This window comes from Ptychodera flava, chromosome 13 (assembly GCF_041260155.1).
Source record: "Ptychodera flava strain L36383 chromosome 13, AS_Pfla_20210202, whole genome shotgun sequence".
NCBI lineage: Eukaryota > Metazoa > Hemichordata > Enteropneusta > Ptychoderidae > Ptychodera > Ptychodera flava.
In genome coordinates, this window is record NC_091940.1 from 4,827,038 (window position 1) to 5,111,125 (window position 284,088).

General features: G+C 37.1%; 12 protein-coding genes and 1 long non-coding RNA gene across 24 annotated transcripts; 10 read left to right on the plus strand and 3 right to left on the minus strand.

Moving 5' to 3' along the window:
• Nucleotides 1-32,040: 32,040 nt before the first annotated feature.
• Nucleotides 32,041-62,900, minus strand: LOC139147174 (zinc finger homeobox protein 3-like). 6 transcript variants are annotated; one of them, XM_070718091.1, is made up of 3 exons: nt 62,792-62,900; nt 62,101-62,227; nt 32,041-45,026 (listed from the first exon to the last, which is right to left on the minus strand). In XM_070718091.1, the coding sequence occupies exon 3, from the start codon at nt 44,954-44,956 to the stop codon at nt 35,522-35,524; it is 9,435 nt and encodes a 3,144-aa protein (XP_070574192.1). In that variant the 5' UTR covers nt 44,957-45,026; nt 62,101-62,227; nt 62,792-62,900; the 3' UTR covers nt 32,041-35,521. The 6 variants fall into 6 exon arrangements, with proteins under 6 accessions (XP_070574192.1, XP_070574195.1, XP_070574193.1 ...); XM_070718094.1 differs by lacking the exons at nt 62,101-62,227; nt 62,792-62,900 and adding an exon at nt 54,785-54,995; XM_070718092.1 differs by lacking the exons at nt 62,101-62,227; nt 62,792-62,900 and adding an exon at nt 54,474-54,994.
• LOC139147176 (uncharacterized) lies at nt 46,560-51,024 on the plus strand. Of its 2 annotated transcripts, none has more exons than XR_011555663.1 (3): nt 46,560-46,719; nt 47,096-47,328; nt 50,490-51,024. It is a non-coding gene; the product is annotated as an uncharacterized lncRNA (long non-coding RNA). The 2 variants fall into 2 exon arrangements; XR_011555662.1 differs by lacking the exon at nt 46,560-46,719 and adding an exon at nt 46,731-46,990.
• A 60-nt stretch (nt 62,901-62,960) lies between the features above and the next one.
• On the plus strand, nt 62,961-74,037 carry LOC139147175 (thiamine-triphosphatase-like). 2 transcript variants are annotated; one of them, XM_070718099.1, is made up of 3 exons: nt 62,961-63,681; nt 66,116-66,207; nt 72,813-74,037. In XM_070718099.1, the coding sequence occupies exons 1-2, from the start codon at nt 63,111-63,113 to the stop codon at nt 66,202-66,204; spliced, it is 660 nt and encodes a 219-aa protein (XP_070574200.1). In that variant the 5' UTR covers nt 62,961-63,110; the 3' UTR covers nt 66,205-66,207; nt 72,813-74,037. The 2 variants fall into 2 exon arrangements, with proteins under 2 accessions (XP_070574200.1, XP_070574199.1); XM_070718098.1 differs by lacking the exon at nt 66,116-66,207.
• Nucleotides 74,038-104,648: 30,611 nt separating this feature from the next.
• Nucleotides 104,649-191,510, minus strand: LOC139147183 (golgin subfamily A member 6-like protein 7). The gene is made up of 6 exons (XM_070718119.1): nt 191,161-191,510; nt 159,962-160,096; nt 137,972-138,034; nt 112,531-112,620; nt 110,652-111,434; nt 104,649-109,614 (listed from the first exon to the last, which is right to left on the minus strand). Exons 1-5 carry the CDS (start codon nt 191,311-191,313, stop codon nt 110,661-110,663), a joined length of 1,215 nt encoding a protein of 404 aa, XP_070574220.1. The 5' UTR covers nt 191,314-191,510; the 3' UTR covers nt 104,649-109,614; nt 110,652-110,660.
• Nucleotides 191,511-191,736: 226 nt separating this feature from the next.
• On the plus strand, nt 191,737-197,622 carry LOC139147184 (26S proteasome non-ATPase regulatory subunit 7-like). Its single transcript, XM_070718120.1, has 6 exons — nt 191,737-192,054; nt 193,803-193,895; nt 194,465-194,562; nt 195,073-195,153; nt 195,374-195,465; nt 196,138-197,622. The coding sequence occupies exons 1-6, from the start codon at nt 191,880-191,882 to the stop codon at nt 196,589-196,591; spliced, it is 993 nt and encodes a 330-aa protein (XP_070574221.1). The 5' UTR covers nt 191,737-191,879; the 3' UTR covers nt 196,592-197,622.
• Nucleotides 197,623-199,561: 1,939 nt separating this feature from the next.
• LOC139147177 (protein-L-histidine N-pros-methyltransferase-like) lies at nt 199,562-211,819 on the plus strand. 3 transcript variants are annotated; one of them, XM_070718101.1, is made up of 5 exons: nt 199,562-199,797; nt 205,621-205,811; nt 208,328-208,537; nt 209,849-210,033; nt 210,422-211,819. In XM_070718101.1, the coding sequence occupies exons 1-5, from the start codon at nt 199,708-199,710 to the stop codon at nt 210,670-210,672; spliced, it is 927 nt and encodes a 308-aa protein (XP_070574202.1). In that variant the 5' UTR covers nt 199,562-199,707; the 3' UTR covers nt 210,673-211,819. The 3 variants fall into 3 exon arrangements, with proteins under 3 accessions (XP_070574202.1, XP_070574201.1, XP_070574203.1); XM_070718100.1 differs by lacking the exon at nt 199,562-199,797 and adding an exon at nt 200,685-200,918; XM_070718102.1 differs by lacking the exon at nt 199,562-199,797 and adding an exon at nt 201,044-201,165.
• Nucleotides 211,820-217,215: 5,396 nt separating this feature from the next.
• LOC139146955 (uncharacterized) lies at nt 217,216-218,463 on the plus strand. The gene has a single exon (XM_070717812.1). It carries the CDS (start codon nt 217,216-217,218, stop codon nt 218,461-218,463), a length of 1,248 nt encoding a protein of 415 aa, XP_070573913.1.
• Nucleotides 218,464-219,109: 646 nt separating this feature from the next.
• Nucleotides 219,110-219,673, plus strand: LOC139146956 (uncharacterized). Its single transcript, XM_070717813.1, has one exon. The coding sequence runs from the start codon at nt 219,110-219,112 to the stop codon at nt 219,671-219,673; it is 564 nt and encodes a 187-aa protein (XP_070573914.1).
• A 4-nt stretch (nt 219,674-219,677) lies between these two features.
• On the plus strand, nt 219,678-220,163 carry LOC139146957 (uncharacterized). Its single transcript, XM_070717814.1, has one exon. It carries the CDS (start codon nt 219,678-219,680, stop codon nt 220,161-220,163), a length of 486 nt encoding a protein of 161 aa, XP_070573915.1.
• A 3,501-nt stretch (nt 220,164-223,664) lies between these two features.
• On the plus strand, nt 223,665-239,929 carry LOC139147178 (uncharacterized). 2 transcript variants are annotated; one of them, XM_070718104.1, is made up of 7 exons: nt 223,665-224,094; nt 224,902-225,066; nt 226,614-226,783; nt 236,531-236,732; nt 237,233-237,358; nt 237,581-237,762; nt 238,388-239,929. In XM_070718104.1, the coding sequence occupies exons 4-7, from the start codon at nt 236,552-236,554 to the stop codon at nt 238,598-238,600; spliced, it is 702 nt and encodes a 233-aa protein (XP_070574205.1). In that variant the 5' UTR covers nt 223,665-224,094; nt 224,902-225,066; nt 226,614-226,783; nt 236,531-236,551; the 3' UTR covers nt 238,601-239,929. The 2 variants fall into 2 exon arrangements, with proteins under 2 accessions (XP_070574205.1, XP_070574204.1); XM_070718103.1 differs by lacking the exons at nt 223,665-224,094; nt 224,902-225,066; nt 226,614-226,783 and adding an exon at nt 229,351-229,372.
• A 5,290-nt stretch (nt 239,930-245,219) lies between these two features.
• LOC139147180 (uncharacterized) lies at nt 245,220-247,620 on the plus strand. The gene is made up of 2 exons (XM_070718105.1): nt 245,220-245,599; nt 246,301-247,620. Exons 1-2 carry the CDS (start codon nt 245,247-245,249, stop codon nt 246,779-246,781), a joined length of 834 nt encoding a protein of 277 aa, XP_070574206.1. The 5' UTR covers nt 245,220-245,246; the 3' UTR covers nt 246,782-247,620.
• Nucleotides 247,621-257,964: 10,344 nt separating this feature from the next.
• On the minus strand, nt 257,965-264,681 carry LOC139147185 (large ribosomal subunit protein eL14-like). The gene is made up of 5 exons (XM_070718121.1): nt 264,649-264,681; nt 264,014-264,115; nt 259,679-259,873; nt 259,032-259,085; nt 257,965-258,116 (listed from the first exon to the last, which is right to left on the minus strand). The coding sequence occupies exons 1-5, from the start codon at nt 264,652-264,654 to the stop codon at nt 258,057-258,059; spliced, it is 417 nt and encodes a 138-aa protein (XP_070574222.1). The 5' UTR covers nt 264,655-264,681; the 3' UTR covers nt 257,965-258,056.
• A 54-nt stretch (nt 264,682-264,735) lies between these two features.
• On the plus strand, nt 264,736-281,537 carry LOC139147187 (probable D-lactate dehydrogenase, mitochondrial). 2 transcript variants are annotated; one of them, XM_070718123.1, is made up of 12 exons: nt 264,736-264,945; nt 266,526-266,644; nt 266,903-267,044; nt 267,454-267,595; nt 268,684-268,843; nt 269,196-269,301; nt 273,472-273,565; nt 276,850-276,978; nt 277,493-277,620; nt 278,919-279,009; nt 279,408-279,519; nt 280,248-281,537. In XM_070718123.1, the coding sequence occupies exons 1-12, from the start codon at nt 264,838-264,840 to the stop codon at nt 280,414-280,416; spliced, it is 1,500 nt and encodes a 499-aa protein (XP_070574224.1). In that variant the 5' UTR covers nt 264,736-264,837; the 3' UTR covers nt 280,417-281,537. The 2 variants fall into 2 exon arrangements, with proteins under 2 accessions (XP_070574224.1, XP_070574223.1); XM_070718122.1 differs by having other exon boundaries at nt 264,756-264,945; nt 266,858-267,044.
• Nucleotides 281,538-284,088: the final 2,551 nt, after the last annotated feature.

The following is a 284,088-nucleotide window of genomic DNA, read 5'->3' on the forward strand; positions in this document are numbered from 1 at the left end:
GTATCGCACTGACTTTAAGCATGTTAGGGACCGTTCAGTTTTTACGGCCGGGGGGGGGGGGGCGGCAAAATCCAAGGGGGGGTCATCGTAATTTTGAATGCGCAAAGGGGGGGGTCGTCGCTTTTTCACTGGTAGGTAAGGGGGGGTCACCACATTTTCAAAAACATAATACCAACAATAAAGTTCACTTTATGTCATGGCCATGATCGACCCTCTTTACCAACGGGCCGCCTTCGGCGGCCCACTACAATAAATATACATTATGTATTACCCATGACCCTCTTAACGGGCAGACGCCTTTGGCGGCCCACTCCAATTAGGTTTACTTCATGCGATGGCCATGATCAACCCTCTTTACCGGCGGGCCCCCTGCGGCGGCCCACTACAATAAATTGACTTTATGTAATACCCAATGGCAATCTTAATGGCCGCACGCCTTCAGCAGCCCTGTCCGGTAAAGTTTACTTTATGCAATAGCCATGATCAACCCTCTTTACCGGCGGGCCACCTTTGGTGGCCCACTAGAATAAAGTTGATTTTACGTAATGGCCCATGACCCTCTTAACCGGAGGGCTGCCTTTGGGAACCACTCCAATAAAGTTTACTTTATACAATGTCCATGGACATAAGTTGTCTATGGAAATGAAGTTAAAAATTGCCTTACAGTCGTCCTAATTAACAGACGTTTCAATGGATGTGGCTGAGAAGTTTGTGCACTGGCATCTCTGCTACACGAATAAAGTGTGCCGCGTACCGGAGTTCAAATCCAAACCATGCGGGTAAATTTGACATATGGCTTTTGGTTATTTTTCAGCGGGGGGGGGGGGGGGGTCATCAAATGTTTTCATCTGACAAAGGGGGGTCATCTTTTTTTCACGAAAAATGCAGGGGGGGTCTATATTTTTTTTTGAACACCGGCGACAAGATTTTGCCGGCCCCCCCAGGCCGTAAAAACTGAACGCTCCCTTAAGTGTGCAAATGACAAAGGAATAGTAGGGCATCTGTGCGGACGGTCCGCGATAAACTGACAAGTGACATATAGTTTGTCTTCAAACTTTCAAGTTTGATACGAGAACATAATATGCTCACTAAATTTCACCGTGTTGTAACAGCACACAACAAGGCAAGGAGCAGCCCGAGTTTGGGGAAGTCGATCATTACCTCAACTGAGCGTGCATTACATCAGCCCTATTGTTTTCATTATTTCCGCTTGTTCGAGCACAAAAAGTGAAAGAAATTGAACTAGTCACGCATGCTGCACTTCACATGTATTAAAAACAAATTTATGAGAAAGAAAAATTTCAAATGTTACTAGGCTAACATGCCACGATCGCGAACGAGATTAACTTCATTGCAGTCAGAGGGCGCTACAACTGCAAATCTGAATTTTTTATACATGTGTGGAGCACTGGTGGAGCGCTGGTAGTGTTTGGAGAAAAGGCTGCTTTTAAAGTTACAAAATATTGGTGTCACTGGTAATTTTTACAACATCATTAAGACTATGTATGAAAATGTCACATATAAAGTAAAATTGCCTTCGAATCTTTCACAATGCTTTACAACTTCGTGTGAGGGATGTAATCTATATTTTTGTAAATGATTATCCTGATATTTTTGGAGACGTTTCTGATTACTCCATTGACATTGATGGTGTCAAACTAAACTGTATTCTGTATGCTGATGATCTAATGCTGATTTCAAAAACTGCAGGTCTTCAAAATTGCCTAAATAAGCTTGATTCATACTGTCAACAGTGGGGTCTCAGCGTAAATATCTCCAAAACAAGTACAATGATTTTCAACAAAAGTAACTGCTTGATCAAGAATAAAGCTTTCAAATTGCACGATCAAAACATAAAACAAGTCAAAGAATTCACTTATTTAGGTACAGTTTTTACTCCAAATGGCAAGTTTAAAAATAACCTATTAAATTTAAGAAAGAAAGCAGTGAAGGGTTTATTCAGTATTAGAAAATCCATTTTAGAAGAAAAAAATGGTTACTCCTGCTCTCTGCATAAAATTATTTGACACACTGATTGTCCCTATTCTCACATATGGATCAGAGATTTGGGCAAGTGAAATTTCAAGTGATAATAATTTTCTTGAAAAATTGTGTACTTCATATTACAGATTCGTTGTTTTGGGAGTTAGCAAACGCACTCCTCTTGCTGCAATGAAAGCAAAGCTGGGAAGGTTTACGTATCCTTCTCACCATATCAGACAGTATTGAAATATTGGTTCAGACTTACATGCCTTTCAGAAAACCACATTCTTAAGAAAGCTTTTAATGAAAATATCAAATGTGAATCCAGTTGGATTAATCTCATTACTAGAATTACAGGTAGTTGTTATCAGAGAAATGTCTTCAAGTCCTTTTTTGTAAAATCAAAGTTTAAGCTTTTCAAGTGTGTACAAAAGAAATTGGAGAAAGATTACATTGACTCCTGGATGAGTCAACTTTACAATGATGAAAGAAAGACTGGTAATGGCAATAAATGGTTCTACTACGTACTTACAGAGTGTTTAAATCAAACTTATCATGGAAAATTATTAGCATAATATTTCTGACTTGGGCCTGAGGCGTTGTCTTACAAAGTATTGTGTTAGTGACTACAATTTAGAAATTGAGGTAGGTAGGAAAAAAACTCCTAAAATTCCCTTAAATGAGAGAATTTGTCGTAGATGTAATATGAATGAAGTAGATGATGAATGGCATCTAATTTTTGCTTGTACTAATTTTACCAAGGAAAGAAAACATTTCTACAATAGTTGTGAAATTACAGATGACGAACTCACTGATGTTTATAAGAGAAAAGCTGTTATCACCAACATCATGAGTTACGATACATTACCATTAACAGTTTTCCTGAAAAATACAATTGTTTCATCCAGTAACTCTGCCAAAGTTGGTAATTAGGTATTTTGCAAAGTTGTTTACTCCTGTATGTTCATTGTTGCATTTTTGGCATTTACTGGTACAATTCAGTTATGTAATCATGTAATTTTCCCACTTTGTACTAAGAGTATACCTTACAACACTCTCTGATAGTGTATGTTGAGTACTAACAAATGTTAAATGTTACAGGCGGAGAAGGCATTTATTGTCTGCGCAAGATATGTAGTCCCTAAATAGTTATAAAATGTAAACATGATTAATAACATCGCATTGTGTTCGATCATGGTTGAGCTTCCTTTCGTTTCAACACTCACTAAACGGGTTTAACAGGGCCCAGGATTTGTCCTTTCCGCTCAGAGTAAAGTCATTTAGTAAAGTCATATAGTATTCGGTTTGAGGAATGACGAGGTAAATTTGAGTAAATAAATATAGGTTCTAATAAATAAATAAATAAATATAGGTTTTGTTACAGACTAAATATTTTAATTATTTGAACCAATCAAGAAATACTAGTCGATTAGCGATTGGAGGCTTAACTAATTTAATCTAATTAGGATGCTACAATTTCTTTTAAAAAAAGGGATAATCACCCACTATCGTCAGTGGGAGATAGCTGGGCATTCTGATGTGTAAACTTTACACTTCAGCAATAAACCACCATCGATTGACATCCAACCACTTTGTGAGTCTCTACTCTGTCAAAGATCTCAAAGTACCTCTCAGCAGTGAGTTCGCTCCCCAGACCGGCGAGATACGACTACCGTATAACACTTGGTGGAGATATCCGACGGGTAACAAGCAAGCTCACATCGTGAAGTATATGACAACTCATTATGGAAGACACTATCTGACGATGGCCGACCAAAAACCGGCAGCCGACCACGATGACGACGACCAAATATCCGATAACGACAAAATGGTGCTCGGAAATCGACTACGAGATATAAGAATCCGGTAAGAACTGATTCTGTGAAACATGACAGACACTGAAAACTCTACAAATAACTTAAGGGAGGAGACGACGTTCGAAAAATGCCAACTTCGAGGAACGACTTAGAACAACTAAGAACACCGATGATGTGGCCACGAAATGGGATAACTAATCAGCATGAACCGGACGGCGAAGACCGATCGGACCGTCACGCGCACATCACCGGCCTCTTCAGTGAAGACATCCGTGAGTAACGTATCGACGTCCGAAGCATCAATCAAGGACTCTATGCATGATATAACTGACTAACTTTCGATAAACTCTAGGCAAACGATTCCCACGAAGACTCATCACGTATAGTGTATTTCACGGTTATGGTTCAATTATTGAAATGCCTTCGATCTTTTCTTTGATGGAACAGTTAGTGTGTAATAACTTATAAGGTAAGAGATATCATTTCCGGCGTTTAGCCGATTGTAATACATGTATGATTGGAATTCATGACAGATTATCTTTGCTTTACGTTATCAAAGAGCGCTTTCTATCGTATAGCAAATTGACAAACGTTTTTGACTTTTGAAGCATGAGAAATTTCGATATTAAGTCATTGGTTGAAGGATTCAATTGTATTTACGTTATGAGGCCGGTTTAGCAGCATGAATGTTTGTGTGTAGTGTAATCCTACCTGCTGAATTAACTTGGATTTCTTTGGTTGTAATTCGCCAATTACTTTTATCATTCATATGTTTAATGTTTTATTGAATTCAGATGCGAAACGTATTTCTGTAATTGATGCATTGCCTGTGTAAACGGTACTTGAAAAAAAGAATAATGTCTTGGTATTTTTGAGTTTATTTAGAAGCCGAGTTTAAGAGATTTAAAGGGAATTTTATACAGTCACGACGAGTAAAAGTGACTCTTTGTGTACGAAGTTATGGAGAAACTTCATGTAAGAGAATATTTTATATGTGTTATTTTTTATTTTGAGGATGCACTTGTTGAAGCATCGACGTGTAGCAGCTGAGACATTATTGATTTGAGTCTTGTTTATACAGAAAACGATGTGTATTGTGAGTGGTAATTATTTGATGGTTTAATGAATACTTACCTGGAGAAATTATTTTGTATTGAATTTGCTATTTTGCGTTCAGTAAATAGCTTTCCAAAAGAGGGAAGAGAGAAATTGAGAACTTTTCGCCCCAGCAAAAAGGGAGGAGCACGAGGTTAAAAGGACGGGAATAGTTTAAGCTGTCATTCTCTGAAACTATGAATTGAGAAATCGGCGATAAAACCCAATCCGCCTCCAATAACGATTTTATTTTGTGACTGTAGTTGATAACGTTTTGATAAGCCGGTATCGAAATGGTAAAATGACATGTATTTGGTAAAGTGAAAGGGTTGTTCCATAAAGAAAATACATGGGAATATGCTGAGAACCTGAAGATACTTTTGTCGGAACTTCTTAAGAGACATCCTGTAAAAATAGCAGACAAACCCGTAATAGCCAGGTATGTTAGACAAGTTAACTTTACCTTGGGTGGCCTCGGAACTGTGGTCAGGTGAATGAGTGAAAATAAGTTGACTTCGCGTTAATCGTTGTGTGTTTGTTTGTGAAAATGGAGCGCTCCAGTTTGACCGAGTGTATGGATGTAATGACCCAATTCCTTGACCCTGCGAGTTACATAACACTTCTTGTTGTTTGGATTCAGATCTAAAATTAGCAATACCTCGACTGTTTACAATCAGGGTGTTGACTTCAAGGTGTGTACCGTTGACTCAGGTCAGACATAGGCTCGCCTATTGTTAGTTAAATTAAGTTCAACCTTGGAAATATTATATCAGTTTCAGTAGTTGGTTTTTTTCCCTTTCGAAATGGATGAAAGTCTTGAACCGAATGCCTCGATTGAATTACTTCCTCGACCCCTCCATTAAGAAAGAATAGGGAAATAACTTCAGTCTCTTAAGTTACTTTATTCAGTCTTATTCTATATGTATGTATACCATCTATATTTTAGCCTTGACATGTATTTTATCGGTTTTATTTTTTTTTGAGTTATGTTGTATGTTATCCAAACATTTAATCGATTATGTATTTTTGTATTGCATTTATTCACTTTATCTAATAATATTTACTTGTATGTTAAATTGTTTTTGTATACTCGAATGCGGGACGCATTCCCTGAAATGAGGGGAGTGTTACAGACTAAATTTTCTCTGGCTTATTGATATTGTTTTTGTAATTTCGGAATCTGTACAAAGGTCAATGAACGAGACGGCTGAACTTTCCAAGTCTGTGTAAGGGTTAATGATCATTACGAATTTTCCTTCATCTTGGTTAAAACTCCGTTGTCAGGGACATTCAATGTATTTGCGTCATTGATACCTAAGTATCAAGGATACAGGTAGAAACTTGTACTAGTGACATCTATTGTCAAGGCAGTAGAGTGAATTCGTATCATCAATACCAGACAGGACCCTGGGACGATTACATAAGGGAAATGTTGTATAACGATGATGTCACTTATGCAGATTATGTAAAATTTTATATGATCAATGTCCTATCAGAGAAAGTTTAGTAATGTATTTCTTGAAGGGAAGAATATTTTAATTATTTGAACCAATCAAGAAATACTAGTCGATTAGCGATTGGAGGCTTAACTAATTTAATCTAATTAGGATGCTACAATTTCTTTTAAAAAAGGGATAATCACCCACTATCGTCAGTGGGAGATAGCTGGGCATTCTGATGTGTAAACTTTACACTTCAGCAATAAACCACCATCGATTGACATCCAACCACTTTGTGAGTCTCTACTCTGTCAAAGATCTCAAAGTACCTCTCAGCAGTGAGTGCGCTCCCCAGACCGGCGAGATACGACTACCGTATAAACAGTTTGAAGAACATAAACGTAAGTAATATAAAAAGGAAAAAAGAGTCAAGAAGATTGCAACATTTGGCTTGTCATAGTGGTTCATCGTATACTTTCATTGTCCTGAGGGATGGATGCACTCAAGGGCATTAAGAATTCACTGTTTATGAAATTGGTACTTCGTGCTTCACATCTCATACATTGAATGACAATAAACATTGTCCAACAGCTCTGACTCCTAGTTTGGAATGACATTTAGACATATTAATTGTATGGAACTAGTTGAGAAGAATTAAAAACTGAAAACGGGTTTTCCATTAGTAATTTTATATTCGATTTGACCTACACATAGCCACAAAATCCTTACGTATGGTGCTGTGTACAATAATCAGAAACACTGAAATATAGGAGCCCGAGGAGGCAAAAAGTCCATGCTTTGACGAAACCGCTATCCATGTTGTTTGGTCAAACAACATACTTTCCTTAATTCCACTTCTATAGCTTATAAAGTCATCTCCATTTCTCTGTAACATTCATTCTTACCAGAGAATCCGTGGTAGTAAGAAACTTCTGGTGTATAAACAATTACGATTGTTAATAGCTGCTTTGTCTTATGATATCAATACAATGATTTACTATATATCATCCGTGTGGTATATATATAGTTAATGTAATTAACCTTCGACTGCAGACTAAGGTTAGATTAGAATTAGGTTTAGCAGAGCTAACGCGAAAGGTGTGCAATATACGACAGGTAAACACCTCTCTGCAGCTGAATAAGGTTGGTAGAAAGATCAGTCATGTCAACCTTAGAGGGCATACATCATGCTTCAAAAACGAAGTGTAAAATTCGTTGAAAACAACGCTGTAGAGACATCCCATCGCTTTCGTTGGATGAAGATTTATAGATGGATTCTTTTTGGATGTAACTTATGATATCCTCGCTCTTGAAGACTCAGATAATTTTGAACAGTTTCAAATATGACATTCTGATAAACGATTGCGCGTTCTAAGTGATTTGTTTTGTCACCATCTGATTTTTATAGCTATAGGCAGTCACATTACAATTGTTGAACCAAAAAGCCTTCTTGTCAATGAGGTATTATCCTACAGTAAGAGTGGTAGTATTTATGTACTTATTCATATACACAATAACATTGATGTCTAATGGTTTACCATAAATCAAAATCTAGTACGATTTTGCACATGCGAATGCTACACTTTATTTTAAAGGTTGAATAAGCAATATTGAGAACGAGAAATGTACATACGTATCATTAATCGATCCTAAGGGAATAATCTAAAGCGAATTTCATCGAAAGTTACTTTGTACAACTAAGTCTTTACGTAATTTTCGAAAACACAATCAAATATCAGGTACTGGACAAATGACAGGATTTGTTTCCGTTGAATAGAAGACGTCACCAGGTCACACGTGAAGTGGAAACCGTTGTAGGTTTGACGTTTTATATGAAAATGGTTTGTTTCTTTTGCAGAGAAAAGGCCAAGTTGTAAACTTCAATAGACACGTGTTCGGAATGACAACTTGGGGAAGACTCCATGAGACAAAATAGGCTATAGAAATACGACATATAGCAATCCCTGAATCCCTAAAATCGTTTGATCTCTTCCCCGGAGATCACACAATACTAATGCAGAGGCGTGCAATAAGTCTTCAGAATTTGTCCAGTGTGGGCAGCAACTGTCTCTTGAGATCAACTAAAGTAAAGTAAATTCCTTATTATCATATTTAAAAGCCAACTATCAACTCTTGTAGGTATGCACATAATTCAACGATTTAAAGACACGTTTTCCTCTTGGATCACAGATTACAATTCAGGAAGAAATAATGTACATAATTTAATATTCGTAAATAATCTAGAACCTGAAAAAGGTATGCTGCAAAATTTTGGGAATAAATGTTCTACAGATAAGCTACAGTGTTATCAAAACTTATGACTCTGGTTATTGAACAATAAACTAGAAATTGCTCTTAAAAGTGAAATTGTACGTAAGATTTATTGTTTCTACATGGAGCCATGTAATTTGTTTTGTTTTCGTGCCTGTGTTTGTGCCTTTCCTCTGTGTTGTTTTGTTGAAGTGTCTCAGTGTCTGGTGGCGATTTCTGTACGTAGCATCACCTGCTTTTTGAGTGCAAGGTTTTAACCGAGTAGCAATATTAATGCGAATATCTATCACTACGATGACGATAAAACACCTGGTGACGTTGAAGATGCATGGATTCTCTCTACTTGGCGTGAACACGTTTCTTTAAAGTCTCAGTGGACGAGGATGACATCAGTCTCGCATCATGGGAAGCGAAAGAGCGTTAAAGCCATTTACCGAATCTACCAGGTAACCTCCCGAAGGAGTTCAATAATCAGTTGTGAGCGAACGACGACCGTGACGGCCACTCATCGAGAGTTCGCTCAAGTAACAAAAAAAATAGAAGTTATAGTTTCCAAACGGCGGTGTCATAATCCGGTTACATTTCGATCTTTGTAGTCTCCGCTTTACGGTAGTTAGTTCAGCCCCTCCCCTCCCCTCCGCCCGCCATCCTCGCGGTAAATCCCATCACTACGTCAAATTTCAATCCTTTAGGATACAAACGGTTGAAGTCCGCAACATGTTAATGTGCTGAACATTCAATTTTCACCAGGGAGAAGCACAAGCCTAGCCTTCCAGCCCGTGTTCCGAGTATAACATTTTTTCAAGTTGACGGCAAATAAATACAATAAAACAATAAAAGAATATTTTATACAGTCCAGAGGGTACATGTCATTACAATGGCAAAACATGCCCGAAGAAAAATCTTTTTTTATCGAGAAAGCACAATTTGGTCATGTTTCAAAAATCTGGGACGCCGTCTGTATGGGCCCTTTAACTAGACCGGTGCTCATGTGAAAAAATCTCTGAAGTTTTAACCTCTCAATTGAAATTACGCCCCCACTCGTCAAAAATAAAATATAAAAGTGGCATGGCCGTAAACGAAGGAAACACAGGTATTTACCAGTATGAAGAAGCTATACGTTACACGGGATAGTAACCAGTCAGTACATTTTATTACAATATGATGATGCATATTTCATTTTTCCTGGGCAACGGCTTGAAACACCTTGTAACATTTTCGTGCAAAATATTTCTGTCCATCATAAAATAACTACAAAAGGTTCCCCTGAGCTCATGTACATTTAATAAGGAAGCCGACGAATTATTCTCAGCAAGCCTCTTCGTTGTACACATATTAAACAGCTGCTTTAGACCAAAATTGCCATGAACGAGATTTCCATGATCTTCATTTTTACCACGTACTCTAGATATTTTGATGACTTTTGACATTTCAGGTATACAGTAAGTAAATAATTCTTTGTTAATTCACATATAGGCTATGTCGTAATTATTTTCGGTATCGCTTTCTTTGTATTCACACGACATGTGATGTGTTTGTATATATTTTTAGCTTTATATCATATCTTTGGGGTTTTTTGTTCTGTTCTGTTTTTTAAATTAGATGCACTCTTTTTTTTGAGAGAAAAAACCTCTACTTTTGGTAACATGTTGGTTCATGTGTAAACAAATAAGTTGTAAGATGCAGTAATTTTGTATACCAAAGCATTCACCCTGAAGAGTTGGATAGTACCAACAGGAACTTAGATAATAAGGACATTCAGTGAAAATCATCGTTTAATTTACCATCTCGTTCTTGCAATGTTCAGATCACATTTTATAAATAATTTGAAGAAAAGATTCGTTCCAAAATCAAGAACGTTTATCATGTAGGCGTAGGGATTATCAAAATGACTATTTTGTTTGAATAATGAGGTGGATAAGTGTAGGCTTGATTTCCTTATCCTCTCATATGATAATGTCTCGACCTTCTAACCCATTGTATTGTGTTGGCGTGCAGTAAATCCTTGCAAAGGTGATGTGAACGGTTACTCAACTGCAACAAACTTTGGTGGTTAGACCTTGTCTTCGTGTTATTTTTACACTGGTGTGCTGATGAACTAACTACTCAAGTACTATTTAAACACAGTATATAAAGGTATAGGATATAGCCATGGCTGTACGTCTGGTACAGTCACTGATTTAACTGCGTAAGTAAAGGTATACACTGCATTACAATCACCGAAGCGTTTCTTTATACTCATTCTAAGTCTCCTCACACTACCGTGCGTTTATGGCGATTCTGACCATTACGGTGCATTAAAAGTGTGTTTGTTAAGCCATGGTTGGTTAGCTTTACACACCTATGGCAAATGAACGTTAGAAAAGTAGTAGCCTGACTCAAGAATGGATTTCGATCAAGAACGGAACGCAGGTGAGAGAAATGTCAACTGTTTGTTTGAGCTGTGTATATTTTCCTTCCCGGTCACAGTCCAGACTATGTCATAGTCTGCGATCTTCATCAAGAGGAGTAATTAAAAAATCTAGGACATACTAAGCATTCAAACGTTGAACTGCGGACAGGTATCTATTTTCGCACTTTAGGCACTCTTTTCAAGTTGGCAAACTCACGTTTGGTGTAAGAAATAAAAAGCAAAACGACATCCTTCATTTTATTATTTGGAAAATTCGAAACACTGGGTCTTCATACAGAAAACATGTACATAGATTTATGAATTTTGACAAAACAGGTATCTTAAAGGTAGAACGCGCCTCAGGGACACATATTCGGGCTCTCAAACTTTCACAATTCTTTTCTGATCTACCACTTGTGGGGGTTCATTTTAAAACTCTAGGTGTAAGAAAAGTTTTCACCGTCTTAGTTTTTCGAAAATCAAAAATTTTATTTTTCCCCATAGAGTTAGCACAGGGTTGGCAACTATTTTGAATTTCAAATATCGCAAAATCTAGGGTAGTTTGTTTCTCTAGTACCAAAATTTGCACAGTGACCCCTGATTTTAATTCGCGATATTGAAAGAGAATAGTTGAAATATTCTTACAGGAAAGTTTGAGCAAAAGTTTAAGTCTTTCACTTTCGAGGTGCATATTACCTAAGGCGAATGGAATATTCATTTCACAAATAAAACATTCCCAAGGTAATTGTGATTTAAAAAGCTATGCTCACCACTGTAAAACGGATTTTATAATCAATATCATGCGGCGTTAGTATGCGAGATTGAAGTTCACATCCTATTACATGTAACATGGACAAAAAAAAACAGAAAGAACATTTTAACACAGGATAGAAGGTGGCTTTTATTTCCGATTTTATACACTGTTACGTCAACTTCCTTCCGGGAAACTAGACATATTGATGTGAACCACTTACCGTTAAGATGCCATCACAGGTTGTTTATTAAGTAGCATGCATACAATACCGACTGCACTGCAGATACGATGACCTTACAAATAGACCCCACTCGTACTCTGAGGGGGTTCCTCATGTGACACATACGTGTTTTCTCATGTTGTTTTTACTGTGTTTTGACTGTTTATTGCCGGCATCTGTTAATACAGTTAATAATGCAAATTACACTCTTTTTCAAGCGAATAGATTCAGCTCTTTCGTAACACTCACGGAAACTGTCTTATACTGAGCACAGTCGCTCTAGAGGGACTGTGTACTGAGAGAGAGAGAGAGAGAGAGAGAGAGAGAGAGAGAGAGAGAGAGAGAGAGAGAGAGAGAGAGAGAGAGAGAGAGGGGGAGAGAGAGTGACTCAATTTCCAAATTTTTCTCAATGTCTATGTCAAAGTTCATACAACAAGCGGTCACTGACATCGGAACATCGAATGCTATATAATTAATTAAAACACCAGGATCTTAATTATAAGTTGATTTGCATACAGACTAGACATACCGAATTGACGCAACATCAACTGAGACACCAAATGTACGTCTATACATAAATTATACGATAGAAGTTTGAATTCTATTAACGCACAATAAGGGTAGATGATTCTAAAAATATCTGTTGCTTTCGAAGGTGATTAATTATGAATAAACATTTGTTACATTTTACCAGGGTATTTCGAGATGTAACTCCAAATGACGATACCATCACGAATTGTGATAAGTTGGTTGTACCTCGTATGATCAGTTCTAGAGCAATATTGATGTTTTGAACTCTTTATCTTTAATTCATAACCATTGTATTGAAGCCACGGTACGCCCTCTATTGTTCTAAACCCCGTGCTTCGACACACGACGACTCCAACCAAGACAGATATACCATCGTCAGAGGTTAACACCAAGACATGGGAAAAGCTGTGTATTGGGCTATGAATCGTGTTATATGTTATCGTTATCTAGCTTTGATCTCTACTTGATTTGAAATATAGTTTGTAATTATTGCTTCAGCTTTTCCTGTCCATATCCACAGATGTACACTTTTATAATCTATATAGTGTAAATATCAGGGGCCACAACTTGACTAGTTCAGAAGAACTAGGCTATATTGTGGTCCCCGTTAGGAATACTTGTTAAATTATAGAACATGGATTTTGCTAGTGTACCTATTCTATCATTTTCTTTTTTTCCGTGTGATTTTTGAGTGAGTGTCACTTTGTATTTCTAGCGAAATAAACCGTCGTTGATGACGATGATGATGATGATGATGATGATGATGATGATGATGATGTAGTTTGCCTACCAAGAAATAAATACTTAATGTCTTCGATCAAATAAAAGATCCACCAACATAGAGTAGTACAAAAGTTCGATATACTTGAAAAAAAATCAATGAAAATAGAATCACAGTTTCTTCCTCTTCTCTGTCCGGAATAGTTGACCATTGCTTTCACCGGTATTGCATTCGTCCATTCCAGCTAAACGGCTAAATAGCCTCCACTCCGGCCAAACAGCTAACCATTGATGAGCCTCCTTATAACACCTGATCAATTCCCGTCTGTGCGTGCATTTTGCAAGCTATTCTCAGTATGGTGTGTCGGCCATAATGTCGAGTGTAAAAGTGATTCTTTGGTCACTGAATTTTCCTTACTGTTGTCTTCTTCGGGGTTTCTGTTCTATTTTTGGCTGTCCAACATTCAATTTTTCAGATTCTGCATACCAAGGATGGACTTGTCTCTTATCATTTGACTGGTCTGAAACTCAGTCTCTGTATATGTACCTCCATTAGATGTAACTTCTTGTATATTTTAAAGTTTAATGTTTTATTTGTAAAATGCAGTTTCCTGTTCTTCCAAACTCATGACGAAATTCCTTGTATTCCTCTTGGTGAACAATAGGCAGTGTTAATGTCGACAAGAACATTAGAGTCGAAACTAGAATTAATTTGAAATAACACTGCATTACCGAAAGGGTTTGACTGTGTTTGCAAGACTGAACCGAACCAAATACATAGACTTGTTTTCCATGACAAAAATAATAAGCCCCTTATCAAAAATCGCAACAACTGTCAGAATGTCCGTTAAGCAACTTTTCTTTCAAAAGTTTGACTTTTTTATTATTTGTGACTGTGAAAATGAGTATATTTACTTTCTTTTCTTCCAAGAGTATGTTAAAATACAAAATATTCGCCTCTGCAAGGTAATGCATTGTGTATTATTGCAGTGTCATTATTGCAGTGTCATTATTGCAGTGTCATTATTGCAGTGTCATTATTGCAGTGTCATTATTGCAGTGTCATTATTGCAGTGTCATTATTGCAGTGTCATTATTGCTGTGTCATTATTGCAGTGTCATTATTGCAGTGTCATTATTGTAGTGTCATTATTGCAGTGTCATTATTGCAGTGTCATTATTGCAGTGTCATTATTGCAGTGTCATTATTGCAGTGTCATTATTGCAGTGTCATTATTGCAGTGTCATTATTGCAGTGTCATTATTGCAGTGTCATTATTGCAGTGTCATTATTGCAGTGTCATTATTGCAGTGTCATTATTGCAGTGTCATTATTGCAGTGTCATTATTGCAGTGTCATTATTGCAGTGTCATTATTGTAGTGTCATTATTGCAGTGTCATTATTGCAGTGTCATTATTGCAGTGTCATTATTGTAGTGTCATTATTGCAGTGTCATTATTGCAGTGTCATTATTGCAGTGTCATTATTGCAGTGTCATTATTGTAGTGTCATTATTGCAGTGTCATTATTGCAGTGTCATTATTGCTGTGTCATTATTGCAGTGTCATTATTGTAGTGTCATTATTACAGTGTCATTATTGTAGTGTCATTATTGTAGTGTCATTATTGTAGTGTCATTATTGCAGTGTCATTATTGCAGTGTCATTATTGTAGTGTCATTATTGTAGTGTCATTATTGCAGTGTCATTATTGCAGTGTCATTATTGCTGTGTCATTATTGTAGTGTCATTATTACAGTGTCATTATTGTAGTGTCATTATTGTAGTGTCATTATTGTAGTGTCATTATTGCAGTGTCATTATTGTAGTGTCATTATTGCAGTGTCATTATTGCAGTGTCATTATTGCAGTGTCATTATTGCAGTGTCATTATTGCAGTGTGATTATTGTAGTGTCATTATTGTAGTGTCATTATTGCAGTGTCATTATTGCAGTGTCATTATTGTAGTGTCATTATTGCAGTGTCATTATTGCAGTGTCATTATTGCAGTGTCATTATTGCAGTGTCATTATTGCAGTGTCATTATTGCAGTGTCATTATTGCAGTCATTATTGCAGTGTCATTATTGCAGTGTCATTATTGCAGTGTCATTATTGCAGTGTCATTATTGCAGTGTCATTATTGCAGTGTCATTATTGCTGACTATAATGCAGTTGTCAATAATTCCATCAGTAAAACAAAACAAAACAAACAACAAAAACAATACCATTGAACATCACATACAATACAGACTGTGTTAACATATTGAACCCTAGGCATTACGATATAAAACAACGAGAAAATGTGTTTGCTAACAAAACAGTTAGCTGCTAATGTGTAAACATTTTGCGACCTTAGATCACAAGTTAAATCATAATTCATACTTGTGGGAAATTGACCTATTCTTTTACTACTTTCACTCTAAGACTTACATCCTTTACATTGTTGACATTTAATCCCTACTTTGATGTTCAAATTGTTTCAAAGTCAGTCTTGCATGAAGTTGCATCACGTCCAGAAATCACTGTAAAAATTCTAGTAATTCGGATTCGGACCTCAGTATGTCGAACATAGTTATCATGTTGTTTTCTGATTCAGATTCTTACCAAACTGATATTCTAACAATACTACAATGCTCCCATTGTCCAGATTCAGTGATGGACCAATACGTAGAATATGGATCGTATTTTGAAAGGTGTGCATTACTTGCTTTGATATTAACATGCATGGTTTGACCAAAAAGAAAAGTTCTTTACACGAAAGGAGTCGTTGTCTTATTTTTAGGCAGATAGTGGTACTTTAAACCAAAAGAGGATCATGAATTCTCATTTCCTCCAGTTACCCTGAGTCATACCATTTAGAGCGTCATGTTCCAATAAGATTTGAACCGAACGCTTGTTTTCTACTCATTGTAGATTAGTTCTCCCTCAGATCTGGATGCAAACCCGTGTTCAAGGCATTTTTCACATCAGTATCACTCTGAAAAGTCAACCAGATAATTTTTTGTGTCTTGTGATACGCGCCACAGTGCAAGTATGTCTACCGCCACCTATGAGCTTTCTAAACGATTTCTTTTGGTAGAGATTAAATCATCATGTTCTGTCTGCAGCTACAATAATCGTGAAGTTCACGATTGCATTGATTTGTTTCTCACTAACTTTCCTTTCTGCACTCTCCATACATTTTGATCTATTGAAGTGTATGAAATGATCACCGAAAATTACAATTGGAAACATGAAAAATTACAGACATACAAAAGGTGCGCTCTTCAAATAAACGCAGTCATTTTTAGAGACTGGATAAATAGACCGCGTAATATTTCTCAATGTCTATCCTTGTCTTATTTTTTCTTCTTCTTTTTTTTGAAGGACTTTTTGTTTTGCGTTTTCGGTACCATGTCTGAAATAATGGGAATTTACGTCAGTAAAATTCATAAAAGCAAAAAGGGCCTATGGGGATGAGCCTGACAACGGCGGTCCACCACTTTGTCACGAACAGCCGCAAGTTGTCCTGGTACGTGCGGTTCATATAGTGCTATAATGGTTAGCGCTGCATCTCTCAATGGACTTAAAACAGAGGGACGTGAAACAACATTTTGATCAAAGAGGGTAGTGAAAGAAAACATACGTGGCTAGAACAAGAAATCGTCGCATCTACCGATTTGAAGGAGCCAGCGGGAAACAGGGAACAGATTGGTGATGGTGAGTTCGATTGAATATCAGGCAGAAGTTCAACAATATGGTGAGGGATCGGTCATAGAAGAACGTCTTCGGCAAGGACGCGCGGTTTTCGTTTTCTATTGTATCTAAGTCTATTCTTAAGATAGTTGTGGAAACGTGACTCATTAAACATAGCGTTTGACCATGGAGTCGTCTTTGATATGTATTGATGACGTCATCAATTATCACTTTTACCGTGGGCATGAACAGAGCACGATTTGTCAGGCGAGTGAAAGTTAAACGCGTACACTTTCTTTGGAATTGATTGTAGACGCAGTAAAGCATGAACTGGTGTTTTAATGGCAAGAACATGTCATAATCTTGAATGTTTCCGCTAAATTTTCATGTAACAATGTAAGAACAAGATGATCAGTCCACTGAATGTAAAAAAAACTTCTTTGAGTAAAAGATAGATGTGTACAAAAGATAAACTGTCTCATTTCATATTTTCAGTGCTACCTTGTCTTTGGCTTCTAGTAGTCACTGCAAACTCTCTGGTGTCGTGCACATAATAAATCTTGAGTCGTCGGAAGTATAAAAACACTTCGATCCAAAACAAATGAATACCCCATCCGAGGAAGGAAAGATCAAGACCAACTTATTGTTCTCGTCCGTCTCATTTCACTGACAAAGACAGAAGATAAACGAAGGAAATAGAGGCTTTAGATACTGGTAGATGTCTGTGTATTTGGTTAGGTCAAATCACCGTTAAAACATCATTATTGCTGGACAAATGACAAGGTTACATTGCGAGACGATTAAATGACTCCCTTGCCATAAAATAACAAATCAAGATGACACCTAATGACACAATATAGCTCATATGTAGATAGCGAATATAATTATGTGCGTGACAATAACTGGGCATTATAGATGATATTGTAGCGAGGCATGTCTATACTGCATACTGCTAAAATTGATTCCTATGTCGCACACCGCGGTCACTAACACCTCTAAGGAGTTTAAGCGGCGTATTTGAGAGGAATGTACACATACGTTGGCAGACATCTCAAAAGGGAGATACAGGTGGACCCGAAACAATATTCATAGTGGAAACGTCAATCCCGAATGTATGACGGAACAAGAATAAAATATAAGCATTCTTCATTGGTACAGAAAAATAGGCTATTTTTCTTAGTCATTCACATAGCACTCCAAGAAAATACAATGGCTTCTTTTGTCTCGGGTGGTGCCCATTCAGTTCTACGTTTGTCAAGACAAGCTGCGATATCTTTCCTCGCTGTTGGAAATCTATAATAATGACAGCGATGAAAATACATATCGTGTGCTTAACCTTACCACCGGAAGACAGTACTAGGGTCGACATGTCCGTAGTGCAATATTTCCACTGCAGAATGGCGACACTTCCGCACGTATTCACCCGCATATGTGTCATACAAAATCTTTCAATATTTAAAAAGTGCTGCTTGCATTGGCGAGATCATTTCGCTTCAGATTTTACAAAGGTGCCTTATTTGGACAAACTTTACGAAAACCCGACAACGCAGAAATTTACTCATAACTTACAGCTGTGATATAGGATGTTTTAGGGGGGAGCACTTTATAATTAATTGAGGTGGAGAGAGGTACTAGGAAGTGATGTGAAGGAATCAGGGGATATCCGAAAGAACGAATTCTCCTTCCAAATCACTCTCAGAGGTGCATCAACACGGAATATCAAAAATTGCATGAGCAAGGCTAAGTCTTGTGTTCGTATAGATCCATCATTATCTGTGGTGCTTGATGACAAGATCGTGACAAACGACTTAGGGTGATCCGTTATCATCATCGCCCATTTGATTGAGAAAATTAGCTCATGCATCTTGCTACACGCTAGTACTCATGGTAATGGTTGCATGATTCTAGTCGGCTTGAACTAACCGTTGCAATAGGAAATAGTGATGTGCCTGGGTCGACATCCGGTGTTGATGCCAAGGGAAACGCAGAGGAAACTTCCATTGATTTGTACGATAAAAGTGCTGGTTTTAGTTGTCCTTGCTCACCATCGTAACTCGGTCAATAATATGCAAACAAACAAACAAAACATATATTTTATGACTCATACATACATACATACATACATACATGCATACATACATGCATACATACATACATACATACATACATACATACACATATGCATACTATAGTTTTGAATAAAAATCGGTACAGTTCTGCATTATTCAGACGTAAAATATACATTGTTTTAAATATTCTGGCGGTAATTTTTGCACTGGCAATCGCTGGCCTTGTATACATTGTGTGTGCCTCCACATAATATTTTACTACCATAATTTTAAATTAAGTTTTTGCATCCTACGTTTAATTAAAACAGCATACGCCGTATACTGATGTTGCGCATGTTGTGATTCGATGCTCTCAGTTCACAGTGAGTTTTACATAAATAAGTCGTAAGGGATGGCCCATTGTATCTTGGGAGGGGATGGCAAAATCTTGACGTGCTAATTTCTTATGTTCAGAGAGTGGGCAGTCTTTTCCCACAGAATTCTACGTTTTCTTTTTAGTTTACGATCATGTTACCATTTCTCTGTAGAAATAGCGCGGTCGCAATTCTTTCCAACGATGATTGCTCTGCATATCTGTTTTTTGCCACTCGTCCTCCTCGATCTAATTATCACCACTCCTGATTCAATGAAATGACCAGGACAGGGATCTCAGAAATATTACAGGGCCAGTAGCTGTAACTTTTGGTGATTTTTTTCGCTAGTTTTGCTTTCATTGTCAAGTGCAATTTCTTGTTCTAATCCAAAAAGCATATTCAGATACGAGGTATTACTCTTGTCAACTCAGCCTGTATATGTATAAACTGCATTGTTATTGTTGACAAACGAATTCTGGTCCGGACTTGAATTCCAATGTTAACAATAACAGTGCATATTACATGTAAACATACGCTGTGTTGACAAGCTAAATAATAGTCATATCAACACGCGTTGGGGATAAGAACAAGAAAAGGTCGTTGACATTGAAAAACAATATGGTGAAAAACTCATCAAAAGTTACAGTACTGTTATAGCCATCTAACTGAAGTATAATATATCGTCTTTTGATTTTTCCTTTCCATTTGAAAGAAGGGAATACTTTGAATAGAACTGTTATCTGAAACGGCAAAATTAGAGTACATTTTTAGATTACCAGGAAACGTTGTTTTCCATTCTTTACATAAAGTGTTTTTTTTTCTTCAAAGAGAGAAAAATAAAAATAAATAGATGGATGGCACTTTAAGCTTACTGTGATTGTTATTGTCAGTCCGTGAAGTAACCCCTGTGAGTTGATCACGCTTTGGAATTTTCTTCACGCTCAATTTCAATCTGGATTTCCTTTATAAATATAAGTAATCTGTCATACTATTTGTTCACAATATGTATAAGCCTGAAGTGATGGAGATATGAAATAAACTAGAATTCGAAGCGTGGCTGTCGCCAAAATAAGCTCAAGGCAATGACAAGAAATAATGAGTACAGACAATGCATATTTATATCTCTTCTTGCAAGCTATCAATTCGTATAAGATTTGTTGGCAACTTACTTGTTTCCCTAACTTCTAAAAACAAAGACAAAGACTTAGAAAGGGTCAAATAAAAAACATTCGATATCTGGGGATAATAATCAAGACTATTACCTAGACATGTGACTACCTTGGAGAGGAGAGAGGGACAGACAAACCAAAAAATAGACCCAGACAACAAAGACAGGGAAGGGAATATACGTTGACAAATTTGAGAAACAGAGAAAAATAAAAGGTGGGTAGAATGATTGAGATCCACACAGAAATAGAAACAAAACAAATGTGTGTGCGACAGGTGTATCTCGTGATTAGACACGTAACGTTACAGGAAGGAAAATGCAGATAAAACTAATTTAAAAATAGAAAGAGACAGGCTGGGGTATTGAGCTGTAATTATAGACGATTTTCTGTGTGCATAGGAATATTGCTCGCTCCTGTAGAAATACTGACACAATGAATGTAAGTTTATCAGACTGTAAATTCTCATATTGCGGCGTCGGATTGTAAACTTTCGCAGAAGTATTGCATTTCTCGATTAAAACACGAATTGTTTGCACTCAATAAGTAAATTTGCTGGCACAACATGTTACCACAATGATATGTTCATCTCGTCATTAATTCGTCCAACGTTATCCCTTCTCCATGCTGTTTGTTACAAATGGAGTAAAGCTTTCCTGGAAAGCAAACACATCATTAATTGAATTTCGCTGAATGAGATCAAACAGTTACAGAAGTGTGTTTCTCGTAAGGTATTTAAAATTGAAGTTGTAAATTACACATACCTGCAATTCACTGCTAGCGAAAGGACTGATTTTGCCCAATGTAGGAGAGATTTCCAGGAAAGCTGTACTCTCCAGTGTACACAGATACAGACACAGATACACACACGTGTGTGTCTGTGTGTCTGTCTGTTGTATGTATGTATGTATGTATGTATGTATGTATGTATGTATGTATGTCTGTCTGTCTGTCTGTCTGTCTGTCTGTCTGTATGTATGTATGTATGTATGTATGTATGTATGTATGTTTGTATGTATGTAGTATGTGTGTGTGTTATGAATAAACGTAAAACGACGTTATCACGTTGTATGTTGTTGTCTCATGGCACCATACACAGAATCATTTTCCATCTCTAAGGTTAAGTCATGTCACATTGATTATTGTGCTTTAATATTATTATCTGTTTTTATTGCATATAGTTGACGTTCATGGTTAACGAGACGATTATTAAGGCAAGTACAGTACGCTTATGTTTTGGGTTTATGTGAGTTGAAATGTTAAAAATAACTAATTGGAGGCCACGCTGATATTTTATATACAAGTAAAAGGCGAAGTATATAAGAAGTAACTAACCGACGCAAGGCGTTTGCCTCAATTTTCGACAGAATGTCGCTATATGGGACAAGGCAGAATGAAGGCGGTGCCCATTTTGGAGAAAGGGTCACTATTTTGCATATAGTTTGTTATCTATATATTCCATTCATTACAACCAGGGACGGTCATCATATTGTTTTGACGAGATGGTCAATGGTAACAATATCATAAAACAAAATATTGTTCCAAATACAATGAAGTGAAATTGGTTGTAGTCGGAGCCTTCATGCCAACCGATACTGCAACTCTCAAGTTTAACAAAATGATGGGTAATAGTTAGCAGCTGGTCCATTCAACAAAAAGAAGGGAAACAGACGTATAAGGTAATTAGTTACCATCAATTTTTACATTCCTCCTGCACCCTTGTGATTTAATTCAGTAAATTCTCGATCGGATTCGAACTTACCGATGAACAGCACCTAGACACTTAGCAAAGACATCACAGTCAAAACCGCTCGGCTAAATCCTCATCCTTAAATCTCGTGAATTTTATCTCAATATATCTTAGTCACACTTTCTCTGTGTTACTTGATTTGAACAGATCTTAATGAGATCATCCACAGTGATAAATATACCAAGAAACCAAAAATAAACATTATTTGTACCAGCGGATGGCAACAACATTGAAAGTTCAGTGACAGTAATAGTCAATCCTTCAATTAAGAAGCCCACGAAGAAGGACAAAGTGCAAATCATTCCATCAAAGACTTCTATATGAAAACAATCAAGTTGCTGCAGCAGGACAGAGAAATTACACACAGATTGAAACTCCAACTAAATTGTAAACAAAACCAACATAGGTACGACTGTACAGGAGAAATGCGGTATGGAGATGTGGTTGTGTATAATCTGTACTACTCACTCGATATTGAAAACGTACCACCATCTACTAGACAAGACAATTCATCAGTGACTATTAGGTTGATGAACTTTAAAATAGTATTCACATATATTCTAGCGATATCATTCTGACATGCACCGGTGGACATATCCTATTAAAATGTGAACTAATAAGGCTATGGGCTGGAGATGGTAAGTTGTTTCCACGCAAAGTTTAGGAGCAGCTTACCAGCTGGATATGGATCGGTATTTGTTTTGCAGCAGGGCCCAGGGCAGAGTGAATAAAAAACCTCATCCTACCGGGCCGGTTTCAAAATCCATATATGATATACCGAAAATGTTAGACGACCGTTCCCCAGTATTGGAACCAGCTATTGTTGTAAAGTCGGAAAGTTTGAAAAATCACTACCTTACAATAAAAACGTCTTCTGAGATCAAATCAGAGGCGATTACTTTTGATTAAAATATTTGTGAATTTTCAGCAGAGTAGGAACAGCCACGGCGATAAATCCAAATACTCAGAGAGGTCATATTTTTTAAAGATATATTCTAAGTGTTTGATTCCATTTATTCATAAATTTCTTCATAATTTCTTATTCTATCAAAAAATTAATCGCAAATCGTTAAATGGGGTTAACATATTTATTACACACCAAAAGACGGTCGATGATGGAGTATTCCTCTGTGAATACACTGAAGAAATCGGAATCGCGCAACATTCTTTTGATGCCGAAAAACGTACAGGCAAGGTTCAAGTCTCCGCCAAGCCTCTAACATAGTGAGCGCTGAATCCTGGGCCCGCGGAAAGTAAACACGATGACGTGGTGTGATTCTTATAGGTGTTGGCGACAATTTTATCGAAATTGAAATACATGTATCGTGAAGTCAAATACGAAAACTGACATAATGTCAGAGGGATCAGTTGGTAGGTTTTGAGGCAAAATAATATTGAACGCAGGGTGGCTGATACCTGCCTGGGGAAATAAACAACCTGCGCATGCGTGCTGCTGAGCGGACAAAAAGGCTTCACTGGCAATCGTTGATGCAGGATTCTCTGTGTCGTTTTTCTAGAATTTTCACCTGACCTATTGGATTTATGGAACTAACATACGTAATGAAATAAGAAAATCGTGAAGGTGTTATTTTACTCTTTCTGTGACAGCTTTGATGAACAGATCGGGGAAGCCACTAAAATTTAAAATCTGATGATTGTAAAACAAGGGCGATTGAAAATATGTCCAAGTTTTCTCTGTGAACACATTAGAATGTACTTCATTATCAGTAAAACTAACCGAGAATGTTCCACGAAATAAAGTTCTGTACTTTTTAATCAGATTCTTCTTTTGTTACATGAAAACAAAATACACAAAAGATAAACAAGGAAAAATACAGAGAGCATGTGCAAGCGTAAACAAATCGATTGATAAAAGCAAAATTTGAAAACATGAGAAGATAAAGACGTTTTGTAATTTACAATTTATCATCGACGATCTGTTTATGGCAATTGTTTATGCTACCTCCGTTGTTGAAGATAATTGGACTCTATCAACGTCGACAACGCTGGTTGAAAAGGACGAAGTCACAATAGTAGTACGGTATCTGTGTATGTATGCAATCCAGTCAACAGCTCCGGAGAATTTGATCAAAGCGAGAAACACGATGTGAAAACTAGTTGATGGAGGGATGGATGGTTGAATGGATGGAGAGCAGTTGGAGGCATGGATTGTTTTGTATGTACGTCTGTATGTATGTTATGAAAGATTAAAGCGGGATACAATGGGCGCATAGCAGAAACTGTTGAACTTGATGTTGACTTGCAAAGGAGCTCATGGTCGCATTTCCGCAATAAATCATGCAACACGTGGCTTTACAATAGGGATCGTTGCCAACTACTTGGAGTAAAACTGAATCAATAATGCGAACGACCATTAGTTTAAATTTTGGTAAAAATACAGGGCAGTGTAAGCCGAATGCCGTATACTAGACGATGGCTGTACAAACTCAACTTATAGGCGGACTTCACATCAATGGCGGAATATTTAAAAACCTTTCACGACACGCGTTTCAGACATACTATCTTTATCTGTTCCTCCATCATGTCTCTGTCACACAATCGAGTTAAGGGCAACTGAAGCAGCAATAGCTTTAATGTTTAACAATATTTTCATCATGTTGTTCTGGAACACAAGTCTACATTTCATTAATCTCATTAAAGTACGTTGAAATACAGTGTATCCGCTTTGTCAACACAAAGCATTGTCTATATGATGCGATGTTATTGTTGACAAACAAATTCCAGTGCAGACAAACAATTAGATGTAAATACACGATATTATATGATACGATACATGTATACGCAAGCTGTTGAAGAAAGTTGAACTCTAGCCATTTTGATATGAATCAGGAAAAAAAAACCAATGTATAAAAAAATCCATTGAAATTAACAGCAAATTCAGTTTCAACCGACCAGCAACGATTGCTTCAACGTTAAATATTTTCATCTGCTTTCCCGTATAACTGACTATCTGTGTGCTTGAATACAACGCACAGGGCAATAAATTTTCTGCCAAAAATCGATACAAGATAAAACAAACATTAAAGATGACATATTGGTAGGGGATCTACCTTGTTTCGAAACATCATCATTTTTATGTTGCATAATGACAACTTATGACTGCTTATTTTTAAGACAGTATAAAACAATATGATATTTCACGATAAAATGTTTCCAAAAAACTTTTTTGCTAACTCATATGCCCATATAACTTAACAACCAGTTGCCATGGCTACTGAATAATTTATCTCCACACTTAACAATATTTGTTGTACTGGTAGGCACTCGTATTGGCAAAAAAATACGAATGTAACAATGGTTACTGCCTGTAACGTAATTTCCAAATAGTGCGCAAACATTTCCAAACTCTCTGTATTGATAGGTCGGGCTGACTTTTGCTTCGTGTTTATATCATTGTTACACGTTTGACGCTTGAATTTCACATTGGCAGTTCAATAACCTAAATATTTCACAGAGTGCGGCAAAATTTGACTGTAAAGAAGTAAAATTAAAAACAAAATGCATTTTATCATTGAGACTGACAAACAGACAGACAGGATTAGAGGACGATTCCGGATATAATAGGTATCGCTTTGTTTAATGCTTAGCCAGCCAACATGCGAAACTATGGTTGGTTGGAGTGTGTGATACAAATCTGCAGATTATGTACTGCTCCCACACACTGAACAGCTGTACTGGATAAATATATCGGCCTTTTAAAAATACAATCCCGGCATGTGTGTATATCACTTTTTTATTTTTTATGTAAAACAATGCTGGTAAACCTGCACAAGGTGAGCCAGGAAATGTCTGCTGTGTGTAAGTTAGTGTAGGTCAGTATTATGTATGTGCAGTATGTGGAAAGTAACTCCACCATGGCTACTGTGGTATGTGTGAAGGCCTACGGACGTGTGTGTGTGTTTACCGTGTTGTATGGTCATGTGTAGGTGATGTAACAGATGTACAAATGCGTGCTTTGGTCTTTATTAATTCCACAAAAAAATCTGCCGTAGAAAATACAACAGAGAACAATGGATGAAATGAAGTGTCGAAGGAAAGCATCCGAAATGACAAGTAGAGGCAAACGAAGTCAAACAGGAAAAGACATGATTCCTGAAAACGGCGATATGAATTCTTGGATGGATAGAGGACGACTATCATGGCGAGAAAGAGCAGCAAAAGAAGACGACTTTGAGGGTTATAATATCACTATTAATTTTTATTAACATGTGCCATGCGACTGGATCGCTTCCCGACCGTCGGCCTAGAAGTGGGTTGCAATTTGGTAGAATCCGTTGAAGACGTAGGTAAAATTTTGTTGACGATGCTTTTGTGCGTATAGTTAACAAATATGTCGCAAATACTTAAATATCGGATAAGACAAGAGTTGGCAATTACAATGAAAGAAATGGCATCCCAATCCAAAGTCTTCAATGTTGTGACCCCCTAAAACGACTGCTTAGCTCACAATCGGGTGGTAATTGTAACAAGGCCAGAGGAGACGCAACAGACACGATTGTGAGAAACCCTAGATTATAAATGTATGCAAGCTGACGTGAACAAATTGACTTGACTCTAGCAAATTGAAGAAGAAACATACAATCACTTAGTTCGAAGACGTTTAAGCCGAAAATAGGATTAGCACACGTATATATGTATATATACATACATATATATATATATATATATATATATATGTATATATATATATATATATTATATATATTATATATATATATATATATATATATATATATATATATATATATATATATTTAAACGAGGCATGATGTTCAGATATGTAATGATACATTAACGTGACATTTCTTCATCCGACCCTCGATATCGACATTGCCTCTCAGGATAAGACACCATCACACAACCTTTGCAAGGCATTGTGTAACCAGTCATTTTAAAGTAGTTTTGTCCTACATGAGTAATCACACTGAGGCAGTTTAGTCACTCTGATTTAGCTTGTACGTTTGACGAGGCTGATAATTTCAACTTTTCATGTAAAGTGACTTGATATTTCCAATTGTCGGTATCACCATCACCGGTGTAGTATCGCCATCTTTCAATCCTAGAAATCGCACAACGGCTTAGTTTGTTCAGTGTTGAGCTTACACTTGCTCTCTGTAAAAGCCGTGCTGTACATGCCTTATTCGACCTATGAAACTGTTGAAGGAGATATTCCGGGATGGTTTTATTTATTTTCAAAGAACCATTGGATGTATACTCACCGAGGAGGTTTTATTGACAGGTACGGATGGACCAGCATGCCGAAGAAAGAACTTCATGTTCATTGATTTATCTGTTCAAATCAAAGCTTGACGAGTTTTGAAATATTCTCGGTGGCCAGGGACGAAACACAGCAAATTACAATAAACTCGAAGTCAAGTGCAAGAGTTACATTATTGGTTTTATAGGTCACCTGTCACTGTGAATGTTGAACAAAGTGAAGAAAACAAGATAAAATGTTGTCTACCTGAACTCGTCGCGGTTCGCATTAAAGAGTGGCTGCATCCATAGCACCCATCTCCCCTAATATTGAAATGATCTCACCAGTACTTGTGATGCATCACGTCCTGAGCATGGCTTGCCATACAATGATGTGGTCAACCGATATTGCCTCAAGGCGTTTGCTGTCTTGCTGTTGAAGTTTTCATCGCACTTCAGTAATGTTTTAACAGGAATAACAACGCGTGAAAGTATCGGTAAAGTGTGTACAATATACGTACTCTCTGTACACACACACACACACACACACACACACACACACACACACACACACACACACACACACACACACCGCGACCCTCGCATACATAAATATGCACATTGAGAGAGAGAGAGAGAGAGAGAGAGAGAGAGAGAGAGAGAGAGAGAGAGAGAGAGAGAGTTTACGATATCCAATTTTTGGAATGAAGGACTTCACGTACAGAAAATGGAATGAAGTCATGGAGTAAAAGCTATCTCATTACGAAAAGTCATACTGATTGCCTAGCGTCGATTGCGGACTTGTCAGAGTGCCAGACGCCACATTTACATTACCGAATGAGGAAAGAAAATAAATAGAAATGGGAGAAATTTGAATGTTTGATCTCATCTGTCACATTCTAATGGCATAGTCCGGTGCTAAAAGGAATCAAATAACCGATTAACGGAATGTCTTCCGTTAAACATGGTGGATGTATTCCTAGTCAAAGATTGTTTTTGAAGGGAAACCATGCCAATCAGTGACACAAAGTCCAGCAACCATTGCATTGCAACCATATAAGTGTGAGCCGAGTGCGATGGTTTTTTTTACTGCCACTATAATCTTGTATGGACTATATTTGGCCCGTCCTGACATTTTATTTAGAACAGATGGTATATTTTTACTAGAATTAGTTCTCACAGGACATGTCTAACGGAGCGTACGGGCAATACAAACTGAAAATAAAATGAATTACTGCTTGTTTTGTTCTATTTTTTTTGTTTGTTTCACATTTGTAGAAGTTGTAGAGAAGGATCTTGAGAAGTCCGTTCTCTGAACATTGCGCGACGTTATAAGATATTTATTGTCAATGTCAAATAACATATAATAATGACCGCTATGAACGCAGTTAAAATCAGCGTTTCTCCGGAAAAGAATGTTTTAAAACCATTATTCGTTGATAAGTTCTATATATCGAGTACCGAGTTTGAATTTTTAGTCAATGGGGAAGATTGGAAAACTTTTGAATACCTTGGCATGTTTCTTGAAACTATAAATGAACCAAGAAGATTGTGAAAAATTACATTGGTACAGACTTTCAGGTAGACTTCACAGACGTCACAATAAATCTTACTTAATTCTTGTGTGAAAATAATGCAATTTTTATTTACTCTGTATTGGCACATGAATATTTAATGTTTTCCTGTGACAAAGCTTCGCTTTTGAACTTTAGGGTTACAAGAATGAATATCTGAATATTGCATTAGTGAATTAATCTCAGTTACTCCAATGTTGGCAGTATGCTCCACTGTATCTTAGGTGAATGAGGGCATACAATGTGGTATTGATGATATCTCCTGCTTACCTATCTCAGAGTTGAGGGATTTGTAAGGAAGACACACACACACATACACACACGCACATACACACACACACAAACACACACACAAGAAAGCACAATAGGTCACACATAGCAAACAATTCTCATGACGACATCATAAAAATTAACTATTACAGAAGGGTACAACTCAGAAACACACACAGACCTAAAAATATACACCTGATAAAACTGGTTGTAATGAACAACAACATAAAGAGAAGGGTGTATTTGAGTTTAAAATTGGCAATCACAGAATGAGATTTCAAACAACATGCAATTCATTCCGAAAACAGATTTCACTGCAAGTAAATTTTAATCACAACCGTAAACATGAGTTGAATGATACGAAGTATAAACTGCCCCAATTCTTCTCCGAAGACTTTTGCTAGTATCAAGTGTACAGGTATGCTTTGTTTCTACCAGTGAAATTATTATCAGTTTTAGGACAGGCCAATGTCCTGAAGTAGTCTAGGATTTAAGAATTAGCTCAATTGAATAGAGATTTAGTTCATTGACATGGTGTCTACATGCAAACAGACCTCCCTTAATATGATTTGTTATCAGATGTTCCAAAATATAAAATCACTAGTCTAATACAATTGTAACAACTTCTTTGATAAAAACCGTCTGTAACTTCTGAAGTGATATAACCCAAAGCATTGATCAACATCAATGCAGAAATAATAAATATTTAGTTTTTCCTGATCAATATTTTCTGTGACATAATACTCGAACTAGGAGATAGTAGCTTTCCGGATCTCTAAATTCCCCGCCCCAAAGGAACTCTGTTAATGTAATATAAATAGAATATTATAAACAATGATTCTATTGATATATATCACCATAGATGAATAGGTATACTCTAGTGTTTGTGAGGGGGTGGATGGAAGGGACTAGACCATTGAGGTACCTCAAAACCAAATTCACCAAACAGTTGTGACCTATACTTTTATAGCTCATTTAAGTTTTAATACATATCGGTAAAAGCTAGTGTAGTTTTGGACAAAATTTCATGTCTGACCCGAGATGTCTTGACCAACGTCCTCCACCAAGGTGATGCTACAAGTGCAAGATACTCATAGTGTTGTGATCTTATATGATATACATGGCTGTAACATACAAAAATACCAACGTCACATATTCATCACTTCCTGTCATACTATTCACAATAACAAAATACAAAACCATCTTCTCTACATGTTATCATCATCTGATAGGAAGATACAGTTTGCCAAAGTCATGTCAGTAATGTTCAGTGTCAAATACATCAACAACTTCTGTCTTGCACATGGCATTCTGTCTATATTGTTTTCGCAAAGCCCCCCCCCCAAAAAAAACGAAATAAAACAAAGATAGTTTTAAAAGGAGCCTCCAACCAATTTCAGGAAATAAAATTTATTTATTGCATTTGTTCTGTTGCCATCATTCAGTCATCTAAATAAAGTCCACAAAAAAGAAAAAAATCCAATCTCCATGTTGATTGTTAATTTAAGAAAATGTGAGGGTTGGTTAATAGATAATGAATAAAGTTAATGGTCAGTACATTTGGGCTAGATCATAGATGGGTTGGAATTCTTGAATTTATTTTTTGTTTGATTCATATCCCGATAAAATAATGCACCACCAAAAAAGTGGGTTATATTTGTAATTGACTGGTACTCATCAGATTATTTTCAAATGTCCAGGGTCTTATTGAGATGTTCAGCTCTACTAGCTGATCACCTTGATATGAATGTATAAAAGCAGCATTGAAGTGATAATAAAGAGTACTGACTGTGTGTGTTTGCATACAGTAGATCTAGATGACCAGTTACATCAGACATGCACTGAAACAACATCCATTTCTAGTATAAAATTAAAATATTCACCAAAAACTGGTATTTTTGTGTTGTATTTTAGTGACTATGTGATGAGATGAACATTCTCAATACTAAAGTACCAAATGACATGTGGATACCAGTATTTGCATATTGCTTTGCCCTGCAGACAATGCAAATGCAATGTTGAGATGTGTGTCTCTATGCCAAAGCCAAAATGCACAGTGCTTTCAGGAAAAGACAGAACAACTTTGGAAAGTCAAAGCCATAGAGATGTAAAACGCAAGCAGTCATCAAGTAAACACAAAATTTGGCTGTTTTAGATTGTCTGAAGGAGATTTCTTGCAAAAACAAGACATTTGCATTCACACAAGTTGTCTTTGACCTTAACATTCATTCTGCAAAACATGAGAAATTTTGCTTGGTTTGCTTTGTTGAAAAATTCCTTAGGTATTACTAGTAGTTGTGAACAGGTAAATGCTATCAATGCAAAAGTAGACATTTTCTAATGTACTACATGTACAATATGGCTTTCCTGCCAGACTGGCTGTTTCAGTTTTCATTTTTTCCTCATATACTGCAATAGATTTCTTCTCAGCTTTTCACTGATAACTTTTCCGTTTTAAATCATTCAACTTCAGGAACTAAGAAATTTTAAAATCTTACATCATGTGACCAACTGCAAATATTAAAGTCAAAATAAAATTCTTCAACAGAGAAATAGACAGTCACGTGGCTTTCAACAAGTAAAATTGGCATGTAGACAGACACACAGACAGGCACAAAGAGACCGAAATGCAAGTATAAAAAAAGCACACATGACATTGACATATTGACATTATAGCCTTGACCTTTACACACTTACTTCTATGATTTTGTGGTCAAATAAAAAGACTTGACACATCAACTCTGGTATTACATCATTGTTTTATTACACATGAACCTTAAATATAAACTTCTTAGCCATAAAACTATAGCAGCCAATCAAAATCTAACTTGACAACAAGGATGAGATTAAATTCCAGCAACATATATAGCACTTTTTTCTCTAATAAGCTTGAGCTCTACTACACAAAGCCATAAAAATAAAGAGTTTATCTTTTTTCTCTCATTGAATGAATTATACGATGCGTTTCGGAATGACCTGAAAAGCAGCATTTTTTTTTCTTTGATTGGATTGAATACTTAGTATCAATCATATCTCATTTGATGCTATTTTCTCCAACACTATCAAGGTACCTTTGTAATTTTCCTCATTTTTTTCTCTAAAAATACAATTACAGGTGGTTCTAAAGAACTTCAGAGAAATAAAAAGTTGTCCCTAGCTCTTAAAAAATCAGTGATTCTACTTTGAAAGGCTGATCAGTCTGCTAAACACTGGCAGCATTAGGAGAAATTAGATTTCAGTGTCTTTTCAAGTCTGAAGATGATACATAGATTTTTAATTCTTAAAAACATTAAGGTAATAATTGATTACTTGTATACTTCTAAAATATAGCCCATTAATGTCTTTGTACATTAATTTCAAGCGTTATCATTATTATATTTTCTATTCTCTCACAAAAAATATGGCACTTTTTAAAAAGGGGGATAGAGTAGTTATAGATACTCAATATTTGTTACTTCAAAATCTAAATACTCAAAACAATAGTTGTTAAAAACCTGAAAATACATGATTTGTATTTTCTAATAATTTTGAATTTTTTTAGTTTCAATTTACTTTAACAGAAGACTAATCTGCCTACAGTTGACTACTGATATGATATTGACTGTATTGAAGAGCATGTCCGTATGTTCCTCCTTTTGTTAAAGACAGAAAAAAAAGATGAGAGGAGGTGGCTTTTAGGAAAACTGCCACTGGGGATAGTAATTAATTAGGATGGTCTGCTCCTCTCTTGGCTTTGATTGGTAATGTTTCTCCCCTACTAATTTCTAAATCAGTACAGTTTCAAAGGCCATCTTTTCTTCTCAGTATCCCGTTACTATGGTAACGGCAGCGTCCCTTGCAGGCAGGTAGAAAAATAATCTGTATGGTGGTTGGTTTCCTTGTTGCAAATCTGTGAATTTTCATTCACATTGGAGAGGACTTAACAAAAGTCCTTTCCCAAGCTGCATTACAGATCATTCCTAAAAACAGTTTTTTTCAAAGACAAATTCCTCATTCACATCGCACCTTTGCTATCTGTTTTTTTTCTATATTAAAAATACATGACTTTGATACACTTCTTTTTTTAAAGATTTTTCTTCCCATGATTAAATCAAGTAAAATAAAATGAAACCATTTCCTCAGAAAAGATTGATTAAAATTGCGCAACTGTTAATACCAAGGTAAGATATATGTGCTTGGTAGAAATAAAGCGTACATAAGATTTACTCATAGTCAGGCAGATACTACAGATACAGTCTTACAGAGACATAATTGAAAATCTTTCAGGTACACACTTAATTACAAACATCACAGAAAATGACAATTTCATTTTAAAATTCATAGTTTATGGTCAGACCTTATGATTCCACTCAATTTTCACAATTTTTTTCAAACACAATTTTTCCCCCAACAACAAAGTGATACACTGTAATGACTACAATTTTTTAAAAATCGTTCGTACATAATTGTTTCATTTCATTGGTTTTTCTACTTTGTATTTTGTTGGGGGATTCCACATGAGACGACATTATACAAAGTTTTTAAAATCATATTTCTCACAAGGCCATAATTTTGTGCCAGTGTGGAATTGTATATATATATTTTTGCTCTATGAGCAGATAGACAATGGTCTTACAGCCTCCTAACCTCACTCTGCTCAGGCAGAATATATATACATAGAATATTATCGCAACTAAATTTTACAATGTCTTCATCTTGTTGTTTGGTAGATTTTATTCTGACAAAATATACCAATCAGAACACAATTATCAGAAAATTACTTTAAATATCTTATCTGCCAAGCTTAAACATTTTGGAACCCCCTTCTAATATATGCTTTCAGCAATCTCATTTCTATATAAACTTCAGAACAGATTTTTCATAGTGATCAGTAAAACTGAACTCAGATTGTATGGATTACTCACTAGCACAGAAATAACATGACACAGTCAATGTGACAAAAAAACTAGATTTAAGAGAGAAGTTTGAAATTATCTCAGTGTTTAGACACACTACAATAGGCACGATTATAATATATGCTAACATTCTCTGAAAAACATCGACTTTCAACACTTTCTAGCCTTTGCACATTTTGTTGTAAAATTATATATTTCAGCATTTCCCAGTCTTGTCCTCTCATACTGACCAAACTGTTTTGTCATTTCTGTTTTTACATTACACTAAATTTCACGATCAAAACACATCATGTACAATCACACAGACAAATGTAGAGTTAAATTTCTACTTTTAGAGGCATTCTGAATGCCCAATGCTCATGAAAATATAGAAATTTCTGTGGCAAAAATTTCTTAATTTGCCGTTTTTTTCTCTCTCAATGAAACGATCTATTTTGGACCCTGCTTTGCCTTAGATGCAGGATGCTACTTAAAAACAGTTAAATGCACCATTCTGATAATATATATATTGGAATGCATGCAGTTCCATGTTCCTTTGTAATACAGCAATATTTTTTATAGTTTGCAAATGGTTTTGTTTTAATCTGCCTAGTGTAAAGCATGTAACTATGCAGAATACCATTAGTGGACAGAGATAACAAAAATACAGCCAAAAAATGTACACTCAGCCTTCTTGTGAATTAAATTCAGAGGGTTTTTACCCAAGACAATGGGTATCAAGTCTGTAAAGTGTGAAGACAAAAATACAGAAATACCAAGACAACCTCAAAAATGATTTCAAATTCAAATGAAACAAGGTAAAAGTGACAAGACACAAGTTGTGAACAAATATAGGAAACTGTCCTGTGTAAGTTACAAATACAAAAACTGACATATTATAGACACCACATGTCTAAAGTCGCTACAAAGTGTGTTAAAATTTGTCATTAAAGTTCACTTCTTACACCAAAGGTGTCAAGACAAATACTTTTAAAAAACTGGCTTCACGTGATTAGATCAGTGATCAGCATGGTAATTGGACAGAGTATCGTTTTTTTTGCACAATTTATACTATTTTTACTACAACTATGTTTACCATTTTAAATTAGTCTTTACTACAAATATACTTCTTTAGCTATGCACTATTATTTCATAAAAATAAACTTCTTCACATTTCTCAAAAGAATGCCTATAATGATATGGTAGAGACTGCTAGTTCCTTTATCATTTGGTTTCCTACTGAACTGTATGGAGAAAAGCTGGAATTTTTCACTCTGACTTGTCTTCCATGGATGAATTCCTTTCCACTGGTAATTCCACTTGTCAATGCATGGGTGGGTACCTGAGTCATGACGATGATGACATCTGGGCACTGGTCGATGGTTTGCTTGCTGCTGCCTCCCCATCTGTTGCAATGGAATGATCTGAAGTGCTAGCTTCGGTAGGTTGTGCCACAGAGCTGTTGCCAGATAGCGGGGTACTTCTTGGTTTTTTCAATTCAGTTCTGCTATGTCTAGTTTCCTGAGTAGTAGTGCTTGAAGATGAGGTACTTGTAGATTTGGGTTTGGGGTCTGATGTTGACCTGTAGGAGGTTTTCTTACTGCTGCTGTCAGTGACCGATGGATTGAAACCAGCTATGGCTGCCATGGCTGCTGGATGTGGACTCATGTGCTGTGCCTGCAGTAGGTGTGCCTGTAGTCCCATTTGTAAGGATGGATCATATGGGAAGAATGTTGCCGCTTGCTCCGGTGAATATAGTGGATACACAAACGGTGTCTGGGTGTAGTATGGTGCCATACCTCCAAAGAAGTAAGACATGTACGCTGCCTCCGCACTGCTCATATCTTGAAGGAAGCTTGATTGTGATGATGCAGCAGCAGCTGCAGCAGCCATTGCAGCACTGCTTTCACTGGTTCTGCTACTACTTGTACTGCTTTCACCAGCCTCCTTATTTTCTTTCTTAATACTTGGAGTTTCATCTTTCTTCCTGGTCTCTGTCTCAGCAGGCGGTGTATGCCCTAAAAATGCTGACATTGCCTGAGCTTGCATGGACTGAAGTTGGGAAGTTGTAAGGCCTCCCATGTGACCATGGCCGAGTAGTGCAGCTTGGTGGTTTGGTAGGAAACTTGCTGCCATGGCTCTTTGAGCTTCAATTGGATCAGCATGTTGGAGAAGTTGGCTGACTGAAGATGTTGATTCGGATGCATCTTTCTCAAGCTGGCCACTGACATATTTCCTCACATTATGAATGTGTGTCTCGGTGAACACATGATCACGTATTGACATCTTGGCCGAGTACTGGACACCACAGAGCTTACAGGAATCACGGCCACCATCAAAATTATTGCCAATCAACCCAAACTGCTTATTGAATGTTATCTTGCACTTCTTTTCTTTAGCTCTCGCATTCTGGAACCATACCTGTACCACTCTTTTGGGCAGGCCAATCTCACTGCCTAGCAGCTCACATTCATGCATGGTTGGAGTACGGTAATCAGCGAAGCAACACTTCAGTACTTTCAACTGCACTTGACTCATCTGGGTACGGAAGCGTTTACCACACTCTCTGGCCTGTCTGCGTTGTTCTGCATCATCCATTGACTGCCCTGCCCTGTCTGAAAAACTTAAACCAGTGTCATCACCACCTGTTGTGTAAGATGTTGTTTCAGAATGACAAATGCTCTCCGTGTCATGATCTCCTTCATTAGAATCTCCGTCCTTTGTGCTTTCCCCCTCTATGTCCACATTTCTCTCATCTACGTTGCTAAACCCTGTATCAGCCGCCGATGATGCCATGGATTCTAGATCATCTCTGGCTCCATCACCATTACTGCCAGTGTCTTTATGACCATCTTCAATGTCAAGACTGCTATCATCTTGTGAATCTGATATAACAATACAATCTTCAGCCCTTGATCGATTCAATGGTGTCTTCTCACTTCCCTTCATAGGAGGACTGGACAAATTTAAAGCTTTCTCACTGTCCTCCAGTATTGACCCTGTTTTCATGAAATCTTCGTAAAGTCTCGGAGACCCAGATGCACTTGTTCCTTCACCAAAGTCTCCAAAACTGACAGTATCACTCTGTTTAAGTAATGTATCCAGTGAGTTTCCATTAATCAGCTGATCCCAGTGACGAGCTTTGATGTGAGCTTCCAAAGCTGTCTTTGCTTTGAATATAGCACGGCAGAAAGGACATCTCTTGTGCATGTGATTGGGTGCTGACAGTCTGAACTGGCCTTTTCTTTCTCTTGCTCTAGTATTCTGAAACCATACTTGAACAACCCGTTTCTTCAGCCCAACTTGTCGAGCTATCATGTCTAGCATCCGCCTGGTAGGATTACTATCTTCTTGGTATTTTTGATACAGGATTTCAAGTTGCTGTGGTGAAATGGTGGTGCGGAGGCGCTTATCACGAGGTTGGTCTTGATCAGTGTTGGACTGTGTCTCAGAAGCAATGTCATCAGTTTCAGTCAGCTTTCGCTTGTTAGAAGAGTGATCACTTTTAGGCTGTTGAAATGCTCCAAAATACTGTTCTGCAGTCAGGCCATTCACAGTGGTATCAAATGGCATGTACATCATGTTGAATGGATTGTGCTGTGGCATGTAGGTACGGATACTCTGCATAAAATGAACCTGCTGATGTTCATTCCACTGCTCAAACTGTGGAAAGACCAGATCACACTTGTCGCACTGGTAGTGAACTTGGGGTGTCGACATTAACTCTGGCTTGCTTGCTTCAGATTTCTTTTCTTCAGTTTTAATGCTGATTGATGTTTCAGGTTGCATACTGGTTGGTGTATTTGGTGATGTTGGTGTGGAGGAGCCAGCGTAGCTGTTGTTGGAACTATCATCTTCTTTGTAGCAGTGCTGTTTCTGATGCTTGATGAGTTCAAAGAATCTCTGAAATACCAGCAGGCACTTGTTACACTGGTAGTTCAACCCTGGAGTGCGACGATACCGTGTTCCACCACTGTCAGCTTCTGTTTCTACTGGCGGTTGGTTCTCAAACATCTTTCTTGCTTTCTGCCTGGCATTTTGGAACCAAACAACGATGACTCTGGGACTGAGTCCCAAAAGCTTGGAGAGGTGTTCAAGATCATCATCTTTTGGGTATGCGTTGTTTTCAAAGAACTCTTGTAGCACCTTGATCTGATAGTCTGTAAAGCGAGTACGGCCAGCTCTCTTTGATGTTGTCCCAGAGGAATAGCTTGATGTTGCCGACATTGGTGGAGTGACTGGACCATGCGACGGGATGAGGTTAGACGGTGTGCTGCTGCTGATTGGTATTGATGCTGCTGGACTTGACACAAAGGCGGTCTCAGAAATAGCTGACGCCATGGTGGCTGTATTTGTCGTGAATGTGGAGACAGGGGTGGTCTCAGTAGATGACAATTTAATTGCACTAATTTCTGGACTTGTGCTAGTTGTTGCTTCTACAGAGGTAGTAGTAGTTGATGCTCCAGAATGTATAACTTCACTACAGACTGGGGACGCTGTATTTTCTGATATGACTGTTTCTGTTTCAGCTTTCTTCTCAGTTGTAGTTACTGTTGGACTTGTTTGTATCTCTGAAGACACTGGAAGCATGGTAGAGGGTGGGTTGTTGAAGTTATACGGTGAATCTTTGTTGCGCTGTCGTTCTTTGAAGAGGGTGTTTCTGAACCAGTGTTTAATAACTTTGTGTGGAAGACCAGACTTCTCAGACATCTCACATATTTGGTCTTCACTTGGTGAGTTGTTGATGTCAAAATGTGCACGTAGGATCTTCAATTGATCATCAGTGATGCGCGTTCTTGCTCGTTTTGGAGACTTTTGCATGTAGGGTGTTGGATCAATGTAGGAAATGGTCTGCATCGGTTGCAGCTGTATGGGCAAAGCACTTGGTATGAGCATCTGAGGTGATGGTGATGGGATGGCTGGTGGTGGCATTACACTTGCTGTACAGGTGGGTACTGTAGGGGCAACAGACTGCAAGATTTCCAACTGAGAGCTCAGCTGAGCTGCTGCACTGGCTGATTGTTGTTCTGAACTTGAAACTGATTGCTGTGAGCGGATTGCTGTTGACTGTGCACTTGTTGAAACAGAGTCAGTAGGTGGTGCTGGAGTGCTGGATGTACTTGTACTGGTTGAAGTAGCGCCATTCTTTTCTGCATGTAGTTTGTCGTATTCTTCTCTGTACATATCAGAAAACTTCTCAATCATCTCAGTTGGGAAGAATGATTTGTGGTCTTGTTCAGCATGAGCTTTGAAAACCCAGACACTGGAGAATTCTCTGTTGCATTTATCACACTTGAATTTATCTTTTTGATCAACATTAGGAGGTAGACCCTGGGCATTTTCATTGAACTGCTGTACCAGATCATATCCATAATTCTCCAAGAATGCTCTCATTATGGGATAAGTTGGGCGTGGCGTGTATGTCATGTATGTTTTCTGCTGGGAAGCAAACTGAGCGGCTGTTGCTGCATCACTCAAACCACACTGAGTCTGCTGGTGTTGTGTCAGAGCATCTTGTGTCATGAAGAAAGAATTACATTGGCTACAACAGTGCATACCGCTGGGCATACTTGAAGACAACAGCTGTTGTTGAAAGAGGGCCAGGGTGGTGGGATCCATCAATTGCTGGGTTAGTGCTGCACTGGCTATGGCATTAGCGGCAGCTGCGCTAGCTGCTTCATTGCTGAGTTGTTGGGCCTGTACGTGAGCTAGTTGTTGGCTGGCATCTGCTGCTGCCGCAGCAAGTAACTGATGTTGAAGAGTTGTTGCAGACTGTTGTTGACTTTGACTGGATACTGGGTCGCTGCTCTGTCCAATGTGTTGCAGACCGCCAAAGGCCCCTGCAGATTCCAACTTGGCTGCTCTGGTCTGATGTAGAACTGACCTCATATGGATGTCTAAAGTAGATCCCTGGCTGTATGCCACTTTGCAGATGTTACACTTGAAAGGCTTCTTGTCATTACTGGGACTTGTCTCAGGTGGACTTGCTTCTGTTTCTGTCAAGCTTCTCTTCAATTTGTGCAGGTGAGAAACAGAATTATAATGAACCAGTAGGATATTCTTCTGAGTGAAGGATTCTTTACAAGTCTCACACTTGTACGGTCTGTTTGGGTCAAGGTATTTATCCATGGTGTATGCAGCTCTGCATCCCCGTCTGTGTTGCAGTGTCTTGTGATGATTGCTGAGTTCACTTTGCTTCATAAATCCAACTTTGCAGCGGTGACATTTATACTTTCGAGCTGGATCATGGTAGGTTTCTTCAGATGGCTGCATTCCATCATGGGTTGAATCTCCTTCATCTAAAGCACCATCAGCATCACCGTCTTGCTCGCTGGACAAATCCATAGCCTGGCCGCCATCCTCTTGCAGTTCGGAAAACAAGTCGGAAGACATGCTATCTTGTGATTTCTCATCCAATCCATCTGGGGTCAACGCTTGCATGCTGGTTTCTGCCCCAGTTGGCTGGGCAAAGACTGTACTTGTAGAAACAGATACTGGTATTCCCATGCTATTTGCAATACCTATTGCAGCTTCTGATGTTGCAGCTGTAGGTAGGCCCATGAAACCACTTCCAGTGTTGGCCATGAGGTACTGCGCCATCTCAGGGTTACCTGCATCCATGTGATTGGTCTCAGTGTGTTTTCGGAGGGCTGAGATTGATCTGAAACTTCTGTCACAAATTGAGCACTTTGTTGCAGCACGGATCATATGATACTGTGAATGGACTTGCAGTTTTTCCAGTGTCTTGAACGCTAGACTGCACTGACTGCACCTGTACTTGTACACATGACGTTCAGAAACAGGTAGCTGCGGTCTCTTTGCATGGATTTCTTTAAAGTGCATTTGCAGGGCGGCAGATGTCTTGAAGTACTGATTACAACCTTTTTTCCAGCAGAGGAAACCAGGTCCACCAGGTGTCTCTTGTTCTTTCAACGGGCATACTTCATTTTGGTGCTTGTACAAACCATCCAGATTTTGAAATACTTGGTGGCATTTCTGGCATCTGTATTGATCACCAGATTCTACATCGCTGCCTTGATTTGTATCGGGAGAATCTTCTACTTTGTTGCTGAACATATTTGTACCAGGACTTTGAGCAGTAGGATTGGTGGGACTGTCCAGGCCTGGAAGGTGAGATGAACTGGGTGATAATAAACTGGTGGGTGATGCGCTAGGTGGGTTTGAGGATGAGCCAATCCAATCACTTCGTTCTACAGTCATCATCAATCGCTGTAGACAGTCACGGGACACGCTGTGGACTTGAACCAAGTGAATCTCTAGGTTGATTTTGTTGGTACACATATCTTGGCATAGTGGGCATCGCAGTACAGCTTGTGGCTTCACACTGTGTTGAGATAGAACATGGGCTCTGATGCGGTCTTGGTCAATACTACTGTACTTGCAGTAAGGGCATGTGTAAATTTGTGTCGTTGTTGTGCGCATACCAGAACTACTGCTGCTGCTGCTTGTGCCTTCAGATGAGACAGCTGACCTCTTCAAGCTTTTCTCTGTTTTCATACCATCTGCAGCACTTTCTGGCAAGGATCTTTCTCTTTTCGATGACAAATCTAGGACGCCTTCATTCGAGCACAGGCCATGATTGGATTCATCATCTGCATTTCCCTCGGCTTTCTTTTTCAGATAATCTTCTTCAATCTTTAAATGTTTCATTGAGCGAACATGCTGGATGAGGCTAAGCTTGGCTTTGGAGGAATAGTTGCACATTGTACAGTGATAGTACTTGGTTTCTGAATTGATTGTGATATTGATGTCTTGCAGATGTCTGAAAAGCTTCAAACTGGTTTCATGGCGGTAGTTGGCCACATGGGCTCGTAGTTTCTCCACACTGTAAGTGTAGTAATCACATGCATTGCACTTCACTTGAGTAGGGTTACTGACATTCATATACTTCAGCCGCCACTCATTCTGTGATCCGCCTTCCTTGATGTGATTGACAAGTTGAAGCTTCTGGATGTGTTTGTCTGTCTTGCAGTGGAGTTGAAAATTGGCCTTCAGCTGGGTACTGTAGTTGCACAGATTGCAACGTATGACATCAGCAATCTGAATCTTCCAAGAACTATCAGTAGGAATGCTTCTATCTTTATGAATGTGCTCGTACAGCAAATCTAAATCATCGGTAACAAACTTGTTGCAGACTGAGCATTGAAACATGCGCAGCGGTTCATTCTTTGTTGGATCTTCATTGATTGGTGGCTGATCATCTCCCATGGATTCCATTTCCATCATTTCTGGTGTTACTTGGCCTGCCATAGCTGCTGCATACATGGCCTGGTCATACGGATATTCTCCCATCAAAGCATGTGGATCTAGGTGAGACTCTGTGGCAATTGTGATTGGTACCATATTCTGAGTCATCAGGCGATACATACTGTCATCAGGCTGGTAAGCACCAAGATTCATCTGCAAATCATGCTGCATCTGGGTCATGTTGTGTTGAACTGCCAGCATGTTGTGCATGTGCTTTTCACTGGTCATGTGGATTCGTAGATTTCTTGCCACATTAGTTTCATACTCACACACATCGCATCTCCAGGTTGGTTTTGGCTTGGGCTTGGATGCGGTAGGTTCGCTGGACTTGGTTTGCGAAAACATGTGATCACTGCTTCTACCACTTGCAGCTGATACAGCGGCCACAGCAGCACTGCCACTCTGTAGTTCTTGCAAGTTGTTCAGATGTTTGTCAGACTGCATATGAATGCTCAAGTTGCCCTTGGTGGTGGTGGAATAATTACATATTTCACATCTAAATGGCTTGTACCCACATGTGTATGTCTCACCTCTGGCCAATCGTGGATGGGACTGATTGGTCTGACAGTAGACGCACTTGGTCTCATTTTCAGGGTGTTTCTCCTTCATATGTGCTTCAAGTGTCTGTTGGTATTTGTAATGCCAGTTACATTTGGGACACTTTAGAGTCTTGCAGGAGTTGCGGGAATGCATCATCGTCATGTGACCACCAAGAGACCGTGATGAACCAAGGACCATATCGCATTTTGGACATTCAACGCTGCTTGAAATTCTATGGCCATCATTGGAGTAATTAGAATACATGCCTGGTGATCCCCTCTCACAATCATGTTTTTCGTGTTCATGATTGCATGGACTAGGTTCTGCCGTCTTCGATTCACTTTCTACTTCGGCAGTACTGTCATGAATAGCATAAGTACTGTTGTCGTTTGGTGCTTTATTTCTGGATGGTTCTTCATGACTAGCAGATTCATTTTTGTTGGCTTGGGTGGGTGAGTTGGTGTTTGACACCTCATGTGCCTCCTCAGTAGTAGTACAGCCATTTTGCTGTTTGTCAGTGTTATACACCGAGGACTTTAAAAAATCAAGTGGACTTTCAGCCTTATTTTCTTTGAATGAACTTTGAGTTCCTTCAGAGTTATCTACAGCAGTGCTATCCAAACTGGCAGCATCTTCATCAGACTCTGCAGCTGGATTATCTTTACTATCTTCAGGTGATATGTGTTTTGAAAACGCCTGCTGCTCACCACTTGCAGCAGTATCTTCATTGTCCTCGCAGGCATCCGAGGAGGAGTTGTGACCCTGTTTCTTGGTATTTGTTTCAACTGGAGTTCTCTGTTCCCCAAGTTGAGCGGTACTTGTTGTAACAAGTGAATTATTAGTACTGACAGCAACAGAAACTGGGTAGATGTAACTAACGCTTGGCTGAGAGGTGCTTAACATTTGCTGGTAAAATGCTTGCCCATTTGCACTGTAACTACTGCCACTTGTAGCTTGAGTTTTAGGTGGTTGAGGTTCGAGGAAGGACAGTAGAGGCTCTTTCTCTTTTCCAAGTCCTTGAATGATGGCAGATTGATTCTTTCTAGACATTATCTTTCTCTCTGTGTCATTCAAGACCAGTTTATGTTCGTTGACTGCATGTCCAATAAACGATTTGGCAAAGCCAAAGGATAGTTTACAAAGGAAACACATAAGTATTGGTTTTGAGTTCTCAAAGACAAGGTTATTTTCATCATTACAATCCATGCCTTTTTCACCATCCTCATCAGTTTTATTCTTCTGGGTGCGCACATCGTAAACCCGGTAGCTCTGCATGACAGGCGCTGACACACTACCAGGTAGGGACATACCGTACTGCGGTATGTCCATATTCAGGAGGGCTGTAGTACAAGGTATATGAAGAGAATTGACAATGGGTGGCTGTACCGTTAGCTGATTGGTGTTGGAGTTATACTGTAAGCCCAATGCTTCCTTCACAGTGGGTATGTTGGGTAACAGCTCCTCTTCTGAATCACCAGCATTGTCAATCAGATATGCCGATCCATCAGGTTGGTACACTATTTTCCCTTCAAAGTTTTCTATATCACTGAGTCCATTTTCATCATCGTTGTTATCATACAGGAAATCATCATGTTGTTTGATGGTACCACTTAGTGATCCCGAACAGCTATGCTCCATGTATTTCTGTAAATTGGTAAACTTTTCCATACATTCACCACAAGTTACTCCATCAGTATCAAGAAGAGGGTTGTCTGGTATTCTAGGAGTACCATTACAGTTTTTTCTTGATTTTGAATGTGATGTTGCGTTGTTCTCTGCCACGTTTTCATGTGATAGAGCAGAAACTGGTGACTTGGATATCATGGATGCCTTGATGCCAGGCTCACTAGGCTGTTCTTGCTGTGTGATACTGCTCTCCTCAAACTCGTCAACAAGTTCTGATAAGCTTGGAGGATCTGGCATCCCTTCTGACTGGTCAATATCAAGGCTTAAGACCCCAGAGCTGGTTTCCATGGTAAATAGTAAAGAATCAGTGTCGATTATTCACCTATACATGTCTATAGGATAGGGATAGTCCTTGTTCCTGTAATTGAAAAGAACAAAAACAAAATTTTAATGATGCGTCAAAATATTTTGTACTTTTTTGTGAATTTTGTCAAGATTATGAAAACTTCACTATTACCGCAAGTCCTACCTCCAATACAAAACAATGGAGATTTAGGAAAATTTGGTGGTGAACAGGTTAAAAGGTTAAATCATGAACTTGAATGGTTTGATGACAATGTGTAAATGACAACAGACACACCTGACGTTCAAAATAACCTACACTGTATATCATTTTTTACCACAAAAAATAATAAATTTTGTAGCAAGTTGCCCAAATACAGACTATATTGTCAAAATATATGGAAAACTTCAGGAATAACAAGACAAAATAGTACTGCACATCGATAATACTGTCTATAGAATCTAAATATGTACTTTAAAATGCAATCAATAATAACATGCACATGAATATATAAATATCAAGATGCTAAACATCTGATAAAACAGAAAGCATGAGAGTAAAATTTGTAACAAATGGTGTAAAGAGCAACTATCATCAACACATTTTCAGTGTTTGATGTCATCAGGTGAAAACACAACAAGAATGCTTCTCACACAATTCTGTACACAATACAATGTTCTAACAACAGGATAACAGACAAAACTGCATTCTTACTGCAAAATTTGACTTTAAACTCAAGTAAACTATCTATACACCAACTATATTAATTATGGCATTTGCAATATGACTGCTTTTAAGGTTTATACAAAGTAGTATTTACTTGCATGTGTGTCAATTAAAATTCACACATAGCATGGAATAGATACGATGGTAGTCAGTTTGAATTCTGAAAAGTTCTCCAAAGAGTAGTAAATTTGCTAAATTTGCACTGAGAACTCAGTAAAACACTGAGGCCAAGGAACAGCCAAGGAACTTTGTACACAGTACCAATATGTGAGTTTATATCTATTCAGTCTTGAGATCAGTTTTTCATTGAGCAAGGCTGATAAGATATAATCCAAAAACTATGGATGGAAGAGTACAACGTGTGAACAAAACTCCTAAATAATATTTTCACCATAGTTATTTAGATTAATGCTAAAACCTTCACATAGGAACATGTATTTTACTATTGCTATCATGATCAAGATACATACTTTGACTATTAATAACTTTTGCCTGTTTTGCACAGTAGAATTTAGGTGAAATTGCAAATGAACATTGAGCTGGTTTTGAGAATGTTAAGACTTAAGCAATGGATATTACTGAAACCTGCACGGAACTTACTTTCTGTGACGAACAAATGGTGAACAACATCATACAAGTAAGCAACTCAGGAACTAAATGGAAAGGGCAAAATCATGTGTGACACATTTTGGGCAAAGAGATGGAAGTAACTACATATTAATTTTACTTCATACAACCAGCAACAATGGCAACTTCCACCTATCTTATCATGATTTTATGTACACAACAAAAAGAAATTCTGAACTTCAAAGGAATTTGGATACTTGAACAAATAGCATGGCAACGCTGCTGTGTATCACTTAGAATTGAATAAGGTTGTCTGTTATTGTAGCTCTGCTGCTGTTAATCACAAAAACTAAAAATATATAAAAAGTAAGTCTTCATTTTCCCTTTCAGTAGTTTTTAGTTGAAGAGACAAGGGAACTTATAAGCACAGAGTGGAATAATGCTGATAAAGTATTCACAGGCAAGCCAGCTGTCTGTAAGTACAAGCAGCACTTAGTGCCTTCAACAACAGCACGCACATGATATATTACATTTGTAACTGAGCATGTCCAGTCTAATACTAATGGAAGACAATCTGTTGAAGCCTGCACATATATGCATAGAGATGCACGGACTATGCAGCGCAGAGTTGTACATCAGGCTGCTTCTTATAAAGCTATGTCAATTAGCCTTCTGTCAGGCCTCAAGTGGACCTTATTTGTGACATGGACAACTGTTAGGGTTGGGGAGGAGACAATCACATCAGGGTAGGTACCAGAAAAAGAGACTCCATAGACATTCTACATTACCGCCCCCTTACTACTGAAATAGAATTCAGGTCATAGACTTGTTTGTTTTTTATATCACCACAGATATTCAGTGAGACAGAAGAAAAATATACAGGATATAACCACTCCTGCTGTAAGTTATCTGAAAACTTGACAGGTGGGGGAAAGAGACCATAGTGCTGGTTGACCGACCCAGATCTACAGTGTTGTTTAGTTCACAACGACAGACCATTTCATCTGGGAGTCAGAATAAGGCTTTGTATATTGTTATCAACCTGTAGACAGTGCAGTTATCTTCATTAAAACCTGATTTCTTGGTAAGAAAATGAGGTAATACATTACAATTGCTATGTTATCTGCCAATCTAAGATGTATTAATATCTATTATTTTTCACTCAAAATTGTGAATAAGTTACGGGCAAACTCTGTTTGTCATATGTAGATCAGACACTTCACAATACATGTTGAGTTCTAATGAAAGGCTTAGATGAGTATGGACTTTTTCTTTCTACTTGGAAACACAGTCTGATCTAATCTAAACAGAAAGAAGTGGAAAAATTAAATGTAAACTAGAAGGTGTACTTTTCACACAGTTCCCAGAGGAATAAATTAGAGCAGATCACCAGTATCAGAAAATCTGCCCACACGTAGATTATTTGAGAGAACTGAAAGGTTGCCTTAGCGTGTTTAAGACATTTGCATCGCTGTGACCTGGCAGCATTCCCAAGTGGAAGCAACACACCAAAAATATGGCGCAGTTGACAAGAAACATATGCCTGTGAAAAAAACTACCCTCTTCAAACATGTACGTGCGTGCAATTAAACTCAGGTGGGAAAATATCAAAAGAAAAGACGCTGAACATAATGAGACCTTCACAACGGCTAACCTTGAACACACAATAAAACACACACACACAAAACAGAGGGAAAGGTATTAATTTGTGGGCACACACTAAAACACTGATCGCTTTTGAAAAAACGTACATACTATTCTAGCAGTGTTGTATCTCTATGGTAATTGCAACTCAATACGTCCTGCAGTGTAACTGTAGACTGCTAAGAACACAGGCACATCTTCATATCCTCCACCTTTTATTGAGTCACTCCTCGCCTTCTCTCTCTATATGTGACCCTTCTTACTATTCTATCTTTTTAATCCCTCTGGGAAAATGCACCACACTCCACATTATGGCCTTCATTGTTTTGTTCCCTATCTTTTCAATTGGAACATTATATTTCGGCATCATTTGCGTTTTCATTTTTCTCCTTTCTTTGCATCCTTTATCTTTTGGGGACAAAGAGCTATAATGGGGCTAAGTGTTAAGTTCGGCTATGACTTCAGACAATCACTAATTGGCCTCAGCCTGCAATAATTACCCGACAAGGCTGATTCAAATGGCATAATGGCTTGCGATTCATTTCCGTACTGTTTCATTATCCATAATGACTCTTCTATAAGCAAGAAACATCAAGCTCTGCTGCAATTTTCCTGAAGAGGAGGAAATCGGGTGAAGCACCAGGCATCCACATGAAAATTAACAAACATGCATAAAAAATTTAAATGAATCAAGAACAAAGCAGTAAACTACAAATATTGTAATGACTGTTGCTAGCACGGTTGATGACACTTTGTAAAATGTCACAACGATTACTCTGTCAGTGGGAACGAAAGAAAAATGAGAACTCATTTTCACTGTGTGGTAGAGAGATAACAAAATTGTGCAAAGGTTGTTTGGCATCATTACTGAAATCAAGACTTACCAGACTAGATGACAAATAAGATCTGAGGGACACAAAAGCCTAATCACAGACATCACCAGAATCCTCACTCCACAGCATTCAAGCAAATAGATGATCCCCTAACTACTGCCATCACCCTTTGTAGATACATAATAATCATCACCTGATATTTTAATTTTTTTCCCAAACCAACATTGGCCAGAAGCAATTCTTCACAGCTGATATGAAGGAAATTTAAGTTAATGATGACTGCAGTAACCATACAAGATAGCAGGAAAGCAAAAAAAAATTGAAAGCAGTCTACATGTTCCCGGCAATTTTCTATACAAGGAACAGCAAACAGCATTGAAAGGGTGCTTTGTCAAAAGACACTATGATAGTGTACTTTCACATTGAAATTGTTTTTTCACATGTGAAATAGTAGGGGAAGAGATGAAAGCTCACCGCTAGTCACAGGTACACATGTTCATGTAAAGCAAACAAATTGTGATCTTGCCGCCAAAGATGAATATGAAGAAACCTGAGGATGGAGACGCACAAATTTCAATTAACCCTTGTAAAGATGGCTCCCTTCTCAGTAATATCTGCAGTATCAAATTGTGTGCTTCACCTAAGCTACTTCCTAAATACATGAAATTGATTGGGATGAATATCAGCAAATGTTTTGATACAAATCCATAGTGACATACACAAAGTTCACATGATATTCAACTGGTTTTTAAAGCCTTGTAAGACTTCATTTACAGAAGCACCACCATGATATGCCTATCCTGTGCATTTCTCACTGAATTGTAGCCTCATTTCAAAGTGTCTGGGACATGTCCGATGTAATTAATGTTATTCTGGCTTCAGCTTACTTGCACTGATGACAGTCTAGCATGTATACAGCAAAAATAAAAGATTCCCCAAGTTTTTAAGGTACATTATTTACGACCATTTAAACTTAGAAAAAAGTTTGACCCTGTGAGTGGGTAAGCTAGTGAAAACAGATGGGGAAAAGGGTGGGGGGGAGAGAGAGAGAGAGAGAGAGAGAGAGAGAGAGAGAGAGAGAGAGAGAGAGAGAGAGAGAGAGAGAGAGAGATTGAAAAAGAACGCTAACACTACTTGATGGGTGCACTAACAGAAAACGGAGAATAACATGTTCACTGAAAGTAGTTGGCAAGAAAATACCTTGTACATATATACTACAAAAACATCATAAATTCACATCATTTTGCAACCACGGTATCAAAAAAGTCATCATTGCTACTTCAATTTAAGCAAGTCATGAAGTGGATGATATAGAGTCACTAGCGTTGATTGTAAAGTTACGGTAGGCATTCACATGAGTGAAGAGACCATGCGCAAACAGATATTACTGACAAAATGCCTATTCATGTTTTACATAAATCCAACATCAAAGAAATGTGTGGCAAGAGATTGTGTGCACACACACAGTCCCAATAACTACATGAAAGCTGTATATTCTCCATAACAGATATTTTAGACTGACATACAATTCTATTATTTATCGATTAAAATCAATGCATGTTTTATTGAGAACAACAGAACAAATATGCATGATGCCGAGTAGCACGTACCAGCATGTTTTCACCAGTTTTTTCTCTTTTAAGCCTAAGAAAAAAAGATAACCTGAGATGGTGGTGAGACAATAACATTAGCAACATTATCCGAGAAGTAACACTTACTGAAATTAGGGGAGATGTACTTCAGGAAACTGTCTCTTCTCCAATTACAGTTTTACGGCCTATGAAGCTGCCGACAACACCAGTAAAAGACAAAGACAAGATAAAGAAGATCTCCCCCATTGACTAGCCAATTCCAGTCAAGCTGTTCTGTCAATCCTGGCTGACTTGCTCAACGCCCAAGCAGTGCTCAAGAGAAGATACTGTGATTTCAGCTGACAACTGTCATTAGGTATCCTCCATGCAGGGAACTGAGAAGACTCATGGCATTGAGCAGTGAAGAGAAATCCACTTACAAATCCAAGTGGAGGCTATCACGACATCAAAGGCAAAAGAACTACTAATAATAGTACTCATTTCATCTCATCTTATTTGTGGAAGGTGGTGTTATTAATGAAGGAGTGACGTGCAGGCAACTTTTTAATTTCCCATTTTACCTGAGCAGGTCAACGAAGCCCCAGAGCACTGTTTATGCAGAGACGAAACAAGTTAAATCAAACACAGTCATCTTCTGCAAATACTGAATCATTACTAGGCAACAAATTATTCATGATGAAAATAAAAAGTTCAGAAAAGACATGAAGGAAAGACCCTTCAGAATCAACATTTTCCAGCATAATATTAATTTTGATGTGGGCATGTCTGGTAGCCTAACCTTGTTCACTGAAGCATAAAATGGTCGGGTCAGAGGTCTACTCAGACTGACTTTCACTCTACTCCCACAGATACTTTCTAGGTTGACCTCGCCAGACTATCAGTTAAATAAGATACTCCTGGGTGCTAACAGCCAAATGGACAAACGCAAGCCCATAGTACTGAAACCATATGTTTTGAACTGTACCAGGTTATTCACACATGGAGGTATATGGTGAACAAAGGCTGACAAACACCTTCTCTTCAAATTTTTTGCCCGGTTTTCTTGTTTTGAGAGTCTGAGTGACTTTGTAGAACAAGGCAAGAAATCTTGCTTAACATAACCATTAGAAAGCAATTGTCTCTCTAAACTTACTTGAAGCATTCTGATTCAAAATACAAACTTGTAATATGAGGAAAAATTCACACAGTCATGCAAGCAACACAGCAGAGTCACATCAATTAATTGCAAGGCTATATATAGAAAATATCTGGTCATCTAAAACAGATGTATTAAATTTGCACTATTTAACTGGCGTGAAGTTTGACATCCTTGATCTGTGGTATGTTTTTAGTGTTGATCAAAACATCAAATACAGCAGCGGTATACATGAAAAAACCAAAAGAATTATCAACACAAAGACAAATCATTTTGTCAGAATTTCACTTAAGGGCTGTGACTTTACAAATATAATGAAAAAGCAAGTAAAAAAACAAGGCTGACACAAAAACCATGGAACACAGACAAACTGTGACCTGACCTATTGGGTTTTATCATAATCCAGTCCATTCTGTATTCATTCTTCTTTGTAAGCATGGCTCAACCTGTTGCATATTGTGTACGTATGTTGTGTGCATGTGATGGCATTGCCCTCCATTTAGTTCCCCTTTCCATATACTCAAATTCAGAGTAGCTGAGCTGTTCAGTCTCGATCACACTGCACCATGAAAGTTATAAGTAAAACAGCAACTTTTGATAGCTGTTAAAACACAGGTAATCAAACAACTGCTCTGTTGCTCTTTAGAAACTACCTTGACAATCTACAGAAAAAACACAGGGCAAAGACCCACACTGCTAAATTTTTCTATCATTTCTGTTAGACCATTCACAGCTCAATGCATAAGAATAATAAATATTTATGATACTGTAGCATATGGGAATATTATTTTCACAACTCGTGGCCTTAATCTTTCATGAAATATTTGAATTTCTTACATTTGATATAACTTTGTACAGACTGTCCTGAATGTCTCAATTTCAAGAAGTGGCGAAACTTAACAAACAAGAAATGAGTTCCCTGATGTGGTGTGGTATGTAAGTCAAATTCTAAATAACAAAGCTCACCTCTCAGAATTGCAAAGGAATAGTTTAGTGGGACTGAAGTTAGGGTGGTGAGATAAAAAGACAGGAGGATGGAAATGGCACACAAGCAAGTGTTGAATTTGTCACACTGACAGGAGCCCTGTGACTCTGTTTAGATAGGGAATTAGCTGCAGGTTCCACCCTAGCCCTCCCTGGTCATTAGGTTTGATAACGTCTCTGATAAACTGAATCAACCAAGCCTGTCACTAGGGAACGGGATGCTTATCAATTGAAATAACCCTTGCTTTGCACTATAATTGAAACATAAATGTGATATTTCACAGGCAATTGAGGGCCAGATATCAGACTTCTGATCCAACCAGCTTAGATTTGTCCGCCAATTGTAACAGATGGGACAGCAGAGATTTTGCAATAACTATCTGATCCTTCTCGGCAATTTCTCGTATCAAAAACAATTTGTCCACATCACAGTTGATATAAATTTTGCCATCATATTATATATTCTCTCCAGTGTTGAATGTTTGATATAAGAGCAAAACTAATCGCAGTCACCGCACGTACTGACTTCTAATGAAATGCACCGTTATCATATTTGGCATTAATTTTTCCCAATTTACTTTACGCTTTTATCAATTTCCTTCGGATTTTCAATTAAAAAACAAAATAGGCTCTGACTACTGTCTCCCAGAAGAACAAATTACATTTCTAATCTTGATGGAACTCACATGAAAAATCTGGATTAATAAAAAATCAATCAGGTCTCGGCTAGCCTCTAAGCTTTAATTGCTTGCTTGACTAATGAAGTGCACGCTCATCTGCTTCTGCCTTAACACAATCAATACCTTCAATTCTTAAGCATATTATAGTTCTCAGGTAATTACGTCAGTCCATGGCTAGGACATCAATAGTTAAAACACCGCCATCTTGAATAAATTAGTTTTAAAAGCAAATAAATTACAGAGAACGTGTGAAAAATAAGATGGGGCTCCGTAATTGGAGCAGCCACAATCTGATTCTGGTTCACTAGAAAAAGTGAGCTGGAATACAAGCTACACTGCCAGTACAGTTCTTGCCTTTACTTGTTACTATGGTAACCAGAGTGTAACATTTCATTAGTTGTAAAGAAGATGAAGCACAGCAGGAAGAGTTTCAGTTGTTCACATGATAGAGTGTGACCATGATGTTATAAAACACCCAACCAAAGGCAGGGTCGGGCTCATTAGCATATTTGAGTGGTTTGTCAATAAGCAGCACTGACTCATGGTTTTACAATGATAGCTATCGCTAATGATGACCAGAACCTTTCACACAAAACACTGGCCTTACTTCAAAACCGGCAACGCAAAACAAAACCCCACCAAACTCTCCTAAGCAGATGGGCCCGATTGTAAAAAACATGACCAAGGTCGTAATTATGAAGGGCGGATGAGCGGCAAATGATGTCATTGGGGTATAACCTTCACACGTTATGTTATGCATGTGATACAGCCTTGTCTATATCATTACACTTTGGTAGCTATCTAAACACAAAATACTAAATCAATCAACTTATGTACACTGATCTACAGCTATGTCCTATTCCTCTTCAAAGTTTTGAACAAATATGACCGAAAACACTGCATTTTGAACTATGGAACAACATCTTTACGATCTATACTTAAACACATACCGATGCTATTTCCCTTTTGCGGGGGAAGTCGTGAAACCCATCAGAGCTGAAATGGCAGTGTTTACTTAACATCAACTACTTCAAACATTCGGGCATGCAATCCGAGTGGTTGACACCTCCTATCGGTGGCTAGCGTAGATCTGAAAAAAAGGCTCAGGCTGGTTCAATTCCCTTGACTACAACAAGGCTAATCAACTGGTTAGACCTAACCACTTTAAGTTGGTATGCATGAAGTGTTGCCCGACGAGAAAACAATGGCTTTTATCTGCGTATACAGTGGCTGAGTGTCAAGGCAAGTCAACCGCAAGCTTGTTGGGCAACTCCGACAGGTTAGGTTTGACTACACTAGCAACAGCGGAACATGCAAGAAGTGTACATAAGGAAATAGACAAGCAGGAACAAATACTGTACCGGTATTAAACGAAGGTCAGGCAGACGGATGGTGAACTTGTTAGCAGACAGGCTCAGGTCGCGCTGGCCACAGATCTTTACACAAATAGTGTACAACACAAAGGAATTCATATAATGCAACTGTCTGTGACAATTAACTCCATAGATTGGTTCTCTTCCAACCATGTTTCACATTTGAATAAACACGCAGCAAATGCACGGAGTTGAGCAATTATCGCCATGTGCACACATCCCTGTTTAAATTACCAATGAAATTGTATTCATTATTTACATTTGCTAATGCATAAGCTAGGATAATAGTCACTCATTACAGGGCCTTGTTGATTTTCCTTCTGCAAATCCATTAGTTGAGCTCCACAAATATTAATTACATCTAGCCATTGACTATGGAACATCTTGCCAAAAGGCCAGTCTTCATAAGAAAAAAGCTAAATCCATGGGTATAATTCCAGTGTGAGGACAAACAGAGCAGCCGTGTTCCTTCACAGCTAGACTGCTGATACTAACACTTATCTGGGTCACTTGTTTATAAATTAAAACACAAAAGACATAGTGGTTTACAGTTAGCCACGCATTCAAATTATCCATATTTGCATATGCAAATAACTTTTCTTTTGTTACTGTCTGTCTATGACCATATTGTTGCAGCAGCAAATCCCACGACCCGCTCTCAGCAAGGGCACTTTATGTATGAAGATTCACAATTAGCCCAATCACTAAAGCCTTTGCAAACTGCGGCCCATCCCCAATTACAGAATTGTATGAATATCATTGGACTTAAGCTCATTTATTCACAGCCACACAAACATCTTTTCAGGCGCTTTGAGGCCACTTAAATGAACTTAATGGCAGACAATTTGCATATGTAAATGCAATTAGCCCCAGCTGCTGTAAATCTTGACAAAGGAAGGGCTGTTTTGCCTAATATGCCATCAAGGATGTTATCACTGTTCATAACAGACTGAACAGTAGGCGGAGCAAGTGTCTGGTTCCTTCCCTTGGGACTTGACCCAAGTCACAACCCAGGGGGAGGGTATGCCAGCAAATCCTGACCTGAAGGATACTTGCCCAATATAGTTTGACCACTGGGTAATTCAGACCATTTTTTGTCAGAGTTTAAAAATCACTGTTTTTTTTCTGCTGGTTAAAACAGACAAACTGCCAGCTTTTAGCATGGCAGACAACATTTCTTTTGGTAATTAAATCAGTGATTGATCGTGCCAGAATTTGCATTTCAATAAGATAATTTAGCTTTGACAACAAAAGGGCCCTCTAGCAGTCAGCATCTACATATATGCAAATGCAATTAAACTGCAGATTATGTTTGAGTTTTAATGCTTTCCTACATGATGATTTACATATTGGGGAAAAAGAGTAATTATACACTTTGGCATGGCTGAAGTGGAAATGTCCTCTGATTTCCACTTCTTTTTTGGATCACAGATTTTTTACTTACTCAAACAACAGGAGACTTGGTGCAAACATTAGTGAGAGTTACTGGGCACTGCCAGACAAGCCTTTATCTCACTCCCTGCAGACTAATCACACGGTCCACAATGGCATCATTAAGAGGCTTCTATTTAGACATCTTAAAACCACACTATTCCATTTAGCACAGCTAATGTATGTAAAAAACACAATTGGTCGTACAAACAGTTGGTGATGTAAGACACTTTGCCAGAGCAACATGACGACATTTCAAAATACCACACCAAGAAAGACAAATCTGGTCATTATATTTTTCTCTTGTCTGGAATGGATAAAATAAGTCTACCACAAAGGTGATATGAGGACATGAACTAGAAAGGACATCAAGTGTATGGTCACCACTCTGGCTATTTTCAAATACTAGTGGTCAGACTGGAACTGTGGGAGTTCAATCATGTCCAGGACGTTAAGTACAAACAAACATAACTGCTTGAGAAAATAATATCCTGGCTGAAAAGGAGCCAAATAGAACAGGATTAGAAAAACAAAAGAGGGTGTGTGAACAACAAAAAAGGAGTTTGCACAGAGAAAGAATGGCGGGAATGTATTGACTCTGTATTCACCATGAAAGAATAATGAAAGGCAATGGTAGTGTCAAAACTTGCACTCGTGACTGTAATGGCACTGTATCAGAATGTTTCACCACTACAGCTGAATTGAAACTACATTTGCTGATAGCTCTATTTTCACCCCTGAATGAGAAAAGATGCCAACAAGGGAACTCAGAGAACTTTGAAAAGGTGTCACTTCAATCGCAGACAAAAACTACATTTTGCCTCAGTAGACTCTTGAATATTTCATGCTGCTTGCTGTTAGTAAAGTCACTTTACAAATTTGGACTAATGAAAGCAGGAAAGCTTATGCTTAACTTATGCATTTATAGAACTGTGGATGATACGCTGTGTAATTTCAGTGATTCCCAATGGAGCTTGCCTCTAAGAATTGCCGTATGGTTATATATTAACTTGCCGATGTATTTGGCCAAGATTATCATCTGCTTGACACAGCCGTTTCTATTCCAAGGTGAATTCTCTGCTGGGTTGTATTTTGGAAATGACTTGCTCATCAAATTCTGACCTGAACAAATAAACTGTCATCTTCTTTTTACCAAGTAACACATCACAAACAAACAACATATGCTAGAGGTGCTCTCACATGGGCAGAATTCCACAGTATGTGTAGAGAAAATACCACATCTCAGTTGCGCTTCTTTTTCATTTCTTCTCAACCTGTCAATTGCAAACAACTACATAAAAGCACATTAATTTGATGGTGAAACAACTTGCAGGGCACACGTTGTGACTGACAACTATATTTTGTACAACAATTATGATGTGATCAATAATTTATGATTTATTTCTTTTCTTGAACCTATATCACTAAACTAAGAGACTATGAAGGCAGCAAGGTCAAAGTTTTACATATCCTGTCTTTTATACATAATCCAAACTTTTCTAAGCCAGTGAACTGCTGTCTATTCAGCCTATCATGTGATAGGCAAAGTTGCACAATTTGTGGCTCACACAACCAGCGTTGTTTATACATGCACACACAATCTGTTGCCCTAGGTAGCTGCTATAAAGACTAAGGGGCACTACTAATTCTTTTCATAAAACAAAGCTCCCAACCACGGGTTTTACTGACAATTGTTGCTTGGTTCAAGGATCGGCCCAGCCCTCCTTTGTTTCTTTTTTTTAGTGGTAGAACATTTTGTGCCACTTGTTATTGATTAAAAGAGCACTATGTTTAGTTTGCACAATGGGTTGGAGATACCACTGAGTTTACTACCAGTGATAGGTAAAAAACGCCACATCCCTGTGACCTTGTCTTTAATTGCAAAAAACTGTCGCCACACAAATTAACAACCAGGGACTTTGTCGTCACAGACGGTTATGAAAGACTTTCAACCTGTCTGATCAATATGCTAATGTCGCAACAAAGACTCCCTGGCTGACAATGGGTTTTAATTCTGTTAATTAGAAATTGTAATTAAGGGTTTAATCAAGCATACTTTATCGACTGAGTCTGCTTTCCAGACTAAACATGGCCACCATTTGAATATCTCTAGCTGTCTGACCCTATTGTTACGCTTAAGACTGTAAGAAACAAGAAGACAGTACAAGTGTGTACCTGTAATCAGAGGCTTAGAAATCAATGTCTGGTGCTAGTTACTGAGTAATGAATTGCCCTCTAAATCTAGACAAGTCCAAAAGGAAGTAAATAGTGCAGTATCTTAAACCTCTATGACATAACAACGACAAAGTTTTAGTCTGCCTTCAATCATCAGATAAATAAGCACTCTTCAACTTAAGTTTACCTACAAAATGGCTGATGAAAATCATCATATCTAGCAACGATGCAATTGTGTGACTTTATAGCTAAGGATATTACACAACGTTAAACACTAGTTGGCAGAGTGTGAAACAGAAATGATATGAAATTAGATATATAACAGAAACTTTAGGTGTCTGGTTGAAAAACTCCAAACAATCCATACATAAAACCAGGTATTACATTACAGGTCATGGGTAAGAGACAAGTTCACTGGTTTCAGAAGAGATGATCAACACATTTTACAATGTCTATCAACTGTCAGGTATGCATCCTATGCCATCTGACATTTTCTGGACAAGTCAGCAGTGGTTTTAATTACACGCTGACAGACACAGGTTCACACCTGTGCATTGCATCATCTTGAGATGTTTACTCATTAATCCTTTCTGATAAAGCTAAATTCTTTGGAGTGTTTGAGAAATTAAAAGCAAACACCAGGCGAAAATCAAATAGAATAAAAAGTGGTATGACTTGGTACATATTTGCTTTCATATAAACACTTGAGTTTGCTTGGCCTGTGTCCTCCCCTTGTCCCACTTTTATTGATTTATAAGTTGCCTTTTTCCATCCCTTCCATTTAAACGTTTTTACAGTCTGCTTTTGGATTTACTAAACTGAATGGCTTCAGGGAGTTACTTAAAGAAGTTGTATGTGACTGCCTAAAGCAGACTCTACCTGCCTGAATGGAGCGGAATGCAGTTAACAAGAATTCTTTTAGAGTTGAACTATTGTTTAATGTCTTTAAGTTTTGTATACATATTCTCCCTGACACTGGCCAGTGGACCCAACACATATGGTTCTTCAATTACCAGTTCTGGCTGGCAACTGACCTCAAGTATTCTTTCTTTAATTAACCGCTGTGCATGAGACATAATCATAATAAAAATCACACCACTGTCTCCAGTTGAAATGGCATAGTCCATGTCATCTCAGATTTCTATTTTGTCGACTCCTTTTCTCTTTCTCTTTCTGAAATTTCTAGGTGAATGGCCAAGCTATGGCGCTAAGTCTTCAGACCACTGGAATGAAGATTTTTTAACAGGCTCTAAATCACAGCAATCTTACTCCTGCTTGAATATTCACAACTGATCTTGAATCCTGCTAATGCATTTACAGAGTATCTCTGTTACTTGTAACCCCAATATATCTGTACAGCCTGTTACAAAATAATTGCACTCAAGCAACAAAATTTACGTTTTTCTTTAACTGAATTGCAGAGCAAAAAACTTGTCCATTACATAAGATCCAAGCCGGAAATCAATGCACTTATGTGTGCCAGGCAAATAGACGTTGAATTCAGCCATGCATGAGAACTGATCGGAGTATACACAAGAGTGCAGCCTTCATACAGCACTGCTGGTAGCTTTAGTGGGATATCATATGATAAGGTCACCCTAGCTCATGGTTCATCAAACAAGTCAGTCAAGTATAAATGACAGCTTCTCATGAAAAAATGTCCATCAGTATTACCCTGATGTAACAAAGCAATCAGCAAATATTGCACTCATAGCAATAAAATATGATATATTGCTGGGGTCAAAAATTGAGATGAAACTTGCCTGCCACTGAGTTTCAATTTAAAATTGTGATAGTATCACTGCATGGAATGTGTTTTATATTTCGCTGGGTGGCATCGACAGCGACACCTTGGATGATGGAGAGCAGGAGGGAATGGATAAATTTCTTCAGAAGGAATAGGAATTACATATCTACCAATACAGGTTTAAGGTATTCATTACAAAAATATGTAACACATGTTTTCTTTACAAATCATACCATAATTGATAACAATTGTAAGATCAAGTTTTTTCAGTGGTATTTTTTAATCACTGTCAAATTCCTTTGACATCACCATCCTTAACACTTAATGACCTGAGTCCCAATTTGCACAGAAAAATGCACTTAACCATGTCCACACAGTTTGCATTTCATAGTCCCTGCAATAAAAGTTGCACAGAAGTGTGAGGCAGTTCATTTGTTTAAGCGTGTTAACCTAATACACTTGTATATAAGTTTACCTATGTAAAGTATTGATGTAAATACTGAATATACTAAACAGGAAGTAAACAAGTGTTTCTTCTTACTGGCTGTCAGTTTTTGGAGCCCCTGCCAAAACTGGCAAGATCAAACTCACCCAGGGATTAACAAGTGATGAGATATAGATGTAACTGTCTGGTCTTGTTTATTCACTGCTGAACCTACACATGAAGTCATAAGTCACCCAATCACATCAAAGTGGCAAAGATTTTGACTGTCTGCTGTTCAAGGCACAAGGCAATGTCTGATGCGCAGATAATGCCCGCTATATGGCCAATCCGACCCTATCAGAAGCCACTCACATTTTATGATGCACAATCACTACAAGCCACTACCGAGCTACAAGTTAGTCTGATCAAGTCAGCTCACTCATGTGTTACATTGATCTCAGTAAACGCAGCTAGGAACGATACCCGCCACAAAACAATATATCGATGTAGTTATCACTATTCACTTGGGCTACCTTGCAAGACTACGGAGCTAACAGTTGGTCTCACTGCAACTTCAAGTATTTCTTGGCTCAGATGCCTGTGGTAGGGTTGGCAGGGCACGCATGTTCATGGAAATAATATGCCCATCAATATTTCAGTATCGTCAGTCCCGGAGGTATTATGTAAAAACTGAGGCATAAAGGTGTAGCCAGCAAGCGTAATGAAACAGATATAAAATGCAGCTGAATATAATGAGGGAGGTCAATCAAAATGGAGAGACCAAAAATTAATTATTGAGCGCTGTATCTAACACCTCTTCTCACTGCTACCTCAGAAGCTATATCATTTCACAAAAACACAAGGTCATTCCCCATGCTGTGATTTATAGTGTTCCCAAGGTAGTAGATCGGAGAAAACTACATAGTATAAAATCGTGAGTAAAAATTCCGCCTGAATAATTTTTTGAAATTAACACGCGTTTTATTTCTACAATATGCAAAGAGAATGCATTAAACTGATTAAAAATTTAAGGCGTAAAAAAATTTCCACAATGATTGATGCACCCGGGTTAAATTCACTTGTCCTCGAAAACACACAAAACGTGTCCACAAAAAAAGGACGATTTGAAATCGGTCAATCCTTTAGCGTATGATATACGGAAGTAACTATTTCGAGAAGCGATGTCAGTTTCTTCGAGAAATCTTGTCAACCTATCGACAATTTCGAAACAATGACGCCGATGCAAATTCGCCGATTAACGGGAGTCGAGACATTCTTGCGGTTGAGTGGGGCGCTAACATCTCGGCGACACCACACCGAAAAGGATAACCAAGCCCTCTTTGCACTTCACAAACTGACTCAATCAAATCAGACAAAAATAAATCTCGAACTAAAACTCAAATTTAAAACACACTTCCAACACGAACATAACACAGTCACAATCGCGACACGAAATATCACAACGTACACCAGACATAAAAATTTCACGAACACAAAAGCTCGCAGGAACAGCGCAGGCCAGACTGGCAGCAGCGGTTCGGAAACGCCACTGACACGGGTTTTCAGGTGAAACATTTATGTCAAGAGGACGAGACAGCTCGGGTCACATTTTACACATGTTCCTCGGAGAAATACAATCTAAGAAAAACATAGAAACTAAGTCGAAAGAACAAGTCGTCGAATTTAGGTGTTCGCTACGCCGAAATCGGCGCGGAGACAATGAAAACCGACGACTAATTATGATTATAGAGACGCTCGTAATTAACGGCGGGCCACAACACGTCGCAATTAAAAACTACCCATCAAGATTCGACACGAACTACACTAAGAAAACTCACTGTTTTGGAGCTCCACACTCCGTGATTCGGAGAACTTTCCGCCGCTTGACGAACCGGAGGTCACATGGAATATAAGAACTGGGAAATCGCCGACTCCAACAACAAATGCTAGGTGAAAAATAAAGAGCTAAAAATAACCAAATGAAAATTCGATATTATTATTTTGCTAATTATTCCAAAATGGCTGGAAGGCATCAATGGGCATGCGTAATAAGCGAAAGACAATTTACATCTCATTAACATAAATTCCCACCCTTAGATATGTCGTTGGCGCTGCGAAATTCTACAATAGAATACTCAAAAACTCACTTAAAATACTTTCTCAAACACTCTTTTTGAGTACGCACAACTTTTTATGGAAGATTCGCTAACTTTACGCCAGAAAAACCGCGTCAAATCAAATTGGCCACGTGACTACTTTTGGACCTTATTTGCATATAGCCTGTCTCGCGCCTGATTTTCCCACCCATTTCCGTCTTGTTAAAGTATAGCATAACTAATTCAAGACCCCTCAAACACTTTGAACACTTGTTTTTCATTGGCCTGCCGCCACTATTTTGATGGCCGACAGTGATTTGTACCTATGATTTTGTAAAATCCGCGGGAATCTGTCTCTCAGACGATTTACAAGTCACGTGACTCAGATGACCTGAAAAGTCGGCATACCAGTACGTGAGGAAACCACGCTTACCTATCACTAACCAGCGCCTGACTGCGTCGGTATGAACTTATCGGTATCTCACTCACCGAACCAAATCAAACAAAGGAACTCGCTGAACGTGAAACTTGGAAATCTTTCCCCGTCGCACTAATTAGCGAAATGCAAATCAACACGCTGACAGGTCAAGGGCAGAGGAAGTGACGTAATTATGGCGGGTTACACGGAATCGCTTGTCTATGCTTGGCCTCAATTAAGACATGTAAATAACGAAGTATTAGTCTCTTCTCACCCTAATATTTTCGTTGTATGCATTGACAATTGTATTTAAGCAAATTTGCACAACTCAATAATGTCCGAGACAACTGAAAATTTGTCTAAGTCGGCAAGTGTGATCGAAGTTGAGAGAAAATTCACTATTACGGAGGACAGCGAGCGGAAGCTACAAGAAGTTGGGGCCTCCTGTTTGCAGCAGAAGTCGTTTGAGGACTCGTACTACGATACCGACACCTATGAACTTACTCTGAAAGATCACTGGTTGCGACAGAGAGAAGGTCAGTGGGAGTTAAAATCGCCCCCAGAACAGCGCGATACCGAGAGCAAGACCGCACAGTACGCAGAAAGCATTGCTACTGACGAGATCTTGCAGAAGCTAACTGCCATTTTGAAAACAAACTCAACAGCCAGTGATCACTATGGCGAAAATCCTGATCAGCTCGCAGATTTCGTGAAGAAGCACAACTTGAAAGCGTTTGCTGTCTTTAAAACAAATCGAAGATCGTACAGGTTGGATGGGGGTTTCCAAGTAGATCTGGACGAGACTGACTTCGGTTACCGTGTAGGGGAGATCGAATTGGTTGTTGGACACGATGGCGATGTAGCCGCTGCCTTGCAGAAAATTGACAGACTAGCAGAGAAATTGGGTGAGTGTGAAGTAACATATATTATTGAATGATAAAAAATATAACAGCACACCTTCAGTCACGTTTTGTTATTTTTTTTCTAACGAACGTTTTTACAGAGGTTGCAATGTACAGTCACACAATAACATTTTTATGTTGTGAGGCTTTTGTGTATTTCAACTTTGCCATCGAGTCTTCATGAATGAGATCTTTTGTGTGTTCAACTTATCATGTTTAGACGATACTGTGTTTCTCCAAAGTTCCCCAAACTGAAGCATATTACAGCTCCTAGAAGTATTTTCCAGCGATTGACGACTGTACTCTCGTCGCTCCTTTGACAGGGTGTCAGTTTGTTATGTAATCCTTATGGACATGACGGATTCCTGCAGCGTTATTTGCATATAGCAGATGGCAGTTCGCTAATTGATATGCAGGAACAATTGTTTGCAAAGACAATACACATGATAAGAATCTAACTGTTCGTTCTCATTTACATTTAGCTGAGTCCAGATATTGCATAGTGTGAATAGCGATAATTCAATTTATTCAAACCAAGATGGAGGGTGCACAATGCGAACAAAGCCTGTGTGGTCAGTTGACCTGCAGTGATCTCGTGACACTTGTTTGGCCACGATCCAAACCGCAGACAAGCCTACATTGAAAAGATGACTCACAGCATTAAATGTTTGTAGAACATCTTACATAACCGCTAGTCACAACTGAATAACATAAATTGAAAGCTGTTGTCCTCATCTGACACTTCTCAAAGCAACACTCCAGTTATTACTCATACTGGCCATCATTAAGGGCATTCGGGTAAAGCAAAGGATAAACACAGTTTTCCTTGCCTATCAGTGCACTTGAGAATTTCCACCAGTCTAAACAACTGGAAGTCTAGAGTTATTTCTCTGAAGTTGATTGTTTATATCAAACTTATGCATGGAGGATGCAGTGCACATATGGTATGCAAATCAACTGGGATGGATGACCTCGAAACGGGGGTCAATATGATGCTCTTAGTACATTCCAGCATTTGTGAAATGTAACAAGTACCCACACTTGAGTATCAATTTCAGTGGCTTGAAATTAACACAAACACGGCCTCATGCTGAAAAGCGATCCTGCTGTTAGGCCAGAAATGACATACCATTCCCAGTGAGAAGGACAAAAATCCCAAAGTGTGCATATGTATATGTTTATGGAAGCCATACAAAGTTGATTAGCATATACATTTTCATCTATGAATTGTCATGCCAGTCACGTGAATATTACAATATATGATAAAAGATTCAATAGGAGCTGTTTAACAAATATTTGATACCATCAGAAAGGGACCACTCCTTCAGCAATGTGCTGCATATATAGACACGCTATTAACATTCCAACCAGCTATTCAAGTGCTCTGCAATTAATTTTTTTTTAATTGGCAGAGTGAAGAAGGCTATGAGATATTGTACTGTGCATGTTAATTTTGTATTTTACCTTTGAAAATAGCTTGTTGAAAATTTACTTTTCATTTGGACAATATTTGTAAAGGAACCACAACATGGCATAAATATTCCTGGTAGATAAGAAAGAGAATGCATACTGACTACAGAAGCTGCTTTGATATAATTTGTTTACAAAAGTGTAATTTAATGTATGAGTAAAATCCCATATTTTCCTGATCAATGTTCTTCATAAATTTGATTTTTCTAATTTATTTTTTAGCATGTATACTATATATTCATGCCACATCGAGACTGATATCCAATTGAGTATTATCTCTCAATATGTAATATTGATTACGTGTCAAATTTCAGATTTGCCTCTGTGACCCCAAAAGATTCTTCCTTCAAAACTCCTTTTTTTTCCCAATCTCAGTTGAATTGTAATTTTTTTTTCCATATGCCTCTAAAACCGCCAAATCATTTTATTTTCTTCCCTTGAGTTGCCAATCATACAATGCTAGTGTTTTTGTTGGCCACAGACAACTTATCATTTTACTGTGCTATGTCTCTAGACTATTATTGCAGTATTTTTCCCTCCTAACCTTCAGTAGAACTGTCAATAACAGACTAGCACCCTGTGCACCCATGTTGTTTCTCTTAACATTTGTCCCCATGACTGATGTCTTCTTGGTCTTTTCACCGTTGCATGAACCTCTCTTTATTCTTCTATCACAACACTAACACTTTCCTACTGTATTCTCACTTTTTTGGAAGGATATGCAATACATAACAAACAAACTCCATGAGAAATCTTGCTTTTAGCAACTGCATGCCTCTCTCCAATACCATGGCATTGATATGCAAATTTACATCTCTGTTAATTTTGCTGTGGTGATGTCACAGCTGTTTAAAAACATAAATTTTCAACTAAGTTTTCCTTCCTCCATATTGAATGTCGTAATGTTTAACTTTACAGTTGTAAACAGGTGCAGTTTTATACTATATTTTACGTGTTTGTATTTTAGACTTTTACAATATAGAGGCAGCAGTTCCAGGGAACTTTTCTGCAGAACATTTTCCATTATTAGGGAAAGAAGAGGCACTTTTCCAATAAAATGTAAGTAGATTAGAAATTTGGCCGAAAAATAAAGAAAAGTGCAGATTTATCCATTGTACAGGATTTTTCCCCTTTCAATTGTTTTGACTTATCAATCATCCCTGTAATTGTGTTTTGGAATAACCTTATCATCTCCGATAGGCAAGATGATCCAAATACAGAAATCAAAAGGTTCGTTTGACTTGTTATCTTTTGGTGCCAACTTTAATCATGATTTTGTTTCTCCTATACTTACACTACTTACACAAAGTTTCATCTTCTTTCTTCAGAATTACTGTCTTTTAAACATCATGTGTTCAGTTATTGTTCTTTCCCTACTGTCCACTTGGTAACTCACTGAGAATGTGTATTATATTGACAATTTTATTTTACATTATAATGAACACTTTGTGTAGAAGTTTTGGTGCTTTGCTTGGTTGCTTTGTATGGCATAACAAATGTATATGTTTTATGTGTGATAGGTACAAAACCATCTCATGTTGTCAGAACTATCATATAGAGAAAGGGTACAAGATAACCATGCCACTCTCCCATGATGCCGTTGCATGGAGATGTTTTGTTTTGTTAGTGATAGTGGTAGGAGACTTTGTTGACTGTGACATCTGGTCATAGGATTTCCATAATAGTTTCACCCCCCCCCCCCCCCCCAATCGGAAACCTCTCTGTTACCTCCGAGCCTTGATGGTCATACCCCGTGAATTCCAATATTTCAAATCAAAACCATCTCACAAGAATTGCTTCCTGATATTTTCTCTGCCTATGAATCATAAGACAACCATACAAGATGTGAAAAAAATGCAAATCACGGCTTGATGCAGATGATGCATAGTGTCAGCCATAACCTTGTTTGAAAAGGCCTTTTCAGGGGGCTGTTTATCTTTTACTATTTGATCCAATCAAACTGTCAAGGCTGGTGTCATTTCCTTATCAAACAAAGGCGTTCATTAGTATGCAAAGATAAGGACAAAAACTGAGTTCCTTTTCATTCTTGAGTGTTCTAGTCATCCGTGTTGTTAAATTTAAAAAGGCATGTGGTTCATTCAATTAATTCATCTCTGTGAGAAAGACACTTTCAAAAGCAGAAAACTTGTGACTCATCAAGTCTAAAGATATATGTCCTGTGAGCAAAACTTGCCCTGATCGTTTCGTTTTGATTGAACCACTAATATGAAAAATATCATCTCACCTGAATAACCATTTTTAAACTTCTGTTGGAGTTTAGGGTCTCTTGTTGAGATATGATGGTACCATTCAGTATTTTATAGGGCATGTACTATCGGACAAAACATTAGCAAAGGACAGTGACATCATAAAAATAACTTGTAAGAACAGATTACCCTTTTGGCTTTCACAACTTGGATAAATGCTCTTTCTAGGTCATACAGCAAGAATCTCTACCCCTTGCAGCCATGAAAGTGAAATATGGCAAAATTCCAGGGCTATGATAGAGGAAAGAAAAAATCTTGACAGTTTTTTAGATCAGTGTGTGCCTAAAAATGGGACAACACTCAGAAAATTTCCCCCTAGAAGGCAGATATGCAATTAATTAGAAAAAACCAAGAGTGCTTTCTCACAAAATGATTGTTTGTCCTTAGATCTCCTAATTATCTGTGGATTTGTATTGACTTTTCAGTGGCAATACCATGGAGTGGAGGTTGATGAATTGTAGCTCTGTCCATGACCCTTTTCTCAATTTCCTTTTGGTTTTTCAAAGGAGAAAGCGGTCATTGAAGTCTTTCTAAAAAGTTCAAGACAACTGTTAGCCAAACACCAGGTCATGTCAATCAGTTTCTGTGATTCCCCCCCACTCAATTGTCCCAAAGAGACGTCAGCAAATCTGTAGTTTTACTGCAAGGCGAAGCTTCCTCTAATTAAATATGGCCGCAATTTTTATGTCATCCACAGAAGTAATTGCATTGCGACTATATAGTGCAGCCATAATTTAGAAGCTAAATCACATAAGGTCAACGGCGAGTTAGATATTGTGATTCTGATAGAATTTCTCGATCAACATTTCCACGTGAAAAAGCGAATCATTTATGCGCAAATCACAGCTTTTCTGACTCCAAACTGAATATTTAAAAAGAATGTGATAGAATGTATTATGTACATACATGATGGAGGTCATCAGTATCACATGTGACCTGTTTCTTCTTTAATATTGATCATTAGCTCTCCAACAGAAATTGTCTGCTAGCAGTCGACATGATTTAAATTTTCAATATTTTCTCACTGATTTATTCCAAGGGTCTTGAATATCTTTGCCTAGGGCTCAGTATCCCTGTGGTAGAAAATGCTTCTCTATCCAGATTGTACATTTTTAGTATGTTGATTAGTGTGAGATTGATTCTACAGTTAGAATAAAAAATGTTCTTTTGATTTGAAGGTGTCCAAAAATCACCATGTCAAAAATTTAAAGATTAAAGATACAAGGTGATATAGTACATGAACTTTAGAATGTCTGTGAGATGGCTTGTGGTTTGGATTTAGGGTTTCTGGCTAACCTCATTGGTCGTAAAATATTTCCTGTACGTGTTCAGAAAGGTAAAATGTGTCATATCACATCATGGATGAATTTTATATCTAAATAAGACTCGGAAAAATGTGGTCGAAAATCTCTCGTTCCAGGACAAAAAGAAGGGAATACGGAAGCAGCAGCAAAAATACGTATAAAATTGATTTAGTGACACTTCCATGTACTGCATTGTTCTATTATACCTTGATGTAAAAGACGCCATGAGTTCAAATCTAAAGTAAATGAAGATTTCATTTTTTTTGGGAAAATTGTCTTTCTCTGAAAATACCAATAAATGATAGCCTGTTTAATTCAAAGGTTATGAATGAAAATCAAGGAGAATTAAAATGCTCAATAGTTCGTCACTCTGCTGTCCAAAAAATGACAAGCTTTGGTTTAATGCTAAAGAATGACTACCATGGGATTGCAGTAGCGGAGTGTCAGTCGCATGTATTATTTGCCTGCAATGGAAGTTCAAAAGGCAACCATAAATTAACAAGCAAAGCGCGTCTTCTTCCTGCCTTTCAAAATCACTGTCTACTGAGCAGTGTATTGGCGGTAGCAAAATAGTGCCAGTGAAAGTTTTCCTCATTGAGACCTCTCAGAACCCTGTGAAACATTCACAAAGATTACAAGGGAAAAAAAGCTTATTTTGCAATGATCAATTTCTACCGGTGATGTCATTGTCGCGTAGTTTATTAATCAGTATAATTGCAAAAATCCAATTCTCTTTCTAATAGGCACATCGTCTGAATAACTAGATTTGTTTACACAGATGATGTATATTTTCATATAGCTTCATCATTTTGACCTCGGTGAAATATTTTCACCATGTGTCTCTTTCATTCTGCGACCAAAGAATGTATGATAGCATCTACACTGACCTAATTGTGACATGAAAATTTCCTCTTGTACTCCTTTTTGTCAGAAAGATGGAAAAAATGTTACAAAGGTTGAGGTGTAATTGTTGACGTTGTAAATGTGTAAGTGATCGTATTGTGTGTGTGATGTATAAAAGGTTTAAGAAGTAGGACAAATGATAATGCTTATAGGTTTTTGTTAACAAGAGTTCATAATCACAAAACTCACATTCATAAGAATTCCGTTGTTAATGCAAAAACATTGCTATAGTGAGATTGATGGAAAACAAAAAATAAACGTCAGTAAGTGTTTCTGAAGTTGAAATACTTGACCTCAAAAATTTGCATAGTGATAACAGTTGTTCCAAGTCTGTGCATTAGAGTCCTTAAGTCTGTTTGTTTTACATTGGCGGCTATAACAAAAGTCAGGCGGTGGTCTCCGCACTTCTTTTGGACCTCTTGAAATTTGGATAAAAGACATATCTTCGGAAATGCCTTTCTGCTGATTCATTCTTATACACAATCAGATCACTCAATAAACCGCTGTCTGTGCAAAAAAATAGAGGTTCTTTAATTGACAGATAGCATGAACACAGACAGACAGACATACATGTGGTGTCATGACTTTCTACTGTACCGAGGGGTAGCACAGTAACATCACATTTTTCTGGGAAAAGTATGCAGACATGTCCAAACCTTAGCATCTTTTTTTATCTCATTCTCCTTTTACGTGAGGTTTGTCAAGACATGTTATGGGTTTGTTTAAAACCAATGGATAACTTATAAATTTGAATTTGGTTCAGATGAATTTGATATAAATATCCCCGTATTGTCATATTGCCATGTAAATTTTTTTGTTTTTATTTCATGCCCATCTTTTGTCTCTATGCAGTCTATGTTACAAATGGCCATATGGATTCAAAATATAGTTTGGCAATGGTGACAGTTATATTAATATCATCTTGTCCATATTGGCAGTGCTATTCATGATATGAACAATGTGGCCTTGTCTGGGAGGTTGTGAACTTATGCTGTTTCTTTGCCATTTTACTAATTATTTTATATTTTATCAAAATATGGCTCTGCTGGCAGTAGCTGTACCTGAGTCTTTTCTGCTCTGTTGCCAAGTATGGCAAGCTTGCTGTGTTGTATGTGAAGGCAGTGGTGGTTGGGATGCTGTGTGGTTATGGATTTTGTTACAGTGTTGGCATTGAGACCAACCATCTGGCACCTTGACCGTAGCATTGGTAACTTTTGTGACAGGTGTATAGCAGAAATACAGAGCAGTCAAACTTCTTTCTCTGTTGCTGAATTTTACAAAGCTTGAATACATCAATATTACTTCTTCAGTGTGATCAACACTTTTGGTGCCCCCTCTGGTCAGTATAGTAAAGATGAAATCACAAATTTTTTTAGTATGATGTTTTTGTTTCTCAATAATGTTGTGTGTAAACATTCTGTAGATGTATTTACTTACTAATATTGTATTGTCTAAGTTGCCAACTTCAGTGTAAATAAGGCTACCACTAGAAAAAAATTGCCAGCTGAAGCCACAGTTAGTAGTATTGAAAGGCGTGAGCTTTTTCGTTTTTATTCCTGCTAATTACCTTTGGAGTGTTGAACATATCTAGAATGGAATATTCTGTACTTGACAGGTGAACATATTCCTGATATCGATTGTGATCTGATTTCAGTGAATCATGGTAATGTGAGGCAATTTTCTCAGAGGTATTTCTTATTTCAGACCAAGAAGGTTGTGATGCTAAGAGACATGAAGTTCTTTCAAACTGAAAAATCAGCTTCTTGAAACTTGTGTTTCACATTTCTCACCGCAATGGCACCATTAGCCATGACATGTGCAGTGAACTGTGAAGGTATCAAGATGTAGATGTGACAAAGTAAATAAAGCAAACATAATAGAGAAAGAAGTAAACTTGAGAAAAATATAGATTTAATGTCAAGAAAGTCACAACTCAGAAGAGCGTATCCATGAAATTTCATAAAATGGACATACAATATGGCCATGAAATTCGGTGTCTTTTCTGTTTTAAATTTAAATGACAAGTTGACTGTAAAATTTAAAGGTACAAACTCACCATAGCCACCACTGATAACCATGCTTGGTCTGTCTCCATTGCGGTGCAGTTATTCCTTAAGCACCTGTGTTCAGTACTTTGCTGGTCGTTGCTATATCAACTGCTGTCATGCCAGCTGTTGCCACCGGTGTTTGCCATGCTAGTGTAAGTTGCCCAGTTTATTGTGCTACACAGTACACTAGCTATTTACCATGCTGGCTTGTCCAATCTACTGTACAACACTGGCTGTTTGCAATGCTAGCTTGACCAATCTACTGTGCAACACTGGCTATTAACCATGCAGATTTGTCCTGTCTACTGTGCAACACTGACAGTTTGCCATGCTAGCTTGTCCAGTCTACTGTGCAACACTGGCTGTTTGCCATGCTAGCTTGTCCAGTCTACTGTGCAGCACTGGCTGTTTGCCATGCTAGCTTGTCTAGTCTACTGTCCAACACTGGCTGTTTGCCATGCAAGCTTGTCCAGTCTACTGTCCAACACTGGCTGTTTGCCATGCAAGCTTGTCCAGTCTACTGTGCAAGACTGGCTATTAACCATGGTGGCTTGTCCAGTCTACTCTGCAACACAGGCTGTTTTCCATGCAGACTTGTCACTGGCTGTTAGCCATTTAGGCTTGTCTAGTCTACTGTCCAACACTGGCTATTAACTCTGCAGACTTGTCTAATCTACTCTGCAACACTGGCTGTTTGCCATATTGGCTACAGTCTACATTTTATGTTAAACATGTGGCTGGCAATAACTACTTATATTGACATGTTGGCTCTACTGCCAAATTTTACTATGCCAGCGTTGTTTCATGGAATTTCCATGTTGACTTGTCCAAAATATGTATCTATAACAACTACACCATGTCTGATGCCATAATAATGATTACCTCACTTATTTTTGTTACGTAGTCCCTTCTTTTGTGGCTCTGTCGCTTTTTAATGTCTGTCTGGAATTTTCACATAGATATTATGAATTGCCTTCAGTTCAGTGTATTGATCAACTTTTGTTGTAGAAATGAAATACAAATGATGAATAATTTAAAACTATCAAATTAGGTTTTGTCATTATTATAGGTGAAGTGATGTAGACTATGGCAAATGAAAATTGCATTGAAACATAACATCTTTTTGTTCATGTCACTTGTAGGTTTTTCAAGCACAACTCGCATAGCAGGCAAGATGGATGCCTACCTGCAAAAGTACAGCTCATCTCACTATGCAAAACTACTAGCAGCTGAAGTATTACATGCAAAGTGAATTCCCGATTGGGCATCATGAAGAAAGGTTTCTACACAGCTCAAAGCCAACCACCTTACCACCTCCACTCAGTGTGTTAAAATGTCTCATCGCACAGTAAATGGTATCCTTATTAGTCCATATTGCTGGGAACAAAATAATTTGTGGAGGGCTTTTGGCATTACAAAGAGAGAAGCAGAGAGATAGGCAGAGATCTTTGAATAAACATTGTTAATAACTGCTGCCTGCTTGTGTGAATGTGATAATCAACTTGCCAAACATACCAGCATTTACTGTAGTGAAAACAAAAAGTGTGCAATAAAATCAATTTTGCAGTATTGACTACCATTAGCAGCTTGTATCTCAGCAATTTTCTATGTCCACAAAGACACCTTCTTATGTTGACAATTTTATCACAAATTTCATTTACATAATTTCTAACACTCACAGAGTTGTCATATTTCTCAGAATGTTTTCTATGCAAAAAAAGTTTTTTTAAATTTTTATTTTACAGCTATGATGTTTCATGTACTTAGGTTACCTGATGGCCAGACATGTTTTCAAGTCATTTATAGTCTGCAGGTTTTTTATTTTGTATTTCCAGGGTTAGAGTGGATTGAGGAATCCGTTCCTATTTGCAAATGAGCTTCTTGAGGCTTCTTAGCTGGTGTACTTTTGATGAAATGTGTGATTTGCTGTTTTCATTTCTAAAAGCTATCAAACTATCGAGGGACCCCGATTGCATTACTTTAAACAAAAAACTCCTTCATCAGGCAGACCCCATGAGATGGGTTTTAAGATGGCAACAGATTAGTGCATGATAAAATGCGTCTTTGCTGCTACAATATGTCTCTTATCTTGTCAGAAACGATAAAACTATGCTCCTCTGCCGTATGGAAATGAATATGATACAGGCCGAGTGGAGCACAGAGGTGGGTTTTGCAAATTGTCACCAAACAGTGTAAAACATCGGCAAAAGGGTCAGACAACTGTATTATCTAGGAACTCTTTTCAGAAAAGTCATACGGAATAAACCCTAAATATGACTAACTCTTCATTAAAAACAGAATAGGCAGGGAGGCTGTGTATTTCGGAATTTACAAAGCAAGAAGGATTAAAGTTTAATATGAAAACCATCTATGGGTTTGTGTCATGGTTATCTGTAGCATGGCGATATGACAGTAATCTTGGTACGCCTAAATGTAGCACTTTTTTTTTGGTAAACGTCAAGTTGTCATACATGTATTAACTATTTTTCCCTCAGATTACTAAAATTTGTTTTGGATATTAAAAATGTCAATCTTTCCTAGGTACACTGGAATTCTGCTAGACAAATTTTGCTTAAGAATACTATTACATCTGGTCATAACAGTATGAATAATATGTGAATTTGTATGCCAGAATTATCATGTATGGCTGTGTTTGAAATCATAATTCCTGGGTTTTTTTGGACAATGCCATCTGAGAATGGATAGCATAGGTACAATAATTTTAATACTTTGTATTATCAGAAGTCTAGTGACTGTTCCCACACAGCAGTTCAGTTGTAGAGTGGTTGTTTCATAAGAACAAAGAACTCTACACCGTATTGTTAGCAACATCATACAATTTTTTTGTCCTCGGTACAAATGTGTGAAAGCGTTATGTAGGGTAGTGTGAATATGAAGAACAAAGCCGCATATGTATGTAACTAATTAGTGATTCATAATACATTCTGTCGGGGTTGGGGATAAAAAAAACTGAAAATTTTTCACTCTCTGTGAAAATTTTGTTCAATTTTAAAGTGTGATGGAGTGGAATGCTTTGACTAGCAGATGTTCCCACTCATAATTGTATAATGCGTCACGGATTTATTTGTGTTTGAAATTTTTCAATTGGATTTGCAACAGCAGTTGGATTAAGACACAAGACAAAGGCCACGTAAAACAGTAAGGATAAGCATGTGAAAGGGCGAATGTACAAGAGTGGATGTTGGTAGAAGACAATCAGAAAACGGATTTGCCAATCAAAACATGGCGAAAAATGGGGATGGTGAAGTAATTTGTGAACAACTGAACAGTTTAAATGCACTTTGGGCATTGTCTTCCTTGCCAGTTAATTTGTTGTTTTTGCATCGGGCTATTGTGGACAATTCTAAAAGAATAGTCAGTTGTCAGGGTGGAAGAGATTGTCTGAAGAGGTGTTAGTTTGGCTAGTGTGTGACAGTCCATCAGTAGAATAGTTGTATCCGTCATAATTGGCTGCATATTGGGTAAAAACTGACTCTCAACAAGCCTTCATGCCAGCTAATCTGTCAGTAAACACTTGAAATGCCCTTAACAGATTGCAGTCTCAATCTGTCTTCAATCTTTCCCCTGACTTTTGGTCAACCAATGTTTTTGCCATTAGCACAAACCCAACAACTCGGTATTCTCTTCTCATTTTTTTTCAACCTTTTTCTTATTTATTTTTATGAATTGACATATTTTTTCTGAATGTTTGAAGTATCAAGAATGTAACTGCATTCCTTGAAATCATTTCACAATTTCTGACTTTTGTTTACGATATAATTTTACAGGAAAAAAGGTCAATAAAACTGATAAATTTGGTAAAATATCTGTGACGGTCCTTCAACAGCTTGGATAAATTCTGTAAAAATTCAAATGGAAGATTTCAAAATTGAAAGTGGGCCGTTTAAAAGACAGGAATAGTTTAAATATGTTGTGATAGTTGTACATTATATAAATAATGGGCATAACGTAATTTCTTATATTTTCAAATCAGGACATGAATAGGGTACACTAATTTTAAAACTATGTTAGTTTCAGTAATTTAAGTAGGCTTTTCTTCTCATTTGTTTAATTTGTGTAATGGCAAAAGTAATTCATATATTCTAACCTGAATGTCCTGGAATTTTGTCATGACACTGAGAAATATTTTTATTAATAATGATGACATGACTGTTGGATGCCTTTTTCCACTAGTGGTGTTGAAATTGTTCACTTTTTGCGTAACCCAAAAGTAGTATTTCGTAATGTTTCTCAGACAACTTTCAAACTTTACTATCTTCATTCACACTTGCATTAAATGCAATTAGTGTGCTATGGTTTGGCCAAAGAGAAGTAGCTTTGTTTCATATTTCCCCATGCTTCAATCTTGACAAGCCGCGTCAACTGTTTTCTTCTGTGTTCACTTTTGAAAAAATGAAATATGAGAAATGACAGTGCTAACAAATAGCAGAAAATGTTAGGTGTAATATATGTAGGATCACATGCACACAGTGTACTGTCATGAACAGTTAAAATATCAATGTCACCTTGCCGAGAGTCAGAATTACCACCGCTTGTAAACATTCCTATGTTGTCATTTTCATGTAGTTGGATCTTGTGACTAAAAAAATTGATAATAAAAAAGCATTCACTGCGTTATTTTCACGAGATACCTAGGATGAGAAACAAGCCTTTGGTATTTATTTTCTTTGACCTTAGACATAACTTGCCATCTACTAGTTTAGATCATTATATTTTGATTTACTTTCAGTATTCTTCGTCTTATGACATGCTACTGACAATATCAGAGATGTGAAGAATAATAGTTTTATATTTGTAAACAGAATAGCAAAGTCTTTGAAATTATTCAGTGTTAGAGGGAGATACAGCATCTGACCTCTGGGTCACTTCTAGCTAATTCAGTGTTGGTGTCATACAGGCAGTTTTCAGGTGGTTTAAATTGTGTCATCAGTTATGACTTATTGACCTGGAGATCAGCAACCAACTTTGAAAACCTGTGACTGTATATGTGAACACAAGCAACTAGCTGAACGGTAATAACTAGTGTAGAGTAGTAGAGTTTTGAATGTTACAGTTCTAGATCCCAAATGAGCAACCGGCATAGAGAAGTTGTAAACGGTTGAATTTCTGAATCTTCAAACCAGTAATAGTGAAATGTTGTAATTCTGGCGGGTAGGGTGCAATTGTTTTAAACTGTTCAATTCTAAATTGAAACACAATTAAGAGTTCAAATTTTATGATGATACGGTCATGGCTTCAAAATGTAGTCACCAGTTCAACGGTTCATGCTACAGTACATCATATAGTCAACTCTGTCTCTGGCCCAATGTTTTACAAATTTTAAATACTTCCATATTTATTAAAAAACATGAAGAGACAGCCCCCATGTACATATAGAATCAGTAGGAGTTGGAGTTTCATTTTCCATAATTAATAAATTTACATTTATAAATGTATTTTATCTGTTTATTTTTGTAATTTTCCCTACCAGTAATATTAACTTGTAGAACATTTTCCTATTTTTCTGTTGAATTGAGAGAATGCTGGCAGGAGATACCAAATTTAGATTTTGAATTTTTATCTGCCTTTATTGCCTCCTGCTGTTCTCAGCTTTAAGATGAATTTTTTTTTTGAATAGTTGAAGTTTGCAATATTAGCAGATGATTATATGAAACAAGGTTTGATATCATTATCATGTATCAAAGTTTTATTTTCCAATTTTTTGGTCAGATTTCTTGGTTGATAAATTTCTAACCTGAAAACTGAATACTACTAAGTCTGTGTGACGTTGCTCATTAGACTTCATCAGATTTTGAAACAAATGCTCAATTTTTGAAAGTATTAATTGTTATGACCGAAGGGAACTAAACAGTCAATTTGAAACAAAAACTTCTTGTGAGAATATCTAGCAGTATCTTCGCAGAAACGTATGACATGGCAATACAATGTCTACAGTAGACTGCTTCAAAAAGTGAGTGGGAAAAGTTGTTCTGGTGTATGTTGCTTTAATATCAAATTTTGCTGTTCTCTTAAATAAAGCACATTAAATTTAAAATCTAGACCACCAATCATTCCAGCCTTTTGTCAGTTATCTCAGAAACGTTATCAAGTTTTTGATAACTATCATTTGTCATATGTGACAAAAATTCACTAATTTAGAACTCGTGTGATCTCAAATTTAGAAAACTTGCACATGATGAGTGTGCAAGACAACTTTCACTCCTGTACAGCCATAGTACAAACTTTTCAATGCAAAAAATTCCATAATGGCAAGTTATACAGTGCATGGCCTATAGGTTTGATCATAGCTATCTTATGTGTTGGTTTATTTACTTGAACGTTGGCAATAAATCAAAAGTCTGCCTGTTTCACCTTGTGTTCACTCCTCTATCTAACCTAACTTATCATGCAGCGTTCTCATGCCCTGTCACAGATAACCATCTGACAGTGCCAAAAGTTATGGATGCTTTATATTTCATATATTTCAGAAATTTTCTCTGCTGTATCCGTAGGTTTGCTACGTGACCTACTCGCAAACATCATCCCTAGCACTAGCCTCAATCAGTCTACTCATCTGATTTTGCCAGTAAAACTTGTTTTCCACTGTCCGTTCAAATCCGAACAATTTGCTGACTGCCTTTTGTAATTTTGTTTTTAAAATAATGACACACGGAATGCAATTAGTCCAGTGCAGTTTCTTTCCCCTCCAAGTTAGTGTGCAAAAGTAAATTACATTTGCAATCCGAATGAAGAATTCACTCCGTAGAGAAACAAATTTGCTCAAATAATTTTAATTTTATGAAATTAACTCTAGGTTGCAATTAGGAAAGGGCATAATTGCATCTTTCTAATGAAATATTCAGCCTATCCTTCCATGTTAATTCCCTTTCTGTGTAAATTTGATTGCCAATGGTCCAAGAGAAAGGCTTGTGAAAGAGCCACACATGGCCTGTGAAGTGCTCTAATTTCTTTCCCTCTTCTCTCTCCCATGAAACAGACAAGGTCACTCAAATCACACACTAACTCATTGTTTACTGTGTTCCTCGGCTAATTTACATTTGCATAGCGACTTTGTCTAAGTGTGCAGACCCATCAATGACATTTGCATAGCATATCCTTGGAGTTAATTTTCTGTTTTTCAGTCGGCACTTGCTTCCTTTGTTTTCTTTGTTTACACCCTGGAAAGCTTAATAAATTCAACACAAAACTGATCTGCAGTGTAGTTTATGAGGTGCCACCTAGACCACAAATTAAAATGCATCCAATTTTTGTCCGTCTCCCCAAAGTGCATGCTGTCCCACTATCATTCAGGTAAACAATTTAGACTCTCCTGGGAACCTTTTGAAAAATGATTTTTTTTTGTATGTTTGAAATCGACAAAGAAGGGAAAGTGTGACACGAAAGTAGAAGTGTTTGATGTTAGTGTGTTTATTCCTAGACTGACTTTAACTTATTTGTGAAAGCATGTGTAGTGAAGTTAGCAACCCCATTTTAGCAATGTTTTGGTGTATATCAGTTGAAATTTACATGCATAACAATTAGAGTGTATTTTTCTGAACACCACATATATGATGAACAGACAGATGACCTTTTTTACCCAAATGCATATAATTATACTGCTTATCCTAAACTATGATGTTCATTAGAACCCCTGCTTATTACGTTTCAGGAAAGCAAAACTGATTTGTGAAATACAAGAGTTTGGAAGAACCCCATCTGATAGGCCTACCTGATAGGTACACCACACTAAAAATAAGAATATCAATGTTATCATGTTGGGGAACCCACTGTATTGAACAAAACTTACATTGTGTATTTAACTTGTCTGGTATTTGCAAACCAGAGGTTCACTGTTTTCTATATGGCTGTTTCATGCCATTAACACTGAGAGGTGGAGTCAATTTCTTAATAACTGTTTTTTCCCTAATGGTTATTCTCAATAATAACAGCTCGTGAAAAACATAAATTTTTAACACAACATATTTTCATGAACCTTTTTCAATATTTTAGCACGGTATTCTTTGAAAGGAACAATGAATAATTGAGGTCATCCAGATAGAAAAGTCCCCACCGATTACTCCATGACCAGCTTAGCTAATGTCTTTCTAATGCCAAGAATTTACAGGCAGTTAAACACTTCTTGAAACCTGTGGGCTTCCAGCATTTTGCTGTATTTGAGAGTGTGTATTCCTATATATTTTTCTTCTTTTGTTGTGCCCAAGGCATGGAGTCGTCCTCTGTACCATATGGTTTCTTCATCAACCCGCACTCTCTCCAAATGAAAATGTTTTTGCCGCCATCATTGACTGTGGTGTCTGTCTGATGGATGAGAGGACTCTGTTGTCTGATTGGAAGTGGGTCATTTTCTAGAAAGGCCATGGCAAAAGTCAGCATTATTTATCCACATTTTTTTACATACCATCTCCCATCTCAGCAGAAAGTATTTCAGCACATACCACACCACCTATAATTTGACTGGAGAATCTAAAAAATTAACAAACTGACATTTTTAAGACCTGGAACAGCAAACAAACCCCCTTTGCCCATCAGACCTTAATTTTTCCTGTTTGGTCGGCACAAAAGATATTTGCCCGTAATGAAGGTCTCCTCTCAGTAACTTTCATGAAGTCTCATCAGAAATATTTGATAGAGACGTTTATGCTCTGGGTAATCTATCTTTCTCATTAGGTGAATTATTCTCCTTTGTGATGACGTTGATTGGAATTGTTTTTGTCTGGAGCTGAACAATGCTTAGGAGATGAGCATGTGAATTTATAAGCTTGCTCATTTCTACTTGATAACATGCGCTGCAGTTTCACCATGGTGATATATATAATATCTGTAAATGCATAGCAATCAGCAGTCGGTAATCACCATCGTCGGTGATGAGCAAAAATTTTAATGATTGAAATAGTTTTCATTCTAGAGTTTAATGAAGCCCTAAATGATGAAATTTTTGGTGTGACTCAGGGTGGGCAGGTTGTCAGATAAATTGTATCAAGGCCCCATGAATCATTACTAATTAAAATTTGGATTGGATTATTAGTTATTAAGGGTTCTCCGATTGGTTTTAAGACAAGATGAATTTTGTGATAATTGACTGGGTCTCATTGACTGATGACACATTATTATGCCATTTGAATACAAGGACGAATGAGTCTTTAATACCGGCCAAGGATTGCCCTTGAACTTCTCCATTCATCTCTCTTGAGATTTGTTTTCTTGGTTCAAGACAACTAGACACAATTATCTTGAAAAAAGGAAACTTTTTGTGAAAACAGAAATAAGCACAAAAAGCTGGTCAGAGTATTGATGTGAAAAACTGGGCCAACTTTTAGCCTTGTGGTATTCAGCTGGAACTTTTGAGTGTTAGCAGTGAACAGCAAAAGTTGTGGCTTCACTTTGAAAAGTTCCAGTGACCTTCAAAGCATTGAAGAGTAGAAGATTAAAGTGTACTTGAAATGCCCAAGTCAAAGAAATGGTGCTGGTTAAAACTTTACCGGTTCATTCCCAGAGTGGAAAGTTATCTGAAGGTGGCAAATGTTTCAATTGAAATCGTTTAATACGAGAGTCAAAATGCAGTTTATTTCTCCAGTGTTTGTCCTGTGCAATTCATCGGCAAATTCCCTAATTGTCAACAACCATAACACAGTTACAATCTCAGAGAGAATGAATTCATCTGAGCAGTCCGTCACTAGCGTCTGATATTTTTCAATCTTTGCTTGATGGCATAACACTAAGAGTTAATGAATTGTGGTAGTCGCTGCCTGACTCATGCAAGGCTACTCTGCTGGTACTGCCAACAATTAATCTTTCTTTAGGTGGGAGCGCAATGTTCATTTCCTCTGCAGGATGATTTCACAAGTATATGTGTGTACATTTCATATGGAAATAATCAACCATATTTCCAATCAGTTCTCTGTTTCTGTAATCACAGCAGTGCATTTATTTTTTTTCTATAGCTGGCCTCGTCTAATCCCGTTTCATCCAAACAAGCTATGTCAGGGAGCTATTTGCATTGCAAATAGGCCCTGTCACTCAGTCCAGGTTTTGACTCCATTTCACGCTTGTCAGATTGTAGAGTGTGTTGCATGTGCAGGTGTGATGGACAGGAATGGAGTGCAAATTGATTTCGGGGAGTTGCTTGATGTGATTTCACTCTGTGTTGGTAACATGTATTCCCATATCAACCCAGATATTCACATGGTCTATTTTTTGATGCATAATTGCATAGCATTAGCTGTCTTTATGCTACCTTAAAACGCTCACTTTTGTCCTTTGACTTTAAATATTTGATCAGTTTCTCTCAAGTTTTAACTTTTTCACTGTGTCCCAGAAAAAGAAATAGTGCTGTGAATTACACAAGCTCAACGCATATTCAGACCACCGTCTTTTATTTCTTTGCAATTACAATAATTCTTGAACTTCACTGTTTGTATTGCTTTTCCAATGTCACTATCAGTCATCAAGAAAGTTTAAATTCTGTTTATTTAAAGTTTTATTTAATAATGCAACATTGTCACTGAGACTGACTTTTAAGAATATGAATGTCATTTTCATTGTTTTGAAGAAATCTGCCGACTTGAAATTCAACTACAACTGTGGATGAGAAATGCATAAAATAATTGATTTGTCACAATGTATGACTACTAGCTTAAATTCTGCAGTTTAATCAATATACTCAGTATTTTGACTTTTGCCCATCATTATACAAAATGTAAAACAAAAATGTAATGACTGACAAAATCTAAACAGTATTTGTTTGAATCTGTCGGAAAAAGAACATTTTCCTGAATGTATCTATTCAGAATTATGCATTGTGTCGCCATTTTAACCTTTTGAAGAAGAAATCCCTCAAACAGGCAAATTTTCTTGTGGCCCGTCTCTCATAGATAAATAGACTGAAATGCAATTAGATGCTTTCAAACTAAACAAATATGAACATTCTGTAATTTCTAGCCAATATTTCCATGCACTATATTGGCTGCATATGAGAAAAAAGGAACTGCTCTATTGTTCTTTGCATAATATTGATTAGTTGCTGGCAACGTGCATTGATTGCGTGTCATTAAGCGCCGTGACAAATAAAGTTGATATATGGCATTTTGAGAGGTGTTAGAATTAATAGCCAGATGAAATTGGATATTCACCAACTTGTGTCGGTTTCATGCTAGGATGTAGGGAGCTACCTCCTTCACACCTTAAATTATGTAATCAAAAGAATTTTTTCCTGTTTTGTTTTTCTTAAATTTGATATTTTGTGATGTTCTGATGTGACAGTGTTGTATTCTCAAGATAAAAGTCTGGCTTCTGTTTTTGTCTGATGCACTGAACGTAGAGTGAATGTCAAATGAAATCAATATCCTCTATTTGATTATACAGTTTGGTGAGTTTTTTCCAATTTTTCTCCACACAAAAATTGTTTTGTTGTTCAACTCATGAATTACCCCCTTGGCCCCTGATTAGCTTGGAAGGTTATGAAGACTAAATACAGTCTTTAATTGGGAAATTAATTCTGCTACTTTCAAGTTTTTGTAATTAGCTCTCAGATTCAGAGACTCATTAGCGTAATGATGATGATTATTAGATTTTAGTTTTGTCTGGCAAAAATTGTGGATGCAGATCAATGAAATGCATGTTGGTGTCCAATTTCCGCTTGGAAGATACGTTGCCAGTTTGGTATCATAAATGATAATTTTAGAAGTTGAAATCGTAGTTGGTAATTAGGCACACATAGGGGAAATAATATGGTTACCATGGTGACAGATGTGCAGATATTGTTTTACAGAGTTTTTTCTCCGTGCTGGATTTGACCTGAGAGTGAATCAGGTTGTTGCCTGCAATTCTATTGATGTGTTCATTTCAGCACATTAATAGCAAACATGCAAATTACTTAGTGGCCAATTAGAGTGCCATTGTTGTAGCCAGCGTGAGACCTGCTGCGTTTTCAACTAGACGAACAAAGGAGAAGCCAGGAACAAGACCCAAATCAGTGCTTGATCAACGTGTGTTAATGTATAAGAGTGCGAGTCTGGAGTGTATTTGCTGAAGTTGATGAGGATGAACCATCAAAAAAAAAACCGGAAACTGAGGGAAGGGATTACGTTGCTAGATTTTGGAGTTGTAATAAAGGCCCACATGCTGCCATCTTAATTATTGGCCAGTCAAACTATATAATGTCATATAGGCAGTTTTCATTTTTTTCATGCCCAGCAGACTCCTCTTTTAATAGTCCACACAGAAACCAAATTACTTGCTGTAGTAATTGGGGCTCTAAATTTAATTAAATCTTTGGTGACCCAGCTTAGCTAAGGTTCAACACATAGCCAATCTTTCTTCTCTCTCTCCCTCTCTTTTCCTCTTGCCTTTGCCGTTTTCATTAGTCTGTTAGTCACATTGCAATCTCCTGTTATTAACATAGTATATTTGTTAGGTGTAAGAGATGGTTTGGTTGATAATATGACATGTCAGCCCCAAGCTCTCCGCCAGTAACATTTTTTTCTAGAAGAGCAGATTTACTTTTGCAGAGTTGTCAGTTTCTTTGTTTCATGTCATATTTTAAACTGTCAGCGACACCCTGCTTTATGAATGTGCAATGTTAAACCCAGGCACTAGGGACAGTGAAAAAATATCTGCCAGGCAAAATTAGTCTAAACACATGAAAGGTGAAACTTGCATTAATTTCTTTCACATTTAAATGAGAATCAACAACAGTTTATATCTAGTCGAGTCTTTTGAATAAGTAACACGAAAGCTCTTGTTTATAAATATTTGGCGATAGACTTGTGTCGTCATTTTTCAAAGCTATTCAGCCGTCACCTGAGGCTGCTGACTTCAGACAGCATATTTTTTAATATTCTCTGGTGTTAAATTTTTTGTGTTGCTAATATCAGTCTTGTGAAATTTTAATCACTTCATACTCCCCCCAAAATCTGACTCTCAATTCAAAACGCCACAGTGTTATATCAGTCCTTTGAAAATCCTGCCAGGAATCCTGAAGAAAAGCGGGAAAGTGAAAAAAGAAAAACTGGCGGGGAAGCTAGAATCACTTGACACTGGCCGACCACTTTCTCCATTCACCAAGACTAGTTTTCTGTTAGCGTGATCAGTCACTATAGAATATGTTAGAGCTATCTTCAGGGACAGACCATGGAGTGAAATGAATATTGAAGGTGTCACGGCGTCAAAATTCCACTGGCAAGATTTTCACCCCATTTGGAGACCTATATGAACCTTGCATTACCACAGGGCATCAATTTGCGTGCATTAATTTACTGCAGGAGCAAGATCTATACACATTTGTGCAAATTCCCTCACATCACCAATCATCGCAAATTCAACTCGCATACGATTTTCTAAATTGACCCCCGCCCTAACCTGGGCTTATTTAATTCACATATGTTTTCAGAGGAAAATGAAAAATTAATAAGCAGCCAGCCATCGAATGGAAGAGAGCAGTGACGAATTATGATATCATATTTTTCTTGCCCCGGTCCATCACTCATGGCACTTTCAAAGTGCAGATGCAGATGCAACATCAAATAGTGAAGACATAACGGAGGTGAATTCAAGGTATATGCCCTGTAATTAACAAACATCTGCTTTTACTCAAATGCCATCTAAAAACTTTGATGTTCCTCCATTAAAGTGTCCGCTCATCCTTGTATGCAGACCAGCTGCATTCTGGGTAAAATGGCAAAGCAGATGAAAACAGATGATTTGTACAACATAATTGTGGGGCAGGGTTAGTTTGTTTATCAGTCATTTTGTTTGAAAATTCAAGGCATATAAACTGTCCAAACCTGTGGAAAATATGAAAAAAATTCTTACTTAAACACTTAATTTTTTTATGTAATCTGAAAAATTTCCTACCACAAGCCAAATGTGAGACATCAAACAGAACATCAAAATAGTTTATAAAAATCAGTGCAGCAGCCAAGAGATTGCTGCTGAAGAATAAAAGGTAGTGATCATTATCATTGTCAGAACTGAAAGTGGGAAGCAAAGCAGAGAAAAAATGAAAAAAAAAAACAGAAAGAAAAATGTGCGAAGCAGACCATGTACTCGGAGCAAAAATATCAAGGCAATGCAATCATGTAAAACAGGAGGAAAATCATTTTCTGTAAGAAAACTGTGTCCCAGCAGGGAGGAGAGAAAATAAAATTCTAGTGTAATAAGATAGAAAATGAATCTGTTTCATATGCAAAGCCATGATAATTGCTGATGCAGTAAATTGCATGTTTAAAAAGAGTGCGAGAGATTGAGAGAGGAAAGAAATAGGGAGTATAATTTCTGCATGATCAGAGAGGCAAAGGAGGTTCCCCCTGAGTTAATAATTAGACATGTAATTTTTCCCCCATTGATTCAGTAGATCATTGATGAACACACATTGATTAGACTAGTTGGAGGGTGAAAAATTGTCCCTGGTTCCATTCTGAGGGATGTTTCACATGACAAGATCTCATCAATACTTATATCCGTCCACAGCCAAAATTAATAATAATTTCTAATTTCCACCGATTGGCGACAAACTTTTGATCATCCGTGCCCTGTTCACATTTCACATGCTGATTTTTGGTTTGTTGCTAGGCGTCCTTTAGCTCCAGAGTTTCATCAGTAATTTGCAATTTTGCTCAAGTATAAAAAAAGAGAAAACACGAAAGAAATCATAGGCTGGGGGGCAAAAGTGATTTTGTAAAGAGAAATGAGAGTTGGTCGCTAGCTATGGAATTGTTGATGAGTTTTTTGCCTAACAACAGGGATATTCTTTGGGTTCAAAAGCTTTTCTATTCAGTCTCACAAACCTGCAAGCTATTCTGTGTCTTTACCGTAGATTCTAGTCTCTTTCTTTTTTCCTAAGTAACCATTCCTCAGAAATTTTACAGATTGGTTTGAAGTTGTGAGTGGAACAGCAAGGAAGTTGTCACGGGGCTGCAGCCTTTGACTACACCGCGCTGGGTAGCGGTGAGAGTAATAGACATGGTCTAATTAAGGTATTGCCAATAAATATGGCTGGTAATTAGAAGGCATAATGTTTTCTGCTTGCAGGTATGCTAGAGATCAGAGTCACTCGGTGAAAAAATGACAAAGATGATAAAATAGGACTATGAAAATGACACAGCCACACCTATTATTTGCTCATTCTGACTAAAAACTCCATTTTATACAGTTTTTCACGTGTGGACAATCCTCAACAATTTGTAAACTGTCTGTCAGTTCTTCTGCTATAGATACTGTAAAATATACCAGAATAACATGAAGTTGGCTCTGGCAAAACATTCTTAGCCAGAGAGACAAAATGGAAAACAACTTTGACATGTGTCCACTGTGATAGTTATAATATCCTCATACATGAAATGTGAAAGTGAAATATCTGATCTTCAATTTTATGCCATATCTGCATGTTAATCCAAAAATCCAAATGAGATATACATCATGTTCATCGCCGGGGAGAGTTGTTCAAATCTCCACCTTCCCATTTGTTTTAATTTAATGAAAAAAAAACCACTTGTCATTTGTAAAGTCTTGCTGCCCATCAACTTGAAACATTTAGACCATTTGCTGTAAAAAAAGTTAGTTATTACTGAATGTGATCTGTTCTTTGCGTAATTACAGCACTGTCATCAATCTATCTGAGCACCTTTAGTAACAAACGATCTCACCTACTAAAAATTTGATTTTCCAGTATGAGATATTGCATTTTTGGCAATATTTCATTGGCTGTTGCTATGGAAATTACATACTTGTACATTTTTTACACTTTAAATTTAGATCCTAGGTCAGAAATCTCATCAAAAAAGAATTTTTGGCTATTATCAGTTGAGTCAGTTTCTCAAATTTTTGATGTTGTCTTAGTGGCTGGTAAGTGATGTTATAATTTCAGTGAACAGGTCCATACATCTCCAATAGAATGCACACAAGATGGATATCAAATTTAACTTTTTGAATAAAAGTTTTCCACAAGCTTTTAACAGCAGTTGAACACATTTTCTGATTTTGGTTCTTATAAGAATCCTGTACAGCCGCGTGACTAATTCATCGATAAGGGTATTGCAGAAATAAAGTGATGTTGTAACGGGCGTGCTAAGAGTCTTGATATGAGAGACCAGGTCACATGATCAACCTGACCAATACTGCTAATGATGTATTTATGAGTTGACTGAATAGTGAGGCGTGGTGTGACCCTAACATGATCCACTGACCCCTAACTGTTAGATGCTACAATCACATGACTCAAGGTAGCTCTACTACCCTGAACAAAGTCTCGGAAAAAGTATTCACTCTTTGTCATTATTCATTTTTACACTTGAAATTTCTCTCCATGCAGAAAAGCCAGTCTTCATTCCCTCATTGCTGACTCAATCAATATTGATATTAACAAAATAGACTTGAATGACAAGGTTTCAGAGCAACTCATTGCCACACAAAAGAGGAATGTACAATGCCCCCGTCATTTTGTTTTGTCAGCATGTCTGTTTAAAGGTCTTTCTAAAAGAAGTTTATTCTAGTAGAAGGGAAGATCTTGTAGACACTGCAAAAATCAATTTGAATGGAAAATGATTTCAGTCAACAGGCTGGCGTATTGACAGTGGACCAGTCCCCAATAATGCTTGTTTCTATTCTCTGTGTTGCCTTTATTCATTGTCAAAACTGTAATATACCACGTTTCTTCAGATTATCTCTTGTTTGCTTCAATTAATCAAATGTTCAATGTAGTCTTCTCAATGCCCAACCTTTTAGCTACGTCTGTGGCAGAAGCCACTAGTCTCATTTGCCATCGTAAAAACTGAAACATCATCAAGGTGAGGAAAGAGACAGAGGCAAAGTAGGTGACTTGGTATGATAAATTGTTTTATTTTAAAATTTACTCCCAGTAATTTCATCATGTCTTATAGCAAAGCATTAAACACATTCCAAAGGGAAGCTAACATGATAGATCTGTAAATTAGGTGTGAAATTGGACTCAAAGTATCATTTTTTATGACACAGTGTCTTCCTCTTCATCGGATGTAATTTGATATCATGACTGCATTTTCAAAGTCAAAGTTATGCAAAGAGATGGTATGCAAAACAGAAGAATATCACATAATTCGGAAAATCTCCAATTTCTATTCCAGAATGTATGGGACGGTGGGAAAATATATAATCCCTCCAAGGGAGGCTTTCACCCCCTTTTTACGGTAATAGAACCTTCAAGATCCTATGTAATTGTTGAGATGAACTGGGATTGACTAATTAGAGTAATGATGGGAGTCAAATTGTGGTGATAAACAAGATATCCAAACCTGATCAACTGCGTTGTGAAAGGTACAAATAATTCATTTTCACCAATGACATTTGGTGGAATTACCAGCAATCATTATTGACTTGGTTTTAAAGAGCAGAAAACCAGGTTTGAAAATAATTGGATGCAGTTAAAAAGAGAAAGGAAAAAAGGAAGTTGACGTCTGGAAAGGAAAATTAGCTAAAATAGAAATGAGATCAGTTGCATGGTTGTCAGTGATTTCTGAGTTCTTTTTACAAGTGTGAAAGGCCTTCTGTGTGGGAGAGTTAACTTACTTATTACCATCCAAGGCTTACTATTAGCCTTTGTTTGGGGGTCCAACAGTGAGCCTATGTCAGCGGGAAGCCATCAGATCCCATCCAGTAACCAACCCAAATCATTATGGAAAAACACAGGTAGGGAGCCAGTACTACTTGCTGAGATTTTGAAAGGACTTAGCGTGCACCACAGTGCCACTAATTCATATTTTCCCCGTCGTCTTTGATTAGATTTTTTTTTTGGTGGCAATTCCATCTCCACGATAACCGAATCAATTTACAGTTGGCAGAAATGACAGCGAGCAAATTTGCTTTAATGAGAGCGCTATAATTACGAGTACGAAATACCATCCTTAATCTTGGAGGTAATCTCCCAAAATGTATTTTCCAGTGGCAGAAAAATTGGTGAGTGTTCCTAATTACTTGGGCCGGATTATTGCCACTTTCATTTGGGTTCTGGTATTAGTAATCATGCAACAGAAGACGCATGTCAGAAATGGGAGCTGCCCCTGTCAGTTTCTGTATTCTTACCACTCGTCACCTTACCGTTTAAGTTGTATAAGCAGCTTTTGGTTGAATCTGAAAGTGGATAGCTTTTAATGAGGACTCTCTGTTTGAACTGATCGGCTCCTACCCTCCTAAATGGTTTCACCTTTATTTTTCTGAGGCACGACAGTTTTTAAGAGTTCTGGTCTATTCTGTGTATCAGATACCAACAGATTTATTCCCCGTAACTATATTAAGAAATTATGTCATGCCTAATACTAAAGAATGTTTTCGTCCGTTGTTGTGGTACAGATTTGTTTTCGTTGTTTGACAGAGAGATTTACTTCTCCTGGAGTTAGTGAAATTCAAACAAATTTTGTACATCAATGCTTTGAGTTTGTTTTAGGCTAATAGATCTGATGTCCCACACCGCTGTTAAGAGATGTCTTTGCTAGATAGCATCTAATGGTATGATCAACTACCCTGCAACAAACTTTACTTAGGAACATTCATTTCATTCTTCAAAGTATATCCAGGAAGGACTTACCATAGATAGAAGCAAAAGCGATATTTTTATTAAACAGATCTAATGTTTTTCAACAAAATCAGTCAAATGCATCAAAATTATCTCCCTTGGGTAAATGTAACTGCTGTCCTGATTGGGTACAACTTTATCAGTCTGTTCATCACTCCAAGGATTCAGCCAATGAAAAAAGTGAATGAATACTCAGTAACATATTCTCGAAAGCAGATAGGATTGATTACATGACAGTAGTACAGAGGGGGTGTATCTATGTACACTAGCTGTGATGCCAAACTGTGTATCTACACTTTTACACCAGACTGTGTATCTGCCTGGCACCGTGACACCAGAATGTGTTGTGTACACCGTGACACCAGACTGTGTTGTGTACACCGTGACACCAGACTGTGTTGTGTACACCGTGACACCAGACTGTTGTGTACACCGTGACACCAGACTGTTGTGTACACCGTGACACCCGAATGTGTTGTGTACACCGTGACACCAGACTGTTGTGTACACCGTGACACCAGACTGTTGTGTACACCGTGACACCCGAATGTGTTGTGTACACCGTGACACCAGACTGTTGTGTACACCGTGACACCAGAATGTGTTGTGTACAACGTGACTGACTGATTCCCAACTTTTGGAAAAATCAACTGGATGCATACAATGTTTTGTTGACTGAAATGTCTATTACCATACCTGCATGGCATACATGAAGCGAGTTGTTTAGCTTAATTTGCAGTAACAATCTTTATCATACAGATACCTGATGCACAAAGTTAAAACACAGGGTATTGCTGTGTGTAAATCATGTGTTTGAAAAATTTTAATATGATAAAGCATCTCAATGAAATTTCTTTTCATTGATGTGACTTGCTTTTCTTTGACAAAAACTGCATATTGCTGTGAGATATGTTTTCCAATGACCTTTAGGTTTGTATTTCAAATAACCTTAAATCACTGGTTGGTCTGCTAATCAAGGAGTTGAGCCACAATTCTAAGTATGATATAATTAAAAAATTCATGAAAAGTATTTGCTAAAATACTCATACTTGTTATGAGACTCACTGTCATTGATAATTGAGATTGTTTTCCCACATCAAAGTCTGTTTATGAACGGTCTGCATGACAAATACTACCGTTAAATGCATTTTTAGTCCCCACGGACACCGTCCGGGGGGACTTATAGGTTTGGTCATGTCCGTGCGTGTGTGCGTCCGTGCGTGCGTGCGTGCGTGCGTGCGTCCGTCCGTCCGTTCACGCAGATATCTCAGAGATGCCTGGAGCGATTTCATTCAAACTTGGTACAAGGATTACTTCATATGTCATACAGATGCACGTCGATTGGTTTTGTGATACGATCCAATATGGCTGCCAGGCGGCCATTTTATTACGATTTTTTCATGCACAGAGCCATAACTTAGGCATGCTTCAACAGATTTTATTCAAAGCTGGTACAAGGACATTGACCAATGTCATAGATATGCACGTCAATTTTTTTTGTGATACGATCCAATATGGCCGCCATGCGGCTATTTTGTTACGATTTTTTCATGTACAGAGCCATTACTCAGGCATGCTTCAACAGATTTTATTCAAAGTTGGTACAAGGACATTGACCAATGTCATAGATATGCACGTCAATTTTTTTTGTGATACGATCCAATATGGCTGCCGTGCGGCCATTTTGTTACGATTTTTTCATGTACAGAGCCATTACTCAGGCATGCTTCAACAGATTTTATTCAAAGTTGGTACAAGGACATTGACCAATGTCATAGCTATACACGTCAATTTTTTTTGTGATGCAATCCAATATGGCCGCCGTGCGGCCATTTTGTTACGATTTTTTCATGTACAGAGCCATTACTCAGGCATGTTTCAACAGATTTTATTCAAAGTTGGTACAAGGACATTGACAAATGTCATAGCTATACACATCAATTGTTTTGTGATACAATCCAATATGGCCGCCGTGCGGCCATTTTGTTACGATTTTTTCATGTACAGAGCCATAACTCAGGCATAACTCAACTGATTTTATTCAAACTTGGTAAAAGGACATTGACCTGTGTCATGCACATGCACATCGATTTGTTTTGTGATACGATCCAATATGGCCGCCGTGCGGCCATTTTATTACATTTTTTCATGTCCAGAACCATAACTCAGACATGTATCAAGCGAATTTATTTAAAGTTGGTACAAGGAGATGACCAATGTCATACATATGTACATTAATTTGTTTTGTGATACGATCCAATATGGCTGCTGTGCGGCCATTTTGTTATGATTTTTTCATGTACAAGCCATAACTCAGGCATATCTCAACCAATTTTAATCAAATTTGCTACAAGGACATTGACCTATGTCATACATATGCACATTTATTTGTTTTGTGATACGATCCAATACGGCCACCGTGTGGCCATTTATTACTATTTTTTTCATGTCCTGAACTACAACTCAGACATGTATCAAGCGAATTTATTCAAAAGTATTTTCATCACAGACCTAATGAAGAGGACTTTATCCTCTCTGAGGACCTGTAATCAAAGTACCCATTAAGAAGTGGGGACTGTGTCATCAACGATGACTTGTATTTTTACATTTTATGTTTCTAAGTTTCAGTCGCCCTTTGTTCCACATTGATGGATTGTTTTTGTTTCAACCCTGAAATGTGTTTGTTTAAAACATGTGTTAACTTGTTCTTGGAGCTTCAATGAGAGGGACTCCAAAAATAAAAGTGGTTTTACCATTTTATGAAAATGGCTGGATATGAAAATTGAGAAAAAATAGGATTTTGAACTGCCAGTTGATGAACTTTTACCAGTAAAAAGTAAATTGGTAAAACAGAGTTCTGTATGTTGCTGTTTAGCAATTTGGAAACAAAAAGCACATCTTTTGAATATACCCCTACTCGATACAGACAGCTGTTGACCTAAAATAAAAGCTGTTTTGATGCTAAATTCTACCATTGTTTCTAAAATGAAGAGAGAAGTTTGAGCTGTTACATGTCCAGACGGTACTATCCGACACAAAGGAACGTGTATTTTTATGGAAAGATGACAATTGTACTGGTTGCTTGTATATTTTCATATTAGCCAGGTACCTTATCTGTCATCTTTGCAAATAAAAAAACATTTTTCTATCACCATTACAAGTGTCCAGAGAATTATTCAAAAAGGTTTTGGACCAATTCAAGGATTACTTCAAGTGAAAGTGGCCAAACCATTGTCTACATGAAAATTTTTCTGGACAGCTTACATACAATTATTGTGTTTAAAAAAAGATATTCCATGCAATAAAACAAAAAACAAAAAAATGACATAAAAAGTCTCCTTGTCACCTAAAAGGATTTCACCTACAATGTCAATTACCTTTATTGTGATATGGAATTTTTTAGATGGTACGTGGTTTAACTTTAACCAAGGCTTGATATTTTTTATTTAATTGAAAGCACTTTTTGTAAATAGCACCTTTATTCATACAAGTTGGTCTCATGATTGTTTTCTGTAACACTTGAACAAAAAGTATAGAATTTACACGGAACTTTTTAGTATAAGTACTTCAGACTGCAGCTGACCATACAAGGCCATGATGACTTTTCAAAATATCAACATGTTACGTGGAAACCAAAAATACCAAATACCATTACAGAACTAGCGTACTCTTAGATATATGTACTTTTTGATGGAACCAGACATTTTTAATATGATGATGATCTCTATGTGAGATCCACAGCATATGTGAAAAGACAACAAGTTGTAAAATTTGTCAACAAAATGTAAAAAGTGTAACCAGATGTTGAAGAATACAAAATTCATAAATAAATCACTTTATCATGGCATTTCTAATTTTCTGAGTGTTGCATAGATTCTCTTTGTAATGTCAAGGTTTAGAATTTTCAGGTTTGAATGACATGCATATGCTACAACTATTAAACTAAGATGATAAAAAATCAAACTGCAACTTCTACACTTAGAGGCTTATTTTTTTATCGTATTTAACACTGCCACATGTTTACCTCTTTCAACTGGGAATGTTGTAAAATAACAACAAAGAAATTTTCACATCATATGAAAGGAATGAAACAAATTGTTGCACCTCGACAAGGTCATGAAAAGCGCAAAAAAGCAGAATTCTTTGAAATTTTATCACATAATCTATAAAGGAGGGATTTTATAGGGGATTCTTGTTGCTTTTCAAACGCAATATCATGTGACCAAATGTGTCCATTTTTATGAGGTGACACATGTGCATTCCTAGTGTCTCTATGTTAACTAAGCATCATAGCACTTGTATATGGTAATTGTGTTACTGCTGATAACATGCATCCGGGAATATCCAAAACACTCTTTACTCTTCATTTGGGAGAGAATCGTTGTTCCTGACTAGACAAAGGTATTTTCAATTTAAAAATTGAAGTCCTTACCTAGTTTCTTTGTTCCTTGTTTTGTCAAAATAAACAAGATGTACCAATCAAAGTGATATTAACATTTGCATTTGGAAATTTTTTATCGCTAAATGTTTTACTATATACTGAAAAATAGAAACAAATTCAGATGTACTAAACATCAGCACATATCATTTCTTAGGGCAGCTTGTTGAATGCTGTCACAATCATTTATGCCTAATATTCAGTTAATCTTCATAACCTAGATTTTATCGATGGAAATATGATTTCTATCTCCTCTAATATGAACGGAATTGTTGGTTTTGTTTTAGCCTTGAAATAGGGCTTTCTCATTAGATGTTCTTGTCAAATATTTTGTAATTCCTAAATTGTTATACACCCAAGTTATTTGTTATCTTGTGATAATCACCAAATGTTCAAAGTTCAAGCCAGTTTACAGGTCACAGACGAATATTTCACTTTTTTGAAAGATGCATTTGTCACAAGTAGTTTTTCAAATTTCAGATTTTGATAGCGTTATAAACCCTACTTCAAAACTGTGAATACCTCTTTATAGCATAAATGTAGAGGGTCCTAATCTGTATTGAAATGATGAAGAGATATGTTCACTTGTTGATATGACACATATGTGGACACAAGACCATTCTATTTGTCTGGAGAAAAAAGTGCAGTGTGCAAACATTTACATAAATTTGCATACTTGCATAACCTAAAAGTGCATGTAAACTGGAAGCCATATATGTGAACACTGCTTTTACAGTTTAACCAAAAAAGTACACAAATGCAAAGGATATCAGTGTAGCTGATACTCAGAGAATCTGAAACTACGTGTAATTGTAATCTAAGTTTCAGTGTTTTTCTACTTAATATTTGTATCGTGATACGGGCAGAATGACTATCAACCTGAACTAATATGACACAGACTGTCCTATTAGACTCACCAAAATGTCACCTTTTTAGATTTATTAAAAGTTTCAGAATGCTGTGCCACGTTTCTCACACAATATTTACTTAATAGCATTCAATCAATGTCATCATAGATGAGTAGATTAGCGAACCAATCAACGCAAATATCCAATTATATTCACTGAAACAATACAACTTGGTTTATTTGATTCACACTGTAGTCTCGGATAAAAAAATCACAGAGTTATAGTTGAGAAATTACATTATCAAAATTAGTAATATAATTTCTGAATGTTCAATGAAGGTAAGCTAATATCAGAGTGTGTAAAGAAGAAGTTTGTTTACCGGGGATTGTCATCTTCGAAGAGCAAATATTTAGATCTGCCATGCCATGGCTGACATTCTGATAAGCTAAAATCAATAAGTGATAAATTTTCACTGTTTGTCATGTAAAAAACATTGTGGTAATTTCAAGTGGATTTATGTAGAATTTTAGCATGATTATTTTGTATTATTATCCTGTATATTTAACAAAAGGGCTTGTTCCTGTATGTCCCGGCGATTTTGTCAACATCATGCTTTCCAATGTGAAAAACTCAAACAGAATTTGAAATTTTGCTGCAATAGGACTTGAAAAGCTGGAAAAAATATAATCCAACAACTTGCATAAAGTGCAGAGCTCTGAATCAAATTTGCTGCTGATTTAGCAACATGAATCGTCAACATGAAGAAAAAATCGATTGGCAGTATTCTGCGGTCTAGACAATGATGTCACAGATGTCACAATCAAATATTTCAACATTATATTCTTTCGGGGACAAATGGTTGCAATCACCTTTATCCAGCACCAATAGTGGCTTTACAAGTATGCCGGTGGATGCTGATGGAAGCTTTGTGTAAGTGAATCAGTCCCATGATTTACTGGCAGAGCGTCCAACCAGTTTGGAGTCTCATACATTCTCACCAGTGCCATGTGAATTTCAAATATTTGAGATAATTTCAAACTAGAAAGAAAAATAAAAGTAAAACACTAATTTAATCTTAAACACCGACAGAAAGATGGTGTTGCTAGCTAAAAATTTTGATCACAATGACAAACATGTATAACTGATGTATCACTGCTGATGAAGGGGCTATTAACATATTCATGTCATCTCAGAATATGGTCTGCAAAGCAATAAAACATCTACAGTAAATATGATAGATGTTCTCATCGAGATGTAAATGACATTATGATGTCATGATGATGTCATCTACATAAATAATGTGAATGCTTTGTCATAATATGGTCTTTAATATTTAATATGCAAATTTAGGAAGTTATATGAGTTTAACTGCTTCACTTTTAGCAAATATTTTAAGATACAAATAATAATTATTTTAAACTTATTTAAATTCAAATAACGCCATTTATTTTCAGTCAGAATGTTGATGCCGTTTGTCTGAGAAATTTTCTGATCATTACTTGAGTAACACTATAATGGTGTCCCACTTACCTCATGATCTGAAGCATCATGGGTAAAAAAGGAACACTTTTTTACACCAATGCCTTAGAACAGAGTTATTTAAAGCAGTAACATGAGTTGTAACTTATTACAGGGGGTGTAGAGGAGGGAGGGAGGTTCCAAGCCTGAATTCAAAACAGTGACAATACAACTTTCAAGCCTAATTTCAAGATCAATGAAGTTGATATCAATAAATTTGTTGATGTCAATAAATTTGTTGATGTCAATAAATTTGTTGATGTTAATAAAATTATTTGGTAAAAAAGACAGTCCAAAGGTGTCACTAAGTTTAAACCTTTGTAATTTGATTTCACTGTTTTTGATTACCATATTTCTACATTTAGGAAACTGTGTAACAATGAAAAGGTTTTCAAAGACTAGGAACTGAGATCAGAAATATTCTGACATTAATCTAGATAAAATTCAAAACACAATAATTTTCTGCAATTACTTCTTCATTTATTATACACTTTATGATTTTTAATAATTATTATTTTTGTTACTTTTTTAGTGGTATGCTAGTTCTAAAGACAAATCTATGAATTTTCAGCCCAGGATGTACTCCTGCATCGCATGGTTCAAAATTAAGGTGACATTAGATGGAAAGAAATTGAATTAGATGCGCAACCAAATTAACTCTAATAAGTTTAGAATGTGCAAATTTCACATTTCAAGAAACTGGCAAATAGAATCATGTTTTAGTCAAGTGTATTAAGCAACCATCATTGAAGAAGTGTAGGGTCGTGATCTTTCCCTGTACTCCCTTGATGTGCTTCATGGCAGAAAAGTTTACGTCAGTATTGCGATTATCAACCCTTTTATGGCGCTTGGTTTGAGAAAAACCACCATGATCCCCTATGATTTGGTGACAGTATGCATATATGTCAAAACCATGTCATCTGTAGAACCACTTCAGATATAGCTGTTGAAATTCAGTATGCTAATTTGGTGAGTTCTCTTTATGGTAACACGTGTACTTCTAAATGCGTGGTAGAAAACTGAGCAAAGAAAAATAAATATCGCTGATGTTTTTCACCTCTCCTTGTGAAATGTTCTGAGTGCAAAAATAGCAAAGGAAAGTAAACAAAAGTATCAGCATGTCAAAGATGTCCTGATCTGATGCAATTTACTAACACATGCTGGGTAAGCGGTTGGATGAACACACAATTTACATCTGTTTTTGACTGACTCCGATGTTCTCTTTGCTCAATTACTTCATCCTGATGCACAGAAGCATCTGCACACATTTGTACATTTCACTCATTTGCATAGATCATATTTCAGCAGAAAAAAAATCTCACACCAAAATGTTCAAATTAATCTTTTTTGCAGGGGAGAGTAAAAGTTTAACCTTTGTGCAAGAGATGAACTACATTAAAATGTACATTTTGAATAAAAAATTGATTTTTCAAAATTCTTATCAGGATGACGCCATTATTCTATCACATCTCATGTCACCACTGTGTAATGACACTATTGTTTCCATTATTTGACAGTCAAATTATGCCGCAGCATAGCCTCATATTAGATTGATTTGACATATTGTATGTTGTACAATATTCTTTCCAATATTTTGATGATATGTCATTGTTCCATGGAGTTCACCATCACATGACAAATGAAAGAATCAATGCGCGTGTAAAATTCAAGATAATAAGTAGAAACAAAGTGTCAGTCTTGATGGAGGAAAGCTAGTTGAGACAAAGCAGACATTGATTTTGAATCAGAAATTGACTGACAACGTGACATCCAACTAATATTGGCCTATATCAGGTCAAATTGATTAGCATGAAGGTACAGCAAATAATCTATTCAGCTATCACTGATTTGCAAGTGTTTGTTTGCATATAAATCATTGCCATGTTTGTTGGTTTGTTATTTTGTTATGCCATTTGTCCTTCTCAACCAATTACAGCTTGATGACCTTATAAGGTAAACTTTTTTCCCCCTAAAACCAATTAACACTGTCTGATTACAGAAAGATCATGTGGCTTTACTAGGACCACACACAGAGCTGTATGATAGGCACAGTGGTGCCAATTGTGTCTAAGTATTGTCAATTCTGATTGGCTGTTGTCATGGAAATCAGTTGCCAGATGGTGTGGTATTGGCCACTCTAATTGGGCAGGGGTTAGAGGATCTGTACTTCAATATATTGCTGATATAACACAATGGGTAATGCTAGGCTCTGATATATCACTGTAGGATGTTTATACTGTGGTTCATTTCAGATTGCAGAAATAAAATCAAAAAGATGTCAAATCAAGTTATCAATGTGGAAAGAAATGATGTTGGTCATCCGTATGCCAAGGAATCACCTTTTACACATTAGCTAAGGAGTGTTTTAGACACATTTGTCTTTCTGAAACACATTCTCATATTTTCAACATTTGACAACTATTGTAACAACTTGAGGGTATATTTACCATATTTTCCAGCGCTCACTTTCCAAAGTATGTATCATATTTCACTGAAATGGATACTAATTACTAGCTGTTGGGTTGTCTAGTATTTGCTGTTGTTGCTGATATTATTTTGTGCCAGGAGAATGCCCAAAGCTGTGGTTATTCTAAGGTCAAAGGCAGGTCAAAGGTCAAAGGTAGAATATCATCTATCGTAATATTCATCTACAACAATCTCAGTCCTAACAGACTTAAATTGAGAGACATGTACATGTTGACAAAAACCAACACCACAAACTAAACTGAATTGCTGTGTTTTTATGATCTTGTCTACTGACTTCAGGACAACTAAACCTCTCCCACCCCTCTGGTTTTCACCAAAAGTGAAAATGTAAGCTGTTATATGAAACTTTGAAATCAGTGATATCCAGAAATGAAGATTTTATCACCATTGTTTACACAATACTCATGATTTTCGTGCAGTCTTTTAATCATGTTTATGATGTAAAATCTCTTTTTACGATCCATAAATGAAAAAAAGACAAATGAAATTGCAGAAACGCTTTTCAATGTAAATTATTTATGATGCAAAGTTTGACCGGAAGTCTCCAGGCACTTGATACAGGAAGTGGTAAACAATGGTTTTTGAAAAACAAATTGCTTGGAATTAATCTGCCACAGTCCTTCTACAGACAGTCAGTCACAAATAACCATAACAGGGATGTTCAGTGTTTGCATTCTTCATCTCAATAATATAGAAAATTCTTTCTCAGACTCTTAGAGGAATTCAAAGTTCAGGAGTGCCAATTTCTTGCTGTAAATCTGGTACTACCGGCAGAGATGGCAAAACATAACAAGATAAGAAGTACTGAAGCTGAAAAATCAATTTAGAGTTTGTTTCCTTAGCTTATGAAATAATTGATGAAATATTTTAAATCCATTTTTGGTTTTATACTGGTGGCTGTTCCAGCATTGTTTGTTTGTTTTGCACGTTTTAAATTCACCTCAGTACTAGTAGATCTGTGAAACTTGAAAGATGAGACGAGAGAAGACAAGAAAGATTTATCCCAAAGTAATATCAATCATTAATTTGATAAATTGTTAAAAGTAATCCCAAAACCACAAAACATTGTAAGATATTCCCTTTTATGTATTTTTGAAGTTCTTTGTGTGCTGAAAATTTTGAAATTTACACTTTGAAGGGGATCGTTGTTGATGATAGGTTTTCTGAACAGAAAAGTGTTGAGAATTGAAAATAATCAGCTTAATTTCTTTATGCTGTACCTGATAATCGCCAACCTTACCATTCAAGACACAAGTTCACATAATAGCTCACATTACGAACAATTTCAAAACCAACAGCGATGAAACATCAGAGGATGACATTCAAATCACATAGAAATTGACGTCACACATATTAACACGTTGCTACTACACATCACCTGCTACATTTTGAAAAAAAAAAAATTGCCCAAGATGACACCCACACAATTGCATTATCACTGAAACTGACATCAGAAATAGACAAACACCCTTGTTCATTACATCGTTGCTTGCCCCAAGAGCAGACTTATTTCCCTTTCATTAAATTTCACATTTTGCGCAGTCTTGCAACCATGGTTCTCAATGAAGGCACTCAGTCATGTATTTTTGTAATTACCCTTCCTCTCATCCACACATAAATCAGGCAATTTCTCTTTAAATATTTAAAGGATGGTACAACTCAATTGTCTCAAGGATAAATGAGGATGTAGGGTTCATAAATTTATAATTAATTTTTTTTCGGAGTGAAATTTCATAAGCTGGTAATTTGATATGTGTCGACAGGAAAATCAGCTTAGTTAATGGCCCCCCACTGCTAACACAGAATTCACCTTATTTATTAGGCTGTAGGCACTTTCATTTAGCATGCACTCAGTTGGGACAAACCTTCCTGAAATCTTATTTTTTCCCTTTCCTTTTTGTCAAAACAATGTCCCTTGATTCATATAGAGTATCAGCATGTAAACTGATCAAGTTTTCATCAATCTTTGATAACATCTGTGTCACTTCCTTCCATTTCCACACAGACTGCTGCTTTCATTTCACCATCTTTGGCAAAGACAAAAGAAATCTCGTTTTCAATTCTCATTTTTGTCTCACTCTTGTACCCTCTGTGATATTCACTAAACATTCTCAGGTATCCAACAGCAAATATCTGAATGTGTCTACAAGAAAATGCTTGTTGATTCTCTAATTTATTTATTTTTATCTAAAATTAAAGCTACTGAATGGAGGAAAATACTCAAATCTTCCTGGATTTTACTTTGAAGGTGATGATTCATTTTCTCTGTAATGAACTGATGTTCACAGATTACAATACTCTGACCTTATCCGTTTATGACCCGAAGACAGAGTTTTACTTTGCAACTGAAAAACTTTTCATCAATAAGACTAATCTTTATTTCATGCAAACAGATATTCTTTGTGTAATGGCAAACTGTGATATGTTTTTGCAAAATGGCAGTGATTTCAAATGCCTTAACATCAGCTATCAATTAACTTGTATGCCTTTGCAGAGATTAACCACTATGGAATATGGCATGCAATCATTAACACTCCAACAACACTCGTGGAGTATGAGAAGTTGCCCTGGAGCAAAGTGACAGTAAGACCATCAGTAGGCAGCAATGTACAACTTGCTGCCGATAAGAGAGCATCCCTGAAGCAATGGGGCAGCTACTGCTGGTCAATTTAATGCTGCATTTCCAACACATGGCAGAGTATCTCTCTAGGGTTGCTGTAAACAGTCAGAGAGGTGCTTGCCACTTTGATACTATAGGAGTGTGGCCCCCTGGAGATTGTAGTTGAGTGTACTACAACCCACTGGTATGCCTACTAAACTGCTACACACCACATTTAGCTTGAAGGAATAGCTCCCCTCTAGGCAGAAACTGCTACCTAATTGAGTAGTTCAACTACAATAACAGAGAATATTACAGCCATGTAACACATAAAACAATAAATACACCAATACAACAAATCAAAGGGGTGGGTCTGCCACCGACTTCACGAATACATATAATTTGAAAAGCTAAAGCCAGTCAAAGACATACACAAACACCTACTATATTTCACCAGGTGACACGTTAAGGTACAACATCAAATTTTTTCTGCAGGACAATTTAAATTGAGGCAATCCCTCAAAAAGAAATATTGTTTTTCAGATTCGAGGCTCCAATGGTCTTTTTTCATTCATGGCAAAACTTATTGAAATGATAAATCAAAAAATTACAAATGGATGGGCATTATGATACACTGTAACGATATGGATAAATTGTAATAATTATCTCAGTAAAGAAATGAGACAATACTTAATGAATTTATTTTCCTCACTTTCCCACTGGTATCTTGATTGAAATTTACCTCATTAATGAAAATATTTCTAGATTTCTATTTCTTTCTTGCACCCAAGTTACCTGTTAAACTGGAAAAAAAAAATGCTATCTGTGTTCAACTTTGATCAAAAACTTCTGTTTACAGGACAATAAAATGACTATAGCTGTTTCCTTGCTTCAAATATCAAAGGTTATACCCAGGCATAGCACATAACCATCAAAGTGAAACATCTTGTTGCTTTTGAGATTCATAAATCTTGAGAAACATTGAAATCGAAACACCTGAATCACTTGTTACTATCATTTACTCAGGTTTTAGAGTTCCCCTAACGATAGCTTGTGTTAAGTAAGTCAGGATAGCAGACTGATCTCAGTTCATTTTATTCAAAATGCACTTCCTAAATTATGTTTGACCGGATTATGTTTTGTTGTTGAAACAGAAATTAAGTTCCTTATAATATTCAACACTAGAGAAATAATAGTGTACAATTATGTATACACGCTATTGCAAGAATTGTTGGAGACACAGCGATTGTATATGTCTAGTCGGCACACAGTCAACCTGTCAGAAAAGCTCTATACTGCTGTAGTGCGGTTGTGACTTCAAATGTGTCTTAACTTGGCAGTGGATTGGTTTGTTACAGCCTGGCAGTGGTCTGCACAGCACTGGTTTAAAGTATGGTTTAATCTGTCACTGGTTTGAAAGGTGTTCTTGTTTTAGAGTGGTCAGAGAGGACTCTGGGAATGTGGCTGGACCGGCAATGGTTTTGAAGGCATACCCCTGGCAATGGCTGGACCTGGCAATGGCTTTAAACGTATTCCCCTCCGGGCAGTGTGGTCGGAAAGGAATCTAAAGCCTGGCAGTGGTTGGGAATGTGGCTGACCTTGGCAATGGTTTTGAAGGTATACCCCAGGTGGCAATGGCTTGAAAGGTATCTTATGCTTGTTAGGTGTCCTTACCAGCCATGGTAGTTTGTGCAGTGTCTTGGCCTGGCAGTGTTCAATAGGATATCTCGGCCTGGTCTATAGGGTATCTTGGCCTGGTGGCGGTCTATAGGATATCTCAGCCTGGTAGTGGTCTATTAGACTGTATCGTAGATTTGTGGGCATGCTGAGCTGAGGTTTACATTACAATATGGAAGAACTTGGTTTTTCTGATGGTGACTGTTAGTGCTGCAATGACCTTTAATGAAAGAGGTTAATCGTTTTTATGTAAAAGAAAATAATCATAGAAAGAGGTCTTATCTGTGGAATCAAAATAACAGATATACACGAACAAAGATGAGGTAGTAATGTTGACATCTGTTTGGCTTTGTCAATGAAAAAAATGAACTGAGGTTTTTAAGATGAAGATTTGAAAATGATAGTGCTATTTTGAGAAAGTAAAAATCCTAGTATTTTTTGTGGACATTTTATTCCTTGAACAACTCTAAAAGTCACTTTTTAACAACACAGCAAAGAAAAGTGGTCTTACTTTTCTTTTCCTTTGTCAAGAAAAAGCTCCTGTGAAATATATGAAATGCGATTTAACAGGGTAAGCAAATACAGACCGCTATGATTCTGCTTTGATAGCCTTTACCTGTAGGCAATGCTGGCCTTCATTTCCAATATCCAACCTCTCACCATGGTAATTAGTGTAAAAAGGTCATTAAAAGTAAGGCTTATCATACTTCTGACAGCATTTTCTCTCCATTCTCCACAATGAGGAGATTGTCCTTCTTCATATTGTTGACACCCTGTAACACGACATCCCTGGTTCTTGTGAAACTCTGTGAAAGTTTTTTTTCTTTTGCTTTAATTTTTAAATTGCAATCTCTGCCGCCGCAAAGCCTGACTTATTCATAAAGGATGGAAAAAAGATGCCTGCCCTTCTGACTTCCGGGCTTCCACATGTCAATGGCAGAAAAAAATTACCTTTCCAATTAGACATTGCGCAGTGATACTCCGTTGTCATGGAAATGACATTTATTGTAAAATGGGTGATTTTGATTGCACCACTTTGGTACAGCTAATACATAAGGTTGAAATCGGTCTCACCTTCTCCCAGGGCTATACACCCTCTGTAATGGTATTACAATGCCTTCAGCTGTCCATAACTGAAGGATTATAAAACGGTTAATACATCCTCCTCTGTAAGTTTTGGATCAATAAGTTTCTACATTTCAAGGTTCAATGATGTGTTTCATTTTTATCATTGCCAAGTGATACAAATTACACTTGGGTCACATCTATATATTCACCGGGTTGGCTATTTTTTTCCTCTTATTTGATGGGAATAAGAAATGGTGACGTAAAATAAACTAATGATAGGCAGCCATATTGCATGCCATGGCAAAACATTCACAATATGCTTTGGATGTATTTAGTCTAGGAATTAAAAAATGGCCATTAAAGTATAATGGTGAAATGAGACAAAGGGTGTGAAAGAGACCACCACGGTGGCATAGTGGCGAGTGCTCATCCATATTGTGTTGATTGAAAAAACAGAAGGGAAACAGATTCAACAGAAATGAACATAAAATGAAGCGTACATTTGCAATCACTAGATCAATATACACCTCACTGCTCCAGTATCATTTACATATTGTCACAGTAATTAATATTTCCTGACGCAGCTTTAAAATAATTTTTATGTGTCCAGTTTTTCATCTTCCATATGTTTCTCCATGGCTTATGCCAAAACCTGATGCTTTCTCTGATGAATATGATATATACGTGAAAGGACAAGTGGACATTTCACTTGAGGGAAATGATTCAAAGAGGGAACAAAACTGAAATAGTTGTATAAAAATAAACGCATTATAGAATATATTTTTGACCTGTTTTCATTCTTTTTATATCATGCAAATGACCGCGTTACGACTTTTGAGTTGTGCCCTAACAATAGTAATCATAACCACAGATAGGGAAATATTATGAGCAGTTATAATGCAGCCACCGAAAAAGTGGTCATATTGTCTGCTCTGGTCTTGACCATTGATGATCAGCAATCAGTTATCCCTATACTGGGATGTCAAGTATTGAGAAAACAGATTGGAGCGATTGAACATTTGACAATGTCATACACTGGTGTGTGAGTGAGTAGCAGAGTGTCATGCTCATAGGGTCTGCTAATGTGAATCTAACAAGTTCTGGTACCATTGACAGTGTCAAGGTCGGGTACTGTGCCTGTGGCAGAGGTCTGCTGCTATGAGTATGGCAAGGTCTGGTACTGACTGTGTTGAAAAGTCTGACAGAGTCTATATTGGAAAATCTATCACAATGTGTGGAAGGTGCAGTTACTGTGAGTGAGGAAAGGTAGAGTATGTAGAAAAATCTATAACAGTGTGCAGAAAGGTGTAGTACTGTGAGGAAAGGTATAGCACGTTGTGTTTTAGGTCTTGTACTGAGATGTAAGGTCTGGTCTTGAGATGTGGCCTGGTCTGGTTGTGTGCATGTCAAGGTGTGGGCTCACTGAGGCTAGCTAGGGTAAACAGGGTCTGGTACTGCATGTGGCTAAGTTTGAGTAGGTCATAAGGTCAAGTCTGTCAATTGTGCAGAGTGTTGGTTGAGAAACTAAGGGTACATCAGGGTCAGCAGTAAATCACCTAGCAAGGAAAACATATGCAACTTTGGTGACTGGAACTTGTACAGGGTAATGTTTGCAATTAAATCCTGTCACACAGTCAACTCGATGATTGGTGATCAGACCAGTCAGTTGTAATGTCAAGATTTCAAAACAAATTATGTATGGCAGTAGAGTTACTACTTTGACCCTTGGCAGTGTTTCCAATCTAACCTTATGACATCTAAGGGTCATGTCTGAGTCTAGTGGAATTACCACCCATCGGGTAATGGCAAAATCTGTCAAATGTTTGCGCTGAAATAAAGTTCCTGCACTTGACTGATTTATGAAATACTAATTGTGACTATATTTCATAGAAATTTGTTAAAACCAAAGGAAAATATACAGAACTGAAAAGAGGTAATACATGTATGATGCTCGTATCAGGTAAAAATATCTAAAAAAATATACAAAACTATTGCCACTATATGAACGTAACATTTTTTCCACATAACCAGTTATTTTCATCAAAAGTTGGAATATGCTAAATCCTGATGTACAGTGATTTGAAATTCCCTCTCAAGCGCTATTTCAACACTTTATATCTGGACGGATTGTTTACAAATAATTATTGACATTTTAAATAAAATAGTTCATACATTTCTTCATTTCTGTAGACAGAAACACATTCCACCAGTCAATGTCTTAGACACTTTAGAATTTATCCAACGTTTACATTGTCAATGTTTGTCATATTTGTATCTGAACAATCTATGGCAATCTGGTATTCCATTAATATTACATTTCTTAAAAACTTGTAAAAAGCACATTGACAATTCTACTTAACAAATACTTATACTGCATACAAAATGACAAATATTAAAATTTTACTTTTCAAGCCAATTTTCGTTTTACAAATGTATAAATGGGTAAAATATCAATCAACAATAATACTTGATTGGAATTAATTTATCACATTAATTTTATTGCTTTAAGTTATATAAATGTTAACTACTGAGTTTGCATGTAAATATCACATTTTCAATTTTATGGGATGAAAATGGTTCTCATTTGTTTGGACAGAAAAGCCCAGTAAATGGTCTTGGCCTAATTTGGATGGACAGGAAAATACTCGGTAAATAGTCGGTTAAGTACTGATAACAGACTGCATGCTACATGAAATCTATAGCAATTCAATAAATCTTACATATTGTGAAATTGATGTAATTATCAGACCAAGAGGCCATGCCGTGTTGATTTTATACAGAATATCAACTTTGGGAAAATCTTTGTATCATCTTTCTAGTTTTGATTCCTACATGGTCAACAGCGGTATTTTAAGTTTCAAATTTCTGATCATAATCATAAAAATAAACACAGAAAGTTCTCCAAACTTCTCCCATCGGAGACTTGATACTTCCTGACATTAGAAATGTTAGAGTTTTATGAGAATTAAACATCTGCTCTCCGAATCCACTGTGGCTCCCTTCCTATCATATGCTTAGATGTAGCAAACAACTTTAGAAACTGCTTATAATTTAGTTTTAGAATTGACTTATCCAATCAGCGACAAGCTGGTGGTTGATTCACAATTTTCTGAGTTCACATATTGCATGGTAATGCCACACGGGCCAATTTTGAACACGTTGCTGAACACCAAAAGAAATAATTTAGGTATTCCTGTACAAATTGGGTGTCTTTTACAATATATTTTTTACATCTGAGTGAGTCTCTTCATTTGCATAGAGTTTTCAACAAGGAATTCTTTTCTCATGGTTGAGTTAGCACACTTCACTGCTCTTTCTGAAATTGACTCTTAATTACTGATACAATGATGCCTAGACGAATTGACAAAAAACCTCATGCCGTGGTTAGAAAAAAAATTTGGTTTGCTAATTGACTAGTTTTCCAACATTCACCGTTTATTTTTTGCTTTCAGATTTCATGAATATACGTTTCATTTACTGAACTGAACTATTTTTTCAGTGCAGAATGCAATCATGTGTTGATTTCTTCAATTTCACGTCAGATAATGATATAGTGACGTTAGATTCTTTGCCTGCAGGAGGCGAACAAAATAAAACAATCTCTTGAAAAGAATGTGAAAACTAAAAACTCCACTACGATAATGTTGCAAATGATATTGAAGGAATAATTCTAATAATGTGATAATTATGAATATTTAATTTAGATGGGTTGTTGGAAGTTTTTCCATTATCTAATGTGGATCTTCTCATCCAATGGCGTGATTTCAAACATTAGCATAATTTATGTAAATAGGGTCAGAGGTCAACAACAAGGCCCTGACATATTGCTCACTGCAGGCACGGCCTGTAAGATATGTAGAATTATATGATGGATGTGAAGTGTGTTATGTCAATGGCAAGCACGAGATAACTTCAAGATATCCTTGTTCCTTGTTGATATGGAATGAATTTTTCTTAGAAAAAAAATATTAAAAGATTTTGTGAAGATTTTCTCCAGGCTTTTTATTGAAAACCCAAGTCTAGTATTTCATGAGGTGGCATGTATGTTTAGACAATCATAATTCAGGTTAAAAGTGTATATCATGCTCAAAGCAAGGGTATGGCTTAATAAATGTTACTGTTGAATTGCAATGTGGCAACAACTACAATTATTTTCATTTGAAGAATTCTCCACTCACAAAATCAAGGTGAAGAATGGACTTAAACTGGGATAAAATCATTTACATCATATTAAAAAAAAATTATTTAGAAGATTTATCTTTCAGCGACAGAAATTAGAAATATTGAAATCCATAACCCGTCCAGGATTATATGTCACAGGCATGATTAGACCAATCCAGTGACTAAATCCTATGCTCAATTACACATGGTGGCCCTTGTAAACTTGTTCCCTAACTTGGGAAACTTTCACTCAGAAAGTTATACTGAGCAAACTTTGTTTATCAAGTGGCTCGTCACATAGGCTTATATATTTTATCGTGACATTGCTAATAAGTTACTTTCAACTTTATGTGAAGATTTTTACCTCATGACAAAATTGTACTTCTTTCTTCCTTTCCTTTTCTTTCTGGTCTTGCTTTCAGCCAAATATCATTAGATAAGGAGAGAATTTGGAGGGTATTTGGAGGGGGAAGAAAAGATGATTTCTTAATGATCTTGGATGATTACTGAAAATCACTGATTGCAGTCCTTGCATTCATCACGAACAGTCCTGTCTTTAACGCAATTATCCTCATTTGCGTTTTAGCTGCAGAAGAAAAAAAATTTGTGATGATGATGATGATGATGATGATGACGACGATGAGTCAGTAGCAATTAAGTAGCAAGGCCACTGCTCTTCAAAGTCTCCTTGTATCGGATAGGAGGAATCATTTAGCCGCTTAGAGTAACTGTAGAAATCACTTCAACAAAGGTTCTAGAGTCATGAAAGACTAATTAGAAGCAAGAATTACACTAGCCCCTGAGCTGCTTTGTTCACCTCAACAGCCACAACATACAGATAATATGTATTTTAAAGGGTGCATCATAATGGGTGGCTAGTGTGCCAGCCGTCTAATGCCTCTAGATTAAGTAAGGCAGGCTTTCACACACCTTCGGGGGACTCTCATCTCAGAAAAATTACTTGTGGCTTTCACTGCTATGATCATCGGCATATTGAGGAAACATCAAAAGCAGCTCTCTCTATTTTCATCGCAATAATTCACATGAATGCATGCACACTGCATTTTGTCTTTTTCTTCTCGTTGCAACAGCTCCAGGCTTTCTTCTCATAAAGGCTCTCTCATTAGAAGACATGATTTTTGCTCCACTTTCACACATCCAAATCATTTTCATCTTTTTCCCCCTTTTTCCTCTGAATTTGATTAAAGAGGTACAGTTCTATCTTGCAATGCAAAGACAAGTTATTCAGAAAATCTCTCTTTTCAGAGACAAAGGTATTACCAGATAGACAAGAATAATTTGTTGATACAAAATATGATTTGCATTCACAAAAGAGCTGTTTACAAACCTTAATTCTCTTCAAAAGATGAAATCCAGCATTTAAATGTTTGTTAATGGAAGGACATATATAATCACTCGCCCTTATTCAACAATGTTGAAATAATTTCTCTTTAACTGTACATGTCAGAAAAAATTGTCTGGCTTCGTTCAATATCATCGATGATTTGGGAACCAAGTCTTTTCCGGTTACATGGGAGAAATTGTAGGCTAATTAGGTCCTGAGCAATTTGCAATTTTCTTTTTGTACTTAAAAGCCACGTTAACTACATTAATGCCACTCACATGCAGATGTTATTTCTTAGTAAATGTGCTGAAATTACTGTATGATATGGTTGCATATGTTTTGTTGAATGGCCTGCCTTTTTCCTTGCAGTCAGCCAAGCTGTTTTTGCTGCGTAATTTGTCCCTGGTTTCCGGTGATTCTGAAGTTAACTTTGGCAGACTCTGGTGCTGTTTCATCTTCCCTCCTCTAAGTGACTCATTTTCCTCCCGCAATGCTATTATTTCCCTTTTCATCATAACATATTCTTTGAATCCTTGCTTTTCCATGATTGGCTGATGCAGCTGGAGATGTTGCTGTTGCTGGTGTTGTTCTTCAACCTGCAGACGTGTTCGCTGCAGTTCATCGTTCAAGGTGTCAACAAGTATGAGCAGCCTTTCTCTCTCTTCGTGTTCAACTCTCAGCTGGGCTTCTTTTTCCAACAGGCGTGACTGAAGCTCTCCTAACTGTTGTTTCTGCTGTGTGCCTCTTTTCTGAGCCTGTTCACTCTCCTTGTTCATCAGTGATACTTTCTTCTTCAATTTCTCTTTGTCAGTGTTTGTATCCTCACCAGCCGATACTGCCTCTGACAGTTCCCTCTCCAGTTTGCTAATTTTAAACTTCAACTCTTTGTTTTTCTGATTTGCTTCTTTCAGTTCCATTGTTAGGATTTCACATTTGCTCTCATAGCTCTGTGACTTCTCTGCATCTGCCTTGAAGCCAACATTTTCACTTTTTAGCTTTTCATTTTGTTGGCGCAGCTCTTCAACTTCTTGCAGTGTTTGGTCAAGTTTACTATTAATGGTCTGTAATATGGAAACATTTTGAAACACATGAAAAATACGATTGAACATCTCACAATCATAATTTTTACTTTCACTTCCTCAAATGTCTTTACATTCCTCACGTTTACACACAAAAAAAATTCAAACACCCAGGCTAGGATGACCAATGGGTCACTAAGTCACATGACGGTCACATGGTAAATGGGGGGAGATGTGATTTCAGTTTAGGGGACAGAGCTATCTGGAGAGGACAGAATACACTTCATAAGCTTTAATATTTAATACAGCTATTCAGCATAGGATGTCATATATACTTTAAACTCCTTTGTTTATATATACACAAAAAACTACAAATGATGTGTTTATAATTTGGTAAAATTATGTAGAAACAAAAACACACATCTGTTTAAAATGATGATATTTTTCTTGTCATGCTAATTTACCAAACGTCAGTTTTGATAATAGAGTTGTGTAAGCCAAAGTAACACAATACACATAGAAGGTGTGAAACGTCACAACTGACACAAATACATGTATTATGGTTTACTTTATCTGATGTCAAAAAATAAGCATCTGTACTGACAAGAGAACTACAAAGGGGTGAGGTGGATTTAGCTTTGTATCTGTAGAACTCTGAATAATGTATGAGTGGAACCAACATCTTCAAAATGTATTGAGCAAATTTCACATTGATATCCACTACTTTTCAGAGTTGATAGTTTGATTCAAACGGAGTAATTCACATAGTTTGCTAATACATGTAATACATCTGACCTCACATCATACAATTCAACTTCTATCAGTTATCAGAACAAAGTCAGTAGTTTTGCGAAGGGCAGTGAGTTGGTATACGTTACCATGGTTTCCAAGTAATTTTACCTTGCTTCTCTGGTGCAGTTATATCAGAGGACAGCAGAAATGTTACCATGGTCCCCAAATCATTTATCGATCTCCCCCAACCTTGGCTAATTTCAAACCACAAATAAACACCACTTTTTCGCAATCCAGTACTGCACTGGTTCCCATTCTGTACATTTGATTTGCAGCAACCAATGCATGTAGGATCAGACTTTGATTGCATTCTGCCGTAGATTACATAATGATTGACGTTACTTACATCAACATTCATGTTGTGTTTTCGCAGCTTTTCAACCTGATCAACTAGCACAGCATTGTGCTTCTCCAATACAGTAATCTGTCTTTTCATCTACACAGAAAAAAATAATCACAAACGAAAAAAGAAAAAGACAGAAAATATATTAATGCTGAATACATCAGCGATGGATATGACATTAAATTGGTATTGCAGTTACATAGGTAAAACCCTTTAATTTGGGATGTAGTATAAGGGCATGTTGCGGCCGTGATTACGAGAGACAACGATGTGTAGACGTAATTGCAGTGGCATCTGCTGGCGGCATTATCGTCAATTTTTATGACACTGTAGATTGATGGATACCAACAAAGGCTTGACACTAGTCCACCTTCTTGCCACTCATTTGCTTAATTGTTATCTTACCCAATTTTCTAATGCCAACCGCTCCATATGGATTTTTTCTTTTTACTTTTCTGACAAGCCACACAAAAGGCGGCAGCATATGTCGGGCTGATTTAGGTTTTTTTGTGCTTTAGATCTGATGGTTGTGTCCTGTATTAATATTCCATCACTGACTACAAATCAGAGATGGAATAAAAAAGTAGAGAAATTATCCAATTTGATCGGCTGTCTGCCGTGCATGCAGCGTTCCCATTAAAGCTGTCTCTAATACCCTTTTTCATATGTAAATATTCTCTTTTGCATATCCTCTCTTCTGTTTGTTAGAACGCTCATTAGAGCCGCCAAAAATTAGATTCTACACAAGATATAAGACAGAGAACACAATGCATTAATTTGCCACCCCAATAGCAGCCAAATGACCGCCTTTTATCAACTGCACTATCTATGTACCAAAATGAATACACATGAAAATTAGCCTTATAAACTTAGAACACATGCCAAATACCCTGCAAGGGCACAGAATATATACGCTGACAAGTCTTATCGATATTTATGAATCTCTTTGCTGGTTACATTCTTTTTTGTTTCAATGGAAGAGTACTTGCATGAACCCGCTTTGATCACTGGAGTAATTTGTGAAGTAAAATATGATTATACTTCATACAGTTAGCGTCTCTTGTTCTGCTGTGGCTCTATTATGTTTTAAAGTAACTTTTTCACACCGCTGTAGCTTAAACAAAACATGTGTATCAGTTGTGTTAAGGTCTTGAAAATAGAAAGATATGACAAGATTTGTTTCACTTTCATTTTTAAATTGCAAACGTAATACAAAGAAATTGTTATCTTTATGTTTTTATTTTGTATTTTCTATTGTTAGTTATATTATATGCTGTTGTTTTATAGTTAACTAGGTGCCGATAAGCCTTACCAGGCCCCCATTTTATGCTCAGATAATGCTTTCAGGTATTATAAAACAGTGCATTAATGTAGTGAACTCACTAAAACTTAAATGTGTGTTTTTGTCTCCAAACTATGTTACAATTGATAGAACATCTTTACTTGCAAACAATAGGAGAATTAGCTTGAGGAAAGCATTTACCATGAAGAGCTAGGGTTTACACAGTTTTATCAAGTTCCCCCAACTATAACTGTAGGAAGAACTACAAGTTTCAGAAGTCCAGAATGTTTTCATAATACAAATGCTATTAGCATGCGTGATATTTCAGTCTGACTAGAGTTTCAATCACTGAAGTTTCATGACCTTTTAAAATAAAACCTGGATGACGTACATGCAGCCTGTGCAATACACTGCTCTGTTTTTAAAGTTCAACACTTTCCCTAAAATGAATTCAATCATGAACACTACTTTCATTGTAAATAAATTCTGCTGTAGATGCTTTGGAAACATACACACACACACACACACACACACATACACACAAAACACACACAACATATATATATATATATATATATATATATATATATATATATATATATATATATATATATATATATGTGTGTGTGTGTGTGTGTGTGTGTGTGTGTGTGTGGATGTGTGTGTGTATCAGGTTTAAAAGATTGTATAGATTTCTATGATATTAACTTGTCAAGTTGTTGTAATTCCTGTGAAAATGAACCAGAAATGTTAACTGGATGTGATAATTAGCAGTGGTATTTGGAAATCTTACTGAAGCATAAGAATAGGAAGAGAAAGATTCCTTAGAGCATACCATGAGTGCATTTCACATTAAATCAGTTTTATGGTCGCAATTCTCTGGCAAATTTGCATTTGGTAATTATTCTGTTGAAGAGCTCTTTTTATAGCTTATGAATTCATTTATTTGTTCATCTGTCAAGGAAGATTTATTCCCAGTAACTGGTTGGTTTGTCATAAAGAACTTGCGCTGAGATTTAGGAAACAACCAGTTTTAATGGCTCTGCAGCAGCCATAAAACTTTGAAATAAGTACTTTTGCATAAACATGGCAGAAAATAACTGGCTTCCAATATGAGCCTGGTAGTACGTGTCAAGTGAGAAATAACCCTAATGAATGCAAAATAGAAATGAGAATATATTTCTGTTTTATGAAAGAAACTTTTATTTCTTAAAAAATAGTGATAAATAATATAATGATCATGGTTTAACACTTGGTTAAAATGTGAAATGCTCAATGTTGTAGAAAATACTTCCAACGATAGAATCAGATATTTTCAATGTAATAAAAGTAACTAGATGCTTCTTTTTCAGTTTGTAAGATTTTACTCATTTGCCATTAATTGATCTCTCGTAACAAAAACTTTTCTTAAAACTAAATCAATTCCGAACAAAGTTTTTGGTCAAATGTTTCTTGTTTTTTCCCTTGTTGTAAAATGTACTATGAGAAAAATAACCTCCAAAAAATAGTAAAGAATTTCATCGGATTTCAATTTCATTGTACGACTTACCATGGTTTCAGTTAATTGATTAGCTTATATGGACAATTGATGTTTGGATTAAAAAATATGAGAAAATCTGAAATTGCTTATAAAATTCAACAGTTTGGATTGGTCACAAGTTTTGTAGAGCTACTGTGGTTTCAAAAGTTACAACATTGAATCAAGAATTGTAGCGATATATAATCCAAATTTACGTTAACATCCAAGTTTTGGCTGGTTTAATGACTTTAATTCTCTTGAAGCCAAATAATTCAAAAATTTACAAAAAATGGCAATTTGAATGGAAATCTAGTGGAAATCTCAGGGGAAAATAAATGTTGTTTTTATGATACCTTTAACAGCATTTTTACTGCTCTTATTTTCTGCCAATCAACCCAACATCGTGCAGGATTATATGTCATGAAACAATGCCAAAGAGATGACCAAAAAAGCTGTCAAAACCAGAGCAAGGCAACCTATAACTATAATTTATTTTTAACTCATGTTACATAATTTCCTATGTGAAGAATATACACTTCACACCTCAATGCTGGTGTTCACAGTGTTAACATTTCTCATTCGACAAATAGCATTGCGTGACCATGTCAACTCTGAAGCAGTTTGTCCTTTATAACCAATGAACTTAATTTTCTTCATTTACTATTGAACATTAACATTTGGTGATTTTGTCTACGTTTTTTCCATCTTTGCAATTTCATCCACATTTTACACTACAAAGATCCAATTTGAACACAAAAAACAGCTCTCTACCAAAACTTGGTATTAAACGGCTGACAGGAATTTTTAATATTTCTGTTATTTACAAAGATCTTGTGGAATTTAAATACAGAGAAACTGACATATATGGATTGAATATTCATCCAAACAAACAAACAAGTAAACAACAAATATTTCCCTCCAGGAGTGAAGAAAGGATGCATATGAATTAAAAATAAAATATTTTCAATCCATTTTTGATAGCTGAATGCTAACTCTATGCTGACACTACTGTCAAGGTTATGGAAAGTACATTCACTGTACCTACATGCTGACAATGACAATCCACTTGTACAATACAAATAAAATGTCAACAAAAACCAGGTGAAAATGTCAGATGCACATTCTTACTGCACTTTTCAAAGATTACCAAACACCTAGACTGTCATGATAGGCATGATCTTTATGTTGAACTTTATTGCAAAGATTCCCAGGTTCAAAGTAATTTCTGGTCTAATCAGATATTGAGATAATTTAAATGTAAGTTCTTGCATCCAAATCATCAGCCCGTCTTGATGTATAGTATATTTGTATCAGAAATATATATACTAATATATGAGAGAGAGAGAGAGAGAGAGAGAGAGAGAGAGAGAGAGAGAGAGAGAGAGAGAGAGAGAAAGAGAGAGAGAAGAGGGGGAGGGAGGAGGGGTCAGGGTGATGTACAAAAACTTTAGAGTTATGGGTAGTCCGAATTAAAATAATGCTACCTTATATTAATGATCATGTTGCCAAACCCTCTTTGTACAGTACTGTATTATCTTCATCAACAATCACCTGACGTATTTTTCTCTCATTCCATAATGTATTAAAACCTTGTGGCAGAAAGTTTGTTCTTTTTGACGTAAGTGGATGTTTCTGTACACTTTGTGGAGCTGATGCCTGCATATCATAGCATTCTGTATCTCTTGAGATGAGATTCGGAACACAAAGCTGATGATTTATTTCCATAATGGTGTTTAGGAGGTTTGGAGGCTGATAAAACACAGCAAGAGCCTTTATCAAATTGTTAATCTGCCCTGATTTTGATCTGAACACAGCCAAGGCGAATAATTATTAAATATTTGCACATTGGAGAAAGATGTCGTGGCTAATGGTATGTCTATAGTTGAAGGGAAGGTTGTATGATTAAAGAGACAATATAGTGTATCATATCACGGAACAACGTTGGCATATCACTGAAATATACATGTACTCAGGTACAAATGCACTAACCGCTAATGGAAATGGTAAAGTTTACATCTTAGAAGTTACACCGTTCCATTCTTACATGGATCATGGTCCTGAGCTCAATGCTAGTGTGGTACATATAGGCCTCACATAAATGATATGATGATGTATACATTTGTGTAAAGATAATGTGTACTTTATGATTATATTTCTGCATGTACATGAATATCTCAACAAATATGCTATGAATAAATGACAAGGCTATGATGATGTTTCCATAAACATTTCAACAGAGACATTTTTCATACATCGTAAGAACAGAACATGAAACTATCTAATTCAAATGATATCCTATGATCTATTTGTACATTATAATTTACAGTCTTGTAAAAGACATGACACAAACAAGTAAAACAATGTATGTGTGTCAAATATTATATCAGACATCACATCTCATTACATCAAGACTTGGTTGCAATAAGCTCTTTTATGACACTGTATCTAGCAAAAGATCATTTCAAATCGCGTCACAGGAGTAAAGAATACATAGAGGACATCTTCACTCTGGTATAAATACATATCTAAACCCTGGCTGTCATGATGCTTATCTGCGAGGAACGTTGACGTATGGTGTTGGAGAGATTGTCATACTCCAGGAATCCAAGATGCATTTTAATACTACATTGCATCAGGTACACTGTATTCAAAGCGTGGCAAATAAATGGTTTGGAAACATGTATACTGATGACTTCATCAAACTCTGGAAGTGGGTTCATCAACCAATACCACAGCAGACCATCTCATCTGCCATAACAACCAACATGTTATACTTCAGAATCACAGCCTCAAGACCATACTGAGATAAAGAAACATCATATTATAGAAAATGCCCAACATTTGTCTCAGAACAAAGTATGAAAGAAGTCAGTACATGCATAATATTGAAATTTGAAGAAAAAGGAAAAAAAACCCTTGCACAATAGGGGAACAAAGTATGCTCTTGTTGATGAAAGCTGACATTGTGATGTTACAGAACAGTACTGCACAGGTACCTGTGCATCACATCATTGACAGTCTTTTGTCCTCAAGATGAACAAATCAATCACAGAACCATATTGTATATGCCATCTTCAGACATGATAGTTTACCAAACCCAAATAAGGGAAATCTACACCACTATGGAGCCCACCTGGCATGCTTCAAGGATGCTTACACAATGCAAGACCCAACACCTGACATATACTGAAAGGGTAACACATATAATATTTAGAGAATATACTGTAATAGTGATTATCCTATATCTTGTGGCATTGATCAGACCACAAGCCCTGTCAATGAATAAACTTCACAAATTGTATCTATTACTTAAATGTATCACAGTTGTGACAAGATGGAACACTACAGTCATTGAACACCAAAGACAAACCCATATCAAAGTAACACGCAACTTTCTGATGGAAGATAACACTATGAAGATTCACTGAAAAGATCCTATCGCTTCACAGCAATAACTATTTTCAATTCTGTCAACACAGAATATATGGTCATGGCTGGGATCTTGGATCACATTAGTATTGTACACAAGGAAATTTTGCTGCTCTAATGAATAATTTGCGATAGATGGTTTTCATGATCAGCAAAGAATTTATACAGTTCATCCATTTATCAGTGCACCTTTGTATATACTGGAATCATTGTTTTTTGAAAGAAAGATCACACTATGGTAGAGTCTGACCCTTCTAACAGAAAACAGTATTAATTGCTATCAATGCTACTTTTTGCAGCCATCAAAGGTGACCAAACTCTGGCAGTGTCCAATTATATCCCATTGCTCACTAATATCCCCTTGACACAATCAAGGTTGCAACAATTGCTGCCATATAGGTTTGTAAGAGGGATTAAGACTATCTAATCCTCAGGAAGTGAGGATTCAGATTACAGTGTGAATATTCACACAATATGCATGATATCTGTGTACCATGGTAACTATAAGATGCATATCTTTTGATGCCATCAAGGTCCAGTAATTCTAAATGCTGAAAGTTATGAAACAGAAAACTGAAATCTTGATGGCTTGGGCATGCTTGCAAATCAAAAGTTTTTGGATGTTTGTTCTGATAAAGATTATGAGGGAGACAACAACTTTGAAGATGGAAATGATGTTGACACACAAAGATGGTGACAGTAATGAGGTTCAGAGAGATGGCGACGATAATGATCATCATCATAATTGTGATGGTGATGATAGTAATTACAAAATGATCTCTGGAGACAACGTAATCTTATCTACATTCTTGAAGGAAGTAATTCCACACTTGCAGTCCACTTGTACCTGCACTGCTTAAAATACCATTAACTCAGAATTAACATTTATTAGTAAAGAAACATTATAGGTGAAATAGACTTGAATAATTACAAACCTGATCAGTCAGTGTCACCGAATACTTCATTTTACTTGTGAAACCACTTGACACACACATGCCTAAGTTATTACTTTCACAGTAAAGATTCTCAAATTTTCCACAAAATACCGGGTCAATTTGTTGATTGCAAGTCTTGGTACTAACCATCATTGGATAAAATATTTGCTGTAACAATTACAATTTTCTCCACAACAAAACATGTTTCAATCTTTGTTTCATGTTCAATCAATTACAGTTGGTTTACACACAGAACAGTGATCCATCAATTATTTCTTGCTTCACTTGGTTGCCAATCTGCTTACAACTACCCAAATGAAACAAGTGAGATTTGGTTGCAGTTTGTTTCCCATGATGCAACAGTACCTGTGTTTGCTGGGACAGGTGAATATTACAGGCCTGGATGTGAATATGGGAAACGTGCATATCAATGACAACAGAAATAACCAGTAGGGGTATTTGTCTGTTTTTGTCTCCAATATTTTAATCCGAAAGAAAAACATCAACCAGGTCACAAATAACTGCATATACAGCATACTTACTGTGACACTGTCCCCCAAAACTTTACAGGTACTGCTATTTAATTAATGATATTTCCAAGACTTCCAAATAGTCTCAATGATATAGTGTTTAATAGAAAAGCTGTGGTTAAATACATGCATAAAAGAAAACAAATGGCAATAGAATGTTGCATATCATTATGAGTCTGTAAATTCACTGTTTTGACAGTACATGTATGTACCAGTAATCAGGTCACTGAAATGAAAACTTTCAGCAATAACTAAGACTATTGATAAAATTTTGTGAGACAATGGTAATATCATCCTGACACTTTGACTTGGAATTTATTGATCATATCAGCAAAGACTGTCACACTGTCTTTACATACAAGCACAAGTAGAGCATCTAATTTTACAGCATCTCATTGCTTACTGGCCACAATGGATTTAACAGAGCCTCATACATACACAAACGCATTATATTACATTATATATTACATTTTATATATATATATATATATATATATATATATATATATATATATATATATATATATATATATATATATATATACATATATATATATATATATATATATATATAACTCCTAGAAATGACCTTGAAATATGAATTACATTCACTGTCTGAAAAGCCGAGTTTCAAAATTTCCACTTGACCTTTGACCTTGTGCTGACCTTTCACCCTTTCATTTGCCCGGGCACAAGAGTGTTGGAAGAGCATCAGAAGATGAAGACTATCAAAGTCTTTCCATCTTTGCAAATTGTCTTCATTTTGGGTTCATCTTTCCAATCAGAAAACTTATCACATTAAATGAAATCCAACGATGTACTAATTTTGGACATCTGCGTTTAATTGTGATAAATGCAGCTCCCCGGTCTGACTACTGATGAAATTACAAAGTATGTCTTACAAGACATACAGTACAGGAGTGTTCAGTTCTGGGGTGGGAGAACATAAAAATGAGCTATGGCCTTCCATTCCTGGTCAAACTCTACATGATCTATCATAAGAGCTTTAGATTTCATTATGCCATAACTACATGCAGTATGACCAGAATGATGTACAAGATAGCCAAATATAAATCCCAAAACTCCCCAAACTTTATTCTTTTCTTTGTCTTTTTGAATGTCTGTTCTTGGAACTGACCAAAGCAACAAGACTTGGAGATGAAATATCCTGAACTACAGGTGCTTTGAAGACACAAACTGTCAAATCAATCAGGATATATGTAGAAATACTACAATACTGTCATCTGTCACTTTAAATGTACCACCAAGTGAAGAAAATCATTCTTCTGGTACTCATGTAGCTATTTAAATATTCTGGTCCTAGATTTCCTGGAAAATTTTCACCTCATTCTCCTTGGATATCTCTGTTAAAATGCTCACATTGACTTGTAGGATGCTCTTAAATCACGCATGTATATTAAAGCAATCTTGTTGTGCCACCACAACACGGCCAATATGTAAAATTGTAAGATACACATTTATGAGAAATGCTGGCTATGTGTCTTTAAGAATGATGTTGGTTTAACTCTTATCATGCCAAGTTCATCTGTCACCATCAGGCCAAATTGATTACAACCAGTAAGACATAACATGTGTTGTATTCTAACAAAAACATGAATGTTTGAATGCCCCTGGATACCTATTAAATACTGTAAATATGATTTTAGTGGCCAAACCTGCTACAACATAACATGCCAAGTACTGTTGGGTGAAAATACATTTAAATTTGGCTCAACAATGCTTTTTACTGACTTGGCACATGGGGGAAGTGATACTGACTGGCAGGATTAGGGTGAATGTTTCCATAAACCTGCACAATAAAGTACCAACGCTTCCTGATGGTTATACTGTGATTATCTTAGGTGTCGATCTTTCTAGTACTGAATGAAAGCAGTCATCTGACCAAAAGTATAATGTTTAATGATACTATAGTGTTATATGGATCATACCCACTGTAGCATGGACTGTACCATATGTAGTATGGACTGTACCCTGAGTAGTACGGACCATACCCACTGTAGTATGGACTGTACCCTGTGTAGTATGGACCATACCCAGTGTAGTATGGACTGTATGCTGTGTAGTATGGACTGTGTCTAATGTAGTATGGACCATATCCAGTGTAGTATGGACTGTATCCTGTGTAGTGTGGACCATACCCAGTGTAGTATGGACTGTACCCAGTGTAGTATTGACTGTACCCTGTGAAGTATGGACTGTACCCAGTGTAGTATGGACAGTATGGACCGTATCCTGTTTTCTCCAGTCTTGCCTTACTCAAAAAATGTTGTTTCAGTTCCGAAAGCAAAAGATGACAGACTCTGCATTGAATGTCATCATCCCAGACCACATACTGGCATTAGAAGTGTTCTTATGATTAGAACACCAATAGCTCTCACATAGAAAAGACAAATACAAATGATTAAAGTAATTGAAGAGGAAAAGTGCTGAAATTTAGAGAACTGTGATAAAAGAAAATTGGATACTTCATTCATGAAACTAATTGAAATATCTTGAATGAAATGTAATGTAACCAAAATCATTGTATAGCAGTGTTTGGATATAATCATATTCAATGTAAAATTCCTGTATGAAGTGGACAACCACTGCGTTGGGTAATCACGCTTTTTTTACTGATTGGAGTTTGGTCTAGATTTCCTCTGATAAAATCTTACATAGGTAACCAATTGGCGTGGCAAAAGCACTTGCTGATATGATTACGATTCATAATTCTTTAAGTGGAAAGATAACTAATTCCTCATAGATAAAATTGATATCTCTTCTTGCAGATTCCCTATATGGGCAAATCTTGATGTATTTTGCTGTGATTTTTAGGGGAAAAAAAACCAGTACGATAAATAAATACTTAAGAGAACATTTTTGTCAGAGAGGCATTTCAAGTTAACACATAAATTCAAGATTCAACCACCTGTTGAGTTCAAAAACACCGAAAACTTTCTGAGTTGTGTCGTTGTCCAGTGTAAACTCACTTATTGCTTTACGTTACAGTCTATGCGTAGCTGATAAACATATCAATGCTACAAGAAAATCCCATCTATATGCAATTTATCAGGATTTATTTTTGTTGTTAAAGGTTTTTCTCTGCTTTTCTTTACAACTACAATCCTTTGGATTGCACTGATGTGTGCTGATGACAATCAAAAACATTAAAATGCACGGGTTTCTCACTGATGCTTCGTCATGTTTTCCAATTTTGATTTCTTGTTGAATCTATTGACTGCTATTGGCTGTATGTAAAGGAGAAGAGAAAGAAAGACTGCTTGGGAGTGTGGAATGGATCACTTCTGTGTACAGATATGGATCAACTGTCTGGGTTACCAAACAAACAATGAGCACCCTACATTAGTTCAATTAGATTGGTGACACCATTTAACAATGCAGTGTATATACGTAACTCTGTCTGTGTAGGCTTACATCATGGCGTGGTGTTGATGACCTTCAAACTTGGATAAAGTTTCTGTTGTACATGACATCAGGATTTAAACAAAACATGTTTTTCCCCCACTATTTGATAAAGTTTCCTCCCGGCTAACTAGCATATATATGGCAATGTATAGTTATAGAAATGTTCCCCTTATGGCAAATCACAACAGTTGAGCAGATCTGCATTTGTCTTGATTCCTCTATGTTTTTGCTGCGTGCCGATTCCGATAGCAATAGATTGCACCTCAAATATTTATGTTGCTTGCCAATCGCAATTACATATATTGCAGCAGTACAGCATATAGTATTCATGAAATGAATAAAAGTGTGTCTACTATTATTGGACTGCGCTAAATACCTGGCCATCAAGTATTAATGCAAATACAACACCCTAATCATGCAAATGTGTTTCTTGGCCCTGGGCAACTTTCTAGATTTTTTTTGGCCTTATCACAGATCACAAATACATTGTTCATGCCGGCAACAAACATAGTTAGCTTGGCATGCTTTGAAATGGTTCTGATTACCCTGTGCATGAATTGAAATTACAACATTGTAGATTTACACAAAATCGTTGACTTTTAACCAGAAATGAAACGAAGCTGAGAGATAGAACTTACATGTCTTCAAATGGGCTCTGAGATCATTTCCTTGTACTTTATAAACCTTGCATTCTTGATGCAATGACAGTTTAATGGAAACTGCTCAATGGTTTATTTTAATGGAACTGGACAAAAATTCACATAATTTGACCCATATTTTAACAGGTCAGTAGCTGTAACTTTTGATGATTTTTTCACTATTTTTGTTTTTAATGTCAACTACAGTTTCTTGCACTGCTGTCCAAAGCATCTTGACACATCCACTACCCGTATTTAGCTAGTCAACGCAGCATCTGTATGTGCAAAATGCACTGTTACTGTTTACATACGTATTCTGGTCCAGAACAGAATTCACTTGTCAGCAATAACAGCACAGATTACACATGTACAAGTTGACAAGCTGAATACTGTGTATCTCAACTTACTTGTGGGAGTAGAACAAGAAACTCATTGACATTAAAAAATATCGTTGAAAGATACAGCTACCAGTCCTCTAATTCTGAGTGTAGATATCCAGCTCAACATGAAAGAGCCTAACCAAGGCAAATTTACAGTAATGGATATGAACTGCATCAGTCTTGATTTTATAAATTTCTTAAAATCACAAGAAATTTGAGTTTATATATCCAGCTTTTGAAATCAGTTTTTAAATGTTACAAGTACTTTTATGTTACACATGTACAGAGGAGTAGCAATTGGCATGATGTCTTGGTGTTTTGAGATGTCTTGTATTATCTGAACTTAGGGATGGAATCTAGCAATGACAACTAAAAATGGAATGACTGTTTTTATTTTTAAAATAAATGAACTTTGTGAAAAAAAAGAATCATGCTTACATGATTCCACTACTCCTGAAAAAGGATACTGATAGTGTTCAGGGACATGATAATCTTGATAGTGTGAAACTTACCTCATAAGAGTTACATATCAGAGTATTTCTTACGATACTTTGTGAACTATTGTCTTTGAAAGAAACATTACAGATATATTATTACTATTCCTGAGATTATACTACATTGCAAAAATCTTTTATGTTTGAAACATAATACCTTCATGGAAAACAAAGCATTCTCAACCAAAGAATCCGATTTTGTTGTTTTTGTTCACTAAAATTCATTCTGTTGTTTATCACACAGCAGACTGACAGGAAGAAAAGAGAAATAGGACAGGTATAGGATTAAAATTATCAATAATCTCGAGCTATTTCCTGAAGGGAATTAATACATGAGTATGATTGGGCATCAATGAACATGCCAGAAGCTACAACATACATTCTAATCTTAACCAAAGTCAGTACACTCATTATGAGAAGCATTTCATTTCCTCTGAAAAGACAGGTAATTTTCATCAGAGAGAGAAAAAAAAAGATGAAAAAGTGATGTGCTGAAAGGTCATAGAAATCCTATGGGAACTTAAGAAAGCATACTGGCAATTTACTCAAATGAGGATTTGGTTTGTCTTTTCCATTATGTGAAATGGATTTCTATCATGTTTATGAAATAAACAATCTGTTCTGTTTCGTAAAAACCCACAAGTATTGGCTACTAATAAGAGCAGGACCTATCACTAGTATCAGACACCTTATACCGGTAGTTGTGTGTACATAAACCCATACACAAACATTTTTGGTAGCTTGCTCTCAATAACCTAGCACTACCCAATCTACTGGCAGTCTTCATTGCCTTGGCACCTATACAGGTACAATACTGTTTGCTGGATGACAAAACTCCTCACAGATCCAATTCTGAAAATGTAACAACCTGAAAATTTCCTCACTGTTACTTTTCACTATTTCTGATCTGAAAGAGAGATCACTGCGCATACCTTTTCTTTATTTGCAATGCTATTTCAATTGTACTTATTATCATTGGCTGATTTTGATTGAGTTCAATGTAACAACAGAGAGCTCTAACTAATGGAATAGACGCTGGCAAGTAATTTTTCTAAAAAAGTATATTTGTGATGAAGGAAAAGAGAACTCATTTGCCTTTCAGTTTTCAGGCTATTTGTACTTTGTTTTGTTGCAAAATATTTTGTAAATCTTAATTTTAATGCTAACAGTCTATGTGTGGATCCTGCAAAATCGATGAAAAACCGAAGGCACTTTTTAATAGAGAATGGCCTAGTGAATTGCAAGCTCCGAACATTGAACCCTAATCACTGGCACTCATGTAATCTGAGCCAGGGAGTATGGCCTAGTTCCACGCCCAGTATAAGTATATGGCGTGCCACTGTGTGGTGATCTGCACCCTGCTTCCTGTGTTTTACCACTGAATATTATCAATCAAAACGTCCCACAATGGAAAAGTTTGTGAAACGCCAGATTCTCAGAGTCAACGCTAGGAAACAATCCCTCTTTTGGCTGAATTTTGCCATTTCTATTCACAGTTTTTGTGGTCATGTATTGCCTGTTGGCATATCATGTAAAAATGTCTAATAAATGAAATGCAATTTCTACAAGAATGCCACTGACTGATACAGAAGATGAGAGAGAGGCAGAGTCGATGAAAGTACACATATATATTACTTGTGTAATGTTGTGTTTGTGTGAAATATGAATGTTCAGTAGCAACAAACGTGTCTCAACAGAAGTAAAAGGGAAAATCTTGGACAAAAACATGGAACGCAACGTGTAATCAATATAATCCATTGCAACAAAACTAATGACACTTGAAACAAAACATCTGAGTGGCAGAACTGATTAGAACTCAACGGAAAGCAATTCTGCAAATAGAGCTTTTACTGAAATGCTGGATCAAGCGGGATTCAAATTTAAAACTTGACACTGTAATTAGATTTGCTGGCAAATCAAATATTAGTTTGTCTGCTAACTTTTATTGTTCATGTCACAGTGCCTATATGGGATCTTGTGTGAGTAGCTAATGAACGGATACATACCAAGTAAATGGCACCACTGTAGATGCATACTAAACACTGTAGATCTCTCATAAGGTTGTTGAGAGAGGTTCAGTGCCTGCCTACGCAACTGACTCAGTGTATTTCACAGTCCTGGCTAATACTTTGGCCTTATAACAGACAACATTTTGTTGTTCTGTTTGACTTCTTGGAACCGAAGGAAATGTGAGTGGTCAACAATATGGAAGAAACCATTTGGGCATAGGGAAACAACTATCCCACACAAGTTCAGTTAGCAAAAAGATGAAACAATATACACACTGCTTTCACACTTTCCCCTCTGAGTATACTGTGTCTCATGCCTTTGTCCTAGAATTTTCTTCCTTGATCCAGCAATGGATTTGAAATTTACAGTCACTGAAGATTGACTTCATTGTGTCAGTACTTTGTTCAGTTGGCCAATCCATGGTGACAAGAATTGTGAATTTTAGCTATTCTGAATTCCAAAGGAATATGTGATTGGATTTTCAAAATTTGTTGTGAATGTTGATTGGCTGATTTGAATTTTGATGGGGCAATCAGATTCTGCTATTGGACGTCTAGTGTGTTGTGATGAAACACCATGTTACCATTAGTTTATAGGCTTTTCTTGCTTCCCTGCTTCTCCTCCTCAGAGCCAAGCACACTGAATTGCAATTTCCACACCTAAGTGACCAGTCATTTTGATTTGAATCTTCTGATGTGAAAAGTTGGTTGCACTGATTCCAAATCAACAGCATGAGGAGCGCGGCAGAATCAACATATCATGTAGGACCTGAAAATTCAGTATTGTATGACTGCACTGGAGTGGACTATCAAAGGTCTACAAGTCAGGGCACCTTGGATGAGTGAATTCTGAAAATTAGTTCTGGATATACAGCCATCAAGAATGATAGAACTTGAAAAGGAAAAGAAGTTCACTGAGCAGAAACGAAATTAAGATATTGTATTATTCATTTCTTGAACTGGAAACATGAAACAGGAAAAAAAAAACAGGCCGGAATAATTGCAGGAGAAACTTACACAGAATGACGACTGAATTTCTGTGTATTTCCACAATCAAATTTCTGTTCACCCAGGAATAAAATTGCGTCAATTTCTGCAGCGGTCACGGTTCGTTGGGAAATGTACACAATAAAGCTGCAATCTTTTATAAATTTCCTATCAGACTTCTTCAACTTTACAAATGACATCACACCGATTCCTGTCGGAGACGTGAGTTTCATGAAATTTACATAAGGTCCTGACATTATTTCTCTGTTTCCTGTCAGGGGGACAGAAAGAAATTCACAGCATATTGTATATTTGACGTGTCAATTTCACACTTCTTCAAATGCACTAGTGCACTTGATCAAAACCCTCTCGCTTGTATAGGTTTACTGATACAACCATGCAATTTCATTTCAACAATCAATTTCTTTTTTTAAAGAATAAAAGCATAATTGGCATCATCAGCGAGACACTGTCCTACTCGATCATAGCTTGACTTGTTTTCTATCGGATGTCACTGGGGTCAAAGGTCAAGGAGTTGTGTGTATAGACAGGGATGTCACTTAGGTCAAGGAGATCTATGCATGGAGCTGAAAAATTCCCTACTGCATGACAACAGCTGGTATAATATGGCATTTACGATAACCATAGGTGAAATTTTTACTGTATAGAAAGACCCTGAAAGCTTTTGGCAGTAATTTGTTTCAAGCCTTCATGAGGATCAGTGTGTCTGGTTTTCCTGGTGTATTTAAGGCTACATTATGTGCCTAGGAAGAGGTGGACTCTTTTAACGGGTAAAATCTTTTGATGGTGTACAGCATTTGTGGATTCATTGTGAAACCTGCAGGAAATAATTAACTTTTATTGATGTTCTGTGAGGTTCTGACTTGTTTTAGTGGGAGTAAAAAAATTACTGTTTCCCTCGAAAGGTAACTCAGTGATAACACAAATTTTGCTTGTAATAAATTGGTGACTATGAGATGATTTGCTGCTTCAGTCATGTACACTCTGATTTTTATTTTTTATTCTCAGATTTTTGTTCATGATTACGAAGTAATTGTTACGTTTCCTTCAGATGACTTTTTCAAAAGTTTAAAACTTATTTTTGACATATTTATCACTCACTTTTAAAGGACCAGGAATCAGCATTAACATTATGGAGACCGTATGTTGATTTCAATTTTGACAATGCATAACACTTGAAAAACCTGGTATATCAATCAATTATTCATTCTTTCATTGTGGTTGAACACATTGGAAGATTTTGTACTCAGCTTCTAGTTGGAATAACTTTTCTCAGGCTTTCGCAAACTTTACATTACCTATGATTATTAATTGATAACATGGGGAAGTTACCAATTGCCTAAAGAATTACCGAAAGGACAATGGAATATCTCATATCTAGAGGGCATAACACAAAATTTCCTTTTTGTTGTGATAAATGTGTTGCTATACTACAACTAATTTGATTTATTAACTTGCAAAAAATTACTGTATCAAATTTGTTAAACTTTCTTCTGAGTTAGAGAAAGAGGGGGAGGAACGCAAAATCATACAGTATGTCACATCTATTTGAAAAAAAATTGAGAAATAGTTCTTCTACTGGAGTAAAAGCCAAAAGTGAAGGGGAAAAGATTACATATGAAAACAGGAACTAAGATTTGACACAAACTGAAATTGTGCCTCAGATGTTAGATGTGTCCTATTCTCCACTGGGACTGCAGATCAAGATAAACTGTGTACTGTGAGCAAAGATACAGATATCTGTAGAAATAGCACAAGAGAAACATGGTTTTAATGTTTGTAATTTCTATCTGAGAATGCCCATTGGTTCAATAAAAGTAGCCCGAGTCAAAGCTGACACATTGGCATTGAAGTCAAGGTAAAGGTGTTTGATTTGCGGCCACAAATGCTTCTCTAGTGAATTACCAATTGGCTTCAATTTGCTTTAAGTGGTTCAAGACTGTTGTTTCAATTACAAGTCCAAATTTATTGTTGTTGGCACAGGTAAATGACACTGTAGGGGCAGCTGTGCTGTCACTTGCATTTGTAAGAAGGCAGTCTACCTGTTCGGTGCAAGAAATGACTTTCCAATTCTCTGGACATGGCTCAACTGTATAAATCTTTGGGAATTGCAACATTACGATCAACAATTGATTCCACTATCTGTTACCAGTTGGATGTGGTTTAAAACTGCTTGGCTTTAAATTGGAAATCAACCAACCGTTTAATGTAACTGGTATAAAATAATCTCTCTAATCCATATATCCATTCGTCCACTCAATCCCATCCATTTGGTCATACATTTATCAGCCAATCGACCTACCCTGCCGTATTTCTCCCCGTTCACCTTACACTTCAATAAAACTAATTTCTTCACATAATAATTACATAAATAAATCATGCCTTTTCTTTCTGCCCATGATTATATATTTTTAATGAAAACTCTTCAGTGCTCATCAAGGGAATATGCATTTGCCAATGGCATAATATCTGAAGTGAAAATTAATCTTAATCTGAATCCTGGGCTGACTTCAATTCTTGTCATCCCAATGATCTTATCAGTTAGATTGTCTACCTATATTTACCAAGATCAGACTTCTTGAATACTGCAAGTCTTCCTTCATTTCTTTATCTGTCTTTTGAGCCCTATTACTATGGTTACCACTGCGTGAACCGATAACCACCTTTTTGAAATGTCCCTTTCAACCAATACAGGTAGGAGACTTTATTCCCAGGATGCATTGCTGTGCACTCCTACTTGTCTATAGACGAAGAGACCACAGAACACCACTGAAGTGATGAGAGAAAAATGCTGTTTCTTTCCACTTAAAGAATTTAATCTCTAGTCATCTGTGAGAAGGGAATTAATGCAAATATGCTACTGAACTCACTCAAGCTTAGGACTAATAAAGTCTTGTGAATAATTTAACGGAAGTGCTGCGTGCCAATACAACCATACATTAACTGTTTTACCGTCAATCCTAGTTTCATCTGAACTCATTCTTAATGTCAAATAGAGACCTTGTCTGTGACAGAGTGATTCTCCTATCACGGCACAAAAATCTATATTTCTACACAGCCAAAAGCAACATCTCTCTATTTGTGCATGTCTGCTTACTATTATCTGTGACATGCATGTTAAGCAACCATTATAACATCCACATACAGTTGGCGTACAAGTGTTTGCTATTTCAAGAGAATATTTTAACTTAAAAAAAATGAGTATGTGGCGTCTTGTGCATCACCAAAACCAAAATGCATGTAGTACACTTTGATGACAGTATGTACAACAACGAACCCAAATAAACAATTAAGTTTCTTGAATTATATCAAACATTTCCCATCATTCGCTTCTAAAAGAGGGAAAATCTTTGCACAATTTTAATGTCAAACAAAATAACAAACCACACAAAATGCTATGGTATCATGTTTTTATATAAAATAAAAATAAAATCACAGGGAATGCCAGTGTTTTTAATGAGAGCCAGGACAACCCAACAGAATTTTCTCAATTGCTGACTATAACTCTAAAAACACACATTTCATAAGCCTGACTACCAACTTCCGATGCAAACTTCAAAAATATTAGATGCTTTGTATCTTGTACTTTTAGTAAAATACCTGTGATTATTGATTTAATAAACGTATTCAAGATAGAATTTCATGCAACCCAACTGATATGAATTTATCGTTTTCTAAAACCCTTCCCTACATGGTGTTTTTCACAAAACCAATGGCCACTTCAGTTTCAATATTTAACATAAAATGTAACATTAAAAATAATGCTCCATAATTTCGAAACATGGACCTACTAACAATTATTTTTCAAGAAATCCCATATTTAAATCAATCACTATATTCAGAATATAACAACATTACTTGGACCAAACCTTGCATGGGGGCAGTCATAGCAGCACCCAGCAGTCACGTGCAACACAAAACCCTACCCTATCACTTGGCCAGCACGATATGATTCCTGTGTTTGCTTTAATCAGGATGCTTGGGGATCTCTGAGTTGGTATACTGATAAACAAATGATTAGAAGAAAGATTTGGGCTCAGCTCCATCCACTGTACAGTGCCACCTATGTCATGACATTTGTCTGATATGCATGCTGGCTGGCTAATAGATCACTGATATTAGCGTAAAAAGACTGCACTGCTGTGAAAACGTTCACGGCTCTCAATGCGCAGTTGGCAAGGTTCAGGCCAGTTTATTCATACCTTGACTTAACTTAAGGTCTGGGCTAAATTCAAAGTAGAGAGAGTTGGAAGGTAGTTGACCCACCCAGGGGCATTGTGGTCTATGTGCAATAGGAGTGTCATAGCCATATGGTATGTTTCTGTGGCGTAATGCTGAAGGTATGCTTGGATTGTTTTATAGATTGGTTGGCTGATTAATTGCTCTGCAGATTTTCGTTGACTAAGACTGTTATGTACACCACAATGAAGGAAAAAACAAATATATTCATGAGAGTTTAGACCTTAAAACTCTGGAGATACTGCAAACAGAAATGGTTCATTAAGCAGAAACATTTATAGATATCAGTGCCACACCTAGAGGGCAAAGGTATTTGGTAAACAAAATACACATGGGGGATTCTGATGCAAATGATATTTGTTGACTTCACTGGTTTAGTTGCTAACTGATTTGCAATGCAAGATAAATGACAGTTCATCAAGATCATGTGTTGGCATGACCAGTGAATGGGAAAACACATGAAATAATGAGATGGCAAGTTGGTTGTTTATTTGTTGGTAATGTGAATTGATTGTCATCATCCTATACATCAAGTTTATTGCCTCATTTGGCAAATATTAAATATTATGAAGGTAGGTGTTTATATACCCATTTGTACTGAGATTAACTGTTATAGGAAACCAAAAGTGAACACGCTTTCTAATCTGCAGGTAGGGAGGTAGGCACTCAGCAAGCTAGGTTGGTAGGAACGTTGGTAAGGAGGTACGGTAGGTGCTCAGTAGGGTAGGTAGGTAGGAACATTTCTTGTAGGAAGGTAGGGGGTCAGAAAATAGTGTCAAAAAGTTGATAAGAAAGTTGCAGATGTGTGTTGGGGAGTTTGGGGGAGGTGGGTTGCCAGAAAAATTGCTATGGTGACCAAGCTGGTCAACAATGTCAGTTGTTAGTGATCCAGGTAGCTAGGTTGGTTTGACTGTAGATTACGTAACAAAAATGGGGGCAGCAGTCAGCTTGGAGGAACTGCCTACCAACCCACTATTCCTCAAGAGGTAATGTTGCCATGGATAAAGCTATTCCCGACAAAGAGGAACATTAGATGGAAGGTGTCAGATCAAGTGTGTGTATATTAGTTTGGAATGACTATATTTACTCCTTTTTTTCAATTTTTATGGAAGAGCAGTTTAATTACAGGCAAAATAAGATGACCTTCATATGGAACGCAAATCTGAAGGCTGGTTAATTATATTGTCTCTGAAAAATGTAAGCACAAATTTTTATTGTATACCAACACAGAAAATAAGAAAGACAGATACTTCATACAGATTAATAATCACTCATGTGTACCTGTTTCTTGAATAGAAACACGCACACACAAACTAACATGCACATACTTCATCACAATGATTGGATGTGGCACTTTTTCCGTTATCTCATAAAAGTGCATCTTTTAATGTTCAGTATAGGCAATTTGCCTCTGCTCTTAATTTTCTGGAATTTATAGCTTAATTCATTCAAATATTCGGCTAAGAGTTCATGTAATCATTATATACAGGTACATCCTATGACAACACTGTAATGCAAAGAAGTTTAACAGCAATATAAAATTAGACTCTGGTCTTTAGACAAGTTCTTGATGTAAATGAGACAAATTTTACATTGTTTTATTGTAAAGAGAACACAGATACTGAATGTCCATAGAATTTCTGTGATTTGTATTTTTTTTTACTTTCTAGACCACGATTACATTTGGACACTTATGAATTACCAGATGAATAACACATGTTGATGGGATTGGAACGGACAGTAAATATTCCTTCAAACAGAGAAATCACCAGACTCTTTGATTGGCTTTATAAGTAGTGAAGTAAAGAGTTTTTGTGTGATGCTGTCGTTGCTAACAATGCCTGTCTAAGAGAATGCTGTGCTGTCAGACCTACTTTATATCCTGTCTATGTTAATCATCCTTAAAATAACACAGACAGTTTGTTCACTGAAAACAATGGATGCATCTACTGGTCTTACATAAGATGTGTGGCTGATTAGATTCTTTAAACAAACAAAACAAAAGGTGTCTGTACATCAATAGTGAGTACTAGAATATGAGACAGCCAGGAATAAGACTGCTGCAAGTTGTTTGAAACATTTTGGAGCTCACTAAATGAAGAAGAGCAAATGGCGTGATTTCAATTCATGCCTATCTGTGAAATAATAAAATCTGATCTTTAAATCTGTACAAAAAATTAAAACACATGAACAATAATCTCCCCAGACTGAACAAAGTTTAAGAAAAAAGAAGCAGATAGTTGAGGTATGTCCACCTGGAAGTTGGAGATCACAGCGATCTTCTCCTTAGAGCTTAGATTTACGTGATGTAAAATCTTCATTGGGTGTCCACATAAAGTGTTTCAACTAAATTAGCATTCTAAGCTGGAGTACCAAACTTCTCATAACAATACGGTTGCAATATCCATTAAAAATTCCTATTTTCGTTGAATGGCCCATCTGACATTAAAACGAACTTATATGACAGATGAGGCCGGAGTGAAATTGCAAGTCATAAAAATCTCCAAGTCATAAATAATATTTTCACAGTTAATTAGTAATTTTGTTATTTGCTGTGTTTGTCACTTGGCAAAGCTACCACTATTAAGTTGTTGAAAATTAAGACATACTGCCTATATTGGAAGCATTATTAATGCGTGGGAATTGAAACGCTGTGATTTCTTGCTTGGCAGATTGAAAAATTTCACTTTCCAAAGTATTAAAACTAAATTTGTCCCTCAAAATGAATTTTAAGATCGGCGCGTGATTGTGATTTGAAGATTTGAAAGGCATTTGTCAAGTTAGCAAAGAATCGTTTTTCTGGGGTTATCAGCAAAATATCAAAAACAGCTCCTCAAGGGATATGGTGATCCTTTAAAACAAGAAAGTGTGCATAAACAACTGGAAAAAGTAACAAAGATTAAATTCTTCAAATGTTACACAAAACATTACATAGAATGACCTTCAATCACTTAGTAAACTCCTCTTCCTTTATTTGTAGTAAAGAAAAAGAAATTAAAAAAAAAATATGTTTGTCCACTTGGTACACTAATGTAAGGTCACACTATTAATGAACGAACATTAATTTTTTTTTAAATTCATTATTTTTTGAAGAGTGGGACTGGCTGCTGGTGCCTATTCATTTCTTCATTTCCACAGTTGGATGCACTACAATAGGGGAAATTACATCGGGGGTTTGTTGAGTCAGACTCCAACAATTTAATGACAGACTACAAAATGCACAGTCCGTCTAAAGCAATTTGTTTGTCATGCATAGCTTAACATAAGCCTTATTAAAGCACAAGCCAGCTTAATGAGTCCTCTCTATAATTGCTACCTGCTTTTTCCCAATGACTGAGATGGAGTATATCAGCTTTAATGCCAAGGTTTGCTTCTGTTTTCAACATCTACTGCATATATTAATATATATATATAATATATATATATATATATATATATATATATATATATATATATATATATATATATATATATATATATATATATATATATAATATATATATATATATATATATATATATATATATATATATATAAGGAGGTATGGTACATAAAGCTAGTAGAATATAGACTGTAAAATTGAGCTATGGTAAATGACAGTGTCATAAAAAATACAAAATGAATTCACTCATCCAAGGTATAAATTTGGAAATATATCTCTTTGTTAATTTCAACGGGAAATTGACAAGCTGCGGCAGTATGTATGGCTCCTTTGTTCATGCTTGCATATTGATGATGTTCGCATTGTTAATGAAGATGGTACGATATATGAAGAGATAGGGCACGGGTTCACAGCATTTAATGAGTGTGTGATGAAAGCAGCTGAAATTAGTATTTCAATATTGATGAGGGAGATGTGTTCAGAAATTTGAAGGGAAGCGGCGGGTAATCGAAACAGATTGCCAGAAAATGCATCATTACTGGGAATTGGATGCTGAAATTTGCATCTCTTGCATCAGTTAATGTACTGAGCGAGTTCGCCTACAAAAAGTAGCTTCATTAAAGTAATTGATTTCCATGTCTCATCTTTTATATTTCTATAAATATGATTTCAAATTAGTCTGCCTTGTACCATATCGATTTATATCAGAGAAAAAAAAAATCTCTCATCTTTAGCACTCGTTATTACCGTGGATAACTGCTGAGACAAAAGGATGTTAATAATGGTAGATGCATGGCTATTAATCTTCTTGCTGTCAAACTTAATGATTATGATATGGACATGTGTTGATTTCATGGCAAAGCTGGGTTGTTTTCATGTCAGCTGATCCAACCCTTCCTGATCAATGCCACAGTCATGCCCAAATCTGTTAAATGTCAAACTGTATCAATCAATTCTAACATATATGTCTCATATTAAATAGGAATTTCTCTTTATCTCTAAAAACTAGATTTGGATGTGTGTACATATACAATTTATACATAACACAGAATCTGGTTTATTTAGCCTCTGGAAATTAGAACCTTAACTTGTAAGGGCAAAACCTTAGAGTGCAGGAATGTTTTGATAAAACATTGACATGAATAAAACTTACATATGGTGACTGATTTATTGGTACACAGGAAGCTGAACTTTGTCTGGTTGTGAAGATCTAACTTGCCATGGTATGGCTGATAGAAATGCAAATGCTATCCGGAATGACAATTGTTTGTGTGTATGAAATTGATCATCTGTAGTGTATTGGCTAATTTTGGAATATTTCCATGTCCTCGCACCGGTGTTACGTTTTATTTTCAACATGACACTGATGGATGCATGTATTTATGGCGTTACACTGGGCATGGAAATCCACTCAAACAAAATAGTCTCTTTATGTGTCAAGATATTCATGGTCTCCATTGTCATTAAAATCTGCTTAATGAGAGCGATGTCCCCCCCAGTGGACCAAACCTTCAGTTTTAATGTTCCTGCAGGTAAACTGTCTCTTCAGATATCTTGCTGGAGTAGAAGATGAAAAGCTGCTGGCCTCTAATCAGCTGCTCTGGGCCCATTTTCATGATTATTAAAAGGAAACAAAGACGACTTAAAATGGCTTGGGAGTACACTGATCACGCCGCCTGATATTTTTGAGGATATCTGTTAGGTCGTCATGCAGAGATGAGCTAGCTCTTCTTGCTGACTTGCACAGAAAAAAAAGTACATGCAAATGAGCCCCTGGGGCAATTTTTAATGTATTGGGTGGGAAGAGGGGTTTGCTATATGGGGGTATTCAACCATCTCATGTACTACCTTTACTATTTTCCGGTTAATCTTAAATTGAAGCCTTGTCCATATGATACGGAGATCACTCCAGTTTTCTGTGAATTACATACAGGTGGGTGCTGAAAGAATTTCCCCCACTCCAATAAATTGACCACAAAATCCCCCTCTGTCTATCCTTCCCTGCTTTCTGAAAACACTTGGTTCAATCTACTCAGTAAAGTTGTTACCAGGGCTGAAGAATGCTAGTGACCCATCTGCAAAAAGAGATTTAATTTGTGAATTAATTGAGGAATAGGCATGGAGGGCCTTGATGAAATAATAGTCGGCAACTGTAGAGCCGTGATTTCATTACCTGCTCACTTTCTTGCAGCCATTCATTTTGCAACTCCAATTTGTCGGCCACAAGTCTCATCATCTGCAAGGACAAAGGAAATAAGATATCACGTCAGTGTCTTAATTGTTAAGCATCTGTTTTGAAAGCAAAAACTCAGCTGTGATCGAATTCGTTAGAAGTCAGACGTCACTTTGTCATCAGATTTCACATAGCCTGTTATTTCCTAGTCATGTATTTTTCATAAGGTTCCTGGGAAGACAATTGAAGCGCAAGAGTCACCAGTGTGCTGAAACAGACATCAATTAGAACAACCACAAGATCAGTGCTCCAACATATGTCACCAATCGTCTTCGCCTTGTGTTCAGCTGACAAGGGTACTATCAACAGGAAAGTTTGTCAATGCCCCCAATTCATCACTTGTCAGAGAAAATTGCGACTGTTTAAACCTTTAGAAAAACGTGACACCTGTAATTTAAAGTAAGCAATGCGTTTCAGACAAAATATAAACCTTTCTTCACATTGACTGCAAGTTGCAGTATTTCTACTTTCATCAATGTTGAGTCATGTAAGTTGAATATTTTATATCGTGAAAACATCAATATTCAAAAAAATTCAAACTATCAAAACACAACAGACATAAATAACGACGAGGTCATACAGAAATCAAAAATTTATTTGACAAAAATTTATTGAAAAAACAAAAAGCCATGTTAATTCCACTGGCACATATAAATTTACATGAGATCTGCCCATAATTACTTGACTTGCCGAGACTGCACCAGTGGGAGTTTTTAAGGTGAATACCATGGAAACATCTAAGACGACATCTGGAATTTTGTCCATCTCATTAAAAGAGATGGAAGGCAGAGGAGAAGTACAGGATTGAAACCTGGATTAAAAGATTGTTTTATTTGAAAGAAGTTATGATCTGAGATTGACTAATTGTATCAAACACGCCGTGCTAAAGCTGCTAAACACCCCGTAAGCTGCTTCATTCCCTATTTCCATGGATACAAACATGAATATTAAGAAACAAGGTAAAGACTGTAGATAAAGATGTAGATAAGATTTTAATTTGGAGTGTTTTAATCAAAAATGGTCCATGGTATGAATGAGAATATTTCTCATATCACCCAATTATGCTGTAAATTTTTATAAACTGATGTTTGATTACTATCCATTCCTTAGAATTTTACATATAAAGCTTTCATAAATTTGTATACACATTTTTTGCATTCTTTTACCAAAATAACACTTTCATTCAAATTTCTAAAACAGTGTACACAGGGTTAACTTTGCCATTGCTAACACTTATATAATTGCTGAAAAGTTTGATGATGAAAGGGACAAATTTCAGAATGAGAAACACGTCTTTTTCCTAAAACTACATTCTTCAATTATCATACCATGTTAGGATAGAAGTAAGAAATACTAAGCTAATTCACATCTGCACACTTTCCCCAGCACCTCACAACATCTACAAATAAACTGAATATACGTGATTACTGAACATGCAATCTAACTGTCACCAAGGCAACCAATCTGTCAAATGACTGATTGATAAATGCATATGTTCATAAATATCAAATTATCCTTTAACAAATCACCATGAAACAATCAATTAACCAATCATCTTCCACAATTTCTTATAACCAGGACTGACCATCCTTGCCAGTAATATAGCCAGTGACCTGCACTGACCAATACATCAATCTCTAGTCACCAGTATTGGCCAATCAAATTACTTTCAATCTTGTCAATCGACCAACCATCCTAATCACTTGTAATGACTGATCTTGCCACTTCCCATAACCTGTACTGACCACTGCAACTACTCACCATAACCTGTACTGACCACTGCAACTACTCACCATAACCTGTACTGACCACTGCAACTACTCACCATAACCTGTACTGACCACTGCAACTACTCACCATAACCTGTACTGACCACTGCAACTACTCACCATAACCTGTACTTCCCATCCTTGTTCTGACCAGTGCAACTTTTCGCCACGAACTGTATTGAACAGTTCAACTACCTTACATCTCATCACTTGTTCTGACTAGTGCAACTATTCCCAATAACCTATACTGACCTGCGCAACTACTCCCATATCCTGTACTGACCAAAGGAACTACTCCCAATGACCTATACTGACCAACACAACTACTACCAATAACCTGTACTGACCAGTGCTCATAACCTTTACTGGCCAGAACAACTACCTATCACTTCGGTATTTCCATCATTTGTATAGACAAATTCATCTTATTGTATGACTGGTCACACATCAATCAACCTACCATCACTTAAATTATCAAGTTCATCTATCTACCATTACCTGTACTGACTAATCTGTCCATCTCCTATCACCAGTACTGACTAATCCATTTATCACTGATCACTTGCACTAACTATCCATTTGCATGACTGGTACTGATCTGTCCTGACTTGTTCTATTTCTCATCATCTGAAATGCATAAAAATATCATAACTTAACAGTTTATTCCCGGCAGTGATATCAACTGGGTTCTCTAATGACATAAAATTGATATGCATGTGAATTGTAAGTACTGGTATATTGTGCAAAGTTTGATCAAAATCTATCTTGGTATGGCTGTCTCAGAAAAGATTCTTGACCGATGGTCAGGTTTGTTGGTGGATATCCCGCAGCTGTAAAACAAGCATTGAAATGATCATAGTTGTAGATCTGCTAGTATTCAATTGTCTAACAAGCTTTGAACCAGAATGAACTGCACTGAATTCACTGTGCAACCAAATGTGAATAATACATTCAACAACAACTTGCCCAGGCTTGTATACACACAGATTTTACTGCTGTAATAACTACAGCAATTAGTAGTAAACTTGCACTAAAGCCAAACCTGTCATCCGTGACATGCAGACTTATTGTGTCTTCGATCTGATCATCTCATTGCACTAAAAGCTCTAGATCAGGAAGTAGTAGACTTAGCAGGATTTCCTTTTTAAAGGTGCATGCCCACCATTTTGCTTTATTTCATAATATACTGGAGATGTACAGGGCTCTTTTTAATCAATCTAAGCCGTTATTGTGCTAATCATGTTACTACAACTGGAGTCGTTTAACTTCAACGTATGCCTATCTTCAAACGAAGCCTAAATAGAACCTAACATTAGTAATTTTTTAACACAGTACATCCTGAATAATAGCCCGCGTTTTTTAGGCCATGCGTTAATTTATCTCATAAGATTAATTCTCGGCTTCTTATGCTGACACCCTGGTGTGCAGACTTATCAGAAAAAAAGGCCTTTCAAAAGTTCATCTACATTTAATCCACAATGAAAAAAAAATTGGGGAAAAAACCTTTCCTGTCCTTGTTATGAACAAAACTGATTAAACTGATGATGGCCCCCTGATGATCCTGAAGCAACTCATCATAAATGTGAACGCGGCATCTTGTTTTTGTGCTTTTCATTTCTCAATGGTTTCCTGTTGCCTGTAATCACACGCAAAGATTAGTTGACAATCATGAGGTTTCATCAAGAAGATGCGTTTCCGCTTCGTTTCTGAGCTATTAGCATCAAAGTCTGATCAGGGTTCAGTCTTGAAGAAACCAATCATGGTCTGACTCTCTGCAAAAACAAGTCATTTGTTAATTTTCCGGGAAAATGACGCGAAGTCTGTGGAGGACATTTATCAGCCTGTGTTGCTCTTGGTGCGTGATCAACAGACAAAGTAAAGGGGTGGTATGAAATACCAGGAATAATGTTTACAGTTTAGCTTGCTTCATCATCATAAAAGACAGATGCCAACAGATTTTTTGTATGTAAATGGTAATGCAGTAGCATGATGCTGTGTTTTGCATAGCACTTAAAATGCACAGTTTACAACCAATAGATCCTATTAATAGATTGAAATCTAGCTAAGTGTGCCGGAGATCACTGCTGACATCAAAATCCATATTTCTTAACACTTATCACTACTAATTATTGTGTCATTAAAATCACAAAGATGCTGCGATCTATAAAAGTAATGTAGGCTCGCTCTAACTGATAACATTCTTGATAAAATGATGGACTGTAAAACGTGACAGGCTAATCACATGTAAAAACTATGGGCTAGCTGATTCAAGCTACTGAATATGGTGTAAGTATACAGAAAATGTATTCTAATAGACTGAAGAAAGGAGATACTCTGTTATTAACACACCTGGGGAAAAATTCTCTGGAAATAGTTGTATTCCCATAATTCTACGCACGAATGTAAACTGACCAGACATTGAAAACCGAGTTACTATGACATTCTGTCAATTTTTTACTATATTTTTATGTATCAACCCATCGACCCTACTGGTCTATGATCAACCACAGTTTCTTCAGGTCTACTGCCTACAGCAAATAGGAATACCCAGTATTTGCCTCATAAATAAAGCAATGTTCTACAATGTTATTTATTGACAATTGAAATTCTGTCTTGACTTGAATTGTCAACAACAACAATGTACTTTTCATACATAAATACAAACTGTAATACAAAGCCAAATACTTGGTGTTTCAACTTCCTACATGAATAAACAAATATACAAATGTTGCTGATCATCTTGAAATAAAAATACCACGGAAAAATGTTGAATGGTACAGTTATTAGGGCTTTAAAAACCAGTTTTCAGTACAATCTTAAGGTGTATTGGGATATTATTGTGGTAAGAACTTTTCGCTTGTCAGTACACAGATACCCAGAATGCATTGCTATAGGGTTTCTCCATTCATGATTCAAATGAAGGAAAAGATGAGATTTTGGTGAAAAATTAATGTCAACCATTATTTTCATATAGAGGAACATAACACGTCAGACCTTTTCACATAGTCATTCACTATTTGAATGAAATTGTGGGAAATGCTTTTGGGGATTGTTGCTACAATTTTACTTCAACTAAAAAAATTTGCAATTTTGTTTTCAAAAGGGTGAAATTAACATTTTTGACATAATGAATGTATATTGCATGTCAGTAAATTTGAGATGAAAAGTGAAATTGTTTTACTATTCATAACAAGAAATGAACCAGCATACATGGAAACAATGTCAGTAAAAAAGTTGAAAATTGTAAGTTTTTGATAGAAAACAGCTTTTTTCGTAGTAATTCCATTTACTTAATTGCTGTTTCTTTCTTTGCTGTGATTTCATCAGTAAAGCTTTTGATAAATGCCATGAAATTTGCAACATGTTTTCTTTCATTTTCAGTAAAATATACGAAAGACAGCCTTTTTGCTAAAGAAAAATGTTGCAAGTCCACCTTTGGTAGAAATTTGTGATTTCTATACAAGTATGTTAATAAGTATCATTTTCAGCACACACCAACATAGACAGACTTCCTCTGAAAAAAAACTCAATTTCTAGAACCTTTGTGAGGGACTGACCCACAGACTATTTGATGGAAGGTTTGTAGGGAGTTTTAACTGCTTTATGAACAAAACAATTAGCATAGAATATCGGTAAGGTCATTGCAAACTATAATCAAACTGGGCATTAGTCCTGAGTTGATGAAGATGAACTGGTGAATGTATACATTTTCAAGGGACACTGTCATTTAACATACCTGCACTAGAAACCATTTGTTTTGAGAGTTGGCTGAACTTCAGTATGTACATGTATGGAACTAAACCTAACTACCATGACTTACCTTTCTGATACCAACCTATCCATCTACATCTATCGTAACCAGCCTGTGCACGTTGAAAGGTAAGGGCCTAAATAACAATCCCGTCTATATATTTAAAATGAATAAAGACAATAACCAATAGAAACGCCAAAACTAATGCAGATATAACCTCAACAAATCTGCAGGAGTTGACCTATACAGGTAAATTTGTCTGTGTGTTCTAGATTTGTAAAACAAGTAAGTGAACATCATATGAACAAGGAAAGAAAGGCTTAGAAACAAATCAATAAGATGTACAATCCATCCGTAGCTGTATTTAATGACCAACTAGGCTATAGATAATATTGTTGAACTGTGCAGTCTATGAACAAGCCAACAACTTGCCCAGCCACAACAAAATTTAGCAGCGTGACAAACTGAGAAACCTGACTCAAAAAAACCATCAAGTTAATGAAGGGTACAAAACAACTCAAGGACCAACCCAAAGATCGATCTACTGACTGACCAATCCATAGACACATTGCTAGACCATGAGCAAGTTCTTTGCTGAGATGTTGGTTGAGGGGTTTATAAATGCAACAAAATGCACTCATCCATTGCAGCTTCCACCAGCTTGACGGTAACCTTTAACATCTGCTTGTCGACCAAACCATCAATCCACCCATCTGGTTGGCTACACCGTTCCTTCAATTCACACCGGTCATTATTCCTGCTCCCTACCAACCACCTACTTGTCCATCCTTCAACACTCCCACCATCTGAGAATACCTGTATTTTACTCGCAGACATTCACTCGGAAAAGCTGAAAAAAATTAATATAACATAATTTTCATCATCAGGATAACCTGACATTTCCTGCCGATTTTTTTTAATTGTTCCTGATGGCTTAAATATAACAGCTGCAAGCCTTACACTGATTTGAAAGAGGCCACATCGGCCCTGAATGTAAGGATGAGTAAACACAGCGTATGTGTCATGATCATCATCTGTTTTGACATTAAGCAACACTAGCCATCTACACTCTATCTGCATTCAACACCTTGAAGATAACCCTAATTATTATGCATTGTGCAATTCTTGGCTTAACAACAATCCCAGGGAGGTGCAAAAATCATTTGCTCATCAAATCCTTATGTCTTCTGTCCAATCTCAGAAAACTTTCATTTTTCACCGGAGACGTGGTCATGTAGAATATGTCTTCAGGGATATGATGTTTAAATTACGTCTCAATCATTTCTATCATCAGAAAGAACATTACAGTCTTTTTTTTTTATTTATTTCTTCACAAAACCATCAATTACATCTTCTGCCATTCTCTTAAAAAAGTCAGTGACCTGAAAAATATCATTCATACTGTGATTTAATATTTAACAATTCTGATTTTTACCAAAATATATGAGAAAATTATCTTCCTACCAACAGAGACGGAGTTGCACAATGATTTACTAAAAGTCTACGATTTTCCCCAAAACATTATGCTGCTTCTCAAGTTTGATTGGCCATTTATTTTTTACTGTCCAATTGACTTGAAGAATGAAAATTCAGGTGATCAAGATGGAAGAAGTTCAATTCCATGTTCACGTATGTCTCATTAAATATCACACTTCCTGAACAGCTTCAGTTTCATGAGAATCAAATCCATTATTTGTTTGTAAATAACTATGGACTACTCTTTGTATGTTGACTGTGTACTGCTGGAAAAATAAAATAAAATATGGTGATCATGAACACAAACTTTGCCATGGATAAAATTCCTGCCATCAGAAATCTGTGTTTGTGATTCATTTTCGAAGCTGAATATCAATGCGATCAAAAGTAGTTTTTTGCTTCATAAAAATTCCGAGCATACATGGCTCATAAATTCTGCCAAAGCCATTTAGCGTTGATATCATACAATTTAACAAACATCATCACAATGGAGCTGTGCAATCGTAGCCGACCTAATCCGTAACTCTTCTCCCCATGCGTAATTAACCAGCCCTACCACCTTGTATGGCCTCTCTCCTTCGTTAGTATTTCATCTGGGGCAAAAATTACCCCTCAAAGCCTTCTAATTGTGTTTTCATGTTAATTTTCATAGGCAATAATTCCAACTCTATTAGTGTCAGAACCCTAGAGATCCAAGCCGGATCACCTTTGTTCACCCAAAGTGACGAGTGAAATTAGGAAGGCCAGATAATTAGATCCAATGTAACTTTGACAAGCGCTGTATTGCACTTTAATTTCAACTCCAATCAGACTGACGCATTTCCTTCATTCTTCTTATTTACTTTCAATGAAATGTACAAGTTATCTTGCGCCTTTTGTTTCATGCTGGTGAGAAAGCAGACAGCAGAGTGCTCCTTGTCAACTACATGATGGAAAACCCTGACGTCGACATTTTCTTTTATTTCAAGTAACCTTTCTTTTCTTTGGCAAATAATCACACTTCTCTTTGGAAAATCAGATGTCATTCATTTCAGGCTGGAGGTTAAACCTAGGGTGACACTCATGCAAGTTTGTGGATTTTGTAGAGTTAATGAGACCACCCCTCTTGTGGGACTGAGTTTTTCCTGTTGCCTGAAGCACTATCAAAGTCTATGAAATGCCATTAGACGACTACAATTTTCTAATTCTCGATTTGCTTGCAAATTTCTCTTTAAGTAAAACACTAATGTTATAAATAGACTGTGTTCAACTTCATTTCAATTTCGTTTATCAGCGACTCTGATTTGCAAATTTACTGACTTGAGCAACTTGGATTTTATTTAAAAAAAGCAGTGACATCTGCTCAAACTAGATTACCACAGCCAAGGAATCTTGATATTAAGGGCAAATATACAAATTAGTAACCCTTAGTAACCCTAGGATTTCTTAATTTGCTGAAGATTTTTTGCGGCAGGATAATCCCAAGGTAATCTTCCATTGTGCCAGCAAGCAAAGTAGTTCATCAGTCACTGAAAGCCACAATGAAAAAAAAAAATCACAAGATATCGCTTGGCGCTTTCTTGCCACGGAGCTGTGCAAAGGCCACGTTTTGTGTCAGTTGCTTTCTATGATACTAATTCCAAACATGTTTGCATTTATTATATCTGAAATTGAGTCATAATTCATGTCGTTTTGATGGAATTTCAATTAGTTTGCCCAAATCAATGATATCATAATCAAATTGCCAACTGCACTTGTTGTGTTTTCTCATCACCTTTTCAAACTTTCGGTTTTTCTTCTGAGATTTCTCCAAATATAATAATGATGGAATGAGAACTTTGACATTCATGTCATTGCTTTCTTCCGTCGCCCTCACTTCATTTCAAATACGCTGTTTTGGATAAGAGAGGAAAAATGGAACAGATTACACATTTGACGAATACTTTAATGAATTATTCTCAATGTGAAATAAGTGACACATTTAGTTGACCTTACTTTATTTGCTTAATTCAATTTTTCTGTGTTAATATGGAGCCTTGTAATAAACTTTAGGCAGAAACACTTCTCAATTTTTATTTGAATGAAAATGGTTAAACATTTCTACCTTTAGAAAAGTGAAATGAACAAAATTTTCTGAGTCGAACTCTGGCACCTGATTTTCTGATTGTATTTTTTAAAATAATTGTGTATGCATGTTTGATTATGATATCAAGGGTAAATTAGGGCAAACAACCTGATCCTTGCTGGAACTAAATATTTCATAGTCAAGGCAGTATTATGTGAAACTTTGCGGAAGGATCTGGTTTCAGATTGTGGCAACGATATGGAATCATAAACTTATGGGGGAATTGCCACTGATGAGAAATCTGTTTTCTCTAAAGGTACATGAGAGGAGGATGTTAGACAGAGGGACACAGAGAGAGCAAAACGGTTTAGTGAAATCATCATTATCGTATCGCTAACATTTTCCCAACACAAAAGAAACAGATACGTTGATATTTTACTCCAACCCCAATGGAGGTACTAAGGGTTTCTTTAATCTTGAGGACTTATTGTTGAACATATCTGGTGGAAACCTGAGATTTCACCAATGAAATATTTAGATGGAAAGATGATATTTCTACCATAACAAGCAAAACAGATGGAGTCTTGACTCTGAATAATTCAGACTCAATAAGAAGAGACATGTGCAATATTGTGAGTGGGAAAACGTAATTCTAGCACAGTCTACATAGCTAATATTTTGATACGAAACAAGAAATGGGAGAATGAATTGATGATAAGCAACAAAATGTTGAATCAGAGAACTTGGGTATGTCATGTACTGTGAGTTAGACACAATGAGTAAAATGGAATCAAAGTGTTTCTAGATTTTAGTTTTTTCCCACTTTCGTTTTTCCCATTCCTAATTTGATAATATATCACATACGTGTCTCTCTCAAATGACTTTGAAAAATTATGCAATTCGGATTGTTTGAAATTATCTTCAATTTTTATACAGGAGAGATAAAATTTCTGAAAAGTTTACTTACAAGGTAAGGCAGGGGAAACTTTTTATCTTTAATAAACTTGTTTAGAAAAGGAAGAAAAATCACAGCATCACAAATTTTCAATCAACTGTGTAAATGCTTTAATGATACTAAAACGCCGCTTTGGTAAAATTAGTGTGATAAATTAATTTATGTATAGCACACTAAAAAATAAACTTTTATATTATTTATACAAAAGTTGTAAATATTTTTCCAGTAGTATTATGATCTGACACAGGATAGTTGACAACTTACTTTCACAATGTCCATTAAATGAACGTTTATTTTGATTATGAAGTTGATATATCAAGAATTTGATGTGTTTTTAAATTCGATGGGCCCAGTTCTACATTGGGAGTTGAGCAACTGTGAGTTGTGTGTGATCCTTACGATGCAATGCTAATGTTGTTGCAAGCAGATTATGAAACTCTGGTCTCATCTTGTACACAGTTCAGAGTAACGACTTTGATTATATGAGCAATAAAAATATGGAATTTTGTCAATTTTTAAATTCTGTTCATTCCTCGGCAGGTTAATCCACATATTTCTGAATAATATATAATAATGTGTAAAAATATAAAGCTACAGTATGAAAAGTGATAAAATTTTTGGCTAAGTTTCTGTTTAAACAGTACAGCTCACTCAAGATCAGTTTCTTTTTGTCTTCTCTGCAAATCAGCGAGTCGAAATGACAAATCTTATTACCAACGAGGTGACATGACCCAGGCTTGATATTAAATCATAAGCACTTCAGCTCATCCTGGTCCAGTATTACATATTCTTGATTTCATTGGAAGTGACTTGGGAAAGACATCATTTGGTGTAGCCTGCAGTCAGGGGGCAGTCTGAAGTCTCTTTTGCAGAAATTTCAATCTGACATGACCAGTGGCAGCGCTTTGATTGATTGAAACTGGTAGCACGGTGACAAATTTTAACCATCGGCAAAATGGCATTGAAAATTAAGAGACGGAGTCCGATAGCGGGTGTGATATTAATTATTCAGTTTCTGAGGCTGAAATGAATTAGAGTGTCGTGGATGAAATCATTATTGGTTCACACTGTGATTGCCAAGCCAGAGCCTATCCACTGATTGAAATTAGCCAGAACTGTCCAACAGTGCAAAACTTGCCGAATAATGCAAACAACCTGTTGCCTCACCCACCCCCTGACAGAACTGATTGATGTGGAGTGAATGTTTAGCAGTGGGGTTACACGACACCTAGTCTCCCAGCTAATTGGGCTCTGTAAGACCCGATTCCCCCCAATGTCACTCAGGTCAACTCTGCTTGCATCAGAGTTAATTGCCTTATTGTACAATCTGCCCCATTAGAACAGCTATGACGAGCTGGAAATATACCAGGGTCATGGGGTCATCCTGTGAGCGCTGACAGGCAACAATAACTGAATGGCCATGTCTCCCACCCAGAGGCTCATCACAGAAATTAAAAAAAAAAATAAGATGACAGCAGCTAATTTGACAATGGTGAAGTTTTACTTAGTTCTGAGTTAAAAATTCTGACCATAGGCATCTTAGTTGGAATACTAACTTGAGTAATGGGCAAAGAGGCAACTGAATCTAATTAAGACATATGCCTCATACTCAAGAAAAAAAGCATAGTTTGAAGGCAAGATTATTTGTGCATTCACACTGCATTATCATAGATTTCTTGTGTTCCCAGTTTGATCATTACTAAAATAAGACATTACTGCAGTTGCTATAGTAATTAGTTCTTACTAAACATTATCAAAGATGATTAGACTTCCCATTTATTTTTCTCCCATCATTAGGAGTAATGAACTAGTTTTGGTTGCCACAGCAACAGAGGCAAACTTTGCAATGTTACCTGAGAAACATGTAAATTAGAGCTAAGTAAAAGATGTCATACAGAATGCCCATTCCATAATATTGAATCATTTCTGCTGTTAAATGGCATCATTACAGTTACTCTCTCCAAACTAGAAACATAAATAACGCGTGATTGATGGCTGCAAGTATAGCCTGCGACTTAAGTGTGGAAAATATGCACTCTCAGCTGATAGGAGCAATGCTGGGTCATGCTCCCTGGGGTCCCTCTGTTGTAGCACCGTCTTGTAGTTTGACAGACACACAGTGACAGTAGTTTTCCCTCAAGCCACAGAGTCTGGACGTGATGATGAACGACCAGAGAAAAAATAATATGCATATTGACACACATGGTTCCACATGAGTGGCCAGCAAGCCAATTGTAATCACTGCACTAAGTCATATACAGCACAGTCAAATAGAGCCACTGGTAATCTATCATGCCTCTATCTACACAAATAATCTCATTCTTTTTCTTGAAAAAAAATTAAAAGTCAAGACATGATTTTACATGGAATGAAAACTAGAAAAAGAAATTATTTTATCCTTGATGAATTTTTATGTGTGATTTTGAGTGGAATTCTTAATTGTTGTGTCAGGGGTCAAACTTATATGAGTGATTTTATTACTGTGTATATGCAAAACTATCAAGTCTGTTTTCTGGACAAGACATAAACTATGATATAAATTTAAGCACTATCCTTCACTTGAGTAAGTAACAGGTGTACAAGACATTGGAATTTATAACTCTACTGATTTGTAATAACATTCAATGTGTAGAATATTGTCATGACAGCCACGGAAAATTATTTACAGCAAAGTCCTTCAATGCTAATCATGCATGAGGGTTTTTAATTACTGCAATACTGCAGTAACAGCTGTAGGTATTGTTTTACTACTGCAGTACTGAAACAACAACAGCAGCAGTTATGATGATATTATTGTACTGCAACAACAACGTTATGTGTAGTTATGGTCTTACTGCTGCAGTAATGTAATATTAGCAGTTGTTTTGGTGTTACCGCTCTAGTAACACAACAACAACAACAACAACAGTAGTTTAACTGCTACAATGTTGCAACAACAGTAGTTTAACAGCTACAATGTTGCAACAACTGTATTATAGCCTTTACTACTAATATACCAGTAGCAATACAACAGCAGATAATGGTGTTACAACTACAGAGCTGCAACAACAGCAGTGCTTATGGCATTACTGCTACACTAATGTCTAGCAATGACAATATGATAACAGCAATACTATAATGACAATGAGAGCACTGTAATAAAGGTTGCATACAGAGCTGAGATGGTAGCACAAGGGGTGCATTAAACAGTTAAAAAAATACTTAAAAACAGTCTATTTTAATGACAGCTACTGCAGTGGCTGTTACTGTCCATCCTTGTCTAACTACCACAATGACAGTCTGACAACCACAAGAACAGTTTGAGAACTACAGTGACAGATAGTCTTCCTCAATAACAGTCCAACTACCACCTTTACAGTCTGACTACCACAGTAACAGTTCTACTACTACAATAAGACTACCATAAATAATAGTCTGACTACCAAGATAACAGTTTGACTAATACAATAACAGTCCAACTACCATAACGAGAATCCAACTACTACAACTACAGTCCAACTCCCATGATGCCAGTCTGACTACCACAATGACAGACAGACTACCACAATGACAGATTACCACAATAAGTCTGACTACCACAATGACAGACAGACTACCGCAATGACAGTCTGACTACCACACTGACAGACAGACTACCACAATGACAGACAGACTACCACACTGACAGACAGACTACCACACTGACAGACAGACTACCACAATGACAGACAGACTACCACAATGACAGACAGACTACCACAATGACAGACAGACTACCACAATGACAGACAGACTACCACAATGACAGACAGACTACCACAATGACAGACAGACTACCACAATGACAGACAGACTACCACACTGACAGACAGACTACCACAATGACAGACAGACTACCACACTGACAGACTACCACAATGACAGACAGACTACCACACTGACAGACAGACTACCACAATGACAGTCTGACTACCACACTGACAGACAGACTACCACAATGACAGACAGACTACCACAATGACAGACAGACTACCACACTGACAGACAGACTACCACACTGACAGACTACCACACTGACAGACAGACTACCACAATGACAGACAGACTACCACAATGACAGTCTGACTACCACACTGACAGACTACCACAATGACAGTCTGACTACCACAATGACAGTCTGACTACCACAATGACAGACAGACTACCACAATGACAGACTGACTACCACAATGACAGACAGACTACCACAATGACAGTCTGACTACCACAATGACAGTCTGACTACCACAATGACAGACTACCACAATGACAGTCTGACTACCACAATGACAGACTGACTACCACAATGACAGTCTGACTACCACAATGACAGTCTGACTACCACAATGACAGTCTGACTACCACAATGACAGTCTGACTACCACAATGACAGTCTGACTACCACAATGACAGACAGACTACCACAATAACAGTCTGACTACCACACTGACAGACAGACTACCACAATGACAGACAGACTACCACACTGACAGACAGACTACCACAATGACAGACAGACTACCACAATGACAGACTGACTACCACAATAACAGTCTGACTACCACAATGACAGACTACCACAATAAGAGTCTGACTACCACAATGACAATACATTTACCAAATGACAGTCTTACTTACGCAATGACAGACTACCTGAATGATAGTGAGCCTACCAAAATGTCACAATGACAAGCAGACTACTGCAATAATAGCCATAAAGTATGTGTGCTGATTGCAACAATGCTACATTGACAGTCAGAACTCAGTTTAGGAATAACATATTGATCACAGACTGTACTAATTGCAGCACTAGATGAGAGAAACTTTTACTTTCAAACTCACAACATCACTCACTCGTTGTCAAAACTCAGCCTTGACAGTGTCTGAGTAGAGGTGATGCTATCAGCTTGTGTGATCTTTCATCAGGACCATCTAAATATCCTGGGACAATATTTTTGATATCTTTGTGTTGGGTATATGTTGACGCATAATGCGTAAGTTATGTGAAGGTATTCTGGATACTTTCCAGACGATCAGTGTTAGGTGATGTGCAATCACTGATGAAACTTAATGATACATCATACGACTTGTCAAACTAAATTCAAGAAAGATTTCTATATTTTGTATTTTTTATCAGAATTTGAAATGACACTACAGAAAAAAGGCAAACTACAAATTCATAACACCGATTCATTAACAAAACTGACTCAAAGATATAATGTTGAACATGTAACAGAGCTTAAGTCTAATTTGAAGCAACTACAGCAAGCATTGATTGTCCCAGACACTGTTAGAAAGATGAGACTGAGAACTGATTATGATGAAAGTACAATTTCTAAAGCTCTTTGTCATATTTCAGTAATCTACAAAAATATCAGGCACAGAAAGTGAAACAAATCAGAGATAAAGGCCTTTCTCTATGATAACGTAGAAAAGGTGTATGAAGTGAACTTCAACAATTAACAAAATGCGTGAACATTACACTTTGCAATTAAGGATCAATAAACTCATATTTTATAATAAAACGAACACTGATCAGTAAGGTGTCTTCACAGATGCGCTGTTTGTTAAAACTGATAGCTTGACAAAAAAATCAAAGCTTATTGTTAAGTCAAACAGAAAAGCCAGATGTTTCTGATTAAAAATTTACAATCAGAAAGCGAGACAGTTGTCCCCAAATATTTGTGTCCGTGGCAACTGATAAGTTGCTCATTGATGTGTGTCTAGAGACATGACAATGCTGAGTTTTGACAGTCTAAATCTCAAGCAGACCCACCGGTTGTTCCCAATCCCCTCGAGTCAAGGACGAGCCCTCATTACAAAGCTAATGTGTTACCCCAAACACCTTAACCTTTGACCCCAGCATTTTAAAAATTCATTTCTACAGATTGCCCTGCCTTTGGCGTATGTGTCAAACCTGCGAGACACAGAACCTCCCTGAATGAAATGGGTTTACTAATGAGACCTGCTGTGTTTGACCTTTGCAGAAAGACAGCTGCGGATGCATAGATCTACACAGACAGGCAAGAGAAAACTCTGATTAGAAGTTCTAATGTAATAATCAGAGAAGGCAGGAGCATTTCAGAAGGTTGACCGTTAATTGCAAGGTAAAACAAGTGACAAATGCTCTAAACCATTTTCCTGTCTGACATTGCTTTCTCTTCTGTGCTTTGATCAGGAAAATATGGTTAATGAATTTCTACATCAATTATAGGACTTGCTAACCTGACACCTGTCAATTTGGGAAGATGTTTTCCTTTTGCACATCCACCGGGAATGTCTTGCAAGTTAATGTTTGATGAAAGTTGCTTGGCTGGCCATTGTGGTCTTTTAACCTCTTTTACGCTACAAGTTTAATGCAATATCCCAGTACATTATGGCACAACCAACAAAATTTCAACCTGTCATACACTAAGAATTAGTACACAGAAAATTCCAGAGCTTAAATGATAATGACTTAGTTTTTAGTTTTCATGTTTTTCTGATGGCTTAAAATAGTATAAATCTTTAACAATCTGCAAAATATAGAAGTGAGAGTTTGTTGTTGGTTCAGCCATTTATTATGTATATTTAATTATCACTGTATCAATTTGAATTGCCAGTGTTTCACTGCATCATTATGTTTTTGTACACACATGTATCGCAGATTAAAAGATGCTAAAGTAAACACAGGAATGCTATGGTTGATGGAAATGTTGGCATAGCTGGGAGTCATATCTGCTTGAATATGACTATCATTGCTAATGTTAAAAAGTGATAGCTTTTCAGACATTCACATGGGCAAGGGAAGATTTTGATCATTAATCATTCCAGCTTAGAGTATAGCATTTCAAGTTTTAACCAAATTATACCGGCTTACAAGTGTGGTTTGCAACTTTCACATGGAATCAGTAATATTAGATATGAATGGCCTGTTTTGAACCAGAGAAACACTTTGAAAGTGCAAATGCATCTTTAAAAAATTTTCACTAGCATATATTTTTGCATGGAATGTCAAGTTTTGATCAACTCCTCAATTTATAGTTGACAGTACAAACATTGAGATTCATCATGTGACCTGCTCATTTGAAACAAGAAAAGTTGATTGTTAGTGTTTGTAGGTGATCCATATAACTTTTCTAACATTTTTTACCACATTTGTACACACACTTTATAGTTTTATTTTCCACATATGGATATTCTCTTTTCTCTGGCGCAATGTTCACGATAAGAAACAATATACATTTCATGCATTTTTTGAATTTGCCAAATTGCAAGCAGGTGATGCTACTGGTATTGACACCAAACACATACTACTAACAGAATAACTGCATTGCTTCCACAGATATAAAGCTCTCCCATTAATTAGTTTCTCATTTACAAAATTAATGACAAGTCTACAACGAGGAAAATAGCAATGATAATTTATGCAAGATAAAAATTCTCAAGTGAGTGATAATTTTGCTGAAAAGTACATCTCTGTATCGGGAAAAAGGTAGACATCTGTGTTGTCTATTAAAAAATAAATGGATTTCTTTCTCACATCTGAGCGTTTATGAAAAGAATCAAAAGTCATGATCAAGTTCAAATTCAACAGTCTGGTGAGTGAGTTGTTTCTCAGAGGAAATATTTCCTTGTCATTGAATCAGATGTGCAGGATTGACGAAGCACGAGTTACAGCCTGAAAATTTTTCAGCAATCAGAATTCTTCTAATTCCCAGTACTGCATGACAAGATACCGAAACAGTCATCATGATTTATCATCGTTTTCATCTGCCTTTCTCCAGCTTTCTAATTAACCCTCTGACCTGTGTGATGTCATGATGATCTTTGACCTCTGAGATGTATGACACATCACATGAAATTATCTTCTGGGGTCTGCTATTGAGTGAGTTTCATTACTGGCAAGTTGGGCACACAGTGATTGCAGGCTATGATTGCTTCAATACTGTTGTCAGATAATTATCATTTAGCATAGCAGGGTTTACTACTTAATTGTTATCAGGCTTTTCTCTGATCTAGAAAGAATCTGACACCGACTCCGCTTCGTGATGAATAAAGCTCAAGTCAGTGACCGTATCCCTCTTTTCCATTTTCATTGTTTTATTACCGCTGTCTTGTCAGTCTTATACCCAAGGTTGGCAATGTTCTGAAATATGGTAAATTGTGATCTTATCCAGGCAAGGAAAATTAACAAAAACATCAAGTTCATACAGACTCCCATTTACACTCTATTTTGCAATAAATTCTCACTCTATCCCCAATATGAAAATAACCCAGAAGATTGCAGGTCGTATGTTATCATTTGATATTGAAGACAACACATCAGTGTTTTTTTAATTTATTGTCACTTGTATTATCTTACTTGATCTTGTCTTCCTTGTTTACATAAACTGACTTTCCAAAAGAAAAGGGAAAAATTGCCTACCACTGAGCTGTCTTGATTCTGGTGGTGCATTTTGTGTAAAATCTTGACATCATATTGTGAGATCAAAATCTTTGGGAAATTATGAACTATACATATTGCCAGTTAAAGCAAAAAAACAAGTTATCAAACTCTGGCATATCATCATGTGTTTTCTCACAGCCTTGGTATTGCAACTCTGATTATAAAGGAGATAGTATGTAACTGTTGCATGATGGGAGTCAAAGGAACATGATTTGATTGGTCACTCACTAATGGACATAGCCCCCTCTAAGGAAATTAACAGACTTCTGCTGTTTGGCTGAGAATGTCTAAAATTTGATTGGTTGTATGAAAACTAGGAGAGAAAACGTGCAGAGTGAGTTTACACTGCAGCAGATGGAGATACACTTTGACTTGGCTTTGACTTGACCATGGAAATTGACTACACTCTACACAATGACCACTAACGACATCCTTTGCTGATGTCTGCAACACCACCTACTGTCAAAATGGAATAATCCAGAGAACTTCGGTTGACTGGAATAAACAGTGCATTAACTCACCCACGCCAGAGAAAGACTTGACCTCTGCAATTCATGAGTGACCCTTTGGTGTTCTTTTGAAGCTTCAAAGAACATAAAATGCATTATACATCAAGTTCATACACCTCAAAATTGACAATTTGGATATAAATTTACAAAATAAATATTCCAGCTGCTGATGTCAACTTGGATGTCAATTTAGTGACTCAATCAAAATAAAAGTGGGATACATATCTTCAACAATGATGGATAAAAACTTTAGTGAATGAACAACTTAAGCTAAAACGTATTACAAAGTTTGAAGGTGAACTAGCTGGAAGCTATTTGCTGATGATTATCAACCCACTGTTAATTCAGAGAGTCTGGATATTGAGTAGTTCAGCATACCCTGATACTACCTGTTATACAGTTTTGAGAAACAACACTTTTCATTTTTAACAGTCATCACAGCTGTTTATTCACTTTCTACGTATAAATGGCCTTAAATTAGTTTGTGTTTTCAGTCACTGCCAAAGAATTGTCTGGCAAAACATGCCTTTCACTAGACTTGACCACCATCCAATTCTAACTGATACAGTGTGAACGTTAGTCAAGTACACAATATTTCATTGTGTGTGTGTGTGTGTGTGTGTGTGTGTGTATGGAATTGGTACCAACTACAATACATGCTTTTTGATTGAAATTTGCTTGAAATCTATCTGAGTATAAGAGAGGTCTGTTTTGTATGTTAAACGCTGTAAGAAATTCATCTCTTTACAGGATAGATGTTCTGTCTGGTATACCATGGCATGTAGTGTTCAAATCATGTTTGTATACAACAACTTGAAGGCATATATCAACCGTCTTAGCTTTGAGTTAGACCGTGTCTGTTTCAACCTCTTTTTTGTAGATATATATTTCCTATGATTCTAGGTTAATGAGTAATCTCAATTTATAGTGAGTCATTATCAGTTGATTTGCGTACCAGACCAATGCTAATTAAGACAGTTTGCACAAATGAATGCATTTTGCAGTGGAAAGGTGATAACTTAGATTTCTATGTATGTCACAGAAACTATGGACTTTGTCTCATTGCACCTTCAAAGATGTTTTGACTTTAAAAATCACAGAACAGTCTAATGACTGTGACTTGAAAACTTTCACACCAAATATTGCTGGTGTTTTTTTCTGTTGTCATCTCAAATTCCTGCTCAATTTCTTGTTCTTGTTCAATATTCAGTGCTCAGTTTATTCAAGCCTTGATCAGCTCTATGCAAATATTTCTGATTTTTTACGACAAAATAAAAAGCTGTAAGAATAGTACTGGTGTGGGTTGTCGTTATCTTTCCAGTTACAGAAAGAAGGATTTCCATGGAAACAACACTAATGAATTTAGTGAATCATCACTTGATAACCACAGGAGAATTTCCTTTTCTGAATCACTATTATCGATAATTTGTATCTGATGTAAGTACAACATGTTAAAACTTTTCTGAACATTCTTATAACACAATTTTCTTCGCATATAACTTTCAAAAAACAATAGTTGAGACTCACAATTCTGTCATTATACATCACAATCGTTTCTACTAAAACTCTGATTCATTTAAGGTAGAACATGCCTCTGGGACAGATATTTGGACTTTCAACCTTTTACAAATATTTTCTGATATAATACCACTTGTGCCACATGTTGGGGTTCATTATAAAGCTCTTGGTGTAAGAAAGCCAGCTTAGTTTTTCGAAATTCAAAAATTGTATTTTCTCCGCAGGGATGGTGGCCATTTTGAATTTTAAATATTGGTAAATCTTGGGTTATTTGTTTCTCTAGTACCAAAATTTGCATAGTGAACCCCGATTTTTATTCTTGATTTTGAAAGAAAATAGTTGAAAGATTCCTTAAGGTTTGAGCAAAAGTTTAAGTCCTTCACTTCTGAGGTGCATACTGCCTTAACTGATACTGAGTCAGGTTCACTACACTGTCATGTATGTATACAATTATAGCAAATTGTGTTTTGAAGAAGTTGTGACAAATGCGGCCATTGTGAGTAACTTTGGAATTTAAGACTTTACCTTTTGAAGCTAAGGTCCTCTTGGACAAAAGAAAAGCATAAACAAATGTTTGTGAGTTTGAAAATAATACTGAGATGAAATAACTAGGTGGTTCATAATCTGGAAAACAAGCCAACTTGATTACAAGTTAAGTTAAACCCAGAAACCTTTGCTCATTTTTCCAAAGCAAAAAATCTTTAGATATTGATATTTTGCATTGCAAGATATTTGTTGTTAATTATAGTTTTAAAGATTTCCTCAAAACATAATGTAAAATGGTGGATATAGCAACTGTATGTATATCGGTATTTGTGTTTTATTGCACATGGTTGTTATGTTTTTTCTACGTCAAGACGGAAGGCAAGCAAGCCATTAGTTTATTCACGATGGTAATCACTGCATGTTTCAATGCAGCAATGTGCAAACATCCAACACACACAGGTTAGATGCATTCTAGCATCAGAGGGCAAAGGTCAAATTAGAGAAGCACTGAATCATAGAGAACGAACACAAAGAGACAGTGTTGCTGGATGTGAATGTCTTTTACAAACTTGTAGAAAGATTAAAATAAAGGAGAGCAAATAGAACAAAGTCAATAATGAGAGACATACCAACCAACATTCTGTGAACAAAGTCCTTAATAGGGCTATACTTGTTGTCAGGGACTCACCGTTGATCTCAAAGATCCTAAAAGGAACATCTTACCTTAACACCTTATCTCAATCATTCAAATCAAGGTTTTTGATTTCTGCTCACATTTTAATATTAATCTGCTTACATACATCCACGGTCAAATTTCACAAAAGACTGTATTTTCCATTATTAATTAACTTCGATTCTTGTTTAAATATTTAAAAACAAACAATGTGAGACTGTAAGAGTCAAGTCAGAACAAGTATTTTCATGTGAAATACAAAAGTGAAAGTACTGTCAACAAAATACTTTTCTTTGGTCTCACCTCATCATTATGCTTTCTTTTGAGTTCTTCTTGGGCATGGTCAATTTTTCGGAGACACTCTTCTTGGAATTGGCTAATTCTAGACTTGCTATTTGCAGCAAGTTGGTAAAGCTCTTCTCTAGAGGATAGTTCAGCCTGGAAGTGAAAGAAATGACACAAGTCAATCCCAGTGGACTCATTAAGTAGACACCCTCAGCAATGCCTCCCAAGTCAGTACCAACACTACAAGCTCTATCCCTGGGCTGCATCACTGGTTGGGTGCTTGTGAAAATCCATTTTGGTTCTACCTCCCATGTGGTTTGTATTTTTCCCTGCCACGCTGTTGATCTGAGGCTATGTAACACGCAGGCAGCCTGATATGTTCAAAGTTGACACTTTAACATTTGAACTGCAAAAAGAAAAGAAATGCCAACTTACGGAACTTGTCTGTAAGTTGACAGTTTTGTGGGAAAAGCTGCTCTCATGGGATCAAGAACTACACTTGCCAATCTATTGTATCGTCAGAGCCCTTCAAATCACAAAAACACCTGTCTAAATGGAAACAGGAAAAAGTTCCCGACAAAATTCCACACACTCTACTGCCCACCGGATTAAATATTCATAACATTTATGACATAAAAATTGTTTCATGTGGTTGTCATGCCAACACCGTAAAAAAACCAAAAAAACAAAAAAATTAAAGGCTACTGAAAAGGCAAATAGAAGAGGACATTGGATGAAATTTAACGATAAAAATCCGACATACAAAATTCCTGTCATACCAATTTTAAATTCAGTACAATAATGTCTCTACGTATTGTTGCCTACACAGTACTAAATTTAGGTTTTGTAAAACATCTACACAATAACTTTGAATAGCATTGTTTCTCTTTTTTTGCCCACTATGAAGACACACCCTTGTGTAGTTCACTTTTGTAAGAAAGGCATAACTCACCTAACAAGGTACTGTGACTAAACTGCTGATACTAATTTGAGAAACTGAATTACAAACATACAAACATTTGCCCCGATACTTGCCTACTTTGTAGTCTGGACAACAACATAAAAAAAAACAGTTAATGGAAAAAGCCAGGTGTATGCGGGTGAAATTTAGTTTTGTCACAGCAATTATTTAATTGGGCTTGATTTCATGAATTTTGCACAAGTATTTGAAAGGTACCCGTCAATCAAGTGTAAGAAATTGTTCAGGCAATGTTCGACTTGTCGGTAATTGTGTGCGCACTCAGCGCATTTTCAACTTTAATTGATGTCATTCTGATCGCCCCTTCGTATCTGACTATACACTTCAATTGTTTCCTTGTGGCCATGCTAAAATCAGATATTGATAGGAATACCAACATATCCCTAACGTTCAAAGATATTTCCATGTATGCTATATCTCATCTTTTTAACCAGAAAATGTCCACTTTTCCTCCTTAAACACTACTTAAAAAGCAGATGCATAAATAAACAAAAATACAAACAACTTAAACCCTTCTCTGGTATCACGTCGGTTCTATTTTTATATTATTCAAATTAATAAAATGTGATATCAAACGCATCAGGGGTCCTCCTTCTCTGCTAAATTATCTTCAGACAGTGGGGAGCAAAGAAATTAAAACTCCAACAACAGTAATATGGCTTCAGCAATATCTTACAACACAATTCTACAAGGTCTCTCTAATCATCTCTCATTTCTGTAGCTTTCCATTTGACAAGGTCTGAGTTAATTTCAATTAGGTCAAGGTCATGATGTTTAAAGCGGTGAGCGGGTGACTGTGCAACTATCTGTTTGATCTGAGTAATAATAAACACATTCCAGCAGTGCTAAAGAGTCAGTGCTTTAAACAATTCTGCAACACATGGTGGCCTGATAGTCTGCATTGTTGTTGACCTGACTAAGGTTAGCATTTAGAAACTCTATCCATCATCGGTAAACACAGTAATTAAAATTTCCAAAAATAGCTGTGGTATTTGAGGCATTCAGCCAGCTGACTTTATGAGGATTATTCCGCCAGGGAGTTTAATTAAAATCCCTGTGTTTGCAAAATTGGGCTGAAATTCAAGTTATTCATTTTACTAAACCCCATATGACACGTAAGCTTTAATTAAACAAGTATTCCTATATGTTTCAGCTCAGTCATTTCACTAACACCATCATAAACAAAGGCAACATTTGGACTTTTTCATGTTTTACCAATCTTTGCTACTCCTAATACATAAACACTTGAACTGTGGAAAGCTTAAATTTCCTCAGTCAGGCCTGTAATCACAAATGGTGTATACTTTTGTACAGCTGGAAGTTACATATTGTTTGGAGTTTCGAAGTCTGACCACATAAAATGAAGTGTTTCATTTGATAATCAGTCAGGTCGTAACGTTTGTTTATCTTAGCATATCTGATTGCTTTAAGTATTGAACATATAAAGTCTACTTTGACTGAAACTGACATACACGGTGCAGTTGTACATTTGATACTGATGTTTCAATCGCATTTCAGAGACAGTGAACTCCATGAAAGGGTCTATACTGAAGTCATCAGCCAAGGGCAGTTTCATACATACCACATATTAAAGAGCTAGGATATTGAACAGTTCTAAATTAACAAATGTCTAATTTGTAGGGGCATATAATCTTGCAATTTGCTTTCATGGGGGCAATGCCTGCAACTTCTGTCAAGGCCATGATACTGATCAGCTGGTGAGTTCTCGCCAGACACACTGCATGGCAAAACCTGTTAGACTGCCATCACACAGAGGGGAGGAGAAATTATCTTGACGGTTATGGTGCATTTCTTGAGGAAATGCGACAGCTAAATTTACAGCTGTGAACTTTTCTTTTGGATGAATAAAACTTTCCTTTCAAGAGAAAATGAGAAAATAAGAACATATGTGTACAGTCAAAAGATAATTTCCTCAACCCTTTGTGAGCTTCTTCAGTATTCATTGCTAACATTGGATACACACATGCAGATTATTCATATTGTTCATTTCAATGACATTCAATTATTTTTTATGAGGGCATTCCTGACTTTTATATATCAACTTTTAAAATATGCCATCAACGTTCTGAAAGGCTTAGAAAAGACATCTTTCACTTGTACTTTACACCTTCATCAATGAATTTTGAACTGAATCAATTAATCATATTTGTACATACAGTGTGGTTTGTATTTGAATATGACAGACTTGGACTTGAAAGCTACATCACAGTGGGGTGACCAAATGACATCCTCTAGAACAATGTGGAGGGTAATACAGTGCTGACAAAACTCAGAATTTTATTTGTATTCACATGCGTGTGTGAGGATATGAAAACTAGAAATGGGACAGGGGTTTGGTCACGAGACAAAAAAAAGTAAGAGGTGTCTGTGTGTGTGAACAGTAACATTGAAGTGTATATACAGTTTACAAACACCACACAATGAACATGCATGGTTATTGATGAAAGCTGAAATACAGACATTCATCTTTATAAGAAAATTGACAAAAAAAGTCAAAAGAGCCATTCAAGGAAAAATACATGTGCGTGCAGAGGTGATATTCCTGGTTGAAAGTCAACCAACTATTAAAGGATGCACACCTTTATCTAGACCAGGTGAATCAATGATTCACTAAATATTGCAGCCTATGACATGATAGTCAACCAATAAAGAACACATTAATATGGCCGTCTAGCGTTACACTGACTGGCATTGCTTTTCAATCCAACCTCATTATTTTTCTGCAAGCTTTGTGTCACATAATAATACTATTATCTCACTTCCCTATACCCTCAATATTGAAGTCGCATGTATATTGGAAGGTTCCATACAAACTGATTCTATACATACTAGACAGTTTGCTAGTTTAGTTGACTGCTGTATTGACTTGTTCATGTGTGCCAGCTAACGGTGTATTCGATTAATTCATGTTTGACAATGCAAGAGAAAGTACTACTGGCCCACATGTGTTAGCAGCCATTCAAATCCCTTCTAACCTGCTGCAAATTAATACATGTAGTACCTAAGTAGTTAAGTACAGAGGTTTATCCGTGTAAAAAACAAAAAACAAGTACACTTCAGTGTGACCTTTTGATTCTATCTCCTATTTTTGTTAAGATTTTTTCACTTTTTACTGATTTAAATTAAATAGCACTTGCTTTAAGGAGATGCAGGTAATATCTTTCAAATAGCACGGTACAGTTTTTCGGCATATTGCAAATATTTAGTAACATTTGATCTGAAAAGGAGAGCGGCAATTTTCAGGTGTGTCTGTTGGTAAAGCAGCCTTATGAGGGTGTTGCATCCGCACTCCTCATTGAAGTCTTTGTGAAGTGTGAAGTAAACCCTTCAAACATGTTAGTCTGTAGTTCTGTGGTAGCGTAGTCTTCCTAAGTTGATGTGTCGCAAAGCTTTAAACAGTTTTCCAAATATTTAAATGATGCAGTCTATGTAGTGGGTACAAGCATATTACATTTTTTGTAGGGAAAAATTAATCTCACTTGCTGTATATAAACTACATGTACCATCACTGTCAATACTGTATATGAATTCTGAAGACATTGACAAGTCCTTGCTAGTAGAACTTTTATTTTGTCTTTATTTATCATCTACTGTGATTGAGAGCAGCATAGGTTGTACTGAAGTCTGGGTCTGCTTTCCACTGCACTGTACAAATTGCTCAAAGAGACACTCTATTTTAATTACTTCATTAAGTAAACCCGTAAATGGAAACATATTGCCTCCAAGAAACTTGTTCATTCTCCTGTCTTGGTTCATCTTCAATGGACAGTTTGATGTTTACAGTGAAGAACTGCCTCTTTTTAACTCTAGGTCTGGTAGATTAACGTTCAGATAAATATTAAAGATAGGCAAAAACTGTTGAATAAGTAATGTAGGATTTATAGAAACACACAACAAAACAGGAAGTCTATACAAAGCTGACTACATATTGGGATGAATCTCATCTGTATTGTTAATTTTGTTGGGTTTTTCTTTCTCACAAACAACACTAACACATACAAAACGGCTCTAGCATTTGAATCATGAGTAAAAGGGTACATAAAGCTTTAAGACTGGCTTTAGATCTGACGTTAAGAGCTGTCTCACTGCTAATACATGATGCAGCTTATTGCATGAAAATCCACGGAAAAAAAGCTGTCATTATGAAGTTTTAGGATCACGCTTCCCAAACCCTGATATTATATTCGTTGAATTTCAGAATCAAACTTTGTGAATCAGAGTTGGATTTAATAAGATATTCTGGCAATGCCCTCTATCAGTCCCTGAAGGCTGCCTATTTAGAGCTCAATTCTTGGGATAACCTCTCTCGTTTTCCAAGTTGTGTTCTCCCCTGACAGGGAATCATAACTCTAATATACGGCTCACTTACAAACATTTCCATCCATAAAATATGGCAGTTTAGAACATACAGGCTACAAGATTTATGATTGAGAGCTTCAACAATGCTTTTATGATGTGATTTGCAAGGCTTGGGTCATCCTTTGTAATTTGATAATTTACTATACGTATTTCAGTTGGGGGGCGATTTAGCCTGTCGTATGCATAAATTTTACATTTTGTGGCAGTTGGCTAATGACCTCGCCAAAAGCACATAAAAATGAAATTGCGAAGTTGTTAATTAAATGCCTGTCATAAAAATTCCACATTAAGCACACTTTTGAATAACTGAGATTGAACATTAGCCAAAAATACTATTCTTTTAAGGTAATACAAACCTCGAAACTGAAAGTTTAAAACTTTTATTCACACTTCACACAAGTGAACTTTTAACTATTTTCTTCATAATCACATATAAAATCTGGGGACTCAGTAAACTTTTAGATTTGAAGAGCTAAGTTTCCTCAATTAACAAATATGTGAAACTAAAAATGGCAGTTTAATACTTTCTCTGTCAAAACTGACAGAAAAGTTGAAGTTTTTATTTTCATACCCACAAGACAGTGAACACAACTCCATGAGTGTCAAAATGACTCCACACAAACTGTAGATCAGTGAAGCATTATCAGATTTGGAGTCTTAAAATCTTTCCCCGAGGCATTATTCTGCTCTAATAGGTTGTGTTTATGCCGACCTGAGACTGACCACTACTATCAAGTACAATTTCTACATGGAAATTTCCTTAGACATGGACTTGTATAGCCATTATACCTAATTCAAACCAGCCTATGTCAGATACTGCAGAAAAATTCACCAACACATCAACTTTAAAATTTTTAGTAATTGGAATACGCAGATCCTGTGAAATATTCATCAATCAGTGACTTTGAAAAATTCAGCATTCATGTATATTCAAAGGGAGTAAAAATGCAACATTTATGACATCATTGCAGAAAAAATCTTGAAAATCTCCAAATCTATTCTGATTTTGACCTGGTATTCATTTAACAATAATTAGCTTGAGGCTGTATTTCCCAAAAGATTTGTATGAGTCATTTTGGTGTCATAAGTCAGAAATTTGTCACCAGATTGCTTACAAATTGAACTCATTACAGTTAAAAATTTCAAATTTGTACTTCTGTGTTTGTAGAGGATAGCAAAGTCTTGAAAAATTGATGGTTATTTTCTGAAACTCATGTAAAGAAAAATGTTTGCCATAAAATTTTTCATAAAATATACTACATACATAGATAAGAAGTATACATCTCATAAAGTGGCACTAACACAACAAACACCACGGTAAAAAATATACATAAGATTTTTTACAGAAATGTTTGATTTTTATTTGGTATTTTCAGCTGTGAACAGGATCAATAGTTCTAAAGTAACTATAAGCTGAAATATTCTTACGCAAAAAGTAACAGAAATGAATGAATACAGATGTGGCTAATTCATCACTATCTTAATTTGAAACTTAAAATATTCAAACCCAGAACCATGACATACTCATTGTCTGTATGTTAGTAAACCCACAATTTACAATTCTATAAACATCAATTTTTACCATTTCTTAAATTTGAACCATCGTAATGACTGAGTGAAAATTCATAAATTCAAATATCGAACACAACGTTTATGCAGTGAAGAAACTGCTTAAAGATGCCTACAAATGATAGTATATGAATGCTAATGAAAGACACTGAAAATTCAGGTCTACCATACTAGTGTTTTTCTAAGGATTGGGAAAAATAAGGATATCGTCCAGTAAAGATGGTAGTATTTCTGGTGTTCCCTGACATGATTGCTTTAATATTGTGTGTAAAATAAGAGAAAATACTGAAAATACCCTGGTAACATCTACCGGCATTCTCTGAACCAAAAACACTTCACGTCTACATAATGCAATACTGTTTTGACTATCACATTCTTCATGAAAAATGACACAAACGGTGACTTCACTGAAAAATTAATGCCTAAAGTTTCTCTGCTAATGAGAAGTTTGTATTGTATATGTATCTACCGTCTTGGTGTGGGATTGGAATGTCCTGCAACATTTACAGGAATATAATTTTATTGTTTAATGGGGGAAAAAAATTCTAAATGGAGTACTTTAACATTGGAGTGTAATTCTTCAATAGCGTTGTCAGTTTTAACTCTGTCAGACCATATCTTTAAGTCTGAAAGGGATTTCTTGAGTTGTGTATTAGCCATGCTGAGTTGAGTACCACTATTTATGTTATACCAAATTTTTCTTTCTGTAGCTGAGCCAATGATTAATGTATAACACTAAGCGCACTCATCATCTGATTGTTCTGTTCATCTAAGCCTCTACAGTAATTTACAATTTTGTGCAGGCAATGACGGTTTTTTTTGGGCAATCAGTGATATACGTCACCACATTAAGCTGGATGGTGAATTAAACTTTCCACTGACCGTTTGTGTGAAGCTCTGCCGAAAAAATACCAAGTTTGCTGACATGAAAATTGAGGTTAAATCATCCCGTTTGCATAAGGTTTCAGTTTGCTTTGGAAGTTGCAGCATTTGTATGATAATTGATCAGCGCACACATGCACAGCGGCGTCAAGAGAGAATCTTTCTCTTTCCGACTCTTTAATATTAATGAGATGCAAACCAGATATAAATCTCAGTGGCCATGAAGATAAAATATGAACTCATAAAATTACATGGAAATTATGTAAAAGTTGAAATGAGGTTGAAGGGATCATTAAATTTTCTCTCAAAAACAGCAGTGAACAACTCTAATGTTCACCCATCCAATTAAAATTGTAGATGGACAATGCTTTCAGAATTTATTATGCATCCCTTTTCTAATAAATTCTGTTCTACAAGACTAAGGAAAAGAATTGAGGATGTCACAACAAGGCAAGACATTTGAAGTAAATGTGTTGTGACAATAAAATAAGAGAATTGATACATTATTGATTGGTTGTTGCTATGTGAGTAGTGTTGAATCTCCAAAATCATTCTTTTTTTTTTCTCTGGGCACACTAGTGTTCTGATAATATTTTAGCGACGATAATATCAAGGAAAGTGAAGGGGATTAACTATGTCTCTATGTAGATGACAAACAGTCTCATTAGCAATAATGCAACAAAGTAACCCTGCTTTCAACATCTGCTTTGGCAATCTAAATCCTGTACTCATCAATGGTGTTAGCAGATTTACTTGGCTTTACATCTCCTTTTGAAAGCTGACATTCTTTCCCTCATTTTTTTTTCAGAGAGCGACTGACCTTAAAAAATGTAGAGAAACAAACAAGCTGGTTTTTGGACTGGCTTGCCTGACCCAATGACAGACAGTCGGCTTATATGTCAGCTGTTCCTTTTAGTCTATGCTAACCATTAGTAATGCAATTAAAACACCTACCCCAGCCAGCTCATTTACAGTACATAAAATAATTATAGAGCAGGCTCTGGATTAATTGCACTGCGCTCTGTTTCCAGACTTCAATTTATTCCAATTCCCAAATCTCCCCAGTGCAGCAGTTCCTCACAAAAGCCAGCTTATGACTTAGCTAATTGCTGCTCTTGCTAATTTGACTTAATTAAATGACACGGTGAGGTCACTGATGAATGCCAGGGTCATTAGAAAATCCGTGCACGCTCAGTTGGTTTGCTTTTTACCCCTCTAGCTTCAAGTTGTTTCTCTCTCCTGTTAATTTGCCCTGAGCAGGTCAAACAACAATATGTGGTTGGAAATGGGGTAAAAGAAGTCACTGGCACCTTGCCAATCTTGCAATTTGCATTAATGCCACAATGACACATAAGGTCAGTTTATAAATGCGGTGGCAAAGCCCTTGCAAACTGCTTATATGAAACAATGTTGAGATTAACTTTGTTAAACTCTGTTATTCTCGTTTATACTGCCACCGTCACAAAGACACAGCTTTTTGATTCTTTAGCTGAGACTTGCCTTTCTAAATCCATCACTTTTTTCCTCATGTCGATGTCGTTATTTCTTGAATCCAGAAAGGTGAAATAAATGAGAGAGATTATATCAGACTGAATAATAAATGTGCTGAGATAATATTTGATTGTTGTGACACTTCACCCACAGGAGAGGCATCCATTGCACAAATACGCAACTCATGAATCTCCAAGCCATAAGATTGATAAGCTAATCGTTCTATTTTTTTCTTCAGAGGGCTTATACTTATTTGTACCGCAGTGAAAACCTTGATTCAACAATTTGTACCCACAGTGAAAGAAACATTATGGGAAAATAGTCAATGTTGAAGAAGAGATTTTGAAAATCCAGCTATTCATGTTCCAGATTTTCTTTTTCCTCCATCTGACCTCAACATAAATGTTGCATAAGCTCCGATCGTTTTGAAAATTTTCAGTGTCATTTTTCACAAATGACTGTCACATTAACATCTTGCTGAACAGAAGAAAAAATTTTTGTCCAATCCTTTTAGAGGAGCCCGACACCTTGTTGTGAAGCCTCTGCTCACAAAGATAGAAGATTTTCCCCAATGGCAATGTCAGACAAAGGAATTAATTGAAGTGCACATATGGCCCTAAGCAAATTTGCAGCAATAATTAGTCAGGATATGAAACTTGAGAATCCGAACAATAGCTATCATTATACACTACATAATGACTCAAGAGGGCCTCCTAACTCATACTTGCACAAACGTATATGACAAGAGAAGATTAGTATGCAAATAACCCTGATCAACAGAAGGGAAGTAATGAGCGGTAATGTATACTGCCCTCTAGAGGTCATTTACAGTTTGGTTTGAACTAATTAATCCACCACCAGATGGCAGAATTCTCAAGGAACGATAATTCAAGAGTGGAATAAACTTTCTTTCAAAGTTTGAAACATATCTGAAAGATTTTGACATACATGAAGAAATTTTGCTTTGTACTGTTTCACAAAATACCATATGATTTTTGCATTTGCCTGTTGTTTTATAACGACAACTTTGCCCTCTCTGAAGCATATACTGAGACATTAAAGTTACGATCAAATAAATTCTGTATACAAAAGATATCCTTTGAAGTCTTGCATGATACATGCGCATGATACATGTCTCAAATTATTTCATGTTTTCAGAAAATTATAGAAAATACAGTATCAACAGTGCCTCTTGAAATTAGATGATAACAGTTTCCTATATGAAAATGCACTGTAAAATATGTCAAGCAGTATGCAACAGACAGAAGAAATGATTGAAAAGTTTCTGTGGAGCAGTGTTGTCTCCAGCCAGAATTGGTGGTCAACCAGTTATCCCTGGAGTACACACAATTGGTGGTCAACCAGTTATCTCCAGAGAATAATGGCTAACACTCTGGGAATAAGAGGCTTACACATGCACAATACAGCTTACCCAAATTTCAAAACCCCTTGTTAATGAGATTAGACTTACATACAGAACCTTTAAACGGGAGGAGGGGAGGATTAAAAAGCAATTGTGCTAAGACACTCTCTGCGTTTAATTTTGAAAGCCTGAAGAAGATAATAACACCGATATTTATCTTATCTACTTTACAAGTTACATAAAGATGCAATAACTTTTATTTAAAAGATTGGCATGAAAAAAAATACGAGGTTGTTACGAAAACACCGCCAAGGATGGACGTTAGCATAGCATTTTGCCTAACCAACGTTTGAGTACATTGTGTGTGGTATTGTCATGATAGCTTTATTATTCTACCAGTATATCTCACATTCTTGACTGGGACTCAATTAGGCTATATAGTAACAGCTTTCATGCAATGTAAGCAGTTTTTCCTTTACATAATATATGATGAAAATACAGGACATTATTGTGGATGCACTTCCAACAGCCTGTAACTACACATACAGAGTGTGAGATACATTCTGGTAATTGTTCAATGGATCCCTTGAAACCATCCTTAGTGAACACAATGCACACAATGAACACAATGCACATGGGGTCCTAGAAATAGTTAATGTTACGGAAAGTTTGTTCGGTACAGCTGTTTCAGCCCACATAAATATATATTATCCTGAATCTCAATGGTAGATGTATAATAATGTAGGCTATGAGTGGTTACTCTGACTCAACCATGATTTTTCTGCTAATGTGCAGCATGGTCGGAAGGTTATAACTGGTTGGTCATTTGTCATTATTAACAGCAACTTAGGGAGTCTATTTGTATTATTCAATTGTAAAGGAAAGATTCAGCCAACCTATTGGATAACAGCTTCCGAGACACTGCACATTAGAGCTGGATTTTTTGAATGATATGTAATGCCATGAGGAACGTTCAAAAGAAAGGCTACAGAATACTGGTAACATTTATAGTATAAATGTGTATACAAATTATACACTTTCTCAATTTCATGCAGATGTCAATGTTTCTTGATTTGTACAAATGCAAGGACAAACTTTTCACAACTTCAATGAAACTACCAGTAGAGTTTTACACAAAATCTTACAACCTGACATACAACTGGAATAGTACATCATAGAATATGGTCCTTCAGTAAAACTATACATATTGTGCTACAGTCTTGATGAAAAATGATAAAAAGACACCTTTCACATCCCAAAAGCACCAATAAACCTTATCTCTCTGACTAAAATCAACCATTTCATGCTTGCACAAACTTCACACAAAGTTTCTTCATTGGATACAGCCATTACTTTCATAATATGATATGCAAATAGACAAAGATAAGTCTCTTTTTTATCACCACTAATAACATGTTAGTCTTGTACCAGGTAAGAAAAAGAAAGTAATGTCTATGAGAATGGTATTTTACATAGATTATGTGAGATTTAAAACATTCAAGTGGTCCTTTTCTGTCTGTGCTGCTTTAGAAGACTACATGTAACTGAATAAATATTATGGTGTTTCATTGAAAAGTGTCCCATACCAGTAAATACCTATAGCCTCGTTGCCACATCGGTTAGGTACAAAAATGTAGTACTTTCTACCTCCAGTCTTCTGTAAATCCTTTCATAATTGGAATACCAGCCTTGCTGGCCCAGACATGCTACCAGTTGATCAACAATATCATCATAAACCCAGTCATATAACATTGATTTTGGAAATGAAAATGAAAGGACAACATGGCAATAAAACACATAAAATCACCTGTCTCCTCTACTGCAACACCATGCCCTGCTAGCTTCAAATAAAACACTACTCCACAAACATTCATGAATTTGATGCACTGTTAGTCTTGAAAAGTTTTCCATCTTTTAAAAGATTTTCATATTTCTGTGGCTTATTAATTTCATGACAATGGTGTACATGCAGTATGGTCAACTCCTTATATTTTTTACCACTTTGTCAAACAATCAGTGATTTGGTCAGTTACCATTTTACCACTTTGTCAAACAATTCAGTGATTTGGTCAGTTACCATTTTACCACTTTGTCAAACAATCAGTGATTTGGTCAGTTACCATTTACCACTTTGTCAAACAATCAGTGATTTGGTCAGTTACCATTTTACCACTTTGTCAAACAATCAGTGATTTGGTCAGTTACCATTTTACCACTTTGTCAAACAATTCAGTGATTTGGTCAGTTACCATTTTACCACTTTGTCAAACAATCAGTGATTTGGTCAGTTACCATTTTACCACTTTGTCAAACAATTCAGTGATTTGGTCAGTTACCATTTTACCACTTTGTCAAACAATCAGTGATTTGGGTCAGTTACCATTTACCACTTTGTCAAACAATTCAGTGATTTGGTCAGTTACCATAAGTGTTTTGCTTGTACACCATTCCTACAATGTAAATGTACAACTATGGCGCGTAATCAAGGCCAATATTCTAACTCCCAATTTTCAACTATACAAAGCGACATTCAACATTCAAACTCCCCATTTTCAACTATACAAAGCGACATTCAACATTCAAACTCCCCATTTCAACTATACAAAGCGACATTCAACATTCAAACTCCCCATTTTCAACTATACAAAGCGATATTCAACATTCAAACTCCCCATTTTCAACTATACAAGTCATAGGTCCCTCTAGACCACTAGCCAGCGAACACAAGACAAAATTAGCATACATATAGTCAAATACGACTTTAAAAAATCGTCGGTGTCATTTTACATGAAACTACTTATCACTTTGTTAGGGAGTCCCAAACATATGGTGACCTCGCAGTTAATTTTGGACGAACACCGGGTTCGTTAGTGACCACGTCAGTGGTAGTTTGTCTAGGCTGCTACTTGACCTTGACCTTGACCAGCCCGACAGACGGGGAGATGTGTCACGTAGGTGTGAGAGTCTTGTTAGACTTTTGTCACAGTTAAGTGGCATTTGAATGTGTAGTGAGCGTATTGTCCAGCTGGTGCAAGCCGCTCAACGGGAAATACATGATGTTGAACATAGTGGTCACGGTGTAATAAAGGGAAAGTGGCTTCACACATCAGCCATCTCGTCTTGTATGTGCTTTGGTGTGTTTAGTGTTAGCTCTGCATTGCAGCTGAGGGCTGTGTGTTACCGGCGTTATACGGCCTCCCACTACATGTGGTGGGAAGCCGTATAACGCCGGTAACACACAGCCCTGCCTAGCCCTGCGTACGATGCTGTGTGTTCCGCTACAGCTAATCGCCACGCTCACCAGGCGATTAGCTGTAGCGGAACACACAGCATCGTACGCAGGGCTAAGCCCTGCCATGCAGAGCTAGTTTAGTGTTTGAGTTGTGTTTTGGCTGTAATAGTGTGGAAATTAACAAGCGATTTGTTAATTTTAAAATAAGCCATGGCGAGCCACGCATGCATGCTCTTGATTAGACGACATGATAGCGACCGAATTAGGCCTAAGTGATGGCGGAGGTCGGCGGTAAATCTTGATAGCACCACAAGTGTTTCCGGGCCATATTTTTGGACCCTCTAGAACATCACATAGGAATAACTCCGAAATGTCATATGACGTATCTATGACGCGTTCTGACGTAGTATAGCCCAGAAGGAAAACGTGGGTAACTACAATGAAGCAAGTTAGGGATGCCTAGGGAGAATGCGAATCCTAAATGTTGAGTTCGAGAGTTGAAAATGTGGAGTTCGAAAGTTGAAAATGGGGAATAGCAATCCCAAATGTTGAGTTCGATAGTTGAATGTTGAGTTGTAAGCTTATAGTTGAAAATGGGGAGTTTGGATGTTGAATGTCGCGTTGTATAGTTGAAAATGGGGAGTTTGAATGTTGAATGTCGCGTTGTATAGTTGAAAATGGGGAGTTTGAATGTTGAATGTCGCGTTGTATAGTTGAAAATGGGGAGTTTGAATGTTGAATGTCGCGTTGTATAGTTGACAAGTCATCGTTGATGACACAGTCCCCGCTTGTCCATTTGTTATAATCTTTGGTGTCTAGGTAGCTGTGGTCTAGGTCGCTGTGGAATGACATTGATGCAACGGGTGCATCAGGCCTGTGACTTGCATAATAAAGTAATCTGAGGAACGTTCAATAAATGACTCATCTCTGCCGGTAATGACCACTGAAGGAACTTTTGATTACATCACACATAACGATGCCCTCACTGCCTCTAGTGTCATGACGGCACATACTATACACATGGTTTGGTGGAATTTTCGAAATGCTATGGGATTGGGTATGTTGTTGTAATCAGCCATCAGCCATTTCGGATCATATAATGAAACAATTTAATGTGCACAAGAATGCAGCCATAGTATTTTATCTTCGTATCACGTTTGAACAAAATCAGTCCATCAAGGGACAGTGACCTATGTTTATGTTTCAAAGACATAAAAAAATCACACCAAAATTGAAATCAAATGGCTGTCTCTTGACCATATGGATCATAGCACAAAATTAGTAGACATGCATATGTATGCCATAGTACTTTATCTTTGTACCAAGTCTCAACAACATTGGTTAAGGAATATTTGCATATGATTATTAACCCCAAAGACATGAAAAAATCCAAAAAAGACCATCTGGCAGAGATATTGGAAAAAAATTCACAATCTGGCAGCCATATTGGAACATGTCACGAAGTAAATTGACATGTATGCCATAGTGCTTGATCTTTGTGCCAAGTTTGGACAAAATGGGTGTAATGACCTTTGAATTATGCTTCAAAGACATGCAAAATTCCAACAAAATGGCAGTTCTGCAGCCATATTGGATCCTATCGCAAGGTTAATTGATACATGCATATGCATGCCATAGTACGTGCTTTGTCTTTGTGCCAAGTTTGAACAAAATCGGTTCAAGGATGTTTGAGTTACGGTTCAAAGACATGAAAAAATCGCAAAAAATGGCCACCTGTCAGCCATATTGGATCATTTCACAAAATAAATTGGTGTTCATATGAAGGGCATACTGTTTTGCTTTTGTGCCAAATTTGAACAGAATCGGTTCAAGAATGTCTGAGTTATGGTCCATAGACATGAAAATCGCAACAAATGGCCGCCTCACGCCCATATTGGATCGTGTCGCAATATAATTTGACATGCATGTGTAGGCCATAGTGTTATGCCTTTGTGCCAAGTTTGAACAGAATCAGTTCGAGGATGTTTGAGTTATGGTTCAAAGACACGAAAAATCGCAAACAAAATGGCCGCCTCGCGGCCATATTGGATCGTATCGCAAACTAATTTGACATGCACATGTAGGCCATAGTGTTATGCCTTTGTGCCAAGTTTGAACAGAATCTGTTCAAGGATGTCTGAGTTATGGTCCAAAGACATGAAAAATCGCAACAAAATGGCCGCCTCGCGCCATATTGGATTATATCGCAAAATTATTTGACATGGATATGAAAGCCATAGTGTTATGCCTTTGTGCCAAGTTTGAACATAATCTGCTCAAGGATGTCTGAGTTATGGTCCAAAGACATGAAAAATCGCAACAAAATGGCCGCCTCGCGGCCAAATTCGATCGTATCACAAAATAAATCGACGTGCATCTGTAGGTCATAGTGCTATGCCTTTGTGCCAAGTTTGAACGAAATTGGTTCGGCAGTGTCTGAGAAACTGTTGATGACGGACGGACGGACGGACGGACGGACGGACGGACGGACGGACGCACAGACGGGACCCAATCTATAAGTCCCCGCCGGACTTCGTCCGCGGGGACTAAAAATGGGGAGTTTGAATGTTGAATGTCGCTTTGTATAGTTGAAAATGGCATTAAGGTGCGGAATTGTGTTTTATCGTTTTTAGAAAGTTTAGCTGGAAGTTTAGAAAGCTAAATTAGAATTGTCTAAATCTAAATCTAAACTTAGAAAGTTTAGCCAGAAGCGATAATTATCGCTTTCTAAATAGCGTTCTAAGTTTAGAAATTAGCTGAAGTTTATAGTCGGGCCTCGGGTGAAAACATTTTTCCAAGGATATATCGGATAAAAACGATAATTATCACTTTCTAAATAGCGTTCTAAGTTTAGAAATTAGCTGTAGTTTAGAAAGTCGGGCCTTGAGTGAAAAAATTTGTTCGAGGATATATCGGATAAAAACGATAATTATCACTTTCTAAATAGCGTTCTAAGTTTAGAAATTAGCTGAAGTTTAGAAAGTCGGGCCTTGGGTGAAAAATTTCTTCCAAGGATATATCGGATAAAAACGATAATTATCACTTTCTAAATAGCGTTCTAAGTTTAGAAATTAGCTGAAGTTTAGAAAGTCGGGCCTTGGCTGAAAAAAATGTTCTAGGATATATCGGATAAAAACGATAATTATCACTTTCTAAATAGCGTTCTAAGTTTAGAATTAGCTGTAGTTTAGAAAGTCGGGCTTGGAGTGAAAAAATTTGTTCGAGGATATATCGGATAAAAACGATAATTATCACTTTCTAAATAGCGTTCTAAGTTTAGAAATTAGCTGAAGTTTAGAAAATCGGGCCTTGGGTGAAAAAAATTTGTTCGAGGATATGTCGGATAGAATCAGGAAAATACTGTATCAGTTTTGCCAAGCGGTAAATCCAAAGCTCAAATGTGATTTTTTCCATAAACCCGCGAGAAAAGCACCCCTTATTGAATTGACCATTTCAACGGGCAAGAATTGAATGTCATGAAGTAGAGAAATGTGGCTCTGAGTGAGCGATGACGAAAAATTGTGAATGTTTATTCTTTGACCGTCAAAAACAAAGACTGTCAAATAGCCACCGCTAGTGTTAATGACAAATAAACCAGATGTGTGACGTGAAGACGAATGTAAATAATCAAGCATGACCAATGTGTGTTCAGACACAGACAAGAAGAGGGTCAGATAGTTCCACGACAATCGTGTCCATTGTGGTGCAAATTAATGCTAATAGCCTTATCAATGCCTCATTAACATTAACTTGAAGCACAAATTGACGCGCGCGATCGTAATTGAACACACCTTGGTCATTAGAACTGTGGTAGTATTGTTCCATTTTTGGTTTAATGGACAAGCTCATTTGAGCTTTGGATTTTAAAACTTACTTCTGGGGGAAACTGATAGTATTTTCTGGTTTTACAAGAAAACTCCAACATACTCACACTTTTTACTTTAATAAAAACACTTGGGAATATACAGATGACAACAGAAACGTTGTATCAGCCTTTTTTCCGACATATTCTTGGAAAAGTTTGCGGGACTTCATCTCACGCACTCCACATTTCACTGTGAGCACGCAGCCTGGAGATGGCAGCCTGGCCGGCAACACTTTTGATAGGGCCAATGCATTAATTTGGAGGTACTATCTCGTCGGTCTATTGGACAAGTCACATTTCAGCTTTGGCTTTTAGAACTTGCTTCTGGGGAAAACTGATAGTATTTTCCAGGTTCTACAAGACTGCTCCTACAAGCTCACACTTTTCCCCTTGAAACACTAGGGAATATACAGATGACAACAGAAATGGTGTACCAACGTTTTTATCCTTGGAAAATGTTTTCCACTGACTCCGACTTTCTAAACTACAGCTAATTTCTAAACTTAGAACGCTATTTAGAAAGCGATAATTATCGTTTTTATCCGATATATCCTTGCAAAACTTTTTCCACTCCAACCCCGACTCTCTAAACTACAGCTATTTTCTAAACTTAGAACGCTATTTAGAAAGCGATAATTATCGTTTTTATCCGATATATCAAGGAAAAATTGTTTTCACTTCAGGCCCCATTTTCTGAATGATTCAATCTCTTACTGTGAGCACGCAGCTGGAAGATGGCGGCCTGGCCGGCAACACATTTGATAAGACCATTAGCATAAATTTGCATTAATCAGCACAAATGGACGCGATCGTTGTGGGCAAATCTCACCACACCTTGGCAACCACAGGGGCAACACGTTTAATAAGGCCCTTAGCATTAATTTGCACCATTACTTAATCTGCACAAATGGACGCGATCAAGATAATCTCAACACACCTTGGTCATTTGAAATGTGGCAGTACATTATGTACATTCGTCTCCACGTCAAAGATCTGGTTTATTTTTCATAACACGTAGTCTAGCCGGGTGGTTATTTGACAGAATTTGTTTTTGACGGACAAAACAAATATTTACAATTTCTCTTCACAAATTGTGTTTATGCTGACTCACTGTCATATTTCTCTACTTCGTAACATTCAACTTCTTGCCAAACGCAATGGTCAATTTTATAGGAAGTATGCTCTCTCGGGGTCTATTGGCCAAGTCATATTTGAGCTTGGATTTTAAAACTTACTTCTTGGGGAAACTAATAGTATTTTCCTGGTTCTACAAGACTACTACTACAAACTCACACATTTTCCCTTGAAACACTGGGAAAACATTACAATAGAAATGCTGTACCATCGTTTTTATCCGACATATCCGGTGAGTTGTTTCTCAACGTAAAGTTCAACTTTCTAAACTACAGCTAATTTCTAAACTTAGAACGCTATTTAGAAAGTGATAATTATCGTTTTTATCCGATATATCCTTGGGAAACTTTTTCACTCCAAGCCCGACTTTCTAAACTACAGCTAATTTCTAAACTTAGAACGCTATTTAGAAAGTGATAATTATCGTTTTTATCCGATATATCCTTGGAAAAATATTTTCAACCTAAGTCCCGACTTTCTAAACTTCAGCTAAACTTCAGCTATTTTCTAAACTTAAAACGATATTTAGAAAGTGATAATTATCGTTTTTATCCGATATATCCTTGGAAAAAAATTTCAACCTAAGGCCCGACTTTCTAAACTTCAGCTAAACTTCAGCTAATTTCTAAACTTAGAACGATATTTAGAAAGTGATAATTATCGTTTTTATCCGATATATCCTTGGGAAAAAATTCAACCTAAGGCCTGACTTTCTAAACTACAGCTAATTTCTAAACTTAGAACGCTATTTAGAAAGTGATAATTATCGTTTTTATCCGATATATCCTTGGAAAAAAATTTTCAACTTAAGTCCCGACTTTCTAAACTTTCTAAACTTCAGCTATTTTCTAAACTTAGAAAGCTATTTAGAAAGTGATAATTATCGTTTTTATCCGATATATCCTTGGAAAAAAAATTTCAACCTAAGTCCCGACTTTCTAAACTTTCTAAACTTCAGCTATTTTCTAAACTTAGAAAGCTATTTAGAAAGTGATAATTATCGTTTTTATCCGATATATCCTTGGGAAACTTTTTTCACTCCAAGCCCGACTTTCTAAACTACAGCTAATTTCTAAACTTAGAACGCTATTTAGAAAGTGATAATTATCGTTTTTATCCGATATATCCTTGGAAAAAAATTTTCAACCTAAGTACCAACTTTCTAAACTTCAGCTAAACTTCAGCTATTTTCTAAACTTAAAACGATATTTAGAAAGTGATAATAATTGTTTTTATCCGATATATCCTTGGGAAAAAATTCAACCTAAGGCCCGACTTTCTAAACTTCAGCTAAACTTCAGCTAATTTCTAAACTTAGAACGATATTTAGAAAGTGATAATTATCGTTTTTATCTGATATATCCTTGGGAAAAAATTCAACCTAAGGCCCGACTTTCTAAACTACAGCTAATTTCTAAACTTAGAACGCTATTTAGAAAGTGATAATTATCGTTTTTATCCGATATATCCTTGGGAAACTTTTTTCACTCCAAGCCCGACTTTCTAAACTACAGCTAATTTCTAAACTTAGAACGCTATTTAGAAAGTGATAATTATCGTTTTTATCCGATATATCCTTGGAAAAAAATTTCAACCTAAGTCCCGACTTTCTAAACTTCAGCTAAACTTCAGCTAATTTCTAAACTTAGAACGCTATTTAGAAAGTGATAATTATCGTTTTTATCCGATATATCCTTGGGAAAAAATTTTCAACCTAAGTCCCGACTTTCTAAACTTCAGCTAAACTTCAGCTAATTTCTAAACTTAGAACGATATTTAGAAAGTGATAATTATCGTTTTTATCCGATATATCCTTGGGAAAAAATTCAACCTAAGGCCCGACTTTCTAAACTACAGCTAATTTCTAAACTTAGAACGCTATTTAGAAAGTGATAATTATCGTTTTTATCCAATATATCCTTGGAAAAAAATTTTCAACCTAAGTCCCGACTTTCTAAACTTCAGCTAAACTTCAGCTTTTTTCTAAACTTAGAACGCTATTTAGAAAGTGATAATTATCGTTTTTATCCGATATATCCTTGGGAAACTTTTTTCACTCCAAGCCCGACTTTCTAAACTACAGCTAATTTCTAAACTTAGAACGCTATTTAGAAAGTGATAATTATCGTTTTTATCCGATATATCCTTGGAAAAAAATTTTCAACCTAAGTCCCGACTTTCTAAACTTCAGCTAAACTTCAGCTATTTTCTAAACTTAAAACGATATTTAGAAAGTGATAATTATCGTTTTTATCCGATATATCCTTGGAAAAAATTCAACCTAAGGCCCGATTTTAAACTACAGCTAATTTCTAAACTAAGAACGCTATTTAGAAAGTGATAATTATCGTTTTTATCCGATATATCCTTGGAAAAAAATTTCAACCTAAGGCCCGACTTTCTAAACTTCAGCTAAACTTCAGCTAATTTCTAAACTTAGAACGATATTTAGAAAGTGATAATTATCGTTTTTATCCGATATATCCTTGGGAAAAAATTCAACCTAAGGCCCGACTTTCTAAACTACAGCTAATTTCTAAACTTAGAACGATATTTAGAAAGTGATAATTATCGTTTTTATCCGATATATCCTTGGAAAAAAATTTTCAACTTAAGTCCCGACTTTCTAAACTTCAGCTAAACTTCAGCTATTTTCTAAACTTAGAAAGCTATTTAGAAAGTGATAATTATCGTTTTTATCCGATATATCCTTGGAAAAAAAATTTCAACCTAAGGCCCGACTTTCTAAACTTTCTAAACTTCAGCTATTTTCTAAACTTAGAACGATATTTAGAAAGTGATAATTATCGTTTTTATCCGATATATCCTTGGGAAACTTTTTTCACTCCAAGCCCGACTTTCTAAACTACAGCTAATTTCTAAACTTAGAACGCTATTTAGAAAGTGATAATTATCGTTTTTATCCGATATATCCTTGGAAAAAAAATTTCAACCTAAGTCCCGACTTTCTAAACTTCAGCTAAACTTCAGCTATTTTCTAAATTAGAACGATATTTAGAAAGTGATAATTATCGTTTTTATCCGATATATCCTTGGAAAAAAAATTTTCAACCTAAGTCCCGACTTTCTAAACTTTCTAAACTTCAGCTATTTTCTAAACTTAGAACGATATTTAGAAAGTGATAATTATCGTTTTTATCCGATATATCCTTGGGAAACTTTTTTCACTCCAAGCCCGACTTTCTAAACTACAGCTAATTTCTAAACTTAGAACGCTATTTAGAAAGTGATAATTATCGTTTTTATCCGATATATCCTTGGAAAAAAATTTTCAACCTAAGTCCCGACTTTCTAAACTTCAGCTAAACTTCAGCTATTTTCTAAACTTAGAACGATATTTAGAAAGTGATAATTATCGTTTTTATCCGATATATCCTTGGGAAACTTTTTTCACTCCAAGCCCGACTTTCTAAACTACAGCTAATTTCTAAACTTAGAACGCTATTTAGAAAGTGATAATTATCGTTTTTATCCGATATATCCTTGGAAAAATTTTTTCAACCAAAGGCCCGACTTTCTAAACTTTCTAAACTACTGCTAATTTCTAAACTTAGAACGCTATTTAGAAAGTGATAATTATCGTTTTTTTTGCCGTGTTTATCGTTTTTAGCTAGTTTAGCCCCCATAGGGATACATGTAGTTTAGAAATGGCTTTCAGGAAAAGACACAATTCCGCACCTAACTCGAAAATGGGGAGTTTGAATGTTGAATGTCGCTTTGTATAGTTGAAAATGGGGAGTTTGAATGTTGAATGTCGCTTTGTATAGTTGAAAATTGGGAGTTAGAATATTGGCCTTGATTACGCGCCATTGTACAACACTACAAGTCAGACCTGACTGTTGTGGAGCCAAATAGAAATAGTGCAATGGATTACAAGAATGGTTACACTACCAGCCATGAGCTCAGGATAACAACAAAACTTGTAGTGAAGTAATTGAAATGTAATATTAACAACAGTTTGCAATGGTACATTCAAATACTCAACAGAAATGTTGGGTGGCCTTATCAACAAACAGCACATTTTGAAAAGAAAAAACCTGAAACACTGAGCAAGAAGGAAAGTTGTATTTTGTTGCAGTGACTTGCTTTTTTCTTGACTTTCTTTGTCTTTTGATATGTTTAAATCTGATAGTGTTCTATAAAATTGGTGTTTTGTCATTTTTAGTCTGAATTTAAATGCAGAAAAGCTTATACGCTAGACTGAAGATTAGTGGAAATAAAGAAATTTTGTTTGAATTGCTTAGTAACCTGGGGAGTCCACTGATACCATTACTTTTATTTAGAAGCCTTTAGAAAATCTCTTTTAGTACGCAAGTAAAGATGTGCCAACTACTCTTCAGTCATCCCAGCAATTTAAAAGATTGGCATGAAAAAAATACGAGGTTGTTACGAAAACACCGCCAAGGATGGACGTTAGCATAGCATTTTGCCTAACCAACGTTTGAGTACATTGTGTGTGGTATTGTCATGATAGCTTTATTATTCTACCAGTATATCTCACATTCTTGACTGGGACTCAATTAGGCTATATAGTAACAGCTTTCATGCAATGTAAGCAGTTTTTCCTTTACATAATATATGATGAAAATACAGGACATTATTGTGGATGCACTTCCAACAGCCTGTAACTACACATACAGAGTGTGAGATACATTCTGGTAATTGTTCAATGGATCCCTTGAAACCATCCTTAGTGAACACAATGCACACAATGAACACAATGCACATGGGGTCCTAGAAATAGTTAATGTTACGGAAAGTTTGTTCGGTACAGCTGTTTCAGCCCACATAAATATATATTATCCTGAATCTCAATGGTAGATGTATAATAATGTAGGCTATGAGTGGTTACTCTGACTCAACCATGATTTTTCTGCTAATGTGCAGCATGGTTGGAAGGTTATAACTGGTTGGTCATTTGTCACTTTTACAGCAACTTAGGGAGTCTATTTGTATTATTCAATTATAAAGGAAAGATTCAGCCAACCTATTGAATGACAGCTTCCGAGACACTGCACATAGAGCTGGATTTTTGAATGATATGTAATGCCATGAGGAACGTTCAAAAGAAAGGCTACAGAATACTGGTAACATTTATAGTATAAATGTGTATACAAATTATACACTTTCTCAATTTCATGCAGATGTCAATGTTTCTTGATTTGTACAAATGCAAGGACAAACTTTTCACAACTTCAATGAAACTACCAGTAGAGTTTTACACAAAATCTTACAACCTGACATACAACTGGAATAGTACATCATAGAATATGGTCCTTCAGTAAAACTATACATATTGTGCTACAGTCTTGATGAAAAATGATAAAAAGACACCTTTCACATCCCAAAAGCACCAATAAACCTTATCTCTCTGACTAAAATCAACCATTTCATGCTTGCACAAACTTCACACAAAGTTTCTTCATTGGATACAGCCATTACTTTGATATGCAAATAGACAAAGATAAGTCTCTTTTTTATCACCACTAATAACATGTTAGTCTTGTACCAGGTAAGAAAAAGAAAGTAATGTCTATGAGAATGGTATTTTACATAGATTATGTGAGATTTAAAACATTCAAGTGGTCCTTTTCTGTCTGTGCTGCTTTAGAAGACTACATGTAACTGAATACCGTAAAATTCCCAATTGAGGCCGCACCTCTAATTGAAGCCGCACCCTGACTTTGAAACATTGTCTTGGCTCATTGTTTGCCCATTTGGGGTTTTTGAATTGTACCATAATAGAAGCCGCACCCCTTCTCTGAGCCCATCATGAAACAATGCATGCTGAAATTCACACCAGCTGGCTTGCGTCGCCTCATTGACTTGTGCTAATGATTGACAGGTGTCTTTCTTACAGAAAAAATACCCAATAAAAAGTTCCCTTTTAACACTACTACCATTGTGCATTTTGTCATTGATAGCAACAAAAGTACAAACAATGCCCCATGTATCGGTACGTTTGTGTGTTTGAACACGGCCGAAGTTTTTGTCAGTGTGGTAAACACCGCCATAGTCAATTACCTGATGCAACAACTTTGAAGCAACGGTGTTTGTGTACAAGTTAAAATAGTTGAGAGATTGAGATACCATGTTTCAAATAAGTAGTTTTCATTCAATACCCACGTACCCTTACCGATGTCTCACGTACAACAACACCACCTGCATCATATTGACATAATGAACTGCCTATACTGTACTGTGGCTGCTGGTGGGTGCATATAAGCTTGTACACGTTCCGTTTTTGATCATGAGAAAATAAAATTTGACCTCAAAACAGTTCACAAAAACATGCCAGTAAAGTTAGCAAAGGTCATTCACTTGCCTTTATTGCACTATCCGAGTATGAGCCACCGGTTCGGCAACACAAGACAGCTGTAAATCAAGGGGACCCATCTGCCATGGACGCTTAATTTATGCTAATTTTATGCACGATTTTTTTTCAAAACCATTTGATCTTCTATCACTTTCAAAATCGACTTACACGTCCAAAGAAATTGATTGTACAATCTCTAAATACAGAAGTGAAATTTTTGTGAAATTTCAGCGTCCAAAAACCTCTAAACTTGAAACAAAGACATCATGCATGCTGCTGGTACATGGTCAACATGGCCGACCTTAGTGAGACTATTCTATTTTGGGGACGGGGTTCAGCAGGGTCAGATAATCAAGAAAGTACTGGAAAAACGCGTCATTTTCATTACGATGCTGTCAAGGGAACTCCAGTTTCCCATTGTTTTAACATCTTTTAATAGTTTCCTTATTATCTAAAAGGAATTTTACCAAGTTTAACGACCAAATACACTCTCCTACCGTTTCTATATTGGAGTTACACTAGGGTAGAGGCTTTTTATGCGGGTAATTTATTCACGCAAAATTCATTGGTACTATTTTGCATAACAATAGCGATTGCCCCTGCAATGCTTGGTGAGCATTGAGAAAATATCCAAACACAGGAAATGTACGTAATTGAAGCCGCACCGGGACTTCAGTGCGTGATCCCAGGGGTCCCTCAAAAATGTTTCTAATACAAGCCGCGGCTTCAATTGGGAATTTTACGGTAAATATTATGGTGTTTCATTGAAAAGTGTCCCATACCAGTAAATACCTATAGCCTCGTTGCCACATCGGTTAGGTACAAAAATGTAGTACTTTCTACCTCCAGTCTTCTGTAAATCCTTTCATAATTGGAATACCAGCCTTGCTGGCCCAGACATGCTACCAGTTGATCAACAATATCATCATAAACCCAGTCATATAACATTGATTTTGGAAATGAAAATGAAAGGACAACATGGCAATAAAACACATAAAATCACCTGTCTCCTCTACTGCAACACCATGCCCTGCTAGCTTCAAATAAAACACTACTCCACAAACATTCATGAATTTGATGCACTGTTAGTCTTGAAAAGTTTTCCATCTTTTAACAGATTTTCATATTTCTGTGGCTTATTAATTTCATGACAATGTGTACATGCAGTATGGTCAACTCCTTATATTTTTTACCACTTTGTCAAACAATCAGTGATTTGGTCAGTTACCATTTTACCACTTTGTCAAACAATTCAGTGATTTGGTCAGTTACCATTTTACCACTTTGTCAAACAATCAGTGATTTGGTCAGTTACCATTTTACCACTTTGTCAAACAATTCAGTGATTTGGTCAGTTACCATAAGGGTTTTGCTTGTACACCATTCCTACAATGTACATGTACAACACTACAAGTCAGACCTGACTGTTGTGGAGCCAAATAGAAATAGTGCAATGGATTACAAGAATGGTTACACTACCAGCCATGAGCTCAGGATAACAACAAAACTTGTAGTGAAGTAATTGAAATGTAATATTAACAACAGTTTGCAATGGTACATTCAAATACTCAACAGAAATGTTGGGTGGCCTTATCAACAAACAGCACATTTTGAAAAGAAAAACCTGAAACACTGAGCAAGAAGGAAAGTTGTATTTTGTTGCAGTGACTTGATTTTTCCTGACTTTTTTGTCTCTTGATATGTTTAAATCTGATAGTGTTTTATAAAATTGGCGTTTGAATTTAAATGCAGAAAAGCTTATACGCTAGACTGAAGATTAGTGGAAATAAAGAAATTTTGTTTGAATTGCTTAGTAACCTGGGGAGTCCACTGATACCATTACTTTTATTTAGAAGCCTTTAGAAAATCTCTTTTAGTACGCAAGTAAAGATGTGCCAACTACTCTTCAGTCATCCCAGCATATAAAACAATAAATGGTACATGTGCGAGTAACATTATGTTAGTACAATGTACGAAAAACATGTTGAAAAAGTTCAATGCTTATTGAATCACTTTGCAAAATCCTCACAATAAACCAAAACTTCAGTGCCATATCCATGGAGATTCTATTCATCACTCTTTAAAGCAAAATACAATCATAAGAATTGTGAACATGATTCTGCTGAGGAAAGATGCTGTTGTTGTGCACTAGCCTCCTCCAGATAACAGAAACACTTATAGTTTACAATCTTTTGATTTGAAAAGCCAAAACTTTAGTGGGATAGATTTTTGGGCTTTCTTATTACCAATTTCAAAGTTCCTAAATAAAAGGAGTCCACATATTAGAACAAGATTTTTGTGAAAAGTGTTTTCTCTGATTGATACGCTATCTTCTTAAAGTTCATGTAATGTTGACAAGAGCACGAACTGAGTCTATTGTTGACAATGATTGACAACTTATGAAATTACAATTTCCATTAGAATGAAGTGTCTTTGGTAAGGTTTGGGAAGATAGGTGAATGGAGTGGGAAACTCAACACCATGTCCCTTGTCCTCCTACATATCATTACATTGCTATTTTAAGGGGAACCGCAGTAAAGTTTACAAGGGTGGTACCAGCATTAACAAAAACACTGATATTCCATTGAATCCATCACATGAAACAAATCCTTGTCAGACATTCCCATTTCTGAAGCTGACATAGGAATGGCATAAACACTGTATATCATTTAAAACAGAGCTTGTACAATAAAAAGACAAAGTTTATCATGATGACCATATTCCAAGGGATGAAACTCGAATGTAATGTAAAAAGAGACGATACTCTAACACATATTCTTCCATGTACACAACTTTCCAAGTGATAAGACCTTTTGATATTCAAAGGGACAAGAGTACTGCTACAGATAGTGGTATGGCGACCCTTATCACAATGTTTGAGGGATATCGTAAGCACTGGCATAATGGAACGTGGAATGATAAGGTTAGAAATGAGAAGAAACAATGCTTTGATGGTTTACATGGAAGGAATGGTCTGATCAGGTTGTGCTGGTACAGTTACAGGCTTAATAAATGGGTTTGAGGAAACATTGACTATTCATATTATGTGAATGTCAGTTTATAGAAAGTTGATTTTATGAGGAAATGTTGAGTTGGGTGTTTTGTTATATTACGTGATAATTCATATTTTGTCCCATCATCTGTTTGTTACTTTTTGACGGCAACTAACAACACACATTTCATAGGATTCTGAATCATAGAAATATTGTTCCATGTACTTCAGTGTCAATCTAGGACAATTAAACACTATGTAAAATGCAGTATTTACATGCAATCCAACTTTTTGTGATTCATCTACTGTTGCTCTGCTATGTTTTGACGCATTGCAAACATATGTTCTAAACTTATTCAACAGAAGCTGAAACATTTCTTCATTAGTCTTGTACCAGTATTACCCAGGTACAAATTTACCAAGTTCAGCTCTGATGCCATATGGCACTTACATAATGTTTCACAGCAGTGAATCTGTATCTTCTGTTCCTTGTCTGTTTAACACTACCCTGTAATTTCCCTTGGCATGTCAAAACAATCATATTAGGGGCCAGCAAAAACTGTTTTCTTTCTTAAATGTTTTTTCCTACATCTACTTACCAAGAAGCAAAAGTAAAGCACACATGCATGCTGTACTGATACTAACTGAACAGTGGCTACTTCAATATACCCTATATAGTAGAACATGAAACTGGATGTGATACATGATGGAAAAAGGTTCAGAAAATAACTATCAGATACATATACTATGTCTTTTGTTTATTTGAATATTTGCTATATTACACTGGATGCTTTAGGGAGAATGTATAGTAAGATGGTTGACAACTATAGTTGTAGCAGTAGACAATTTGTTACTTTTTTCTGGTCAAGTTCATTTCAAGTCAACATAAAAATCAAGTCACAAAATCACTGTGAAACACACCACTGTGACATACACGATCATTGTCATAGTATCCAGAAAAGTCAGGAAAAAATCACTAGGACAAATCTGTGAAAATCAGTTTTCTGTATATATATTTTTTGGGGGGAAGGGGGGAGGGGGTTAGGTACATGTATGATGTACCATGGTAAGTTTATAAGTGAGGTCTCCTTTTACCTCCATTGAGTTAGAAAATACATTATTTAGGACATTTCGAATGTTAATGGTTTCAACCTACTTGACCTGATAGCAAGCATTGGATTCATCACATATGAAGATTATACCGGTAATTACACTGAAATTGACAAGAACGAAATAATTTGTCATGGGATACTGAGAGAAGGTTCACAAGTTATGAGTGATTAGTTACAAAACTGATTATAAACACAACTATTAGTACTTTGTAATGGGTACTAGGTGGTGTTGAAATATAACCTCTCCCCTCTACCCAAAAAGAATGATCACTAACACCATTGATAGGAATCTGTGAAAAGCCTAAACTTTCCTGATGTTTTCGTGGTGCCATCCCTTAAGCAGGCATCTAATATCGTGGTAAATAGTTTCGATGAGATACTTCAGAAATCTTTCCCAGCTATCATAGTGTACAGTTTGTGTAAGTCTTGTGTACAGTACTATTATTCTTGTTCAATTCACAATTATGTCATACCAGTATATTGATGGCGCAAATGCAGCGATCTGATTGGTCGAGACGCAAAAAGAACCGTGGTATATTGGCGATATACTACGGCTGGCATACGCCCGCTCTCAGCTTGAGCAAAAACCTGTTCTTGACGTTCCATGCCAGAATTTCAATATACTGTTATAGTAAATAGCAATGAATCACACTCAGCAACGGTATACCACTCGATTTTGACCAGTTCACTTCATATGTGCACTCGCTATCGCTCGTGCATATATGAAGTGAACTGGTCAAAATCCCGTGGTATACTGTCACTGGGTGTGCTTTATTGCTTAATATATCACAGATGTGGTTTACTTGATTTAATAGATGGCAGAAGTATTTACTCTAGATATTTCTGACAAAATCCATCACATCATGTAAGAGAAACTATACTTCTAGTGGAGAAGTAAATCAAAGGTGTCATGACATGGTCAACGTTTACTAGAGAATGCCATTCCCAAACTGTGGATTGTCTTGCAGACTTTGAAATGTCAACAAAAGACAAAGTTGGCGGATAATGAAATGTTTGCAGTATGACATAAAAAAGGAAGGAAACATTCATGGTTTACTTCATCATTACAGTTTCAAATTAATTGTCAATGACAGGGAGGATAATATATTTCTTGGGAAAATCAATACTACGTTATTTGATATTATCCTTACAGAAAGAGTTCCTTAAAGCCCCCCTGCCAATTTTTTTTTTCTCTCCAGTGATGTATACATGTACAACACTTTTAAGTATGCTAACCCTAAAACTAACCCCAACCCTAATTACAAACCCCTCCAAAGTTGTATTTAATGTGCTTCTTCCAAGGAAAGGCTGCAATTAAAGTGATTTTCTGGGGTGAGGGCCTTGAGGAACTCTCGCCATCCTTTCTTACATAAAGGTGCAAACCTACATGTACATGTATTTATATATATCAGACAGACATGCATCCTGCGATAGGTGAACACCAGCTACCATATAAAGTATCTAAACGGAGGTATATCAAACACAAACACTCTGTTCTGGGTGCACTCAGGCCCGTATGAGTCAAGGGACACACTCACACACACGCCTCCCCCCCCCCCCCCACACACACAGAGACGAGTGAAAAATCTAAACTTGTTGAGTATCATATAGTGAAAAGAACCGACGAATCACCTGAAGGATAGTAAGATCTGTATCTCAGCAGTGAGCTAAAACGTAGTCGCTCCATGAGAAGCGATCGTGGCTACATGTTCAACTCATTACTTTTATAATGTTTGGATCTACGGCCTGCAACCATCGATGTATTTCGGTGAATCCCTAATGTACATGTACATTAAGAATCCTGTAACGTTTTGCTTTTATTGCAAATAATCATGGACCTCAGGTCATCGATCTTGTCTCATTTCGTCTCCCTAAAGTTACCTGTAATTCCTCGACTTTTGCTTTCAGCAGCTTATTTTCTTGAACTATCTCTTGCAGAAACTCGAGTGTCTGGATATGTCGACTTGCCAGTCTCTCTTCCTGATCAGACATGTCTTCCTTGGGGATTTTCGAACGGTAGCAGTTGTTCGACATCGTTCTTTCGATTTGTGCGATCAATTTAAGGCAACCAGGCAAAATGTAATCAGTGAGAAATTTTTTTAACTTTGATTTTGATCAACCGTGCAATTAGCTTGGAGTATAATACATACAGGTAAACATAGCAGATGAACCGTGACAGAATTAGTTACACTATTATCAGTTTAGCCGTGGAACACCTGCTATACTATTTGGCTGATTCCGAGGGAAGAGCGCCATCACAGGAAATAGTTCTCATGCTGGTGTAATTAGAACCGCGAATATACGATAACGAATCAATGCACACGCTATAATTCTCTAAAAAATTAGGATACTTAATATGTCAAAAACGAATGGTATAAAACTGATGATCTGAATTAGTAGATTATGTTTAATAACGTGCAGGGATTTCATTGAATGAAAATGGTGAAGGGTTCAAGACGCATGCGCAGATAGTTTTGGGTTCATTGCAGAAAGCGTGATTCTGCGATTTTTATGCAGAATTGGCCATACCTGTTGTAGTCTGCTGGTTAACAATACATCCATCAATTATTTCGCCTAAACAAATTAACAGAACCTAAAAGATGTCGGCAACGGGCGGCCAGATCGAGAAAGTTGTTGTCCACCCACTGGTTTTGCTCAGTGTTGTCGATCACTTCAATCGAATGGGCAAAGTAGGAAACCAAAAGAGAGTTTGTGGAGTGCTTCTTGGATCACTGAGGAAAGACCATGTTCTCGATATTTCAAATAGCTTTGCAGGTAGGTTATTATCTGTGTACATTTTAGTATGTCTTGTATATGTAGGTAAGTTCCATGTATGTGTTTTCAAAAGAAACAAATCCAGTCGGGCCCAAGCCATGGTAACAAAAAGACGATGGCATTAACTCATGGAGTTGTAGGGTTAGGGATTTCTAACGTTTTGACAGTTCGTCTGTACTATGAGTAAATTATGGCCATCACTATGTCGGTGTAGAAGCCATGTCACTTTGTATCGATACTATTCGACCTTCAAAACAATTTCATTATGCAATAAACATCTGTCTGCCTTTGCTGCAGTTCTGGAGCTACAACTTTCCCAGGCGATTTTGGGTGGTGGGGAAATCAAATCGCCAGGAAATATTGTTGGGTAGAGAACTGTAGCAACTGTCGGCCTATGAAGAGGTACAGAGATAGTAAGGCACACTAAACCAAAACGGGAACATTTTCTTGATTGGCAAAAGTTTCCAGATTTAATAGGAGATTAAGTGACCACGATGACGAGATAAACTGAAGGACACTTTTAACAGAATAACATTGCTTTGCACTAGTTAGTTGACATTTTGGAATTTACCAAAGTGTACCTGAACATAATTAACTTTTAGGCTAAGTTTACCGTTGTTTTTAGAATTTTATCTGTTGCTTTCTTTCCATCTTTTCAAATTTATACAGATTATTCAATATTGGTGATACTTTCTATTGAAAAGAGATACAATAATTTGTCGCTTATTACATGGAGTGTGTATTTAAGGTGCAAGGAACAACTCTGTTCTCTTTTAGGGGGTCCAGACACTTCACACCAAATCAGTTCCACACAGCTTCGTCCAAAACCATTTTGTATGAAAACCATCTCGTCCCAAGTACTACTTCCTCCTCCAGTGCCATTCTGCCCCAAGTAGTGGCAGTGGTCAGTTATTTGCAGCTTTACTGGTTGGCAATAGTTTTTGGCAAAGTGGCATTACTTTTGGGGTGATATGACTCCTCGGGCAAAGACGTTATGGTATGAGGTTGTTTTGGTTCGAAGTGGTTTTGGTGTGAAATGGTATGGGACAAGATGGGTGGTGTGAAGTTGTTTTTGTGTGAAGTGTCTGGGAACCCTCTATTTATGTCAAATTCATATCAACACTAACATTTTCACACTGCAACACATTTAGGCCAAAGTCTCTGTATCAGGGGATTTCTTCATAAAAGAGAAAATCTTAATCAGGACTGTTTTTCAAAATAAGAGTGACACGTTTAGGGGGGGTCTCCCTTTTGGTCTTACTGTGCCTAGCTGTTAAGGCAAGGCACTTTAGATATAGCACAATAGTGTCTATGCCTCAAGTAATACACAATAGACTTTCTCTATTTGATAAATCCCTTGGAGAAGTTCTGCGGAAGACATGTTCTGTGAAGTCTGATTTAGTGAGCAGGAAATTATTGGGTTGAATCAGGAAATCATTTGGTTGATAGACAACTTTTTGACAAAGCAGTTGTAAAAAAATCTGTGCTTTCCACCAGCCTACAACAGCATCTTTCAGCTCATTTGATTCCTAGCAATGTGATAGGCAAAAGCATTGGTGAAACAACAGTGAATTCCAAGGACAATAGTCGATCTGTACTGCAGGTACTCAGCCACTGCAATCCATATCACCGCAATCTTTCTAAGTTCCATTAACCAAACAGCAGTTTTTGAATGCATACATCAAATATGGTTTTCACATTCTGTAAACTTTTGACTAAGTATATTCATTATGTTTTTGGATATCTAGTTCCTTTTGATGAAGATGACAAGGATCTGGCAGTCATGTTTCTAGATCATGACTATTTGGAATGCATGTATGGCATGTTTAAAAAAGTTAATGGTAAGTATGTAGAAGTCTTGTATTCATTCTGTGTAGGGTAAATTGGCGAGAGTTTTAGACCTGATCAACCTCCTTTGAATCAAATTGTCCTTGCCCTACTACTTAATCTGCAGAAACCTGCATCTGAGTCATTCTAAAAGATGATAACTGTCCTACTACGTAGTTTTCCAGTTTAATGGGAGCGATAATTATTTGCAGAATGTGAAGTCAATACACTATAAAGACATAAACATCTACTGTATTTAAGTGTGCTTTTGTCAGCAAGCTAATCACACAAAATCCTTTTGTTAGAACTTGCACATTACATACAGATCTGACAAGAACTGTCTTTGTAAATAGTAATGGACAAAAAATCGGCAAGGTAGTGCTTGATCAAACCTGAATGTATATTGTAGAAAAGGAAAATGTCATGAGACAAAAGGCGTCATTAATAGAAGTGTGTTACTGTTTTGTTAAATCCAGTGTGTCTTGTTTATAAAATGAACAGTTATACAGAGAGATCAACAAATGGTGCATATGGGGTATCACTGACATTTTACAAGATGTTTATTTTCATGTTCATATTTCAGCTAGGGAAAAGATTGTTGGCTGGTACCACACAGGCCCTAAACTTCACAAAAATGACATCGCAGTTAATGATATTATTAGAAATTACTGTCCAAATTCTGTAAGTATAATTGCAAGTGTAACACCAATGTTAAGTTATTCTTTTAAAAAGCATTCAAATAGTCTTGAACATACAACTTTGTAAAATGCTTCAGCTGAAAGGCCAATTTTGTTGATATTATTTTGTTGGACTTCTCATTCATTTTTGATGAGGTGACAAAATTATCTGTACTTGATGAAAAGTTTTGGGTCAGAAAGATGACTTACAAAGCCATCAGTTAGTCTGTTTTTGCATTCATTATTACATGATTGTCTTACATCCTTCTATCAAATTCAAATTGTCCTTGGCACCTGTTAGTCCATTTCATGTGGGAAAAAAACCAATAATGTGCAAGCATGATGCTAATTGTACATCATATCTGAAAGTCGGATCCTCATTTCTCGCAACTGAGAAGGTATCTTTAAATGTTTCAGCAGCCATTACAAAGAAAGCAGATTCAAATTTGTATATTTTTGATGATGTTGAGATGAAAAAAGAGTATTAACAGTGTATGTTCATAACATTCCACAGGTATTGGTTATCATAGATGCTAAACCCAAAGATCTAGGTCTACCAACAGAAGCCTACGTTGCAGTTGAAGAAGTACATGATGTGAGTAACCCTGCATTTGGATAATATTTCAAATGAGTATGACAACAACTTCTCATATTGAAATTCTTATACTGCCCAAACCATTTGGATTCTTTCATCAACGTAACGTGTGGAAAGTATGAGCTTTTAATAATCAATCTTGCTTACACAAGAAACTCTGTACCTTTGAGAGCTGAAGTGTGTTTTTGCTACTATGGCACTTTATTTCTTTCTTCATCAGGATGGAACTCCTACCTCAAAAACTTTTGAACATATTCCAAGTGAGATAGGAGCAGAAGAGGCAGAAGAAGTTGGGGTTGAACATCTCCTTAGGTAAGTGTATAGATTGTCATTTACTACAGTTACAGGTTTTCTGTTCTCTTCTTTAACAATTTATAGTGAAACCAATTTATCATAGATTTTGTGTGAAAATATCGTGACAAATGGACCCAAGTTGCATCATCAAAGGATTTTCAACCCAATCCTGTACACAAGACAGTGTTTGCTGTTTTGTCAGTTTCCATTACTAAAATTTTGCCCGGTCATTGTAGGTCCAAATAATCATAACAGAGTCTGTAAAGGGTCATATGAACATTTTACAAACGTTGGCATAATTTGCCTTATGTTCATTTACCATATCAAAAATCGGTGTCATTACAAAAATGATCCTGTACTACATGATCTAAGATTTCTGTCATTTCAGCAAAAATTTCAACATAAGAATAATTTTGTATTGACAGAGCGGTAATGTTACATGCACTATGTAGTGGTTTCAACAGAATCTTTCCTCAGGTACATTTACTGTGTCAAAAAAACTGTCAACATAAGAATAAGGCATGCATCATTGTCTAAAGAATGGCAACATTCCATGAAATGTTCAACAGATATGTATTACACTGAGTATTTAGAATATTTAGAGAAAGTTATTTTCATAATGACTGTTTAGTAGGCAATTTAAGTCAAAAAGTATTGTTAGATTTTAATGCTTAAATTTTTATAATGCAGGGATATAAAAGATACAACAGTTGGAACACTGTCACAGCGTGTCACCAACCAACTAATGGGTCTCAAGGGTCTCCATTCTCATATACAAGACATCCACAGCTACTTAGATAAAGTAGCCCAAGGAAAACTGCCAGTCAACCATCAGATTATCTACCAACTTCAGGACATTTTCAATCTCCTCCCAGATGTAAATTTCTCTGAATTTGTGAAAGCTTTCCTTGTGAAAACAAATGACCAGATGCTTGTAGTGTACCTGGCATCACTTATAAGGTCAATCATTGCACTGCACAACCTCATCAACAACAAAATACACAACAGAGATGCTGAGAAACAAGAGGGTCAGAAGAAAGAGGACAAAGACAAGGACAAAGATAAGAAAGACAAGAAAGACAAAGATGATAAGGAGAAAGATAAAGATAAAAAGAAATCCGACTCATCTGCTACCAAGAAATAAACTTTGATATTAGAGCTGTATTTAATACATTTAGGGTTGCAAATGAAGTGCGATCTGCATCTGTCAATAATTTCAACATTTTTCAGTTTAACCCGTACAGGATTTGAATCCAAATAAAAGAAACATGAATGCATGTATGTTGTATTGTTTGGAGTCAAATCTTCGTGATTTATGAACACTTTTGAATAACAAGTGCTTGTCATAGATACAAGAAGAAAAGCATTTGTACTGTGTATCTCAGGCTCCTTCACAGGATTTCATTTCATAAGCAAAGTTTGCATTGTAGTCAGGGTGTAATGTGTAACTGAATTCTGGTAACTTTGGTACACATTGCCATACAAATGGAATCTCATGAAGAACCAGAAACATGAAAGAGAATGCCAATGGGGATCGGTACAAGTATGGAAGAAGCCAAAGAAGCAGAGAATAGTGTATAAAAAGTACTAATAGGAAATAGTGTGTAGAAATCTCAACTATCTCGTCAAATTGACCAGACATGTATGGCATTTCAACATCAGTAGAAACTTTTGAATTATTGACATGTCATTTTGAAAGGTGAAATATTATTGCCCATTGAGGCATCAAAGGCATTACAAAACATTTATGTGCAAAGCATGAATGCAAAGATTTGGCGCCCAAAAAACCTTATAAGCATTTTGTACATGTATTGAATGTAGATTATTGGCTACAACACTGATACCAACACATTCTTCAAAACATCTCATTTTAGCACCATGAAATATATTCTTACAGACTTCTAACACATGTTCAGGTCTTTTTATGAATCGCTGTGGAGTCCTTCAGCAGTGGTGAACTCTTTAACTTCAGCCAGTGCATACATTTCTCAAAAATGTCTGTGACTCATTTATCTGTGGTCAAGTGCTATGGAAGAAGTCCAATGTCAAGCTTCGTTTGAAGTAATAGAACCCCATAGTTTAAGTTAGAGGAGCCCTCATTTATTGAAGGATGATTGTTTTGTTTACCTTTTTTCAACAAAGTGGAGAAATAAATATATCCATTTCAAGTGCTAAGATATTGCATCTGTGTATTTTGCTAATGATGTATGGGTCATAGAGAAGCATGGGTGTCAGATATTATAGTGTTCCCTCTCCGGTGAATTTTGGAAGACATAGGTTTTATGTTTTTCTGAAGAAGCAAAATTGCTTACTCGAATGTTTTGTTTCATGTAAGAAGTGGCCTAATATGGAAAGCTGTTAGTTGTCAATGACTTCTCAAGCCCCATGTATGTACGAGTTGAAGGAAAATTTGAACATGTTTATTAATAGTTCTGGTCACTATTGACAAAGCAAGATTCAGCTGAAACCTCTTTCTTGGAAAAACCTCACTGCTTTTGCCCATGAAAGGTCAAAGATGGCAGTTTTGTTAATCCAAACAAAGAACTTGTCTTGCATGGAGAAGCAGTTACCCCTAGTCTGTGTGGACAAATATCTGAGATAGATGCTGGCAAGGTAAAATATAAATAATGAACAGTAAAATGTATCAAGAAGCTATCAAAGAACATCTCAAATGCAATTAAAGACTATATGTTAGGCCTAACAATTCTGCTATACCAGTATTTAATACCTTTGTTCGGTTGTTGTATAGATGCTTGTGAATTTCCTCTGCCTTTACCATTTTATAAAACAAAAGCTACATTTTCAATATATCCCTGGATTCCCAAGAGCTATGAACAAAAGTAATGCTTTATTATCATTGTATCTTAAGTGCAATCTACATGAAATAATAGTCAACACAAGAAAAGCTATGTGAGAAATCCATGATCAAAACACAGACCGGGACACAGAGCACTTGGTGGTCTCATTGTTATTGCTGACAAAACTGAAGGACAATAATGGACCGTCTCAGATTGTCGCATAAGTTCAAAAAACAAAATTTATTTGTTTACGGGGAGGGGTTTTGACCTCCGTTCAATTAGTGAACTTCACTTTTGCACTTTTATTTTTTGATTACAAGTTCTCTTTACATTGTGTAAAAAATAAACAGAAACTGTACACTTGTACCAACAAATTTTGCTGTAACTATTTCCAACTTGTTCGTGTCATGCTGACTGTGGTTAGTACTCAAATTTGATCAATTACTTGACAATGTAATGCAGTCAGGGGATACATATTCTTCAGTAGCTATTGCTGCATGTACTCTCAGGCAGACATCAACATTTCACACTTTTGAACTTTCGTTTAGGGGGAGTGGGTTTTGATGTAAACGAAGAAATTTTATTTCTTGAACTTATGCGATTATCTAAGATGGTCCCTAATTTGTAGTTATTTCAATCATGAATGGCATTGCTGTCATTACAACACCTCATCCTTTCCAATAGGAAGGAGTACAACATTAGGCACTGTACCAATACAGCCATAGTACTTTACAGATATTATAATAACGCCCAGCTACTATTTAAAAGTGTATTTTCAGTGACAAAAACAATTGAAACCACAACAAATTTAGTGTTATTCAATTATATCAGCTAATAACATAAAACAACAACCAGTAAGTTCCCAATTACCCTGATAAGTATATTGAGTTCAGTTTGCCAAAAAAGGCCAGCCACTGAAGACAAAAGTTGCCTATTGACAAAGGGAAAAATCGCCCGACCAAAGCATGGAATATTTTGACCGACAATTAAAAAATTTGCAAAAAAATTAAATACATGTATATAACAATATAAAATCAGCCTGTAAAAACAAAAATAACTATCTGTCCAACAAACGGATATTTTCGACCAACAAAACTTTTTCGACTGATAATAAAAAGTTGATGGACCGTTCAAATCAGTTTACAAAATAAAAAAAAATAGTATACTACACTTTTTCGCGGCCAACTTCACTACCGGCCTACATTCTGTATCGCTGGCGCCGTGATCACGACGCCTCAATGAGGCTCAAATGAATGAAAACAACTTTGCAACGTTCACGACCCGGAAGTAAAATTGTTTGTTGTATGATCATACGTCACACAATGCAATGTACCTGTCGGGGAAGCTCTCTGGTTCCGGTTCGTGACAAAATCATTGTACCTGTGTTTTGAAAACTTGTTTCTCCGAGCTTCATGGTTTGAATTACAATCGATCTATGTCTGCGTCGACCTAAAAGATCATTATGTCGGGTGTGTACATAAGAAGTCCTCTTGTGAGGTCACTGTACTGGAAAGCCGTTGAAAATCGAATTGACACCACCGACACCTCAGTCGTGAGTAGCCATCTGTTTCGATTAATTTCATTTAATTATCGTACAGGCGCCCGTGAGCTGGGAAGTCTGCTTGATCGATCGATTTTCTGCTCGATATATCGATCCCGTACTCCATCTGTCCGCCACACTGCAACCTATACTCCGTATGTAGGTTACATGCAGTGCAGTGGTAGGCAGATCGAGTACGAGCTGCAGTAGCTGCAGTATAGTAGCTCGAGGCTTTGCCTGGGTATTTGGGTTGGACGGCAAAACCATCTGGTTTTGCCGTCCAACGGCAAAAACCATCTGGTTTTGCCGTCCAACCCAAATACCCAGGCAAAACCTCGAGCTACTGTACTGCAGCTAAAGCTGCAGTACAGTAGCTCGAGGGGTTCCCAGACACTTCGCACCAAAACCACTTCGCACCATACCATCTCGTCCCATACCATTTCGCACCAAAACCACTTCGCACCAATACAACCTCGTACCAAAACCACTTCGCCCCAAAGTCATGTCCCCAAACCACTTTGCCCGAAACGTATCGCTAACTGGTAAAGCTGAAAATAACCACCTTTCTGTCATCCTGGGACTGAAATCTTGAAAGTGTACGCATTTCGCGAAATTGACATCGTGCAATTCCGCGCAAGGCACCTGAGTTGTAGCATTTGCGTGTTTCTATTTTCTTATTCTATCGTTTATGGTTTCATGCAACAATAAATGGTTCGTGGTAGCCAAAATGTCCTAACACATTAATGCTTCCAAGTTGTAGGTAAAAACAACCTTATGATACGTCGTAACATCGTTGTTTCAGGACGAGTTGACGGTACTATACTTTGGGCGAAGTGGTTTTAGTACGATGTGGTACTTGGGGCGAAGTGGGGTTGGGCGAAGTAGTACTTGGGACGAGGGTGGTTTGGTACGAAATGGTTTTGGGACGAAGTTGTGTGGGGCGAACTGGTTTTGGTGCGAAGTGTCTGGACCCCGCTCGAGGTTTTGCCTGGGTATCTGGTTTTGCCTTCCGACCCAAATACCCAGGCAAAACCTCGAGCTACTGTGCTGCAGCTAATCGAGTACTGGATCGATTGATCGAGCAGAAAATCGATCGATCAAGCAGACTACCCAGCCCATGGGCGCCTGTGATGGTACTGTACCCTTCAGGCGCAGTCCTCAGGCGCTCGCGGTGTTGCTGGGGTAGTGAAACCCTGGAGGTACAGTGTTCATCACTACTGTAGTGCAGAAGTTCAGCAAGCTTCGGCCTGAGTAGCTGCAGTACAGTAGATCGAGGCTTTGCCTGGGCATTTGGGTCGGTCATGGCCGGTGTGGACAGGCTTCCGATTCCACGATCCAGCGCTAGAAGTGGACCAGGTGCCATTTTCGACAGTAACTGATGTACTACTAATCTCTCTTGTTTTTTTACCATTCCCAGGAAATCACCCCTTTCATGTTGACGAATATAATAAACTAGAGCGACCTCTAGGTTGCATTTCATGAAAAATGTACTGCATTCCTGTTGTCATGCAAACTGATAAAATGTCCTTGGTAACGGGAGAACCATTTGATTTTGATGGCGTGAAGGAGGAGTGCGTATGGCAGCCAATTCTTTTTCCATCGCTTTTACTTCCGTCTTTTGAGGCAATTTTTTTGAAGCCTTCTTCACCATATTTTTTTTTTTAAATTTAACCTGCCGACAGTTTTTCTCTCTCCAAAAACCCTCCATCTCCCTGAAACCAAATCATTTTCACCAGTACTGTATATTTCCTATAATTTATTGCGATTTGTATCCTCAGAGATACCTGAGTGAAGTCTGCTGTGTGTGTCTCTCAGTACTGTATATTTCCTATAATTTATTGCGATTTGTATCCTCGGAGATACCTGAGTGAAGTCTGCTATGTCTCCCATATGTAGACAAATTCACAGACTATTTATCAAAATTTGAAAACGTACTTTTATGCACACCATTCTTCTCATTTCTCATTGTAAATAATTTGGAAAATTATGCATAATTGAGAGAGGAGATAGCATTTTTGTGAAATTTGCCAGAGATTGTGTCCTCAGCCATACAGAATAATGTGATGGAAAGTAGGGAGACTAGTTGCATCTGTTTTATGAAACAAAAGGATATTGATTTTACGCTCCCATATATGCATATGTATATATGCAAATGGGAGGTATTCGTATAAGGTGGCAAAATGGCGTCTGTGTGTATGTATGTAAGTATGTATGTATGTCTGTTAGTCCGTCCACATCAAAAACTCCTAAACCGTAGCACCTACTGTCTTAGTATTTGGTGTACAGGTGCACCTAGGGATGGAGATGTGAATTTGTTCAAATGAACATGTCAGTGCCAAAAATATGCAAATGAGGGGGGGGGAAAGGAAAAATCCTGCAAATGGCTAAAACTCAGTAAGCATTGGTCAGATTTGGTTGAAACTTGGTATGCAGATTTCTTTAGGTATTCTAAATTATGTGTGCAAAAATTGGGATGAAATGTGCATGTTTGTATTTTTAGGGTATTTTTTCCGTTTTTAGTCAAAAAATCTTGTTCTCTGAAATCGCTCGTCTGATTGCTATGAAACTTAATATTCATGTTCCTCAGAATGACCTCAGTCATGCTTGTACAAATTGTATTGATATTGTCATATTTGTAATTTTGGGGCAATTTTCCCAATTTTTGATAAAAATTTTTTAATCCAAAAACTGCTGATTTGATAGCTTTGATACATGTATTTGGTATACAGGTATCTAAGATTAATCTCAATATAATGTATTGAAGGTATGTTGAAACTGGCAATTTTTTTATTATTTTTGGGGCAATTTTTGCTTTTTTTGGTCAAAAAATTTTTCTCCTAAAACTTCTGATCTGGTAGCTTTGATATCTAGTGTACAGGTTCCTAGGGTTTATGTTAATTAGATATATTTAAAATTAGGATGAAATCTGCAATTTTGTATTTTGGGGGGCAATTTTTCTCATTTTTGGTCAAAAAATTTGTTTCTCAAAATTACCAGTCTGATTGCTTCGATATTTAGTAAACCGGTCCTTAGGGTTTTTGTTAATAAGATATATTGAAATTAAGTTGAAATCCAGAATTTGAATTTTTAGGGCAACTTTGCGAAACTTTCAGTTTTACTGGGATATCTTTCATTTTGTATTTTTAAGATTTTTTTGGTAATTTTATACCTACTGGAACTAAGAGTATATAATGTGGTGATTTAGTAAGCATTTGATATGGTATATGTATTTGGTGTTGAAATGCGGTAAAAAAATCCTGGCAGATTTTGAAAAAATTCCAAGCAAATGCCAATAAAAAATTCAGCTAGAGAAGGTTTGACAAAAAGAAAAGGTGAAGAGAGGGGAAAAAAGAATGTACAATGGATCGGATAAAAAAGATAATGTACCTCATCGATCTTCCAGACACCATCCCTTATCAAATGGTCCAACCCGATGTATTTTTGTGCACAATTAACCATGCAGTGTATTTTAGCTTAAGATGTCAAGTTAGGTAAGGATTTGAAAGGAATAGTCAAGTTCACCACAGTTTAACTTATCTCTTGTGTCATCATCCTTATGTAATTGGTTAAGTTTGTAAGTTGTTCCAGATGTGGATGTACCAGCTGTTCTGGAAGAAAACAATGTTTACTTTTTCCTGTAGGGTTTCTGAGTTGATGATTATATGTTGAAATTTCTCCATGTATCTGGTGTATGGGCAAAGTGTAAACATTGGTTGCGTGTTATGTATTTCAGTCTATGTCAAATATTGTAAATGAAAAATCAAGAACAGTTTACTGTGTGCTTGTAAAAGATAACATATTTGTCAATACATAAACTGCCTTGCAGATTGATTGTCTTAAATATTATCACAGAAGTAGAAAAGATAAGAAACTAATCAAATTGCTGTAACATGTTCACTCTCAGTGCCTGTATAGGCCTTTTATCATTACATTCAGCTGTTTGTTATATCTTTATCACTCTCCATGGGCCAAGGCACACTTGGGGTCAATGTCATCACTCTGTGCCAGTCTGTGTATGTCAGCCTGTTTGTACATGTATGTCCATGTTCATACAATTGTTGACTTGTTTTGATAATTATATGGAGCGAACAGTGATGTTGTCACTATTTTTTGCAATGGAAGTGACAAAGAAATGTGCATGCTAAGTTTTCTCAGAGAATGACCCCTTCAGTTCATCATAACTTGCTGCCTAACAAATATGGCATTTGTAGTACCTGCAGAATGTGACTTTTATGGTTGTTTAGTGGTTATTTTCAAACTTTCACTGAAAATATCTAAACGTACTTTTAATAGATATTATTTAAAAATTATTCTGATGCTGCACACTAGTGCTTACATGCAGAACTGAAAAAGTTTTTAGAAAAGTAACCTTCAAAGGATACAAAAGTAACCTTCAAGGATACAAATCAAAGAGTATTGTGGGTAATTTATTGTACTATGAGTCTGGGTGCATTGATGTGAAATGCTGGGGAAAGAGACAGTGAAAGCACAGCTATAAAATCCGATGCCCATACATAGAAAGTTCTACTTCCTTGACACAACTCTGTGTTTTTGCCTGCATAACTTGTGTCCTTTCCAATTTACATGTTCAAGATTTCTAAAAAATATACACTCAGTGTGACAGTTTTCGGACGACCTCAGTTTTCAGATGTTTAATGACATGCTGTTCATTGTACTCACTTCGCTCTGTATTGATAACATTTTACAAGTCATGTGACAGCATATTAAGTCAGGTGACGCTGCTGTCCCGTTTTGGATAGTTTTTCTTGGTAGAAGCTATTTCGGGCGCTACAAACATGGCGAAGTTAGCCACACTGTACGATACAAGGTGTCGAACGCAATACACAGAGACAGCCCATGTCCGATATGTAAGCGCCATACACATCAAAATACAGTTGCGTTGTCGATGGATTAAACGTAACTAATTTATCACAAAATATTTACATACAGTTTTCAAAACACATCGAAATTGAAAATCGGGGGTTTGAAGTTTCAAAATATCAATATTTAGCCCATCTATAATCACATTCCAAATACGACATCCGATTACTGCGATAGCAGTCCGATTACTACGCACTCAACATGGGGTCAACAATTTGGCAACTTTGACACCCTAAATACCACTTCAGTCGTGTTAACAGTTTGAGGATAAATACAATAAAGTTTCGAAGGGTATGGTAATAAGATTTCGTAGTGCTTGTCATTTATGAAACTGCTTTGGGCAAAATTCATTACCCTGTCTGAAAACTCTCACACTGAGTGTAGTTATCAAAACAAAAAAAGCACTTACAAAGATGGGGTACCAAGGAACAATATGCATCTTCCTAAAGATGGTTATTTGTTGTGATTATTTTTTCCAACCCCATAGATCATAAATAAATAATTACATTTTGATGAATAATGAATGTGAATACAGGGAAATAGTGTTGAAAAACATTTATATCAGTTGTAGAGAAATAAGTTAGGTGAATTTCTACGGAAATTGTTACAAAGATTATTACCATGTAACAATTAATTATTTATTTTATTGTAAGAAAGTTGATTCAATAAATTGTTATTGTAAACCAGTCATGTGATTTGTTTGAACACAGATATTTGTTTTGTGATATTGCCAAAATGCCATTGACAAAGAACCAAATATGACCTGTAATTTTCTCTGTAGGAATATAGAGAATTTTGATATAACTTCCAATTAGTCTCAGTTGGAGCGTTTAAAATGGTTCTGAAGAAAGTATGGTGAAAATATATATGGGAAATATCCATGCATTTTACATCCACTGCTAATTTTTGCACCGTGTCAAGTTTTCCATATTTTTCAAACTTTATTCATTTCAGTGGTATGAGTGTGACCTTACTAGACTTCCGGACCATCTCCAGGATTTTTTTTTTCAATGTTATCAAGATCCTGCAACAGAAGAATTCCTTGAGAATTGCCATGCCAAATCAGATTGGATAATTACGCAATTAGCACACGTCTTCTTCAAAGTTTTTTTGTCAATATTTATGACCAAGACTTCAGTCAATGGGTAAGTCATTGGCTACATTAATCCTCTCATACACACTCACACAGGTGTGCATTCATAGCAAGTATGTTGAACTTGACAAACATGTAAATAACATGATTTGGACAAAGCATGGTGTTAAAAGCGTTAATTCTGCTCCCATAGCGGCAACCAATAAAGGTGTTTTTATTAAAATATTTTCACATTTTTACAGTCTTTTCCAATGAAAATGTAGTGGAATATTAATAGCTAACTTGGCTATTAACCTGGTATATTATCTGGTAGAATTGAAGGTACCGGTATTTGGTTTTTGACAAATTCTTGTGAATTACATTAAAATATAAAAAGTCCATTGTGTTTAGTCAGGCAAGAAAAATCATATCTACATAAAAAAAATAGAATCTTCCATAAACTCAAAAAAGCACTTAAATAATCAATTAAATGTTGAAATAGAAATTGGAAAAAATCTAATTTTTGGCTTCCCCACCATAATGGAAGAACCAGTGAATAAGCATGCTTCTGTGCATTTCCTGAGAGTTTCCATTTTTTATCACATCAAGTTTTGGAACTGCTTGTTTATAGAAATATGGAGACTTTGGTTTGCTTTGACTGAAAATGTGGTTGTCTCATCTCGTGACAATATATTAGCATAGTTCTTTTTGTGAAATATGCACAGTTCATCCATGAGTTGGTAGACTTGACAGAAACAAAAGTATCAAGGATACAATGTTGATGAAGTGGGAAAAAATTGAGTCAAATGAAATTATTTTACTTTGTTGAGATAGATGTACATTTCCCCATTTGCATAACTTGGTTAATCTTGAAATACGCCCATTTGACAGTTGTAGAGACTGCAATGTCACTTCTCTCACTGTCATACCTTCCTGGTTGGACATCTTCGATCAACAGTTCATAAGAACAGCCAATATCAAACAAAGGTTTAAATGCCTCTATCTTTACATGGAATTTTCATCAGATTAGCAATGTACAGAGATCTCTATACAGATAAAGTACAAGTAAATTGTCATAAAGGGGAAGAAATTTGATGTGCTTGGTTTCAGTCACTGGATTGGTTTCCTGATGTTATGGCCTTCATAATTAATAACACATCCTGAATTAGCTGCTTGTAAAGTATAGTATTGTGATATATTTAGAATGTAATACCATATGCAGTACAAATGGATACATATGTGCGATGACAATACAATTATTTAAATTGGTAGTTGTGTTTGAATATCTTGCATAATGCATAGCTTGCGTAATGCATCAATTATCATCATCAAGAAATATACAGGAAACAGATATTGATTTGACTGAATAGTTTCTTTGACCTTTTCAAGACAATAGGTTGTTCCTTGTTTTGTAGAGGCATTCATTTGCTTTGTCAGCAGGAGAAGTCTGTCTGATTCTGTAGATGGCAGGTTTCCAGAAAGAAATAATTTTGTAACAGCAGCAATTATAATATGAATTTCAAATAATATACCCATAAATATTCAAAACATTTGTCTTACATGAAGGATTTTCTCGATTTCCTGCATGTAACATGTCATCAATGTCATTTTCGGAGGAACAGTGTATCAACAAGAAGTGTCAAATACAACTTTCTCTAACCAACACTATGATTTATCAATATATTAGTTCAATTATTGCTCATGTAAGTAATTAAATCAATACTGTGTCAGCCCCAGTACCAATTTCACAAAATTATTTTTCCTCTGTACAGCTACTCCACACAAAACTTTAAAAAAACACACCGGAAATTCACCTGTGCAGCTCAGTGTTGCAGCCAGGAATTTTAAACTAGGAGACACTCTGTCCCCCTATCATTTATATTTGGGGACATTTTGCACATTTCCGGGACAGCATGCGTCAGCTGTTAATCAAATTTTGTATTATAGTTTAACAAATTAGTTTAACAAAACAAATTCAAGCTACCGAAACCACTTCACTATGCTTAAATTTCAGGCAAGTAATTGTAGCAGCCAGTATACTGTATCTGCCAATCAGAGAGTTAAGTCAGACTGCAAGCAAGTTATAATGTCAAGCGCAGGGTTTCAATTATTCTAATCTGTGCTCCAAAATTACGAAAATATAAGCCTCAAAATAATCACGTAAAACAAAGGTCATCGTCAGTAGCACATATTACTTGCAGGCTACACTCAACACATTGCACAGTCGACTCATAAGTGCGCCCGAGGTGACCCGCAGTATGCGAGAATGCGGAACAATGGGCTCGATTTGGGGGACATTGTCGCAAAGGCGCGTCTTGGCTGGAACACTGCAGCTACCTTCTTTCAGTGAAATATTCCTCATATTTTTCCTCGTTTTGATCTGCTTTTTATGAAATTGTAAAAGAGCTATTCTGTTGACTGAGCCAGATTTTGCACTTTTTTTGCGTTGATATCAGTTAGCAAACTTTTTAATAATAGGTGGGTATAACATTGGTTATTTTCAATGGGACAGATAACTAAGTAGTGACTGTCTTCATACAAACATATGCTTTGTTTCTTTTTCATTGGTTTCTATGACAACGTCCACAGAGTGTTAGGAAGAGGATCAATGTTTGTCTTCTCAAGTCAGCAATTCCAGGATTTAATGCAAATTCAAGATGGCTGGAAAGCTGGAAAACTTCTTGATCTTGGTGCTGGGGATGGCATGGTTACTAAGTTTATGGAGCCATATTTTGAAGAAATATTTGCCACAGAAATGTCACCTCCGATGAGATGGAGACTGGAAAATAGAGGCTATAAGTAATGGTTAATTTCTCATTTGTCTCTTCTCTTCTTCCTGAAAATCTCCAAGAACAACACAAAGGGCACTTTGTAGCTCTTACCTTTGATAATATTTTTCTTTGAGACATGCTTCATCCAGTTGATTTTGAGGAATTGGCCAGTGTTTATCCCTTACAACAGACTTCCTCCAACTCTGTGGGTTTATTGATATCATAACAGAGTAAATTGAAATCCTGACACATTGATTATGGTGTTATTGTAACCAACAGAATTGTGCAATTTGCAGTTTGTCTTGTAATAAATAATTCATAATAACATCAGGCACTATACATGTAAATATGCATACAAAATTTTCAGTTTTTTTCATGACACTTTTCAGACCAGAGTGTTATGCTGCTATTTCTTATTATGTGTTTTACCAAAATTTTATTCATGAATGTCCAATGCCAAAACTTCATGACTCTTGCTTTTCACATTGATTAGATATTAACATAACCCTGTGGTAAAGAAAACCCTGTACCCACAGAACATGCACATGTATGCTTACTGCCTGTATGAGTGATATCCTAATCATTTACTGCATGCCCTTGCTAGGTTTAGATAATATCAAGACAAAAATATACGTCCAAATCAAGTTATCAGCTCCATCGGCCACAATTTTGAATAGTTTCTTATGATAAACTGCCAACCCAGTGAGACTGATATCTTTGCCAATCATTTGCTTACACAGTAATTTTAAGTAGGTATGCGTATGTCAACAGAAGGCAAGACATATTGTCACACTAGAGGGCGTTTGCAAGGGGGACTAGTTGCTTGGCTAGCCAGTATTAAACTACCGTACAGCATAACAAAATGAAAGCTTACAACTAGGCAGAGTTACAGCCAAATACCAAGAGACTATTGGGTTTGTCTACCAATTATGTTTGGTACAACCATTGTGTTTTCTAATAATAGATTAGACAATGTACCAGCAATACTGAACACACTTTTGAACAAATAACTTAATACATGCAGCAAACTTACTCAAATATTACTTGACAACAACTACCCTTTAACTATGATTGGAAAGAACTGAGCGGAATTATCCTCCAATTAATGGGTTTGCAAGATCTCTGGATAGTGTTTTCATCATAAGTGTTTCATAGCAATTCTTTGCATAAAGGAAGGTAAAACAGGTGATTCACATATACGCATTGAATCACCAAACCACAGGTATTTTATTAATTTACCAGTTATAATAAGTCTCCAGGTATCGGTGCTGTAAAAGACCTGTTTTTGTACGTTCACTTTTGTCATAATTTACAGCTAATTTTTCTCCTTACATTTCAGAGTTTTAGAAATTGATGAGTGGTCAGATGGTAGCCGGCAGTACGATGTTATAAGTTGTTTAAATCTGTTAGATCGATGTGACAAACCACTGACGATATTAAAAGACATCAGAAAATCATTAGTGCCAGACACTGGAAAATTGATTCTTGCCGTTGTGATTCCATTTAAACCATATGTTGAGTATGGTAAGTAAACAGCTTGGTTTTTGGGCTACTAATTTTGGAAAAATAAGATTAATTGATAGAGTCTTCTGGGTGAACAACTATTTCAAACTCTCGTTTATTCTCTCTACAAGATATAACAGTTTTGTCTATAAATGGCAATGATAACTTAATTCAAAGTGTGGTTGACAGACAGTTCACGCTGAACTCATAGCATTACCTAGGCATTATTGTTAAATTGCATTCTGAACTTCACAATTCTTGATATTCTTTTTGGTATTTTAAAATATTTATCACTTCACTGCATGGCTCTTGATTATTTCACTTTTACTGTCACATTACCCTGCCTTGATTAGAATCTGTTCACTATATTGCCAAAGTTTGACCGTTGTTATGGCATTTTTTGTTCCAGAATCAGAGGATAACTGGCCGTCAGAACTACTTCCAGTCAAAGGAAGATACTGGGAAGAGCAAGTTACAGCACTGATTGACAATGTCTTCACGCCAGCTGGTTTCACTGTTCTCAAATTCACACGGCTTCCATATCTTTGTGAAGGAGATCTACACAGTCCATACTATGTTCTTGATGATGCTCTGTTTGTACTGAAAGTGACAGATTCAAGTCAATCACCAATCAGAACAGACTGTGTACTTGAACTCTGACAATCAAACCACATTGTTTATCTGTGAATTTCTATTTTGACTTAGAGGACATGGATGGTTTAAACATACATGACAAGTGAAACTCTTCAAATATTGGGGAGGGGTCGAACTCATTTAAATTGATTTGCACAACTTTGTTACCACATGCCACAGTTTTGCCATAGAAATTACTCAATCATTGTTTGCATTTTATTTTGAAATAAATTTTTGTTCAAACCGTGTCATCAGCTTCAACTCTTAACAAATAATTTCATCAATTCACCAGGCTCAAGGGAAGTTCAAATCATAATTGCATCATTGGATTTTCACACTGCCAAATTTTTGTTCAGGAAAGGGGAAGAGGGGCAGGGGTATAAGGTCATATACAAATAGATGTTTTAATTATCCATGACCCCTTCAAACTGCAAGGCTCTCATTGCAAATCATTTCTATGAACTTTTATTTGAAAACAAAGCTATTTCTTGTTTTTGTACTCAATGGATGTAAATCTACTTACTCTTACACCTGTCAGGCCTGTACAGGAAATAATGACTTCTCATGAAAGCTGACATGTGGCCTTCAATATAAATGCTTATCAGATCTGTAGATATCAGGATATTACATTGGAACAAAGTGCAGATAAGACAGAAGCATTACAACTCTTCTCTGTTTACCAACAGTCTCTTCATCGGAGTTTATTGTTTTTTTAAAAGAAAGTAGCTGTGATGAGGCTTTTTTGCAGGATAAATGTCAATATTCTTGAATACATTGATAGAAGGCAGGTCAATGCTGCCACAGCTGCTTTAAGGTAATGAGAATGTGATGATTTTCTGAAACATTGAAGGATTCAGAACTGTGCAGAGTTTGGTATATCATGTGTCAGGAACTTTATGAAATCAATTTTTGCCAATCATGTTGCCATGGAAATTCGGTAATACAACCTAGCAATATATTTCAAAGAGAATCTTGAAACTATAGATTGATTTAAAATTTATTTGATATGATCAAAGTGATGGGGTGACGTATCTATGTACAGAGTATTGAAGAGAACAGACATTATTTATTCCATGAACTTCAACTGTGAATGTTGATGAAAGACTAGAGTGTGTGGTAAAGTTACCATCATTACATGTCAAACATACAGAAAATAAAGCAAGACTTTACACTACATTCTTATTTTGTCAATTTTCTCCTCTTGTCCATGAGGCATCCTTGATATTCTGTATTGACTTTGTTTCACTGACTTGAACGATTCCAACACACAGCTGTTCAACAGTATCTCACCACACTGTGCCTACTGTAAATGTAATCTGGATCTCAGTAGCTCTCTTGTAAACCATGGTGCCCATTCAAACCAATGTCCTACCTTCAGTTGCACCAAATTACACAAACACCAATTGTTTTATTGATGAAAGGGTAACACTGCAGACAATGGCACATACCCGGGAGGGGGGGTACATATCCACAAAGATACAACAAACAAAGAAATAAAAAAAAATGAGTTACAGCTTTTCATGGTCGTTTTGCAAATCTAAAAGAGAAAGAGTGTGTGGAATATGTGTGTAGGACATTTGTGTTCGCTGAAAAGTACATACTAGTATTAATATTTTTACACATTATTAACCCTACTGGTAGAAATTGACTGGTCTATACTAGAAGTAACAGAAATCAAAATCTCCATGCCAGGTATTTGATGTACATGGATTGTCTCATGAGTCAAGACGGTTGGGGATGACCTTTATCAAGGTGTGAATAGGTCTCCATAAATGATACTTTCTGATAAACCTTTTACTATAAAACTTCATGTATCAGGCCAGTCAAAATCCACAACTACCAGCTAGGCTTGACATAAGCATGAACGGATTTATATGTGTTTTACAAACCCCTTTAAGTTATTGGAGATGATAATTTGAGGAAATTCTCATTACAAGTATTTTTCAGTATTTCCAACGGGGCATGATAGGTATCAAATTTTAAGGCTAACAGAACAGTGCTACCAATGTTAGAAAAGCAAACAGATGTTTGCTTCTAATCATAATAAAATGGTGTTCCGGTTTGCAATTCGTAGCCCAGCTATTGGTATTGGTGGTGAGCATTTTTAAAGTATGAGGCAATGGATGATTTTTGTAGTATCGTATATGGTAAAGGCTATAGAGTACGAAAGGTTGACAGTACAAGATCCTCAGTGACCGGTCATTTTGAACGGATGGGGCAGTCAACACCGGAAAGAACAAATTAAAGGGGGAGTAGTTTGAATGTTACCATCGCAAGTAACATCGAAAACAATGATTTTTCTTTGAACAATTGCTTTAATGCTCAAAAATGCATGCAGGCAGTTCGGTAAGGCAAACTATTACAAAACTTAAAAGTTACATTGGCAGAGTTGTATATGATGTTTTCACGGACCTAATAGGTACGGCAGATTGTCAATCTTTTTGGGGGGTAAAACTTTCGCTAACTGCCCGTTGAAAGCTATTCTAATCCACACTCTTTGGTACGGAAAATGTCGACCCTTTTCCGCGCCCACGTGTGGTCTGTTGCCGTTGACAGCAACACAAATCCACGCGCTTTTGTACGGGAAATTTTCAACATCTTTCCCGGCATACCTGTCCGCGGCAGCCCATTGAATGCAATCCAAATTGTCGCACTTTAAGTACGGGAAATTTGTCGCCCCTTTATTAGCACACCTGTCGTCCTATCGCCGCCATTCGACATTCATATACCCGTACTTGTGGTACCGAAGATTGTTAGTCTTTTAACGGACACTTGTACCCTGCTCCCGCCGCCTGACATCCTTATTCACGCTCTTTATATCCGGAAAATTCTCAGCTCTAGATACACCTGTCGCCAATTCCCGTCGCCCGACTTTCTTGTCCTCGGCAATTTTAATGGTCGGTATTGCCAAACCTTTATCGAGCACATTTGTCGCCTAATTCCCTATACTCAACAACATACATCCGTTCTGTCAAAACTTGATTTGACCACTCAGGAACAGTAGGAGACTTTTTAAGCTTCTATCAGCACGGCCGTCAACTGTCTCCGGGAAGATTATCAAAATCCCCGTCGAACCGTGCCAGTCCAGCACATCAATAGGCATTTCCGCCATTTAATTTATGCTGACTCATTGAAAGGTAAATTTCGTATAAAAAAAGAAAATCAATCTAAATTGATGTTTGGCAGGTATAGATATTTCTATCTGTGGCAAATGTAGACGCAGAATAAAATTTGTACATTTTTGTTTTTATTTACTTTTCTAACGGGAGACTGGTAGTACTGCAGCGGCATACTTGTCGGCTTCTGCCGGTTTATGACCTTTGAAATTCCCGCACTTTGTACTTATTTCAACTGCCCGCTCAGAGTCATTCAATCTCACGGACCTTAGGTACGGCCGATTGTCAATCCTATTTTTGGTAAAACCTTCGCTAACTGCCCGCTGACGGCCGTTCCAATCCACATTCTTTGGTACGGAACCTCATGATGAATGATTGTCAATTATCATGTTTTTCAACTTATACTATAGTGAAATAAGCGATACCATGTTCATCTATTTCCACAGCAAGAAATTTGACATGTTTAAAACGCAAACATCAAGAATAGATTCGTGCAGTAGTTAAGAAAGTTGTGAATTTCTAATTAGATATAATTGCTTGTAATATAATACACAGCGTCGCGCTCGGACGCTGGTTGGCTAGATATCATTTGCAGTAAGGAATAATTTAATAAAAAAAACCAATAAGCTACAACATCAGAACCGCTACTGCTTTGCCTAACGATTGCTCTTTGTGAATGGTTTGTTGATACATTTCTTACATCTTCTTTTCAATGCAATTCAGTCCTGACAGGTTTGTGATCACTGTAGTACGATTCATGTAAACACCACTTGAACTGAACAAGTGTCATGTGTAGACAGCAAACATTGGAACACCGTACGTCTGCGAAAATGATATCAAAATTATCTTTACAGTTGACATATTGGAGACGTATATTCTGTATTAATTTTAATGAAACTATCATTTCAATTAGTTGATGTGCTCAATGAAAGAGCGTATTTAATACATGATCCCACGTGACACTATACCAGTCTGTCGGAGAACAAATGACACATCATTTGAACATTATTAATAGGACTAAGCAGAGCCTATGTGTTATCCTTCTACCAATCAGACTCTTCGGTAACTTTCGTCCAATGACTGTGGACTATAATCTCCCGCCAAAAAATGTTTATCCTTTGGTGTTCTATTACATTCGGTGCATGCGCTTTGGCGCCTTTATATGTAATTGCTACAGTTGTGTTCCGGTTGGCGCCTTTTTTATCTCACTGGCGTGTTCAGTAAAAAAGCTTGTGTTCTCAGCATGAACTGGTGTCGTTCGCAGTTCTGTGTATAAGTCAGACAAGAACCTTGATCATAAAAACCCCATCACGACATTTTTTGGTGCCGAGACCAGGATTAGGATGTCTGACGAGGAGCAGCAACCAACTCAAGCCGAGCAACTGGCAACGAAATTGGCCAAGTTGAAACTCAAGCGCAGGGGACAACGTGCCCAAATGACGAGGCTGTTCAACCGTGCAGAACAACTCACATCAACGTTCGCTGCAGCTGAGAACAAGACTGAAGCTCACAGGATACTCAAAGCATTGAACACTCAACTGACTGAGAAATACGAATCTTTAACTAAGATCGAAGAAGATATCTTAGATAATACGGATGAAGCAAGCTACGATGCTGCGAGCCAAGAATCCGGCGACTACATGTCCGAGATATTCGAGAGAAACGACAAGATCACTGATTTCATCAAAAACAACAAAACCGAACAATGCGACTGGCCCATCGGCGAACTCCGACACCGCTACTCAAGACACATCGAAGAAAACGGTCGCATTACCGAAACTACAGCTGAAAACTTTCTCAGGAAACGTACTCGAGTGGGTGAGTTTCTACGACACTTTCAAATCGTCCATCCATAATGATAAGAACCTCGAGAACATTCAAAAGTTCACATACTTACGCAGCGTTTTAACTGATGAAGCTGCCCGTACGATTAGCGGTCTCGCCTTGACAAACTCCAACTACGACCATGCTTTAGAGCTACTCATCGAACGCTACGGACAGAATCATTTGATCATCGATGCGCACATGACTGCACTGTGGCAGATTCCTCAACCTACGAGTGACATTAACAGTCTGAGATTGTTTTATGACACATTAGAAAGTCATATTCGCGGTTTACAATCACTTGGCAAAGAAGAGAACGCTTATGGAGAACTTCTCATTCCCATGATTCGAGATAAACTACCTAACAATATTCGGAAACAGATCGCAAGAGATCACGGAAACAAGGCTTGGACTTTACCAGAGTTGCGCAAAGCCATCCTACGGGAAATCGACGCCATTCAAGCCGGAGTTCCACTCGATGAGTTATCGGTTGCGGACACAGCAACACAGCCTAATATGACCGCTTCATTTCATACTAAGGCCGCATCTACGCGCACAACAAAGCCTTTGAGAATCAAAACATGCGTGTTTTGTAAGGGAAATCACTACACAAGTGATTGCCAAGTTGTCACCGACCCGAAACGTCGCTTAGACATCGTCAAACGCGATCGTCTCTGTTACAATTGCCTTGGAAAGCATCGCGTGAGCGATTGCAAGTCTCGTTACACTTGCAAGATCTGCAAGCGTAAACATCACTCTACCCTTCATGACACCAAATCAGCTACAACGTCTGAGAAAAAGGAACTTCTGAAGTTCATGTGGCATTGGCGAAGACAGACGACACAAAGGGGAAATCTACACCCAACGGATCGGTTCTCCTCAAGACGGCAGTCATTCCTATGTCGGTCGGCGATAGGAAACCTATCAACGCTACCGTGCTGTTTGACGATGGGTCCAACAGAACTTTTATCACGCAGCGATTTGCTGACAAACTCAACTTGAAATCGGACACTCATGAGAACGTGAGCCTGTCAACATTCGGGGACAATTCGAAACAAATTCATTCCATGAAAAGTGCAATGGTAACTTTGCACGAACAGAATGGGCATACCAGTACTGTCAACGCCCTGATAATTCCCGAGATTTCGTCCAACCTATTCAACCACGTGTCAGCAGAAATACTCAACTCAGACCATCTACGGGGATTAAAGCTTGCCCACCCTGTTTCCAATGTTAAAACTATGGAAATTGATGTACTCATCGGAGCTGATCAATATTGGAACTTTGTTGGAAACCATATCGTGCGCGGGGCAGGTCCAACTGCAATATCATCTAAGTTCGGCTACTTGTTGTCCGGTCCTACTGGAAAGCGTGGGAAATTGGACTCTGACATTAATATTCATCACGTGAATGTAGAAACACACACCGACGATGACATACGAAACTGGTGGAATTTAGAGCTCATCGGAGTGAAGGCAGACTCGCAAAATGATGAAAATACCGACTTCGAAACATATCGGGACACTCATCTACGTGTTGAAAATGGTAAATACATTGCCGTTTACCATGGAAAACTGATCATCCGCCACTGCCTTCAAACTATGCGGCAACTGAAAATCGCACGCGCGCTATGGTTCGCCGTTTGACCCCTGACTTAACGAAGAGATATGACGATATCATCACCGATCAACTGCGCCGAGACTTCGTCGAGAAGATTCAAGATGACAACAAAACTGAAGGACATTATTTGCCGCATCGAGCTGTCAAGAAGGACTCAGTTACCACTCCGATACGTATTGTATACGACTGCAGTAGCAAACAAAATGCTGACTCGGCAAGTCTAAACGACTGTCTTCAGACTGGGCCATCATTAATCAATGATTTACCTGCCATTTTGCTACGATTTCGCGCTAACCGAGTCGCTTTCGTCAGTGACATTGAAAAGGCATTCTTAAACATACGTCTAGAGGAAGACGAGCGTCAATACACCAAATTTCTTTGGTTATCGGACATTCGTGATCCCGAAAGTCCATTTGATGTTTATCAATTCAAGTCTGTTCTGTTTGGGGCGGCTTGTTCCCCATTCATGCTCAACGCTGTAATCAAGACCCACTTGGAAAGTAACGCCTCCATACCGATTGCTGATGACCTCAAACATAATATTTATGTTGACAATGTGATAGACGGTGCCAAGTCTGATGAAAAGGCCGTGTCATATTACAACGACGCAAACCACCTCATGCAGTCGTGTGGGTTCAATCTGCGCTCATGGACGTCCAACAGTGAACGACTATGTGAACTCGCAAAACAGGACGATATCTACGAACCCTCCCATGATGTACCAGTACTCGGCCTGCGTTGGGAACCAGAAAGCGACACGATGACCTACTCAGAAAATAATAGCGAGCCTATTCCAAATGAATTGATAACGAAACGAGATGTTCTCAGTTCCTCCGCTACACTGTACGACCCACTGGGCTTCGTAGCTCCAGTTCACATCAGAGCTAAACTCTTTGTGCAGTCACTATGGAAACGCGGGCTCCCTTGGGACGAACCGCTCGATGCTGAATTGAACTCTCAATGGATACAGATCGCAGCGGACTTGAATGCTACACGCAAGACGACAATAAACCGCCAATACTTCTCAGGGAATAAAGATAACGACGACTGCGAAGTTCATGTTTTCGCTGACGCCAGCACTACCGCCTACGGAGCTGTAGTTTATCTCCGCAGTTCAAGTGAAACTTCTATCGTTATGGCCAAGGCACGCGTCGCTCCAACGTCCGATTTGTCACTGCCTCGGTTAGAACTGATGGCCGCCCTGATTGGCACTCGACTCAGCAAATTCGTAATAAACGCTCTCTCTCCGGCAAGATAAACATTACACAGCGGTATCTCTGGTCGGACAGTCAAATTGCGTTGTATTGGATCAACAGTGTCAAGAAGCTGCCGATCTTCGTAAGCAATCGCGTCAGAGAGATCAATGGTTTTCGTCACATCTACAAATATTGCCCCTCCGCTGACAACCCAGCTGATTTGTTAACTCGAGGCATTACTTCTGATCAACTAGCCAATTCTACTCTATGGTGGAACGGCCCTACTTGGTTGAAAGAAAATGGAGACTGGCCAATCTGTGAACTGTTTGATAGCGCAGTGCACCATATCGCTACAACGGACGACTTCATGATCGAGCCTCACACACAAATCGATGCTGAGGTTGCCGATAAAATGCAACACGTTGAGGATCTTTCTCGCCGATCCACTGAGAACATCGGCTCATCAAATACGGAAATCGACCCGCAATTGACGTTGGCATACAATACGCGGTGGACATTACTCGTTTCAGCTCGTTAGACAAACTATTCCGCGTTACTTCGTATGTATTTCGTTTCAAATCTCGACTGCAGCGAAAGAGAGACACGCCGTCAGGAGCAGTCTCACCGGACGAGATACGACATGCTGAACAGATCTGGATTAAAGACGTACAATCTGAGATATATACAGACACTATTCATTCCATGAGGATGAATGTGAAGAGGTTCGGACCGTTGGTTCAACAACTTAACCTATTTCTCGATAACGAGGGCACACTTCGATGTGGCAGCCGTGTACACAATGCAGCATTGGACTATGTCACGAAATTTCCAGCGTTGCTGCCTCCTCACCATGAATTCACTAAACTGGTCGTTCTGAAAGCACACGAACGCGTATTCCATGGAGGAGTCCAGTCGACTGTAACACAAATTCGTCAACAGTACTGGATACCGAAAATACGACGTATCGTTAGCAAGATTCTTCACAACTGTGTTACCTGTCTTAAAGTTGAAGGAAAGCCGTACACTAACCCAGTCCAAGCTCCGCTGCCTGCATATCGCGTGAACATCACCCCTCCATTCAGTGTGACGGGGGTCGACTTCACGGGGGCTCTCCTCACCAAGGCTATTGATGGTAAACAAAACAAGGCATACGTGTGCCTGTTTACCTGTGCGGTTACACGGGCCATACACTTGGAATTGGTACCGGATTTGACGACTAAAAACATTTCTACTCGCGTTTCGCCGTTTTGCTGCAAGACGATCCCTGCCTAGCCGAATGTTATCCGACAACGCCTCGACGTACATCTCTGGAGCCGAGGAGATACGCTCCTTGCTCGACACGCCTGATGTTCGAGATTATCTCTCATCTCAGCGAGTGAAATGGACTTTCATACCCAAACGTGCGCCGTGGTTTGGCGGCTTTTGGGAGCGGCTCATAAGTCTCACGAAGAATGCGATTAAAAAGGTTCTCGGTCGATCATTCATCACGTATGATGAGCTTGCTACCGTCGTCACCGAAATTGAGACTGTATTAAATGATCGCCCACTCACCTTCGTTTCATCCAGTGCGGATGATGACGTTAGCCTGACCCCAAATCACCTGTTACATGGTAGAAGCTTGACCTCACTACCATACATCACAGTCTCCGATGAAGAAACGAAGACCCGACTTTTGGAAACCACAATGATGTTAACAGACGTTACGCACATTTGTCAAATCTCCAACAACAGTTCTGGAAGCGATGGTCAACCGAGTATTTGACAGCTTTGAGAGAACGTCACTCCGGTTCCGGAAACAAGCACAATGTAATTAAAGTGGGAGATGTGGTACTGATCCATAGTGATATCGATCGTAGGATGAAATGGCAGCTCGGGACTGTGAAGAGACTTGTTTATGGACGTGACAAGTTGGTGCGATCAGCTGAAATCTCCACCGCCAGGGGACACACCCAACCGCCCTATACACAAGTTATACCCTCTTGAGGTAGCCTCTCAAGAATTATCATCATCTGAAGACAAAGATGTGAACGAGCGGGAAGACATCCATCGGCAAGAAATTTCTGCTGAGAAAACCAATGACCCGCCCGAGTCGGGGAGACCGTCCAGAGATGCAGCCATTGCAGCCAGGATGAGAATATCCGAACTTTCATAAATTGTTGTAACTGTTGAGTCAATTAACTCTTTGAAATTTCTAAGTTTTTGTTCAAACGAATCATTTATTGATAATTCATATTGAAAGTGTTCAAGATTATCTTTCGTCGCCGGGAGAATGTCGGAGAACAAATGACACATCATTTGAACATTATTAATAGGACTAAGCAGAGCCTATGTGTTATCCTTCTACCAATCAGACTCTTGGTAACTTTCGTCCAATGACTGTGGACTATAATCTCCCGCCAAAAAATGTTTATCCTTTGGTGTTCTATTACATTCGGTGCATGCGCTTTGGCGCCTTTATATGTAATTGCTACAGTTGTGTTCCGGTTGGCGCCTTTTTTATCTCATGGCGTGTTCAGTAAAAAAGCTTGTGTTCTCAGCATGAACTGGTGTCGTTCGCAGTTCTGTGTATAAGTCAGACAAGAACCTTGATCATAAAACCCCATCACGACAAGTCCTACTTGCTAGACCAGAAAGGCATATGATGGGTTAACATTTGCACATCGTTGATGCATTTCACCGATGCAACAATAGTCCATTCAGCTATTGCACGACGTTCTGGACACCTGCACCAAATTAAGTTGCAAATAATTGTCCTCCGTTAGTCTTCTGAAAGTATTTATAACATTCACTGTTCATTGCTTCTTCATCTGGATAGTTCTCTTCCACATCCTGAACCTGACACAGAAAACATATTTTTTGGTACACCGATTCTGATCAAAGATTTGATATTTTCATCGGATAAGAGTCACAACACATATCGCAAGTAATGGTATTTTTAAAATAATCCAATCTCTCTTCTGAAGCAATGAACCTCAGATGACTACTACGTCTCTGAGATCAAACCGATCGTATTAATCTACCAACAACGCTTGTTATCGTATTGGGCCACTGCATCCTTCAACGTGAACCACCTGCCGCAGTAACACTGTTGTTAGTTGCTGAATTTGATAACGTGGCTGAGTTTCATACGTATCTCTCAACAGGGCACAGAAAGAAATACTAGCTTATCAAAGAACTACGATTTTCGTTGCAATTTGTGACCCGTAAAATGTCAAACTTCTCCAGAGGTTAAACGTCTTCGTCTTCACAATGCCATATTACAGTGGTGTGAAACTTTTTTTTTTTGCTCGGGAAATCTTTTCACCAGCCTCTTTCATAGTCAGTAATGAAAATCAGGGATCATAGCGGGTGACCAAAGAATTTGAAGGGAGAAGCAGACTACCCTTACCAGCATTGAAATTCAAACCGACCTCCATTACATGTGCTATCTTTACGGGGAAAGTTACATTTTTTTATTTTTCACAAAAACCTGCATGACGGTGAAAACGTAATTTTCTACACGCTGATAACAGATTTGTAATATTTTGAGTTCGAAAGCTTGTCCCCAAAAATGTGGAGATCGTATGGGTAAAACACATCCAATGATGGCATGGTTTTTAAAGGCTGTATCATCGGTTGTCTATAGTGTAATAGCACTTGTGTGAACTGCCGATTCAACGATTGGACATGTTTGAGTTTTGCACAGGCTTCACCATGGCCTTAGCATACATTTATATCTGTGGCAACATAGAAGTGAGTCATCTCCGATGTTCCCAAAGTCAAAGCGAGCTGCATCATGAATATTCGGCCGTTTCGCCTTATGTTACATTTGTTTTTACACGTAGATACACATGTAATATTACATGTAACAGCTGTATCATCGGTTGTCTAGTGTAATAGTACTTGTATGAACTGCTTACATGTATTACATGCGTATCTACGTGTAAAGAATATACTTATCGTAGCTGGCTCAAGAGCCTACAAGGTTGCTGTTTATTTTATGTTTTGGTTGTTTTCTCATGTAGTATGTAAATTTGAACGTCTATGCTGATACAATATACCATAAAGTGCAATTTTTGTTTTTTATCTTTTCGAACGCTGTTGTTGATGTTCAGAAAGAACACCAGGTTTAGAATTTACAGAATCAAAAGAATCAAAGAAAAGATTAGCCATGAGTACAGAGGAAAACATAACAGTTGAGTGTTTACGCTGGACTTGAGAACATGTACAAGTACCCCTGTAGTATTTGTGACGTTGCTACCACTTTCTACTGAACTGAAATCGGTACGTCACAAACAGCGTAAAAATGTTCACTCGTTTATTTCTGACAAGAAGTGTCCCTTTTCCCTTTCCATAAATAAGAAAATGAAGAAGTGATGTTTTACGCCATTTTTCGAATGTCTAGGTGAAATTTCTTGCCATCAGACATTAAAGCGCTAATAGCAATGTAAATACAAACAAACAAACAAACGAAAATAATTCCCGTTGACGTTTTCGAAGCACACCATTGTACGAGGGCAGTTCAAAGAAAGCTCATGTACATCATTTATTCATTTGGGTTCTTGAAAAGCATGAACGGCAGCTGCAAACAGCTGCTCAACTTCCGGTGTTTCGCGCGTTTAATTTTGCTGAGTCATTCACAGTTACAGCTCAATGCAAAGGAACTCCTACTCTATGCCATTTTATGGGTATATATATATTGAAACCTACCTGGATGTACCCGTACAATATTGTGGTTTACTTTATTTTCCTTTGTGTATCAACTTTTGATGGTGATGACTCAGCAAAATTTAAATACGCAAAACCCAAAATAGATGAATGGTATTTGCCGTTGTCTTTTAATGTTTATTCATATGTTGTCATATACCAGAACGACGACAATAGTTAGAAGGGTGACAGTATGAACAACAACGACGATCAACAAAGACGATATAGGTCAAATCGTTCAACTCTTATAACCCACTTAAAATAAAATTAGAGCAAAGACAAGGAATCGAAAACAAATTTATAGCTGATTTATTTATACTTAGCTAGCTCCCTGTAATAAAAATGTGAAACAAGTCGACCATGGTGTGAGAGTCAATGACCGGAGCTTATCCTTATGAACTCTTCAAGTTAGGTCAGTATGCTGATTCTACGGTACGTACAGCATAAAGGTCAATCTTCAGGTCGGCGAACTATCTAAGAACAGCCAACAAGCCGCCTTCAAATATTGTATCATTCATATTCATGTCATGACAGCAAACATTTGTCATTAACTTTGCAGCTGGCTGGATTTTAATTCAGACACCACTTGGAACTGAACCCGTAACATTCAAAGACAGATGATAAGTACGATGGACGTAAAATACCTAGTACAGTGTCATTAATTCGTGTAACTTGCTGAGAGCCGGATTTCCGTTTGTTTCCCACTCACTCATGTGTTCCAGGTGAAAGAAATACCACTAGTATAAAAAAGGCATATGTTTCTGCAAGTCATCATTTGCTTGTGGATTTAGTGCAAGTCATTGTTCGTTTGCAAAAAATAGATTTTACAGGAAACCTCTTGAGAAAAATGTTAACAACATAGTTGCATATTTCAGTTGCCGTGGGTGCAAGTACGGGACCGTCTCTTTTTATCACCAAAGTGCATTATGGTACCCTCATAGCAATGCTTGAAGGACAAACTTTGATCTTGGAGGGGTCGTCGAGGTGAAGGCGTGTCTTTTAAAATGGTATGTCTTCTTTCAAATGTCACCCGGCGCACATTTTCCCCGTTCGACCGCCGCTCCCACCAATACACCGATGGGTGTGAAGAGTATGGTTTCCATTCAAACTCTTTACAGTTGCATATTCAGAATAATTCGCGATTTCCAAGAGCCATAATTCCCAATCCCTGGATTAATATGACCTAAGACATAGACTATTGGCTTATTGTAGATACTTACTATTACTCTGAAAGTCTTATTAAGATATTCTGAAATTCATCCACTTTGTTTTAAGATGAAGATGATATATATCCTATGCCGTCAGAGCTGGTAAATTTCTCTATTTTAAATCATTTGTAGAAAACTGGGATAGATACATTTGACTACGACTGGATTTATAAATCACTGAAATTCAGAATAATATCGCAAGTTTTATCGGAACACGATGGGAACTAATTTTGGATAATTGGATCTTCATATTTTTCTAATTTCTCAAACGTGTTAGGTGACCTATAGCTAAATGTTGCAATATTACAAATTACTCATAAAAACAAGTGTGTAACTTAAAAAGAAAAGTAGATGAGGTTACATTTGAAGATTATATCGACATTACCTCACCATCAAATTATCCCAAATTAGTTCCAATCGTGTTTCGGATACATCACAGTTATCGTCAAATAACCATCCTTTATGTTCAGGGCATATTCTGTTCAATGTCAATGTATTACTGCTAATACTTTCTCAGCAAAAGGCTAACTAATCTAGCCTATGACCATTCCGCAGAGGGCGCTTTGGCACATGGGGTCAGGTTTCCATTCAAACTTTTTTTTACAGTTGCATGTTCAGAGTTGATTCACGGCATAGGGGCGTCACGACGCTGACATGACTGGGCCGGTACACATGTTCTGCAAACACAAAAGCGGAGTCGTCACCAGCAGATCGATGCACCTCCCTTGAACCATCAGCAAACTGACTCCTTTTAAGAGATTCGTTTGACAGGTGAGCAAATCAAACTTCCTAAAATTAATGAATTTTAATTACTTAATTGTGCTGGTGCTTTCCCGTGGTCAAGTAAGATCATCCAATATAATCATGTATTCTTTCCACGCAACGCATAAGTACCGACGCTGACTGAGTACAGCCACGGAGTGCGGTCACATGCCGGACAACATCGCGATTCGCCTCATACAAAGAAGGAATGATGCAAAATGCCTGAATATACCAAACTTACACCACAGACCCCCTTGAAGAAATATTTACCTGTGTGCCGGCTGACATTTGCAATATGACATTGAAATAGATTACGGAATTACAAGGACTTGTAAGAGCAAATTTAGACCGAGCTTATTACATGTGATTTCAAAAATATAGCTAATACATTAACTATCACCATGACCTTGTAAGTTACACATTATCAATATCCTAAGTATTAATATAACTGTATATACTCCATGGACTATGCCGCGTTGTTTTCTCGAAGTCCCTTTGCAAGCAGATGGTCATACGATGTTTTAGATTCATAAAATGACAATAGGACAGTTGTTGATGAATGTTGCGGGTTATTTGTAGAGAGACTGGCTCGACACTATGCATGTAGGCCTACAGAGGCAAACTTTCTCAACAGAGTCTTTCACAGCACTGTGAACAGACACGCAGTTGTATCAAGGCTACAGCAGTGTTATTGTTTTGTCTGTCCGACTGTACACAAGCAACATGCGTCGTTAGTACATGTATTGAGATCACAGCCGATTTCTTTGGATCCTTCAAATTAGTAATAATTCTCAATCTCGGTACTAGATTCTAAACGTATTCGGTCGGTGTCAATAGTTTGCTGCTCGCCACTTGTGTATATGCAATCACAGACACCGGGTGTGCAGGCATACATGCCATGGTAGTCAATATCAATACGGCTCATGTATGTTTTCATCGATGTTCAGATATGTCTCTTACCGTATGCTTCAGCTCAAAATTAATGACTTTTAAAAACAGTGAAAGGTGAAAGTAGAGCGGTTCAAGAATCCACAAATGATTTGCCCCACAGTAAGTTTGCTCACGACGTTGAAATGTAGGTCGCAATGCATTTTTTCATCTAGTGTTACATATGTACAAGATACTATTGGTGGTAAATGTTGAGTTTGCCTAACTGGTCACCTATTTTATTATTAGCTGTATTGATTGCCCTCATGCTGATATGTAAACTTCAACAGTATCGACATGTTTAACCTTGTGGTATGTCTCGTTTGTATTCTAAAAGCTCTATCATTGAAGGAGAAATGCGGTAGGTTTCTAACCCCCTTTGTCTGTCTGTGCAATAATTATTGGGGACTCCTTGGTTGTATTGTTGGTGTTTCTTAACTTGAAATCAAGTCTTCTGTGACTGGCCTTCTTGTTTACGACTTCAGTCCCTGCAACAACTACAGTCAGCACAGTTCCCTTTCTACCAGGCATCTCTCATTACAAACACTTCTTTGATACACAGAACTGCAAAGGTAATTATGATACTGTTTGAATGTTATCTATATTATTTATGTATTTATTTGCATCAGGATTCAACTTCCTCATTACAACGTGCGTGTGTGTACACAGAGAGTGAAAGTTCTGGGTAAAGCGGATGTTAAACGTTACGGTGACAAGCAATATGCAGATATGAAACTGCAGCGTCCTCAGTGCTTCCAGCAGGAACCGGAGTCCGTGAATGTGTTGAGTCCTGCAAAAGGTTTGGCTTTCTTTTGTCATTCTTTCATAATGAGAACACTGATCTTGGAAATTTTCGTGTCACAGTTTCAACTGGGCAAATGACATTACACTGCAAATTTTGCTTCCTGAGACTGTTTGAACCCAAGGGAATTCAGGGGAGGGGTATATATGAGTATCAAACTAAGGTAGTATTCATTGAAATAGTCTGTCCCAGGCTCACATGACTGTAACGATGGATTGTAAAGCTGTTGGTAGAGTGGCTCTTTGAGATTCCATTAACAGTTGATGATGAATGTTACCGTTAATAAGCTGTGATATTCATTGAATTTTCTGGCTACAATGCCATCGATGAAAGCATATAAATACATGTGACATATATCATTGCTTGATGTTGATCATCGCCATGATAACACACGGCAATATGTAACAAACGTAGCCCAATACAACTCGAAAATAGTGACCAAAACAACCAGCATATGACCGAGTCTCATACTTGGATCAAACAAGGATGCGGAAGGGATGACTATAATTGAAGTATCAAATATCAGCAGGAGTTCCGGTCTTGCCTGCACTTTCGATGATTTTAGGTGAATGGCACAACTTGAACCGCAATATTTGAAAAGGAAGCTCCGTATCCTGTACTGCAGAAGAAACAAAACAAAAAAACAAATCTGCGATGATATCATGAGAACATCTGTCGGTGAATATTCGAAGGTTCAGATTAGTACAAACTAAGTCTTTAATGAACACTACTTGCTTTTACGGCTTGTTTCACAGAGAGAGAGAGAGAGAGGAGAGAGAGAGAGAGAGAGAGAGACAGTAAGGCAGATAGAGTTCTAGGACTATACATTTGCAGAGTCAAACAGAAAGACGTACACAAACTTTGATCTTTCGACGGACCGTATCGCTGTTAGACCTACATTCTTGAGACACACTTTTTGCATTGCTGTAAGTTTTGCTTCATTTAAAGTGGCATTACTGAGTCATGCATTTGCTGCAGGTACGTAGCCCTGCCACTCCCTTGTTGTTGGAGAGTAGCAACACACAGTCAAGAGAGTGGTACTACGGACCCGCAGCAAGTCATTCATGCGTTCACTCCATGCTGGTTGGTGTAAAGACGCCCTTTGAACATCTGTCATAAAACAAAGAGTCGAGATTCGAAACTTAAATCTTAAGATGCGTAAACATATCCATTTAGCAAAGCGTTGCGTAGGAAATACTTATAGATTCTCCCTGAATGAAGTCAAAAGACCATGTTGACTAGAAACATGACCTGTTGTTTCTCGATACAAACACTATTTGCAAAGCTTTAATTCAATAGACTTACAAACATTTCACATGTTCAAACCTGCATGGTAACAAAACACTCGAATGCTGTGTACAAGTACACGAAAATATGTTTTGACTGGCCAACGATTTCGAAAGATAAAACCAAAAATTAAATCTGAATTTAAAAAAATCATAACGCTGAAAATTGGAGAGTTATTTCACAACTTGCTTGTATAGTAACGCACCCTTTCTAGTCGAGTTTAATATACTTCAGTAACCTTGTTAACTTTGAATGCACTCGGGTAACATGACCCACATTTACGAGACTAAATGTTGACCCTGGTTCTTGTCAATACATTACCCAGACAATATGACAGATACATGTAAAAACGTGCCTTTCTGTTAATCGAGGATGTTATTACTACCGTAACAGTAGAATCAACTTCTACCCTCGTCAACTATGGAAGTGTCAACGCTTTGTGTTTTTATTTTAATATTCTTGTAATTTTTAGAAATAGCATAGCAGCACGCTTTTGGCGGGACACTTTGCATTGAAACAACATGTAGTTGAACATATTCACAGATACCAGCACATCTTGTTGAGCTCTTGTTTTAGAGAAATCTTACCCTTCAAAATGGACATAAAGTCTATGGCGAGCATAATAATAATGGCGCACACTGCAACGTGAAGTCCAAACATCAGACAGGGCAATCGTCAGTGCGAGAAACCTGACTCTTCCGTATATAAGGTGACGCTGAGGAGGTAATGAAATATGAGACATTGTTTACTAATAATATGAGCAAACATGACCACAAGGACATTATTTTATGAGCTTCTTTGAATATATTACGCAATACATGCAAATATACGATGAAATTTTTGTGTGTCGTGTAATGTCATTTCGAACCTCACAACGTTCATTTTTTTGATAAAGCCGACATGAAACGTTTTGATGATTTGTGCAAGGGTGTTGTACTTTATAGTGTTATTAGATGAGAGTAAGATTACTTCTGTCGGCCAAAATGGCCGCCATGATGAGCGAGAACACAAAATAGCGAGTGTTATTCTTGTATATTCACAAACGATTGGTGCGAGATCACGCGATCGAGCCAGTAAATTTAATAACACTATGCGAATAACCAGGAGTCCGACCTTCATACTTGATATCAAGCAATGAAATTATCGGTCTTTCAGACAGATTTTATTGCAGAATCGCTCGCAGGTTACTGTTACACAACGTTCAACTTGAATTGACAGATTCACATGCGAACAGATGGTGCAACGCTCCCTTCCAATCATACATAGCAGATTCACCCAAGCGACGAAAAAAATATGGTCGTAAGTTGTTCCTATTTTCATAAGGCATCGTTAAATTTATTGGCGTTCGAAGTCTCATAAATGGCTCCAACCGGCCGTGTTAACCCATATTGTTTGTCGGCGCCCATTTAATTCCCCCGACTTTGAAGTCGTGAGGTCAACCCCCCCCCCCCCAATCGCCGAGGTTCTCTCCAAACCTCTTCGCTCATTCAGTTACAAGAACCAACTGATATAAGTGACCACAAAGCAATGATGTCAGATATTATTTTCAAAAAGAGAACTATGCAGCCTCTACGTTTCAATTTGTACCCTGATGGGGAGAAGGAACGCAGTTTTATTGGTCAGAGATCATCATCATTATGTTGCCTGGACACGAAGATTCAAGACATTTGATCTAGGACGTAGATGATATCGTTAAGGTGATATAGAAGTGCAAGGTTTCAATACTTAAATAGTTTTGTGTCGTGAACGAGGCAATCTATTAAAAACTGTCACCCATAGATCGTAAACCATCCCCGTTCATATTACATAGTTCATTCGTTCCATATGACGACATCTGATCTTGACATTCACTGTACAATTTCATTCTTTTCCTTTATCCTTTCATCTAATTTACTCGGAGAATTCACAGATTTTTTAAACAAAGAGAATCTTCAATTCGTTCCCTCCTCAATCGATTACGGAAAAATTAGTTTCAAATGATACATCCATCTCCTCCTCCGTCTCCCAAGTCCTAATGATATCAATTGCTTCGCCTCTTGTTCGGTATCAGGTCTTCTTAAAGTAGGTCGACTCATCTTTACAATCTATTTGTTCATTTATGACTTTTTCAAGGCGACAGGTCAAGGTAACAAGACGCAGAACTAGAATGAGGTCGCCAACGCGTGTGTACATTGCCCCCCTGTCACAGAAAGTACAAGGGATATCTATGTTGCCACAAGCTTCTCACAATGTCACGGTTTGATTCCAAAATTTTGCAACGTAAGCAATATTAGTGTTACGTTCGACTTCTTTGCCGTGTGTAACCGTTTCGTGTTTTCTGTACTGCTGACATTTTTAGTTAGCACTTTCGATTTTGGTAAATTCAGAAAGTAACTACAGCGTCAAACAGGTTGGTTGACAAGGTAGAGACGAGTCTTGCACTTGGGTGCGTTGTACAAGTCTACAGATAGGATGATAGCTAGTGTCTGATGATTTATAACTCTTTGACAGTGATGATCTGATCTATGGAAGACCGGTCACTACATGCGACATGCGAGTTTTTTTTTAACTGCGACCAGGGAGTTCTTAAACTGCGACATGCGAGTTGCAAAAGCGATATGGCGTTTGCATACATGTCATTTCGTTCTCCTCCTAACGATGGATTACAGAGGTAGAGACCAGCTTATTTCTGCATACTTCTACAATGGATACACCCTGGGAGAAATAGCGGCCACGTTAGGACTCCGACATGTAGGGAAGACCGGTCACGACCTGCGACATACGACCTGCGTCTTTAAACTGTGATCTGCGACCTAACCCTAACCCTAACCCCTAACGCTATGCCGTTACAATTTTTCCCTCCCTTGGCCTAATCTCCAGGGTTGAGAGCGAAGTAAGGCTTTTTACAAGAGAAAACCTAACCCCTAACCCTAACCCTAACCCCTACCCTAACCCTAACCCCTACCCTAACCCTAATCCTAACCCTAGCCGCAGATCGCAGTTTTAAAAACTCGCATGTCGCATGTCGTGACTGGTCTTCCATAGAAATCCAATCTGTCGTTTATTGTGACGACATTCTTTACCCAACTTCCGGTAATAATACAACACTGGTCCTTGATATACCCGCAGAAATAGTTGCGATGGGAAAAGACATCACGATCATGGAGCTTTACATTTCGTTCAAAAAATTAAATTTAGTGTTTAAAGATCTCAAATTTTGTACGTTGCTTAGCGAAGTGGTTGACAGGAAAGCCTACTTAATTCATTATTCCGCGGAAAAGTTTGAAGGAAATACAACATACCGAGACTTGTCTTGTCCTTACGGGGTGTTCATGCCAACATATGTATTTGACAATACAGACTCATTGAGCTGTAAAACGCGAGTTTTGGAAGAAATACCAGTCAAATGGCCGCCTTCCACAAACATCACAGATCGTAAACTTAAAAAGTGAGGATAAAAACAATAATGATCGTATCGTTACACGCAACCCTTGCATTCTATTCCGAGCCTGGCTATATGATACCAAAAATTACAGCACTGAAGTGCAACAACAAGATAAAAAGTTACCCTTCTCGATATTGAATGAGTAATTTCAATTACTATAAAGTTTATTATGCTGTGTTTGATCGTGGATGTGTTTTAAATGGCAATGAGCTCGGAATCTTACGACATACTAGTGGATTGTCGATCCTCATGACAACTTTAAATACACAGATTCTAGTTTCTCAAAGTGAGAAGCTTTAAGAGTCTGAAGTACCCACCGCCGATGCGATGCCTTCTCAGATATTTGTTACTTCTTAGGTATTTGTGGATATGCCTGTTCAGTTAATTTGATCGTCAGCTATTCGACTACTTAGGGTTGTTGCAGTTGTAAGACAACTTTTCCAGAATTAAAACAGCTGTTACAATAATGGGTCTATAATTTGCGAAATGAGTAAAGTCAGAGTTAAACTAACACTTATCACATTGTACTAGTAGGCCTAATTACTGAAGGCTCCGTCAAGTAGCGCAAACAGTTTCGCCAAACTTCGAATAGAAAGTGCACTAAACTTCGTCTGTAAAGACGCATGCTGTTGTTACATATTGCCGAGGAACGCGATATCGATATGAGTGTCAATTGAAACATTAGCGCCCATAAAACCGAACTGTCGGCCTTTGACCAATATTAAAGTGATAGGATTTAGTGTTTATTATATCTGAATAAGATCTAGCTGGCTCTTTCCCAATGAACTCCCTATAGGCGACATTGACGAGCACCTACACGTAAAGTGTGCCGAAAAATGAAGTCAGAACGTCAATATCACCTAGTTGGGTGTATTTACAACATTGTAAAGGAAACATTTCAATTTCCCAAAACACGGCACAATGACATATTTTCACCCCAAATCTCAATCGTCAATGACTACCACAGTGCACTTCACATCGCAACTTCATCTACGACAACTAGGTCACACTCTGTTAGCCCTGGTATACGTACAAGAACCAGTGTCAAAAAAGTACACAAATCGCGATTTATTTCTTGACATATTTTGCGTCATCCAGAACATTTTAATTTTGGAAGTATTGAAAAGGTACACAATGGTAACAGTAACAGGCAGTACTACGGCTAAAGATAGAATCGCTGTTTTTACTCTCCTATTTTCTCAGAAACCAAAAATTCCCAAAGCACTGATTCAAGGGTTTACTAGGGAGTTTCTGAATCTTGCTGTCAGTTTTATGGATAGGGAAAAAGATTTGACTGTTTCATACACTGCCTGTAAGATGTTTATTGAAATGTTTGTGTGTACTGACGAATTCCTCAGAGACTAAGAAGTTTACATGTGTGATAGATGGTTAGGTTTCTGATGTGTACGTCAGATTTGCAAGGAGTTAATGGGGCCACGTGGATGTCAAAAGAAATTCATCCTATACAGTAATAGTAGACGGTGTTAAAGAGAAATACAGATGCAGAGTGTGAAACGTCGAACACAAAGGATGCGATAAAGTAAACACGAATCTGTCAAAAGCTTGACCTATGATGGCTGTAATTAGTTTTCCAGAATTATGGAGTTCCTTGGAAGCGAACTACAAAAAACATTTCCAATACAACCAACAAATAAAACGGCGATGTACTCGATAAAAATCTTGTTGAGTTTGAGTAGTAAATATATTCAAGATGTACTTTTATCACATCTTCCTTAAACGTTCCATGTCCCTCTAAGTCTAAGATCCCTCCGCAAGTGGTACCCCAAATTACCGGGACTTCTTGTCAGAAAGACTCTTTCTGCTGAAGAAGATACACTTGCTTAAATCTTTCCGTCACGCTTTCTAGAAAACAGGCACCTCCTAATCACTGGGGGTTGAATATGTTTTGTGTGTACAATTTATATTTCCCTCTTTTTCACAGTTTCAGTATTTTAATGGGATATTCCCACCTTCCCAGGCAACCTTTCTGATACCTGTAATGTCGGACCTTACAAAACGGAATTGGCTCACAATTGTAGTACCATGCATTGCTATGTCACATTGAGAGACAAAATATTTGTAGCAAAATGTACGCAACGTTTGGCAGGCGTCAGGTCCCATCATTGCAGATGTTATCAGTAAAACCATAGTTGCAGGAAATGTTACATGGCTTATCTCACCAGTAATGTGTTTTCTTGTCCTGAAATCAAACATCAATTTAAATCTCTTGTGCACATTGTATATTCTCGTGAATTCTCAGTACGATGCATTGAAATCACAGAAATTGTTACTGATATCAGAAATCATGTAAACTGCATCGAATTTTAATTTAGCATTTACCGTGTCAACGGTTACGCTGAGAAACACCAACAATTATACCACTTCACTTTTCTATTTTTAACTGTTCAATGTGTTCGTTTCATCAAAAGCAGTAAAACACGAAACATTCTACTACCTGGCGTAGATTAAGGGATCGGTCGATTGCAAAGTGAAAGGGTTCAGGAATACACACGGGCCATCCTATTTCTATCGTGTAATTTGTTCTAAATCGATCACTTGTTATTCGTTGCATCCTGCTGCAAATACAATGTCCTTATGCATAATAGCATTGCTTACAATGTCGACGTTACCAGTTGACATGGTGTCCAGAAAAAGTGGAAATACTCTTGGATTTATGGTTGGCTGATTATCATACAGTCTTTGTATAATGTGTAAGTTTCCTTGTGTTGTGATCTTCTCATTTAAAATGTAACGGTTGTGGAAAGCTGTCAAGACAAAGGGCCAGAGCGCACTGTTTGTTTGACCTTTAACCCCGGCAATAGCAGTAAATCTGACATACTAGCATCATGTCATTTTTTTGCTCACGTGTTGACACACGTGGGCATATGTCGCAGCGATGTCTGTCTGTCTGTGTGTCTGTGTGTCTGTCCGTCTGTCTGTCTGTGTACTCAATATCTCAAAAACGGCTCATCAGATCAGAATCAAATCTGGTACATAGATTCAGTTTGCAAATGGCAAGAACTGATTAGTTTTTGGTGGGTGTGGCTTGCTTACTTTTTGCTCATTTGCATAATTAATCATTTTAGAAAAAACTGATATATATTGACAACGACTGCACACAATTTGATGAGATTCGCTACAAATGTTGATGACACCAAGATATATCAGCTTTGAAAGATATGAAGGGGTATCGTGAAAGATAATTACTAATTTGCATGTTTAATGAAATTTCCTAATTAGGAGTATATATCTAAATATACTCGATCAAAATTGACGAAACTTGGTATGCATATTGAAGATACTATGATTTAACCTTATTGAAAGTCATTAAGCATTTTTACTCCATGCAAATCCTAATTTGCATATTTAATGAATTTTTGAAATTAAGGATATCTATTTGAAGTTACCTGACCAAAATTGATGAACTTGCCATGTACATTAAAGATACTATGATAGAACATTATTAAATGTCATTCAGCATTTTTACATCAGCCAATTCCTAATTTGCATATTTTATGAACTTTCCTAATTAGGGATATTTATTTGAATTAACGAGACCAAAGTTGATGAAACTGGCTATGTACATTAAAGATACTATGATAGAACATTATTGAAAATCATTAAGCATTTGAACTTTAGCCAATTCCTTATTTGCATATTAAATGAACTTTCATAATCAGGGATATTTATATGTATTGACTGAACAAAAGTTGACAAAACTTGCTATGTACATTAAAGATGCTACGATACGACATGATTGAAAGTCATTAAGCATTTTTACTTCATCCAGCTCCTAATTTGCATATTTAATGAATTTTTGAAATTAGGGATATTTACATGACCAAAATTGATGAAACTTGCTATGTACATTAAAGATACTATTATGTAAGCTAACATTATTGAAAGGCATTAAGCATTTTTGCTTCAGCCAATTCCTAATGTGTGTATTTAATTAACGTTCCTAATTAGGGATATATTCTTGGATTTATTTGATCAAAGTTGGCATAACATGCTATGACATTGATGATTATACCAGGTTATACCAATATTGGAAGTCATTTCGCACTTAAGTTTTCATGTCAGCTAATTAATAGTTTGCATATCTAATGAGCTTTCAAAGTTTGGAATATATAGTTTGAAGGACTTGACCAAAGGCAATTACACTTGCTATATAAGTGGTGATACAATTATAGCAGTCAAAGAAATTAATTATTTTTATTTCAGTTAAGTACATATTTTAATACTTAATGACCTATAGAGTTAATCTGTGGTGAATATTGTTTATTATGTTGATCATAATACTTTCAATGAAGTTGCACACATGTGGCAAATGTTCAAATTTATACATAACTGCAATATATAATGAAACACGTGAGCATTTACAGTTCATATCTGGTTCAATATGGGTTGTCTGTCCTCTGTCAATCCGTGTTTTTCACACCTGTGGACTATTTGATGGATCAAGTACTTTAGACTGAAATTGAATCCTTATTGTGAGCACTTTGCAAAATCTTTCCCATGACCAACGACTCTCTATACCTAGTGTCAAACTGGATTTTTCCTACACACACTGAAAAAATGATCGCCAAGAAGAATACATGCACTGTATTGCTATAAATACACGTACCGAATCTACGGGCATGGAGGGTATGGATATTGTGTGTCACTGAATGAGCTGAAAACAATAGGTTTACCGGGTATTGTGGCTGTGTTTGTACTACGAGCACGAGTATATGTATCTCCGACATCGCTTTGTCATGTGAGTGTAACATGATCGGATGTCTGTACGATGAAAACCGTTTTTATGTAATTGTAGCAGAAGAGATGATTTGATTTTTAGCGTAAAATGTGCATATTTACGGACTGGGCGATTTTTAAATTTGACAAGTGGAGAAGAGATGACGGAAAACACTAATACGAAGGGCATTTATAATTAATGGCATTCTATTATGATTCATAATTGTAGTAACACCGATTAGGATGGATGCTTTATCACCATACGGTATTCGATGTGGCGTTCACTCTCATTGCAGGATAGCAGTTTGAAAACATCAATGGACAACAAATGCAGGATGACACTGAAACTTTTCGTTGCTATGGGATTCTACGAAAGAGTTAGAGCAGGATCCGGTGACTTGAAGTTGTTTGAACGTGGGTTCAAAAGAGCAACTCGGGACTTGAAGGCGCACAAACAGTTCATTTCTGGCACTCTGTGTAAAAACCTTGAAGATGACGGTAAGGGCCAGTCAACTTTACATATGATGTTGCGTTAAACTGACGTGAGAATGTCAAACCTGTGATTACACGCTGTCCATTTATATTTTGAAGAAAACAATGCAAGACATTTGGTCTCATTTATTTCTGTAGCACATTAATGTGATAAGGCTGAATACTGTGGATATCAAAGGTGACAAAACGTTGAGGGAAACTGAGATAAAGCAAACTTTGATAGTGATCCAGACTTAGGCCTACTCCTCCCCTCCCTTCCAAAAACGAGGATGGGATCGAGTCGGAGATAGTTATATTTAATGAATGGTTGCTTTCCTGTTTCGTCGGGACCGGAGTTGGTCATTTTGACCTTCGTTTCAGATGTTTCCGATATTGTGTTTGTATAACAGACTAAACATTCAAGCTGGGCCAGGACACTGATAGTGATGCTGAATTCAAATATACACATACGTAGTACTAAATGCTAAATTATTTGTTGTTATAACAACTATATTTATTCATTTCAGGAAAATACGTGTACTTCAACTATGCTGTGTTTAATACATATGAGCAACAAGGGTCCTTCTTACACGATGATACCTGGACCAATGTTGTCTTACAAGGTCAAGGTCGAGAGGTCATTAATCATCAAGGTTTGTAGACTCTTATATCGGTTACTTAATAATTGTAAGTAAAATAATAAATAACTAATGAAAGATCAAGAAACCAAATTTTCGGGCGCATGTGATATTAAGTCCAAATCTTTCCGTTGAGGGATTAGGATCGATTACGTACATTTCGTATACAATTCTACAATTCTATTCTTATGATTTCTATTATTCGGAAAACGTTCTCACATTGTTTCTTCGATGTAGCTGGTTTCACTGAAAGACGCGTTATTGCCAATACCCACATCAAACCACTACCAAAGACGCCCTTAACAGAAACCACAGTATATCTCATCGTCTGGTCACAAGTTGAAGATGGATTAGACAAAGTCGACATCGAAAACAGTTGGAAAATATGGTCTGGAATGGAGTGCGTACGGCAACAGAAGGTATTTTGCGCTCCACCTGCAAATAGCAAGGTCTTCTATCTTATATCACATAATTTTGAAAACTGATGCTGGAAAAATGTATCGTTTCTCCTTGTGTTTTTGTTCAGTGGGAATGCACACTGTAATGCGTATAACTTCCAGCAAAATTACAAAAATCAAGTTCTATAGCCGTTATGCAAACAAATACGCTGCCATAAACACTTACAAAATGGAAATCATACTGGCTGAAAAATGAACGCAATAAGAAGACAGTCCACTCATATGTAAGAGGTTTACATTCGTAAAGTTTTCTTGTAATATTGAACAACATGTTCACTGTGTTTTAAGCCACGTTTATAGTGAGACTATAACAATTATAGATGCGAATTCTTCAGAGACACTTCATAATTCATAAAATAAATCATTATTAAACCAATTGTTATGTAAATTAGCTGATTCCTGGGGAGAATATTGCAGTGGTTGGGGGAGGGCCAAGTTTTACAATGTCGGACAAGGGGAGGGTCACATTTTAGACAGGAGGATAGGGGGAGGGTCACATTTTACGGTACAGGTGTGCGCGGAATTCCCCGGGCCCAACCCCTGTAGTTAGTGAAGGCTGTCTAATATAAACACTTATTTTTGATAGGTCTGTCAAGAGTTTGGATTACGTGCTGTTACTCTCCATAAACGTGTCACAACCAACGGCAGGTTCCATTACGTGTCTAGGTTTGAATTTACAAAGTTGGGAGACAGAACTCAACGAGGACTTGAAGTATTACAGAAACTTCGCGAAGTGACACCGGTACGAGGGATCAAGTCTTGTGCTGCACTTTACAAACCAGTGTACGTCTACACCTAGATAAACAATGTAACTGAAGTTTTGGGTTCGGAAATGCAAATGCAGATTGGTCAAAGATTCAATCATCACCGGTAAGCGACGGCAACTGTGAAGGAAACAGATATTTGACGACATGTATGTCGCCGGGATGTGAGGTTGTATTGGTTCACGCGGTGCCATGGTTTTGGATGTTCTCGGGAAAGGGAGCTTGAGATACGACAATACCAAAAAGCAACTGCTTTAGCGTTTTTGAAAAGAATGTATATCAAAATTTTTACTGATTTTTTTTCAGGCGGCACATGACTAAAAGGTTAGACATCTTGTATGACACTTTTTAGGAACGGTGTCTGAGCGTTCTGAAGAGATATCCTGCAAGTTTTTGGAAGTAATATTAACTTGCAATTGCATTAGTGTGTTTTATTGGTAAAACACTGTAAACATAAGTGCCTTTGTTCGGATGCCTTTATCCTAACAACCAATGTCAGTGAAATGTGTACGGCCGTGAAGTTATGACGTATCGCAGCACTGTCAGGATTTCGCGCATTCGTCTCCATAGTGACAGAATTCCAGGATAAAAAAAGAAGTTTTTCATGCATATGTACAAAGAGTCCAACGTCTGACTTTGATTTCCAGAGGATAGCTAAAAGGTGATAAAATTTTAGGTTTTACGAAAAGAAGCGCACAAAATTAATATTTCAAACAAACTTGATCTACGACCCGTAGGCCTATGCTTGACAAATAACTTTGAGATGCACATATATGAGTATCGAAACGTACGAGACATTCCTCTTCAAAGTACATTTCAACACTGTGGTCTGATGGTAACAATCTTAACACGCGGTCGTCTATCAGTGTACACTTGAACATTGAACTTGTCAAGAAATTCACTATGCATGACCTTCCTTGAATCAGAAGTAAAACTTAAATTGTATCCTTGCACAATAAGACATTTCTGGTCATTGTGCATGGATGGCGGTTTTTGGAATTGTTTTTTTACATTTTCAGAATGGCACGCGAGCCGCAGGTACTGTGGGCGCGGTTCGATACAATCATTGCGTTGCCATACAAATGTAAATATGTGAAAAAAAGTGGGAAATGTAAAATATTATTGTTATATCAGAAAAAGACTATCTGTATTTTCTACAGTATCACATCATATTTGACATACACAGAAAAATATGCAATCAATACTTCCGCCTTTGATGTCTAAATCGCTCTTGTATCTTTGGCACTGACATGTAACTTTCTTTCTTGGATGAACACATCGTCTTTATGAGAAATAAACAAACATACACGACGAGATGCTGATTTATGTCGAGTTTTCAAATCAAAATAAACTTGAAGATCAAAGATGTGTGTAATTTAGTGTCTTATTTCCATTAACATTTTTGTGGAGAACACTTAAACTTTCCTTTATTTCTTACAATGCATGAAAAATTACGTTACTGTGTATCGATTTGTAAGCACACTATCCAATGAGTGGATGTTTAGTACGAGAACGAGCTCGGAAAGTTATGGAAGTAGGATTAAAAACACGAGAACGTCAGGGTATGAATGTGATGGGAGGAATGGGTCGGACAGTAACTGGGTTCTTGTACATGTAATGGCAAGGAGAGCGATATAGTTTAGTAAGCTAAGTATCCTTCAATTTTATTAGAATGCCTTAGTTCCATTTGTTGGGTCATTCCATTGGGCATTAGTACCTGGGCTGAAACTTTCACCAGCATTGATATGACATATTCAGACAGATATATCGATGAACTGACAGGCGCGCATGAGGTCGAGGCACACCATAATTCATGGTGCATTGTATACTTCACTTGATCCGAGCAATTACTTTTGTAGTGTGTAGCCTGGAATGAATGAAAGAAAATCCTCACTTAAATCGAATTAGTTAGCCTTTTAACTGAATTGTAAACTATACGTTCAAAATGTAATGTTGATATTGCTCACGTACGCATCTGCTTGGGTTATGATTGATCAGATTGAGATATTCCTCCATAAAGACAAACATGCGATATGAAAAGGAGTTATGTGAAGTATATTTGACAAATAGCGGTTGATGTTTCATGTTGAAGAAGTATTACAAAACTTTAACTAAGCAAAAAGAGAAAAAAAAACTTACAGAAAAGAATCTGCTTGCTCAGGTCAAGAATATTCATTCTGAACACGGCCATACTCACTGGAAATTCTCGAAAGAAGTGACACTTTCTCTTCTCCTGATATTTAGTTGAATATATCTCCTACAGAAAGTCAAATTTCTTCAAAACATGACGTTTCTGCCATGAAACAAAGAAATGAGCAATAATAATCACCGTTCCTCCTTTATTAACTCTACTTCTACAGACCTAACTCTACAGCTTTATATAAAGTTTTGTAATACCTCTCTATAACCCTCTACAAGTTAAATTCATAAATTATCAGGTGCAGATGGTATCTAAATTGAAATGTTAAAGTTTGGCGAACCAAGCCTGAGCACACCCCTCTATGCTGCATTTAATGCCGTTCTTAGCTTCTTTGGCCTCTATCAGTGACTGTTGCATTACGGTTGACTATTCGTTTCTTATTACTCGTTCTTTGTATGCTGAAGATATTCTATTGATTTCAGAGTCTCAAGCAGTTTTGCAAAGATGTGTCAACCGTATTGCTGTCGTCCCAAATGGAAACTTTCTATCTGTGCAGTGTATTTATGAGCTCGAGCGAAGGGAAAGTCAAGTCAACCAGGGAACTGAACTTTACATACTCAGCTCACGCCTTGCCCGTTGGCTTTCCTCTCAGTCTTGCCCATGAATATACATTGTAACGCACCTCATCCGCAGTCTGTATTCTAATTGGCCAATCGATAGTCACGTGGGATGCGTTCTTTTTGTGCTGATCCACGTAAACGACGTCATCAGGCATCATTCGTTTGAACTGTTGCCTGCCAGGCATCAGTTCTGAAAAATGATGCCCGCTGACGTCAAAAAAATATTTGACGCGAACGCGGACCGGAATGTAAACAAAGATGTCGTCTGCGGCCGATCGAAACGATAATCCAGAAATTTCTTGGTTTATCCTACTTTCTGAAGAAGAATTGAATGCTTTGGTTTCCAACAAGGACTCGATACGGACAAAAACTATAATCAAAGGTGAATTGAACGTTTTGCAGAAGTATTGCGGTCTTTTTAGGAAAAACTTTTTCTTACTGGTACCGCTACAACATATTACATCATAGACCTACGTGCGACAAGTTTTGTGTATAGTACGTTCTTATGCATGGCTACGGATGAGGTGTGTTACAAAACACATATTTACTGGCATGAGGGCAACAGCATATACGTCTTTAACCCCTCGGGCCTGTGAGTCACCCCCAAAAAGAGACTGTTTCCCTCGGCCTACGGCCTCGGGAAACAGTCTGTTTTTGGGGGTGACTCACAGTCCCTCGGGGTACAGACGTATGCTGTTGCCCTCATGGCCAGTCAATATGTGTACACTGTCAGTCAACACGCCGCCCTTCATCCCTCCAGCAGTGATGTGATCTAAATGTCATCGAGCAATCCGGGTATGCTCGGGCAAGACAAATTTATCTTCGTTCTTCAAACTCAAAACCCTTATTCGCACAATACCAGTAATTCGCCACAAAAAAACACACCTGTAATTCCCTACAACAATTCTAACTAACTCTGGTGGGGAACAGCTAGTCCCGCATGCCAGACCTCGAAACCTGCGTGCGGCGCGAGCGGCGAAGCCGCGAGGTGCGAGTACTCGTAACCTGCGGTTACTCGCAGCTTCGCCGCTCGCGTCGCATGCAGGTTTGAGGTCTGGCATGAGAGACTAGGGAACGGCAGGCTAATATTTTCAGCTTTGTTGGTGTACTTGCAAGCAGTCTAGATTTTATTATAACACACCACATGCTCATTCCATGTCGCGATTCGCCAGAATACGTCTAGTCCCCACCGGATCGACAAAAGTGACGTCAGAGGGTATTTTTTGAAAAGCTATTTCCCTAGGGAAATAGTTCTGACCAAATTTGGAAAAGTGCCCAGTCACGTGACCGTAGTGTCGTCTGCAGCTTTGCAACAATGGCGGGTGACTGGAACGTGATGTGCGTCCGGATAGGTGACGACACATTCTCTAAAACAGATTTTCCAACATTTTCCAACATTCCAACAGCGTAGGAACTTGAACAGCTCATCGACGGAAAAGATTAAAGTGCAACTAAGGATGTCGCTAGGTATGCTTAGAATATTTTTTGAAAGAAAGTGGTACCACGTACAACTGAAACCGCTGTACATCGCCCAGTAAACTTGTCACAATGGATTTTGTTGCCGTGCAAAATATCAGAACACATTAAAACTAGATGACAATACAACATGAGCATGTGGTGTGTTTATAAAACACCTATAGCCTGGTCTTTATTCGGGCTATAGGGCTCGTCTATAACCCTCGTGGCCGTGTGTTACCAGAAACACATCGCTATACCCCTCGGCCTACGGCCTCGGGGAATAGCGATGTGTTTCTGGTAACACACGGCCCCTCGGGTAATAGACGGGCGCTATAGCCCTCATGACCAGGCAATAGATTTTACTAGTCTCCAGTTCAAGTTCAATACCCTGTCCTTGCTCAGTTACTCGTGTTTTCGTTTGAATGACGTCAGAGTCACCTTCTGGAATGACACAAAATCGCGTACACACAGTACGCACCTCGAAAGTGTGTTTTTTTTTCAACTTTTACTCACACTTCGCCAAAGGAAATTTTTATCATTCGCTTTTATAGTCAGAATAAAATCAGGGGTCACTAAATTGTACCTAACATTTATCAATATTTGAAATTCAAGATGGCTGCGAGGGTTCAGTAGGCGCGAATAGTTTAAGGAATATTATATTAATATAATAATGAAATAGGAATAATAGTAATAAAATGTTTTCAAAATACGATTGGAACTAATTTAGATGCCATATAGCTGAATGTTGTAATATTACAAAATTACTCATAAAACAAGTGTGTAACGTAAAAAGAAAAGAATGAACACGATTGGAACTAATTTGGGATAATTGGATCTTCATATTTTTCGAATTTCTCAAAAGTGTGAGGTGCCCTATAGCGGAATGTTGCAATATTACAAATTACTCATAAAAACAAGTGTTTAACTTAAAAAGAAAAGTAGATGAGATTATATTTGCAGATTGAACCGACATTACTTCACTATCCAATTATCCCAAATAAGTCCAATCGTGTTAATGATGAACTTATAGTTGCAGGTTAAAATGACCCTATTTCACCATCCAATTATCCCAAATTAGTTCCAACCGTGTTTTTGGTATTCCATCAGCGTTGAGCATTCTTTCTGCTCTACTATACTTGGAAAATTACTGGGCGGGTACTTGACAAAGCTGTTTATGGCACGTCCATATAGTGTATACTTTGTAGATTTTCCTGTTCTCGTTCCATAACAGAGAAAATCTTGAAACATTTCCTGTAATTGCAAGTGACCTAGGAGCCAATGGAGAGCTCCACTGCTATTTATAGGTGATAATGATAGGAATAATAACGAATAAAACCTAAACATGCCAGTCTATTTACAAGCTCCCAAGCGCGCCGGGGGGGGGGGGGGGTGTACAATGGCGGTTTTGAAGCCCCCGCCTTGTGTAAACTTTTGATTGAGAAATATAGACTTTAGGGTTTATTTTACTCTGGCTGAACTTTGATTCTATATAAGCAGTTTCGACCTATTATTTTCTAAACAATTGTAGAATTTTGACCTTTATATATGGTAAAAATGTACACTTTTGAACCAGCCCCACTGAACATTTAATGGAAAACTATAGAGTTCATGCTTCCTCCTCCCCTGGGACCGTCATATCCTAAGAAATCATTCGCACTGAAAGCTATGGCATCTGTTCAATATCGAATTCCATTTTTGTGAACTTTTAACAAATTTCTGTTTACCTGATTAAGGTAGTATGCGCCTCGAAAGTGAAAGACTTACACTTTTACTCAAACTTTCCTGAATGAAACTTTTAATCATTTTCTTACCATATCAGCAATAAAAATAGGAGGTTATCGAAGTTTGGAACTAGCGAAACAAGTTACCCATCATTTTGCGATATTTCAAATTCAAAATGGCCGCCATTTCTGTGTTAACTCTATGGGGAACATTAAATTTTTGATTTTCGGAAAACTAAGTTGGTGAAAGTTTTTCTTCCTCAAAGAGCTTTAAAATGAACCCCAACAAGTTGTATATCAGAAAAGAATTGTAGAAATTTGAAAGTCCGACTATCTGTCCTCGAGGCGCGTTCTACCTTAACCATGAAAGTTCCCGTTTTCAAGAATGCGCGATATCTGCAGCTATAGACCTACCAATACTTCATACTGTCATAAAGGTGAGAACTTCTGAGTTAATCATTCTCGGTCGGAGAGTCACATGATTTCCAGGAAATTGGTCACGTGATTTCGTCGTAAGGCTCCTTATCGTAAGATAGAAAGAACACTTAAAAAAGACAAATTTTGTGGAAATGTAAAATGCGTACACTTTTGGCGCAGAATAATTTGCATTGTGGAAGTTGACATCACGAATAGGCTGTATATCATTACATACAACAATTTGTGAAAACATTTGCCATTGAATTCACGATAACTTAGGGAAGCCTTTAAAACTGACCTACATAAATAAACTACGAGTATTAAAATGGCGTCTACCTCTCTGTTGTCTGACATAGTAGAAAATTCTTTGACGTGTGCTATATGCCTAGAAGAATATAAAAACGCCAAAATTTTATCGTGTTTTCACAGTTTTTGTGAAAAATGTCTGATAGAGATTGTGGATAAAAACGATGGGAGATTAGAATGTCCTATTTGTCGCAAGTTTGAAGAACTTCCGAAAGGTGGAGTTGGAGGTTTGACTAATAGCTTTGCGATCAACAGCATTCTGGAGCAAATGAAAAGTAGTACAAGATATGGAAATGACGTCGACGGCGACGATGAAGTGAATCCCAGCTCTGAATCTATTGGAGACGAAATCGACTCCACTGAGTATGACAGGTATTACAAATAATTCAATATGCCATGAGATAATAATGCATCGCCTATAGGCCTAATTAAGTGTAAAGGTGATAGTTTTAATTGGAATAAATTAACTCGATTGATTCATTAATTTATTTTAAAATTGTCATTAGATTGTAAAGCATCTAAACTACTAATCATATACGTATAGGTAAAGGGGTTATTTGTAAAGTATTTGAGAGTAGTCGCACCGAGCAGCCTATAAGGACGTAGAGAATCGATGTCTTCAGTAACTAAATGCAGGATTATGTCTAATCATCTACTGTCAAGAGCAAGTGGACTTGGGTTTAACTTATAGCAATTTTAGTACAATTTACCTATGTTTACAGTGCCCGAAAGTGTGAAGGTAAATTAAAATTTTACTGTAAAGGGGTGGCATTTTCATCATCGTTATTTTCCCTTGCCGGACGCCTGTATTGTTTTGGTTCCGTCCATTTATTGTTTATCAGTGTTTTGTCTGAAGACATACGTGCTAAGCTTACGTTTTTTTCAGTTCTCTTCTATTGATAACTTACAGGCAAAATATCTAATTTGTACAGAGCATATTGCGATATACACATATGTTTGCTAATGATTGAGGGTCTATAAAATGTACGTTCTTTTACATCTCTGCAACATTTTGTTGGCTGTAAGATTTGATTGCTTACAAGATAATATTTTTCTGGTATATCTCTTGACAGTCAAACCAATACAGAAGTGTCTACGACAACGTTGACCAATGAATCCATCACGAATAGGATGCTTTCAGTTGAAAGTCAAATCGAAACAATTCGGGACTATGAACAAAACGTGTCGTTATCAGGAACAAGATCGACACCAACTGGTACCGAATTCTTATCACAAGACAGTCAAATCACATCACAAACAGAACAGTCATCCACGTGCCAGGTACTAGGGATAGAGAACAACGATTCGTGTAATTCTGGGACTGGATGGTCGTCGTCGCAGCAACCCACTGGATCTGTTGTTACATCACGACTACTGCCTCCACCTCCGTTATCATCAATGCAGATAGGAAATGCACCACCATCAATATGGAGAAGCGATTTGCCAACACCGCCGCCATCTTTATTCGCATTTTTACCATCACCGGCACCATCTTCCTTGACATTACCACCACCCCCATTGTCTTCAAGATTACCACCACCACCACCGCCATAATCACCACAATCACCCAAAACAACCATAATTGCCACCACCACCACCACCATAATCACCACAACCATCATAATCATCATCGCAGCAGCAGCAGCACCACCACCAACCACCATCAGATCATCATCACCACCACCACCACCATAATCACCACAACCATCATAATCATCATCGCACCACCACCACCAACCACCACCACATCATCACCACCACCACACCACCATAATCACCACAACATCATAATCATCATCGCAGCACCACCATCACCACCACCACCACCACCATAGTCACTGCTACCACAACAACCATAATTATCACCATAATGTCTACCACCACCACCATAATGACCACCATACTACCAAACCACACCACCCATCTTTAACAATACCATTACGACGATACCGACAACATCAAAACGACCACAAACATTTTTATGGTAGGCCAACTTCAATAATCCGAATTAAAAGATTTAACGCTATATTAATGTTAAAATCAACCGATAAAGTACAGGGCACACTAGTGAACAAATATGTTACACCATGTCAACTCATACTCAGTTTGCAGTACTACGGCAACTTGAAAGAGTTACTCTGACTTATTACAACCAATTTAAGCGACCATGATATCCAGTTGACACCTTGAATTTGTTTATCATAGGGAAGCAGTTTCTGTATACATGTAGCCGAGAAAAGAAAAGTGTTCAGTTTAATTTATCTATAGTTGAGGTGAAACAAAATGCAGAGAAATGTTGTTTCTTAAAACACTACCATTGGAAAGTTCAAAGACCGTCTATGTGCTCTTGTAAATTTCTTGGAATCATAGATAGATAATTATTTCCCTATAAATATTGTCTGGTTTGTAAGTGTTTTGGTGTGTTTATGTTATAGATCTGTTCCTGTACTTTTGTTTTCATAGATGACTGAGGATGTTAATAATATCATGCTTACTACTCCGCACTTCGAATCAGAGATGACATTTTATTTTAGTATACCTAGTCAAAACGTAGAGTACAGTGAAAAAGATCTGATAAAACGTTGTCGTGTGCACATCATCCGTCCAAACGTATTCAGCCAGAGAATGTTCTGTAGAATTTGATATAAGGTATACTCTCAGACTGCTTCTTTCTAGATTCAAATACCAGCCTTACTATTGTCCCGCGACGAGAGAGACGACTGGCAAAAAGATTATTACTCCATTGTTCGTATACAATGCAAGTATACTCTCCGAAATCTTGTGCCAATGAAGAGGTGAACAAAGTCGTGCCTTATTTCTGCAAGTGTAAAAAGTATAAAGAATAAACAATTAAATGCAAAGTTTTGTTGTGTTCCCCATTTATCTCCTTTACGCATTTCCTCTTCCAGAGCGCTACGTTACAATTCATTTTATTCTTTGTCATTTCGAACTTCATTCGATTCTTAATTCGAACGATGTATAAATTCAGTTTCGGAAATGCCTCTATAAGAACAGTGCTCAAAAGGCATAAATAAGACTGGAAAAGACGGTAATTGTGACTTCAAAACTATTTTCTCCGCCAGAAAACATCCAAGCAAGATGCGCGCAAGAATATAAGCAACGAATTGCCATCATTATACCCATGGGCAGAACCATATTAAGATTTCTTGTACATGAAGATGTAGATAGATTTTGCAAAGAAAGGGTACACACAACATGTTCTGTCGGTAGCAACTTTGCTAGCCAGGGGTGTTTATTTCGGCATGGACCCTTGTTTAACTCGCGTAGGGACCCTCCGTCAAGTTGGTAGGAATTACAGTCAACTCGCACCTTTTCCAACCCGCCCAGAACCAACTCGCCCGATGCCAACTCGCCCGTTGTTTGAGATGTAGTTGTAGATTCCATGTACGCAAACCCGATGGCCCGAGGCCAGCTATTTTCATGCCGGGCCAGTAACTCGTGATAGACAGTCCTGCTGTTCCTAAAGACATGAGCCAGTAACTGCAGTAACGTTCCCTATACGTACAGAAACCGAACGAAATTTATTTGCAAAACGTGAAATTCGCAAATAAAAACTTTTCCGTGTTGGCACGTATTTCAAGCCCTAGCCCGCACCTGTGGTCCTCAATGTTAGAAATATTTGTTGTAGGCTGTTTTAAGAAATAAAACGTTTTTTATACGTACCAGGTACTCATAAAAATTGCAAAATAGTATCGGGCGAGTTGGCATCGGGCCAGTTGGAATCGGGCGAGTTGGTATCGGGCGAGTTGGAATCGGGCGAGTTGGTTCTGGGCGGGTTGGAAAAGGTGCGAGTTGACTGGCATCCGTTGGTAGAGAGCATACAGTACGCCGACCTAACCGAACAGCGCGGATCTGACCATGTGTCGGCAAGTACTAGATGCATGTATACGTATCATATGGCATGATTGAAAAGCATCAAACCTGTGTATGAGGGGCAGCCAACTAGGCTGTTCATGCAAAACGTTGTTCGTAAACGATTATTTGGCTGGCAGGCAAGGAAACGGGAAATCGCAGCTTGACAGCAGCTGCGAACAGATATTGTTTCCCTCAAAAATTTTGATTTGGTTCAAGATACGTTAGAATAGCAGGTGTCAAACCACCAATAATTACAATTTATCAAAATTAGCAGGTTGGTTGCCCCTAATATATTTCAGATCCATATAACTGTGTGTTACTGTCTAAAATATGACGATTCTTTATGCTACCTTAGCATTTGAGACTTACATCTTCTCGAGAGTCTTCGGCGCCACCTACCGCATGTCATTCGCACTCTGTTTATTCTGTTATTGATTACTTCAGACACACGTGGAGGAGGATGCCGATAGTCATCACGCAGATAGTCCTCAAAGATACCGGTATAGCCTGAAAGTATGTCGGCCAAGGTTTGAACTTTGGATTCCTCATTTCTGTTGTCGTTTTGGAGAGATGGATCCAGTCCATCGTCAGAACCTGTCTGTTTCTCTTCCCTGTCACGTGGTTGCTGTGTTACCAAAGGAATGGATTTGGGCATTTTGTCAAGTGATGCGATGGATGAATGAGGACAGGATTGGTCGATAACACCGTTCACTACAGAGTCTGTTGCTATATCAACAGATTTGTCGACGGTTTGACAATTTAAATCATCAACGACTGCCTTGGTATTGTCCTCCTTTGACTTTTCCTGTTCTGCGACTGTGTATTTACTGTGTCGAGAAGGCTGGTGTACTAGACTGGACTTGAATCTGCTCGACGTGTCTGAAAAGGAGGGAACTAACCATTCGTAGGGGAGCACAGAGACGCTACTGGAAGTTGACTCAGCGTCAATATAAGGTATATCTGTAAGACTGGGCTTGTCATCTAGGACGGAGATACTGTTCAAACTGGAAGAAGATCTTGCGTGGGACCCTCTTAAACTCCCACTGATGCGGTGCATGCCCGTGTCCCCTGAATTGACCAGGTCAGTATCATCAGCGCTTTGCTCCGTGTGCATTCTTGGGTCTGTCCTCTTGCCAAGTATTATTTCAACTTCAGCGACGAGATCGATGTAATCGAAGATACTAATGCATTGGATGCTCATCCTCTTTTTAGGGAAAAAAGTATTTGATTACAACTTCAACCATAAATTACGTAACCGTAAATATCTAATAGCTGAAAGTGGCCCATCTAACTTGGAATATGTACATAACGCTAATTGAAATCTACACAAAAAGACTCAACCGTGTCGACGGGCTCGTAGGTTTCCTCATATTGATGCCGGGATAGATCTGTGTGTGTTATAGGAATGGCCGGACAAAGGTTCGTAAATTGGCACAAAAATGCTTTTATAGATAGCATTGTCATGGAATTGTCAAACGATCGCAACGGAGTGATTATAGGTATTTGGCATGTTACACCACTATGTATGACTCCAATATTCATATCGTAATAAGTATACAAAAATATTTCCTCGCCATGCATTTGTAAACTGACTACACTTTCGTGTCATATAGTGTGAATATCGCCGACACAGAACGGAGAACTTACCCTCCTCTTGGGTTTTTTGGCCGAGAGACGAACAGTCAATACAGTAGGACTCTTCTTGATGCGGTTATATATGTCCAAAGGGAATTCTTTTATGTTTCCATCAAAGGACGCCTATCGATTTAGAATGGCAAGAAAACATAATTGCAAAAAATTCAAGCACTAAATTAAATACGAATGGTCTGAATGAATGAATGAATGAATGAATGAATGAATGAATGAATGAATGAATGAATGAATGAATGAATGAATGAATGAATGAATGAATGAATGAATGAATGAATGAATGAATGACATTTTGAATGCAACATTTGTAATTTAATTCGAGGATAAGTAGATGCGAAATTTCGAATTCATTGTTGTCATTGAAGTCATTAGTGACATATCTATATTTACTAGACAGAAAGACAAAGTCACAAAAGAAAAGCTTTGAACTGAGAGGCCTATCTTACATTGGTCGATAACTTCATAATCTTGCCTGGATACAGAATTTTCATGTATCTCGTACGCCAACGTTTCAGACTGCCACGCCCTGTTTTGATCTGAAAGTCTTCATAGAAGTCTACTTCTCTTGTCTATAAGACAACAAAGCAAAAATGACTAAAATGCATAATCTGTTCGTAATCTTCATAAAAAATAGGCTTTCAACTCAACTTTCAGGCTATTCCAGACACAAGTAATCGTGAAAAATATTGGTTAGGTATGCTTTGACATAGAATTTATCGAACATTGAAGATTTCACATAAAAATGCAGTGAAACGATAAGTATGGTGTTACTTTAATTTGCAATGTACGCAGACGTATCAGAATGCGATGGCTTACTGGTTATACGACCTGATTTGCTGAAAGTGCTCAGACAAGACAATATGAATTTATCATAGTATACAGCTAGCTATAACGAAGGTTCTCTTTCAAACCTGTGATGGGATGTAGTTTTTAAAATCAATGACAATCATCGTTCACACCGTTCATCTGAGTAACACAAAAACAAGACTTTCACGAAGTTATAAATAAGCTTAGGCTTTTTTCTGTCTTTATCCATACTAGTTTATATTTCAGTGAAAGATACCTACAACAAAAGAAAAATACAAACAAAGAAAATCCGTACAGGTACGGATATCGACGGGACATACCGTATAACGCTGGGCACGTACATGATGATCACTGCCAAGGTTAGATGCGAGGCTTGTCATTTTCACAGCCAACAAATAAATACGTAATATAGATTCGTTTTTGAATTCAGGTAGGTATTATAACGGAAAACAGACACAGTGTTTCCGAGATTTTAAAATAGAGCCCGAGTTTGTCAGACATCAGTGTACACGAGACTGGCATTTAGAACATGTACACAAATAAAAACTATTCGACAGTTCTTTCGATCCTGCCGCGTGTGACGTCAACAATCGAATGATGCAGAGGGCGTCAAGGCATTGTGATTGCATAAAAGATTCATACATCAAATGTGCACAGGGGTGCAGGAAGTTGGAAACATTCGGCAGTATTGTGTTGCCACTTGCTGAACGGGGAATGGATATTCGCTGGAATTTTGTTGTTTTGCAACGTAAGGTAATACCTAGACACTGCGACAGAGCTTGCTCGAATCGTTGACAGCAATGTGACGAAATTAGGCCACAGACGTAAGGAACGGTAAAAGTCACCTAAGTGTTATATTTGTAGGGGTCTCTTGATGTTTTCTGTAAATTTAAGCAAGCAAACTCGCAAATTGCCATTGTAAATTAGCAAACAACTTTTAGATCAGGATATTTTGTACAGTTTGCACCAGTACAAGTATTTCGCTATGGTTTCCCGACATGAACGAAATGCTGCTCTCCAGTCTCACTCCACTTTTTATCTTGCACCTCGACAAATATTTAACCTAAAAAACTACCAAAGAAAATCGACCGATTTAATTCGAGGGAGCTATGAGTTTTAAGAATAGTCGTTACGTTAAAATTACACGAATTCTACGTTTCCGAGAAAAAGAATTGCAGCAAAATCATCTGATCATAGGGAACGCACAAACTAACGCGTCCACTACGCTGCCGGCCGTCGTATACGCATAATTACGTGTAACTACTCTCTACCGTAAGGCATAGACGATTCTTTGATTGTCCAAAGCCTCCTGGGATGAAATGTGTATATCAGCTAAAATTTGATTTAAGCAGTACAGGCTGTTATCTTCAATAAAATACATACGACGTATTATTAAAAACGTTTTGAATGCAATGTACCTGTATATAAGCTTCCCTTTTGATGACGTTGTTCAGGGCAGCTTTTAATGACTTATCAAACCACTCGAATACGATTTTTACAGCAACCATTTTACTTTTACTAAGTTGATAACACCAATTGTGAAAATTATCAAAAAATATGTAGTTTCAATATTCTACAATGCAATTTCCTGTTCAATAGAAAAAAGTCAATGGTTCTACTGTCGATTGAGACGTAGACACTCTTGAACGATCCCTTCGTTGCTTTGATGACGAACTCTGTCCAGTCTTCCCGGCATCCATAACAACTATATACGTTGTGTGATGTTCCGTACGCATGTCATCTCAGCTTTCCATTATATTCGTCCGCTGATCATTCCATACTGAAGAAGGAATGGAGCAAAGGTGACATCGCAAACATCTCTTCAGAAGTTTACACACTGTAAACTACCACAAAGCCCACAGACAGGTAACTATGTATGATCAGTTGTAAGAACATGAACACATTAGATTAGAGTTAGGAATGATTTGCTGGAATATCAATGCATTTTCCCTTCCTCGAATCAGTTCCGTGTGATCAGGAAAGGCACGATATTAACTGGTTTCTTACTTTGACATCTATGCGATAGATTGTAGAAAAACTGTGTAGATGACCTTGTTCGTCGTAACTCCTAAATCATGGGCCTTCACAATACTCAAACATAAATTCTTGTATTTTACATGTATGGGATCAGTATGTCAACACCAAGCTGAATTTTCTCCTTTCGTGATATCATAAATACCGAAAATTTGCGTCTGGCCCACTTTCAGCTTCAGTGACTGAAGTTTAAGGCAAATGTGCGGCGGCAGTCCGACATTGTGATTGATCACAGTCGCTCGAGAGCTATTCAGCTCTGGGACTATTCGCCCCAGAGACGAGTATACAGAAGCGGGTATTTCTCGCTTCTGTATACTCGTCTATGGGGCGAATAGTCCCAGAGCTGAATAGCTCTCGAGTGACTGTGGATTGATCAAAGACGCATGGTAACTGCAAATATCCGTGTCAGAGGCCCTTTCTTTGTGTTATCTCAATGTGCATTATCAATCTTGGGTACGCTTTACCGGCATTATGTCAGCAGGTTGATTTAGGTTGGATAAGGCCACTTCCGAGACTACTTCAACATTGTATCAGCGTCCATGTTTAAAAAGTGCAACTGCTACACGTACTCGGAGACTGAGGTAATATTCAACTTCCTGTGGAGTCAGCCTACAATCTCTCATAGATTCGGTTGGCAGGTTGCCCTAAATGCAACACTGAAACTACGTAAAGATTCTAAGCTACTGGGGAGCAAACATTAGTGTTTGGATCACAGTCGCTCGAGAGCTATTCAGCTCTGGGACTATTCGCCCCATAGACGAGTATACAGAAGCGAGAAATACCCCAAGTCAGGAAACAGAATGGCTATAAAAACCGCGCCATGTCACATTCCGTGTCCGATTTCACTGTGAAAATTAGCAAGTTCATCTATCATGCAACCGTCGATCGTTCCCTATCATTCTAAAAGTTCATACCTGATACTTTATCTGATTCAAAAACGCTTGTTAGTCCCCACGGACACCGTCCGGGGGGACTTATAGGTTTGGTCATGTCCGTGCGTGCGTGCGTGCGTGCGTGCGTGCGTCCGTCCGTCCGTTCACGCAGATATCTCTGAGATGCCTGGAGCGATTTTATTCAAACTTGGTACAAGGATTACTTCATATGTCATACAGATGCACGTAAATTTGTTTTGTGATACGATCCAATATGGCCGCCAGGCGGCCATTTTATTACGATTTTTTCATGTACACAGCCATAACTCAGGCATGTTCCAACAGATTTTATTCAAAGGTGGTACAAGGACATTGACCAATGTCATAGATATGCACGTCAATTTGTTTTGTGATACGATCCAATATGGCCGCCAGGCGGCCATTTTATTACGATTTTTTCATGTACAGAGCCATTACTCAGGCATGTTTCAATCGATTTTATTCAGAGTTGGTACAAGGACATTGACCAATGTCATAGATATGCACGCCAATTTGTTTTGTGATACGATCCAATATGGCCGCCAGGCGGCCATTTTATTACGATTTTTTCATGTACAGAGCCATTACTCAGGCTCGTTTCAACCGATTTTATTCAAAGTTGGTACAAGCTTATTGACAAATGTCATAGCTGTGCACGGCAATCTGTTTTGTGATACGATCCAATATGGCCACCAGGCGGCCATTTTATTACAATGTTTTCATGTACAGAGCCATTTCTCAGGCATATCCGCATGTTTCGACCAATTTTATTCAAAGTTGGTACAAGGACATCGACCAATGTCATAGCTATGCACATCAATTTGTTTTGTGATGCGATCCAATATGGCCACTGTGCGACCATTTTGTTACGATTTTTTCATGTCCTGAACCATAACTCAGACATGTATCAAGCGAATTCATTCAAAAGTATTTTTATCACAGACCTAATGAAGAGGACTCTATCCTCTCTGAGGACCTGTAATCAAAGTACCCATTAACAAGTGGGGACTGTGTCATCAACGATGACTTGTTTCGTGTGATTTTCGGCCGAATTCGACGGACACCTCGCCAAAACCTGGGGGTGAGCAACATTCCGGTCACCTCTTGGGTACCTCCACTTTACTGACGTTGGCGCCGCCTACCCATGAGGGATGACTGGAATGTTGCTCACGCTTATGTTTTGGCCAGGTGTCTCTCGAACTCGCCGAAAATCACAGGAAATGAGCATTTTGTAAGCAGATGAAGTATCAGGTATGAATTTTCGTGTGATTTTCGGCCCAGTTCAGAAGACACGTCGCCAAAACATAAGGCATGAACAACCTTCCTGTCACCCCTCATGGGTACGCGGCGCTAACGTCAGTAAAGTGGAGGTGCCCAACGTCCACTGTAAGGTGACCGGAATGTTGCTCACGCTTATGTTTTAGCGACGTGTCCGTCGAATTCGGCCGAAAATCACACGGTCGACGGTTACATGATAGATGAACTTGCTACTTTTCACGGTAAACTCGAACGTCGAAGATGACATGGTGGCACAATCCCTATACGAAATAGCCATTTCATTTCCTGACTTGGGGTATTTCTCGTTTCTGTATACTCGTCTATGGGCGAATAGTCCCAGAGCTGAATAGCTCTCGAGTGACTGTGGTTGGATATTATGAGTGTGAAGAGAAACTCTTAGAGGAACAGCTGCTCATTGGACAATCTATTCTCCACTGTATTCTCCTTCTAGCTCTGCGTAGCAGAGCTGTGTTACCGGCGTCATACGGCCTCTCTCCACATGTGGTGGGATGGGAGGATGTATAACGCCGGTAACACACAGCCCTGCCATGCAGAGCTAAGTTTCCGAGAGAAAGACACCGCATCGCAACTCTTGTTCACTGAGAATCGTCAGGAAAAATTAAATTACTTTGAAGAAAAGTTGCAGAATTCCCACGTAATCCTCCACTCTGACAGAGTGCCAATCAGACGTCAGTGAGATAATGCAAATTTATGAAGTACTACATGTTTCTCTGCAGAATAGAAATGTGGAGTGTAACATGATAGCTTCGAGAGATGAGTTTATGTGTGTGTGATGGTGCATCGTGCAATTGTGATCTTGAAAACAGTAAAGCGTAATCAATCAGGTTGAAGGACATTTCCTTTCGAATGCTGCCGTAAGCTACAAGTATGATCATGGCGATGCCCTAGACCACAACCTGGAACTCCATGTCTATGGACTTTTTATCATTGATGCAGTTTGGTTTGATAAAAAAGATGAAAGCAAATGATCCAAAGGTATTGACCTCCAGATTGTCAGAGATTACATCATGTTCAACTATAGCTGTGGAAACGCAGCTATCTGTTGTAGGGGTAGCGTGTGTCGCTATGCGGGTCATCAAAAGGTCAACCCCGCCAGGGATATCTGTGGCGGAATTGACCTTTTGATGACCCGCACAGTGACGCACGCTACCCCGTAAACAGATAGCTGCGTTTCCACAGCTAGTTCAACTATTGATCACACTTTTACACTTCAATTCTTTGTCAATAGTTAAATTGCCAACACCAATCACCTTTTGCTGAGTTTTGAGGTGTACTTAAGGATGTACGATCGGTAAGATTAAAAGTAATGTCATTTCTCTAAATTGTAGATTTTTGATTCTCCTTTGAAAGTATTATCAAAATGTGTGATAAAATATAGGGGTCACCGCGCTCGTTTTTGAGATACATGACCATGGATTTTGCCATTTATGAGAAAAAATGCCGAGTCAGCATTTTTTCACCAATGCATTTTCTATGGACGAAATAATTCAATGCTGTTGATCACAAAATTTAGCGCGGTGACCATATCATTTTATTTGATCACTATTATCTATTTCTCTAGACTGAGCTTTGTGCAAATTTTCATGAAAATGACAATAGTAGAAATTGATTTTCCAGCAAATTTCAATGTAATCCTATGGGAAGTGACAAATTCCACGCGCGCGTAACGCTCATACATCCTTAATGCGGCAGCAAATGGAACACTATTGCTACATATGCATTGCAGGTTTAAGGTCTCTCATAAAGATGGTTACTTGAGTGTGTCAAGGTTGAGTTTTGGCACCCTTTATGGTACTATCAATTAGTACAGGCAATGTACAGGTAGTTACTTTGTCACTGGCTTGACGATAATAATGGGTTAAACTCAGAATTTGAATATACTACAGAACAAACAAAACCATGTTTACGAATGCTCATATAAAGATGTTCATTTCCATACATGTTTGTACATATGATATTGTTTATACTGGTATCATACGATTCTCGGGCATACTTAGTCTACAGAACACAGTGCTCTGTTTCTATTCCAGAGTAAGACCATTGTCCAATGCACTGTTCATTTCTGAAATCACATTACTCCTGTTGGCTAAAGCAATGATCGATCCTAACATACTCAACGACTAAGTCACATTCTTACAAAGAATCAAGAAACATGTTGAGTTTCAGTACACGGTGTAGTTTATTTTACAACCAGCACATGGTAATTATTACATGCGAAGCAAAGATACAAAGAAACCCCTTCACTTGGCTTCTCATGCTTGCTTGGCTTCTTTCTTCATTTTGTTTAACTGTGTCCTGACGATCCTGTTCCTCTGTAAATTCAAACAGAAAATTAAATTGTATTAAAACATCATGTTTCATACTCCTTTTGAAAAGTAACTTTGGCTAGAGTTCTTTTAACACCTGAATTAAGACCTTGAGAAGCTAAGGAATAGCAATGGTGATACTTACACCATCTCTCCTTTATAACATACAAACATTTGGTACAATAACTGATCATGGAAGAAAGGAATTTTTTGTCCCATGCCAAGTCACCTCACCATTTCAATACTGAACTCCCTAATTTTTTTTTCTGTTGCATGGAACGTGACCGTGGATAACATGTATATATGTACCATGTAACCTGTATATGGTTCAATCATTCAAGCAATCAATCAAAAGTCAAAATTCAGTTATCATAAGCTGACTAATTTCTAGCAAGTGCACTTGATATAAGATACTTTGAACAAAGTTTGAATAGATAAATAGGGGTAGCAACACTGTTCATTGGCTTAAGAGAACAAACAGATTTTTTTACTTGACTTGAACACAGAGAAATGTAATGCATGAGAGAGATGTAAATAACAAACCAGTCAGTGTTTGCCAATCTTTTTTGTAAACTTGACATCTCAGGAAACAATGTCTGACCTTTAGTTGAGGTCAATAGGTCAGAGTAACAGACTAAAATCTGCACCTGACTACTGGACTGGAAAACTTGGTCAAGGGACTTAGAAAGATATCTTCCCGTTTTCACATATACTTGTGAAATGGGAGCTAAAATTGTTTCATAAATATTCTGCTATGCAATATTACAACAAAATGAACATGTACAAAATGAAATAGTATTTATCATGTCTGCAAATTTATTACATCTTTAACTGTAATCTTTAACCTATACAGACAGAGGATTCCACCTGGCTTGAATACGTTCTTAGCACCAAAGAAAAAATTATTGCACTGAAACTTACCGCTTGTTTAGCTCTCATAAGCTTGAAACGATCAAAGTCTGTCATCTGAGCCCTCTGTGAACACAATAATAACAAATATTAATGCTATTTGGACATAATTTTAACTATTTCTAGCATTTTATTTCCAGTTCAACACATTATTATCAGTTGATCTAATTAATACTGCATAATACCGTGTAATTAAGTTGAACAGTTACAGGTAATTGTTTTCATTCACTTAAGATAGTTTGCGCTTTGAATGAGAAGACTTACTTTTTTGCTCAAATCATACTCTTACCAAATAAAGAGTGAAAATCAGGACTCACTCTGCAAAGTTTGTGAATAGACAACCAAATTGTCTAACATTTACAGATATTTAACTTTAAAAATGGTTGCTACTCCTGCGTTAACTCTGTGGGGTAAAATAAAATTTTCTATTTTAAAAAAACTAAGATGGTGACAAGTTTTCATACTCCAAGAGCATTAAAATGAGCCTCACAAGTGGTCTACCAGATAAGAATTGTACATAATTGACTCTGAATATGTGTCCCTGAGATATATTTTCCCTTAAATTCCTAAAATGTAACATTTGAGTTTTGAGTACAAGTTGGACCTGTCCAACAATCCTTGAAATCTACCAATTCTAAACATGGTATTAGCCTGCTAACCTTCTTTTTAGTTTCAATTTTCTTAGCCCAGTTGGTTTCTTTCCACTTCTTGGTGATTTCCTCAGCTTCCCACTGTTTCCTGACTGTCTTGGTAAGAGAAGTGTGTGCAATGTTCAGCTTGAACTTTGTCAAGTGAAGTCTTTTCAAATTGACTGCTTGGCGCCTCACATTGCTGCATGGACCATCTACCAATACCTGTCACAGGATAGAATTCCATCAGGCCTGAGGGGCACACATGGTTTAACTTTGTTTTTGAAAGGGACAATGGTGTCATGAACAATTGCACTGGTACTAAAACTGACTCACATGCATCTCCTACAGTACACAAATTTCACTAAAACATAACGATACCTATGCACAAGGAAGGAAATTGAAAACATGTCACTAAAATTACTTTTGACACCCTTTGTCACGATTCTATAGGTCTGCAAAGCAAGTCAATAGGTTAAACCACAAATTTAAATCCACCATGGTAGAAACAAACTAACGTGTGCAAAACCTGCATATAACTACGTGTATTTCCAAACCCTTGTGCAAATGGGTTTGTTTGTACCGCTATCCCCTGATCTTTTGGGTGTCTGTAGAACAGACCGCATCATTTATATTCCGAAGTAGAACCATTTTAAAACATCTCAACTCTCACAAATATTCCATAGGTTGATCAAATGAAAAAGACCAACTCACAAGGGGATTTAAAATTGAGTTGCAGAACGCCACCAACAATAATAACAAGTCATCGTTGATGACACAGTCCCCACTTGTTAATGGGTACTTTGATTACATGTCCTCAGAGAGGATAGAGTCCTCTTCATTAATTAGGTCTGTGATAAAATACTTTGATACAGATGGCACTCAATGGCCAAGAATGAGTTCCATGGTGATGAAAACATAAAACCAAAGTAGGCCACCATCCTAAAGTTCATAAAATGAGTCTACTAGGAATTAATCAACAGGATGTTGCAAAACATTTTTGCAAACAATCCTAACACTTAACAGATTATCACTTGTACCATATTTCATAAAGTTTGATGCAGTATTTACAACACTATGAGATCAACATCTGTATCAAGTTTCATCACATTTGACGTTGTATTAATTTGTGGTTATATCACCCTAATTAGGAAAGTTCATTACTTATGCAATTACAAATTAATTAAAATGACACTGATAAATGTCTTTTCAATGTTAAAGCAATGTGAGCTTAACATCTGTACAAAGTTTCATGAATTTGATGCAGTATTTCTTGACATATCAGCCTATTTACGAAACTTCAATAATTGACATGTTACTGCTACATGACGTGAAACAAATTGAGGAGCATATGTGTGAAATAGGTCAATGTCCTTGTACCAACTTTGAATGATACTGGTGGCAATATGTCTGAGTTATGGCTCTGTACATAAGAAAATTGTAACAAATTCATCGCCATACAGCGATATTTGATCTTACTGTTTAAAAAATCAACAAGTATATGTACGACATAAGTCAATGTACATGTACCAACTTTGAATAAGATCAGTTGAGACTTGCCAGAGTTATGGCTCTCGACATGAAACAACCATTACGAAATTGCTACCATGTGGCCATATTGGACCATCTCGTGAAACCAATCGACATACATATGTATAAATAAGTCAATGTCCTTGTACCAACTTTGAATAAATTTGCTTGATACATGTCTGAGTTATGGTTCCGGACATGAAAAAATCGGGAAAAATGGCCACACGGCGGCCATATTGGATTGTATCACAAAACAAATCAATGTGCATATGTATGACATAGGTCGATGTCCCTGTACTAAGTTTAAATAAAATCGGTGAATAAAATCAGTGAGACGTGCCCAAGTTTTGGCTAAGGACACGAAAAAATTGTAACCAATATGGCTGCCATGCAGCCATATTGGATCATATCATGAAACAAATTGACGTACATATGTATGACATAAGTCAATGTCCTTGTAGCAACTTTGAATAAAATCGGTTGAGATATGCCTGACTTATGGCTCTGTACATGAAAAAATCGTTACAAAATGGCCGCCTGGCGGCCATGTTGGATCGTATCACAAAACAAATTGACGTGCATATCTATGACATTGGTCAATGTCCTTGTACCAACTTTGAATAAAATCGGTTGAAACATGTCTGAGTTATGGCTTTGTACATGAAAAAATCGTTAGAAAATGGCCGCCTGGCGGCCATATTGGATCGTTTCACAAAACAAATTGACGTACATATCTATGACATTGGTCAATGTCCTTGTACTAACTTTGAGTAAAATCGGTTGAAACATGTCTGAGTTATGGCTCTGTACATGAAAAAATCGTTAGAAAATGGCCGCCTGGCGGCCATATTGGATCGTATCACAAAACAAATTGACGTGCATATCTATGACATTGGTCAATGTCCTTGTACCAACTTTGAATAAAATCGGTTGAAACATGTCTGAGTTATGGCTCTGTACATGAAAAAATCGTTAGAAAATGGCCGCCTGGCGGCCATATTGGATCGTATCACAAAACAAATTGACGTGCATATCTATGACATTGGTCAATGTCCTTGTACCAACTTTGAATAAAATCGGTTGAAACATGTGAGTTATGGCTCTGTACATGAAAAAATCGTAATAAAATGGCTGCCTGGCGGCCATATTGGATCGTATCACAAAACAAATTGACGTGCATCTGTATGACATATGAAGTAATTCTTGTACCAAGTTTGAATGAAATCGCTCCTTGCATCTCTGAGATATCTGCGTGAACGGACGGACGCACGCACGACGCACACACGCACGGACGCACGGACACGACCAAACCTATAAGTCCCCCCGGACGGTGTCCGTGGGGACTAATAACAAGTCCAATGTTCTTGGCCCATGTTACAAGTTTACTAAACCATGTAATTCACCTATTTTGATTGATTTTCATTGGTCAGCTTATTGCTTGCCATTTTCGAGTTAACACTTCTCTACCTCTTTGGCAAAAATATGCAACGAAAATTGTGATTAGCATGCCAGCTATGTACAGTTGCGGGAATAATTACATCAATGTCAGCACCTTATCTGGGTTTCCTCTGGGTCAGCAGGTTATGTTCTCAAAAATGAGAATGGTGTGCTTAAAAAATTTGCATTTTGAGAAAAATTTTTTCATGCAATAATTACCATAGATTTTTTTCCTCAATGATTAGGCCATCCTAATCAACAAAACAAATTAAATTATTTTCCAAGTTAATTAGAACCCTGAATATATGTAAAGCCATGTGCTTTAATCTTCGAATAATGTTACTGAATGAGTTTTGAGTTACGGAACTGGTATGACCATCTTTAAAATTATTTTCCAACTTCAATTTCAAACGTAGGTAGCTCTCTATGACGTTCAAATCTGCTGCACAGGGACAACTTCATCTTGCATAGCTCACGTAGTTAAAAACGGTAATTTATTCTCTTTTTTCCAAAGTCTCCAGCAATTTCGCAGTTTGTGGCTCTTTGTAGCCGAAGCTATCTCTTTCTTTGTCTGATAAAGCTTACCACCGGTAATTCCTTATTTAAGTTTTGGGAACAGACCTCTTACTAGTTTAGTCATCGTCGATCGCAAGCAGTATCGACCGCTCCGTATCTGAATAACTGCCATGTGCCATGTGACGTCTGCTGTGTGTCCGTGTTTCAAATGCATTGTCCAATTAAAAGATGGCTTTCATGCTGAAAGTGGTCCCAACATCATTACGAGCACAGAGACTTAATTATGGTTGACACAGAGTCATTGATTGGTTGAAGATTTTGGACGATGTCATTTAAGTAGGGGACTTAGTCGTGTTCTATTGCGTGTAAAACCATGAAGTTTCCAGACCAGGTCCGCGTTACAAACTCAGCAAAATGAAACGTTTTGCGTAAAATTCATGTTTACATTTCCTTTCGAACGTTTTTTCATGGTGGTTAGTGGTCAAATAGCTTCGCAAACTGTACGAATACTACCTAGAATATTTTCATAAACATCTGATTTTCTTCTGAAAATGCAAAAAAAACGAGCGGCAGCGGACACACAGCTTATGCTGCGCTCGCTCTCAGGTCAGACCTGTTATTAAATAATAACACACGCCAGCAGGGGCAAGATCACGATTTGTTGCCTGCCCAAGGAATGGTGCTAATGAAGGTAATATTGATGATGCCCGAGCCAAAGGCGAGGGTATCATCAATATTACAATTGTTATATCAATATAACAGGGCTATATCACCTAAACCATGTTCTATCACTTTTTATTCTATATCATGTGAGTGAGGCTCAGCCAATCACAGTACCTGGATAATACGTGAGGTGTAATAACATGTAAATGTCATACTTACCCTGCTTTGATCAACAACATCAATGATAACGCACAATTTCCCTGCATCTTTTCCGTGGCCAATGAAGGCCACACGGCCAACTTCAACAAAATGCTTGTAAACCTTGAAAAGAAACGAAAGTAATGTATTACAATGTTTCGTTATTTCCCTTATTGCAGTGCTCAAATTGCCCATCATGACAGTATCAATACTATAATGATGCATACATTGGGCTGGGCTGCCAACCGCTAACAGGAGGTAAGATAATTTTACGCGATTACTGCCTTTAATTTGATATGATTTTTCACATTGACTGAGTAATTTGCAATCCTAGAAAACTTTAAATGCATGAGACTTCTCAAATATCCACGTCAATTTTAATCATCGGCGCGATGCCACATGCCATCGACCATCCCAAGTATGTCATTGATAGAAAGGGCGCCGCCATCTTGGATAGGCGAGCTTACGGAAGGTTTTTAATAGTGTAAAGATTTCAGGATAATTAAACACACTAAATTAGTATAATAGTGCGAATATCCATGTTGATGGACACCTTGAAATGTATTTTAATGTTGAAAGAATCAAAAGAACCGAAATAGATTGGAATAACTGTTCATTTTTTGCGTTTGAATTACGACCAACCGCATGTGACTTACCACCATGTTTGCGGCAGCGCTGAAAGAGATCGACAGACACGTGACGTGTGCAAAGTAAGGGGCCAAAGTAAGTGCGCCACCAACGCCATAATTCCGAGTCAGGTCAAAGTTCGAATCAAGTAAACATTGGTCAGCTGAGTAACACAAGAAACATTGTGTCTGTATTTTAGCGATGTAACTGAAAAGAAAATGCTACTTCGCAGTGTACTTAGATCGTTTCGCGTTGACAAAAGGTCTGGTGTTTCATTCTTTGTGAAAAGAACTTTCTCTTCCGAAGTGAACGTCGAAGAAAGAGAGGTAAATATGAACCACACTGTACTGCATTGTCTGCAAACCTGCCTGCAATTTAACATCGAGAGGAGGAAGCGCCACTTTCATTTGAGGCGTATCATACCTGTGCCTACCCATGCTCCCCATGTTCTTCTGTGGCCAGTGCTTTCAATTTGCCGTTGGACTGTAAAGCCCAGATTTCGCATACATCACATGTATATAGTAGCAGAATCACAATCTAAGTTTCATAATTGCATCGACGATCCATGTGCGTGAGACCTCAAAAACAATGTGACCTTGGTCTTTTTGCATAAGCCGTGTGACACACCGATCATTGTTTCCACATTGTGTAACGCAGGATTCGTACAAGGATGAAAGATCATTGATCACAGAGTCTAGAGAATTATGTTTTTACTGTAACTGGCATTGAAAGGGGCGTGTACTCAACTCATTTTCAAATCACCAGCTTTTAGTACATTGTCACACACAGACATAGGGAGTGACTGAACTGAGAGAAGTGCACAATCTTACTAGAATTTAATCAACAATTGATGTCAACTGTTACCATTCTTTCAATTTTCAACATTCATTTGAAATATTCATCATTAGATTTCAGTACATACTTACTTACTGTTGTCAATAGGATGGGACATGTATATAGGGAAATTGCAGTCAAAAGGGTTACTAGGAACATGTATATTCAAAGAAACTCACCGTATTTTTTTATATCAGTACACACAGTTATGAGTGAAGTATAATCAGTTGGCCACTTTATTGTTAACATTTTGAACAGATAAAATCATCATCAAAACTGTGAAAACATTATAATTTTCTGAACAGCCTTTCTGTTGCCAACAACCCATCTTGTCCAATTCTAATGCTGATATCTGATAACTTCATTGTCCCTCAACTGCCTTTGAAACATAAGTGAAAAGACTTCCAATCCTTAAAGGGACATAGTCGTCGGAACTGCGCCTGTGCAAGTTTCTTGTTTACAAACAATGTATTTCGTGCACGATATCAAGTTGCACCTCATCATCATAGCTGCAACATTTAAATTATATGATAATAGACTATGACAGATATTTTAACTGTCATCAATCACTATTGTGCCTTGGATACATTGTTGCCATTGGTCGTATGGGTCCCATACGACCTTTGAGCGCAGTTCCGACGACTATATCCCTTTAATGAAAGAAAGATATGTTACAGAAAATTACATGTTATTTATTACATGTGCTTGCAAAAATCTGGTTCCAATTTTTGAACAATTTAATTAAAAATCTGCAATGTCTCATAACTGTTTTTAATTTTTTAAGTTACAATTTTTGTCCAGTATTGCAATGAACTTGGCCACAATTTTCAGATTGTGCTCTGAAAAAACCACATAAGATGCTGAATCTTTACATGAAAGGGTAGTTAATGCTGCAATCTTTATTTGAACGCAAGAAAAGTACACTGGGTATCACTCATGTGATGGTATGAAATGTCTCTGTATCATTTTTAACTTTTGTTCATTATGTAAACAGTCTATTGGTAAATACTTGTTTTGTAACAGATATTGAATGTAAAGTCACAAGTGACATATTTTATTATGGTTTTTACAGACTCCTCTGAGTGTAGGTGGTGATATTATTGAATCCTTCAGATCTCTCATTGGCAAAGAAAATGTATCAACAGCTCTGGCTGTCAGAGAACATCATGGAAAAGATGAATCATGGCACAAGTAAGAATCCCTTGCAGACTTAACTTTCTTTTCAGAATTGAAATCCAATTATGGCAATGCTGAAATGAATGTTTTTCAATCTTAGGGAATGCAGATTCTGTTGATGAATGTTCTTGTGGTATGAGACAATGATAGAAAGACCTAAGGAGACACCAAAGTTGGAGAATCAACCAAATTTGTTGTTTAAATGAAGAAGTTTTGCTGACTTTTCAGCAACCTCTACCCAACATCACAAGTTTCTTGTTTCACTTTGTACAGAGGAACTCCACCAGATGTCGTAGTTTGGCCACAAAATACTGAACAAGTCAGTCAGATTGCTGCCATGTGTAATCAACTGCGTCTACCAATGGTGCCTTTTGGCTCAGGAACTGGTCTAGAGGGAGGTGCCACAGGAGTTAAAGTATGTGATTGTAACAGTATATCATAGCCCATCTTCTCTGCTGAATTTCTCACTGTGTATTTCTTCTGTTAAAGTATTGTGAAATGGTACTCTATGCAATGTTATTTACTGATGTGTCTAATACTTGACAATTTTCATGATCGGTATTCATTTGGCCTTGACTTTGAATTAAGAAATGCATGTTAATCAATGTGCATTGCATCTCTCGCTGTGTCAAAGCACTGGTCCAACTGGATTGACTTTGATCAAGCTGACTGATTGGTTATGTCTGGGTATTGCATGTGACAAGCCAATCCAAATAATAATGTTACCTTTTAAATGGAGACATTTTCGATTGACTGATGAACTCAAAGACACTCTTTTCATTCATTCAAGTTATCACCTTGTCTCTTATTGTTTCTGATAACAGGGGAGTGTGTGCATTGATCTGACAAAGATGGACAGGGTCATCGACCTCAACGTGGAAGATTTTGATGTGACAGTAGAACCTGGCATAACCAGAAAGTTTCTGAATAACTACTTGAGAGATACAGGCCTCTGGTTTCCAGTTGGTGAGTTTAATGTCATGCCCATTTATACAAACCTCAACTGTGAAAGCCTCTTATTTTTTCAAGTGTGTATACTCAGTTTGTCTGGCAGTATTTCAGCATTTATGTGCTGATGGGAAGTTTTATGGAGATTAGGCTACTTGGGTAATGAGAGAAACACACAGAGACAATGAATATTTATACTCATCTTGGACTTGTATTAATAATATTACAGAAAAAACTATTGAAGTATAAGAGTAATTACTTTGACTCAAAAACTTGGTATGACCTGCAAAAGATACTTAGTGATAGTCTGTTCGTCATGCCATGTAATATGGTACATATTTTACAATAGAATGTTTAAACAAGGACTGTACAGTTCGTAAAGCCTTGTGACATATGTTCACATGCCTGTAGTGATTGTTGGTGACACTAGGTTGGACCAGAAAGTTGTCAGAGTTTTTAAAATCTGTTCAAGTAGTGATTGAAAGTTAGAGTTTGTAAAAGTTTAGACAATTTTCAGCCTCTTTGCCTGTCATATTTGTGTCAGAAGATCTGAAAGTTCCGAAGCAAAAAATTCTGCAATTCATTGACCCTCCAAAAAGGTGATCGACGGAAGTCATGACTGAAAGGTCCATCAGATGAACCTTTTGATGTAGTCTCCATTAATTTTGTTCTGTTTACAAATACAGTTCAGGTTCTTGTTTTCCCATGAATTACGTCAATCAGCTTGATGGTGTACAAAAAACTCCTTGTAAAAAGAAAATAAAACACTATACTCAGATAAAGATACAAGAACAAACTGCTATGTTAGGATAAAAAATTCATATTCAGGAAAAATATCCTTTTGTTTTTATCCTGAAAATCTGGCTTATTTCATCATCTTTGCCTTGTGTTCAACTTGTCAACACAGCTCAGTGTATGTGTGTAATTTCCAATGTTATTGTTAAATAATGCTTTCTAGTCTAAACTTGATTTATGTTGCTTTTCAAGGTAATGCTTTGCATTTCAAAACACTTAAGGGTGAAGAACAGAAATGATTAAAATACTATCAATTACAGCTGTTGTCTCAATAATAAGAATTAATCACATGCTGAAATTTGACTGTCCAGATCCAGGAGCTGATGCCAGTGTGTGTGGAATGTGTGCAACCAGTGCTTCCGGCACCAATGCTGTACGATATGGAACAATGAGAGAAAATGTACTGAACTTGGAAGTGGTGTTGGCAGACGGTACAATTATCCATACTGCTGGTAAAGGTAAAAGGTCAAGGTGAGAATGACTAAGCATAGATAAGTGTACATATTTTATTCAAACTGCACAATGGAATTTATTATTATGAATTCTGGAAGTAAATTTCTTAATTTAAGCAGGTAATTCTCACTCACTTTCCTATATTTAATATACATTCTCAGAAATCAAAGTGTCACATACAAAGAACAGAGTATACTGTGTTCTGTTTGTCAGATTGTTGATGCTTCCTTCATAAATCTAGCAGTATAATGAGATAATGATATTGCTGTTTTTGTTAAACCTAGATCTTCTAAAGCACATTTTTCAGTTGTTGTTGTACAAATGACTGGGGATTTGTTTATAAACATATTTATTTTATAAAACCTTACAGAAAAACATCTGCCGGATATAACCTGACCAATTTGTTTGTTGGTTCAGAAGGAACCTTGGGTATTATTACCAAAGCAACCATCCGATTATATGGAATACCAGAGGCTGTGAGTGTTTTCATAAGAAACTAAATTGTATACTATTTGTATCATAAATATTATAGTTTATACCAAAGTTTAGCATTGCATATTCAACAGAGCTGATTTCCAATAGGAAAGAGTTTAAACTGTTCATAAATCAAATAATCCATAGTTCTTTGTTGGGTGTACTATGTGTTTCAGATTGTTTGGGCTCTCATACATAACTTGTATGAAGTTTGCAGGCACCCATATAGCAAAATAATTAGTGAAACAGGTAGTTAATATAGCAAAATTACAATTTAAGGGGGAGACCCACATTCGCAGACACTTTTCTTTACCTGATTTTTCACCATTAAAATGAATCTTTAACCCAACATGTAGTATATGTTTGGGTAGGTCGACAGTTGAAGATTATAAAAAATTATGAGAATATTTCAAAACCTGTTTGCGTGTGTTTGTTTTGCTCAAAAATGTGTGTTTTTGAGTTTTTTCACTAAAAAAGTGTAAGTACGAGAGGGTGATGGCCATTGGTGAGCCGTTTACTGTAATCGATAGCATGGTAAGGTGTGTAAAAAACCGTGTCTTGGATTTTTGATACTCCGCTTTGTTTTTGCACAATTAGCCTTGAAAGTGAGAAGTGGTGGATTCTGAATAAATTAACGGCTTTTGTCCACGTTTGTCACGATATCTTTTGTTGTCGGAACATTATCGGAATTCTGAGACACGTTTTGTAGGAACAGTCACTAACTACAACCTGTGCAAAGATAAGGCTAATCCGTCAACGCGGCGCCAAGTTACACTCTCCAGAAGTTGCGATAAATTGCCAAAAACGGAACGGAGTAAATCGCAGAAATGTGTATGCGACCCTTGAAGTCGCACAAAGTCAGCTAAAATTCCGGTTCGCTCACATTTTCGGTGGAAATTCCCAGCCCATAATGAAGTACAGGACTTTTTACACAATTGTCTGAATTTGTGGTATGAATGAAATTATACATGACGTGAAAATTGGAAGAAAATGAACACTGAAACGGCCAGTTCGCGGCGTAAGCGTTAGGCTTTATTTACACAACTGTCATTCCGAGCTAAATCTGGGGATAATCTTCTTGCTAAATACAAACTAGCGTATTAACTGTGCACTGTAGTGTACCAGTTAAAATTTGATTATCAAGCGAAGAAATGGCTGGCTGCATATATACTTCGTAAAATTATGTGAGTTTGCATGCCAAGTCCGATGACATTGTGTTTTCCTCTCTTTTGGTTGCGCAATCGTCACCGCGTTTTCAGCTTCCTGCCCGAAGAGAGACACGTGACAATGAAATTACAATGTGGTACATATGACAAAGACGAAGTTCATTCAGTCGCCGTGTTGCGTACGTTAGCTTTTACGTTCCGTACTGCATATTGAAGTACGTCCACAGTCCGCCTTGAACATGGCATGGAGCTGAAAACGGACAGCTACATGAACGCGGTTTCCGACCTAAGAAGCACCAGTGCCGGGCTAACTTTGTGTTGTGCCATGTTAGAACCCATCGTTAGGCTAAACTAAATATAACACCTGACAATATCTGGTATCTAAAACGATTTCCTAATAGAAAGATAAAAAGTGGGCGAAAAACTGAAATAAATCGATTCTGACACGAAACTTGAACAATTCTAAAAGCGACTTGTTTTGGCTTCGCGAGTGCCATGGAGGCGAGTACCTAAAACAGATGTGAATCTGTGACCACGCTGATATTAAACTGAATGCGTCATTCTAAAACCGCGACGGTCGAATTTTGTACAAGTAATGAAATGCGTGAACTTCAATCAAACAGTTGAATATCGCGTTGGCTGATGTGTGGAAACGAGCATTCGTCGTTCTCCGGTGGCGACTGTCCATTGACTATAATAGCGACGATAGACAGGCCAGGAGCACACTGTTTTTCAGCGTGATTGAGTTTATCCACAGGAAAAAGCAGTTGCTGATTCGAAAAAAGCACGTTCATGGTTGTTTAATTTTTTTCAAGTTCGTGGAAATTATTCTCTCATTTTTCAATTTTGGCTTCTTTAAATTCATTGCATAAGTTTATAATTACCTAATAACAATTCAATCGCAATGATTTTAAAGCTATACCGACATGAATTGTGCTGTGAAATATCGCATACTTTTCAATCGAGATTGATTTCGACCCTGGACTTCGACTCACTTCATGAGCAGTCCGCCAATAAAAGTTCAGTTGATCGAGACAAATTATATATGCTCTATGATTAGCTCCGGTACAGATTGAAAAACAAATGCTGGGTCAACATTGTGTTTACATTGTAAATCACGGCACCATTCTAAACTCTACGTGCATTACCCGCATCACGTTCCCTCTGTGTCCGCATAGAATTTACAAAACAATAAGCTCACGTTTCCAAACCGGGCAGAGCAGACACCGGCGCGATTTTCTCGTTATAAAATTTCGAACTATTGGCATATTTCTAATTTCTACTGAGAGGAATGTTGCTCGCCCAACTGTCGAAACAAAAAGACGTCGCAACCATTTTCACAAAAGATAGAAAACTTGTGGTGACGTATTGGAACGTAATCTTCATTGCATGCTTTACGTGTAAACCGTAGGTTACGTAGCGGTAACAATTTTGGTTGCCGGACTTCACTGGGCATTTGCAGACGTTAAAAAATCATCTGACATTTTTATCATCAGTCGCAATTAGTTCGGAGCGGGATTAATTTTGAATGTCGGCCTTCATAAAGTGCAGACAAACATGTAAACTGTTATCAGAAAAAGACGTACTTTTTGGATTTTCGGAGTAGCCTAGTTTCATTGGGGCGGGGCACAGGCGCTCCTTAGCTGGGTAGTCTGCTAAGTAGATCGATTTTCGGATCGATCTATTGATCCCGTAGTCGATATGTCCGCCACTGTAACCTAAGTGAGTATTTAGGTTGCAGTGGCGGGCATATCGACTACGGGATCAATAGATCGATCCGAAAATCGATCTAGTTAGCAGACTACCCAGCTAAGGAGCGCCTGTGGGGCGGGGGGTCAGTTTTGAATGTCAGACTATACTTTTCATTGAGTCCACGTCATTTGCTAGCGGACACAAACGTACGTTTTGCTGGACTTTATTTAGCAAACATGTAAAGACAAAGACCTACTATTTGGATTTTCGGCCGTTATTTGTTTTGTACGGGAACAGTTTTATCAAATACGTGTTACAGGAAAACGAGGTAAAAATGACGTAAACTACAATGAGCAGCCTCTCTGTTGTGCGCAAGATGTATCACCAGTTTTTGATCGAAGCTCAGGACGGTTTAGTGTTGAATGAGTAAGCGTTCTGCGTTACATTCCTCGCTTGCGACCATTTCCAGTTTACACCTTTTCAACGCATCGGAAACTGGAGTTTTAAGCCTGACTGTAACTCTGACAATTGTAACTGTTCTCTAATTCCCGGCCATATGCTTGATATTCGAGTTTGTTTTTGCAATGCTTTTGCAATCGACGGCTACCTTCAGCATGTTCAGTAGCCACGACATACTTCCTGCCAGCAGCTGGGAAGAAGACTGACGCATGCGCACTCCTCCGGACGGAATTAGCGTAATCTACTTACGCTCTTGAGATAGCCTTGACTAATCTTGAAACCGTTAAGACACAAGAAAACACGGCGCGCGAACTGTCCTACAAGGTTCATTTTTGTTAAAATCTAACTCATTTCCGAGTATGTTATGGTTTCAAACTTATCGTCCACTCAAAGGCCATATTAGACAGATTCAAAATTTACCATAAAACAAAAAATGACCAAAATCACTCAAGGAAGGTGGGTCTACCCCTTAATAATTATCACTAAATGTCTACATCTCCCAAAAATTTGTGATCCCATAGTTTACAACTAGGTAAACACTTATATACTTAACATTACATTTGGCTGCTGTTGAGGTTCAGTAGATGTTCAGTATTTCTTACTGTATTGCTTCATTCCAAACAAACTTCAAATTACCTGGGAAAAAACATGCTCTTAGTTTGTCCCCTGGCTGCTTCTTAACTTTTTGTTCTGTCTCCGAATATGAGGTTTTGTTCTTCCCAATTTGGTGTTATTGCACAACCTATATAATCACAATGAAGGAATTGAAGAGCTATGAGACTGTGACAAAGAAATGATGAAAGTTTGAGTATTTGAACAATCAAGGTAATGTTTTGATAATATTGATCATTGCAGACAGTATCAGCTGTATGTTCATTTGATTCTGTCAGAGAAGCTGTGGATACTGTGACACAAGTTATGCAGTGTGGTATACCAATGGCTAGAATAGGTAAGAGATACAATGACATCTGGTCAATATATCTAGATCTAACTCAGGTGTAACTTTATTTGATTAATTATGATTGGTATACCAATGGCTAGAATAGGTATGAGCAACAATAACACCTGGTCAATATATCTAGATCCGACTCATTTGATTAATGATTTCAGTAATAGCAGTGTTTTGTCCATGATCCTATATAAATTCATGGAATTCAGTAGACCAGAATACAAAAGTCTGCTTCTAAATTGGTAACCAAATTTATACAGGTTTGATCAAATATCATTGTGTTACGTGCAGAGAAAACGAACAAACGAACTCAGCAGTTAACGTTTAAACAAAATTCATTACGAAAATAAAACTAATTGCTAAGTCAGGGATAGAGAACAAGCTTTAAAAGTGTACAGACTACTTATCTCAGCTGGGACGGCAGAGCTCCAGTCTCAGAGTTGTAACAGTCAGTCGGATGAATGAACAGTCCTTTGGCTTGCAGGCTTGAAACTGCACAAAGTCCACAGTATAAATCCAGCGTTGGCAGTGAAGGTCTTGAAAAGTCTTGAGAATGACTACTGCTGGGTTTCCAAACACATGTAGTAACACACAAGAGACACGATCCCGAAAGTCTGACTGGAAGCTGTGCACGTCCCTTTTATACCCATGTGCTTACATAAAGGCATATAAGAACAATCTAGAACTTTTATTGATATGCTAATTACTGTTCTAAAATTATCTCTCTTACACAACTAATCAACTTTCCAGAACATTCCAAACATGACTAATTGAATTCAAGGTTGTGAGGTCATTAAGGGCAGTGACCTTGAGAATGTTCTAGACTAATTGAACTCAGGTCATGATGAGTGTGGGGGAAATGACCTACATAACAATTGCAATTGCACTGTAAACACACTCAATACTGGTACACTTGAACATTTACCAGGTCAGTTCTCTGAAAGTTAAAGGCAAGTTGAAATACATCACTTCAAAATTTACTCATAAAAATGAAAGGCAACAAATATACTTGGTATCTACATGTACCTGTAGATTTTAGCTACTATAGACTATAGTCTATAGAAGCTATTGGGATGGGTATCTGTCCGGTGTCCGTCGTCAGTCTGTATGTATGTATGTATGTATGTATGTATGTATGTATGTATGTATGTATGTATGTATGTATGTATGTCCGTTTGTGAGGCGTCCGTCCACTCAAATATCTTGAGAACCGCAGTACTTACTGATTTGATATTTGTTGTGTAGATGAAAAATATGATTTTTAGAAACCATTTTTTTTTATTTTTTGATATTGTTGAAAATAGGCAAATTAATGCCAAAAAAGGCGTTTTTGGTAAAAAATCTTCTTCTTCATAACCGCTGGTCAGACAGCTTTGTTATTTGGTATACAGGTCCCTAGGGACAACCCAACTTAGATTTGTTCAAATTGTGATGAAATATGCAAATGTGTATTTTTAAGGAATTTTTTTGGTCATTTTTGATCAAAATTTGACTTACATTGTATGTAATTCTTGTACTGTATAAACCCTATCAATTCACCCAGAAAAAATAATTGATATGATTTTAAATAATTGAATTAATTAGGAAATCATCAACGCCAAAATAATTTTAGTGTAGAGTTATCAGAAAGTTCAACTTTTTTTGACAGTTCATAGTGAAATGCTTACCAGCTTGGAGGATTAAAATATGTAAAGGCAACTTTCCTGAATCCCAACTTTGACATATTCTGAACCATCATTTATTGTGCCCTGTATGTTATCTAAAAGAAATTGCTCAAAATAGTTTGTCATGATAGGGTGGTCAAATAAATAGAGATAGAGAAAGTTCTAATTTCCATTTATGGTTGACTTGGTAAGGATAAAATAAAATTACTTTTTGAGGAAAAAAATAGAGTGGTCAATTAAAAGAGTGGTCAAAGTGATAGGGTTTTTATGGTAAAGCTGGGCTGTAAGATTCCTCATGTGCTATTTATAGCAATTATGCAATCTGTGTAAACAGTGCAATGAAAGCGTTTACATGATGCTTTTGATGACCTTGAACTTCTTAAGTTTCAAACATTTGTCTCTTCAGTGTGCTTTCTCTGAGTATGTACAGTCTCAACTTATTCAACAGAACTTACAATGTTAATTTGAAAGTTAAAATGTGCTTGGTTAATAGGATGAAAATACTGATAAAAAGATAACCAGCTTAAGATTCTTTATAACCTGACAGATATGCTGTTTTTTATGACAAAAATCTTGATTTAAGCAAGTCTTGTTGACTTTAATTAGAATGTAATTAACTCTCGTTTATTAGCTACTATAGACTAATATAGTCTATAGAAGCTATTCGGATGGGTATCTGTCCGGCGTGCACTGTCAGTATGTATGTATGTATGTATGTATGTATGTATGTATGTATGTATGTATGTATGTCCGTTTGTGAGGCGTCCGTCCACTCAAATATCTTGAGAACTGCAGTACTTACTGATTTGATATTTGTTGTGTGGATAAAATATATGATTTTGAGAAACTCTTTTTATTAATTTTTGATATTGTTGAAAATATGCAAATTAGCACCAAAAAGGCGTTTTTGGTAAAAAAATCTTCATAACCACTGGTCAGACAGCTTTATTATTTGTTATACAAGTCCCTAGGGATAACCCAACTTAGATTTGTTAAAATTGTGATGAAATATGCAAGTCTGTATTTTTACAGAATTTTTTTTTCCATTTTTGGTCAGGTCATCCTGAAATACGCTATCAAAGATATCCACCTTCTTCATTAAAACATGTGTCACAAAAGGTTATTCTCTACATAACACAGCAGAGCTCTGTCAACTGTTTAGTCGCTTGTTTTTTCAAAACCGCTGGTCAGACAGCTGTAATATTTGGTTTACAGGTGCCTAGGATGACCTTAGTGAGATAATTTCATACAGTCAGTAAATACTTGATTTTGTATCCATGTCTATAGTAGCTTCAGGGACTTTGGCCCTATGTTTGTGGTTTACTGTACTATCTATGTCCAAGATAAGCCTGTTGATGTTGAACCTAGTTTGTAGGTTTTCACATCAAGCATCATACAGTGGGATTTTAGTACATGTATTCCTTGTCTGTCAAACAAAGATAATGATTCAAGTTGAGACTGGTCCAAGACACCAGTCTTATGGATTTTCCAACGCCAATAAAAATACAAAACATCTTTTTTATGTGATTGTCCATGGAGAGAAATTGTGCTAACAGTATTGAGGGAAAGCAAAGTGAGTAGTATTTTTCATGTACACTTACAGAGTATCTCCATTTTCAGAATTCTTGGATGAAGTAATGATTGAGGCATGCAATAACTACAGCAAAACACACTACAAGGTAGCGCCTACATTATTTCTTGAATTCCATGGAAGTGAGAAGATGTTAGATGACCAGGCACAGATAGTAGGTATGTTCCATAAAGTTTATTGAGCACTATCATCATCAACGTAAGAAAACTTGAAGAAATCATCGGCAGTCACTTACACTGTTGGAAAAATGTCCATTCTTGTGAACTCTCTCCCTTCATGTGGCAACATGGTATTGGCTGTCAGTAGATTCTGAAACTCTCTACCAAAGTTCTAGACTCACTGAAAATTGCTGTCAAAAAACAAAGTCCTAGAGTTTTCAAAACCTTTATCTAATATCAACTCTTGAGAGACTGCACATGTTCGCAGTAGAGGAATGAATTACAATGATATAGACTTTCCAAGATGGTAAGAATCATTGTTATATATTTCAACCTTTACACATACTTACATTCATGTACTGATACCACCGTAATTTAGTTAAATTTAACTTAAGACGACAAAATGCAGCAAATTTTAGTCCTGATTTTCCTGCAAGTTTTAAAGAAAGACAACTATATGTGCATGTTTATCTTGAGTAGTTTATTTTATTAATTTCTTGAATATCTTCCACAGGGGAGATAGCTGCTGACAGTGGTGGTTCTGATTTTGTTTGGGCAAAAGAGGCTGATGAGAGGAATAAACTGTGGACAGCTAGACACAATGCCTGGTATGCCACACTTGGGATACGTAAAGGTGGAAAGGTAGGACACAAGACAGCATATATGTTTGGATCTTTGCTACTCATGTATTCATAGTCTGAAAGCTGTTCAGGTAATAAATACATACACATGTAGTGAATCTTTGGATGAAACACTATTCCACTTTTAGTTATACCTTTCAGACTCTAGAATGTACTCTGATAGTCCCGTATCTTTGAGTATCCAAAATGATTACTGTTTCTGTATCCCCGTGAATTTTTTGCTCTACCATCTCTAGAAAAATCATGTAAAAGTAGATTACGTTCAGTTTAGAAATATTTTCCCCATCATAACCAATGACAAGTTGGGCTTTTGTGTGTGTGTGTGTGTGTGTGTGTGTATATATATATATATATATATATATATATATATATATATATATATATATATATATATATATATATATATATATATATATATATATATATATATGATAGCAGTATGTCTGATAATATTCACATTAGACAGGTTTGGCTTCACATTTTACGTGAACGTTAATGTGTAGAATCCACCTTGACATTGGCATAAACATTCACTCGCAAAAATCCTGGCAAGTGCAGTCTGTTTCTGCCTGTACCACAGTCGGCAGTGTCAAAGCAGTCTATAAAATGCAGCAAATTAAAAATATTTATTATTTAATACAGATTTTCAGATTTTCAGATTATCATTGGTAGTACTGTAGTAGTATAACGAGCACAAATGCAGCACAATACTGTCAAAAAATTGATATGAAAAACAAAATGATTCGGCTCAGGTCCCCGTAGTCTGTGTCTGCATCACAGGGATAACTCAATGGTTACCGGGTACACCGTCGCATGAGGACTACTATGCGAATCAAAGAAGGGATTTCACAGAAAAATTACAAAATACATGAATATCTTTTAGTATGTCACTATCACATATCCAACTAATAATGTGCATGCATAATTCACAGTCTATATCATGTTTTGCTACCTAAAGATAAGAATAAATTCAAACGTTTACAACTTATGTGAAATCAGCTGTTTCCATGTAAATACGCAACACTGGCTCTGTGTACATTGAGAACGTACGCACAAGTCTATGATGTCATTGCAGAAATTAGTGACGTTATGCATTCACGTTAACGTAAAATGTATAGCCAAACCTGTCAAATGTCAAAAAACCACCACTTTGAAGTATCTGCCGTGTATTTTCTATCATGCCTTGATTTGCATATTCATGGTCTCTCCACAAGTGAAATGATCTTTTGAACAGTATCGCACCAACATTTTGTATCGACGATGTACTTTATAAAAGTTTGTGTGTTGATGATTGAACAGGGTATGTCAACAGATGTTTGTGTTCCAATATCCAAACTTCCTGATGTGATTGTGGCTACAAAAGAAGATCTCAAGAACTCCACAGTCATAGGTAGAGTGCTGTGAAATTATTACTGATAGATTTTTATCAAGCAGTATTTTTTACGTTGATCCTTCTTTCCTTTTTTAAACGCTGTATCAAATAGGAATTTTATAACAATCTCACTTTCTTGTAAGTATAGATGTGTATATACCTGTACTGATGTAGGTAGTTATTTGTTTACTGTATCTGTCTTCATGAAAACTCTTCCATCTGCCATTTCTGGATTTTGTACATAAATACATCATTCATTGAAGACTTTATTTGTCTTGTTCAAAACAAAAACGCAAATGAATAAAACTGGAACGAAAACGACTAAAACTTACGAGTACTCTGTAATATTTATTCTGATACCATGCCTTGTTCAGATTATATATATAAATGTTTACTGGTCTTTCATCTTTACATAGGCCCAATTGTTGGACATGTAGGTGACGGAAATTTTCATGTCTTCATGAATATTGATGTTGATAATGAAGATGAAATAAAGGAAGCCAAAAGACTGGCAGAACGAATGGCCAGGTAACTCATTGTCTTCTTTCTTCACCTTTTTTCATTACCACAGTGAACAATGATACTGCAGTAATGAGCAAATCCTTATCGTGGTTAGACCATGCTGAATAATCAGACAGTTCTAGACTATCAAATAGTCAATGGTCCATCAAACAAATGGAACGAACTTGGCAAAAAACAATGGTGTTGTTTGATCTTCATTGCTGGACTAGCTAGCTCATCTCTATTCATGTAATGGCATGTTGATAAGTTTGTTACAATCAACTCTGCATTTCACTCAATCAAACCAAATCTAAAAATCAGGGAAGTTTATGTGAATAGTGATAGGTTGTTGCCAAGATACTTGGAATCAGTTTTGTAGAACTTTGCTTTTTATGTAGAAATACTGTAAAAGTATCAGAAATAAGTTAATATCTGCATGTTTACCAAAAATTAATTCAAACATTAAAGCACTGAGTCATATAAGCTAAACTGACATGCTACTAACTATTATAGTTCACTTCAATGCAAGAACATTTGTCACATTTATATGTATTGATATAAGGCAGATGGAGAGAAAATTTAAGAAACTGCTAAACTGACTCAAACAGTTTAGAAATGTTGTAAGTTGGAGGGCACTCTTTTTTAAAGATATGGACAAGTATAAGTTGTTTCTTTAACCTGATAAAACTGACCATGTGTTCTTCCATACAGTGATATTTTCATTGAAATAATGTTTAATTACGTGTTTGTGATAGGAGGTCAATATCAGTTGGTGGTACCTGTACTGGTGAGCATGGCATTGGACTTGGAAAGAAACAGCTGTTGATTGAAGAGATTGGAGAGACTGGCATGGCAACCATGAAGTTGCTCAAATCTACTCTGGATCCCCATGGCCTGCTGAATCCTGGCAAAGTTTTCCTTTGAAACATAGAAGCAATCCTTGAACTCACATAAAAAATGTGATATACCGCTGTTTGTATGAATACAGGAGAACATAGAGAAGGAAATAATTCCCCATATAAAATGAAATTTCAGTGATTAGCTGTATTTCATCTTCCTTATTTCCCTGTACTATGTCAGTCAACCAACCCTATTGAAAACAATGGCATCATGTCAAACTCTAGTGGTGAAAGTTCAATATATGACAAGAATATCAATACCACAGTATTATCTCACAACCAAGTAGTGTTGATGAATTAAATATTTTCTGTCTACTATTAATTCTTGTTAGGTCTAATTACAGGACGAATCACTCTTTTGTATGAGATTTCAAGAATATGAATTTATATACACATGTAAGCGATTCTTAATGCATACTCAGTCATGAAGAAGTCAAATTTGTGTAATGAAACATGAAATTTTTGACAATATTTGGGAAGATCAAAATCAGGGGTATATCACTTCTTAGAATAGAATAGAAGTGTTGTTGTTTTGTTCTTAGTGGAAACAGACATTGAAGATGAGGTATGTGACTGTACAGAAAATTACGAATTTTGGAGTAAATTTTCAGCATTTATCCCTGTAGTAATTTTGATCTGGAAAAATACTGCAAGGTCAATAGAACTCTGCATGCTCATTATATCAGTTTCAAAGTACATGTACAATATTTTTAGAATATAAAGATACTTTATAAGAACGCTATCTAGCAGGCCAGGATGGTATCTACGTAGACTTGAATATCCATCATCAGGGATGTAGGTCGGAGCTTGAATATGGCAAAAATATAACAACTAGCTACTTTGCTGATTCTGACTGACTACATTTTTCAAAATGTAACTTGCTGCTTAAACCCCCACCTTCCACACCCATCCTGATTTTAGCATTTCACTCCCTAGTGCAAAGAACTGCCCATCTTTTGGTACACACCTGGTTCTTTGAGGGCCCCCTCACACCCATAGTATGCCACACAAGAAGACAGTGTATATGTTTGTGCAGATTACAGTGGCTTTTGAAGTATAGCTGTCACTCTCATACATGTAATTTGTACCCACTTGCCATGAAAATTTCTTTTGTTTACAATAAATCACTTTTGATGAATAGCTAAAGGCTCTGTATTTGTAATGCATGTCTAGATACTGTCACTTCTGCTGTTCTTGAAAAAATTCAAGGAAATTCTACTTTCGGCAAAACCCAGTCGAAAGAAAACTTGTTTTCATTTTAAAGGCCCAGTGCTGCTAACTTTTGATGATAATTTCACCATTTTTATTTTGAATGTGAACCATAATTCCTTGTTCTTCTTCCCAAAGAATGTTGATATACACAGTATCCAGCTTGTCAACTCAGCCCCTATGGTTGTAAAGTTCATTGTTATTGTTGAAAACTGACTTCTGGTCCCGACTAGAATTCAAATGTAAACAATATTCATGCATTTTACACATATAGACGCTAAGTTGACAAGCTAAATGGTGGGTGTTTCAACATTCTTTGGGGAGTAGAATAAGAAGTTGCCATTGATTTATAAAATAAAAATAATGAAAAAACCATTGAAAGTTAGCAGCACTGGGGCTTTAATTTATCCCAAATAATCTACAGTCTTTAATCTATTGATACATAGAAGGAATCTTTTGTGAGAAAGAAACTAACACTAGAAGTCAAAGTAAAATATTGAAAACTTCGTCTGTCAGTGATTTACCGCTGCCAGTTGGTGTGCAGACAAAGACATAATTTCCTGAATAACAGTCCTTGACAGTTTTTTCTGGTAATCTCTTATAATTGGCAATGGTCAATCAATCAGTTTTAAAATGCGGTTGATATATGAATTTTATGCCATATTTCCTAAGCGTAACGTACTCAATGTTCACAGTGGACGCGTTCTTCTTATCGGCCAGAATAATGGGGAGGGCTGTCAATCGTTTTGTGTTTGCTTTACGTCACTGTGTACACAGTCCGTCTAGCCGCCAGTACTGTGCAAGGGGTCCAAGTCGGTGAATCCGGCAGAAACTAACTTACAGTGCGCAGACTCAAAGGTAACGCGTTCAATCGCTATGAAAACCTGGCCCGGGCTACCAATTTCCAAAGATTTGTATGAAAAAGGAGAGACACAAGAGAAACTATTACAAATGCTTTTATTTTTTAACAATTCACCAACTTGAACCAAGTCTAGATCTAAACCAGCTTTAATAGCTGACAGTGAGAAATGAACTTTTGGCAGGATAAGGATTAAGTACTTCCTTTGACCTTTTCCATTGGAAATTTCAAGTTTAACGCAGCATTCTCTGCAGATTTTTGGTTCTTTCATTCATTGATTCACAATCTTAAGTGAGGAGTTTAAACTTACCTTGAAAGGACTGTATGAAAAGAGATCACTGGGAACACATTGTAATTTTGATCATTTCTAAGCTAATGTCAGAACAGCTTCCAACTCCAATTTTGAAGTTACATCAATTGTTTGTGAGTTACCAGTGAACTTCCATCTACACGGACTCGGCTAGCCAATGAGCAATTTGAATGTCAGCTCTGTCAACTCTGCAATATTGTACACTTATTGAGAGTTTGTACGTGGATAGCATGTAAACTGTGTTTGAATGTTGTGTCAGTGAGGCCAATGTAACTGTTGTGTCAGTGAGGCCAATGTAACTGTTGTGTCAGTGAGGCCAATGAGGCCAATGTAACTTTAGTATAATGTAAAAAAGGTGTTTCACTGCAATTTTCAATATTTTATAAAGAAAATAATTTTCAACCTCTATTCTATTGACATCACATTTTGAAACTTGTTGAAAGCAGAGATTTCAAAAATATGATATCACTAAAATCCCCCAGATTTTAAATTAATTTGAAAATGAGGTGAAACTAATATTATCCATATTACTTAATGTCAGATTGTCATGTTAGAGACTTTGAATTTGGACATTTAATAATTGATTGCTGAAGCTGCAATCTCAGTACAGAATCAAAGCATTAAATAAAGGGCATAGAGATCATACCCTTTAGGCAACAGATTGTCAGACCACAAAGAGACCAATTTTTATGATGATCGGCTTAATGAAAGTCCTAAGAATTTGTGTGCATCTCATTAACTCAGACCTCCATGGAAAGGAGCCAGGTCTACTCCTATGAAGTGCTTGCAATTATGGAGTAAGATATTGTGTCAATTGTAAGTTGAAATGTGAGAATTCCAATAGCAGTGTTAATGCATCTTTGCTTGAATAATTCCTGCAATTTTACAAACTCGATGCATTTCCAATCAAATATTGAAGAGACTTTAACAGCAGAAGTATTAGTTATTTGCACACCAAATTAGGTAATTACCCTGCAACTTAGCGGAGCAGTTTGCTATATGACCTGGCGTTCACCTAAACAAGAGTCTGTTTTAATTGTCTGAAGACTGATAAGAAATACACCAAGCTCAGCAGGCAGCTCCTTAACTGAGTAAACCGATATGCCTATACTGGAAAGTTTTACTTGTAAAAGGGGGAATAAAATATTGTAGAGTGTAAAACATGAACTGTTATGTTCATTTTGTGTCCTGTCTTTCCTTTTATACAGGGTATTTGAATTATATCTACAACAAATTGTGTTTTACACTCTTCAATATTTATTTTCAAAACTCTCCAATGAACTGGGTGTCAGTTGAAAATGATTTTTTAATAAAAATCC

Bases quoted from the DNA above. Each gene is read 5' to 3' on its own strand.
- LOC139147174 (XM_070718091.1), bottom strand. From the start codon at position 44,956: ATGGAAACCAGCTCTGGGGTCTTAAGCCTTGATATTGACCAGTCAGAA.
- LOC139147185 (XM_070718121.1), bottom strand. The intron at 259,874-264,013 runs GTAAGTATGACA...ATCCTGTGACAG, and splicing joins ATGTTGTTGATCAAAGCAGG to GTATTGGTAGATGGTCCATG. The intron at 259,086-259,678 runs GTTAGCAGGCTA...TTGTGTTCACAG, and splicing joins AAATTGAAACTAAAAAGAAG to AGGGCTCAGATGACAGACTT.
- LOC139147175 (XM_070718098.1), top strand. From the start codon at position 63,111: ATGTCCGAGACAACTGAAAATTTGTCTAAGTCGGCAAGTGTGATCGAA. The intron at 63,682-72,812 runs GTGAGTGTGAAG...TGTCACTTGTAG, and splicing joins CAGACTAGCAGAGAAATTGG to GTTTTTCAAGCACAACTCGC.
- LOC139146956 (XM_070717813.1), top strand. From the start codon at position 219,110: ATGAATGTGAAGAGGTTCGGACCGTTGGTTCAACAACTTAACCTATTT.
- LOC139146957 (XM_070717814.1), top strand. From the start codon at position 219,678: ATGTTATCCGACAACGCCTCGACGTACATCTCTGGAGCCGAGGAGATA.
- LOC139146955 (XM_070717812.1), top strand. From the start codon at position 217,216: ATGGTTCGCCGTTTGACCCCTGACTTAACGAAGAGATATGACGATATC.
- LOC139147187 (XM_070718122.1), top strand. From the start codon at position 264,838: ATGCTACTTCGCAGTGTACTTAGATCGTTTCGCGTTGACAAAAGGTCT. The intron at 266,645-266,857 runs GTAAGAATCCCT...CTGACTTTTCAG, and splicing joins AAAGATGAATCATGGCACAA to CAACCTCTACCCAACATCAC. The intron at 273,566-276,849 runs GTAAGAGATACA...CTCCATTTTCAG, and splicing joins TATACCAATGGCTAGAATAG to AATTCTTGGATGAAGTAATG.
- LOC139147180 (XM_070718105.1), top strand. From the start codon at position 245,247: ATGGCGTCTACCTCTCTGTTGTCTGACATAGTAGAAAATTCTTTGACG. The intron at 245,600-246,300 runs GTATTACAAATA...ATCTCTTGACAG, and splicing joins GACTCCACTGAGTATGACAG to TCAAACCAATACAGAAGTGT.
- LOC139147178 (XM_070718103.1), top strand. The intron at 236,733-237,232 runs GTAAGGGCCAGT...TATTCATTTCAG, and splicing joins TAAAAACCTTGAAGATGACG to GAAAATACGTGTACTTCAAC. The intron at 237,359-237,580 runs GTTTGTAGACTC...TCTTCGATGTAG, and splicing joins AGAGGTCATTAATCATCAAG to CTGGTTTCACTGAAAGACGC.
- LOC139147184 (XM_070718120.1), top strand. From the start codon at position 191,880: ATGTCGGCAACGGGCGGCCAGATCGAGAAAGTTGTTGTCCACCCACTG. The intron at 193,896-194,464 runs GTAAGTATGTAG...TTCATATTTCAG, and splicing joins CATGTTTAAAAAAGTTAATG to CTAGGGAAAAGATTGTTGGC. The intron at 195,466-196,137 runs GTAAGTGTATAG...TTTATAATGCAG, and splicing joins GGGGTTGAACATCTCCTTAG to GGATATAAAAGATACAACAG.
- LOC139147177 (XM_070718100.1), top strand. From the start codon at position 200,700: ATGGTTTTGGGACGAAGTTGTGTGGGGCGAACTGGTTTTGGTGCGAAG. The intron at 200,919-205,620 runs GTACTGTACCCT...TATTCATTTCAG, and splicing joins GCCCATGGGCGCCTGTGATG to TGGTATGAGTGTGACCTTAC. The intron at 210,034-210,421 runs GTAAGTAAACAG...TTTTTGTTCCAG, and splicing joins TAAACCATATGTTGAGTATG to AATCAGAGGATAACTGGCCG.
- LOC139147183 (XM_070718119.1), bottom strand. From the start codon at position 191,313: ATGTCGAACAACTGCTACCGTTCGAAAATCCCCAAGGAAGACATGTCT. The intron at 160,097-191,160 runs GTAACTTTAGGG...TTTCACTTCCAG, and splicing joins CAAAAGTCGAGGAATTACAG to GCTGAACTATCCTCTAGAGA. The intron at 111,435-112,530 runs GTAAGTAACGTC...TCCATATTACAG, and splicing joins AACACAACATGAATGTTGAT to ACCATTAATAGTAAACTTGA.